At 44.0% G+C, this 288,358-nt stretch overlaps 7 protein-coding genes across 8 annotated transcripts; 4 read left to right on the plus strand and 3 right to left on the minus strand.

Annotated features, from left to right (window-relative positions):
• Positions 1 to 33,191: 33,191 nt before the first annotated feature.
• Positions 33,192 to 34,763, plus strand: LOC309558558 (E3 ubiquitin/ISG15 ligase TRIM25-like; the record flags this gene model as incomplete). The annotated part of the gene is made up of 1 exon (XM_082261637.1): positions 33,192 to 34,763. The coding sequence occupies one exon, from the start codon at positions 33,192 to 33,194 to the stop codon at positions 34,761 to 34,763; it is 1,572 nt and encodes a 523-aa protein (XP_082117763.1).
• Positions 34,764 to 47,930: 13,167 nt separating this feature from the next.
• Positions 47,931 to 49,487, plus strand: LOC309558559 (E3 ubiquitin/ISG15 ligase TRIM25-like; the record flags this gene model as incomplete). Its single annotated transcript, XM_082261638.1, has 1 exon — positions 47,931 to 49,487. One exon carries the CDS (start codon positions 47,931 to 47,933, stop codon positions 49,485 to 49,487), a length of 1,557 nt encoding a protein of 518 aa, XP_082117764.1.
• An 8,565-nt stretch (positions 49,488 to 58,052) lies between these two features.
• Positions 58,053 to 59,791, plus strand: LOC309559158 (E3 ubiquitin/ISG15 ligase TRIM25-like; the record flags this gene model as incomplete). The annotated part of the gene is made up of 1 exon (XM_082262304.1): positions 58,053 to 59,791. One exon carries the CDS (start codon positions 58,053 to 58,055, stop codon positions 59,619 to 59,621), a length of 1,569 nt encoding a protein of 522 aa, XP_082118430.1. The 3' UTR covers positions 59,622 to 59,791.
• A 16,689-nt stretch (positions 59,792 to 76,480) lies between these two features.
• On the plus strand, positions 76,481 to 213,458 carry CCDC78 (coiled-coil domain containing 78). 2 transcript variants are annotated; one of them, XM_082262303.1, is made up of 15 exons: positions 76,481 to 77,760; positions 193,597 to 193,728; positions 195,303 to 195,389; positions 195,484 to 195,663; positions 196,410 to 196,568; positions 197,209 to 197,259; positions 199,191 to 199,279; positions 201,539 to 201,617; positions 204,617 to 204,742; positions 204,968 to 205,176; positions 207,037 to 207,211; positions 209,699 to 209,733; positions 210,031 to 210,106; positions 212,578 to 212,678; positions 212,772 to 213,458. In XM_082262303.1, the coding sequence occupies exons 1-15, from the start codon at positions 76,582 to 76,584 to the stop codon at positions 212,896 to 212,898; spliced, it is 2,805 nt and encodes a 934-aa protein (XP_082118429.1). In that variant the 5' UTR covers positions 76,481 to 76,581; the 3' UTR covers positions 212,899 to 213,458. The 2 variants fall into 2 exon arrangements, with proteins under 2 accessions (XP_082118429.1, XP_082118428.1); XM_082262302.1 differs by lacking the exon at positions 76,481 to 77,760 and adding an exon at positions 171,304 to 171,462.
• IGFALS (insulin like growth factor binding protein acid labile subunit) lies at positions 123,245 to 137,674 on the minus strand. The gene is made up of 2 exons (XM_082262301.1): positions 137,439 to 137,674; positions 123,245 to 125,211 (listed from the first exon to the last, which is right to left on the minus strand). Exons 1-2 carry the CDS (start codon positions 137,455 to 137,457, stop codon positions 123,395 to 123,397), a joined length of 1,836 nt encoding a protein of 611 aa, XP_082118427.1. The 5' UTR covers positions 137,458 to 137,674; the 3' UTR covers positions 123,245 to 123,394.
• A 3,007-nt stretch (positions 213,459 to 216,465) lies between the features above and the next one.
• On the minus strand, positions 216,466 to 234,052 carry ANTKMT (adenine nucleotide translocase lysine methyltransferase; the record flags this gene model as incomplete). Its single annotated transcript, XM_082261370.1, has 6 exons — positions 216,466 to 216,690; positions 220,579 to 220,761; positions 223,903 to 223,953; positions 225,887 to 226,027; positions 229,131 to 229,235; positions 233,891 to 234,052. 6 exons carry the CDS (start codon positions 234,050 to 234,052, stop codon positions 216,667 to 216,669), a joined length of 666 nt encoding a protein of 221 aa, XP_082117496.1. The 3' UTR covers positions 216,466 to 216,666.
• Positions 234,053 to 248,549: 14,497 nt separating this feature from the next.
• LOC309558970 (E3 ubiquitin/ISG15 ligase TRIM25-like) lies at positions 248,550 to 250,518 on the minus strand. Its single transcript, XM_082262076.1, has one exon. The coding sequence runs from the start codon at positions 250,403 to 250,405 to the stop codon at positions 248,672 to 248,674; it is 1,734 nt and encodes a 577-aa protein (XP_082118202.1). The 5' UTR covers positions 250,406 to 250,518; the 3' UTR covers positions 248,550 to 248,671.
• Between the last annotated feature and the right edge of the window lie 37,840 nt (positions 250,519 to 288,358).

Genomic DNA, 288,358 nt, shown 5'->3' on the forward strand with positions numbered 1-288,358 from the left:
TTGTATTAGGGGGTCAGCAATGAATTGGAGGGGGGTCAGCAGTGTATTGGGGGGGGGGGGAGGGAGTCAGCAGTGTTAATAATACTAATTTGTGGTGTATTAGGGTAAGGGGGGAATCAGAAGTGTATTAGATAGTGTGGAGTGAGGGGCAGCGGTGTATTAGATGAGATGACCCCTACCCCCAAACTAAAAAAAAAGGGGGGGAATCAGCATTGTATTAGGGGGACCAATCAGCAGTGTATTGGGGGGGGTGGGAGGGGGTTCAGCAGTGAATTAGGGTAGGGGGGAAATCAACAGTGTTAATACTGCTAGTTTGTAGTGTATTAGGGTAAGGGGAGGATCATCAGTGCATTGGGGGTCAGCAGTTTTTTAGATAGCAGATTAGATAGTGGGGGAAGAGGGGCCAGCAGTGTATTAGGGGGGGAGGGGGTCAGCAGTGTTAATTTGTAGTGTATTAGGGTAAGGGGGGAGATCAGCAGTGTATTAGATAGTGTGGAGTGTGGGGGGGGGGGGGGGGGAGTCAGCAGTGTATTAGATAGAGAGGGTGGAAGGTCAGCAGTGTATTAGATGAGATGACCCCCTCCCCTTAATTTAGAAAAAAGGGGGGAATCAGCATTGTATTGTGGGAGGGGTCCAGGGGGGCCATCAGCAGTGTATTGGGGTGGGGGGGGGTCAGCAGTGTTAATACTGCTAATTAGTACTGTATTAGGGTAAGGGGGGAATCAACAGTATTAGATAGGGAGATTGGGAAGTCAGCTGTGTATTAGATAGTGGGGAAGGGGGGCCAGCACTGTTAATATTGCTAATTTGTAGTGTATTAGGGTAAGGGGGGGTCAGCAATGTATTAAATAGCAGGGAGGGGGAGCAGCAGATTAGATAGTGGGGAAGAGGGGCCAGCAGTGTTTAGGGGGAGGGGGTCAGCAGTGTTAATACTGCTAATTTGTAGTGTATTAGGGTAGGGGGGGGGGTCATCAGTGTATTCGATAGTGGGGAGGTGGGGGCAGCAGTGTTTTAGATAGCAGGGAGGTGGGGGGGCAGCAGAATATTAGATAGTGGGGGAAGTGGGGGCAGCAGAATATTAGAGTAAGGCGGGGGATCGGCAGTGTATTAGATAGTGGGGGGGGGGGGGTCAGCAGCGTATTGGATAGTGTGGAGTGGGGGGCAGCAATGTATTAGATGAGATGACCCATCCACTTTTTTTTTTTTTTTTTTTTTTAAATTAAAAGGGGGGAATCAGCAGTGTCAATACTGCTAATTTGTAGTGTATTAGGGGAATGGGGGGGCAGCAGATTAGATAATGGGGGAAGGGGGCCAGCAGTGTATTAGATAGTGGGGTCAACAGTGTTAATACGTAGTGTATTAGAATAAGAGGGGGTCAGCAGTGTATTAGATAGGGGGGGGTAAGCAGCGTATTCGATGGAGTGGGGGCAGCAGTATTAGATAGTGGGGAGAGGGGGGGGGGGGGGGGGAAGTCAGCAGTGTATATACTGCTAATTTGTAGTGTATTAGGGTAAGGGGTGGGGGAAAATCAGCAGTGTATTAGATAGCGGGAAGGGGGGGGGGGGTCAGCAGTGTATTAGATAGCAGGGATGGGTGGCCAGCTGGGCTGTCCGTGGAGCCTGGGCCGCTCTTTTAGCCTCCTCTCCCCCTCCAAGAAGAAAAAAAAAGAGAGCAAGAGGAAAAAAAAAAGGGAAAGAAAGGAGGAGAACAAAGAAGAAGTGGTAAATCCTAACATGTACCATAAGGTGTTTAATTCTGTATGCGTGGTAGGGACCCAGAGATCGCTAAATGTCTGCTGGTTAGAGGTGCAAATTACTTGCCTTGGGTGCTGTTAACCCACGCTACGCCACTGGGGATAGAATGAGATTGGCCAAATGTCTCATGGGCGTGACACACATTCAGGTCATTGGGGCCGCGCTACAAGCGTAAACCCAAGGCATAGCTTGTGGCTGCAGCACCATAATAAACTGCCACAAAAAAAAACAAAAAAAAAAACACGAGAGCGTGGGTCATGCCCGTGAGAAATTTGGCCATTCGGGTAAATGGGGCGCGCCACAAGCGTAAAGCCAAGGCATAGCTTGCAGTCACAGCCCCATAATAAAAACTTCCACTCTGCCCAAAAACAGAAAAAAATAAATAAACAAAACACGGGATGAGGGGAAGTCAGGAGTGAGTGTGTGTCACACCTATGAGAAAGTTGGCCATTCAGATCAATGGGGCCGTGCCACAGCGTAGCTTGCGGCTGCAGCCCCAAGCCCCATAATAAACTGCCACTCTGCCCAAAAAAATAAAAATAATCATATGAGATAATGGCACAGGACGCTTATTTTTGGTTCGCACTAGAATCTGATCGCATAGATATTCACACCTATGCAATCCGATTGCTGCACCATTTCACAGTTCTCACTGCAAAACAAATCTATGGTGGAGGTCATTAACTTTACATCAACACCCCCATCCAGCGAGTCGCAAATCTCAGTGTGAACCACTGTGCCATTCTGGTGCGATGCGGGAACCAGCACTGAATCGCATGGCTTCTCGCATTGCACCGGTGTGAACCAGGACTTTATCAATGAATAGCATCCTAATATATCTGTATGTGTTTCAATTCTTGAAATGTATCAAAAGCAGTATGCAAAGCAATAGAAATGTATCAGCTGTGGATCTGTTTGTACAATAGTCTAAAAGGGATACTTCTCCCAATCAGCAGGATTGTTTGCCTTAGCCCCGGTTCACACTTGTGCGTGTGCGGGGTTCGCATGTAATGTCGGAGCGCACTGCTCTGACATTGCATGCGATCGGCTGTGCGGTGCGAGTTTAGCCATACAGTTTGTATGGCTAAATTCGCACCAAACACGCACAGGGACCCTTTTTTTTAGCCGCATCAGGATCGGATCGCACAGCGGTTCACACTTGTGCGATCCGATCCTGTGCGAACTGCACGATCGCACTGCGATATGCGATCAAACTGGGGGGTGTCGTTAAGATTACATTGACACCCCCAGCATATCGCATATGGCAGTGTGAACTGCCGGGGGTGCGTGTGCGATGCGGGAACAGGCTGCGGATTCGCAGCCTTCCCGCACTCGCATAAGTGTGAACCGGGGCTAAAGGAGAAGTTCACCTTTTTAGACCAAATTTCACTTTTCATAGCATATAGAAGTGTTTTCTGAAGCCATTTGTGCTCTTGCTATCCCAATGTACTCACCGCTCACTAACCTTGTTTCTGTCAGCTTTTAAATTGTCACTCTGAGATTAAGGCTGGCCATACATGATACAATTTTTCTGTACAATTTTCTTGCAAATTTACCTTCACCTATGTAGTACAAAGGCCTGCCTAACTGGATACAAGTGAAAGTGTTATTTAGCTTGCACCTCATATTGGTGTACGTTTAGTAACCGGTGTTAGGCCTTATCACAGTAAATCAGGGTGGTAATTCCCTAACAGGTGTTTAGTAAACAGTGTTGACTAAGGTAGGAACCAAATATCACATCTCTTCAGCTTAGGCCTCTTGCACACAATACTCCTGTTTGAGCATCTACTATTTCCAGACGTTTTTTTTTTTTTTGTATGCATTTGTGCGCATTGAGGCTTAAATTACTGACCAAAAATGCAGATTTTTCCATTTTGTTCTTACTGAAGAATACACAGCGCTTGTTTATGCGCCTGTGTGCACAGGCACATTACAATTAATGGGCTGTATTTTAGTTAAAAAAACAAAAGGCTGTACTGAGCTTTTTCAAGATGCTCAAACAGGAGTATCGTGTGCAAGAGGCCTTACGGTGTTGTCTCAGTGATAAGTACAGTGTTAGCAGGGCCGCTGATAGGGCAGTACAACCAGCCCTGTTGTACCGGGCCCGGGCTTCATCAGCTCTACAAGGGGCCCGGGCAGCATCACAGTAAATTTCTGCATGTTCAAAAAAAAATCGTTTTTTCTAAACCTTTTCCTAATTTGTAATTTCTTGGGGGTGTAATTACATTTTCCTGGGCCCTATAATGACAGCAGAAGGGCCCAGGAAGTGAGTGCAGTGGCGGGACTTTTTTTCCATTTTCGGGTCGCATGTATACATAGGATTTAGTTCCATGGTGATTTGCTGCAATATAGTCCTGGCTGCTGCTGTCCACTGCTTTGCCTGGCGGAGGGATACAATAATTCTCTGCTCAGCCCCGCCTCCCCTTACTCAAGTGCAGAGTGTGATCATGTACGGAGGCAGATTGCTCAGCAGCTGACAGGGAACAGCAGGAGGACAGCGTGGCTGGATTGGACACAGTGAGTGAAGAACAGAGGATAGAGTCCTCACTGTGTCCTATGATCTCAGCATAAAAATCACACAGGCTACAGGTGCCCTGTCACAGTGTCACATGAATGCTGGGGATGCTGACTTTAAGCTATGACTGTAGTGAGTGTTACTGCATAACAAAGTCAGCATCCCCAGCATCCATATGACACTGTGACAGGGCACCTGTAGCCTGTGTGATTTTCATGCTGGTGATCATAGGACACAGTGAGATGCTACTTTAAACTTGTGTTTGGGGGACAGTAAACATGTGCAGTCAAACCACTCCCCTTTAACCTCTTCCCGCCCATTGATGTATCAGTGTTCTGTCAGAATAGCGCTACCTATCAGATTCTGCTAGCAGAAGTGGCATTCGGAAAGAACAACTTACTGCGCATGCACCATGTGTTCCAACATGGCGACTATGCGTTCCAATAGGTTTCCTAATGTGACAGAACACCAAGCAGCAGCGGACATCTTCTTACACCCACGAAAGTCTGGAGTTTTACATTTATTTTAGCAGTAAACTCACCTTATATACTGAAATAGACTATTTCACCGCAGCCGAGTGGAACAGTCTATTTCACTATATAATCAGTTTGTCGCTGAGCAGTGCGGGGTGTACCAAGGTGGCCGTCACCACATTGGCCGCAGGTTTCTCGCTATATTTACTAGAATACAATAATAATACAAATGTAATACTGTGATTTATTCTATAAGGTCAGTTTACTGATAAAATAAATGTAAAATTGAAGACTTGCGTGGGTGTAAGAAGATGTCCACCGCTGCTTCGTGTCATTAGGAAAGCTATTGGTATGCATAGCGGCCATGTTGGAATGCATGACGCATGCGCAGTAAGTTGTTCTAGTCTGTATATTACTTCCGGTAGCAGAATCTGATAGGTAGCGCTATTCTGACAGAACACTGGCACGTCCCTGGATTGGAAGGGTGATATCTTGGTCATCCCTGCATCATAATAGCCCCAGCAACTTTGCACAAAGTAACATAAATAAAATAAAATGTAAAACCTTTTTAAAGCCCCCATTCCCCCTTGTTCATGAGTAATTGCAAACATGCATGTTGGTCCCGCACATATATACGTAAACGGTGACAAACCTGCATTTTGTTTTGAGGCGGGGCCAGGGATGGGGTTGAAGGGGGCCCCATCAGGTAGGCTGTACGGGGCCCCATCATTCCTAACAGCAGCCCTGAGTGTTAGTATAGGAATGTACCTGTTTAGTGACCCGTGTTAATTTAGAAGAGTCTTGAAACCAGTGTAAACTAAAGTGAGTTCCTGTGCGATCAGAACGCATGCAAAATGCACTCCCGTTTGCGATCTGCAGTGGGTGTCCATAAAAAATTAACGGCACCCCAAATTCAGGTTGAAAATGCAGTGCGTTTGCCCTCACCAGATCGCATGGTACTTTGTACCATGCGATCTGGTTAGATTAAGGCTCGGTTTCCACTAGTGTGACTTGACACATGTCAAGTCGCACAGCAAGTCAAAAGCCATTGATTTCAATTCGGCCCGTTTCCACTGCCGCGACTTGAGTTGCGGCGACTTCAAAAGTAGTTTGTGCACTACTTTCGAGCCGGCTTCAGTGCGACTTCCCTCTGTAATGAGGGACAAGTCTCATTGAAAGCCGCAAACAACTTTAGCTACGAAGTCGCGCTAGAAGTAGCAAGACTTCGTAGCCGCGGTAGTGGAAACCGAGCCCGAGGCCTAAAAAGTAGTGCATGCACTACTTTTGGTGCAGCATAGTACAATTTTAGCCCATTCAGGGTGGGTTCATATTATGCCTACACATGAAATCGCACAGAAACGAGCTGTGCATTCCTGTGCGATTTACATGTGGGTCTATGCAGTGCGATTTCAGCCTATTCATTTTGAATGGGCTAAAAATCAGACCACACTGCAAAGTAGTGCATTACTACTTTTTTAAACCGCACTGTAACTGGATCTTTTGTATCATGCAGTCCAGTGCGGGCAGGTGTGGGAAAATGCAATGTGTTTGCAACCTGGATTTGGGGGTGTCATTAACTTTCTATTGACACCCGCTGCAGATCGCAAATGGAGTACATTTTGCATGCAGTCTGAAGGTGTGTGTATAGGTTTTAAATGTGTGTTTTTTTTTTTTTTTTGTTATATTTTAACCCCATAACTCTGTGCTGAGGATTAACCCATGAGCCTTTAGGGTGGAGGAATATATATATATATATATATACATACATACACACTTTATAATATTAGTCAGGGTGTGGATGTGCTTTTACAGGTTTATTTTTTTTAACAGCTCTGTCAATCAATCATCCTATACTGGATAATAGGTTTTCTCACACAGGAAGTCTGCTGTGCAGCTAGTTAAACCTTCCCCACTTTCCTGTCACTCTAACACAGGGGTCTTCAAACTATGGCCCTCCAGTTCAGGAACTAAAATTCCCATCATACCTAGTCATGTCTGTGAATGTCAGAGTTTTACAAAGCCCAATGGGATGTTTAGTTCCACAACAGTTGGAGGGCAGTAGTTTGAGGATCCCTGCTCTAACACAGGGCTAACACCGCTTATCACAGACCTATCACTACACGGTTTACTAAACAGCCTCAAAGCAGGAGGAAAAAAAAAAATTGGCAGTTAGGAAAACGGTGATAATGCAAGAGTTAACACCAGTTACTAAACATACACCAATATGTGGTTTGTGGTAAATCTAACAGAAAATTGTACAACAAAAATGGAACCTGCATGGCCAGCCTTACCTTCTTGTAACATCACGTGTCCATCCAGAACCCTTCATTTCCCATCATGCACCATCACAAAGCAGGAAGTGTTGTACTTCTCTGGGCCTAACTCCCATATTTTTATACCACCATTTAATTCCTCATTAATGCAAGCACATGGGGTGGGGGAGACACCCAGCTGTGATATACTAGTGATTAAGCTCAGGGAAAGCGAGGGGGGGAGGGGAAAGGTGTTCACACACTGATCTGACTTTTACTACAAAACCATGATCCAGCTCAGAAATCCATTAGAAAAAGCAAAGAGCAGCAAACTTGTCACTGTACTCTGTGTTTTTATTGAGCAAGGTCAGGCAATGTTATTTCAATTAAACCAGTACTATATAGAGAGTATCTATTGTAACTGATGGCTTTAGGAAGGGCTGCTGTTAGAAATCATGGGAACCTCTACAGCCTACAAGACAGGCTCCTCCAATCAAGTGAAAGGGGTTAAAGCAGGTGGTGAGGAGGTGTTGTCTACCTAAGGCCCCTTTCACACATGCTGTCCGTTTGTCCGGTTTTCATCCATCCGTTGACGGATGAAAAACGGACATCAATGTATCTCTATGTAAAAACGGATGATCATCAGTTAACATCCGTTTTCATCCGCTTCCGTCAATGTCCGTTTTTTGAACGGATGAATGCCCTATTTTTCATCCGTCAGAAAAACGGATGACAACGGATGAAAAACGGATGACAACGGATGTAAAACGGATAACAATGGATGAAAAACGGATGACAACTGACAAAAAACGGATGACAACTGACAAAAAACGGATAAAAACGGATGAAAAATTGATGAAAAATGGATGAAAAACTGATACATTTTGACGTGACTGAACTGATAAACTGAACGGACCGTATGTGTGAAAGGGGCCTGAGTCCCGTTTTTCTCAGCGGGGGATCGATCCGCCGATCCCCCGCTGAGCAGGAGGATGACAGCTGTGTCTCCATGCTGTGTGCGGAGACACAGCTTTCAGTTCCCCATGCATCTCTATGGGGGAAATCGGATGGGAACGGACCGTCAGTCCGCTCTCATCCGATCCCATCCGATCCCATCCGCTGGACGGATGGAAAATAGGGTTTCCATCCGTCCAGATTTGACGGATCGGATGTCAGCGCACATGTCTCCGCTGACATCCGATGCCCCATAGGGATGCATGGGGGGACCGTTCAGATCCTTTAAAAAAAACGGACAGGCGGATCTGAACGGTCCGCCTGTGTGAAAGGGGCCTATTGCTCTCTGAAGAGTGATCCACATTGTAGCCCTTAGAGCTTCTTCAGACTATAAATGCTCTGTGTTTGAATCACTCTTCATAGACCACTGAAAAAGGTGGTTAGGAGGCATTGTATCACCGGTTCACACTATTAAGATGCGGGAACACTGCGAATCTACTGCGTGTTCCCGCCTTGCATCCGCAGCACAGGCAGTTCACACCGCCATATGCGATACGCTGGGGGTGTCAATTCAAAGTTAACCACACCCCCAGATCAGATCGCATATCGCAGTGCGATCTGACAGTTCGCACAGGAACCGGATCGCACTGGTGTGAACCACCATGCGATCCGATTCTGCTGCGGACCAAAAAAAAGGGTCCTGTGCGAGTTCACTGCGAATTCAGCCATACAAACTGTATGGCTGAATTTGCACCGCACAGAGATCGCATGTGATTTTAGGAGCAGTGCGCTCCGAATCATATGCGATGTCTGCCATCGCAATAGTGTGAACCGCCACTATGTGCTGCTACAGGGTAAGTAGATGCCAAAAAAATGTACAGTAAGCTGCACCTAAATGCGCTCTCTAACAAGCAAAATGATGTGTTATGTTAATTATCACAACTCTATATATACATTTAATTATCCCTCAAAGGCAGTGAAATAAGATATAGATCATACTTATTGCATAAGAAAAAAATAAAAATAAACGCCCACCAGACCATCAAACCAAACATGAGCAAAAAAACATATCAAATGAGAGAAAACTATAATGATGACAAGTAGATATTAAGCCCCTTTCACGCTTGTGCGACTTGTCCTGCGATTTGGGACTGCAAAACCACATGACAAGTCGTTCTCCATTATTTCCAATGAGTACCGTTCATATTTGTGCGACTTGAAGTCGCACCGACTTCAAAGTAATCCCTGCACTACTTTGGCCGATTTTAATGCGTTTTGAGGTCCAAATGTTTCAGCCCCGGTTCACACTATAACGATGGCAGACATCGCATGTGATTGGGAGTGCACTGCTCTGAAAATTACATGCGATGTCTGTGCGATGCGAATTCAGCCATACAGATTGTATGGCTGAATTTGCATCAGATTCGGACAGAACACGCACAGGACCCTTTTTTGGGTCTGCAGCTGAATCGGATCGCAAGGTGGTTCACACCAATGCGATCCGATTCATGTCCGAACTGTCAGTTCGCACTGCGATATACGAACTGATCTGGGGGTGTCGTTGACTTTGTATTGACACCCCTAGCGATTCGCATATGGCAATGTGAACTGCCTGCGATTTGAAGGTGTTGCGGGAACCTGCAGTGGATTCGCAGGGTTCCTGCATCGCATATATAAGAACCAAGCCTTAAGCCCACTCAAAATCGCATCAAAATTGCGGCAAAATAATCGCAAAATCATGGTAAAAATGTGCGACTTTTAAGTCGCACAAATGTGAAAGGGGCCTAAGGCCCTGGTGTGGTCTATGCCATTGGAAATCATACAACCTACTTTCCATGCGTTTTTTATGCAAAAAAAAAAATGCACTGGACTGTATGTGGTGTGAACTGGCCCTGAACACAGAGAGCCCTTGGTGCAGCATTCTGCCCTGAATGCAGAGAGCCCTTGGTGCAGCATTCTGCCCTGAATGCAGAGAGCCCTTGGTGCAGCATTCTGCCCTGAACGCAGAGAGCCCTTGCTGCAGCATTCTGCCCGGAACGCAGAGAGCCCTTGGTTCAGCATTCTGCCCGGAACACAGAGAGCCCTTGGTGCAGCATTCTGCCCGGAACGCAGAGAGCTCTTGGTGGAGCATTCTGCCCTGAACGCAGAGAGCCCTTGGTGCAGCATTCTGCCCTGAACACAGAGAGCCCTTGGTGCAGCATTCTGCCCTGAATGCAGAGAGCCCTTGGTGCAGCATTCTGCCCTGAACGCAGAGAGCCCTTGATGCAGCATTCTGCCCGGAACGCAGAGAGCCCTTGGTTCAGCATTCTGCCCGGAACGCAGAGAGCCCTTGGTGCAGCATTCTGCCCGGAACGCAGAGAGCTCTTGGTGCAGCATTCTGCCCGGAACGCAGAGAGCCCTTGGTGCAGCATTCTGCCCGGAACGCAGAGAGCTCTTGGTGCAGCATTCTGCCCGGAACGCAGAGAGCCCTTGGTGCAGCATTCTGCCCTGAACGCAGAGAGCCCTTGGTTCAGCATTCTGCCCTGAACGCAGAGAGCCCTTGGTGCAGCATTCTTCCCGGAACGCAGAGAGCCCTTGGTGCAGCATTCTTCCCGGAACGCAGAGAGCCCTTGGTGCAGCATTCTGCCCAGAACGCAGAGAGCCCTTGGTGCATCGGATGTCAGCGGAGACATGTCTGCTGACATCCGATCCGGTGGTCCGTTCTCGTCCAATTCCCCCATAGAGGACAGCGGGGGCCTGACAGCTCTGTCTCTGCGCACAGAGCGGAGAGCGGAGACAGAGCTGCCGTCTGCCTGCTCAGCGGGGGATCGGCGGAGTCCGCCGACGGAGCGGACAGTGTGAAAGGGGCCTAAGTGCTCATTCAAATGGGTGATTAGCCCCATCCTCTATACTTAGCTGGTTTATTCTGCATACACATCCACCTCTGAGCTGCACTCAGGCATCCCATGGAAGTGGAAGGGAATGCAGCTGCTGCACAAACACAGTTGCATGTCAAATTATTAGGCACAATTCACACTGATGCGACAAGCACTCCGATTTTGGAGCACTTATCGCATCAGAAGTCTAACCCCATTCAGTGCAATGGAACCGTTCTAATTGGTGCGACTTGAGCCGCTCTAACTTAGAAAAAGGTTCCTGCACTACTTTTGGTACGACTTGCAATGACTTCTGTTAAAGAAGTCGCATGCAAGTAGTGCCAAAATCGCACAACTTTAAAGCCATGGCAGCGTGAACACGGGCTTAGAGATATGGAAAGGAGCAGGTGCACAGTTCCAAATGCATATGTAGCACTACTCCCATGGGAGCTGCTTAAAGCGGATTCCCCTGGGTTACCCATAGCAACGACTTGTGAAATCTTAGTACTCTAAGTGTTTGGCTCAGTCAGGAAACAGTCTAGAGGATTTATTTTTTTGTTGGTTTATTTAGAACATGGGATGGGAGAAGGGATGAGTGAGATACTCCAACTCGATGAACCATGCACAACTTTAGGACTTCTAGCTATGTTGATTGCGGCAAGGTCACTGCTTCACCTTGCCACTGAAGTCAAGTATTTGATAGGTGAACTATGTAGTACGTTACTATTCAGGGCACCACTTGGCACCCCCTTTACTTTTACTCTTCAGGGTTCTACTTGGCACCCCCTTTACTCTTACTAACTGTGTGAGCTGACCTTCTGTCCTCTGACTTCACTGGAGTTGTCCCCCCTTCCTGGGCAGACCCCTTGGCAAGCCTCCTGGTACTCACAGACACTGTTTTTCCCAGTTGACTCTGCCTGCAGCTCCACCGTCAGCTTTCCAGGACCCTCAAGGCTCAACTCCACACCTGGTTCACCAGGCCGACTGCCTGCGACCACCTGCCTCAGACTGCAAGAGGTGAGACAGCTGTCACCCTCCTCCTGGGACTCTGCTTCCCGCCAAAGACGCTGTGTTACATGTGCCCTCAGCTTTTATGGTCAATCCCAGGATGCACTGCGATGGTTCCCTCCCACTGGGACTGCCACAAAAGCCTGTGTGTCATTGTCTAGGTTTCCTCCACTGTCCAACAGGCTCCCCTATTGAATACAGGGGGGACACTCCCTCAGACCCAGTGACTCACACCTGGACACATGTAACAGGCATAACTAATAGATCAGGCTCCCCTGATAAGCAGATGGAGCAAAACAATGCTTTTATCCTAGCACCTATCTAGGAGGGTGCTACATCCACCCCCCACCAAAATGAGCCAAGTCACATTGGCTCTGGCGCAGCCGCCCCCTACAAAAACTAGGAGTATACCACAAACCTGGAAAGGGGGAAAATGGAAGAATGAATGTACAAAAAATTAGTTTAAGTGGAAAAATATATATGTCTCTGCTGTACAATATAATACAATCTGAGTTCATTTCAGGCAATGCACCCCCCACCAAGCAAAGCCTGCTCTGGTGAGTGGATAAAGCATCCTAACTGACATTAAACTCTATGCAACCTGGAAAAAAAGGAAAAGTTTAGGCACTTCATGAGTACACATTCTGCATAACCACAATCCTAACTCAGGAAGATGAGAAGGCCCTCCCCGTGGGGGCGACCTTCTCATCCAACATCCCTAACTAAACAATCAGCTTTATCTGTAGTCTTGACCCAGCAATCAGTTCACTCCTCCAAGGTGATCCTGAACCCTATCACTGACTACCTATAACAGTCCATTTTTTTTCTCTTTCCACAGGAGTTTGGTTGCTGGACCCTGATGACCCCAGGGTCATCAGGGTCCAGGGAACTTGGACCCTGGACTTGGACTTGGACCCTTCTCTTGGAATAGGAGAAGGGATGAGTGGAATACTCCAACTCGATGAACCATGCACAACTTTAGGACTTCTAGCTATGTTGAGTGCGGCAAGGTCACTGCTTCCCCTTGCCACTGAAGTGAATTATTTGATAGGTGAACTATGTAGTGAGTTACTCTTCAGGGCCCCACTTGGCACCCCCTTTACTTTTACTCTTCAGGATTCTACTTGGCACCCCCTTTACTCTTACTAACCATGTGAGCTGACCTTCTGTCCTCTGACTTCAATGGAGTTGTCCCCCCCCCTTCCTGGGCAGACCCCTTGGCAAGCCCCCTGGGGAGGGTCTTCTCATCTTCCTGAGTTAGGATTGTGGTCCAATTCCGCACGTAGTCTTGACTCGGCACTCAGCTCGCTACTTCAAGGCAACCCTGAACCCTGCCACTGACTACCTTCAACAGTCCATTTTCTCTTCTCACAGGAATGTGGTTGCTGGAGCCTGGGCAACCCAACAGTCCCATGAAAAGCAAAGATCTCTTCAGGGGCCCCTGATGACACCAGGGCACCTCCTAACAAAGACTCTTGGCATGGAAATCCCATATGGCCTCATCACACCAGGACTCTCTATTGGCCTCTATCTCAAGCATGACCTCCCGTGGAGCGTGCTATAGTCCTATCCATACTCCAAGGCCACCTTCCTCTGTATCCACCGTTGTATCCTGGAAAATCTGGGGAGGATCTTCTGATTTCCACTCCCAGCTGGAGAATATGGGGTCTCCTCTCTTTTGATGAGGGAGTCATAGGCCTCATTCTGATCCTGAGCCCGGGCATAGTTCTTAGGAGGGGTTAGGTCTGGGACCCTATTGACATAGGCCTCGTAGAACCCCAGATTCCTCGCACCACGGAATCCCTAATCTCCTCCTCTGGCACATCAAGACTGGCTGGACTGCTCCGTTCTTCGGAACCCCCAGTCCCATTCAGTCTCTTCCTCAGACTTCCAAACATCTAGTCCTTCCTCCAAGGACCCAAATCGATTCTGAAAGTTGGGAGACCCCACATCGATGATCCCAGCCTCTTCATTGCTGCTCACACTAGCACTAGCAGCCCCGGTCACCACTGGTCATCTTTTCTCCAATGCCTGTGTAGGAGCAGACTTTGTCTCTGCCGCTGCAGTCTTCAATGCACCAGGGGCCCTGTGATGATTCCAGGGAAAAGAACAGTCAGCTGTGTTTACAGCAGCTGACCGTTCTTCTCTCTCAGCGGGGAACGATCACAGGTGTCAGGTGGCAATAGGAGCCACCTGCCCGGTGCATTGGCTTCCCCACTGACGAGCAGGGGCGGGAGCGCGCCGCCGGCAGCGCGTGCTTGCCCCCTAGCTGCCTGCGCACAACCGACGTATACCTATGGCGGTTCGCGCCGGAGCGGCTGCGCTGCCGCAGTATAACTGCGGTGGGCGGTCGTAAATTGGTTAAAGTAACGCAGTCCTGAATCTAAAAAAATGGCCTGGTCATTAAGGGGGCAAATCCTTCCGGTCCAGAAGTGGTTAAGGTTTGGGTACTGCCCTGGGGGGGCATGTATCAATAAAAAAAAGATTGTTTTTTTCTGGAGCGGTGATTTTAATGATGCTTAAAGTGCAACAATAAAAATGAAAAATTCCTTTAACCACTTGCTGCCCACTTACTGTCAAATTACATTGGAGCGGTGTGGCTCTCGTTCTGTGCTGACATCATATGACATCGGCCCATAAAAACGGGGCACGCGCACAAGTGAGTACGGCTGTTTACCATGTGATCGGCTGTGATCCATTCACAACCAATCACAGATGGCTCTTCCCCTCTGTAAACAGCGCATGCACACAATCGGAAGCGTGCTGCGGGGCAATGTCGGTGGCGGCCTGTTCCTAGGAACACAACTCGTCACCGACAGTGGTAAAGAGCCAATGACCGTGGCTGTTTACCACATGATTGGCCGTGATCCATTCACAGCCAATAACAAATGTAAACACAGAGCAGTAACTAGTTGTTACCGGCTCTTCTCTCCTCACACACCATTTTCAGTGTGAGGAGAAAAGAGCCATGGATCAGGGAGTTGCCGATCTGTATTTGTCAGTGTACTACATCGAGCACCACACAAGACTACCTGTCACATCACCCCATCAGCAGTGTACAGTCCTCATCAGTGCCCAGCAGTGTTACTGTCACCCCCCCCCCCCCATTGCACCTGCCACCCAACAGTCACCACATCAGAACCCATCTGTGCCCATAAAGTGCGCCTGTCATCCATCAGTGCCCATAAAGTGCACCTGTCACCATCAGAGACTGCCATCTGTGACCATCACTGGTGCACCTATCACCCATCAGTGATCATCACCTGTCACCCATCATTGAGCATCATCAGTGACCGTCATCAGTCACCCTTCAGTGACTGTCACCTGTCACCCATCAGTCACCTATCAGTGACCATAAAGTGCACCTGTCACCATAAGAGATGGCTGTCAGTGACCGTCAGCGGTGCACCTGTAACCTATCAGTTACCCATCAGTCACCCATCAGTGACTGTCACCTGCCACCCATCAGTGACCATCACCTGCCACCCATCAGTGACTGTCAGCAGTTATCTGTCACCCTTCACACAGCCTTTCACCAAAGTAGCCGACGCACAGCCACCATAAGCAACATGTTCAAAAAAGTATACAGCAGTGAGGAGGCATTTCATATCCAGGACTGATGAGAGCAGCGGGGAGTTCTCATCAGTTTCCAGTTCCAGTTCAGAATTTGAACCAATTGATAGCAGTGGATCGGCGACAAAATCAGAGAAAGAATAGGTTTCTCCTAAAAGGGCAAGGCGCTCTGGAAAAAAAACAGGCAGCCACAAGCAATAGACCCCAGGATCAAATGCCCAGGCCTAGTACCAGCTCTGCCACCAGCGATAGACCCCAGGATCAAATGCTCAGGCTCAGAACCAGCGCTGCAGTATCACCCCAAAGTACTAGCACAAGAATTTCAAGTCCTCCCACTTCCAGCACTGGAGTGTCACATGCCCCAAGAATCAGGGCCAATACATACCTCTTAGATGCTCTTGCCAACCCAATATGGCTGCCTTCCATCTCGGGATCAGCAAGAGTTCCCCCTTTCACTGCACAGCCAGATGTGCAGGCCAATACCAAGAATTTCTCTGAAATAGATTTTTTTTATTTTTGCCTGACACTTTGCTGCAATTTATTGTGGACCAGACCAACCCCTATGCCCAGCAGTATATTGCAAACAACCCCCAATCATCCTATGCCCGTCTGTTTGAGTGTAGAGCTCTGACTTTGGATGAGTTCAAAATGTTTATGGGCCTCACTTTAAACATGGGGCTTACAAAAAAAAATGAAGGACATGCCTACTGGTCCACCAACCCCATCCACCACATGTCCTTTTATTCCGCCGTAATGTCCAGGTCCAGATATGAGATCATTATGAGCTTCCTTCACTTTAGCGACAACACCCAGTGCCCTTCCAGAAATCATCCATTTGGCTACTGGGAATCACCTAAAGGTAATCTCATGGAATATCAAGGGGCTGCGCTCCCCTCATAAACGCATGCAGATTTTGAGACACCTTAAGCATCTGCGAGCAGATGTCGCTCTCCTGCAAGAGACACACCTGCCCGCAGACAACCTTTCTCATCTAGGTAAATTATGGGTGGATGAGGGTTATGGTTCAACAGCTGTGGAACTTAAAGCCGGGATGGCTATTTTAATCAACAAAAACCTCCAACACACAGTTTGCTTCATTGAAACCGATTCAATCGGTCGCAGACTCACTCTTCATCTAACGGTTGCCTCATGTGACATCGCTATCTCTAACGTTTATGCCCCCAATTCCCCAGGACAGGCTTTCTTTCGGGACTTCACCTCGTGGGTTCTACAAATCCCCATTCCCCAAACACCTTCATCTTATCGAAGGTGACTTTAATGCAGTCATGCACGTGTTCGAGGACCGTACCTCAAAACCGTCCAGTCGAACCCACTCAGGTGACTCCCCCACCATGTTGGCCCAATCGACCTCCTTGCTCCATTTAACAGATATCTGGCGCATATCCCATCCCATCGATCAGGAATATACCTTGTTTTTTTTCCCCACGCGTCCTTCTCTTGACTTTTTGGTTTGTTGGGCATACTCCCGTTAGTATTCCAATCGACCATAGAAGACATAGTAATCTCTGACCACTCTCCCATTAGTGTCTCTGACATTTTAACTCCCCACAGTATGGGCACTTGGCGTTTCCCTTCCTATCTGGCCGACAACGATGACTTCAAGCACACTCTCCGTACGACTTGGGCTGAATCTGCCAAAACCCACGGAGCCCATCTTTCCACCCCTAATCTGTTCTGGGAGGCAGGGAAAGATTTTCTAAAAGGGGGAATTATCTCCTATACTGCTCAGTTCAAGAAACAAAGTCGCCTACAATACCTGCAGGCCAGTGACTCTCTAGGCATGGTGCACCGGGCCCTACTCTCAAATCGTACCACAGCCAACACGCCAACAACGCACCTTGGACCACTGGGACGCCCAGCAAGAGCTTACAAAGAGGTTCCTGTACTTTTATAGATACGGCTATAAGTCTGGCAAGCTCTTGCCAAAAGTATTCACAGGGCACCACCAGTCGACCCATATAGGGGCTCTACGCACCCCCAAGGGAGAAATTGTTAATTCACCCTCTGAGATCAGCGCCCTCCTCACTACCTACTATACATCCCTCTACTCAAATGACCCAATTGACCTGGAAGTGGCAAATAAATTGTTTGCGGGAATCGATCTGCCTACCCTGTCCCTGGACCAGTTAGAGACACTGAATGCCCCCATTTCCCTTGAAGACATTTGATCTACTATTAAATCCCTCTCCACCGGAAAAGCCCCTGGCCTGGCTGTTCTATAAATTGACCTGGGACTTAATCCCCAACACATCATCTAATGTCTTTAGGGACATGGGGGCTGAGGGCTCCTACCTACCCTCGGGTTCTCAAGCCCACATCAAACTCATTGCCAAAAAAGGCAAAGATCCCATTCTCCCTGGCTCCTACAGACCCATCTTTTTAATCAATGTTGATGCTAAAATTCTCTCCAAAATTATTGCATCCCGTCTTCCACTTCTCCTCCCGTCACTCCTCCATTAAGCCCAATCTGGTTTTGTCCCAGGGCGCTCAGCTACCCTCAACATCCGTAAGGTCCTCCTAGCCCTTGAATTTGCCAGGACGCATCCTGACCATGACACAGCCATCATCTCGCTGGATGCTGAAAGGCCTTCGACAGCATCAGTTTCTCATGGCTCTTCATGGTCATGAGAGCGTTCGGCATGTCTGCCCCATATTGCAATTCATTCAAAAGATGTATGCGGCCCCAACTGCTCATCTCGTCACTTCTAACTTTGTATCACCGAACATTCCACTCACTAAAGGTACTAGGCAAGGATGCCGTCTTTCCCAGCTCCTCTTCAACATAGCTATAGAACCACTAAATTCATCCTCAGGGGTCAGTGGTGTCACAGTGGGCAACCAAGTTTTCTGCTCGGCTCTATTTGCCGACAACATTTTTTTGTTCTCTACTAACCCTTCTTCGGATATCCTGCTCCTCCGAGATCTGTTTGCGACCTTTCGGGCTTGCTTGGGTTTCCTCATCAATTTTGATAAGAGCGAAATTCTAGCTCTCAAGTAACAGCTGATTGACTCATCTCCATTTATTGTGGCGAAGCATCATATTACCTATTTGGGCATATGTATAGGCAAGGAACCCTCCTCTTTATACAGTCTGAACTATCCCCCAGTGATAGCCAAGATTATACAGGAGCTGGAAGCATGGGCTGACCTGGCCCTTTCACTATTTGGGAGATGTCATCTCTTTAAAAAGGTCTAATTTGCCAGACTTCCTTACCCTTTACAGACCCTCCCTCTACTATTAAAACGCCTCACTTCCAAAAAATTCATACTGCTTTGCTCGCGTTTATTTGGCGTGGTAAAAACATTGAATTGTGCTTCAAAAACTCAGTCTCCTGAAGAGTAAAGATGGAGCAGGTCTTCCCAATATCAGATTTTATAATCTTTCCTGCCTATTGAGACAAGGTATTCATTGGCTGACCAAAAAATCTCGCTACTCTAACTACAGGCTGGAGGACGCTCTGGTTTCTCCACTCAATCTTCAGGCAATCCTTTATTCTAGGCCAGGAGTTCCCAAACTGTGGGTCGGGACCCACTGGTGGGTCACGAGCTGCGTTTGAGTGGGTCGCGATGAGCCGGAAATCACTGAGAGCGGGCCTGCCTAAGTTGTGCTGTGCGAGCCCACGCAAATTACAGAGAGCCAGAGAAGTCAAATCGCGATGTATTCAGGACCCCACCCACCCAGTTTACGGAGGCTGGTCTGCATTTCCCACGAGGAGGATACTTGCATCAGTGAGTACGTATGTGGGCTGTTATGTAGGGTATGTTCATGGGGTGCGGAGCCAGCTCCTCGGTCCTGCTGGCGGCAGTGGTGGTGGCTAGACTGGCGGCGGGATTGTCTCAGCTATAGCAGGCAGAGACGGCAGCCTCAGTGTCATAGGAGGACCAGGTAGCCCGGTGGGGTCAGGAGTTCATGGCAGCTTCTGTGACCCTAGAGCAGGGGTGTCAAACTCAATTTCATCACGGGCCGAATCAGGATTATGGTTGCCCTCAAAGGGCCAGTTGTATCTGTAAGACTGGATGTCCAGAGCATCCCCCCCTCTCCACCATTAGAAGTCCCTCACCCTCCCTTACATGACAGTGCGCCCCCGAGTCTAGAGGAGGACCAGAGGAGGGCTGGAGACCACTGAATGCTAAGACCAGGGGAAGTGGAGAGGAGAGGGTGCTATGGCTGCAAAGAGAGGCACAGGATCTCTAGGAGGAGATCTGTCTTCCTCTCTGTTGCGAACTGCTGAGACGGTGAAAGGGGGGGGGGGTAGATTCAAGCCTCTCTTTGGCTGCATGGAGAAGTACAGGATCTGGTGGAGGAGTTTTGTCCTTCTCTCTGCTGCTGACTACTGAGAAAAGAAAAGGTGGGGGCAACAATGAAGGGGTTGTCGCAGCTGCAGGAGAGGTGTGAGGGCCACATGAAATGGCTTGGAGGGCCGAATTCGGCCCTGGGGCCTTGTGTTTGACATGTGTGCCCTAGAGGATCTGAAGGAGAAGAGCCAGGACACCAAGACCAGCATAGAGCTCCTCATCATGGAGACTCTGGGTGAGGTGTGCTGGGCCCTGGAGAGGGCAAAGTGGACCGCTGGGAGAGTAAGGAGGGTGAGTGCCATATAGCCTTATATTTATTTATATAATTAGTAAGCGTATTTAATAATTGAAAAGTAGTACATTCATGAGAGCATGGATTCATGAGAGACAGAAGTTGTCAAACAAACCTGATTTTTCTGAGGAGATAAGTAAAACCTTGGACAGAGGGGTGGCTGTGGATTTGTATAGTATTTGTGTAGTATATTTGGATTTTGCAAAAACGTTTGACACAGTTCCCCACATACGGCTAATGTATAAGGTAAAGTCTACAGGCTTGGAAAGATTGGTTTGTAATTGGATAGAAAATTGGCTAAAATATAGAATTCAGAGAGTAGTGGTTAATGATTCTTACTCTGAATGGTCTAAAGTTATCAGTGATGTACCCCAAGGTTCAGTGTTGGGACCCTTACTTTTTAATATCTTTATAAATGATATAGGGTCTGAGATTAAAAGTACCATTTCAGTCTTTGCAGATGACACCAAGCTTTGCAGTGGAATAACTTCTTTACAGGATGTCTCCAACTTACAAGCTGACCCCAATGCACTTTTTCATTGGGCAACTATGTGGCAAATGAGGTTTTATGTTAATAAATGTAAAGTTATGCACTTGGGGGCTAAGAATATGCATGCAGCATACATACTAGGTGGAGTAGAACTGGGGGAAACCATAGCAGAGAAGGATCTGGGTGTTCTGGTAGATCATAAGCTTAATAATAGCATGCAATGCCAAGCTGCTGTTTCCAAAGCAAGCAAAGTCCTTTCTTGTATTAACAGAGGCATTGACTCCAGAATGAGAGATATCATTTTGCTCCTGTACAAATCATTAGTAAGACCTCATTTGGAATATGCAGTTCAGTTTTGGGCACCAGTTCTTAAAAAGGATATTGGGGAACTGGAGAAAGCGCAGAGAAGGGCAACCAAACTGATAAGAGGCATGGAGGAGCTCAGCTATGAGGAAAGATTAGAGGAACTGAATTTATTCTCTCTTGAGAAGAGGAGATTAAGGGGGGATATGATCAACATGTATAAATACATAAGGGGTCCATATAATGAACTTGGGTTTGAGTTGTTCACTTTAAGGTCAACACAGAGGACAAGGGGGCACTCTTTACGTCTAGAGGAAAACAGATTTCGTCTCCAAATACCAAAAGGTTTCTTCACCATAAGGCCCCTTTCACACAGGCGGACCGTTCAGATCCGCCTGTCCGTTTTTTTGGCGGATCTGAACGGTCCCCCCATGCATTCCTATGGGGCATCGGATGTCAGCGGAGACATGTCCGCTGACATCCGACCCGATCTGATCCGTCAAATCTGGACGGATGGAAACCCTATTTTCCATCCGTCCAGCGGATCGGATCGGATGGGATCGGGTGAGAACGGACTGACGGTCCGTTGACATCCGATTTCCCCCATAGAGATGCATGGGGAACTGTCAGCTGTGTCTCCGCACACAGCGCGGAGACACAGCTGTCCTCCTGCTGCTCAGCGGGGGATCGGCAGCTCGATCCCCCGCTGAGAAAAACGGACCCCGTCCAACGGACGGAGTGTGTGAAAGGAGCCTAAGAGCTGTGAAAATGTGGAATAGACTCCCTCCAGAGGTGGTTCTGGCTAGCTCACTAGATTGCTTTAAAAAAGGCCTGGGTTCTTTCCTGGGTGTACATAATATAAATGGGTACTACATTTTTTTTTTTTTAGGTAAAGTTGATCCAGGGAATATCCGATTGCCTCTTGGGGGATAAGGAAGGAATTTTTTTCCCTTGCTGTAGCAAATTGGATCATGCTTTGCTGGGGTTTATTTTCGCCTTGCTCTGGATCAACAGCGGGTATAGGATTGTGTATATGGGATTGTATGGCTGGGTTTTCAATACTGTTTTTTTTTATGGTTGCACCGGATGGTCTTTTTTCAACCTGACTAACTATGTAACTATTTAAATTGATATTTTTAATTTAACATCCTCCTCCCTTAAAAATATGCATTATTATTATTATTTGCATTTATATAGCGCCAACAAATTCTGTAGCGCTTTACAATATTCAATTACAAGCAAGTGGGTCCCAAAAAATAACTGTATTCAGAAGTAGGTCTAGGCCCAAAAACATTTGGGAAGCCCTGTTCTAGGCTGTACCTCTTACCCCAGCCCCTAAGATACAACCTCTTAATCAGAGACACGGTCATTGCCTGGAGAGAGGTGCGGAAACTCTTGGGCCTGCCTTATGCCATCTCATGTCACCTCCCCATACTTGGCAACCCGATGTCCCCTCCTCTACGGATCATAAAGCCTTCAATCTTTGGTATACTTCCGGCTTAAAAACTGTCTCCAAAGTTTTTAACCCAGCTCAAGGAGTATTACGATCCTTTTCTAATCTGGTCGAACAATATTCCTTCCCACCCTCACAGATGCTTCACTACTACACTACTACCAGCTAACCAGTTACCTCAGATCCTGCCATGGCCCCAAGCAAAATCCTTGCCAATGCTCCGTCAATGATACCCTGATTGATCGGGGCCAATACTCCATATGAGAGATAAACTCCAACCTCATCGTCCACCAGTCCTCCAAATACCGCATTACCCCCTTCAATCCCTGGATTTCTATCCTTGACAATCAGGACACTCCAGAATGGATCCTTGCAGGCTATCAAAAAGTTCGCTCTCTGGTGATCAGTAAGATATGGCGAGCAACCCAATTCAAAAGTGCTCATAGAGCATATTTCTCTTTTCGCCACAGCAAAACAGACCCCTCTCTCACCACGTGTCCCTGGTGCACTGCCCCCTGACCATCTCTTCTCCACAGACTATGGGACTTTCAAGCGACCTCCAATTTCTGGGGCCGGGATCTCAAATACTTTTTTAAAATTCAGTGAATATCTCTTCCTAAAGACCTTCTACTATGCCTCTTCAGCTGTGACAACTTGCCAGCCTCGGCATCAGTATCCACCCGTGGCTCTCTCCCTCAATGGATCCATATCTGCTTATTGACAGCTCTTAGAGTAATAATGCAAGCCTGGATCCATCTTTCCCTGCCCCAAATCGCTTTGGTGAATCCAGCTCTCCAAAACGTATTTCACTTGGAGAAATTGAATACTATCACCCAACAATCAAAGCCCCTAAAACGCTTCATTGCCAGGTGGCGCCACTACATGGAGCACTCCTTCTCTTCAGAAGAAAGCTCTCTTGACATGACTCCCTTCCGCTACACGGACTGGTATCTGCATGCAGACCTCTCCAATACATTGGGCAAACTCAGGATCCAAAACACGTCATAATTCCACAGTACCCCCTGGTCATTCCAATTGTTTTTTTTTTCCCCTCATTGTGAAAATTTATATCGGCTTCCGCTCCACCATCATTTCAAAGGCAGGACTTGTCCACACAGGGGGGTTCCCACCATCATTTCAAAGGCAGGACTTGTCCACACAGGGGGGTTCCCACCATCATTTCAAAGGGAGGACTTGTTCACACAGGGGGGTTCCCACCATCATTTCAAAGGCAGGACTTGTCCACACAAGGGGGGTTCCCACCATCATTTCAAAAGCAGGACTTGTCCTCACAGGGGGGGGGGGTTCCCACCATCATTTTAAAGGCAGGACTTGTTCACACAGGGGGGTTCCCACCATCATTTAAAAGGCAGGACTTGTTCACACAGGGGGATTCCCACCATCATTTAAAAGGCAGGACTTGTCAACACAGGGGGGTTCCCACCATCATTTCATAGGCAGGACTTGTCCACACAGGAGTTCCCACCATCATTTCAATGGCAAGACTTGTCCACACAAGGTGGTTCCCACCATCATTTCAAAGGAAGGACTTGTCCACACAAGGTGGTTCCCACCATCATTTCAAAGGAAGGACTTGTCCACAAAGGGATTCCCACCATCATTTCATAGGCAGGACTTGTCCACACAAGGGGGGGTTCCCACCATCATTTCAAAGGCAGGACTTGTCCACACAGGGGGGAGGGGGGGGGGTCCCACCATCATTTCAAAGGCAGGACTTGTCCACACAGGGGGGGTTCCCACCATCATTTCAAAGGCAGGACTTGTTCACACAGGGGGGGTTTCCATCTTAATTTCAAAGGCAGGCCTTGTCCACACAGGGGGGTTCCCACCATCATTTCGAGTACAGGACTTTTCCACACAGGGGTTCCCACCATCATTTCAAAGGCAGCACTTGTTCACACAGGGGGGTTCCCACCATCATTTCAAAGGCAGGTCTTGTCCACGCAGGGGGGTTCCCACCATTATTTCAAAGGCAGGACTTGTCCACACAAGGGGGTTCCCACCATCATTTCAAAGGCAGCACTTGTTCGCACAGGGGGGTTCCCACCATCATTTCAATGGCAGGACTTGTCCTCACGGGGGTTCCCACCATCATTTCAAAGGCAGCACTTGTTCACACGGGGGGGGGGGGGGGGGTTCCCACCATCATTTAAAAGGCAGGACTTGTTCACACAGGGGGGTTCCCACCATCATTTAAAAGGCAGGACTTGTTCACACAGGGGGGTTCCCACCATCATTTCATAGGCAGGACTTGTCAACACAGGGGGGTTCCCACCATCATTTCATAGGCAGGACTTGTCCACACAGGGGTTCCCACCATCATTTCAATGGCAGGACTTGTCCACACAGGGGTTCCCACCATCATTTCAAAGGCAGGACTTGTTCACACAGGGGGTTCCCACCATCATTTCAAGTACAGGACTTTTCCTCACAGGGGGGGTTCCCACCATCATTTCAAAGGCAGGACATGTCCACACAGGGGTTCCCACCATCATTTCATAGGCAGGACTTGTCCACACAAGGGGGGGTTCCCACCATCATTTCAAAGGCAGGACTTGTCCACACAGGGGTTTCCACCATCATTTCAAAGGCAGGACTTGTCCACACAGGGGGGGTTCCCACCATCATTTCAAAGGCAGGACTTGTTGTCAAAGGGGGGGTTTCCATCTTAATTTCAAAAGGCAGGACTTGTCCACACAGGGGGGATCCCACCATCATTTCAAGTACAGGACATTTCCTCACAGGGGGGTTCCCACCATCATTTCAAAGGCAGGACTTGTTCACACGGGGGGGGGGGTTCCCACCACCATTTTAAAAGCAGGACTTGTTTACACAGGGGGGTTCCCACCATCATTTAAAAGGCAGGACTTTTTCACACAGGAGGGTTCCCACCATCATTTCATAGGCAGGACTTGTCCACACAGGGGGGTTCCCACCATCATTTCAAAGGCAGGACTTGTCCACACAGGGGTTCCCACCATCATTTCAAGTACAGGACTTGTCCTCACGGGGGGGGGGGGGTTCCCACCATCATTTCAAAGGCAGGACTTGTCCACACAGGGGGGGGGGGGTCCCACCATCATTTTAAAGGCAGGACTTGTTCACACAGGGGGGTTTCCACCATCATTTCAAAGGCAGGACTTGTCCTCACAGGGGGGGTCCCACCATCATTTTAAAGGCAGGACTTGTCCACACAGGGGGGTTCCCACCACCATTTCATAGGCAGGACTTGTCCAAGCAGGGGGGTTCCCACCATCATTTAAAGGCAGGACTTGTCCAAGCAGGGGGGTTCCCACCATCATTTCATAGGCAGGACTTGTCCAAGCAGGGGGTTCCCACCATCAATTCAAAGGCAGGACTTGTCCACACAGGGGGGGTTCCCACCATTATTTCAAAGGCAGGACTTGTCCACACAGGGGGGTTCCCACCATTATTTCAAAGGTAGCACTTGTTCACACAGGGGGGTTCCCACCCTCATTTCAAAGGCAGGACTTGTCCACACAAGGGGGGTTCCCACCATCATTTCAAAAGCAGGACTTGTCCTCACAGGGGGGGGGGGTTCCCACCATCATTTTAAAGGCAGGACTTGTCAACACAGGGGGGTTCCCACCATCATTTCAAGTACAGGACTTTTCCTCACAGGGGGGGTTCCCGCCATCATTTCAAAGGCATTACTTGTCCACACAAGAGGGTTCCCACCATCATTTCAAGTACAGGACTTGTCCTCACAGGGGGGGGGGGGGGGTTCCCACCATCATTTCAAAGGCAGGACTTGTTCACACAGGGGGGGTTTCCGCCTTAATTTCAAAGGCAGGACTTGTCCACACAGGGGTTCCCACCATCATTGCAAAGGCAGGACTTGTCCACACAGGGGGGTTCCCACCATCATTTCAAAGGCAGGACTTGTCCATACAGGGGGGATTCCCACCATCATTTCAATGGCAGGACTTGTCCACACAAGGGGGTTTCCCACCATCATTTCAATGGCAGGACTTGTCCATACAGGGGGGGTTCCCACCATCATTTCAAAGGCAGGACTTGTCCACACAAGGGGGGTTCCCACCATCATTTCAATGGCAGGACTTGTCCTCACGGGGGTCCCCACCATCATTTCAAAGGCAGGTCTTGTCCACACAGGGGTTCCCACCATCATTTCAAAGGCAGCACTTGTCCACACAAGGGGGTTCCCACCATCATTTCAAAGGCAGCACTTGTTCACACTGGGGGGGGGGGGGGTTCCCACCATCATTTCAAAGGCAGGACATGTCCACGCAGGGGGGTTCCCACCATCATTTCAAAGGCAGGACTTGTCCTCACAGGGGGGTTCCCACCATCATTTCATAGGCAGGACTTGTCCACACAGGGGGTAACCACCATCATTTCAAGTACAGGACTTTTCCTCACAGGGGGGATTCCCACCATCATTTCAAAGGCAGGACTTGTCCACACAGGGGGGGTTCCCACAATCATTTCAAAGGCATTATTTGTCCACACAGGGGAGTTCCCACCATCATTTCAAAGGCTGGACTTGTCCACACAGGGGTTCCCACCATCATTTCAATGGCAGGACTTGTCCACACAGGGGGGGGTTCCCACCATCATTGCAAAGGCAGGACTTGTCCACACAGGGGGGGGGGGTTCCCACCATCATTTCAAAGGCAGCACTTGTCCACACAGGGGGGGTTCCCACCATCATTTCAAGTACAGGACTTGTCCTCACGGGGGTTCCCACCATCATTTCAAAGACAGGTCTTGTCCACACAGGGGTTCCCACCATCATTTCAAAGGCAGCACTTGTCCACACAGGGGGGGTTCCCACCATCATTTCAAAGGCAGGACTTGTCCACACAGGGGGGGGGGTTCCCACCATCATTTCAAAGGCAGCACTTGTTCACGCAGGGGGGTTCCCACCATCATTTCAAAGGCAGGACTTGTCCACACAGGGGGGTTCCCACCATTATTTCAAAGGCAGGACTTGTCCACACAGGGGGGTTTCCACCATCATTTCAATGGCAGGACTTGTCCTCACGGGGGTTCCCACCATCATTTCAAGTAAAAGGACTTGTCCTCAAAGGGGTTCCCACCATCATTTCAAAGGCAGGACTTGTCCACACAAGGGGGGTTCCCACCATCATTTCAAAAGCAGGACTTGTCCTCACAGGGGGGAGGGGGGGTTCCCACCTTCATTTTAAAGGCAGGACTTGTCCACACAGGGGTTCCCACCATCATTTCAAGTACAGGACTTTTCCTCACAGGGGGGGTTCCCGCCATCATTTCAAAGGCATTACTTGTCCACACAGGGGGGTTCCCACCATCATTTCAAAGGCAGGACTTGTCCACACAGGGGGGGTTCCCACCATCATTTCAAAGGCAGGACTTGTTCACACAGGGGGGTTCCCACCTTCATTTCAAAGGCAGGACTTGTCCACACAAGGGGGGTTCCCACCATCATTTCAATGGCAGGACTTGTCCATACAGGGGGGGTTCCCACCATCATTTCAAAGGCAGGACTTGTCCACACAAGGGGGGTTCCCACCATCATTTCAAGTACAGGACTTTTCCTCGCAGGGGGGGTTCCCGCCATCATTTCAAAGGCATTACTTGTCCACACAGGGGGGTTCCCACCATCATTTCAAAGGCAGGACTTGTCCACACAGGGGGGTTCCCACCATCATATCAAAGGCAGGACTTGTTCACACAGGGGGGTTCCCACCTTCATTTCAAAGGCAGGACTTGTCCATACAGGGGGGGTTCCCACCACCATTTCAATGGCAGGGCTTGTCCACACAAGGGGGGTTCCCACCATCATTTCAATGGCAGGACTTGTCCACACAAGGGGGGTTCCCACCATCATTTCAATGGCAGGACTTGTCCTCACGGGGGTTCCCACCATTATTTCAAAGGCAGCACTTGTTCACACTGGGGGGGTTCCCACCATCATTTCAAAGGCAGGATTTGTCCACGCAGGGGGGTTCCCACCATCATTTCATAGGGAGGACTTGTCCACACGAGGGGGGTTCCCACCATCATTTCAAAGGGAGGACTTGTCTGCACAAGGGGGGTTCCCACCATCATTTCAAAAGCAGGACTTGTCCTCACAGGGGGGGGGGGGTTCCCACCATCATTTTAAAGGCAGTACTTGTTCACACAGGGGGGTTCCCACCATCATTTCAAGTACAGGACTTTTCCTCACAGGGGGGATTCCCACCATCATTTCAAAGGCAGGACTTGTCCACACAGGGGGGGTTCCCACAATCATTTCAAAGGCATTACTTGTCCACACAGGGGGGTTCCCACCATCATTTCAAACGCAGGACTTGTCCACACAGGGGGGGTTTCCACCTTAATTTCAAAGGCAGGACTTGTCCACACAGGGGGGGTTTCCACCATCATTTCAATGGCAGGACTTGTCCTCACGGGGGTTCCCACCATCATTTCAAAGACAGGACTTGTCCACACAGGGGTTCCCACCATCATTTCAAAGGCAGCACTTGTCCACACAGGGGGGGTTCCCACCATCATTTCAAAGGCAGGACTTGTCCACACAGGGGTTCCCACCATCATTTCAAGGCAGGACTTGTCCACGCAGGGGGGTTCCCACCATCATTTCAAAGGCAGGACTTGTCCACACAGGGGGGTTCCCACCATCATTTATAAGGCAGGACTTGTCAACAGCGGGGTTTCCACCATCATTTCAAGTACAGGACTTGTCCTCACAGGGGGGGGGGGGGGGGGTTCCTACCATCATTTCAATGGCAGGACTTGTCCACACATGGGGGTTCCCACCATCATTTCAAAGGTAGGACTTGCCCACACAGGGGGGTTCCCTCCATCTTTTCAAAGGCAGGACTTGTCCACACAGGGGGGTTCCCACCATCATTTCAAGTACAGGACTTGTCCTCACAGGGGGGTTCCCACCATCATTTCATAGGGAGGACTTGTTCACACAGGGGGGTTCCCACCATCATTTCATAGGGAGGACTTGTTCACACAGGGGGGTTCCCACCATCATTTCATAGGCAGGACTTGTCCACACAGGGGGTTCCCACCATCATTTCAAGTACAGGACTTTTCCTCACAGGGGGGGTTCCCACAATCATTTCAAAGGCATTATTTGTCCACACAGGGGAGTTCCCACCATCATTTCAAGGCAGGACTTGTCCACACAGGGGGGGTTCCCACCATCATTTCAATGGCAGGACTTGTCCACACAGGGGGGGGGGGGGGGTTCCCACCATCATTTCAAAGGCATTATTTGTCCACACAGGGGAGTTCCCACCATCATTTCAAGGCAGGACTTGTCCACACAGGGGGGGTTCCCACCATCATTTCAATGGCAGGACTTGTCCACACAGGGGGGGGGGGGGGGGGTTCCCACCATCATTTCAAAGGCAGCACTTGTCCACACAGGGGGGGTTCCCACCATCATTTCAAGTACAGGACTTGTCCTCACGGGGGTTCCCACCATCATTTCATAGACAGGTCTTGTCCACACAGGGGTTCCCACCATCATTTCAAAGGCAGCACTTGTCCACACAGGGGGGGTTCCCACCATCATTTCAAAGGCAGGACTTGTCCACACAGGGGGGGGGTTCCCACCATCATTTCAAAGGCAGCACTTGTTCACGCAGGGGGGTTCCCACCATCATTTCAAAGGCAGGACTTGTCCACACAGGGGGGTTCCCACCATTATTTCAAAGGCAGGACTTGTCCACACAGGGGGGTTTCCACCATCATTTCAAGTAAAAGGACTTGTCCTCAAAGGGGTTCCCACCATCATTTCAAAGGCAGGACTTGTCCACACAAGGGGGGTTCCCACCATCATTTCAAAAGCAGGACTTGTCCTCACAGGGGGGAGGGGGGGTTCCCACCATCATTTTAAAGGCAGGACTTGTCCACACAGGGGGGGTTCTCACCATCATTTTAAAGGCAGGACTTGTCCACACAGGGGTTCCCACCATCATTTCAAGTACAGGACTTTTCCTCACAGGGGGGGTTCCCGCCATCATTTCAAAGGCATTACTTGTCCACACAGGGGGGTTCCCACCATCATTTCAAAGGCAGGACTTGTCCACACAGGGGGGTTCCCACCATCATTTCAAAGGCAGGACTTGTCCATACAGGGGGGGTTCCCACCACCATTTCAATGGCAGGGCTTGTCCACACAAGGGGGGTTCCCACCATCATTTCAATGGCAGGACTTGTCCATACAGGGGGGGTTCCCACCATCATTTTAAAGGCAGGACTTGTCCACACAAGGGGGGTTCCCACCATCATTTCAATGGCAGGACTTGTCCTCACGGGGGTTCCCACCATTATTTCAAAGGCAGCACTTGTTCACACTGGGGGGGTTCCCATCATCATTTCAAAGGCAGGACTTGTCCACACAGGGGGGTTCCCACCATCATTTAAAGTACAGGACTTGTCCTCACAGGGGGGTTCCCACCATCATTTCATAGGGAGGACTTGTCCACACGAGGGGGGTTCCCACCATCATTTCAAAGGGAGGACTTGTCTGCACAAGGGGGGTTCCCACCATCATTTCAAAAGCAGGACTTGTCCTCACAGGGGGGGGGGGGGGGTTCCCACCATCATTTTAAAGGCAGTACTTGTTCACACAGGGGGGTTCCCACCATCATTTCAAGTACAGGACTTTTCCTCACAGGGGGGTTCCCACCATCATTTCAAACGCAGGACTTGTCCACACAGGGGGGGTTCCCACCATCATTTCAAACGCAGGACTTGTCCACACAGGGGGGGTTTCCACCTTAATTTCAAAGGCAGGACTTGTCCACACAGGGGGGGTTTCCACCATCATTGCAAAGGCAGCACTTGTCCACACAGGGGGGGTTCCCACCATCATTTCAATGGCAGGACTTGTCCACACAGGGGGGTTCCCACCATCATTGCAAAGGCAGCACTTGTCCACACAGGGGGGGTTCCCACCATCATTTCAAGTACAGGACTTGTCCTCACGGGGGTTCCCACCATCATTTCAAAGACAGGACTTGTCCACACAGGGGTTCCCACCATCATTTCAAAGGCAGCACTTGTCCACACAGGGGGGGTTCCCACCATCATTTCAAAGGCAGCACTTGTCCACACAGGGGGGGTTCCCACCATCATTTCAAGGCAGGACTTGTCCACGCAGGGGGGTTCCCACCATCATTTCAAAGGCAGGACTTGTCCACACAGGGGGGTTCCCACCATCATTTATAAGGCAGGACTTGTCAACAGCGGGGTTTCCACCATCATTTCAAAGGCAGGACTTGTCCACACAGCGGGGTTTCCACCATCATTTCAAGTACAGGACTTGTCCTCACAGGGGAGGGGGGGGTTCCCACCATCATTTCAATGGCAGGACTTGTCCACACATGGGGGTTCCCACCATCATTTCAAAGGTAGGACTTGCCCACACAGGGGGGTTCCCTCCATCTTTTCAAAGGCAGGACTTGTTTACACAGGGGGGTTCCCACCATCATTTCAATGGCAGGACTTGTCCTCACGGGGGTTCCCACCATCATTTTAAAGGCAGTACTTGTTCACACAGGGGGGTTCCCACCATCATTTCAAGTACAGGACTTTTCCTCACAGGGGGGATTCCCACCATCATTTCAAAGGCAGGACTTGTCCACACAGGGGGGTTCCCACCATCATTTCAAACGCAGGACTTGTCCACACAGGGGGGTTCCCACCATCATTTCAAAGGCAGGACTTGTCCACACAAGGGGGGTTCCCACCATCATTTCAATGGCAGGACTTGTCCTCACGGGGGTTCCCACCATTATTTCAAAGGCAGCACTTGTTCACACTGGGGGGGTTCCCACCATCATTTCAAAGGCAGGACTTGTCCACGCAGGGGGGTTCCCACCATCATTTCAAAGGCAGGACTTGTCCACACAGGGGGGTTCCCACCATCATTTAAAGTACAGGACTTGTCCACACATGGGGGTTCCCACCATCATTTCAAAGGTAGGACTTGTCCACACAGGGGGGTTCCCTCCATCTTTTCAAAGGCAGGACTTGTCCACACATGGGGGTTCCCACCATCATTTCAAAGGCAGTACTTGTTCACACAGGGGGGTTCCCGCCATCATTTAAAAGGCAGGACTTGTCCACAAAGGGGGGTTCCCACCATCAATTCAAATGCAGAACTTGCAATATCGCGGGTCGCATGACGCCCAAGAGCTTCTTTGGGGCGTTATGTGACCCACGCTTTTGTTTGCGCGATGTTACCGCGATTCGGCAGGCGGAAATCGCGGCAACATCGCACAGCGTTTGGGGTGCCATTGCAAATCAACGGCAACGCACAGGCGTCCCGCGATTTGCAATGATTTCCGGATCGCGGGCAGAATCGCGGTGATTCCACCTGCGGTCCGCTACGCTAACATATGAACGTAGCCTAATACTTTTCGATGTTTTGAAAGTACCATTTTTTCAACCACCTGGGAGAGAAGCACATTTTTTTGTTTTTTTGTTTACGTTTTTGAAAAGAACACTTCACCACGGTGGTTTGGACAGCATATATTTTATATAAATAAAGGATAACGGCAAGCAAAAGGTCACATCTGGCCCCAGAGCCGCAGTTTGGAGGTCACTGCTCTAGGACCTCTGCTTTGGAAAAAAATAAAAGATGTTTGGGGGTTTCGAAGAAAATTTCTAGTAAAAAATACTGATTGTTGCAGTACATGTGAATAAAAAGTGCCAGAAAAGGCCTGGTCTGGGATGGCTAGCAAGATATAAGACTATCTGTCTTCAGCAGATAAAGGGTTACGAGAAGAGGGAGGCTCTCACTTTACAAGGAAACCGGAAGTCAGTTTACATAACAAAGGCCTCCAAAGAAACTCTTTCATCACCAGTGTATAAAACCAGTGAGCTGAAGTTCTCTCACAAGTGAATGTCCTTCTCATGAGAACATTTCCATCTCCACAATGGCATCTGCTGACCTGAGAGAGGAGCTGAACTGCTCCATCTGCCTGAACCTATATAAGGAGCCCATATTACTGAAATGTGGACATAACTTCTGCTGGGATTGTATAGTGACTGTGCTGGATACACAGGAGGAGTCTGGAGAATATTCCTGTCCGGAATGCAGAGAGCAGTATACAGAGCGCCCTCCGCTGGAGAAGAACCGGAAGCTGTGTAACATCGTGGAGTGTTACAGATCCTCTCACCAGGAAGTAACAGAGGTCTTGTGTACATACTGCGATTCTCCTACACCAGCTTCTAAATCGTGTCTGCACTGTGAGGCCTCATTTTGTGATAAACACTTGAGCAACCACAGCAAGTCAGTGCATCACATTATAACTGATCCCACCACATCATTTGATGACAGAAAATGCTCCGTACACCAGGATGTCCTGAAATATTACTGCGCAGAGGACAGCGCCTGTATCTGTATGTCCTGCTGGGTGGCTGGAGACCACAGAGGACACCAGGTGGACCTTCTGAATGAGGCCTCTGAGAAGATAAAGGAGAATTTGAGAGACTCTACAAATTTATTCGACTTTGAGAAACAGGAGATTCAGAAGAGGATACAAACTCTGGAAAATCACAGGACAGAAGAGAACGGGAAAACGATTGCTGTTGTTAGGAGAGTCACCGATATGTTTCGAGAGATCAGGAAACAGCTGGAGGATGTTGAGAAGAAAGTCCTGCTGGAAACATGCAGGCAGAAGAAGCTGATCTCACATTCGGTCTCTTCTCTGATCCAACAGTTGGAGCAACAGAAGGATGAACTGTGCAAAAAAATTAATCAAATGAAAGAATTGTGTGATATCGAAGATCCCTTAACTGTCTTGAAGAAAGCACCGAACAGAGAGGACATTATTCCCGGGAAAAACGATACAACAAATGATGTAACCAATGCTGGATGTATAGCTGAGGGCACCATCTCACAGATGTTACAAAGAGGACTATGCAACCTTTCTCGCAATTTGAAGGATCTGATGGTGAAAAAAAACTTTTCGGTGATGGAAAAATCGGATATTGTGTTGGACATAAATACGGCTCATGACAATCTGATATTCTCGAAAAAACGCAAGAGAGTCTCCCATACCGACATTGGTGTGAACAGGCCAGACGGCCCTAAAAGGTTTAAATGCTGCCAGGTGTTAAGTGTCCAAAGCTTTGAATCCGGGACACATTACTGGGAGGTGGATGTAAGTGAAGCCGAGGAATGGCTGATAGGGGTTGCCTGCGAAAGCATGGAGAGGAAGATTGCAGGAAATGAATCATTTATTGGCTGCAATGACAAATCGTGGAGTCTGATTCAAAGACCTTCAAGTCTTCAAGTCAGGCACAAGAACATTTCTACAAACATCGACTGCAAATCTTTAATAAAGACTGTCGGGATTTATCTGGAGTACGAGGCTGGCCATCTGTCCTTCTACCAGCTGTGTGACCCTGTCCGACACCTCCACACCTTCACCGCCACCTTCACTGAACCTCTCCATGCTGCTTTCTATGTTTTTCCAAAAGGCTCCATCAGAATTATAAAGTAATTACTATAATAGAGTTAAGTGCCGGGTCACACTTATGCGATGCGGGAAGGCTGCAAATTCGCAGCCTGTTCCCGCATCGCAAACGCACCCCTGGCAGTTCACACTGCCATATGCGATACGCTGGGGGTGTCAATGAAATGTTAATGACACCCCCAGTTTGATCGCATATCGCAGTGCGATATGACAGTTCGCACAGGATCGGATCACACAAGTGCCGATCCGATCCTGATGCGGGTGAAAAAAAGGGTCATGTGCGACTTTTGTGCGGGTGCAGTGCGAATTTCAGCCATACAAAGTGTATGGCTGAATTTGCACCGCACAGCCGATCGCATGTAATGAAGGAGCAGTGCGCTCCGATATTACATGCGATCGCCGCAGCCGCAAGAGTGTGAACCGGCACTAATAGTTACATTTTTATTTGTGTTTAAATATATTCATATTATTTTTATAGTTGATTTTATTTAACCACTTAACGACCGGAAGGTTTTACCCCCCTTAATGACCAGGCTATTTTTTTGTGATACTGCACTGCTTTATTTTACCTGACAATTGCGCGGTCATGCAATGCTGTACCCAAATAAAGTTGATGCCCTTTTTTTCCCCACAAATAAAGCTTTCTTTTGGTGCCATTTGATTACCTCTGCGTTTTTTATTTTTTGTGCTATAAACAAAAAAGAGCGACAATTCTGAAAAAAAATATATATATGTTTTTTACTTTCTGCTATAAACATACCCAATAAAAAAAAAAAAATCTAATTTTTTCATCAATGTAGGCCAATATGTATTCTTCCACATATTTTTGGTAAAACATATCCCAATAAGTGTAAATTAATTGGTTTGTGCAAAAGTTGTCGCGTCTACAAACTAGGGGATAGATTTATGGCATTTTTATTTATTTTATTTTTTTTGCTAGTAATGGCGGCCATCAGTGATTTTTTGGCGGGACTGCAACATTGCGGCCGACAGATCTGACACCTAACTGACATTTTTGACACTTTTGAGGGGGCCAGTGACATTACTACAGTGATCAGTGCTAAAAACATGCACTGTTATGGTAATAATGACACTGGCAGGGAAGCGGTAATAATGACACTGGCAGGGAAGCGGTAATAATGACACTGGCAGGGAGGGGGTTAACACCAGAGGCTATCAAAGGGTTAAGTGTGTCCCTAGGGGGTGCTTTATAACTGTGTGGGGGATGTACTTGCTGAATGACCACAGAGATCCGTGTTCCTAAACAGGAGGAATACAGGATCCCTATGTTCATCTGACAGAACAGCGGTCTGTCTTGTTTACATAGACCAGGGGTGGGGAACCTTTTTTCTACCAAGGGCCATTTGGATTTTTGTAACATCATTCGGGGGCCGTACAAAATGTATGCATAAATGTAATAGGCATTGATTTGCGGCAAAAAACGCTGTAAAAAATTGCGTGACTTTGAGGTCACAAAAGTGTGAAAGGAGCCTTCAGTAATCAAGGTATAGTGTGCCCCCTTTCAATGCAGACTGACCACAGCGTGCCCCCCTTTCAATGCAGACTGACCACAGCGTGCCCCCCTTTCAATGCGGAGTGCCCACAGCGTGCCCCCCTTTCAATGCGGAGTGCCCAGAGCGTGCCCCCTTTCAATGCGGAGTGCCCAGAGCGTGCCCCCTTTCAATGCGGAGTGCCCAGAGCGTGCCCCCTTTCAATGCGGAGTGATTGACCACAGCGTGCCCCCTTTCAATGCGGAGTGCCCAGAGCGTGCCCCCTTTCAATGCAGAGTGCCCAGAGCATGCCCCCTTTAAATGCGGAGTGCCCAGAGCGTGCCCCCTTTCAATGCGGAGTGGCCAGAGCGTGCCCCCTTTCAATGCGGAGTGATTGGCCACAATGCAGAGTGAACAGCGTGCCAAGCCCCATAGCACTTACCTGTTGTAGTGGCGGCCGGCTTCCTCTCTTCAGTCCCCGCGTCTCTTCGAGTCCTCCCGCGTCCCGCCTCCTCCTCGGCCAATGACATTGGCCGAGGAGGAGGCGGATCCGTGAGACAGTAGCGAATTTTCATTCGCTATTGTCACACAAATGGGCGGGCTCGGAACGCACTGCTCTGCGCCTCGGGTCCAGCCTTTTCGGAGATTCACAGTGTCAGAACGGAGCCATCGGCTCCTTCTGACACAGCGGCACGGATCGCGGGCCGGACAGAAGGATCGTGCGGGCCGCATACGGCCCGCGGGCCGGAGGTTCCCCACCCCTGACATAGACAGACCCTGTGAATTTGGGTGTTCTGCAAACGGCTGAACTCATGCTCGGGCCAAACCATTTGCCCATCCTTACTAGTAAATGAGGTAAATGAAGAAAAAAAATGACCCAATTCCCCCATTCACACTTTCAGTATGGATGGAGGAATCCCCCCCCCCCCCCATGTGTCTTTGTATTCTGGCAGCGAGTAGACTTCCCCACCATCTGAATACACAGATCAGAACTGCATTCTATTGCCTGTGGCACTGATAGAGTGAAATTTTTTCAACAGGGGGGTTGAACAGAAGTCAATCAGCAGATCATCTTCTGTTTAACCACAGTGGTCATACATCGATCGAAGTTTGGCTGATCCCTGGTAAACTGGCTGAACTTCGATCCATGTATGGCCATCTTTAGTTCCATTGGGAATTTTTAAAATATATATCAGAAGGTGTGAACATCCTTAAGAAATGGTTAGAACATTACAGTAAATTAAGTAAACATTACAGTGCATTACAGCATACACTATATCAGGTTATTTTTTGCTGTCTTTGTTAGGTTGGGGATATCCAAGTACATGTTGCAAGGTGTGAACACCCTGTTCTAATTAACATAATCCAATCCCAGAAAGTCTGGGTCAGGTATTGCCGTTAGAGCTCTCGTACATGGCTGAAGGTGTGAATTGTTTTCAAATTATTGGAAAAGAAAAAGACAGAGTTATATTCGGTGACAGATTACAGTAAACCCCCCTCCATTGCGGGGGTTGCGTTCCGGACCCAGCCGCGAAAAGTGAAATTCCGCGAAATAGAAAAACCCTATTAAAATGCATTGTAGGCATGTTTATTTTACTGTCACTGTACGTGTAAAAGCATTTTAAGGTCTTTAAACACACTTTTAAAACAATAGAAACTCATTTAAACACATAAAAGATACTGAGAGACAGAGCAAGAGCTATGGAAAACACAAAAATATTTCATTTTTAATGATTTATATAGTAAAATAACATTACAAAAAAAAACGCAATATACCGGGACCGCAAAAACTGAACCGCGATGGAGCGGGGGTTTACTGTACATCAAAGGCCTCCACTTTTGTTGTAAATGGCTTTTCCGGTTTGGCATAGACGGTCTAATTCTTGACATCTGTGGAGAAGTTGTTGTCTCTGGTCATGATGTACACCTCACTGTCTTCAAAAGAAAATCCTTTTTCCTTAAGGTCTATATAAACCCAAAATCATTTTTTTCAGTATATTTCGTTTCATATACAGTTTTCTTAAAGTGTATCGGTAGGCAAAATCTTTTGGGTCGGGAGATTTTAAGTTTCTATTGAGGTCTGTGTACCCACTGGGGATTTTCAGTTCCCCTCTTTTTGTCCTGGAAACCAAAGGAACTTGACTAGTCTTCACAGAGTCCTGACCTCAACCTGACAGAACACCTTTAGGATGAATTAGAGCAGAGACTGCGAGCCAGGCCTTCTCATCCAGCATTGGTGCCTGACCTCACAAATACGCTTCTGGATGAAAGGTCAAACATTCCCATAGACACACTCCTAAACTGTGTGGACAGCCTTCCCAGAAGAGTTGAAGCTGTTATAGCTGCAAAGGGTGGGCCAACTCAATATTGAACCCTACGGACTAAGACTGGGATACCATTAAAGTTCATGTGTGTGTAAAGGCAAGCGACCCAATACTTTTGACAATATAGTGTGTATATAAATGATATAAGGTTTGGCATTAACCACCTCAATAACGCTATATATGGAATAGTATTGAGGTGGTTATATCGGATTATGGTTGAGGCTACAACCGTGATCCCGGTATAGTATAGCCCGAAGCAAAATAAATAAAGTGTAGGGCTAGCATGACTGGGTAGACAGGGTAATCAGGGAGAGATAGGGTTAACTAAAGTTAATTTGGTATTTCCCTTCTTTAGCAGGGAGGAGGGGCTGCAAGGAGGTCTTGGAGAAGTCAGCACATCTTCCCAGGATTCCGTGAAGCACATGGGGGAAGAACATTCATGCCCACCCGTCCCTCCCTATACTTGATTTATTCATCTGTACGTGGTCTTCATGATTTGGCGGATGGGATCTTTGGTGGCGTTTAAAAAAAACCTGCTGTGCTTATCAGTTTAGGGACCCATCTAATGTATGGAGTCACCTGTGGAATGCCAGTTAATGGTGGATTAACTGGTAGGTTAAAATTGTGAAGTATCTGCAAAATGTTGAGGTCGTCCCCGAGCCTGTGTCGTGTGGCTGGGGACCGTGTAAGTAGTTACGCAGATACAAAGTGGATAATTGCCCGTGCCTCCAAAGATCGGCAACCTCATGTTTCATAATATTGTATTATTATTTTGGTTCCTGTTTTAGAGCCGGTTCACATTAGCGCGACTTGTCAGGCGACTTGTCCGCCTGACAAGTCGCGCTCCCTCGCAGTCCATTGACCGCTACAGGACCCGTTCTAATAGGAGCGACACAAGTCGCTCCGACTTAGAAAAAGGGTCCTGTACTATTTCGGGGCGACCTCGGAGCGACTTGCATAGACTTCCATTATGTGAAGTCCCTGCAAGTCGCTCCGAAGTCGTGGTGCAATGTAATGCACAAGTCGCCCCCGAAGTAGTAAGGAGTTGTGTCACCTCAGTGTGAACCGGCTCTTAACCACTTGCCGACCGCTCACTGGAGCTCTACTGCGGCAAAGTGGTTAGTTCCCGTCCAGCGACGTAGACCTACGTCACTGGACTCCTCCCCTTATGGGCAGCGCACGCGCGCCGCCGGAGGCTCGCTCCCGCTGTATTCAGTCACAGCGGGAGTCGGGCCAGGGGAGGAGCGGCCGCTCTTCCCCGATCGTCGGGGAATCGAGTTTGGAGATCCGCCTGCTTGTGTAAACAGAGCGGGCGGATCTCCTAAGTGACAGACAGTGACAGATTGCAGGGTTCAGCATAGCTGAACATGCGATCTGTCCCTGTGTCACTCAGTCACCTCCCCCCACACACGTTAGTAAGCACCAGGCATACATTAACCCCTCCCTCTCCAATAAAATGAACCCCTTCCCTGCCAGTGTATTTTTACAGTAACAGTGCATATGTATAGCACTGATTACTGTAGTAATGTCACTGGTAACCCCAAAAGTGTCAAAAATGTCAGTCAAGGGTCCGATCTGTTCGCCGTAATGTCGCAGTCCCGCAAAAAAAATCGCAGATCGCTGCCATTACTCGTTAAAAAAAAAAACACCAAAAATGACAGAAATCTTTCCCGTAGTTAGTAAACGCAATAACTTTTGCGCAAACCAATCAAAATACCCTTTTTGTGATTTTTTTTACCAAACATAGGTAGCAGAAAACAAATTGGCCAAAAATTAAAAAAAAAATTCGATTTTTACATTTTTTTGGGGGGATTTCATATAAAAAAATGTGAAAAATATTGTTATTTTTTCAAAATTTACGCTTTTTTTTTTTATAGCGCAAAAAGTAAAAATCGCACAGGTGGTCAAATACCACCAAAAGAAAGCTCTGTTTGTGGGAAAAAAAGGACGTAAATTTCGTTTGGGTACGGTGTCGCACGACTGCGCAATTGTCAGTTAAAGTCGCACAGTGCCGAATCGCAAAAAGTGGCCTGGACGTAAGACAGCAAAATCCTCCGGTGGTAAAGTGGTTAAGGAATGTTTGTTATATTTTTGTTTGGTTTTAATAAATGGCCGTTACGGCCAAAAATTTACTCCAACACTTGTGTTTTGGTATTTTTTCTACAGATATTTGGGATAAAAGGGGTTGGGTTGGTTACAGGTTATGAGGTTGAGGATAAATTACATCTATGGTGCCATAATCATGTTTATTACAGCAGGCAATTCTGCACAATATAAAAGTAATCCAAGCGGTTATACATGCAGCTATCCATGTATGGCCAGTTTAACCTCCCTGGCGGTCTGATTAATTAGGGATGATCAAACTTTTGAAAAGTTTGGTTCGACCAGAACACCCGAATTTCCCGAAAGTTCGGTTCGGATTCCAGAACCCCATTGAAATCAATGGGACCCAAACTTCTGGAATCAAAAAACACAATTTTGAAGCCCTAAAACCCAATAAATGCCCCTAAAAAGTGCCTAGGGTCCTGGGTCATGCCCCAGGGACTATTAATTACACCAAAAAAGTTCTTAAAAATTGTCATTGTTGATAGAGATATATATATAAATATATGCGTTCTATCATCCCTACTGATTATGTCAGAATTTTTGTGCTAAAAGCGGTACATTGTTTTGCATGGAAATATGTTTTATATTGTAGGCCTGTAATTCTTAGGAATAACTCACTTAAATCTGTTCAAACAAGAGTCTAGTAGACATCCCGGGTATGATAAAGTTTGAAACACAAAATCATAAATTATAATATAATAATAATAAATGTCATCAAATTCTTCATTGTTTTTGAAATGGAGGGCTCCGTTCACATGTAGGCGTTTTGGGGCGTTTTTGGGGAGTTTTTCTGCTCTAGGATCAGCTCTCAAAACGCCCAACAAGACAAATCCTATTCATTTCAATGGCCCCTGTTCACATCTGAGCGTTTTGACGCCTGAAGCAAAACGCCCAACGCTCAAAAAAGTACATGAGCTTCTTTTTGGGCAGATTACAGGCGTTTTCCATTGGTTTCTATTCAATCTAAAAACGCCTGCACAAAAATCGCGGTAAAATCGCGGTAAAAATCGCGGTAAAAACGCACGAAAACGCTACGCTCAGGTGTGAATGTAGCCTTAGAGGGAGAATCTGTACTCTGACATGACTGTGCCAAAGAATGGAGTGGCAAGTAATATATTGGTTGTCCAATACCACTTCTGCAGGGGTTTCCCCACCATTCCCTAAAGAATTATTAGGCCCAGAAATTTCCAAATGTCATCTTTGGTCACTGGTTCCCACTTTCTGCATCTTGCAAACTTCCGATGTGTAGCCAATTGTTGCTATTTGTACCGGTTTGTCTCTGTAACTATTTTTTCAATAACCTCATCGGTCAGAAATAATTGTAGGTATGCCAAGGGGTTGTCATGGTCAACGTCAGCTTTCATACCAGGTGCTCCAGTAAATGGGAATCTTGGGGGCTCTGCCTGATCCGTACCAAACACCAAGTTGGCACATCGCTGAGCTCAGCTGCAGAATCGTCGCTGTTGTCACTTTTAGTACCCGATGACGAATTTTCCCACGAATCACTATCGCTCAGTTCTTCAAATATTTCCGATTCACCGTCGCTGTTTTCCAGTTCATCCAAAAGCGTTTTTGAGCTTAAAGAACGCTTTTTGGACACCATGGACGTTATTAATTTTCCAGGCACAAAGTACCGCAAAAAGTACAGGCAGGACACTGGAAAAGCCTCTAGGTGAAATGGCATGATACAAAATTGTAATCCTAACAGATTACACTGTATCATGTCATTTTTTTTTATCTCCCGCCGGTTCCACTCCCCTGCGACGCAGCGCTTGCAGGGAAGGGAACCGGAAGAAGGTTCCGGCATCGGCTGAACACACAGCGGGAGGACAGCAGGAGGAAGGCTGGGGAGGACGGCGGGGGATCGCAAGGGAAGGTGAGTATCAATCTGGGGTAATCCCGAGTGTGTCTCGGGGTTACCGCTTTTGGCACTGAATATTAACCACGAGCCACACTCTGGAATACCGCTATTAAGGTTAAGACAGCAAACAGTTCAAAATAACATTACATCATACATGCAAGCTTCTTTTTTTAATATCCCAGTCTAGATTCATATATTTGAGTAATGCAGACAAGTAGGAATGGCCACATGACAAGCTAAATTAAGTGCCCATTCACACTAGGGCGACTCACGAGGCGACTTGTGTCGCCCCAGGTCGCTTGACATAACCAAAGCAATGTAATTCAATCAGTGCCGTCTTAATTGCCACTACTGAAGTCGCTCCGACTTCAGAAAAGGGTCCGGTACTACTTTGAGGCGACCAGTGATCCGACCTGTCCCATATACTTCAATGGGAGTCGCCTCCTTATCTTAATTGAAGCGACTTGTGATCCGACTTGTCATCTGACTTTGCAAAAAAATGGTATTGAACAAGAAAAGAGCATAATTTTTATTAAAACATGAATATGTCTTCTGTCAACCTGGCCGTTTTTCTTGCAGGCATTTATCGGGCATTTTTTTAGTCAGGCATGTCTTTTTTTGAATTTAGTGTCTGGGGGGGTCTAAAAAATGTACCTGTCAAGTTTCAGCTCTGTAGCATGTCCAGAACCCCTAAAAAACAGCATTTTTCTTATAATTTCAGTAATACGACTTCTCTGCGGCTGGCTTTTTTTCTTGCAGGCATTTATCGGGCATTTTTTTAGGCAGGCATGTCATTTTTTGTATTTAGTGTCTGGGGGGTCTAAAAAGTGTACCTGTCAAGTTTCAGCTCTGTAGCATGTCCAGAACCCCTAAAAAACAGCATTTTTCTTATAATTTTTAGTAGAAAACTAATGCAGTGTCTTTCCAGCTGTCTTTTTCTTTTCTTTTTTTTTTTCAAAACATCATATTGTGATTGGCCAAATAAAAAGTCGCCTCGCGCTGAAGTCGCGCTGAGTCGCGCCAAAGTCGCGCTGGAAGCGACGCGACTCTAGTGGTCGCGGCAGTGTGAACCGGCACTAAAGGTTTTTGCACATGTAGTCAGTGGCTGGAGGCATGGTGTTCAAAGATAATTTTATAGGTTTTCTAAAATTATAACATGGTTCAAGTATTCTGCAATGAAAAAAAAATATGGTTTTGATTATATTATAGCTGGTTGGTACAATTTAAAACACAAAAATTAGCAACTCTCTGAAACTTTGTCATAAAGTTTTTTGCAGAACAAAAAATGACTATGAGCTAGGGAGAGGTCCCAATGCATTGTTTGGACTCCAGCTGGGAAGTAGACTTTGAGTCAAATTGAATTGAATGGAGTCCAGTCAAAAGCAATGACCCCACCTCACCACCTCCCAACTGGAAAAGAGGGACAGGAGTGGTCATTTAGAATCCATGTTGTATAAACAATACAGGACAATATGGACCAGCTGGCTGTGAAACTGTTTTTTTTTATAGTACAGATATGGTAATATTTTAGTGATATGGTAACAATACAGAGTAAAAAAAAATCTAACCCAAACATGCTGCGACTTTGTTAATGTTTTTGATTTGAATGTTAACAAAAGGGCAATTTTAATAGTAAGTAACGCGTATAGCCTAAACTTTTTCTTTAAATTTGGATAGAGTAAGCAAGTGCTAGACCCAATGTCAATTTTTTAAATAAATATCTGCACCACAAAGAAGTATATGAAAGATGAAACACAACTCTATTATAAATCACAAAACACCATATGATTGTAAAATATCCCACAAATGTAACCCAGAATAAAAAAAATAAAATATTCAACACCTTCCCCACCCAAAAAAATAAAAAAATCAGTACACCACTCCTTTTGGAATAATACCACCTATCAGGGAATTCAAGTTGAGCCAACCTAGGGCAGTAAACATAAAGTACATAAAGTTAATAATGTAACCAACCAAATATAACACATGTAACATGACAAGTAAATGCAAAAAGTTAAAAAAATATGTAAAACCTGAGTTCCCCGAGATAAACTTGGGTGTCTTGCACACCGCCCAAATCCTTTCATACCAAATTATGAAACAAAATTGAAGAAATGAATGTACTTCGGCAAACCACTGGGAGCAGTTTGGGTATCAATATATTGTGAAAAGTAAAAAATGTGCCAAAAATAAACATTTTTTTCCAAGAATTTTTTTTAAAGTCTAAACATTAAGGTAGCATTTTCATTTTCCTCTTTATTGTGGCCTGTGAAGTCCTGATGTAGTTTATTCTTGAGTCCATCCAAGCCACTTTTAAACAATTTAGCCATAATCCAAAGAATTATTTGTATAAAAATCGCATTAAGCAAGATTTAATTTAAAAGTCATAAAACACACATTTGAACTTCATCTACGTCATCTCCGTTTTCACCACCATATAAAATTTAGCATCAATACAGAAAGAAGGTGACAGGCTGTATTCAGTAAACTACAACCTCAGTAGTTCCTAATTATATAAATATCTCTTTTATAAAGATATATCATATATCTCATACAAAAATTTTAAACATTACAGTATATCTATCTATCTATCTATCTATCTATCTATCTATCTATCTATCTATCTATCTATCTATCTATCTATCTATCTATCTATCTATCTATCTATCTATCTATCTATCTATCTATCTATCTATCTATCTATCTATCTATCTATCTATCTATCTATCTATCTTTATCTATAAATATATATATATATATATATATATATATATATATATATATATATATATTAGGAGTTTAAACCCATCACACATCAAAATTATTTCTAAACTTTTAAATTATCTTGATATTATGGAGTATACATGTAAGATTTGCATATAAAAAAAAAACATTGAATTCAACGCAACTTCATTTATATTTAAGGCGCCTTCACGCTGGCTGCTTTTGCCGCGCTTTTCTATGGCGTCAAAAGCTAATGAAATATATTCCCCATTAAATCCTATGTAACTGTTCACTTTTCAGGTGGGCTGCACTTTGTAAAGTCCTGCATGCTCATTTGACTTACAATGGAATTTGCCTTTTTGGTTCAGTTTTTCAAAAGCACACCAAAAAGGGACCCTTCATTGTAAGTCAATGGGAACGCATAAAAAGCTCATCAGTAGGAAAGGGCCCTAAAAGATAATATATATAATTTTTGACTCATATTCTTTTATATTTTTTCATTTTATAGTTTGCTCTAATTATCTAGTGCTTTGATTTTTACATTTTTTATTCATTATTTGCAAAGGGCAATAAGCTCAGGGTCCCCCATGCAGGGGCACAGCACAATTATATAGAACAGTAGTCAAATAGAATGGTTGAAATAAAAAATATTCAACGGTTCACATACAATTACCTGTTAGGGATCTTAGGCCAACAGTGAGGTATTCATAAACCAGTTAGTTCCCCAGACCCACAGTTCCTGGCATCGGACATATCAAGAACAAAAGAAAGGACCAGAAAGAAATAAGAAAAGAGAAGGAAGAAAGGTAAGAGGGGCAAAGGGGGCAGAGAGGGTGAAGCCCTTCGCAGACTCAGGGCCGCACCAGGTATTACATCAAATAAACTACCTTAACAGGTTAGGTGTAGGTACAGTAGGGAGTAGTTAATCAAAGGCTCACAAATTTTAAGAAATTTGGAATGAGAGTCCTTCAGGATATTAATCGTCAGCTGAATGAAGTATGTAACAGAGCAAAAACTCTGGACCAGAATCCAGTCAGCAGTGGGCAAGACCCCCAGATGTGTAGTAAGTCCCCCGTTGGAATGGAAGTCCTTTAAGATACTAGATATTTTTTCATTGACCATTAGGGCGGTCATGTGGTCTTTTACTCCCTGTGAAACAGGACTGATGGTTTCCTCCATGCTTGTACCATGGTCTGCTTAACAGACAGAAATAGGTAGGACAAAATTTTTTGTTGGTAGATAAAAAGGCTCAGAATTGGGCAGTGCAAGAAAGACAATTTAGTGTCCTTATGAATCGTCAGCTGAGATAAAGTAACAGACCAAAAACCTTGGACTAGAAGCCGGTTAGCAGTGGGCAGGACCACCAGATGTGCAGTACATCCCCCTTCTGGCCACAGTTCCTATAGCATCTATTGCTGCCCCCAGGATTTGCGGGAGGTAAACCAGGTAGGAGCCCAGTACCATCACAACAGTACCTTGTATGCAGATTCAAGGGTTGTCATGTTAGGGGAACATTTTGCTACAGTTGACTGGACCTTACTCCAGTCCTTCCAATCAAGTGGTTAGGTCACGTAACCGTTCCCACTGTGTCACGTATGAGAGGAGTGTTGAGTGCGCTCAATTGTTTAGGGAAGATTATAGGGCAACGGGCATACGAATTTATGCTCCAAAAACCTGCCAGAAGTTGGCAGAAATAAAAAAACCTGTAATCTCGTGATTATGTGCATTTATGCACATTTAAAGGCGTATGGCGTTTAGAAGTTAGAGTGGAAACTCATCCAATTGGCAAAAATTTTCACGTATTCCAGCCACTAGATCTATGCACACCAGCGTACATTTGTGCACCATTATACAGGTTTAGGTGCCTTCATGTGTAAATTACACCTAGGCTCCTCTCCAAACACAGGGGGATTTTTGTAATGCCTCTAAATGCCACTCTTAAAATATGTATCTAAATGCCCAATGTGTATGGTCACATAGCTTAACACTGAACTGAGTTTAAAAGCATAAATAAAATCATCTTGGACGCCGCCTGTAAAGGCTGTTGTTTTTTTTTTTTTTTTTACTTCCGAGTGCATGAGGCCTAAAAAGTCCAAAATAAATATACAAAATCTGTCATGTAGATGTCTGCATACTTCTATTCCTGTAACCACTTGGATAAAATAGTCACACTTGGAATGAGAAGATCAAAAAGGTCCTCTAACGTACAAATGGTGTAACACAGATAGGCAGGCCATAGATTATGGCATTTTTTTTTTTTTTGCAACCTCAGATTGCAGGAAAGAAAATCGCTCAGTACTCCATCAACACAGTCAGTGAGGATAGGGGAATGCCTCCCATGGAGCTGTTGTGTTCTCCTGGCGAGAAGGGGTGTTATGATGCGGGGAGCCAGATCAATGGCTGCTAGTGGTTATACAGCGTCAATAATCACTTGCTAAAAATCCAACATGCTGGTTGTACCCAAGTTGGACTATTGATCGACTTGGGTACAATCAGCCTGCTTATAGATGGATCAAATCCATCTATGGCTGTCTTTAATATACTAATCTACATTTCCTGGCCAGACAAAGGGCTTTGTGAGTAGGGTGGATCTGACTTTACATAACAAAGCATTCTCAGGAACTCTTTCATCGGCAGTGTATAAGACTGATGTTCTGAGTTGTATCACAAGTACATTTTCTTCTCCACAATGGCATCTGCTGACCTGAGAGATGAGCTGAAGTGCTCCATCTGCCTGGACCTTTACACGGAGCCCGTATCACTAAAATGTGGACACAACTTCTGCCAGGACTGTATTGTGACTGTGCTGGATACCCAGGAGGGGTCTGGAGATTATTCCTGTCCCGAGTGCAGGGAGCAGTATACAGAGCGCCCTCTGCTGGAGATCAACAGAAAGCTTTGTAACACCATGGTGCCTTTCGGATCGGCTCACCAGGGGAAAGTAGAGGTCTTTTGCACGTACTGTAATCCTTCTGTACCAGCTTCCAAAACATGTCTACACTGTGAGGCCTCGTTTTGTGAAAAGCACTTAAACAACCACAGCAAGGCAGTGCATCACCTTTTAATTGAGCCTACTGATTCATTTGAAGACAGAAAATGCTGCACACATCAAGAAATTCTAAAATATTACTGCACAGAGGACAGTGCCTGCATCTGTATGTCCTGCTGGGTGGCTGGAGAACATAGAGGACACCAGGTGGAAATGCTGGAAGAGGCCTCCGTGAAGAAATTTAGAGATGTTACTGAAAAACTGAATTTTGAGAAACAGCGGACTGAGGTTAAAATCCAAAACATGAAAAAGTACAGGACAGTAGCGAAAGAAAGGGTAGCTGATTTTGCAAAGAGCATTGGCGAACTGTTTATAGACATCAGGAAAGAGTTGGATGATGTAGAGAAGAGAGTTCTGACTGAGATCTCCAGACAGGATGAGGAGACCTATAAGTCATTCTCTGATCTGATCCGGCATTTTGAGATACTAAACGATACGATGTCCAAGAAGATAAATGAAATTTGGGACTTACATAGAAGCAAAGATCCATTACCTCTTCTAAAGAAAGAATTTATCTGTGATAGCATCATTCTTCCTGAGGACATAGTCAGTGATCTATGCATTAATGGATGCTTCGATAATGTTTTGGTCATACAGACACTACATCGAGGACTTCTCAACTTGGCTGACAGTATGATGGAAATGACGAAAAAAAGGGGCTTCTTGAAGATGAAGAAATCAAAAATTTTACTTGATATAAAAACAGCCAGTAATTATATTATTATATCAAAAGATCTTCAATCAGCTTCTTCCATCAATGAACCAGAGAGCAGACCGGATGTTGAGGAGAGGTTTAGATCCCCACAGGTATTAAGTACATGCAGCTTTTCTTCTGGGAGACACTATTGGGAGGTGGATGTGAGTGCAGCGAAAGAATGGCTCATTGGGGTGGCCAAACACAGCATGGAGAGGAAAACAGAGGGAGTTGAATCTTACATAGGTTATAATGACAAATCATGGGGTCTGACTCAAAGAACTGGTCTTTATGCCACTCACAACAACTCTGTAAAAAAAATAGACTCCGATTCTTCTATAAAGACAGTTGGGATCTACCTGGAGTACAGCGCAAGACGTCTTGCCTTCTACCAGCTGTGTAACCCCGTAAGACTCCTCCACGCCTTCTCTGCCGCCTTCAAGGAACCCCTTCATGCTGCTTTCTATGTATTTCAAAACACCTCCATCAGAATTATAAATTAAACACAGATACAGACAAAAAGTAGATGTAACCCCTAAATGAACAACATTTAGGTTGCTCTGTGGCCTGTGTATCATAAACAACACTATCAGAATCCTATTGTAACAATGTGCCACCTCTGGGCTCCCCAAAGTTGGATTATCCACTCACCCCACCAGGGATGGTCATCTATGCCACATGTCTGACATTAGTAAGTTATAAGATTGCTTTTACCAGCTTAGTATTAGGAACAAATACATTTATATTGATGTCTATAATGGGTGCTTGTATGTCTATATTGTCTATTGTTTATTTTTGAAACTTCTACTGTTGCCTACTACTATTCTATTTACCAAAGTGTTTAAGTTGACACTAATGCATCTTTATTCTAATATGGATGGTATTATTGGTATATTGTTTTTTCCTTTAAATTTACCTTTAACTATGTAGTGCAAGGGCCTGAAAGTGCATAGGTTTGACCTCATGTTATATGGTTTTGGTAAATCTAAACGCCGGGGTGTCCAAACTATGGCCCTCCAGCTGTTCAGGAACTAAAATTCCCATCATGCCTAGTGAATGGCAATGTTACATTGGCTCATGGGACGTGTAGTTCCGCAACAGCTGGAGGGCCTTAGTTTGGACACCCTTGATCTAAAGGAATCTGTGCAAAAATAAGCAGGCCATACACGGAGAAAAATTATTTTCTACAACCAGGGGTTGCAGAAAACAAATGCGCTTGATTCCCCATTTACCACAGACAGTGTTGACAGGGGAATCCCAAGCACTAGCGATAATCACTTGTAAAATCCAGCAAGCTGGATGTACCAAGTTGATCGATCGATTAACTTGGTACATTCACCCTGCTCATACATGGATACATGGTTCACATCTCATCCGGTCGCTCGGCTGGGAATTGAACCGTCTATGCCTGGCCCTAGTTAGATAGATAGTTTCTACTACAAGACCTCTGCTTTCTATGGGGAAGACTACTATAACTGGTGCACTGGTTCAATTAAACCTGGAGGCTGATTGGTTTCTATACACAGCTGCACCAGAGTTTGCACCATGCAGTTTTAGTAAATAACCCCCTATGTGTTTCCAAAAAGCTTTGGCAGAAATATAGGGTAAATATGAAAATAGCATTAAGAAGTAAAACTACAATTTTTAGATTGCATTTGGTATTGCTATTAAAAAATGATTTTCTTTAAAGTATATTTATAGCGAAAACTTTTTTCTTTCAGGTTTGAATAGAGTAGGAAAGGATTGGAACCCTTGTCCAATGTTATTGCTGTCTGTTTTTTCGTCTAGAATAGATTCATCCTCTCCCTTTCTCTTGGTGATTGAGAAAGAAGGTGATGGGAAATCTAAAATAAAAAAAGTTGTCACCAGAACAAGAGGCACCAGTGAGTCTTCCAAAGGGGACCTCTGTTCCGGTGACAACTGTGTGACATTCCACTCCCTTTGAAAAGATTTCCTCTAACTTCTGGTTGTATCACCATCATAAACTAACAGAAACATTTTAGCTATAAGTACACTTTAACTATTATAATACTTAGAAAAATAAATGTTTAACCCTTCCTCACTCCATCCAAAATAACAAAAAAAAAAGTTTTGCTATAGAGACACAATCATAATTATCATGGTTATGGAAATTAAATGTTACGTTTCCTTTATTTTGTATTTTAGAATCCTGTTAGTTGCTAATGATTATAAATGCCTTGTTTGCTTCCTTTCTGTATCAATATTGTTTGCTGATCCTTCTACCAATAAACCTTTCTGCTTTCTGAAAGAGGTGTTTGTGTGATTATCTGTTCCCATTGTACATTCTGTAACACAATGTAGAAGGTCTTTTATGAAGTAAAATCAATAAGCAATGTTGGAAGGTGGAGATATATTTCAATTAAATTGTATATCTAGCTGTATCTATTTTTGAATAGCTTAAGTAATAGTTAGAAGAACAAGAACATATATTAGGTTATTTTTTGCTCTTTGTTCAATTGGGGATGTCCAAGTACATGTTGGAAGGTGTGAACATCCTGTTCTATTCAAAAGAGAAATATGGGAATTTTTGGAATCATACTTACCTAGGTGGATGCTGCATCTGTCCCCCACTGGCTCAAAAAAAAAACATGAAAAATGACAGCTCTGGTCGGAGCCGCTGTATTAACGATCCGATGTTAGAACAGCAATCTCCCCTGCTGAGCTATTGTGTTCTGACAGGGGGACGCGCCCCCCCCCCCACCAGAACACTCTGGTCAGCGCTCTCAGCCTAAAGCTGGATACACACTATCCAACTTTTGTGGTTAGATTTCCTTCAGATTTACCTTTTCTATGTAGTGCAAGGTCCTGCCAGATTGCATACAAATTGAAAGTGTTTAGGTGTGACCTCATATTATATGGTTTTGGTAAGTCTAAAGGAAAAAGTCAACATGGAGTAAAAATTACTGCGCTAACAAAACATGGAAGGAGAGCTGCTTGCACTTATCACTAGACAAAAAAGTGACCAAAAACATAAAAAAGCATAAAAATGTGCAGCGCTAATACCAATAAAGTGTGATTAAACAAATGACACATGTAAGATAAAATACTAAATGTCCAATCATATAAGCCAAATGGAAATCAATAAAAAATCCATCTGGAATGAAATTCCCAAGTGAATAATGTGATGAAGAGAATCCAACATAAATAACGTGATCACAATGTGCAGCAAATCCCAACACCGATAAGGGTTAATAGATTGAGCTCACCAGATAAGTGGGACCCAGATACCATATAGCATGTGGGTCATACAAGCTGTTGCAATATAAGGTGGATGTCCCAGATGGATGTAGAGACCTCAAAGGAGTCCATATGGATCAGCAACAAGCATGGATAAACCAAATCCCAGCTCCAACACGGGTATAGGTAAGAACAAAAGAGGGACAAACATAGTGTAATATTGCTAAAATCAATTTAATAAAAAGACATAGCAGATACACTTACAAACATCTCAAGGTATTGTGCATATCAAGGGTATAAAGCAGGGCTGACTGTAGTCCTCTTAACGCTTTTCAGCAGAAATGCCTTTATCAAAAGATAATGTCAGCCAAAAAATGCCTACTATATATAATATTGCAGGTAACGTATCCCACCTGTGGGAGATTGATGGCAATGGCGCCGGCGTGCGTTTCAAGACTCGCTATGATAGACATCCAATAGCGTAACGTCACTTCCGGGGTAAACAGGAAGTGACGATAATGGTTTGCAATAACGCCAGCGTGCGTTCCAGGACTCCATTCGATGGTGTGCTACTATCGTAACGTCACTTCCGGAATAAACAGGAAGCGCCGATGGACACCAGACGGATGCGGAGATGAACCGCAATAAAGTCAACACTATAGAAGACACCTCCAATGGAGCCCGGGACAAACTCCCAACAGGGGGGAAACAAGAAACAATATTTTATTATGCAACAATAAAAATACATATAAAATTACACATAACCAGACAGACTAAAAGCATAAATTATGCATAAATTAAAATGGTGGTCAACCGAAATTGACCATAAAAACCTAGACTAATTTAAAATGGATAAATTCATGAAAATGATTAAAATGTAAAATAACATTACAATTATTTATATATGGAGGAAAGAGACACATAATACGCTAGAGATAAAAAACCATGAATAGATGAATGAATGCTAGAGGAGACTTCAACCTTTTCAAGCTGAATTGATAAAAGCATTTATGTCCCACTCTATATTCAAACCATACGGATAATACGATTTTAATGTATAGATCCAGTAAGTTTCTCTCCGGGAGACACCCCGTATTTTTGAACCACCTCTCCACGGAGGTACATACCGGTAAATGATCTGAAAAAGAGTTCCCTTTGGATTTTTTAAGTGAAAAAGTAAATAATGCTTGGATAAATTATGTTTGTCCTTGCCTTTAATGATACTAGTAATGTGCTCATTAACTCTCACATTAAATGATCTAATAGTGCGCCCCACATATTGTTTGTGACATGGGCAGGTCATCAGATAAACTACATGGGTAGTTACACATGTAGCGAAAAATTAAATTTGATATAAACTGTTTGTGACTGTGGATTGGAAGGCTTCCTCCTATTATCACAATTAAAATGACAAACCCTACATCTCCGGCAAGGATAAAAACCAGTTAAGTCAGCGAAGAATTTTGGCCTAACCGGTTCATCTGGTATATTGGGGGCCAATTATCCTCTGTGTGAAGGGGCTCCTCTAAAAGTAACTGATGGCCGGGTGGGAAGAACAGAATTTAGAATAGGATAATTTTTGAGTACATCCCAATGTTTAGAAAAAATCTTTTTAATCGATCAGTGTTGGGTCGAATATTCTGTAAAGAAAGACCATTTAACAAGATTTGACTGATCTTTTTTCTTATTATTTGATCCAGTTAATAATTGCATCCTATCTATTTGGGAAACCTCAGTAATAGTAGATTCAAGGACCTCCGGGTTATAACCCTTGGTCAAAAATCTATTTTTCAACACCTGTGCTTGTTGAAAGAAGTCTTGATCATGAGTGCAATTCCTCCTAAGCCTAACAAATTGGCTTTTTGGTACCCCATTTAGCCAAGATCTGTGATGGCAGCTATCAGTGGGTAGGTAGGAATTACGATCAGTATCCTTGAAAAAAGTACTGGTGATAAATTGGTTATCAACCATTGAGATGTTGAGATCAAGAAAATGGATATTGTTTTTACTAAACTCATAAGACAGATGAATTCCCCTTGTAGTCTCATTTAAAAAAGTCATAAATGTATCAAGAGACGATACATCGCCCTTCCATAGGAAGAGGATGTCGTCTATGTAACGCACCCATAGAACCAATTCAGGTGCATTATGGGGATAGACGACATCCTCTTCCCATTTAGCCATAAAGAGGTTGGCCAAACTAGGGGCGAATTTTGCCCCCATGGCCACTCCTCTTTGTTGCAAGTAGAACTGGTGATTGAACCAGAAATAATTACGTCCTGTAGCGAACATCAACAATTCTAGGATAAAGTCTCAATGTAATAAAGATATAGACGTATCTGTTTTCAAAAAATGTTCAACAGCCTCAAACCCTAATTCATGTGGGATACAGGTATAAAGAGAGGTAATCCTAGAATTGTTGATGTTCGCTACAGGACGTAATTATTTCTGGTTCAATCACCAGTTCTACTTGAAATAAAGAGGAGTGGCCATGGTGGCGAAATTCGCCCCTAGTTTGGCCAACCTCTTTATTTCTTCTAAAAGGTAAGTGCGACCTGGGACAGTTCAGAGGCATTCATTGTGGAATGCACTAGCCCTGACTGTCCCGGGGGTATTTTTATTAAACAAAACTTTCTAAGGGTGGAACTCCGCTTTAACATGCAACAAGGAAAATGAAAAATTCCTTTGAATATAGTGCCTGGGGGGTTCCTTTAACATGCCTGTTAAGTGGCGCATCTGTAGCATATATATAACATGCTGCAGCAAAAATACCATTTGTAAAGAAAGAATAAATGAGTCAAATTACATTTAAATTGACTTGAGGTTGCAATAGCCGACACCCAGCTACAGGAGAAATAAAGAGAAAACGGAGTGGAGTCCCCCCATAATCAATACCAGACCCTTATCCGAGCATGCAGCTCAGCAGGTCAAGAAAGGGGGGGAGACAAGCAAGTGCCCGCCCTCCTGAACCATACCAGGCCACATGCTTTTAGCACAGAGGGATGGGTGCTTTGAGGCAGGGGGGCTCTGCCCCCCACCCAAAAGCACCTTGTCCCCATATTAATGGGGACAAGGGCCTCATCCCCACAATTGTGGGCAGTAGTTGTGGGGGTCTGAGGGCGGGGGGCTTATCGGAATCTGGAACCGGGGGCCCCCAGTTCCCTGCACCCCCATGTGAATGAGTATTGGGTACATAGTACCCCTACCCATTCACCAAAAAAGTGTACAAAAAGTAATACTAACAAGAGACAAATTTTTGACAAATCCTTTATTAAAAAATAAGAAAATAGTGTCCCCTGATGTAAATCCATCGTCAATCTGCCCGCAGACTAGTAAAAAGAAAACGAATAAAAACACTCCACCTTCTGGGATGGCCTCTTGCCAAATACTTCCTCTGCGCTTTGACATTTCTTATATAGGTAAGGGGAGAGGCCACCTGGCTACCTCACCTGGTGGCACAGCCCCTTCTGACATCATGGACTAGTGCACGCTGGGCCTGTGATGTCACAAAGGGGCCGGGCCACCAGGCGATGTTGCTAGGTGGCCCCGCCCCTTACCTGTATAAGAAATATCAAAGCGCAGAGGAGGTATTGGGGGGGAGGCCATCCCAGAAAGTGGAGCTTTTTTTATTTATTTTTTTTCGGGTCCGGTGGGTGGCGTGATTGACAATGTATTTATATCGAGGGACACTATTCTTATTTTTTAATAAAGAAATTGTCAGAATTCATTGGCATGGACCTGTTAATTGATCGGTGCTGCAACAAATCACGGCACCGGTGGGCATCTTCCCCTGTCTCGGGATTGTGCAGGAAGCATGGATCATGTATATCTACACATGAACCTGGGCAGTGAGTGAATATATAGGGGTCTGATAAATGTGTTCTCTATATCTCTATATCCGCATATACTGTATATACTGATATTTATGCTTTTTTCACTGTCATTTCATTTTAAGAGCCAATGTACACTTTTCTGTTAACTGTAGGAAAACAAAGTCTGAGCCTGTGATGACACTCACCGCCTGATGAAAACCAACCACCTACCTTCCTTTTTGATCAAAGAATAGACATTTGTGGTCAGAACCAGTTTGAACCAACAACTGTCATGGCGGACTGCTGCTAGTTCCCTTTTTGTGTCAGTCACATGATGTTAATGCCCATTTAACTATTAGCTTGCCATTCAGAAGATATGGACACTGATTGGACTGATTATACGATCACACCTAGATTACAACCTAGAACACGCCTATGTCTTATGCATATTCATTACTATAAATGAGTTAGCCTAATGCTTGTTAGCTTGTTAGCTAGACAAAATACTTCTGCTTTTGCCCAGTTCACTTCAAACTGAACTTCTGTAAATCTGTATTCTCCCACTGCAGTGAATAAATCCACCTTTTCTTCTATTAATTTGAACTCACTATCTCATCTTAAAGGTCTGGTTTGAAGACTCCCTAGCCAGAGGTAATAGCAGCCGCCCTGTTGAAGTAAATGTGTTATAGGGCGGTCAGCAACTGGTTAAGTCTCTGCCACCTGAGTTTTGGAGTGTTTTATGCGAGTAGCTAGTGTAGAGAAAGCACTAGCGGTAGGGAAAGGTTACTTTACAGGAAGTGTCCCCTTTGGGTTGGACCGGCCAGGCAGCACTCCCCTCCACTGTCTCTGCTCTGAACTGTTGCAGGTGCCCCAGTCAGGTAAGCCTGCCCGCCGGGCATGTTTGAACTGTTTTTCTAATTTTGGAATACTATTTTTTTGGTGCTCTGTGTGATTACTGCCAGCCACACCATGCTGCACCTACCATCATACACACTTCTATCATCCAATCGAGTGAAGGAAATAAGTAAAGGGAGTTTTCTTTTCAAATGATTGGATAAGTGAATTGAATCTTCACACAGTTTATTGTATGAACATTCTCACATTCTTCAGTAAATTGACCACAATATTGTGTATAATATCTGATCTAATCAGAGTTGTATAAAGTACTCAAAACCCATACTTGAGTAAAAGTACAAGTGCTCGATCAAAAAGTGACTTGAGTAGAAGTGGAAGTGCTCAATCAAAAAGTGACTTGAGTAGAAGTACTAAAGTATTCAACATTTTTTGTACTTAAGTATTGCAAGTAGTTTTTTTTTTACTTTTGCTACTCAAGTACTGAAAGTAAAAGTACCAGTAGTTTTGAAAAAAAAATTGCTACTCAAGTACTGAAAGTAAAAGCACAAGTACTGTGTTATGTAGTTATTAAAGAAAGAAGTCAAAAGTTTGAACATCATATTGTTTTTTATTATTTCAAATGCAGCTTTTATTTATACATACAGTAGCATTTATTTTCGTATGCGCTGATAATACACATGTTTTGAGCTTCATGAAACCTGCCATCTACTGTTCTGGCAGTGGTAATTTTTATAATAGTAACGAGTAACTATGCAGCACAAAAAAAAAAAATATCAGAGTAGAAGTATTGAAATCATCGAAAAAATGTAGTGAAATAAAAGTGGAAGTAGGAGAAAAAAATTCTACTCTAGGAAAGTACAGATACCGCCTTTCAGTACTTAAGTACAGTAGTGAAGTAGTTCTACTTAGTTACTATACATCTCTGGATCTAATAGATTGTATCTCCTTTCTGCTAAGAAAATCCCCCTCACTGCTTAATCTAAAGACACAACGGGAAATGTGCATTTTAGTTTCATAGGAAACGGTTACACATTCCAGTTGCTGGAAAAACTTTCAGTAGTACTAGCAATTGACAATGAACTTTGGTGCCAGAAAACATTATCTGTGTACATAACTCCCTCAGGCGAGAGACCTTGGCACCGCCTTGTGTACCGAACAGTTAAGGAAATAACAGGAAAATTTAGTTTCACTTCTGTTTGCACAATGGCGTCTGCTGCTCTAGGAGAAGAGCTGAGCTGTTCCATCTGCCTGAACCTTTATACAGTACCGGTGTCACTTGGATGTGGACACAACTTCTGCCGGGATTGTATTGTGATTGTGATGGATACACAGGAGGGGTCTGGAGTTTATTCCTGTCCGGAATGCAGAGAGGAGTTTGCAGAGCGTCCTACTCTGGAGAAGAACCGGAAGCTGTGTAATATAGTGGAGACATTCCAATCTACAGACCAGGAGAAGGCTGAGACCTTTTGTACGTACTGTGACCTCCCTGAACGAGCTGTTAAAATGTGTCTCCAATGTGAATCCTCTTTTTGTGAAAGGCATTTGCTTAAACACAGGAAATTAGTTGGACATATCTTAGTTGAACCTTCTGTTACCTTGGAGGACAGAAAATGCTCCATACACAAGGAGATCCTGAAATATTACTGCTCAGAAGACATGGTCAGTGTCTGTGTGTCCTGCTGCCTGGCGGGTCAGCATAGAGGACACCAGGTGGAGCTTCTGAATGAGGCCTCGGAGAAGAAGAAAGAGAAGCTGAGGAAGCTAACAGAGAGACTGGACACCGATATATTGGAAACTGATAAAAACATTCACATTCTAAGCACCTACAGAAAAGAAGAGGAAGCAAAAGCAGCAGCCATCACTCAGAAGGTCAATGGGCTGTTTGGGGACATCAGGGGGCAACTGGATGTTCTTGAGCAGAAAGTGTTGAGTGAGGTGTTTAGACAGGAGAAGAAGGTCGTCAAGTCAGTCTCAAGGCTGATCCAACAGTTGGAGACACAGAAGAATGAGATATCCAGGAAGATCGATCAGATCAAAGATCTGTGTGACATTGTGGATTCTTTTACTTTTCTGGAAAAAGAACAAAATACGGATGACCTCAATCCTGGAAGATATGAGATCATCAGCGAGGTGAGGGATGCTGATTGTTTGGATGAGACGCTGATTTTACAAATGCTTCATAGGGGACTTCTACTCTTTGCTGATGGCCTTACTGACCTGAAAATAAAGGGAGAGTTCTCAGTGATGGACAAAGCAGACATCTTATTGGATATAAACACTGCTCACAATAACATTATTGTATCAGAGGATCTCAGGTTAGCTTCTTATACTGACAAGAGTCAGTCCAGACTGATCTGCCCAGAAAGGTTTGCATCCTGCCAAGTAATAAGTACCCAGAGCTTCTCATCAGGGAGACATTACTGGGAGGTGGATGTGAGCGGAGCGAAGGAATGGCTCATAGGCGTTGTCGCTCACAGCATAGAGAGGAAGATACAGGGAGATGAATCTTTCATAGGATATAATGACAAATCATGGGGTCTGACTCAAAGAGACCATCTTCAAGCCATGCACATAAATGCAATTAAAAATATAGACTCCAACTCTTCTCTAAAGACAGTTGGGATCTATTTGGATTATGATGCAGGACGTCTGTCCTTCTACCAGCTGTGTGACCCCGTCAGACTCCTCCACACCTTCACCACCAACTTCACCGAACCCCTTCATGCTGCTTTCTATGTGTTTTCAAAAACCTCCATCAGAATTATGAATTAAACACATATACAGATTAAAAAAAGTAGATGCAAACTCTCACTGAATGATTTTTAGTTTACAGTTTACAGTGCACTGTAGATTCTAAACAATTGCCATCACAATCATATGGTACCAGTGTGTCCGCTCTGGGTTGGGCTCCCAAATGTCAGTTAGCCTAATCACCCCACCATATACAACCAGAGTCACCTCTGCTACATGTCTGACATACATGATGGATGAAAATGTTTCTAGGAGCTCAGTATCGGGAAAAAATCCATCTATATCAGCCTGCAATACATTTTGTACGTTTGATCAACTTAAAAGATTACATGGTCTTCCCACATCGGAAGAGGCTCACTATGAGATGGTAAAGAACTTATTTCAGGCCCAAGGCTCCTTGACCCTACACCCACCTTATACACCATTTGAGTCTATCTGCAGCTCCTCTCCTAGGGACAGGGGCCTAATTTCTAGATTATACCATTTTCTCAACTGCTCCCCGCTACCGGATAAACTAAAATACATGATCAAATGGGAAGAAGATTTGGGTTGTACATTTCCAGTCCCGGATTGGCTAAAGATGATTGATAATTTACGCAAATGTATGCGCTCTTCTGCCAGTAGAGATTCCCCTTTTAAGCTAGTTACAAGGTGGTATTTGACCCCCCCCCCCTTATTACATCTCAATATCTCCCCTATGTTTCAGAGGTTGTCCTGAGGAGGGTTCACTCCTGCATCTCTTTTGGAGTTGCAGTTGCCTACAGCCTATTTGGGATAAGGTCAAACTATGTTTCTCAAAAATGGTAGGATCAGGGTTCACTCTTAGTCCAAAGATGTGCCTATTATTTTCTCGTGTCCCTAACGTCCCTCTTCCCGTTTCTAGGTTGTTTCATACTCTAATGTCATCCGTACATTGGATGATTGCCTTAACCACTTTACCACCGGAGGATTTTGCTGTCTTCCGTCCAGGCCACTTTTTGCGATTCGGCGCTGTGCGACTTCAACTGACAATTGCGCGGTCGTGCGATGCCGTACCCAAACGAAATTTACGCCCTTTTTTTCCCACAAACAGAGCTTTCTTTTGGTGGTATTTGATCACCTGTGTGATATTTACTTTTTGCGCTATAAACAAAAAAAGAGCGTTTATTTTGAAAAAATAACAATATTTTTAACATTTTTTTATATGAAATTCCCCCCAAAAAAGATGTAAAAACCAATTTTTTAAAAAATTTTTGGCCAATTTGTTTTCTGCTACCTATGTTTGGTAAAAAAAATCGCAATAAGCGTATTTTGATTGGTTTGCGCAAAAGTTATTGCGTTTACTAACAAAGGGAAAGATTTCTCTCATTTTTGGTGTTTTTTTTTTTAACGCGTAATGGCGGCGATCTGCGATTTTTTTTGTGGGACTGCGACATTGCGGCGGACAGATCGGACCCTTGACTGACATTTTTGACACTTTTGGGGGTACCAGTGACATTACTGCAGTAATCAGTGCTATATATATGCACTGTTACTGTAAAAACGACACTGGCAGGGAAGGGGTTAATTTTATTGGAGAGGGAGGGGTTAATGTATGCCTGGTGCTTACTGACGTGTAGGGGGGGAGGTGACTGAGTGAGTCATGGACAGATCGGATGTCCAGCTATGCTGAACAGTCCGATCTGTCACTCCCTGTCACTATGGAGATCCGCCCGCTTGCTCCTCCCCTGGCCCGACTCCCGCTGTGAATGAAAACAGCGGGAGCGAGCCTCCGGCGGCGCGCAAACGCCGCCCAGAAGGGGGAGTGTCCGACGACGTTAATACTACGTCATCAGACGATAACGAACCACTTTGCCGCAGTAGTATTACCGTACTCAGACGGCAAGTGGTTAAACTGGAAGTCTAATAATCTAATGTGGTCCCAGGTTCTCACAAGGATGGCAGACATTAAGCTTTCCGAGAGTATATTCCACTCACTACACAATTCTATGCCAGCCTTCCATGCTAAGTGGGATCCTTGGGACCCGCTAGTAGAATGATGTGCCTATTAGGACTCGGAAGGTGGTGCAGGTTTTTTTCTTAGTTTTCTGATATAACAGGTATATGCTTATCTTGTCATTATTGCTTTACATGCCTGAGAATGTTGTGTAATTGCTTGGTCGTATTCATGATACCTTTGTAATTGATCTTTCATATCCATGTTCCTTTGCTTTGCATTGTATGAGCTCTGTTTCTTGTTTATTGACTTGACTTTCTAATAAAAATCTTTTGTATACAAAAATAAAAAATCCATCTATAATTTCCTATAAGGCGGTACTGGGGAAAAGTATTCCTATTTCTATCGTCTGTTGTATATTCCTAAACTTTTACTATTTTTAATTAATATTTTATTTTCTAATGCTACTTTATCCTAGTGTGAAAATATTTGTAAGTAGAGTTTTCGAACATGGTACCAAGTAACATCTTCTATTGGGAGTGCCGAAGTTCAGCTCCAGTCAAAACTCTTTTTTAGTTTTGGATGGAGCAGTGAAGGAATGCAACTTCTTTTAGGTGTTATTTGCTGCCAGTGTACCTCCATTTTCTTCCCGTTCTGTTTGACAGTCATCACCTGAAATTGAGGTGTACTTTTAATAAACAGAGAAAAGCCGTGATCCTCAGGATCATGACTGATCTCTGGTGTGTAACGGTTTAGTTAGCTGAGATGAGGAGCAGAGAACACGTTCTTCTCTTCCCATCACAGTACATGACCGTTCTGTCACAAACAGACAGTTTAGAAAAGTGAGATCTGAAGATCTCACAGCCGTTTCTCTGAAATATCTCCATTCCAGATTCTCCAGCTCACAGGTGGAGAATCAGGGGGAGAAGCTGTGTGATTAGAGGAAGAAGACTTCTTTCTTCCTATATATCAGCACCAGTGGGTTCAAAATGAATATTAAAAATATATATACAGTAAAACCTTGGATTGCGAGCATAATTCGTTCCGGAAACATGCTTGTAATCCAAAGCACTCTTATATCAAAGCGAATTTCCCCATAAGAAATAATGGAAACTCAGATGATTCGTTCCACAACCATTTATTCATAAGTCCTTCAGTTTATAGTCCATATAAAAAGATTATAGCATTGCGATAGGTTATAACCATAAAATGTCCATCCACAAATAGCCGCTTCCACAAGGGGATTAGAAGCAAAATCCAGCAGGAGCTACAGAGTATCAAAGAGAAGAGAGGAGCCTCTAAGTGTAGCAATATGGTTACATTTAATGAAGGTTCAACATTTAGCAACTCACATGGTTGATGAATAAAAGAGGCACATCTAAGTATGCAGCCATCCGGGGTAAAGCTGTCTACATAGACTATCTTCTGCACCGCCGGCTGCCAGTCTGTAATCCTGACCGGGAAGACCACCCTGCAGTAAAGAGATCTGAAAGCGAGGGGCAGCATGGAAGGGATGACGTAGATGGTGGTGCAGAGGATGGTCTATGTGGACAGCTTTAGCCTGGATGCCTGCATCCTTAGATGTGCCTGTTCCAATCATCAACCATCTGAGTTGCTAAATGTTGTACCTTCATTAAATTAAACCAAATTGCTACACTTAGAGGTGCCTCTCTTCTCTTTTATACTCAGCTGTGACTTGAGGCTACTTGTATATCAAGACATCGCTTGTATATCAAGTCAAAATTTATTTGAAAATTTTGCTTGTCTTGCAAAGCGCTCTTAAACCAAGTTACTCTCAAACCAAGGTTTTACTGTATATATTTGTATATATTGTATGATTGTATGTATGTATGTATGTGTGTTTGTGGGTGTATGTATGTGTGTGTGTATATATATATATATATATATATATATATATATAGTTTGTGTATATATATATATATATATATATATATATTGTATGTACTGGTGTATATATATATATATACTGTATGTACTGGTGTGTATATATATATATATATATATATGTATATATATATATATATATACTGTATGCACTGGTGTATATATATATATACTGTATGTACTGGTATATATATATATATATATATATATATATATATATATTATGTACTGTATGTACTGGTATGTATGAATATATATATATATATATGTATGTGTATATATATATATATATATACTGTATGTATATATGTATATATACTGTGCATGTGTGTGTGTGTGTATAGATATGTTTTCATGTGTCAGAACATGTCATTACGAGTACTTTTAAACTTTATTTTCACTTTTTAAACTTAGCGGCACTGTAATCTCACAATATCTCGTGAGATTACAGGCAGTCCACCCAGTTATACACAGATCTCGGCAGTTCTCAGAGAAAAAACTTCTCCTCTGATCACCCTGTGAGAAGTTCTCCGCCTTCTAAACTGGGTGCCAGTGGAGATATTTTTTCTCTGAGAACTGCCGAGAAGTGAACTGAGTGAAAACTTCTCAGTTTACTAAACGTACACCAGTGTGAGAGGAATTCACCTTCACAGGGACACAGAAAGCAGTCCCTAGCCCATTCTCACCCTGCAAAAATGTGTTTTTATTACTACCCATGTTTCCATTAAGGGTGGGTCCCTTTCCCTTCACTGACATACCCATGTTTCCATTAAGGGTGGGTCCCTTTCCCTTCACGTCCCTTTCCCTTCACTGACAACCCTAAATAAACATGCAGAGATATTCTCTCCCATTCCTGATTAGTCTGATTCCTATCACCTGAATAGGAAATGTGGGAAAATCTCACCAACAGGGACACAGACCGAGAAAAACCCTGACAGGATTTCCTTTCCTCACTCTGCTATAAAATGTGTTTTTAATCCCAACTGTGTCCCCCTTCAGGGGGATTTTCCCAAATTTTTTTCCTGGCATAAAAGTAGTCACCCAGACAGGAAGTGGGGGAAGATCTCCAACAGTAGCTCGGTCATCAGGTGGTTTCCCTTTCTCAAGCTACTATAAAATGTTTTTATTCATGTTAGCGTATCCATTGGAGGATTCCCCCTCCCTTTCAGTCCTGTTAACAATGTTGCCAACCAGACAGGAAGATATGGCACTCTGGTAGCATAGGATTTTAGGCAAATTTACTTTCTTCTGTAGTCAAGGAAGCAGTGATTGTTTGTTTTGGTCTGTTCGGGGTTTCACTGGCTGGGAGTTTGATTACTTTCCCCTGACTCTGTCAAGCTTCCAACACATAAAGGAGGACGATTCAAATGATCAGCTTTGGAGAGGTGATATATAGTCTGAAGCCCTGAAGAGATTGTATCTTCCTCGGCAGGGAGGGTTCCAAAGCCCCAGGGGCTGCTGTCCTGAGGCAGCCTGTGGGCTGAGTTGCTGTTCTTTGAGGCAGACCTGGGGACCTGCAGTGATCTTCTAAGGAGCTGGTTGTAGTTTTTCACCAAAAGGGGATCTGATCTGCAGAAGGATTCGGGAAAAGTGTCCTCCTGTTACTGTGTGTGTAGCGTTTTGGAATATCCCATGTCCAACTCCTCTCCTGTTTAAATGTTCTACATATAATAAATCTCAAAAAGACATCTCCTAGAATGAGTTATTGGAGCCAGTGTTTATGGGCTGGGTGCTTATGGGGATAGGCATCCTCTATGCTATTTGGGACGAACAGCTATTACCATTTGCCCCTATGGCAAAGGTAATGAAAAAGGAACACAAGGAGGCTTTAGCTTTCCCTTACTTTTCTAAATACTTTTTTTTTTATTGCTGTCTGTGTTCCTCTGGGGCAGTTCCAAACACTTCCAGTCCTGACACCTTGGCACAGGGACAGGAAATTAAAAGAGAAGTATGTGTTTACAAAAAAAAAACATTTATGCTCACGCCACCTTTAACCACTTAAGCCCCGGAGGATTTGGCTGCTAAAGGACCAGGGGTTTTTTTGCGATTTTTTACTGCGTGACTTTAACGGACAATTGCGCGGTCGTGCGACGCTGTACCTAAACGAATTTGACGTCCTTTTTTTCCCACAAACAGAGCTTTCTTTTGGTGCTATTTGATCACCTGTGCAATTTTTTGATCACACGCTATAAACAAAAAAAGAGCGTAAATTTTGCAAAAATAACAATATTTTTCACATTTTTTTATATGAAATTCCCCAAAAAAAATGTAAAAATCAAAATTTTTTAACATTTTTCGGCCAATTTGTTTTATGCTACCTATGTTTGGAAAAAAAAATCGCAAAAAGCGTATTTTGATTGGTTTGCGCAAAAGTTATCGCGTTTACTAACAAAGGGAAAGATTTTTGTCATTTTTGGTGTTTTTTTTTTAACGCGTAATGGCGGCGATCTGCGATTTTTTTTCGGTACTGCGACATTGCGGCGGACAGATCGGACCCTTGACTGACATTTTTGACACTTTTGGGGGTACCAGTGACATTACTGCAGTAATCAGTGCTATACATATGCACTGTTACTGCAAAAATGACACTGGCAGGGAAGGGGTTAACTTTATTGGACAGGGAGGGGTTAAGTGTGTCCTAGGGGCGTGATTCTAACTGTGCAGGGACATTCCTATTGGTGTAAAAGCAAAGATCAACAGTTCTACATAGTAGAACGGACAGATCTTCACTTTTACACAGGGAGAACTGACAGGCAGCTTGTTTACAAAAGCCGCTCTGTCTTTCTCCCTTCACAGGAGCGATCGTAGTGTGACTGGCGGACATCGAGTCCGCCGGTCACACGCACTGACTTGTCTGTGAACGAGCCGCGGCGGGCGCGCGCCCGCCCGCAATAGGCTCGCAAGTCAGTGACAGGCGAGTGACGTACCGATACGTCACTCTGCCTGGCCTGGGCTGACCGCCGCAGTATATAGTCGTGCGGCGGTCGGCAACCGGTTAAGACTGAGAACTCTCAGTCTTCACTGATCAGAGAGCCGATGACTACCAGTCACCGGCTCTCCTCTCTTTCCATCCAACGCTCACTGGAGCACTGAGCTCCAGAGGGGGCAGGAGTGGCTGGCTCATGCTCTCAGTGACCTGCTGGGGGCTGGAATGGTTGGCTCAGGCTCTCAGCGACTCGCTGAGAGGCTAAACCAGCTGCCGGTCCAGGCAGTCGCAATCTTTTCTGAGCCTGGATCGGCTGAGTGACATCAGCCATCAGATGGTTTTAGCCCACTGTTGGTTGAAAATGAATCACAGGAGTGCAGAACAAACTGCACTCCTTTGATCCCCAGGGTAGGTATAGTCAAAATAGCCATGGCTATTATTCTCCTTAAAGTGTAATATTGCCAACCGGGCCATAGAAAGAATAACATCTAGCAAACCTCTAACACTATCCTGCTCATTTAAAAACTAAAAATACAATACAATTTAACCTTTGTACACCTTGCTATGAAATCTATCTATGGCTATTTGTATACTTTGTGGAATTTACTGTTCTAATTAAATGTTATTAGGAAATTCATGTTATATGTTGTATGCTTATTTGTGCATGGAATGTTGGTTTTGTGCCACACCCAAGACATTTGTCTGTGGCCGGGAGGGGAGAGGCAAAGCCCTGGTAGTAGCTGCCTTTGTACACTGCTCAAAAAAATTAAAGTAACACTTTCTAATCAGAGTGTAGCATCAAGTCAGTTAAATTCTTGTGATATTGATCTGGTCAGTTAAGTAGCAGAGGGGGTTGTTAAATTAACAACAGGTGCACTGGATGGTCAACAATGAGACAACCTCCAAAACAGGAATGGTTTTAGAGATGAAAGCTACTGACATATTTTTACCTACTCGTCATTTCTGACTGTTTTTCACTAGTTTTGCATTTGGCTAGAGTAAGTGTCACTAATGGTAGCATCAGGCAATACCTGGACTCTATAGAGGTTGCACAGACAGTCCAACTCCTCCATAATGGCACATCAATACGTGCCATTGCCAGAAGGTTGTCTGTGTCTCCCAGCACAGTCTCAAGAGCCTGGAGGAGATTTCAGAAGATAGGCAGTTACTCTAGAAGAGCTGGACAAGGCTGTAAAAAGTCCTTAAAGAAGTTAAAAAAGTCAGATACATTCTATGCATTAGGATAAAAAAGCTTCTGTGTGTAGCAGCCCCCCTCAGACCCCCTAATACTTCCCTGAGCCCCATCTCTCTCCAGTGATGTCCACGAGTCCCTTCGGCCATCGGGGACTCTCCCTCCTGATTGGCTGAGACACACCTGCGGCACCATTGGCTACCGCGGCCGTCAATCAAAGTCAGTTAGCTAATCAGGAGAGAGAGAGGAGGGGGCCGAATGGCAGCACTGTGTCTGAATGGAGCTGCAGCTTGACTCGGGTGCCACCATAGCAAACTGCTTGCTGTGGGAGCACTCAATAGGAGGGAGGGGCCAGGAGCAGCAAGGAGGGACCCAAGAAGAGGAGGATCTGGGCTGCTCTGTGAAAAACCAACTGCACAGAGGAGATAAGTATAACATATTTGTTATTTAAAAAAAAAAAAAAAAAACTATCACTTTAACCCATCAACAGGACCGGTATCTGCTCCTTTGTGCAAGGAATAAACAGGATGAGCACTGCCAGAGCCCTGGAAAATTACCTCCAGCAGGCCACTGTTGTGAACGTCTCTGACCAAACAATCAGAAACTTCATGAGGGTGGCCTGAGGGCCCAACCTCCTTTAATGGGCCCTGTGCTCACTGCCCAGCACTGTGGAGCTCTGTTGGCATTTGCCATTGAACACCAGAATTGGCAGGTCCACCACTGGTGCCCTGTGCTTTTCACAGATGGGAACAGGTTCACCATGAGCCAATGTGACAGATGTGAAAGGGTCTGGAGAAGCCATTGAGAATGTTATGCTGCCTGTAAAATAGTTCAGCATGACCGGTTTGGTGGTGGATCAGTGATGGTCTGGGGAGGCATATCCATGGAGGGACGCACAGACCTCTACAAGCTAGACAATGGCACCCTGACTGCAATTAGGTATTGGGATGAAATCCTTGGACCCATTGTCAGACCCTACGCTGGTGCAGTGGGTCCTGGGTTCCTCCTGGCACACAACAATGCCCGGCCTCATGTGGTGAGGGTATGCAGCCAGTTCCTGGAGGATGAAGGAATTGAAACCAATGAATGGCCCCCACGCTCGCCTGACCAAAATCCAATAGAACATCTTTGGGACATTATGTTTCGGCCCATCTGATTCCACCAGGTTGCACCTCAGTCTCTTGAGGAGCTCAGTGAAGCCTTGGTCCAGATCTGGGAGGAAATACCCCAGAACACCATCTGTCATCTCTCATTGTCAGGCATGCATACAAGCACGTGGCCATATAAACTACTGAGTACCATTTTGATTTGCTGCAATAAACTTTCAGCAAAATGGACTAGCCTGCTGCATAATTTTTTCACTTTGATTTTCGGGTTGTCTTTGAATTCAGCCCTCTGCAGGGTTGATAATTTTCATTTCTATCAAACGATGTGGCATCCTTTCATTCCTAACTAATTACCCAATCCATATCAGTGTAGATATCCACCATGATATTTTTCCCTATTGAGATCTGATGTGTTTTCAAAGTGTTTCTTTAATTTTCTTAAGCAGTGTATATAGGGTACTTCCATGGTATCAGAGCTGAGGGTCGGCCTTTGGGGTGTGCGAGCTGTGCGTCCGCACAGGGCGCCATGGGCAACAGGGGCGCCGTGCGGCCATCGCAGCTCGCAGAAGATCAGGCTGCACAGCGGGAGGTAAGCGGCTACCGCGGCCTGGACAGGGTTAACACAGGCCGCGGCGGCCGCTCACCTCCCGCTGTGCGGCTGTGCCTCGGTCACATCACCTACTGAGGCAGTCTGAGGCGAGCTGTGTATCACACACAGCTCAGCCTCCGATCCACTGTGACAGATCTCTCCTCCCTGCAGGGATGCCAGAGGAGAGATCGTCAGCTCCTCCTCCTCCCGCCCCCTTCTCCTCCTGCCCCGCCCACACTCCCCAGGGATGTGTGGGCGGGAAGTTTAAAGAAAAAAAAAAGCTGCAGACAGCGTGAGGTAAGTGAGGTCTCTCTCCTTCAAAAAATGTAAGGGGGGTCTCTGATGTGAGGGGGGTTTTGTGTGGGGGTCTGTGATGTAAGGGGGGCTCTCTGATGTGGGGACCTCTGTGTGGGGGGGTCTCTGATGTAAGGGGGCTTTGTGTGGGGAGTCTGTGATGTAAGGGGGGCTCTCTGATGTAAGGGGGTCTCTGATGTAAGGGGGGCTTTGTGTGGGGGGTCTCTGATGTAAGGGGGGCTTTGTGTGTGTGTAGGGGGTCTCTGATGTTAGGGGGGTCTCTGATGTGAGGGGGGCTCTGTGTGGGGGGTCTTTGATGTTAGGGGGGCTTTGTGTGTGGGGGCTCTGTGTGGGGGGGTCTCTGATGTAAGGGGGGCTTTGTGTGGGGGTCTCTGATGTGAGCGGGGCTTTGTGTGGGGGGGGGGGTCTCTGATGTAAGGGGGGCTGTGTGTGGGGGTCTCTGATGTGAGCGGGGCTTTGTGTGGGGGGGTCTCTGATTTAAGGGGGCTCTGATGTAAGGGGGGCTTTGTGTGGGGGTCTCTGATGTGAGGGGGGCTTTGTGTGGGGGTATCTGATGTGAGGGGGGCTCTGTGTGGGGGGGTCTCTGATGTAAGGGGGCTGTGTGGGGGGCTCTCTGATGTAGGGGGCTCTAAATTTAGGGGGGCTTTGTTTGGGGGGTCTCTGATGTAAGGGTGTCCTGGTGTGGGGGGGTCTCTGATGTAAGGGGGGCTTTGTGTGTGTAGGGGGTCTCTGATGTAAGGGGGGCTTTGTGTGTGGGGTCTCTGATGTGAGGGGGGCTCTGTGTGGGGGTCTCTGATGTGAGTGGGGCTTTGTGTGGGGGGTCTCTGATGTGAGGGGGGTCTCTGATGTAAGGGGGGGGGGCTGTGTGGGGGGGCTCTCTGATGTAGGGGGGCTCTAAATTAAGAGGGGCTTTGTGTGTGGGGTCTTTGATGTAAGGGGGGCTAAGTTATTAGTGATCATAAAAAAGAAAAGTCAAATAAAGTGCAAAAAAAGGTGCAAGAAAATGCGTGCGGGGGGGGGGGGCGCTACAGGATTAGCTCGCACAGAGCGCCTGAACACCTAAGGCCGGCCCTGTCGGAGCTCCCAGGGTTCCACACTCCAATGACCTATTTTGGGTTAATCTGTGACTGGTCCAAGTGGCAAATTTGCATCCTAATCCTCAGAATCCTAACTGTTTAGAAAACCAAAGGTAAACACCAGCCCAGTGCCTTCCCTGCAGTTCAATATCAATTGCATCTTGGGTTATATAACATGGTTAAAGGTGGCAGCCAACTTTATATGAAATATACCTAGAACCGGGTTCTCCAATCTTTATTAAACAAAGGTCCAGCTTAGCATTCTTCAGACTTTAGGTGGGCTGGACTGGGGCAAGTGGGAGTAGACAATGCCTCATCATTGGTATCAGTGGGAGGAATAGTGCCCTTAGTTGATGTCAGTGGGAGGAAGATTGCCCCATCATTGGTTTGTTTGAAAAAAAATTCAATACTGCTTTTTTTTAATTTTCTCATCACTGCTGTAGAAAATGAACTTAGATTTGACTCGTGGGTGTGCCCAGACCTTATTACTGTCACAGCAAGGACTTTATTTTGCAAAGACCTAAGCATCTTAGCAGAAATACACTATATTGTCAAAAGTATTGGGACGCCTGCCTTAACACGCACATGAACTTTAATGGCATCCCAGTGTTAGTCCGTAGGGTTCAATATGGAGTTGGCCCACCCTTTGCAGCTATAACAGCTTCAACTCTTCTGGGAAGGCTGTCCACAAGGTTTAGGAGTGTGTCTATGGGAATGTTTGACCATTCTTCCAGAAGCGCATTTGTGAGTTCAGGCACTGATGTTGGACGAGAAGGCCTGGCTCTCAGTCTCCACTTTAATTCATCCCAAAGGTGTTCTATCGGGTTGAGATCAGGACCCTGTGCAAGCCAGTCAAGTTCCTCCACCCCAAACTCGCTCCTCCATGGTCCATAAGACATAAGCCTGAGATGACGAGTGTGGCCTCTTGCACAGGTTTCGTCCAAGCAGCCCTGAATAGTGAGACAGAGACTGCAGGGGTGAAAGAAAGGCACAAGTGCCAAGGTGTAGCAGCTGCGAACAGGAACTTGAGGGCACTGGTATCTGATGAGCAGACATACAGCTGATGATGCACGGTGATGGGACCAGGTTCAGTGGATGGTATACACCAGGATGTACAAAGAATCACAGTCAGGAACAGGCAGAGGTCAGCAACAATCAGGCAGCAAGGTACAGAATCACTAGGCAGAAGCAGGGTCAGTAGTCCAGGCCGGGGTCGGTAGCAGAAGCAAACATGAACAGGTAGGGATAATCCAAGAGCAGGGTCAGAGCAGAAGCCAGGTCAGTAACAGGATCACGGATGCACATCAAGACTGGATCATGGGGATAAGGCTAAAGACCAAACAACACAGGACCAGTGCAGGATTCAAGTTTAAATAGGCCATTTGCCAGCAGTGTGTGCATGTGTGCTTAGCAATCTGTCTTTTATGCTCATGCGCACACAAATTAGCCAAACAACATATCCTAGTCTGATGGCTGGTACCACATTCCTGACACCTACACACACACACCTATCATCCAATCGAGTAGAAAAATTGAGTAAACAGGGTTTTCTTTTCAAATGATTGGATAAGTGAAGTGACTCTTCACACAATTTAATGTCTGAACATGCTCAAACACTTTATTAAATTTAACCACATTATTTTGTTTATTATCTGATCTTATAGATACTAAAGCCCCGTACACGTACCGATTGTCGGCCGAAATATTCGGCTGACGACCGATCGGCCGATTGTCGGCTTGTTAGTATGATGCTTCAGACAGCCGACAGCGCATTTTCGGCCGAACAGAATCTGTCATGCAGGCATTAAAATTTTTGTTGGCCAACACCAGAACGGCCGATTGTTCGCCAGTCAGTACAGATTTTTGCCAACAGACAGCAGATTAGCAAGACTGGGCATGCTCAGAAAAGAAAAAAGACAAGGAAAGTTAACCATCACATGACATCACTTCTGCAGTCGGCTGTTGTTGGCCTGACAAAATTCGTGTGCAGTCTTTTGCAGTTTTCAACAGACACGACAGCCCTGGACAGGGGCGGACTGACCATTCGGGGATTAGGGCACTGCCCGAGGGCCCAGGGTCAGTAGGGGACCCCATGAGAGGCTTCACACTACAGAAAGAAGCCAGGAACTTCCATGCAGGCTATGCTGTGGTAGATATTTAAATGCCCACTCTATGTGGCTGAGCTGCAATTTGTAGGTGGGGCTTTGTGTGGCTTGAGTGTGGACACAGGGGGCCCCATGATGTCTGATTGCCCGGGGGCCCCATGAGTTGTCAGTCCACCCCTGGCCCTGGACAAAAGACGGCCGATCGTTCGGCCGACGATCAGTACGTGTGTACGGGGCTTATCTCTTATTTCTGTTAAGAGATTTTCCCTCACTGCTTGATCTAAAGACCCAACAGGAAATAAAAAGAGATGCCCCCAAAGTAAAAAAGCTTTCCCTGCCAGATTATCATTTAGGCTACGTTCACATGTTAGCGTAGCGGAACGCGGGCAGAATCACTGCGATTCTGCCAGCGATCCGGAAATCATTGCAAATCGCGGGACGCCTGTGCGTTGCCGTTGATTTGCAATGGCACCCCAAACGCTGTGCGATGTTGCCGCGATCGCGGTAACATCGCGCAAACAAAATCATGGGTCGCATGACACCCAAAAAAAGGTACAAGACCTTCTTTGGGGCATCATGCGACCCGCGATTTTGTCTGCGCGATGTTACCGCGATTCGGCAGGCGGAAATCGCAGCAACATCGCTCAGCGTTTGGGGTGCCATTGCAAATCAACTGCAACGCACAGGCATCCCGCAATTTGCAATGATTTCCGGATCGCGGGCCGAATCGCGGTGATTCTGCCCGCGGTCCGCTACGCTAACATGTGAACGTAGCCTTAGGATATTGTTACTTGAACTCTGTGCGCTTTAATTTCATAGGAAAATGTTACATATTCCATCTCTAGGAACAAGACCTTTAACCTTCTTAGCGGTATTCCCGAGCGTGGCTCGGGATTAAATTTCAGAGCCAAAAGCGGTAACCCCGAGCCACACTCGGGGTACCGCCAGAAGCATCGTTGGATCCTGTAAGCAGGGTTACTTACCTTGTCACCGGCATCCAGCGATGTGTCCCGGCGGTGTCTCACAGCCGATCTTCCTCCCGATCGTCTCCATGCCCCGACTTCCGTCTCCTGCAACGTGACGTTCACAGGGGGGTGGAACCGGCGGCAAATTCAAATGTAAAAACACACCAAACACACTGATACTATTCAAAATAGAAAAAAATCATATTAGTTTGCCCCCCAGTGCCCTTTCCTGCAGTTTTACTGTACTTTTTATGTGTATATATATATATATATATATATATATATACACGTGTGTGTGTGTATATATATATATATATATATATATATACACATATATATGTATATATATATATACATATATATATATATACATACGTGTATATAGATACGTAAATACAGTAATCCCCCGCTCCATCGCGGTTCAGTTTTTGCGGTCCCGGTAATTCGCGGGTTTTTTTGTAATGTTATTTTACTATATAAATCATTAAAAATGAAATATTTTTGTGTTTTCCATAGCTCTTGCTCTGTCTCTTAGTATCTTTTATGTGTTTAAATGAGTTTCTATTGTTTTAAAAGTGTGTTTAAAGACCCTAAAATGCTTTTACACGTACAGTGACAGTAAAATAAACATGCCTACAATGCATTTTAATAGGGTTTTTCTATTTCGCGGAATTTCACTTTTCGCGGCTGAGTCCAGAACGTAACCCCCGCAATGGAGGGGGGTTTACTGTATACATATAGATATATATATACACGTGTATATAGGTGCGTGTATATATATATATATATATATATATATATATATGTGTATGTACAGTGGGTACGGAAAGTATTCAGACCCCCTTAAATTTTTCACTCTTTGTTATATTGCAGCCATTTGCTAAAATCATTTAGGTTCATTCTTCTTCCTCATGAATGTACACATAGCACCCCATACTGACAGAAAAACACAGAATTGTTTCAATTGTTGCAGATTTATTAAAAAAGAAAAACTGAAATATCACATGGTCCTAAGTATTCAGACCCTTTGCTGTGACACTCATATATTTAACTCAGGAGCTTTCCATTTCTTCTGATCATCCTTGAGATGGTTCTACACCTTCATTTGAGTCCAGCTGTGTTTGATTATACTGATTGGACTTGATTAGGAAAGCCACACACCTGTCTATATAAGACCTTCCAGATCACAATGCATGTCAGAGCAAATGAGAATCATGAGGTCAAAGGAACTGCCTGAAGAGCTCAGAGACAGAATTGTGGCAAGGCACAGATCTGGCCAAGGTTACAAAAAGATTTCTGCTGCACTTAAGGTTCCTAAGAGCACAGTGGCCTCCATAATCCTCAAATGGAAGACGTTTGGGACGACCAGAACCCTTCCTAGAGCTGGCCATCCGGCCAAACTGAGCTATCGGGGGAGAAGAGCCTTGGTGAGAGAGGTAAAGAAGAACCCAAAGATCACTGTGGCTGAGCTCCAGAGATGCAGTCAGGAGATGGGAGAAAGTTGTAGAAAGTCAACCATCACTGCAGCCCTCCACCAGTCGGGGCTTTATGGCAGAGTGGCTCGACGGAAGCCTCTCCTCAGTGTAAGACACATGAAAGCCCGCATGGAGTTTGCTAAAAAACACCTGAAGGACTCCAAGATGTTGAGAAATAAGATTCTCTGGTCTGATGAGACCAAAATAGAACTTTTTGGCCTTAATTCTAAGCGGTATGTGTGGAGAAAACCAGGCACTGCTCATCACCTGTCCAATACAGTCCCAACAGTGAAGCATGGTGGTGGCAGCATCATGCTGTGGGGGTGTTTTTCAGCTGCAGGGACAGGACGACTGGTTGCAATCGAGGGAAAGATGAATGCGGCCAAGTACAGGGATATCCTGGACAAAAACCTTCTCCAGAGTGCTCTGGACCTCAGACTGGGCCGAAGGTTTACCTTCCAACAAGACAATGACCCTAAGCACACAGCTAAAATAACGAAGGAGTGGCTTCACAACAACTCCGTGACTGTTCTTGAATGGCCCAGCCAGAGCCCTGACTTAAACCCAATTGAGCATCTCTGGAGAGACCTAAAAATGGCTGTCCACCAACGTTTACCATCCAACCTGACAGAACTGGAGAGGATCTGCAAGGAGGAATGGCAGAGGATCCCCAGACCCAGGTGTGAAAGACTTGTTGCATCTTTCCCAAAAAGACTCCTGGCTGTATTAGATCAAAAGGGGGCTTCTACTAAATACTGAGCAAAGGGTCTGAATACTTAGGACCATGTGATATTTCAGTTTTTCTTTTTTAATAAATCTGCAACAATGTCAACAATTCTGTGTTTTTCTGTCAGTATGGGGTGCTATGTGTACATTCATGAGGAAGAAGAATGAACCTAAATGATTTTAGCAAATGGCTGCAATATAACAAAGAGTGAAAAATTTAAGGGGGTCTGAATACTTTCCGTACCCACTGTATATATATATATATATATATATACGTAATTCTTGTGAATGAGCAGCCCAAACCAATTGTATACATTTATTATATATATGTATATATATATATATATATATATATATATATATACGTATATATATATATATATATATATATATATATATATATATATATATATATATATACATATATATAATAAATGTATACAATTGGTTTGGGTTGCTCATTCACAAGAATCACATGCAAAATAATGGTACCGTTTTCAGCACCTAAAATCCAAAAGAATCATATCGCCAGGGAGGTTAATATTGCTAGAAACTGACAATGAACTTTTGTGGCAGAATCATAATCTGTGTACAGAAATGCCTCAGGCGAGAGACATTGGCACCGCCTTGTATACTGAACAGTTAAGGAAATAACAGGAAAATTTAGTTTCGTTTCTGTTTGTACAATGGCGTCTGCTGCTCTAGGAGAAGAGCTGAGCTGTTCCATCTGCCTGAACCTTTATACAGAGCCGGTGTCACTTGGATGTGGACACAACTTCTGCCGGGATTGTATTGTGATTGTGATGGATACACAGGAGGGGTCTGGAGTTTATTCCTGTCCGGAGTGCAGAGAGGAGTTTGCAGAGCGTCCTACTCTGGAGAAGAACCGGAAGCTGTGTAATATAGTGGAGACATTCCAATCTACAGACCAGGAGAAGGCTGAGACCTTTTGTACCTACTGTGACCTCCCTGAACGAGCTGTTAAAATGTGTCTCCAATGTGAATCCTCTTTTTGTGAAAGACATTTGCTTAAACACAGGAAATTAGTTGGACATATCTTAGTTGAACCTACTGTTACCTTGGAGGACAGAAAATGCTCCATACACAAGGAGATCCTGAAATATTACTGCTCAGAAGACATGGTCAGTGTCTGTGTGTCCTGCTGCCTGGCGGGTCATCATAGAGGACACCAGGTGGAGCTTCTGAATGAGGCCTCGGAGAAGAAGAAAGAGAAGCTGAGGAAGCTAACAGAAAGACTGGACTCCGATATACTGGAAACTGAAAAAAGCATTGACAATCTAAGCACCTACAGAAAAGAAGAAAAAGCAAAAGCATCAGCAATCGCTCAGAAGGTCAATGGGCTGTTTGGAGACATCAGGGGGCAACTGGATGGTCTTGAGTGGAAAGTGTTGTGTGAGGTCTTCAAACAGGAGAAGCAGGTCATCAAGTCGGTCTCAAGGCTGATCCAACAGTTGGAGACACAGAAGAGCGAGAAATCCAGGAAGATCGATCAGATCAAAGATCTGTGTGATATTGCGGATTACTTTACTTTTCTGGAAAAAGAGCAAGGGACGGATGACCTCAATCCTGGAAGATGTGAGATCATCAGTGACATGAGTGATGCTGGTTGCATTGATGAGACACCCATCTTACAAATGCTTCACAGGGGACTTCTACTCTTTGCTGATGGCCTTACTGACCTGAAAATAAAGAGGGAGTTCTCAGTGATGGAGAAAGCAGACATTTTACTGGATATAAACACAGCTCATAATAACATTATTTTATCTGAGGATCTCAGGTCAGCTTCTTATACTGACAAGAGTCAGAAGAGACCCAGCTGCCCAGAGAGGTTTGCGTGCTGCCAGGTATTAAGTACACGCAGCTTCTCATCAGGGAAACACTACTGGGAGGTGGATGTGAGTCAGGCCAAGAAGTGGTTGATAGGGGTGGCCGCTAAAAGCCTAGAGAGGAAAAAAATGGGCAAAGAAACTTACATAGGATATAATGCGAAATCTTGGGGCCATTATGAAAATAATTTTTTTAGAATTTGCCACAATAATATTCATAAAACCAAAGAGAAAAAGTCTCCAGTGGAGGCAATCGGGATTTATATGAATTACGAAACCGGGCTTTTGTCCTTCTACGAACTTTGTGAACCCAACAGGCACCTCCACACCTTCACGGCCACCTTCACTGAACCCCTGTATGCCGCTTTTTATGTATTTCCGGGTTCTTGCATAAAAATCATCAACTAATGCGAATTTTAGTTTTTCTAAGAGAAAAAGTCTCCAGTGGAGGCAATCGGGATCTATATGAATTACGAAGGCGGGCTTTTGTCCTTCTACGAACTTTGTGAACCCAACAGGCACCTCCACACCTTCACCGCCACCTTCACTGAACCCCTGTATGCCGCTTTTTATGTATTTCTGGGTTCTTGCATAAAAATCATCAACTAAAGCAAATTTTAGTTTTTCTAAGAGAAAAAGTCTCCAGTGGAGGCAATCGGGATCTATATGAATTACGAAACCGGGCTTTTGTCCTTCTACGAACTTTGTGAACCCAACAGGCACCTCCACACCTTCACCGCCACCTTCACTGAACCCCTGTATGCCGCTTTTTATGTATTTCCGGGTTCTTGCATAAAAATCATCAACTAAAGCAAATTTTAGTTTTTCTCTGTTTAACCTTTTGAGTACCAGCTTGTAATACCCCTTCCTACCAGGCTGTTTTTCAATTGGTTAGTTACCACTGTATCCAAATTAATTTTATATCATTTTTTAGACAGATAAAGTTTTCTTTTGGCGGTATTCAATAACAACTATTTTAATTTATTTTTTATTTTTTTTTACCATATAAAGGAAAAAAAGATCAAAAGCGCTATAAAGAAATCCAATAACTTTTTGAAAAGTAGACACCCCAGGGTGATCTTAATTTATTTTTGCAAATGAATAAACGTGCTGGTATTGAGGGGGTTAGGTCATGAAGCTTGGTAACAGTGCACTAGATATATTAAAGGTACAGGTCAATTGTAGATGTAGGAGGTGGTGAGGGGTTAATGTATAGGTCACGGCAGGTCAAAGACAGGATGAAGCTGACATACCGGCATACCTGTTAAAGAAATGATGAATGTTTCATAATTATTATATGTGTTATAATCATTTATGTATATATATATATATATATATGGAGTATACCTAGAAACTGCATTTCTTCAGCAGATTCTGCTAAGAATTTAAACAGTGGCTACTGCATATCCTGCCATATGGTTTTTGTTAAAGACCTTACATTACACTATATTGCATGATGTTCGTATATCCTGTCCAGATGTTTTAGAATACAATAGAATACTGTTCAACCCCCCCCCCCCCTTAGGATATATTAAAGGCTGTCAATCATTGTCCAAAGGAGGGGGGGGGGTTTCAATCTTAACTTTGTCCAAAGCGTATATAAGGATAAGGAGACATGTATGCCAACCAGACGGGTCATAGTAAGCTAACAGCAGTGTGTCAGTATAACCTGTCTCCTCGTATACGAGTATTAAACCTCTTTCCTTGTAATCAGCTTGTGGTCTAAAAGGTGATTTCCCTTACATCTTTGGTGCCGAAACCCGGGAATCCAACAATACTCCGTTTTAAGTACACTCACTTTATGTACACTTGTGAGTATGACACAGCCTAGTCAGCTTGGCACGGCACTACTCCCAGTTTTTAAAATTGACGTCTATGGGAAATCTTGGTCAGCTTGACATGGCACTGCTCCTAAACCATAAGTGACAGGGATACCAAACGTAGGGAGCACCGAGAGGGGACCCAGGACTACAACATATCCTATTTGTGGATGGCCAGCTTGTCTAGGTAATCTACCATGTCATAGTCCTGGATCCCCTTAACATGCTCCCTAAGCTTGGTGTCCTTGTCACTTATGGTTTGGGAGCAGTGCCATGTCAAGCTGACCAAGATTTCCTATGGAGCTAGTGTATTTACACGCATTGAGAAATTAAAAAAGGTATTGCTTCACTTTAAGTACATTTCGTTTTACATACATGCTCTGGTCCCATTGTGTATTTAAAAGTGGGGTATGCCTGTATAGAGAAGGGGGAGTGATAGGGTTAGAAAATATCCACAACCTTGAATACCTGCTGCTGCCACTGATGTGGAATGGATGAATCATTCATTTATTAGTTCCTCCTTCCCTTTCTCCATTGTAAGAAGAAGGGGTTAAATCACTATACTGTTTATATTGGTAATTACTCCCAGTGATCAGAAGGTACAGAGCCACACGGATCTCCTCTGTTCAGTATCTGTGAATGGAGCTGTCCTCAGTCTGCTTGATTCACAGCCTTTAACCACTTTAAGACCAGAAAGATTTACACCCTTCCTGACCAGGCCCTATTCGGCACTGCGTTACTTTAATGGACAATTACGCGGTCGTGCGACGCTGTACCCAAATAAAATCGATGTCCTTTTTTTCCCACAAATAGAGCTTTGTTTTGGTGGTATTTGATCACCTGTGCAATTTTTATTTTTTTATAAACAAAAAAAGAGCGACAATTTTGAAAAAAAAAAAAAAAAAACAATATTTTTCACATTCTGCTATATGACATTCTCAAGAAAAAATTTAAAAATCTAAATTTTTTAACATTTTAGGGCAATTTATTTTCTGCTACATATTTTTGGTTTAAAAAAATCGCAATAAGCGTATTTTGATTGGTTTGCACAAAAGTTATCGCGTCTACTAACTACGGGAAAGATTTATGTCATTTCTATTGTTTTTTTTTTGTTTTACTAGTAATGGTGGCGATCTGTGATTTTTTGCGGGACTGCGACATTGCGGCAGACAGGTCGGACCCCTGACTGACATTTTTGACACTTTGGGGGTACCAGTGACATTACTACAGTAATCAGTTCTAAAAATATGCACTGTTACTGTAATAATGACACTGTCAGGGAAGGGGTTAACCCATGGGTGATCAAGGGGTTAAATGTGAGCCTAGGGGAGTGATTCTAACTGTGGGGGGGGGCGTGGCTTCTGAAATGACCATAGAGACATGTGATCCTATATAGAAGGATCACAGGCACTCTGTGATCATTCCAGGGAGAAGAACGGTCAGCTGTGTTTACAACAGCTGACCGTTCTTCTCTCTCAGCGGGGAGCGATCGCGGGTGTTAGGCGCCAATCGGAGCCACCTGACCCGTGCATCGGCTTCCCTACTGCCGAGTGGGGGCAGGAGCGAGCCGCCGGCGCTCGCCCCCTAGCTTCCCGCTCGCGACTGATGAAGGTCTACATCGATTTGCGCAGGAGAGTCACCCTGCCACAATAAAAAGGCGACGGTTAGTAGGGAAGGGGTTAAAGACAGCACTAGATGCCCGAGGATGATTATTGCAGTGTCATTTATAAATGGTAGTGCATAAAAAAAGGGTCCACCACTTTGCCGTTTAGAAACCTATGGTGGTAAGTGGTTCTGCCTGGCGCTGTTCCCCATAGTAATTCCTTCTTACCAAAAGATGTCCTCAGGGGCAGTGGCGTATTTTGGTTTTGAGCTGCCCTAGGCAAGACTAAAATTGGGCGCCCCCTCCCACTCCTATGTAAATTTGCCCCGCTCTTTCCTGTTTAACAGATGTGACTCCCTCCAAAATTGAAGGACTACAAGTCCCAGCAAGAACCCCTGAGAACTCACGAGAGGGGGGGGGGTGAGAGGGGGTGGGAGAGAGAGAGGGGGGTGGGTAAGGGAGGGTGAGGGAGGATGAGAGAGGAAGAAGGTGGTGGGAGAGAGAGAGAGGGTGTTGGGGGAGAGAGAGAGCAAGGGAGGGTGTTGGGAGGGAGAGAGAGAGAAAGGGTGATGGGGGGGGGAAGAGAGAGAGAGAGAGGATGTTGGGAGATAGAGAGAGGGTGTTTGGAGAGAGAGGGGGGATGAGAGAGAGAGAGGGGGATGAGAGAGAGAGAGAGGGGGTGAGAGAGAGGGGGATGAGAGAGAGGGGGTGAGAGAGAGGGGGATGAGAAAGAGGGGGGATGAGAGAGAGAGAGGGGGATGAGAGAGAGAGAGGGGGTGAGAGAGAGGGGGATGAGAGAGAGGGGGGTGAGAGAGAGGGGGATGAGAGAGAGGGGGGATGAGAGAGAGGGGGATGAAGGGGGGTATGAGAGAGAGAGAGTGAGAGGGGGGATGAGAGAGAGAGAGGAGAGATGAGAGATAGAGGAAGGAATGAGAGAGAGGGGGGAGGGTGAGAGGGAGAGGGTGAGAGAGAGAGAGGAGGGTGAGAGAGGGAGAGGGGGTGAGAGAGAGAGAGGGGGTGAGAGAGAGGGGGATGAGAGAGAGGGGGGTGAGAGAGAGGGGGTGAGAGAGAGGGGGATGAGAAAGAGGGGGGATGAGAGAGAGAGAGGGGGATGAGAGAGAGAGAGGGGGTGAGAGAGAGGGGGATGAGAGAGAGGGGGTGAGAGAGAGGGGGTGAGAGAGAGGGGGATGAGAGAGAGGGGGGATGAGAGAGAGGGGGATGAAGGGGGGTATGAGAGAGAGAGAGTGAGAGGGGGGATGAGAGAGAGAGAGGAGAGATGAGAGATAGAGGAAGGAATGAGAGAGAGGGGGGAGGGTGAGAGGGAGAGGGTGAGAGAGAGAGAGGAGGGTGAGAGAGGGAGAGGGGGTGAGAGAGGGGGAAATAGAGACAAAGCAAGAGGTGAGAGAAAGAGAGGGAGAGGGGGAGGGGAAGAGAGAGAGAGGGGGTGGTGGGAGAGAGAGAGATGGGTGTGGGAGAGAGAAGAAGAGAGGGTGGGATGGAGAGGGGTGGGAGAGAGAAGGAGGGGGGGGGGGGTGGAAGGTGTGATGTCACTGATTGCTAGACGCCAGGCGGCTCTAGCAACCAGTGGCTAATGGAGTCTCAGATGGAGGTGAGGGTGGCTATTTTGCTGCCCCCCTGCAAAGTGCCGCCCTAGGCCTGGGCCTTGTTGGCCTAGGCCAAAATACAGCACTGCTCAGGGTTCTGGGTTGTATGACGCCAAAGGGTTGATTTACTAAAACTGGAGAGTCTTAAATCTGGTGCAGCTGTCATTGTAGCCAATCAGCTTCTAACTTTATCTTGTTCAATTTAAGCTTTGACCAAAAAAACCTGGAAGCTGATCGGTTTCTATGCAGAGCTTACAAGATTTTGCACTCCCCAGTTTTAGTAAATCAACTCTCAAGTGTCAGCGGGACATCCTGTGAGTGTAGGAGAGTCATGGAAGCCCCTGAGGGAGTATCACCATAGTTCCCTGAATTTACAATGTAATTATGTAGAGAGTGTATCAACATTTCAGTGCTGCTCGCTGCCTCATTGGGGACCATCCACTGGGGGGGCAAAATCTGAAGAGGACCTTTAAGATTGGGGGGGGGTAATCATTATGGGGTCAAGTGGGGGGGGGGTTAGGTTTTAAGGTTACAGATTCTTAAAGGGGTTCACACTTTTTCAGCATTCCGAGGAGCCCACCTTTCCCGCTACCCTACACTACACGCTAGAAACTGAAAATAGTTAAAATAGTACTATGGCTTCCTATTAAATATAAAATAACACTTTATAGTAAGTGCATCTACACTTACAGTGTTTTACTAGTCCTCCTGAAAAGTCCCACGGATACTTGTTAATTGTGTCCATGAAGTCCACGTAATTCAGCTTCCTGGGGTGGTGTGACAACAATGCTGCACTGCTCCTGAATTTACAGCAAAGTTGTCACTCTCACATAGTTGCCAACATTTAAAGAAAATGTCCAGGGACACTTTGCAGCACAGCTATCAATTACTTACCACACCCACTTCCCTGAAGCTCTGCCCACTCTGAATAATTAATCTCCGCCTACTTATCAGATTATAGAGTCTACTCAATATAGAGAGAATTACAGAAAATTAAAAAGGGAATTTCAAACTTAAGGCCACAGTAGCAGAGTTGGAATAATTCTCCCTTTCAGCTGCACTACTTCTGCCTAACATTTACGGGCAGCCCAATTAACAGGCGCTTCCAGGGACAATATAAATTACCTGGGACAGGCTCCTATTTGCAGGGACTGTCCCTGGAAAAAAGGGACAGTTGGCAAGTATGCTCTCATGTAGGTTGTGCTTGCAATGCAGTGGGAGCATGCTGCAGGGATGTGGCTATCAACGTTGTCACTGCTAATTCACATGCTTGTAATTTGTCAGTCAGCACCTGGTCATACCCAGACCTGCCCACTGTTTTCTGGATTGTTAGCTCTGCCTCTGCTGCTAAAACCCTTTCACTGTGAGCTGCAGTGTCTGAGAGGGGGAGTGCATGAGACACAAATACACTCGTATTCTCAACTGTGCATTTATCATTTTTGCAGGCGCTTTGAAATACGTCCATCTGCTAAATCTTTGGCCAGTTTCCAGTAAAAGATGTGTTACATAGGAATCAATAGCAATGCATGTAAAATGCGTAACACACCAACATCGCACTAAACCAATCAAAAAAACTTTCTGTGCTATGATTGTAATGCATAGTGTTAGCCACAAGATGGCAGCAACATCCAAAATATGCATGTTTAACTTCAAAAGGTACAAAATTACAGTGCAGGTCAATGGGGTACACAGCAACAGGCCCAGGAATATCATTACACAGGCTCCTAGCGCAGTACAGCCCTGTAAGGTGGGGTGCATGCAGTCTAAGACGGTGGTAGGGGGTGTAAAATAACTTTTAAGCTCATGGAATTTTCTATTTTATCAGTCTAGAAGTTTAACTCTTTATTAAAAATTACTTTTTTTGTTCACTTTTAATTTGAATTTATGTAACAAATGTTTGTACTCCTTAATTATATATATATATATATACTCACTATATTAACAAAAGTATTGGGACGCCTGCCTTTACACGCACATGCACTTTAATGCCATCCTAGTCTTAGTCCGTAGGGTTCAATATTGATGTGGGCCACCCTTTGCAGAGTATGTCTATGGGAATGTTTGACCATTCTTCCAGAAGCTCATTTGTGAGGTCAGGCACTGATGTTGGACAAGAAGGCCTGGCTCGCAGTCTCCCCTCTAATTCATCCCAAAGGTGTTCTATTGGGTTGAGGTCAGGACTCTGTGCAGGCCAGTCAAGTTCCTCCACCCCAAACTCACTCCATCATGTGTTTATGGACCTTGCTTTGTGCACTGGTCCAAATCATTTGGTGGAGGGGGGGGGGGGATTATGGTGTGGGGTTGTTTTTCAGGGGTTGGACTTGGCCCCTTAGTTCCAATGAAGGGAACTCTTAAAGCGGTAGTATCCCGCTTTTTGACACTTTTACCTACAGGTAAGCCTATAATAAGGCTTACCTGTAGGTACAAATAATATCTCCTAAACCGGCACGGTTTAGGAGATATTTACAGTGCATGCAGCCGCTCGCGCGAGCGGCGCATGCGCTCTGAAGGTTCGGGGGGACCTTCAATTAAGTTGCCGGGAGCTTGCCGGAAACATCACTCCCGCGCGCATGCGCGGGAGTGACGCCATCGTGGCTCCGGCCAATCATCGCGCCGGAGCCGTCTCTTTCGGCCAATCAGCGCGCCGGAGCCGCCGAACCCGGAAGAGACGACGAGGGATCATGGCAGCGCCCGCAGCGATGTCCGGGGGTCCGTTTCGGGGCTTCGTTTTAAGGTAAGTTACACATAATGGGCTAGTATGCGATGCATACTTGCTCATTATGCCTTTGTCTTGCAGGTTTTTTTTTTTTACTTTTTTTGTTATAGGGTTTACAACCGCTTTAAGGCGTCAGCATACCAAGACATTTTGAACAATTTCATGCTCCCATCTTTGTGGGAACAGTTTGGGGATGGCCCCTTCCTGTTCCAACATGACTGCGCACCAGTGCACAAAGCAAGGTCCATAAAAACATGGATGAGCACATGTCCTGGTGTATACCATCCACTGAACCTGGTGCTATCACAGTGCATCACCAGCTGTATGTCTGCTCATCAGATACCGGTGCCCTCAAGTTCCTGTTCACAGCTGCTACACCTTGGCACTTGTGCCTTTCTTTCACCCCTGCAGTCTCTGTCTCACTATTCAGGGCTGCTTGGACAAAAACTGTGCAAGAGGCCACCCTCGTCACCTCAGCCTTATGTCTTATGGACCATGGAGGAGCGAGTTTGGGGTGGAAGAACTTGACTGGCCTGCACAGAGTCCTGACCTTGAACTGATAGAACAGCTTTGGGATGAACGAGCCAGGCCTTCTCGTCCAACATCAGTGCCTGACCTCATAAATGCGCTTCTGGAAGAATGGTCAAACATTCCCATAGACACACTCCTAAACCTTGTGGACAGCCTTCCCAGAAGAGTTGAAGCTGTTATAGGTGCAAAGAGTGGGCCAACTCAATATTGAACCCTACAAACTAAGACTGGGATCCCATTGAATGTGCGAGAAAAGGCAAAAGTATTACCCAATACTTTTGGTAATAGTGTGTGTGTGTGTGTGTGTGTGTGTGTGTGTGTGTGTGTGTGTGTGTGTGTGTGTATATATATATATTTATATATATATATATTTTTTGCGATTGTTAATATTAAAAATAATATTGATAAGAAATAGAAAAACTCTTTTATTGATCCTGCTGTTATCTTTATAATGTAAAATAAATCAAATGTTAAAACGTTATGCATGCTTTAAATTTGTGAAGTGAATTTTAAAGTGAGATTCAGGGAAGAAAAAAGGTGAATATTGGTGCACTTCTTCCCTTCTTCCAGAGTTGTATAAAGTACTCAAATCCCATACTTGAGTAAAAGTACAAGTGCTCGATCAAAAAGTGACTTGAGTAGAAGTACTAAAGTATTCAACATTTTTTGTACTTAAGTATTGCAAGTAGTTTTTTTAAAAATGTTGCTACTCAAGTACTGAAAGTAAAAGTACAAGTACTGTGTTATGTAGTTATCAACCACTTAAGCCCCGGAGGATTTGGCTGCTAAACGACCAGAGGGTATTTTGCGATTTGGCACTGCGTGAGTTTAACGGACAATTGCGCGGTCGTGCGACGCTGTACCTAAACGAATTTGGCGTCCTTTTTTTCCCACAAACAAAGCTTTCTTTTGGTGGTATTTGATCACCTGTGCGATTTTTTGATCACGCGCTATAAACAAAAAAAGAGCGTAAATTTTGCAAAAATAGCAATATTTTTCCCTTTTTTTTATATGAAATTCCCCCCCCAAAAAAAATGTAAAAATCAAAATGTTTTAACATTTTCGGCCAATTTGTTTTATGCTACCTATGTTTGGTAAAAAAAATCGCAAAAAGCCTATTTTGATTGGTTTGCACAAAAGTTATTGCGTTTACTAACTAAGGGAAAGATTTTTGTCATTTTTGTTGTTTTTTTTTTTAACGAGTAATGGCGGCGATCTGCGATTTTTTATGCGGTACTGCGACATTGCGGCGGACAGATCGGACCCTTGACTGACATTTTTGACAATTTTGGGGTTACCAGTGACATTTCTACAGTAATCAGTGCTATATATATGCACTGTTACTGTAAAAATACACTGGTAGTGAAGAGGTTAACTTTATTTGAGAGGGAGGGGCTGTGTGTGTCCCTAGGGGCGTGATTCTAACTGTGATTGGCTGTGGCTTCAGCTGTATGCAGAGTGATCAACGGATCTACATAGTAGATCCATATGATCATCTCTCATACAGAGGGGAGAATGACAGGCAGCTTGTGTACACAAGCTGCCTGACTTTCTCCCTCTCCCCCGCCGATCGCAGAGTGGCCGGCGGACATCGGGTCCGCCGGTCACACGCGCGGGGGGGGGGTCCGTGACCACGCGGGAGCGCGCCTCCGGCGGCGCGCGCTCGCTCCCTAGACCCTCACAAGCTAGTGACGTAGCCCTACGTCACTTTGCCTGTGAGGGGCTGACTGCCGCCGTAGATAGTCGTGCGGCGGTCGGCAAGTGGTTAAAGAAAGAAGTCAAAAGTTTGAACATCATATTGTTTTTTATTATTTCAAATGCAGCTTTTATTTATACATACAGTAGCATTTATTTTCCTATGCGCTGATAATACAATGTTTTGAGCTTCATGAAACCTGCCATCTACTGTTCTGGCAGTGGTAATTTTTATAATTGTAACGAGTAACTATGCAGCACAAAAAAAAAAATATCGGAGTAGAAGTATTGAAATCATCGAAAAAATGTAGTGAAGTAAAAGTGGAAGTAGGAGAAAAAAATTCTACTCTAGGAAAGTACAGATACCGCCTTTCGGTACTTAAGTACAGTAGTGAAGTAGTTCTACTTAGTTACTATACATCTCTGCCTTCTTACCATTCATATACTGTATACTGTGATGATAGGTCACTATTAGAGACAGAACAGCACTGTCAGATACGGGATGGAGGTGCAACGAAAGTATAACCCCCTGGAGAAAATAGCAGTATTGATTTGTAAATGGGGGGCCGGGGTGATGACAGTGTAGCTCTCTGCTGTAGTACAATAAGGCCCCTTTCACACAGGCGATCCGATCCGATTTGCCTGTGAGTTTTTCAGGCAGACCGGATCGGATGCTTCATGCACCTCTACGGGGCAGCGGATGTCAGCGGAGACACCCGCTGCTATCCGATCCTGTCCGTGAAATCCGGACGGATGGAAACCCTATTTTCCATCCGTCTCGCAGATCGGATCGGATGGGATTGGATGAGAACGGTCATCCGATCTCCCCATAGAGGACAGCTCACAGAGCGGAGACGGAGCTGTCATCCGCTTGCTCAGCGGGGATCGGCGGATCGATCCCCCGCTGAGCAGAACGGACTCTGTCGACAGAACGGACCGCGTGAAAGGACCCTAAGTGAATAAAAGAAGGGCACCATGGTCTATGACATTCATTAAAGTGGCTGTAAAGGTTTTTTTTTAACCACTTAAGCCCCGGAAGATTTTACCCCCTGCCTGACCAGGGGTTTTTTTGCGATTTTTTACTGCGTGAATTTAACGGACAATTGCGCGGTCGTGCAACGCTGTACCTAAACGAATTTGACGTCCTTTTTTTCCCACAAACAGAGCTTTCTTTTGGTGGTATTTGATCACCTGTTCGATTTTTTGATCATGCGCTATAAACAAAAAAAGAGCGTAATTTTTGCAAAAATAACAATATTTTTCACATTTTTTTATATAAAAATTCCCCCAAAAAAATTTAAAAATCAAAATTTTTTAACATTTTCGGCCAAATTGTTTTATGCTACATATGTTTGATAAAAAAAATCGCAAAAAGCGTATTTTGATTGGTTTGCGCAAAAGTTATCGCGTTTACTAACAAAGGGAAAGATTTTTGTCATTTTTGGTGTTTTTTTTTTTAACGAGTAATGGCGGCGATCTGCGATTTTTTTTGCGGTACTGCGACATTGCGGCGGACAGATCGGACCCTTGACTGACATTTTTTACACTTTTGGGGGTACCAGTGACAGTACTACAGTAATCAGTGCTATACATATGCACTGTTACTGCAAAAATGACACTGGCAGGGAAGGGGTTAAATGTATTGGACAGGGAGGGGTTATGTGTGTCCTAGGGGCGTGTTTCTAACTGTAGTGGGACATGGCTATTGGTGTAAAAACAAAGATCAACAGTTCTACATAGTAGAACCGTCTGATCTTCATTTTTACACAGGGGAGAATGACAGGCGGCTTGTTTACATAAGCCGCTCTGCCTTTCTCCCGCTGTACCGACAATCGTAGTGTGACCGGCGGACATCGGGTCTGCCGGTCACATGCCCGCACTCCTCCCTGAACGAGCCGAGGCGGGCGCGCCTCAGCGGGAGCGCGCTCGCCCGCTATTGGCTCCAATACCAGTGACAGGCGAGTGACTTAGATCTACGTCACTCTGCCTGGCCGGGGCTGACTGCCGCAGTAAATATACTGTGCGCAGTCGGCAACCAGTTAATAACAGACATCTCTATACTTACCTCCTCTTCCTGGCTCCCCCGCAATCGCTCCTGGCCCCTCCTCTCTGTCCAGTGCCCCCAAGGGATGTTGCTTCCTATGGGGGCACTTGTGAGTGCTCACTCCCGAGCCTCACTGCTGCATCCATTGACACAGACAGTGGGATAGCAGCAGACGCCAATAGCTCCAGATGCCCCAGCAAAGCCAGTGAGACCCGGAAGCGAGGGGAGAGAAGAGCTGCAAATGTTTAGGTCTTGGAATCCCTTAATTTATGGTTTGTCCTAAGCCTAGGTTCATAGTAGAACACAGTGCTGGAAATTCACGATACGGGAACATTTCCGTTTAAAACGCACTGCCCTTGTGATCTGCAGTGGGTGTCGATGTTAAGTTAATGACACCCAAAACACAAGTCGCTGTGCATTCGCCTGCAACAGCTTGCATGGTGCAAAAGTACCATGTGATCCGTTTGCAGTGCGTTTCTAAAATTGGTGCATGCACTACTTTGGTGAGATGCAGTGCGATTTGAGCCCATTTAAAATGAATAGGCCAAAATTGCTCAGCATTGAAATGCATGTGAATTGCTCACAACCAGGGCTCAATCTTCCTCGCATCATTCGATACCAAAGAATGACGGCATCTTGTGGCAGAATAGAAGTTCTGTGGTGACAACTCCAAATTAGAGGCAAGTATTGCAGCCTGACCTGCTTTTTTGCATCTTACCATGTTTGGGTTTTCTTGTTGAGTTGGGTGTGAAGTAGCGCTCCCTGTGCTTATATTATATATTTGTTTATATTTTTAATATTCTTTTAATATAGAACATATATATATACTGTATATATATATATATATATATATATATATATATATATATATATATATATATATACAGTATCTCACAAAAGTGAGTACAACCCTCAAATTTCTGTATATATTTTATTATATCTTTTCATGTGACAACACTGAAGAAATGACACTTTGCTACAATGTAAAGTAGTGAGTGTACAGCTTGTATAACAGTGTAAATTTGCTGTCCCCTCAAAATAACTCAACACACAGCCATTAATGTCTAAACCGCTGGCAACCAAAGTGAGTACACCCCTAAGTGAAAATGTCCAAATTGGGCCCAAAGGGTCATTATTTTGTGTGCCAACCATTATTTTCCAGCAATGCCTTGACCCTCTTGGGCATGGAGTTCACCAGAGCTTCACAGGTTGCCACTGGAGTCCTCTTCCACTCCTCCATGATGACATCACAGGATTGGTGGATGTTAGAGACCTTGCGCTCTTCCACCTTCCGTTTGAGGATGCCCCACAGATGCTCAATAGGGTTTAGGTCTGGAGACATGCTTGGCCAGTCCATCACCTTTACCCTCAGCTTCTTTAGCAAGGCAGTGGTCGTCTTGTGTGTTTGAAGTTGTTATCATGTTGGAATACTGCCCTGCGGCCCAGTCTCTGAAGGGAGGGGATCATGGTCTGCTCCAGTATGTCACAGTACATGTTGGCATTCATGGTTCCCTCAATGAACTGTAGCCCCCCAGTGTTGGCAGTACTCATGCAGCCCCAGACCATGACACTCCCACCACCATACTTGACTGTAGGCAAGACACACTTGTCTTTGTACTCCTCACCTGGTTGCCCCCACACACGATTGACACCAGGTTTATCTTGGATTCATCAGACCACAGGACATAGTTCCAGTTATCCATGTCTTTAGTCTGCTTGTCTTTAGGAAACTGTTTGTGCGCTTTCTTGTGCATCATCTTTAGAAGAGGCTTCCTTCTGGGATGACAGCCATGCAGACCAATTTGATGCAGTGTGCGGCGTATGGTCTGAGCACTGACAGGCTGACCCCCCCACCCCTTCAACCTCTACAGCAATGCTGGCAGCACTCATACATCTATTTCCCAAAGACAACCTCTGGATATGACGCTGAGCATGTGCACTCAACTTCTTTGGTCGACCATGGCGAGGCCTGTTCTGAGTGGCACCTGTCCTGTTAAACTGCTGTATGGTCTTGGCCACCGTGCTGCAGCTCAGTTTCAGGGTCTTGGTAATCTTCTGATAACCTAGGCCATCTTCATGTAGAGCAACAATTATTTTTTTCAGATCCTCAGAGAGTTCTTTGCATTGAGGTGCCATGTTGAACTTCCAGTGACCAGTATGAGAGAGTGAGAGTGATAACACCAAATTTAACACACCTGCTCCCCATTCACACCTGAGACCTTGTAACACTAACGAGTCACATGGGAGGGAAATGGCTAATTGGGCACAATTTGGACATTTTGACTCAGGGGTGTACTCACTTTTGTTGCCAGCGGTTTAGACATTAATGGCTGAGTTATTTTGAGGGGACAGCAAATTTACACTGTTATACAAGCTGTACACTCACTACTTTACATTGTAGCAAAATGTCATTTCTTCAGTGTTGTCACATGAAAAGATAGAATAAAATATTTACAAACATGTGAGGTGTGTACTCACTTTTGCGTGATACTATATATATTTTATTTTATATATATATATATATATATATATATTATATTTATATATTTCAGGTACTTATATAGCGCTGTCAATTTACACAGCGCTTTACATATACATTGTACATTCACAGTCCCTACCTTCAAGGAGCTTACAATCTAAGGTCCCTCACTCACATTCATACATACACATACCAGGGCCAATTTAGACAGGAGCCAACTAAACTACCAGCATGTATTTGGAGTGTGTATATGTGTATATATATATATATATATATATATATATATATATATATATATACATATATATATATATATATATATATACTGTACATACCAGTGCAAAAAAAGAAATGTGAGCAAGAATTTTTGCAGACATCAAGGGGTGTACATACAGGATAAAGCATATCATTTGATAAATAAAAATATGGGAAAAAGGATAACTTGACCATAGCGTGTCAACACACTTCACTTCAAACCCAAAGTCTGACCACAGATGCAATGCACACATGAATTATATTGCACTGTGATAAAACCGATATAAAAAATTCCATGCTATGATTGTCATTACATTGTATTAGCCACAAGATGGCAGCAACATCCAAAAACATGGCTGTGCCATTTATACATTTCAAAAGGTACAGAATTACAATGGATGCTAATTGATGTATAAACCCAATTTACAGATTTGAGTATAGCACCAATCATAGAACCCAGTTTATAAAATGATGTTGATCTCTATCTGTTCATGTACAGGTGTGACTATAAGCTCTATATGGGTATATGAAAAAGTCAGGTTGGTTCCCCTATTCAGCTCCAACGCACTTGAATATGCTGATCCACCCATGAGAAACGTGGAGAAAGAAATCCCTGACTCCTTTTTAACCAGTTAAAGGGATTGTAAAGTCTCAAGGCTTTGCACCTTAATGCATTCTATGTGTGTCCCTAGGGGCCTGATTCTAACTGTAAAGGGGCGTAGCTTGTGATGTAACCACAGAGACTTACGATCCTACATAGCAGGATCATATGATCTCTGCAGTTACATCAGGGAGAATGACAGGCGGCTTTGTTTACATCAGCCGCCTGCCTTTCTCCCTCTCCAGTGGGAGATCGCGAGTGATCGGCGGACATCGGAGCTGCCGGTCACTCGCGCGGGGATGCCCGTGAACGAGCGGGGGCGGGAGCGCACCTCCGGAGGCACGCGCTCACCCCCTGCAGGCTCCTGGGCGAGCGACGTAATACTACGTTGCTTTGCCCAGGAGGGGCTGACTGCCGCAGTAAATGTACTGTGGGCGGTCGGCAAGCGGTTAAATTATCAGTGTCCCTGTCCACCCTATCATGAGGCCCTGCGCTTATTTTTTCTTGTTGCTTCGGGCCTGTCTTAACCAGCCTTCCAAAATAACAAAAGAATAACAGAACTTCCAAAATTACGAATTGATTCAGAACAAGGAATATACAAAACAAATCCAAATATATGAAACTGATTGCAAAAACAAATCATTCTAACATAGCGAACATGTCAAAGTGAAATGATATACTGAAACTAAACAAATTTTTGCGCACATCTATATTTTCATGGTGCCAACTTGGTTGCATACTACCCCATGTATGCTGCCATAAATTAACACCAGGAAAGAAAAATTACTGTTAGTATTTAAAACAATTTTCTGTTTTATTTGGCGCCAACATGGCTCCACACACGTGGTAGTATGCTGTCGTGGACTGGCACCAGAGAAGTAAAAATTCTAAATAAATAAAGTATTTGATACAATTTTCCATTTTTTGGTACACTGGGGAAGGATGAAAACCATTGTCATTTTTTTTTTGCTGTTTGTTCCAATGATGGAGGATTCATTAAGGCTACGTTCACATGTTAGCGTAGCGGATCGCGGGCAGAATCACTGCGATTCTGCCCGCGATCCGGAAATCATTGCAAATCGCTGGACACCTGTGCGTTGCCGTTGATTTGCAATGGCACCCCAAACGCTGTGCGATGTTGAACGTAGCCTTAATTTCCTGGGCGATTGTTAAGGATACATCAAGATCATGCCAATGAAAGTCAAACTGTCATTGAAAGTCATTTATTAACCACTTAAGCCCCGGAAGATTTTACCCCCTTCCTGACCAGGGCCAATTTTGCGATTCGGCACTGCGTGACTTTAACAGACAATTGCGCGGTCCTGCGACGCTGTACCTAAACTAATTTGATGTCCTTTTTTTCCCACAAACAGAGCTTTCTTTTGGTGGTATTTGATCACCTGTGCGATTTTTTGATCATGCGCTATAAACAAAAAAAGAGCGACAATTTTGCAAAAATAACAACATTTTTTACATTTTTTTATATGAAATTCCCCAAAAAAAAGTAAAAATCTAGATTTTTTAACATTTTAGGCCAATTTGTTTTCTGCTACCTATGTTTGTTAAAAATAAAAATCGCAAAAAGCGTATTTTGATTGGTTTGCACAAATGTTATTGCGTTTACTAACTAAGGGAAAGATTTTTGTCATTTTTGTTGGTATTTTTTTTTAACGAGTAATGGCGGCGATCTGCGATTTTTTTTTTTGCGGAACTGCGACATTGCGGCGGACAGATCGGACCCTTGACTGACATTTTTTGACACTTTTAGGGTTACCAGTGACATTACTGCAGTAATCAGTGCTATACATATGCACTGTTACTGTAAAAATGACACTGGTAGTGATGGGGTTAACTTTTTTTGAGAGGGAGGGGTTAAGTGTGTCCCTAGGGGCGTGCTTCTAACTGTGATTGGATGTGGCTTGAGGTGTAAGAACAGAGATCAATGGTCCTACATAGCAGAACCGTATGATCTCCATTCTTACACAGGGGAGAATGACAGACGGCTGTGTTTACATTAGCCGCCTGCCTTTCTCCCCCGGTGTAACGGACAATCGTGAGTGCCCGGCGGACATCGGGTCTGCCGGGCACACGCGCGCGGGGGGGGGGGGGTCTGCGAGCGAGCGGGAGCGTGCCTCCGGCGGCGCGCGCTCGCTCCCTAGAGCCTCACAGGCTAGCGACGTAGTCCTACGTCGCTTTGCCTGTGAGGGGCTGACCGCCGCAGTAAATAGTCTGCTGACTTTTAATAAACACATAAAAGGCTGGAACACCCCTTTAAGGACCGCCCTACGTAAATTTACTGTGACAGGGTGGCCTTTAAGTGCAAAATTACGTGCCTGCACGTGATTTTGTAGAAGGGCTTGAACTCCCGCTGTGTCCAATCATGGCCGCCGGCCACCCGTGACCATTCAGAAGAATGACAGAACGGTGGTCTGCCTATGTAAACAAGGCAGACCGCCATTCTGTCAGACAGGAAAAGAGAGATCTTGTGTTCCTACTAATCAGGAACACAGATCTCTCTCTTCCTGCAGTCAGTCCATTCCCCCCACAGTTAAAAAGCACTCCCTAGGAACACATTTAACCCTTTGATCGCCCCCTGATGTTAACCCCTTCCCTGCCAGTGCCATTTATACAGTAACAGTGCATATTTTTAGCACTGATCACTGTATTGGTGTCACTGGTCCCCGAAAAGTGTTACATGTCAGATATGTCCGCCACAATGTCGCAGTCCCGCTAAAAATCGCTGATCGCCGCCATTACAAATAAAAACAAGAAAAACAAGAAAAAGTCCATAAATCTATCCCATAGTTTGTAAACACAATAACTTTTGCGCAAACCAATCAATATACGCCTATTGGGATTTTTTTTTATCAAAAATATGTAGCAGAATACAAATTGGTCTAAACTGATAAAGAAATTCGATTTTTTACATTTTTTTATTGTATGTGACCTAATTCCTATAAAAATCAGGAGGACAATCTAAAGTGTTTCCAAAATGTTTCAGTAGTTCAGAGGCACCCCCTTCTTTAGGGCTTGATTGCACACAATGTCCCTTATACAGTTATGGTCAGTGGGAGATGTGCTCCCCTACATTGGTTGTCAGTGGAAGGACCACCCTCTTAAGTTGCTCCTCTAGCAACCTTTGGAGTAACCCCAGGCTTCCATGGAACCCTGTTTGAGAATGGCTGCTATAGACACAGACATATTCATAGTAAAATGCTACATCTACTTTATTAACAGCTACATCATGCCCAATAACTCCTTTTAAAGCCAACTCTACCCTCTTTCCCCCACCCCAACACCAAATATGTTTATTTTGTTGTACATACATACCTTTATTCGGAAGTCTTCAGGCTTGTCCTATGATGCACAAGGTAAGTCGAGCATTTTCTGGAGAGCAGAGCGTCATGGACCAGCCCTTTAGAGGGGTATCATCAGAGCGCCTCTTTGTCATGGCATGACTCAATGATGAGAGAGATATGATGACATTGGCGCTATTGTCTGCATTTATGTATTGTGAGCAGGGCCGGTGCTTCCACTAGGCAAACTAGGTAGCCGTCTAGGGCGCATTGCCACCTAGGGGCGCATCCATGAGAAAGGGAAGAGAGCCCACCGGAGTGCTGCCTGCTGCATGATGATCCTCTTTGTCTGGAGCTGAGTGGCATAAACCCTGGGCAGGATGTAACTCTCTACACTGAGCTGGTGGGCAGCCATTCATTTCCCTGGGTCGGTATTAAGCAGGGAGCGCAGGAGAGCTGAACCTGAGCCAGAGCTCGGCACTGGAGGGCGGCACCTTTACTGGAGCAGAAGAGACAAGGCACCAGAATGGTCTAAGGAGGTTGGTGATGAAGGATGCGTGGAGCTCTCTGACTGCTGCTTCTCCCTCCACTAGGAGCCGGTTGGAGCTGTGGTGAGCACTGTGGTCCAGGAGAGGAGCATCCTGGAAGAAGGAATCAGCAGGATCATGGTCAAGGAGGGCATAGTGCGGGCCACTCTCTTCATACCGCCCAGTGAGTGTCCCCAGAACACAGGATCAGGGTCCCTGGGTGTGACATGGAGGATCCCTGGTGTGAAAGAGAATAAGGGTCACCAGGTGTGCCATGGGGAATCGGAGTCACCAGGTGCGACATGGGGGATAGGGGTCACGAGTGTAACAGGGGTTTGGGGTCACCAGGTGTGCAATTAGGAATTGGGATTCCTGGGTGTGCCATGGGGGATTGAGGTCCCCAGGTGTGACATGGAAGAACATCAGGGTCCCCAGGTGTGACATGGAAGAACATCAGGGTCCCCAGGTGTGACATGGAGGAACATCAGGGTCCCCAGGTGTGACATGGAGGAACATCAGGGGCTCCTGGTGTGACATAGAGGAACATTGGGGTCAGTGGGTATGACAGCATGACATGGAGGAATATTAGGGTCCCAGGATGTGACATGGAAAAACATTAGGGTCTGATATAGGCAGACATGAGGGTCCCCAGGTGTGACATGGAGGAATATGGGGGTCCCTGGGTATGACAGCATTACATGGAGGAACCATCAGATCAGGGTCACTGGATATGACATAGTGGAGATTTTAACCCCTTTCCCTTTTTATTTATTTGGGGGGGGGGGGGGCACAAGTAGCTGGTCTTGCCTAGGGTGTAAAATAGTGTAGCACTGGCCCTGACTGTGAGTTCAGGGCGCTGTCATTCAACCCAGAAGAGGAGTGGTGCTCGGTTACAGGGGGCATCACTGGAGGGGAAGAGAGTATTTATTTATTTATTTTTAATCCTAAACTACCTAATAAAAAATTAAGTCTTCGAACCTAAAAAAGTTTATATCAACTTTATCATTGCCTCTCACTGACACTTATCTGCCCTACATTAGTAGACCTTTTTCTATCTGTTAAACAGCGGTCCAGAAATGAGATTGCCCAGGAGGTAACAATGGTGTTAGTCTGTTACACCTCTAACCGTTAGCCTAAGCTGCACCAGCCAACTGCCATATCCAGAGACCTAAAAAAAAAAAAGAATCATCTAGAACCCATCTATCTCAATCTACCCGTCTAACGCGGGAAGCCGAGAGGTGGATCACAATCAGGGCTGTGCCGATGCTTCCCCCAGTGCCGCTCTCCTTTCACTAGCAGAGCAAGAAGCAAAACCGTGCTGGATGGAGGGCGGGAGCATTGTAGCTGCTTTAGTTAGCTTTGCAAGTTAACCAGCAGGGGATTGGTTGCTAGGCAGTCCTGGCAACCAATCACGAGCTTGTAAGCATGAAAAGTTAACTAAAGCAGCTCCCGCCCTCCATCCAGCACTGTTTTGCTTCTCACTCCGCTCTGCTAGTGAATGGAGAGTGGATACTAATGTGGGGGGGGGGGAGCAGAGGATAATTCTTTGCAGGGGGAGCAGAGGAGAGGACACTACTGTGGGGGGGGGGGGGGCTCAGAGGATACTCTGCTATGGGGGGGCACTACAGAGGGGGATAGAGGACACTGCTATGGGGTGGCAGTGTGCATTACGGGGGGCGGGCAGAGGACACTACTGTGTATAGGGGGGAGGAGGCTGCAGAGGACACTGCTATGGGGGGGGGCACTACAGAGAGGGGGGCAGAGGACACTATTGTGTGGGGGGGGATGGCAGAGGACACAGCTAAAGGGGGCAGAGGACACTACTGTGTGGGGGGCAATAGCAGAGGACACTGCTTTGGGGTGGCAGAGGACACTACTGTGTGTGTTGGGGGGTATGGGGGGCAGAGGGCACTACAGAGGGGGGGGGCAGAAGACACTATTGTGGGGGGGGGGGAATGCAGAGGACAGTTCTATGGGGGAGAGGGTACTACAGTGGGGAGGGGGGCAGAGGACACTGCTTTAGGAACACAGGACACTACTATTGGGAGGGGGGGCCTGAGGAAACTACCACATGTGTGTGTGGGGCAGAGGACACTACCATGTGTGTGAGTGGGGAGGGGGGGGGGTGCAGAGGATACTACTGTCTGGGGAGGGGCAGATTATTTTACTGGGGGGGGGGGATTTGAAGCCGTCAGAAGACACTACTGTGACACACTATGTGTTTTGTTTTTTTTTGGAAGCTTTATTTATTTATTTACTTGTAAAAGAGCGATGATGCACAACCACCAAACCCACCCTCTACACCCAGGGATCTTTGATTTCCTCTGAAAGGTTGCCTACCCCTGATCTAGAAGATATACTCCTGCCCATAATAACTTAAGAACTTATACTCAAATTAATTCCAACTTTCAGTTGGCTTGTAGCTTCTCAAAATAAAAGCAGATATCAGTTATTTCCAGCAGGTGAACAGAAAAATGCTTTCGTAGCTGTTTAAGAAATACAACGTTGTATATTGGTATATTAGAAAACAAAAAGCATTTCTAATCTTTGCCTGATGCCCTGCAGTCAAATCCTGGCATGGGGTGGGCACACCGGCTTGTTTGTCTTACATTATTGCTGGTCAGGCGGCGTTCAGGAATGTAGATGATTCACGCAATTTCAGAGAAATTTTGGAAAGTGAAGATTTCATACGCCAACAGCAACAGCCGATGTGCCGCCAAGATACACACATGACTCAGGTTGCTGAATTCTGGTGAAACGAAAAATAAAATGAAAATAGAAAGTTTCCTTCAGGCACGGTCAAGGAAAATAATACCCATCTAGAGAAGCCTTCCTCAAACTTTTTAACATGGAGGAATCCTTGAAATAACTTTCAGTTCTCTGAGAACCTCTGTTAATAATTATTATATCTACAGCTCATGAGACATTAGAGTAACAGTAACTCATACATATAAGAATAAATGAAAGAATGAGGAATGTGGTATACTTAGCATATTGGACTCCCAGAGATTTTCAATACAGCAATATCATTTTCAGTACTAATAATGAAGGTAAACAAATAATAATAATGGAGTGCTTATCCCCGCAGGAGCCACTGGACATGATGGGTTCTCTGTTCCTCCACGACTATTTAAGCTGCTTGGTCCCCACTGACACTTTTGACTGATGCAAACAGGGTTAAAAGTATTTGCATTACCTAACCCAAAGATAAACGTCCTCGTGTGCACGCTATGCATACAACCCCAATAGTGGGTGGGTGTGTGAGTTACTGACAAAGGGGTACCCCTGGAGGGGGCTCTAAAGTACCTGGTGCTTAATTGTTAGTGTTAGCCGGCTATCATTGGGGCTGTTCTTTAAAGTGGTGCATGTGAATCTATCCCTTTAAGAGTGTGCAGTGGATGGCAGATGGTCTGCTATGTAAAGAGCAGTTTGTATAGTGTGCAGAAAAGGACTAATGCCCCATACACACGTGCAGATTATCTGAAGACTTTTGTCTGTAGACTTACCAAAACCATATAATATGAGGTCAAACCAGTCAGTCAGGTGCATGCCCTGGTTGCAACAGAAGCATATGGAAGAAATGGACTGGATGGCAGCACTCCAAGAAATTAATCCATAAAAAAAGGATAATCATACCACAGCGGAGATAATGACACTGGGAGCTAACACGTTTCACACCCAAGCTGGTGCTTAGTCATGGCTATGACTAAGCGCCAGCTTGGGTGCAAAACGCGTTAGCTGCCAGTGTCATCATCTCCGCTGTGGTATGATTATCCTTCATGTATTTTTGTATTTTTGTTTTCTTCAATAAAGGACTAATTTTTTGGAGTGCTGCCATCCAGTCCATTTCTTCCATAAGTAGGTCTGTACGCTCTAGCTCCACACCCTAGACTGCCCTGACTTCCTGGTAAATTGCCCGGGAAAAGTCCTGTGCTCTCTCCTCCTGGGTGTCCAGAGACATTTAGGATCTTGTAATTCAGAGCCCACTAGCCTCCCCTGTACAGCACTCCTCAGGGACTACATGTCCTATGATCCCAGGTGGCTGCATAATGAGTCCACTCCCCCAACAGGCTTAGTGTTGCTGTCAGGAGAAAGGGGGGAATTTCGTACACTGCCCATGTGACCCTGAGGAGAGAAAAGGAGAAAGGGCACAGCTGCAATGCTCTGCAATCACAGGTCACAGTGGCAGGGGTAAGAGAAGAGGAGAGTGGGCACAGGAGTGCTTAGCCTGCTCCTCTAGTTGTCTAGACAAATAAAAGCCAAAAAAACACAGGCTGGCAGGGAAAATTGTAGTGCTCCCTCACATTCAGTTTGTTAGGACCCTTTATATTGATGGTCAGTGGAGAAGTGCCCCTTTATACTGGTGGCCCATTATATTGATGGTCAGTGGAGAAGTGCCCCTTTATATTGGTGACCCTTTATATTGATGGTCAGTGGAGAAGTGCCCCTTTATACTGGTGGCCCATTATATTGATGGTCAGTGGAGAAGTGCCCCTTTATATTGGTGACCCTTTATATTGATGGTCAGTGGAGAAGTGCCCCTTTATACTGGTGACCCTTTATATTGATGGTCAGTGGAGAAGTGCCCCTTTATACTGGTGGCCCTTTATATTGATGATCAGTGGAGAAGTGCCCCTTTATATTGGTGACCCTTTATATTGATGGTCAGTGGAGAAGTGCCCCTTTATACTGGTGACCCTTTATATTGATGGTCAGTGGAGAAGTGCCCCTTTATATTGGTGACCCTTTATATTGATGGTCAGTGGAGAAGTGCCCCTTTATATTGGTGCCCCTTTATATTGGTGGCTAGGGATCACCTGACAAATCCATCCAAACCTAGGATCTGACTTAACTTTTATCTGTTCAGCCCCCTGTCCAGCGGAAGCTGTGCATCATCATATATAGAAATGGTATTTCTACCTCTTCTATCTATATGAAAGTTTCTCACTGTTGCTGGTTCCTGAGGAAGCCACAGGTTCTTGCACCCATGGTGTCCCTAGAAACCACTGACATCATGGGGAATTCCCACTCCTTTCAAAGTGGTTCTAAAGGCTCAAGAATGCATGAGTGTAAAAAAAACCTTCGGTGTGTAGCAGCCCCCCCCCCTCAATACTTACCTGAGCCCCGTCACTATTCAGCAATGTGCATGACTCCCTCCTCATTGGTATCCGCTGCTGTCAGTCACAGCTTTGACCCAATCAGGAGAGGGAAGGGGCAGGGCCAAACAATGACTTTGTTAGTGAATGGACATGCAGAGTCGCAGGCTAGCTTGGAAGAAAGCCTACTCAAGTGGCCCCATTGCAAGCTGCTTGCTCCAGGGTCATTTGGCAGGAGGGAGGGCCAGGAGCGCCTGGTGAGGGACCAGAGAAGAGAAGGATTCAGGCTGCTCTGTGCAAAACAACTGCACAGAGCAGGTAAGTATAACGTGTTTGTTGTTTTTGTTTTGTTTTTTTAAAAAGAGACTTTTTAATTTCACTATAAGCAATGGCATCATGATTGACATTGACTCACACATCAAAAAAAAAAAAAAAAAAGTTGTAGCCTAGAAATAAAGACACTCATTCCTATATTAAAAATATAAAAATCCTCAAAAAGTCCCTTGTAAATGCAGAAGGGTTGATTTACTAAAGGCAAATAGACTATGCACTTTTCAAAGCTTTACCTCCTTTTCTAAGCTCTGGAGCAACTGCACTTTTGGAGTGCAACTGCACTTTGCGACGTGTACAGTCTATTTGCCTTTAGTAAATCAACCCCACAGTAGCAGGCAGGATTAGGACACCACCAAGGTATGTTTTTTTTAACCGCTTGCCTACCGCCGCAAGTACATATACTGCGGCGGTCAGCCCTGTGCAGGCAAAGTGACGTATGGTTACGTCACTCGCCTGCGAGCCAATAGGGGGCGAGCGCGTGCCGCCGGAGACGCGCTCCCACTGCGCTCGCTCACTGGGATCCCCGCCCGTGTGACCAGCGGACCCGATGTCCGCCGGTCACTCGCGATCGTCCGTTACAGCGGGAGAAAGGCAGGCGGCTAATGTAAACAAAGCCGCCTGTCATTCTCCCCTGTGTAAGAACAGAGATTATACGGTCCTGCTATGTAGGATCGTATATCTCTGTAGTTACACAAGCAGCCACATCCCTGCACAGTTAGAAGCACGCCCCTAGGGACACCCTTAACCCCTCCTTCTCCAATAAAGTTAACCCCTTCCCTGCCAGTGTCATTTTTACAGTAACAGTGCATATGTATAGCACTAACAGTGCATATGTATAGCACTGATTACTGTAGTAATGTCACTGGTACCCACAAAAGTGTCAAAAATGTCAGTCAAGGGTCCGAATTCCTACCACTGACACCAATGATGGGACAACATTCCTACCACTGACACCAGTGATGGGGCACTATTCCTCCCACTAGCACCAATGATGGGGCACTATTCCTTCCACTGACACCAAAGATAGGGCATTTTTTACTCCCACTGACACCAGGACATTTTCTACTCCCATTTGCCATGGTCTGGCCCCGATTAGGTTTGGAGGACAGTAAACCAGCCCATTGTTGGAAAAGTTTGGAGACTGCTGATCTAAACCCTCTGTGAGCTTTGATTAGTGGAATGCCTGTCTGGAACTTGTGGTGAAGTTATTTCAGTCTATCTGTGACTGGCACCGAGTTATATTGGTTCATGTTGGTTGATTAAAGATGTTGGGTATTGAATATGCTGTTTTAATCCAATAAAGTTGTGGCCTTTATATTCAAATGCAAATTGCCTTGAATACGGCTCATACAGTTATAAAAAGTGACTTATGGTCTATTCTTCTGCATTTCATGCTAGTAATAATGTTGCATTGAACTGCATTATTTTTTTTTTTAACATTTTGTAGTATGCTGACATCTAGTGGCAGCTTAGGGGCCACTGCAACCTGTTTACAATTTGATTTTGGTATCTTCTTCTACCCCCCCCCCCTTCTGTTCAGGGCTTGTTTGTTTAGACCAACATTTCATATTCCTGATATGTGGCTGCTGTACCATGAGAAAATATTCTGTTCTCTTTGCATTGCTTCCTTTACATGGAATCTCTGGTGTTACTGCCAGTCATCCTGCTTTCCTATTGAAAACTGACCACACTAAGCAAGAGAGCACACAACCTGGTCAGTTATCTAGCAATTCTGGGAATTCAGTGTACTCTCCTGTTATTATAATCAGACTTGTCCAGACCCCCCCCCCCCCCACAATACAGCCTTTCACTGGGAAGCTTGGTGCACTGCTGCCCCCCCCCTCCCCACACACACACACACACACACACACACAATACAGCCTTTTACTGGGAGGCTCGGTGTGCTGTTGTTTCTCCTCCCCAGTTGTTATGCAGCTGAGAACAGAGGAAATGTAATCACTTTTAAAAAAAGGAAAAAAATGTATGCGTAATGTTTTTTATAACTATGCACAAATGCCTTTAATTTCTGTTTTAAACGGAATTGATTGTGTTACAAGGTAATCATTTACAGTCACTTAAAGCTGCTTGTGGATGGTGATAAGTCAGCAGGTGACCATACTGTCCAGACAGACTGGGTCTAAGGAGGCATGTCAATGCATACAGCGGCATTTTACACAGAAAATGGTTGACTAAAACGTTGGTTCAGCAGTCAGGTATGTATACCCAGGGCTGCTGTTAGAAATCATAGGGCCCCATACAGCCTACCCGACAGGTCCTGTGACAGGGCCCCCCCGGCCAGAAGTGACTGAGAACATAGATTTTATCAGTCCCTTTCTTTGCAGCCTTTGTTGCAAAGATTAATGAATTGTAAGCGCTCTGAAGCTTCTTGCTCAATCACAAACTGAATCATAGTAAACACAGTTTACCATGCTTGAGTGATGAATCGACACAGGAGTGATTGTTACCGATCACTCACTGTGTTCATTCAGGTAAGGAAGGGGCCAAAAAATTATGTATTTACTGGCCCCCTTCCCCCATACTCCATTCTGAAACATCCCACTGGGTGCCCGCAGCAGTTGCCGGCAGGAGAGGAGGAAAGTCAGCAGAGCTGCGGAGGAGAGGGGCACACAGGGGGTCCCAGACAGCAGATGGAAGAGGTGCATGAGCTAGAACAACTCCCCTGTAGTGCAGTCAGAGGGAGAAGCTGGCAGCATATGGGAAGGCAGAAGAGGATTGGTATCTGCAATAAGACAGTACAGCCGACCCTCCAGCTTAGCAAGTGCCTGGGCCCTCCTCTTGAACTGATGGGGCCCGGGCCCAATACAGGAGGGCTGGCTGTACTGCCTTATGTGGAAAAAATTGGTGTTAATCACCAAAACAACCTGCGCTAAAGGATACTAAAAATAAATATAATGATTGATATTAAATTATTGGTGCATGTGAACAATAATAGGGGGTTTCAACAGGGAGCTGCAACGTAAAACTTAAAAAACGTGAATGAAGCTTATGAGGGGGGTACGGCGCTCAACCAAATCACATACATAAATTAAAGAAATATATACAGTATAAGTGCTAATGTGAATTACATTTCAATTCAACTTAAATTTCAATTAAAATTGTGATTTATAAACCATACAAAGTGAAAATCTGTGCAAAAGGTGAAATAGTGCATATAAGTTAAACTATTAAAGTCTCTAGTGCAAAAGGGCCAGCAAGAGATATCTCAATCTCAAGGCAGCTGGTGAGTATCCTGAAGCTTGATAGTAGAGATACACTTCACCTTCACCTTCACTCCTTCACCCAGTGAGTGCAAAAATGACTGCTTACCAGATATATCGGACCCCTTGATTATAGGGGGTCACATTAGCGGTGATCTCTCTCCACTGATCAAAATGGGACGATAATCCATAAATATCCTTCCGTATTAGGTATACACAGTGGATTTTTAAATGGGTCACTCTCCCTTTAAATATGAGGTATTATTCCCATTTTTTAATTCATTGGGACCGAAGATATGTAGAGAAAAGAAAAAGGGCTCTTATGGCGTAGTATCAAACAGTGGACAATCTATTGAATTAAAATTGCACTTACTACAGTCATGTTTCAATAAGCCATTATCAAGGAGATCGCGGTTTTCAGGCGATGGAGACACCGCTTCCGCGTTTCATCTGCGTTCCACCTCAAACCGGAACTTCCGTTGTTACGATCTTAGGTCCCGACTTGTTTCGTCAGCACGTCGCCAACGTCATCAAGGGTCATGTACTGCTTTTTCAGCGGCCCGGTGTATACCCTGCTGGGGTTAGACTTGGAAGTCACTGTCACTTGGCTCTAAATAGGCAAGTGGACAATGTCTATTTTAAGGAGCCAAAATAGCTTTGGAGAATTTCCCTGCAAACTGGCCAATCCTGGCCAATCCTTCCTTCTTCTGAACTGAAATGTATGTGCACAACTTTAACTTATCAAGTAAAGCCGGTTATAGATGGAGCGTCTTTCTTTCCTGCAACCATGGGTTGTAGGAAAGAAAATTGCTCGATTCCCCCATCAACAGTAAGTGTTGATGGGGGAATCCCTCCCATGAAGCTATTGGGTTTTCCCGAGGGGGGTGCTCAGAACTGTCCCAGCTGGGAGAACACACAGTGATTATAGCTATTGATTACATCCTGGAAGTTCGGCCCCCCTCCTTCCCGCCGCAGCCAACCCATTCGCAAAGCACAGCATGATTTGTGCATGCGCGGTAGGAAACCCTTAGCCAAGATGACGGTGCCAGCACCCGAGAGCCGATTCAAGAATTGATTCAGGTGAGGACACCACTGGATGCCTGGACAGGTAAGTGTCCTAATAGTAAAAGTCAGCAGCTACAGTATTTGTAGCTGCTGACTTTAATTTTTTTTTTGGGGGGGGGGGCAGAATTACTCTATAAGTAACATGATGAATTGAGAGGCCTGGGGCTACAGAAAACCATTAGATGTCAAGGACTAACCCACACATCCTTTACTATCCTGATCTATTGTAGTCAATCTGTACTAGATAATCTTTATTAATCTTTATTAAAGCGTAATTCCACTTTTGTTGAAAAAAAAACATTCCCCGCGGGGTGATCTCTGTACATTACAAGGATTTTAACAAACTTTGTTGCAGTTTCCTACCTTTTGTTATTCTGAAGAAATCATTGTTTGTTCCTCTGTGCTGAGTGGGTCAAATGGGAGTGGTTTCATAATCATCTATCAGCTGTGGCAGCTGCAGGGCTCTAATGAGGAAATCTGCTGGGCCTGCATCCCTTTAGACGTGTTCCTATTGGGAGGATCTCACATATGTGTTGCAGGGGATGCCAGAAATCTGACTTGTATCTTAGGCAGACTTCTGGGAAAATTGGTGAGTCAATCACACAAGCAGGAAATGATGTTTCTGGGGGTGTGGTCAGTATACATTCTGTGTATAAAACAGCTCCAGGCGGCCATATTGCATTGCATTTTCAGAAAATTACAACAGCTGCAGATTGAAAAGGAAAGGTAATCCCGACGTCATTTCCTGTAACCACTGTGGAACGCACGCCGGCAGCGTACACGCAAGTGGAGTGACATGCAGTGTTCGCTATACCAATGCTGAATATTATGCTACGTTTGTATCATTTTTTAACTTTGTTTATAATAAACACCTATGGGCTTCACGATGTTTGGCTTCTTCCCTTTCTTTTGAATCACTTGTTGGGGAAAGAGAGGAGAGGAACCATTAAAGGAGCCATTTACAAAAGGTTGTATTCAATCCATCCATCCGGCCAAGGGATATCCTATTTGCCAAGAGGTTGCATTTAATCCATCTATCCGGCCAAGGGATATCATATTTGCTTAAAGGCTCATTTATATCCAGAATTTGGTGAGTGCATCCCCATAGGGGGATTTTTTCCTGAAGAGCACTTGGGCACTTATATGGATTTGAGCACCTTTCCAGCACTTTAGTTTCTTTGGAGGAAACCTTTTTGGACTGCACCTTATTATATATTTTGCACCTTGTATATGGTTGTACCATGGACACATGATGTGATATATTTTTTGCACTTTAATATATTGATTTTTATATTTGATGATCACGAATGCATTTTATTGTATATGAGTTTTAGTATTTTAATTTTTTGACCTCAGTCACATGATCCATTTTTATATACACTTTAGCACTGTATTTATAGTTTTTTACCTGCTAGCGCTGCCTTATATGAATTTTAGCTTTTTCTGGTGTTTTACCTAGTGAGCAGCAGCTTCAGGTTTTACATATAATTTTTTATCCTCACTATTTATACATCACAGCGCGGGTATTAATCTATTGATTTTATAAATTTTTAATACCATTAAATTACAATATGATTTGTGTTGCAATTGTATACACTATATTGTTTTTTCTTTATTTGCTGATTTTTTTTTTCCCACGAAAGTGGAGTTACCCTTTAAGGCGGGGTTCACACTGATGCGAATTGGATGTAGGTTTCCCCGCATCCAATTCACATGACCTGCTCTTAGCCAGATTCACACAGCACTGTGTCGGTCGCGGTCCAGTTTGCAGAAGAGTCCTGTGCGTCTTTGGCTCCATTTCAGGTCCAAATTCAGGCAAAAATTCAGAACTGATTCGCTCCTGAAACGGAGTACAGGGGCGCACCGGACCCCCTGCTGTGAGCCGGTGCCGCTCCGCAGCGTGTGTGAATCCAGCCTTAAAGTGGCTTCCGGACATACAGCCACTGCTATGGTTTCTGATTAGAAAACACAGCATGCATACTCATTTAACCGCTTGCCGACCGCCGCAAGTAAATTTACTGCGGCGGTCAGCCCCTACCAGGCAGAGTGACGTTAATTAACGTCACTAGCCTGGGAGGGTCTGGGGAGCGAGCGCGCGCCCGCAGAGGCGCGCTCCCGCGCGGTCACGGACCCCCCCGCGCGTGTGACCAGCGGACCCGATGTCCGCCGGTCACTCGGCGATCGGCGGGGGAGAGGGAGAATGTCAGGCAGTTTGTGTAAACAAGCCACCTGTCATTCTCCTCGGTGTAAAAACACTGATCAGATGGATCTAGTATGTAGATCCGTTGATCAGTGTCCTTACACCTCAAGCCACAGCCAATCACAGTAGAAAGCACGCCCCTAGGGACACACACAGCCCCTCACTCCCAAATAAAGTTAACCCCTTCACTACCAGTGTATTTTTACAGTAACAGTGCATATATATAGCACTGATTACTGTAGAAATGTCACTGGTAACCCCAAAAGTGTCAAAAATTTCAGTCAAGGATCCGATCTGTCCGCCGCAATGTCGCAGTACCGCAAAAAAAATCGCAGATCGCCGCCATTACGCATTAAAAAAAAAAAACAACAAAAATGACAAAAATCTTTCCCTTTGTTAGTAAACGCGATAACTTTTGCGCAAACCAATCAAAATACGCTTTTTGCGATTTTTTTTACCAAACATAGGTAGGATAAAACAAATTGGCTGAAAATGTTAAAAAATTTTGATTTTTAAATTTTTTTTTTTTGGGGAATTTCATATAAAAAAATGTGAAAAATATTGTTATTTTTGCAAAATTTACGCTCTTTTTTTGTTTATAGCGCAAAAAGTAAAAATCTCACAGGTGATCAAATACCACCAAAAGAAAGCTCTGTTTGTGGGAAAAAAAGGACGTCAAATTCGTTTAGGTACAGCGTCGCACGACCGCGCAATTGTCCGTTAAAATCACGCAGTGCCGAATCGCAAAATACCCCCTGGTCATTTAGCAGGAAAATCCTCCGGGGCTTAAGTGGTGGCATTTAAGGTATTTATTCTACAAAACAGTAAACTGAATTACTGCATGTACATGATTTTGTATAGTGCAACTTTTTTTTTATTTTTTGGTTTTGGATTATGACTTTATTTATAAAGCACATGGAAAATTGGAATACATCTCCCATATATCTCTCTGTCTCTGTGGGTGGACTGATCTCGTCTTTGGCTACATTTACCGGCTTTATCAGTTCCTAGCTTTAGGAATAAATATTATTCTTCAGGGGTGGGTTTGATCAGGAAGGTCTGGAAATGCCAAGGTTATCCTCATATTTGGAAAGTTTAGCTCTGTATACAATGGCTCAGAGTCAGTTTGTGCTCACGCTTCTGCCAGTAAACCTCAAGCATAAGCCTAGTAGAAAGAGCCCTGTGCAAGCTGCAAGATGGTCTGGTTGGAGCTCACACATGGATATGGAGCTGTCGCTCTTGTGGGAGTAGTCAGGCCTAGAGACTGTCCAATCAGACACCCAGAGATGATTTGTGGGACATCTCATGCTTCTCCATACCTAGAAGTACAAAATAATTTTAGGTATGCTTCATGGCAGCGAACTGGGTATTAGGGCAATGAGGTTAAGCAAGGGATTTGGTGGGGAGGAGTGTAGGCCATCAAAGTTAACCTTGCATCAACAAGCAAGGTAAGCTTAATTTTTAGACCCCTCCACCACCATGTATAAAATTCCGTCTTACAAAAATCAAATATTAGGGGGTAAAAATATAGCCTTCACCCCATGACACTTTAGGTGACGGTGACATCACAGGCCTTCTGACCAAATCCTGTGAAAGCCAAAAATTCAAAATCTTGCACAAAGATGCTCCAGCCTCAGCATGAACTAATTTATTTTCCCTCATTTTATCAAATTTTCTACTAAAATTACTTATTTACCGACCAGCACTACAAGGTTCAGCAGCGTTCCACTCCCATGTCTGGTGTGTTATGGAAGGTAGGGCTTTTAAGGACTTTTTTACAAATCCTCTTCTGCTTTCCATCTGCGTGGGCTGAAACTGGTGCAAGCTGCTGAGTTTGTTAAACATTATCTAGTGTTCTTTTTTGTTTACTTTTTTCCTCTTTGTTTTCCATCACTAAACTTTTGATATTAAAACTAAGGCTCCTTTCAGACGGCCGCTCCGCTGCTTAAGTCCGCTGCGGGACTTTTTTTTTTTTTTTTCCACGGAGCGGATGACATTTCTGTCATCCGCTCCGTGTGCCTGCATATCATCCCATCTGTTTGCAGATGATATGCGGACATAATGTAAGTATATGGCACTGCGGATGTCAGCGGATGACACCGCTGACATCCGATTTTCCTTCCTTTCCGTTTTTTACACGGATGGAAAAATGGGGTTCTGTTCCGTTCGTAAAAACGGAACAGAACTGAAAGGAGGAAAATCGGATGTCAGCGGATGGTATTCCGCTGACATCCGCAGTGCCATTCACTTACATTGATGTCCGCAAATCATCCGCAAAAAAATAGGATGATTTGCGGACACACGGAGCGGCCGTGTGAAAGGACCCTATGTGTGATGGTCCTACTGGTGATACAAGATACCATTTTTATAGGTGTAGCATCCTCTAGTGTGCTAGAAGTAAGTGTAGAAGAAAAGCATATTGCTGGCCATGAATAACCTGAGCCATGGAATTGAATCAGGGTTATTAGAGGCCAGGGCTGGGTGATTCATCTTGGCAGCTCTCTGATATCCCCCGGTCTAGAAAGTTGGAGAATCTTCTTGAACCAGAGGGTGGAGGTTAGGAGGGGCTGCCATGAATATTTGTAGGGTCTCAGCCAATTCCCAGAGGTGGACTAGCAGAGATAACCCCATGAATAGACATGGGCCATGCCAGCAAGGGCAATGGAAGATGGAGATACAGTGTTGAGCTGTTGGTGACCCTGAGGGGTATCTCCTAGTATGGGGGAGGGGGAGAGAGGGTTGTGGGCCTGGGCTCAGTTGCTAGAAGGATCCTGCAAAAAACACAAAGGGAGGAGGCTTTCCTGGAGGCACAGGAGCAAGAGAGGACAGAATAAGTAGTGCAACACTGTTGGTGACTAACAAAGGGTGCTATTTAGGAAATGTCACATCGCAGGGGAATGCAAACCGCTGGAGCATTAATGGCAAGTGGAGGGTTTTTTTTTAAATCTTTTTTGGGTCCGACAGTGGCAGCAGATGTTGTGATTGACCAGGGACATTGTTTTTTTATTTTTTAATATAGAATTTGTCAAAAACTCTTGCGCTGTTTTTATTCACTTTTACACTTTTAGGCTACGTTTCCACTATTGCGGCTACAAAGTCGCACTACTTCTAGCGCCACTTTGTAGTGCGACTTGTTTGCGGCTACTTCTGGGGACTTCAGTGCGACTTCTTTCTATGAGGGACAAGTCGCACTGAAGTCGCCCAAAAAGTAGTGCAAAACCCTTTTTTCCAGTTGCTGTGACTCAAGTCGCAGCAGTTAGAATGGAGCTAATTGTAAATAATGGGTTTTGACTTGTTGTGCGACTTGACATGTGTCAAGTCGCACAACAAGTCGCAGTAGCGGAAACGGAGCCTTACTGTCCCATTTCTTCACACTGACTGTTGATAGGCTATAAATAAATGACTGGAATATCTAGAACAATCTTCCAGTATTAGAGATCTTAATAAAATTCCTATATTATGGTCTTCAAATCTGCCTGCCTACCAGCTGACCTCTGTCTGTCTGAAAAGGGAAGGGTTCTGGTCACTGCAACTTCACTCTTAAGGCCCGTACACACGTACCGATCGTCGGCATACAAACGTCGGTGGACGAAGGATCTGCCGATTGTACGCGTGTTAGTATGGTGCCTCCGACAGATGTCTGCGCACAATCCGCGGACAAAAGTCTTTCGTGCAAACATGAAAATATTTGTATGCCGACACCAGAACGGACGATTGTTCGCCTGTCAGTACACAATTCGGCCGACAGACCGCAGATTTGCAAGACTGGGCATGCTCAGAAAATAGAAAACACAGGGAAAGTTAACCATTACATGACATCACTTCTGCAGTCGGCGGACAAAATTCTTGTGCTGTCCTTGTGCTGTCTTTGCACTTTTCAGCAGACACCGACATCCCGGGGAGAAAAGAGGAACATTTGTAAGCCGACCATCGGTACGTGTGTACGGGGCTTTACTCACAGGCCTCCACCCCACTCCCAGACCGTGACTGGAGAGGGAAGGAGAAGCAGCACCCTAAAATGTTAATCATTCCGTCCCGATGTTCTCTTCTCCTGTCATCATTCTACTTGCACTGCAGTACAACTGATTGGATCCCTGTACTGTTTCTACCTCTCTCAGTGTGGGCTCTGCTGTACAGCCACTGCAAGAAGGTGAGACTAATGGGCCATACACACTATAAGATTTTCTGAAGACTTTTTCCTTTAGACTTACCAAAACCAGATAATATGAGGTCAAACCTAAACACTTTCAATTTGTATGCAATCTGGCAGGTCCTTGCACTACATAGAAAAGGTAAATCTGAAGGAAATCAAATCACAAAAGTTGGATAGTGTGTATCCAGCTTTAGTCAAACTCAGATCACGCTTAGGATACTGTTTGAGTTTTTCTTTAATCTCTCCTTTTTATACTAGAGCAAAAAAAAAATAAATAAAATGTGTATGTATGTATAATGTGAGTAATATAAGTATTGAACACGTCACCAAACCAAACCAAAAAGAATTCCGACATTAAGTTATGTGTAATAAAATGGAATGACACAGGGAAAAAAACACATGAAAAAAGGGAGGTGCAAAAAGGCATAAAAAGCCAAAACACCGGCTGAAATCTGTCAGTAATTAGAAAGCAATCCTGCCCCTGGAATCAAAAACAAATAAGCGTCAGAATAAAGCTGCTGAACACTGTGTTCATGATACAAAAACACAACAAATATAAAGCAAAAATAAGTGCAGTGCTGAGAATATTGTTTCCAATCATCATATATAAAAGTCCCAAAATCCAGTGATGATAGTCCCACTCCGCAGAAGCTCCCAGGAGGAGAGTGTGCCGGTGTTGTAAAATTTTGTCGGACCCGTGAAAAAATCGGACCTCGTCACTTCCGGTGACAGAGCATCACAAAACAGCTGATAGGAGTCGTCCGTGCGCATGCGCAGAAGTCATTTTTCGAGGTTTGGAAAAATTATAGAGCGGACAGCTGATTGAGAGAAGGCGGGGCTGAGGTGCGACGGAGGACGGAGGACACGGCCGCGTCATCGAGACATTAGGGAGGGAGGCACATATGCAGAGCTGGCGGAGGAGGCGGGACGGAGGTGCGGCCGTGTAATATATGCAGGGCTTAAGCGACTCCTTGTTTTATTATCTTTAGTAATTATCGTATTATTTATCCTTCGGATTTCATTACATTTAGTATTTCTATAATACAAAATAAGAAATACTAAATGTAATGAAATCCTAAGGATAAATAATATGATAATTACTAAAGATAATAAATAAGTCGCTAAAGTCCTGCATTTATTACATGGCCGCACCTCCGTCCCGCCTCAGCCCCGCCTTCTCTCATTCAACTGCCCGCTATGTGTTATAAGTTTACCAAACCAAGATGTCTTGAGCGCATGCGCACTTGAGACTCCCATAACCGGAAGTGACGAGGTCCGATTTTTTCACGGGTCCGAGAAAATTTTAGAACACCGGCTATGTCTGAATACAAGCTCCCTGCAGATGGGGAGCCGTTCCGTCTGCAGGAGGGAGGAAAGGACTGGGCATTTTTATCCTCACATATTTTTGCCTCAACTAAGATTGACCCTAAAGAATTAACCCAGAAGTTGGAGGTGGACACACAAAGTTTGGCATCAGTTAAAATAAGTACTTCCTGGTTTTATTTGACATTGACCTTCCCTTACCATTGTAGCTGGTAAACCGGTATACACACAGGCATTTGTTGACCACTCTAACGGGGGTCACATGAGATCTGGTAAGCAGGGTTTGAGTGTGAATGGTGTCACTGGGTTTTAATCAGGATCTCCTGCCTATCACGACGGTTGTGTGACTATCATCTTCACTGGATTTTGGGACTTTTACATATGATTATTGGACATTTTTTTCACAGTGCTGCACTATTTTTTGCTTTATATTTTAATCCTGCCCCTTGTCAGTGCAAATTAATATCAGCTGGTTCAGTCTCAACTGATGGGCTATAAAAAGGTGTCTCATTACCAAGGTGTCACACAAGAAACATCTCATGATGGGTAAAAGCAAAGAGCTCTCTCAAGACCTTATTGTTGCAAAACATATTAATGGAATTGGCTAAAGAAGATTTCTAAACTTCTGAATGTTCCAGTGAGCACTGTTGGGGCCATATTCCAGAAGTTGAAAGAACATAATTTCACCATAAACCAGCCACAACCAGGTGCTCCTCCCATGATTTCTGACAAGGAAGTGAGAAGAATTATCAGAAAGTCCAAGAGCCAAGGACCACTTGTGGAGAGCTTCAGAAAGACCTGGAATTAGCAGGTACAAACAATAAGTAATGCACTCAACTGCCAATCTCAGTAAGATTTGGGGATTTACCAGGTTGCATGCATAGGCAAAGATTAATTTGTGTCGGTGTGACCATCCATATAAACATTTTAACAATGCAGCACACCAAAATTAAATGCAAGGTATACCCGTTGTAGTGTGCTGTGCATTGGGCTTTACTGTACAATGCATTGGGCGGCTATTTTCAATGAATAGCACAGCAACACACCACACATAGAGCAGGAGCATTTCTATGCTTTGTGGCAACATGCATTAATTCACGCCATTTACTGCACAGTGTAAGTGGGCCCTCAATGTACATTATATCCAATCTGGTAGATCTCACATGGTATAAAAGTTGATAAATCTAAAGGCTCATGTACACTAAAGCCACTAGTGTACACCGAAAGGAAACAGTACTGATGCCCCAGCCTTGGCATATTGAACCTCTTACTTTTTTTGTAAGAACTTTATTGAAATATCACAAATGACATTTCATTAGGTTCTATTGGGCACAGCTTGATCCGTTGTGGTGGTTTGCTTTGTAGCGTGCTGGGCTGAAAAAAAAGTTTTCTATGCACTACTTTTTTTTTTCAGCGCACCCCACCGCAACACAAGGTTGTGAACTGGCCTCATAGGGAACAGTTCTTTTTCTTGTCTCCCTGGGAACTGCACTGAGCAAGGCTAACCCAACTCACTGGTTGTGAATGAGCCCTTAACATTTGTACAATCAGATTATACATTGCCTGACCAAAAAAAAGGTCACACACGTTGAACCACCTTTAGCTTTGATTACGGCGTGCATTCGCTGTGGCATTGTTTTGATAAGCTTCTGCAGTGTCACAAGATTTATTTCCATCCAGTGTTGTATTCATTTTTCACCAAGATCTTGTATTGATGATGGAAGACTCGGACGACTGCGCAAAACCTTCTCCAGCACATCCCAAAGATTCTCAATGGGGTTAAGTTCTGGACTCTGTGGTGGCCAATCCATGTGTGACAATGATGTCTCATGCTCCCTGAACCACTTTTTCACAATTTGAGCCCGATGAATCCTGGCATTGTCATCTTGGAATTTGCCCGTGCCACCAGGGAAGAAAAATTCCATTGATGGTATAACCTGGTCATTCAGTATATTCAGGTAGTCAGCTGACCTCATTCTTTGGGCATTTGCAGTGGCTATCCAATAGGATAGTTACTGCATGCTTAGTTTAGTTAGTTGCTTAGTTATTTCTAGGTGGCAACTTTTTTTTTAGACGGGCAGTGTATGACATGCAGCCAGCTTTCCTCTTCCCAGGGGCGTAACTACAGGGGTTGCAGGGGTTGCAATAGCAACCGGGCCCCATGCTCCAGGGGGCCTGTGCGGCTCCCCTGTACACCTGGATAAGTAGGGGCAGGGGGGGGCAGCATGTAGAGAAATCACTGTCCTCCTTTTTGTGGCTGCAGGAGGAAAATGGAGGAGATTGGTTCCTCTGTATGCTGCCCCCGCCACTCCTCCTATCCAGTTCTCTTGTGTTCTGGTCCTCCCCTACTGTGTTGCCCCCCCCCCCCCCTGTGCTCACTTCCCTCTCCTGCCAGCTGCTGCATATGTAATTTACCAACTCCTTCCTTTTCTGAATGGACAGAGTCATAGTCAGTGACATTGTAACAAAATAAAATAAAATGATAAAAAATAATACAATTTAAATTCCAAAAAAATAAAAACTACTGACACCAGTGGGTAAACTTCCAGGATCGCAAAGGTCACACTTGTGACTGGGCCCTGGCATTCCACCACCGTGGGGAGGTCCCCAGATGGCAGGAAGGGGGCTCACGGCAGGACTGTAATAAAGGGCCGGCTGCAGGACCATAATAAAGGGCCCCGCAACGAGAGTAAAGGGCCCTAGCATCAGATATAACCATCACACCAGCCCTTCCCACCTGGTACCAATTATACCAGTATATTACCACTGTGAGCACATATGCCACATTTTCACTGTTTTGTTTTTTAAATATACATACAACAGGTTTGGAAGGCCTTTCCTTACACATACACTTCCCTGCCATGGGCCCCCCTCTGTATTTGCCGGCACTCTGGGACCCTTCAGCTCCCGGGTCAGACATGACGCACCGCTGTCCTATAGGAGTCCACCTTTGCCATTTGAGCCTTTTTGATCGGTGAGTATATAGTACTCCCACAGCTCTTATCATTTTTGTCTAAATCTTTTTCATTTTTAATTTACCCTTATTGCACCCTGTAACAACATTGTTTCTTTGTAGTGACATTTTGAATATATTGATCTCTGAAGAAGGGAGATTGCTCCCGAAACGCGTCAGATCACAATAATATATACTCTACTGCGATGTCATCCTATTACATCATTTCTGTCATTAATTCAAGAGGCTACACCAAGTTGTCAACCTAAAATGTTAATACATCCCATTGCATTATTCATGTTACATGTTATATGTACTTCAAGCCATTGAGCTATTATATGTGCCATTGAGCATATGTTGTCGTTTTTATACATTATGTAATAAAATCAATTTTTATTCATATATTGTGCATGATATTCATTTCCAGCCACTGAGCACGTACCTCATATAAAGTCCCGCGGGCCAATTTCTTTGTGTTGATATATATTTTGGGATGGAGGAGTGCTCTGGAGGAAACCAGACCATCAGTGGGAAGAGCCCCAGGCTTGAAGGGAAGAGCCCCAGCCAGGGGTCCAGGGGGGCCCTTCATGGTTTCTGGTTTCTTGCACCGGGGCCCTGAAGGTTCTAGTTACACCTCTGCCTCTTCCATTATTGTCCTTTGTGCTGTCTAAGGGCTTATTCAGAGGGGCACTGAAAAGGCCTGTTCTACATGCAGAGCTGCCGATTTCTGCATCTGCATTCACCTTGGAGTTGCGTGCAGGTAGCCTATGGAAGTGGACACCGATGCAGCAGCTGCATGGACACAGCTGCATGCCAAAATTTGACATGTGTGCAGGAGCGGAAGCATTGATCGGAACGTACACCTTTCTACATTCAGATCCTTGCACACAGCGCTCGTCTGAAAAATACAATAGTGAATAATCACATACATGTGTTCCCTATGTACAGAATTCATCAAAAGACACAACAGGCTTTCATTTCGTTGTTTACAACTACTGTACAATTTTTATTTAACAAAGTAACAGAAAATAAGCAGCTCTTGTTATTGCGGAATATTCATGTTTTTAGCAAGTCCAGTATAATAAAGTTTTGTCCATGTAGAGAAAAGTTTAAATACAGCCACCTCTGCCACCAAGAAATGGTCAGTGTGTTACCACCCACCCTGATGGGTTTATTTAAAGAGCAAATCAGTCCTTTCAAAAAAACAAACCTTGGTTGATGTTTACTGCTACCTCCCCCTTGTTCAAGTGTTTGCATTGTGGAGCCTGGAAATAAAAGTACAACACTGACAAAGGATAATCTCACCTGTGCCTCATTCCAACTAAACTGGGATTCTGGGGCTTTGGTACTTAATTAGGGTTTGTACAAACGTCAGTTAATAAAAAAAAAACCAAAGAGCTTTTTAAGTATCTATTTGGAAGCTTTAAAGCATACTGTATCTCCTATATGGAGATATTTAAAGCTGAACTCCAGCTAATAATAGCAACATGTAAATGAACAGCCCATTAAAAGAATTAAAGTTCAGCTTCAATCCAGAGATTTTTTCCGCAGTACTTTTTTTCTGCCACTAGGTGTCCTCATTTTGAAGGTCAGTGTCATTTAACCTGGGTCATCCCGGACCAGCCCCCAGCCTGTTACTGGACAGTGAATAGAGAAGTAGCACAGTGATGAGCTTGTTACTCTTCTCTCTCCTCCTATCACCATGATTCTTGTCAGCACTAGATCTAATTGGCTGCTTGTGCTGCTTCTTCCTCTCACCCTCCAGCCCTGCTCTACAGGGGCTGCAAGACACTGATACTAGGTCATATTTAGGTGCTGACACTGCCTGAATTTAATATATATATTTTAATAATGTATTAATGATTACAGATCTACATTAATTTATGTCTTTCATATCTGCCTGGAGTTCAGCTTTAGGAAGGCTTATTTGGGACGGAGTGTCATACTAGCTCACCACTCATCCCACTTATACCTACCGTTATGGGTCACACCAGACCCATCCCCATTCTTCTTGGAGTCAAGCCATGTGTAAGCTCTGAGTTGAATGCTTTCAGAGTTTACACAGGGTTTAGGGTTTTGTTCTCCTCCTCGGGTGACAGTGTTTGGACCTGGTTAATTGTCCACCCAGCCCCAAGCATGGTACTATGCTTTACCATACCAGAAAGTTGCTAGGGCTCCAAGAGAGCAATGGATTGTTAGGTACTGTATGTAAGGGGAAGGTGAGTATAAGGTAAGGAGATGGGCTATGTAGGACTAAATGGACAAATCAACATAGTCTCTTTAATGTAGAACATAATAGCGGTGCTGATCGTTACTATAAGACGCTTCTAGCAGGCTTAGCCGGTAGTGACAGTCAGCACTCTTATTATGATCAGTCTAAAACAGAAGCTAAAAGCTGCTTTAAAAAAAATCTGCTAGAATAGACCTGGCCCAACCACCAGTCACTTTGGTAAAAAGCCAGTAGCCTTAACAGTATGTTTTTTGACTGAATGAAGCAAGGAAAAAATGGTCACAGCTGGAGGAAAGCCACATGCCACCTTAATGCAAATAGGGTCTTGGTGGGTATCAAACCAAAGATTCCAACTTAGATGTATTGAAATCCTAACCACCTTGCTAGCCACTTGAATTTTATGCAAAGTGCAAGAGAAATACAATTATTTTTTTTCAATATTTCAATGAAAATTGTTAGAAAGCCAAGCAAGCCACAGTAACGATCTTAGAGTAAGCTTAGACAAGTAGACTTTGTGAGCCTAGGCACTCCTGTGTCTGAAAGGCCAAGATCGGCATACCTGCAGTGTGACATCCTCTAAGGCAGTGGTCTCCAAACTGTGGCCTGGGGGCTGGATGCCAACCTTTGCTTTTATTCAGTCTTTGGGGCATTACTCCCCTCAATGTTAGCTACAGTGGGGCATAGTTCCTGCCACTGACACAGACAATGGGGCAATATTCTTCCCATTGACACCAATAAAGGGCCACTATTCCTCCAATTGATATTAATGATGGGGCACTATATCTCCCACTGATACTAATGATGGGGCACCATACCTCCCATTGATACCAATGATGAGATACTATTACTCCCACTGACACCAGTGATGGGGCACTATACCTCTTGGGGCATTATTCCCCTCACTGTGAGCAACAGTGGGGCATAGTTCCTGCCGCTGATACAGACAATGGGGCACTATTCCTTCCACTGACACTAAAGAAAAGCCACTATTCCTCCAACTGATACCAACAGTGGGGCACTATACCTCTGACTGACACCAGTGATGGGGCACTATACCTCTGACTGACACCAATGATGTGGCACTATTATGCCCCCTGACACTAATGATGGGGTACTATTTCTCCAAATGATACCAATGATGAGGCACCATACCTCCCACTGAAATCAATGGTGGGGCATCATACATCCCATTGATACCAACGATGAGGTACCATTACTCCCACTGACACCAGTGATGGGGCACTATACGTCTCACTGACACCAATGATGGGGCACTATTACAACCCCTGACACCAATGATGGGGCACTATTCCTCCTACTGACACCAATGATGGGCACTATTCCTCCCACTGACAACAATGGTGAGGCATTATTCCTTCCACTGACACAGATGATAGGGCATTATTCCTCCCAATGACAGAGATGCTGGGGTACTTTTACTCCCACTGACACCAATAATGGGGCACTATTGCTCCGATTGATAGCAATAATGGGGCACTGTCATTCCCTCTAATACTAATGATGGGGCATTGTTTACTTATAATGATGCCAGACCTTTTTTCCCCCACTGGCCACTGTCAAGCTCCCCTAAAGTCTGAAGAAAAGTAAACTGGTTCTTTTCCAGAAAGTTTGGAGACCCCTGATCTAAGGCACTGCTTCCTCTGACTGCTAGTCTCACCAGCTGTTAGTGAGATTTGGTGATGTCTCTACTGTGAAGCTGTTCTCCTTGCTGTAGATGAAGCTGTACACAGGTTCAATTATCTTCCTGTCCCACCAGCCATCAGCAGAGCAGCTTCGACATTAGGAAGCAAACCCCAGCCTCCTCCACGATGGCTTTCTACCCCCCAAACCACAGTACAGCCCAAAGCGTGGTAAGTCAGTAATGGAGAAAACAACTGCGGGGAAACCAGGCAAAGCGAGTGACTAGTCCTTTGCCTTCTGTTTGCCTTTTTTTTTTTTTTTTTTTTTTTTTTAGGTACAACAACCATAATACAAGTCCTCTGTAAAGTCGAATTCCAACTAAAACTTTTTATTTAGTTTTGGATAGCATGGGGAAGGGTTTGGGCTTCCGTCAGGTTCATTTTTCTATCTGTACCTCTAGTGGGGAGATTTCTTTTTAATTCCTGCCAGGACAGGATGTAACAAGAAGTCTCTCTAATAGATATAAAGACAAAAGCAAAAACACGTGGATAATAGTTCAAAATTCTGACAATGTTTTTATTGCTGTCCTTGACTTTCTGTTTCATGGACAACTGCACTTGTCATTTCTTGACAGACATTATAGAAGTTTTTATCCCTTCCTTATCCTACCCAAAAGAGTCCACAGATTATTTTATTTTTCTAATTTGCCTCTGCGCAGTTGTGTAAGTGTTCCCATTACAGAACCACTATGGCAAAATAGTTAATAAATGTCTTATCTCAGAGGAATATAGGCTCACATTACTATGAACATATTTAGATATAAAATGACTCATTGTAATAATGTAGCATGGATACCATTGTCAAGAGATGACTTGCTCACTGGCAACATTTCCACCCAGAGATAGCCATGCTGCCCCAAGCACATGCACAATGAATGGTGATGCCCTTTCAACCAAAAAAACAGATTATGGTCTGCCACATATTATATACTTAAATAGCCTCCATTCCTAATATCTATAGAAAAAGAGAAAACCAGAGCAATGGGACTTTAAACGAGGCATTTAAGTAAAAAGGGGGGAAAATTTATTGTATAAAAGATGAAAATATATATAATACGTGTAGTTATAGACAATTGCAAAAATTGTAAGAGGACAACATATTACACAGTATACAGTATACAATTTGTATTGAAAACATAAATACATAAAAGTAGGATCTCACATAGGATCTCTAAACGTAATAATATCAATATAAAACTGTTGGTCAATTCATTGGTAATTGGAGTAAAAAAGGGATAGGATAAAGCATCCAAATTAATCGTAGGCTCGACGCGTTTCTTGGACCTCCGTCCATTCATCAGGAGCATTGGGTACAAGAAAAGTGTCTAAGAAAGGGGAAATGAATTTATGCATTGTTGCACCAGATCATCAAAAGGTAATAAAAAAAGTACCAAAATGAGAATATGTGCAGAAACCTTTACCTTAATTGTCTCAAAAGGTCTATTTGGACACTTATTTTTATTACCTTTTGATGATCTGGTGCAACAATGCATAAATTCATTTCCCCTTTCTTAGACACTTTTCCTGTACCCAATGCTCCTGATGAATGGACAGAGGTCCAAGAAACGCGTCGAGCCTACGATTAACTCAGATGCTTTATCTTATCCATTTTTACTCCAATTAACAATGAATTGACAAACAAACAGTTTTATATTGATATTATTACGTTTAGAGATCCTATGTGAGATCCTACTTTTATGTATTTATGTTTTCAATACAAGTTGTATACTGTATACTGGGTAATATGTTGTCCTCTTACAATTTTTGCAATTGTCTATAACTACATGTATCATTTATATTCATCTTTTATACAATAAATTTTCCCCCCTTTTTACTTAAATGCCTCATTTAAAGTCCCATTGCTCTGGTTTTCTCTTGCCCTTTCAACCAAGTTCTATCCTTCTTTTTACAACTCAATATTGTGTGGTTTTTATCATAAAAATGTAATGCAAAACATGCAGTTGAAGGCAACACACTGTCTACTATGTAACTTGAACCTCAACTGGGCTATTCAGATCAACAGTCAAGAGCCCATGAAGAAGAAAAAATATTCCTGTGTTCCCTCTACTTCTATGCACTTCAAATGAGAGATTTCTAACTAATTTTGTAGACATGCTGCAAAAACAATGTCTCTAATAGATGAAAAAGTGAAAAGTTGGTTTTGCAATTCAAACGTTCTTTTTTCTTGCCAAGTAGCCAACTCAGTATTATCAGGGGCAATGAGAAAAGTGTTTATCAGTCAAATCCCGTAAGTCCAGGCCTACAGCCTCAGGAGGACTGGCACAGGTGATGTTGTTGAAGATGTAACTTGGAGGACTGTTGTCATCACCCTCTGACACAGACTGCACCAGCCGTGGGACAACAGTTGCATTTCTTAAGCAGAAGTTTCGGAGGTCTTTAAGGGGGCAGCTGCAATCCCAATGATCTCCATTCAACCACAGCTGCTCTAATGGGGAGTTTGTCAACAAGAAAGTAACAGAAATGGTTTTTAGGGGGTTCCTTTGTAGACTTAGATACCTCAAGTGAGACAAAGGCTGGAACACATCAGTAGCTATAGAATTCAGTTGGTTATTTGAAAGGTCAAGCCAATGTAGCCTCTGAAATGGACTGAAGGTCTCTGAAGAAATAGTTAGTATTTGATTATTAGAAAGAAGAAGGTAGGAAAGGTCATTGAGCCCTGTGAAGGATTTGGCCGAAAGCTGGGTCACCCTATTAAGTCGGAGGTCAAGTTCAAGCAGATTCTGAAGATCAGAGAAGCTGTTATCATCTATAACTGAAATTTCATTCCGCTGGAGAAAAAGCCTCCTGAGATTTGAAAGACCTGAGAACATGTGTGGCTTTATTTTGCTGAGACAACTGTTTTCCAAGTGCAAGCTGTGAAGCTTGCCAAGACCTTTAAAAGAATGTTCTTGGACAGTTTTGAGACAGTTCCCAGAAAGGTTCATCACCGCCAAACTGAGAAGTCCAGAAAATGCCCCAGGACGAATCTCTTGAATGCTATTGTGGTTTAACGACAGAAACTCTAGTTGACCCAAGCCATCAAATGCCCTTTCTGTAAGACTTTTAATTTTATTATACCCAAGATTTAACTCCTCTAAAAACTGGAGATCTTTGAAGACCCTGGGCCTAAGACTTGTAAGGGAATTGTTGGATAATCTCAAAACATGAAGGCTCAACAACCCAAAAAAGGTGTCCTCGGATAGAGCTGACAAACGATTATGGGACAAATCCAGCCACCGAAGCGATTTCACGCCTACAAAAGCTCTTGGAGCAATCGTAGAAATAATGTTGTGGTTAAGATACATTTTTTGGAGCTTGTGTAGCTTTGTGAAGATGTGAGCCTTTATTCCCCTCAGAAGGTTCCCACTTAAATCCAGCTCCTTGAGCTCAACCAGACTAAGAAATAGAGGAGGATGAAGATAGGTCAAGCGATTCCCAGCCAATATAAGCTCTCGTAGATTTGGCAGGTCATGAAACACTGTGTCTGGGAGCACTACCAGTGAATTCCAGCCTAGATTCAGGTACCAAAGGTTTGAAAGTCCAGAAAACAAACCATCTTCAATTTTTGTGAAATAATTGTTGTTGAGACTCAAAGACACCAAATTCTGAGTGTGAAGAAAAGTATTGGGAGCCAGAAACTTCAACAAGTTCCTTTCCAAGTGTAAGTGGGCCAAAGACTTCAGCCCATGGAGGGCATGTTGTTCCAAACTATTCAACTGGCTGCTCTGCAGGTTGAGAAAATCGAGCTGAGACAAGTTTTTAAATGCCTCCTTTGGCAGCATGGTGAGGTTGTTGCCATCAAGCCATAAAGATCGAACATTAGTGGGAAGTTGATCGGGAATCCGGGTAAGATTTCGGGAGCTGCAGAAGATGTTGTGCTCATCATTGTATTCATAGCTGCACAGACAGGGAGTTGGACATTTGGTCTCTGAACCTACTAAAGCTGCATCTCCAACAGAAGCTCTTGAATCTGAGGCCAAAACATTCCTCGATATTAAGAAGCAGAAAATGACCGATGTCACAAAGCCTGAATGGATGAGAAATTTGGATCAAAATTAACAGGAGGGAAAAAAGCCAAAAAAACAAGCTTATCAGGTACCTGAAATAAAATAAAATTCTTGTGCAATGTTGTCACATGCAAAGCAATCACAACATTGTAGAATAAACTGTTTCAATGTAGAAATCTGATTAGCTTTTCTTTAAATTATGCTGCAATAGTATTGTAAAATCATAGTTTTTGAAACATTTATTGAAAGGTTTTAGATTCAACCATCAACAGCACATGGGGCATAGCAACTACAGAAAACTGACAAAGGAGTGAACCATTCCCTAAACCCAACCTTTTCAATCAGGCATCTTCCAGAGATTACTAGGGGTTTCTTGAACAGTGGCGGGTTGGTTTCCTACCTGACCATCAACCATCAATGTAAGGGGGACATTGGTCATTAATGTATGGTGGCACATCTATATTAACTACCAATGTAAGGGGTACATCTTCACTGACCACCAATGTAAGGGGTACCTCGTCACTCACCAGTAATGTAAGGGGTACTTCTTTACTCACCACCAATGTAAGGGGTACTTCTTCACTCACCAACAATGTAAGGGGTGCTTCTTCACTCACCAGTAATGTAAAGATTTGCTACAATTTTTAATGTCTGTTTCTTTTTGGGCCAATATTATTCAAGTTTATCTACAACTTTTAATTTTATTTTTAGCTTTGAAGAGTGGAGAATGATAAGAACGTGTGTCTGGTATTTATATACACTCTCTTGCTTTGTCCCAGTGGCCATTGTCACTGGAACTGAAAGTGAAAAAGAAACCAAAATTTTAGGTTGCCACCAGAACAGGAATAGGGGGCAAATCTTACAACAGGTTCACTTATTCCAGTAGCAACGTTCTAAGAAGACATTTCCATCTGTTTAGACAGATTTTCTATCACTATCTGGAGTGTCTACAAAAACAAGAAGAGATGGGAAATCTTCCCAATGTGGCACAAATTGTAAAAAATATATATATCAATAGGTTTTCACCATTCTACTCCATCCAAAATGACAAGAAAAGTTTTGGCTTTAGTTATCCTTTTTTTTATTGTTATTATTTTGTACAGGGTTTTATACATATGTGAACTAATATTTTTTTTTATTAATATTATTGTGTATGAGGTTTTATACACTAAAAGTGTGAGTTTTTTTTTTTTTTTTCATTAATTATTATTATTTTTTTTTTTCATTGAAAATAAAGTGTCACGTTGGGTGTCATATTCACTAAATACTCCATATCCAGTTGCCGACCGCCCCATAGTAGATTAACCATAGCTCTCAACTGTCCCTGATTTGGAGGGACTTTCCCTGGTTTGGAACAAACTCCCTCTTTCCTCCTCATTTGTCCCTCATTTTGGTTTGATCTATATAGCTGTATAAAAAAAATGCACTATTTATCTTTCAAAAAGTGTTTCCCAGTGCTAAACCTTTCATCCAATGTCTGAATTGCTGCATTTGTAAATTCCAAAAGGAAATATAAAGGAAAAGTAGTGGTAAAAAAAAAGCACTTGTGAGTTTAACCAATCATTTATTTTTACAATTCTCCTTTAAGGGGGTGTGTCCTATGCCTACATATTTTCGCTAATAGGTGTCCCTCATACTAATCTCAGAAAGTTGGGAGGTATGGATTTACTGCTACAGGGCGGCCACTGTGGCTGAATCACATACACTATATTAAGAAATGTATTGGGAGGCCTGCTTTTATATGCATGTTAACTTTAATGGCATCCCAGTCTTAGTCCGTAGGGTTCAATATTGAGTTGGCCCGCCCTTTGCAGCTATAACAGCTTCAACTCTTCTGGGAAGGCTGTCCACAAGGTTTAGGAGTGTCTCTATGGAATGTTTGACTATTCTTACAGAAGTGAATTTCTGAGGTCAGGCACTGAAGGCCTGGCTCGCAGTCTCCACTCTAATTCATCCCGAACGTGTTCTATCGGGTTGAGGTCAGGACTCTGTGCAGGCCAGTCAAGTTCCTCCACCCCAAACTCGCTCATCCATGTCTTTATTGACACACTCCTAAGCCTTGTGGACAGCCTTCCCAGAAGATTTGAAGCTGTTATAGCTGTAAAGGGTGGGCCAATTAAATATTGAACCCTACGGACTAAGACTAGGGTGCCGTTAAAGTTCATGTGCATGTAAAGACAGGCGTCCCATTACGTTTGGTAATATAGTGCAGTGGTCCTCAACTTCGGTGCTCGGGGCCCACTAACAGGCCAGGTTTGCAAGATAACTAAATTACATCACAGGTGATCTCATTTGCTGCTCAGTGATTGCAGTATTCTAGTCTGCATCTCCCCAAGGTAATACTTAAAATCTGGCCTGTTAGTGGGCCCGAGGACTGGAGTTGAGGACCACTGATATAGTGTATATACAGTGGGGAAAATAATTATTTAATCCCCTGCAGATTTTGTAAGTTTGCCCACTTACAATGAAATGAAGGGTCTATCATTTTTATCATAGGTGTATTTTAAATGATAGAGACAGAATCTAAATCAAAAATCCAGAAAAAAAGAAATGATTCAAAAGTTATCAATTGAGTTGCAGTTCAGTGAGTAAAATAGGTATTTGATCCCCAAGCAAAACATACCAGTACTTAGTAAAGTAACCCTTGTTGGTAAGCACAGAGGTAAGACGTTTCTTGTAGATGGTTACCAGGTTTGCACACATCTCAGGAGGGATTTTGGTCCACTCTTTACAGGTCTTCTCTAAATCCTTAAGGTTTCTTGGTTGTCACTTGGCAACTCAAAGTTTCAGCTCCCTTCATAAATTTTCTATAGGATTAGGGTCTGGAGACTGACTAGGCCACTTTATGAACTTAAGGTGCTTATTCATCAGCCACTCCTTTGTTGCCTTGGCGGTATGTTTTAGGTCATTGCCATGCTGGAAAACCCATCTTCAGTGTTCTGGCCGAGGGAAGAAGGTTCTCATCCAAGGTTTTACAATTCATGGCCCCGTCCATTGGCTCCTCAATGTGGCAAAGTCTGCCTTTACCAGAGAAGCAGCCCCAAAGCATAATGTTTCCACCTCCGTGCTTGACTGTAGGGATGGTGTTCTTAGGGTCACAGACATTATTGGAGCTTTTCCACTGCATGGAACCGAACGGTTCGGCTCGCTTTTGCGCTTTTCCACTGCATGGTACCGCATGGTACGGTGTTGGAACGGTTCGGTACGGTACGGCGGCGCTTTTCCACTACATGGGACCGAATGGTACGGCTCGCTTAAACAGTACCACCTCGGTTGTGGTTCCAAGAGGGCCATACCGGTACCATATCCCACAATCCTTTGCATGCAGCCTTGATTGTTTGTCACTACTAGCCACTGATTGGTCAGAAAATTGTTGTTATCCCACCCACTTACTACTTTAGTGGAAAAGCAAACTGTACCGTACCGAACCGTTCCAACACCGTACCATGCGGTACCATGCAGTGGAAAACCAAACCGAGCCAAGCAGGGCCAAGTGGAGCCGAGCCAGTACTTGCAGTGGAAAAGTGCCATTTGTTTCTTCCTCCAAACAAGGCGAGTCGAGTTAATGCCAAAGAGCTCAATTTTGGTCTCATCTGACCACAGCACTTTCTCTCAATCCTTTCCTGAATCATTTAAATGTTCATTGGCAAACTTCAAACAGCCTGTACATGAGCCTTCTTGAGGAGGGGGACCTTGCCGGCGCTGCAGGATTTCAAACAATGGCGGCGTATTGTGATACCAATGATTTGTTTGGTGACTGTGGTCCCAACTGTCTTGAGATTATTCACAAGCTCCTCCTGTGTAGTTCTTAAGTGATCCCTCACTTTTCTCATGATCATCCTTATCCCATGAGGCGAAATCTTGCATGGAGCTCCAGACCGAGGGTGATTGATGGTTATTTTGTATTTCTTCCATTTGTGAATAATCGCTCCCACAGTTGTTTCCTTCTCACCAAGCTTCTTGCTGATGGTCTTGTAGCCCATTACAGCCTTGTGCAGGTCTACAATCTTGCCCCTGATATCCTTTGATAGCTCTATGGTCTTGCCCATGATGGTGAGGTTTAAATGGAAGAAATAGATTCTGTGGACAGGTGTCTATTATACATATAATGAGTTGTGGTTAGGAACACCTTCTTAAAACAAATCTGTGTACCACATGAGCTCATACTGCAGCCAGTCTGCGGGAGCCAGAATTATTGTTGGTTGGTAGGGGATCAAATACTTATTTTACTCACTGAACTGCAACTCAATTTATAACATTTGTATCGTGAGATCTTTCTGGATTTTTGGTTGATATTCTGTCTCTAATATTCAAAAAATATATATGATAATTATTGACCCTTTATTTTTTTGTAAGTGGGCAAACCTACAAAATCTGCAGGGAATCTAATAATTATTTTCCCCACTGTATACATGATTCTGCACTTCCAGATAGGGAGCGCGTGTCAACGGCGTGCTGCTGTGATTAGTCACAGCAGAAGCCGATCAGTGGGTGCTGGCCAATGGACGTCCGAAGGCACCCGCTGATCAGCGAGGAGACACACACTTAGTGTAAGTACCACACAGTACACACAGAAACACTGGTTGGAACACAATTAACCCTTTGATCATCTTAGATGTTAACCCCTTCCCAGCCAATGTCATTAGTACAGTGACAGTGTATATTTTTTAGCACTGATCACTGTATTAGTGTCAATGGTTCCCACAAAGTGTCAAATCTATCAGTTAGTGTCAGATTGTCTGCCACAATATTGCAGTCCTGCTGCAAGTCGCTAATCTCCACCATTACTAGTATAAAAAGTAAATTAAAATTACAGTATATATATAACATAGTTTGTAGACGCTATAACTTTTTGTGCAAACCAATCAATGTACGCTTATTGGGATTGTTGTTACCAAAAATATGTAGCAGAATACATTTTTGGCCTAAACTTATAAAGAAATGTGATTCTTTGAAAAAAAATTTTTTATTGGATATGCTTTTTTTTAGCAAAAAATAAAAAAATGCTTTTTTTTTTCAAAATTGTCTGTCTTTTTTGATTATTGCGCAAAAATTAAAAAATGCAGTGATGATCAAATACACCAAAAGCTCTATTTGTGAGAAAAATAATGGCATAAATGTTATTTATGTACAGTGTTGCATGATCGTGCAATTGCCAGTTAACCTCCCTAGCGGTATTCCCGAGTGTGGCTCGGGGTTAATTTTCAGTGCGGTAGCCCTGAGCCACACTCGGGGGTTCTCCTGTAGTTAAACTTACCTTGTCCCTACGATTCCCTGATGTCCGTCGCTGTGTCCTACGGTTCCCTTCTCTGCGAACGCCGCAACGCAGGGGGGCGGTACCGGGCGGGAAATTAAAAAAAAGTACACAAAACATGACATGATACATTGTAATCTGTTAGGATTACATTACTGTATCAAACCATTTCACCTCAGTTTTGTCCCTAGTGCTTTGTGCAGTCCACTGCCTGCACTTTTACCGTTTAATTCCTTTTATTTTTATTAATCATTTTTTATTAATAATTTATTAATTAATTCATTAATTTAATTTATTAAAACTTTTTTTCATTTTTACTGTTTTTTTTTTTCCCTAAGAATTACATGCCTACAAAATAAAACAACAGATTTCCATGCAAAACAATGTACCGCTTTGACATTCAAAAAATACTGACATAATCAGACTGCCAGGGAGGTTAAAGTCAAGCAGTGCCGTATTGCAAAAAATGGTCTGGTCATGAAGGAGGGTAAATCTTCTAGTGGTCAAGTTGATATTCTTTTATTTCATTTTATATCTACAACTTATTGATCATGTTAATGTAACACACGCTGTAGATCTGAGCCAATTCTAGCAGGGGTTTCCTGTGTCATGAATAATTTTTCAAGGGTTTCCGTGGAGTTAAAAGGGTTGAAAAGGGCTGTCTTCATCTATCCAAAGTTAAAAATAAAAAAAAAATAAAAAAGGTTTATATATATATATATATGTATATATATATATATATATATATATATATATATATATGATGTGAATGTGCAATGTATATGTAAAGCGCTGCGTAAATTGACAGCGCTATATAAGAACCTAAAATAATATACTATTTTCACAGGTATATCAGAAAACATGAAAAGATTCTCGGCCCCCTTTAATAAGTGTATTGCACTTTCTTTGGAGGTCAGATTACCTTTCAGGAATTTGCTCCCCCGCTGTTTAACAAATAGGGAAAAGCTAGACACAGTTTGCCAATTTTCAGGAATCTCCGCTGAAAAGCAGAATTTAGCAAACTCATAAAATCCTAAGTGGGCAATGTTTGTCCCTTACAAAGTAAAGAAGAGAAGGGCAGATGGTGGCCATATGAAGGGCTACCACTAAACACATCAGTGCTAGTTATTTTTACAGTGGTGAGCCAAATATATAGATTTTATTAGCAGACAATGTGCTTTTTATTAAGTCTGAGTTTTGGGAAAGTGTCAAAAAAAAAAAAAAAAGCTGGCATTATGCTGCATGCTGCTGACTCAGCAAATCATGTGAGCTCATGGGAGGGAATATTTGGAGGGGCTGTGTTAACTCTTTTGTAAGAGAAAAAAAAAAAAAACGTCTTGAGGTTGATTCACTAAAGTGGGGTACACACACTATAAGAAAATTGAGCGATTTTCCTCGTTGTTTCACAGCAAATCGGAACCAATGAACGAAAATTTGTATGAAAATTTTAGTATTACAAAGGCTTTTTTTGTTGTTGATCAAAAATTGTGTAGGGCCCCTGCGCTATCAAATCAGAAACTTAGTTTTTATGAAAAAAAAAAAAGAAAATGTAGTGATGAAATAACAGGAAGAAAAAAGGGGAACGCTGCAGATCCTAGTTCAGTCTAACCAAAGGGCTGAATACAGAGGCAAGAATAGTGGATAAATGAAGCTGCGCTGATCCAGTAAGGTAGGTACCAGCAGGCAAATATGAAAAAACACTCAAATTGAGTACAGTAAATACGCTGAATTATAAATATAACGTGACTTTTAGTGCTAGAAAGAACACAGCTGACAGTGGTATACTTGAAAGTGTTATAAATAAGGTGACTCCAGTGCCAAGAAAAATAGTGATATCAAAACTCTTAATAAAAAAACATATATAGAAGTGATGTGCTTGCGAGTGATATACAAGTAAAGTAAATTAAGAGGATGGTGACTGGGTATCAGCAAGCCACCTAGATTTAAATGAAACTCCTGATCTAAGATCAAAAGCTATAATCCATAATCCAATAGAAATAAATAAATAAATAGGTGACGTGACTAAATAGTCAATAATGTGAGCGGTGATTAGGTGACATCAAAAATAAATAAATACAGGTGTATAATCAATAATCATGAGCAGAGAACAATAATCAAGTCCAAGATCAATAAATGAATCATATATGAATCACACCATAAATGTTCATTTAAGATAGGTGGATGTGCAATCATGTGAGTGGTGTTCCCATGGAGGGTACGGGTGAACTAATCCAGGGGGTGACTTTAACACCAGTGGTGGTCAGTGGTGCAATAAAGAAGGAATTCTTCCGGGTGTGCTACACCCTTACCTTACTCTACTGTAAGGTTACAGCAAAAAACAAGGGAGGTCTCCTGACCCTCCAGTGGTCATCCGGGGGGGGGGGGGTATTTTTGTGGGGTGCCCGAGTATCTTAGGATACCGTCTGTGGCGTGGAATCCTGGTGATCCAATGGCCTTCCAGGGGGGATGCAGGACGTCTTGGGAGCTCTCCGAATGCGATGCAGGACAGAAAAGAGAGGCTCTTCTTGTGCAGTATTTCAGTACAATTTAGTAGCAACTTACATTGCAGTAGACTGGGAACAGTAACAGAAAGCCAGGGCTCTGACTTGGAGCCGCCTGTGTTTGCCGCACTCCTGGGTTTTCCTACGTCTCGACGCGTATCGTCACGGTCACGTGACTTCTTCAGGAGATCTCCTCCTCATGTATAGTTGTTAGAGTAGGAAAGCCTGTCCCCCTGGCAGCATGCTGCACGGAAGGACCTTTGCTCTGTAAGGGGAAGCAGCGGCCACTCTGCATAGGTCTGCCATGCCCCCTGCTGAGTCAGATCTAGAGTTCTCCAATCAGGAGGAAGCATGAGCTTTGCTGATTTCAGAGTTATAGGTGTGACTCAGTAGAAGGTTAAACAGGGAGACATTTAGACTACAGAGCAGCTTCCCTTCTCTTTATCTCCATAAATAGAGGGGGGGTTCTATAGCCTATCAGGGGAGAACACAGGCAGGGCTGACAACACTGCTCAGGATTTCAGTGCAGCAATGACCTGGTCGCTGCTGTGATAGCCTTTGATTGGCTATCACAATGGTCAGTCGCTTCTTGGCCTTTTGGCTAAGATCAAGTGTAGTATCTGTTCTTATCAGGGATCCAGTGGGGGCGCTGTGCTGTCATCTGACCTGACCAAGGTTGGGTGGCGGCTATGCAAACCTGCTGGAGTGATGGGGACCTGGAAGATTAGTATCGGCAGGAACTGAAACCGGAGCGCCTGAGCGTAATTGGGGGCCGGGAGTAAGTTCTCCCCGAGAAAGCTGGAAAGGTTCATTACCTCCTGATTTGAGCATGCTACTTTGTCTGGGCATGGGCTGGGAAGGCAGAGAGTCCACAGTAATACAAAAACAAAGAAAGGGCGCACCAGCCTAGCGCATTATCCTCAGCGAGTTTATTAGATAAAAGTTAAAATCAGCTACTCACAAACATTCGTGAAGTACAGACACATCAATCCCATAAAGCCCATGAGGAAGAGGCACGGCCTCGAAACGCGTCAACCCTCTGCTTCCAGTAAAGACGTTGGACCTCTGCTATGAGGCGGCTTTATGGGATTGATGTGTCTGTACTTCACGAATGTTTGTGAGTAGCTGATTTTAACTTTTATCTAATAAACTCGCTGAGGATAATGCGCTAGGCTGGTGCGCCCTTTCTTTGTTTTTGTATTACAGTGTTTGGTCGACCGCCCTGGTCGTAAGGGGCAGCAAAGCCTAGCCATAATGGATGCCAAGTTTTAGCACGAGTTCCCGGGATTGAGGCAGCCTGAGGACCGGGTTCTGAGCGCTGGAGGAGGGTGCTGTATAGCACATATCTTTTTTAGAGAGTCCACAGTGTCTGTGCCCTCTGGCAGTGGTCGCCCCAGAGGTGCTCTAAGTAATACTTGGGTGTGGGACCCCAACGTGTTAACCGTCACATGGTCACAGTCTCTAAACACTTTTTCTGCACTGTGCCTTTTAGGGCTGGGCCTTTTGGCCAAAGTCCAGGGCAATTTTTGTTACCAGGCCTCAGGGCCCGGCCAGTGTACCATGCATGGCCACTTATTTATTTTCTCCCATGTTTGTCATTTTTCACTTATGTGTGTGTTTTTTCTCACTAGGATGGACGGTGTGAGTCCTCGGGCTTGCCCTGAAGTCTAGGGGGAGGATGTGTGGCCTTCTGGTTCCTTCCTCCTCTGTCCCTGGGGGGGTCTCTCTTTGGGAGAGCCCCTCGACCTGAAGCTTTGGCTGCCCAGAAGAAAGGGGTCTGCCAGGCCTTCTGGTTCCTTCCTCCTCTGTCCCTGGGGGGGGTCTCTCTTCGGGAGAGCCCCTTGACCTGCGGCTTCGGCTGCCCAGAAGAACAGGGTCTGCCAGGCCTTCTGGTTCCTTCCTCCTCTCTCCCTGGGGGGTTCTCTCTTCGGGAGAGCCCCTTGACCTGCGGCTTCAAATGCCCAGATGAACGGGGTCTGCCAGGCCTTCTGGCTAGGCAGACCATTGGAAACCCTTTGTCGCTGTCAGGAGCCTTGCACCCCTGGGGATCAGGGTAGAGGTCCTACCCCTTGTGTGTGATCACATGCCCCTTTTTTGTGTTTACTTACCGGGTTTTTTCATTGTAGTTTTACACCACCGCAAAATAGAAAACAAAAAATGACAGCGTTGTCAGCCCACTACAGGAAGTTAGCAGCTTATTAGATTTCTGACAGTTCAACAGTCATTTTCCTGTACAGTACTTGTTTTTAAAGGAATAAAACATTGGGGAAATGTGCTTGTATTGCAGAAATGTACTAAATATATACAGTTTTTTATTTTTATTTTGTCCTGACAAACTTTAGGTTGCAGGCTTTAGTAGAGGGGAGGAATAAATGTTAAGGTCATCTTAGGGTGGGGCTCATTTATTTATCCCAAATTTGCACCGAAAAGTTGCATGTAGAGAACTACATTGCCAAAAGCCAATATAACTTTATGCAGATGCCCTTAAATTTACTTTTCTTTTAATATGTGGTATGACGTTATATTATGCGGCTGTTTTATACACAAATAGTGTTGACTGATTTTTTATTTTAATACATTAATATGCATGGGATTATACACAAATAATGTCAAAAATGTATGTATTTTAAAAACTAATATTATTGTTTATAGAATTGTATAAACACAAAACATGTGAACTGAGTTTTATTATTATTATTATATATTTTTTCCATTTACTATTATTAATATTGTGCATAGGGTTATATACATAAATAGTGTGAACTGAGTTAATCTTATTATTATTAATATTGTGTATAGGGTTAAATACATAAATAGTGTAAACTGAGTTATTAATATTATTATTGTTATTATTGTGTATAGTGATGTATACACAGATAGTGTGAACTAAGTTATTATTATTATTAATAAAAATAATAATGTTTTGTTTATGGTGTTATATGCACAAATAATGTGAACCAAGTTTTTTGTGTATATGGCTGTATACACAAATAGTGTGAACTGAGTTTTTAAATAATATTATTATTATTATTATAGTTGTTTTCTTTATTTATTAATATTGTGTATAGGGTTACATACATACATAGTGTGAACTGAGTCATTTTTATTATTAATAATAATATTGTGTGTAGGGCTGCATACACAAATAGTGTGAACTAAGTTATTATTATTATTAGTATTAATAATAATAATAATAATAATAATAATAATAATAATAATAATAATAATAATGTGAATATGGTTATATACATAAATAGTGTGAACTGAGTTCTTCTTCTTCTTCTTATTATTATTGTTATTTATAATAATAATAATATTATGTATAGGGTTATATACATAAATAGTGTGAACTGAGTTATTATTATCATTATTATTATTATTATTAATAATAATAAAAATATTATGTATAGGGTTATATACATAAATAGTGTGAACTGAGTTATTATTATCATTATTATTATTTTTATTAATAATAATAAAAATATTATGTATAGGGTTATATACATAAATAGTGTGAACTAATTTATTATTATTATTAATAATATTGTGTATAAGGTTATATACATAAATAGTGTGAACTAATTTATTATTATTATTACTATTATTATTATTATTATTATTATTATTATTAATAATATTGTGTATAGGGTTATATACATAAATAGTGTGAACTGAGTTATTATTATTATTATTGTTATTATTATTATTATTATTATTATTATTATTAATAAAAATAACAATAATAATAATATTATGTATAGGGTTATATACATAAATAGTGTGAACTGAGTTATTATTATTATTATTATTATTATTATTATTAATAATAATATTATGTATAGGGTTATATACATAAATAGTGTGAACTAAGTTATTATTATTATTATTATTATTATTATTATTATTATTAATTTTATTAATAATAATATTGTGTATAAGGTTATATACATACATAAATAATGTCAACTAATTTATTATTATTATTATTAATATTGTGTATAGGGTTATATACATAGTGTGAACTGAGTTAATATTATTATTATTATTATAATATTGTGTATAGGGTTAAATACATAAATAGTTTGAACTGAGTCATTATTAGTAATAATAATATTGTGTATAGGGTTAAATACATAAATAGTGTGAGGGTTTTTTTTTTTTTTCTGTATGAGGTTTTTAATAAAATATTATTCTGTGCTAAAAAGCTTAGCATAAAAGCTCCCGTAGAGGAAGAGGAGCATCTATAATATTCTATATGGACCATTTATTCCCCAGTCACTACATGGCGCAGCCTTAGTAACCGCAATGAGAGCATCATTAACCCTTCCCATCCTGCACTCATTAAAGCTCACCCAGTAGGTTTTTAATAAATTAAATATTTTTTTCCTTGAATTAGTCTAATACATATTTACCCATCTGCCTCCCCCCTGTGCAGTGTGCCCCCCCCCCCCCCCCAGGTGTGGTATAATAGAGGAGATAGGTGATGACTTACCTGCACCTATGGGTCCCATGGTGGCTGTCACATAGCAGGAGTGGTGTCCCCAGCGCTGGCACTCAGGACAATGCTGGTAATAGGCAGGGTGATAGCAGAGCCCGAGAGAGGAAGGCTGCACCCTGCGCAGAGCTCGCCTTGTTAACCTCTGCACTGCCAGGGACCTCCAACAAAGCTTTTACATTAAACTTTGCAGAGCCGGAGGAGGGAAGGGTCCGGGGTGACTTTTATCCCTTCAGCGAACCATGGTGGGTCGGTGTGAGAAAGTGACATCCCTCGCTGCTACCTCTATGGTAAATACGGGGTATCTGCGATGTCACCACCTGAACCATGGCAGGAGGGTTATATACTGCATGCATGTGTCACCATGTACACCTTCCTCATCATCACATCCATTGGAGGAAGGCTGCACACCTGTTTAATTAACCCATTCATTACTCCAGAGATGGTCTTTTTAACCCATTCACTACTAGAGAACTGGCCAAAGGATGCACCATTCTCTTTTTAACCCAATAACTACTAAAGAGCTGAAAATGAGCCGAACCATTCTCTTTTTTTTTTTAACCCATTCACTTCTTGGGAAATGTTTTTTTTTTTTTTTTTTTTACCTATTCATCGCTAAGGGGCTAGGCGCAAAATGCACCATAATCTTTTTAACCCATTCACTTCTAGAACTGGGGGAGGGCTGAGTTATGGTCTTTTTAACCCATTGACTACTAGAGATCTGGTAGAGAACTGCACCCTTGTCCTAATAACCTATCCAATACTGGCACAGGGCTGCACCATTGTCTATTTTTAACCCATTAAATACAATAGAGCTGGAAATGCACTCACCCAGTCTCTATTGTTTTTTTTTTTTTTTTTAACCCATTCACTACTTGGGAGATGGTATTTTCTTTTTACCACCTACTTCACTAGAGGGCTGAGCTCAGGATGTGCCATTGCCTTTTTAACCCATTCCACACTAGAGAGTTGGCAGCATTATGCTTTTAACTTCTAGAACTGGAAGACTGTCCTTTTAACCCATTCACTACTGGAGAGCTGGCAGAGGAATAGAACACTGTCAGTTTTAACCCATTAACTACTAGAGATCTGGAAATGAGCTGAACCGTTCTCTTTTTTAACCAATTCAGTTCCTGAAAAGGGGTATTTTCTGTTTTAACCCATTAACTACCAGAGATCTGGAAATTAGCTGAATCATTCTCTTTTTTAACCCATTCACTTCCGGGAAGGGGGTATTTTCTATTTTAACCCATTCACTACTAGAGAGCTGACAGAGGATTAGAACACTGTCGGTTTTAACCTATTAACTACTAGAGATCTGGAAATGAGCTGGACCATTCTCTTTTTTTAACTCATTCACTTCCGGGAAGGGGGTATTTTCTATTTTAACCCATTCACTACGAGAGATCTGGAAAGGAGCTGAACCATTGTCTTTTTTAACCCATTCACTACTAGAGAGCCGACAGAGGATTAGAGCACTGTCATTTTTAACCCATTAACTACTAGCGATCTGGAAATGAGCTTAACTGTTCTCTTTTTTAACCCATTCACTTCCTGGGAGAGGGGTATTTTCTATTTTAACCCATTCACTACTAGAGAGCTGGCAGAGGAACAGACCACTGTCAGTTTTAACCCATTAGCTACTAGAGATCTGGAAATGAGCTGAACCGTTCTCTTTTTTAACCCATTCACTTCTTCGAAGGGGGTATTTTCTATTTTAACCCATTCACGCTACTAGAGAGCTGGCAAAGGAATAGAACACTGGCAGTTTTAACCCATTAACTACTATAGATCTGGAAATTAGTTGAATAATTCCCTTTTTTAACCCATTCCCTTCCGGGAAGGAGGTATTTTCTATTTTAACCCATTCACTACTAGAAAGCTGGCAGAGGAATAGAACACTGCCAGTTTTAACCCATTAACTACTAGAGATCTGGAAATGAGCTGAACCGTTCTCTTTTTTAACCTATTCACTTCCTGGAAGGTGGTATTTTCTATTTTAACCCATTCACACTACCGGAGAGCTGGCAGAGGAACAGAACACTGTCATGTTTAGCCCATTAACTACTAGAGATCTGGAAATGAGCTGAACCGTTCTCTTTTTTAACCCATTCACTTCCTGGAAGAGGATATTTTCTATTTTAACCCATTCACTACTAGAGGTCTGGGCGCCAGAAGCACCATTGTCTTTTTTTTTAACCCATTTTCCACTAGGGAACTGGCAGTGGACTACACCATTATCTCTTTAACCAATTCACTACTGGAGATCTGGCAGATAATAACACCATTGTTTGTTTAACCCATTCACTACCAGAGCAGTTGCACAGGGCTGTATAATTTTATTTATTTTTATTTTTTTAATCCGCGGTGGTGCAAAAACCTAAAAATGAAAAATACTAACTGGCACCCCACCTGGAAGGGGGAAACAGCTTTCTTCCTCCTGAAAACCGTCAAGAACAGATTTTTTTTTTTTTTTTAATCCACGGTGGTGCAAAAACCTGAAACAAAACAACCTGTAAGTGAACACAAAAAAGGTGCATGTGAACACACTTAGGGGTGTGCTTTTTCCACCCCCGAAGTGGTAGGACCTCGCCCTGATCCCCAGGGTTCAAGGCTCCTGACATAGGGTTCCAATGGTATGCCTGGCAGACCCCATTCTTCTAGGTCAGCCAAAGCTGACCCTCTAATACTAGGTCAAGGGGCTCTCTTGAAGAGAGAGTCTTCAGGGGCAGGGGAGGAAGGAACCTGAGGGCCACACACCCTCCCCCAAGATGTCAGGGCAAGCCCGAGGACTCATAATCCTCGTACACACGTACCGAATGTCGGCTGAACGATCGGCCGTCTTTTGTCCAGGGCTGTCGTGTCTGTTGAAAACTGCAAAAGACTGCACAAGAATTTTGTCGGCCAACAACAGCCGACTGCAGAAGTGATGTCATGTGATGGTTAACTTTCCTTGTCTTTTTTCTTTTCTGAGCATGCCCAGTCTTGCTAATCTGCTGTCTGTCGGCCGAAATCTGTACTGACTGGCGAACAATCGGCCGTTCTGGTGTTGGCCAACAAAAATTTTAATGCCTGCACACCCGATTCTGTTCGGCCGAAAATGCGCTGTCGGCTGTCGGAAGGATCATACTAACAAGCCTACAATCGGCCGATTGGTCTGCGGCCGAATATTTACGGCTGACAATCGGTACGTGTGTACGGGGCTATACCCTTCATCTTAGGCCCTTTTAATACCTGAGCATTCTTCAGCTTGCAAAATGCTCAGCTCTAAAGCTCCAAAACTCCCAAGAAGCAAAATCCCATTCATTTCAATGGCCCCTGTTCATATCTGAGCGTTCTTTCACATGAAGCAAAACACTTGAAGCTCAAAAAAGCACATGATATTCTTTTTGACAGATTACAAGCATTTTTGGCCCCACAGACTTCAATAGAAACACATGACTTGAGCAGAAAAACGCTCATAAAATGCTCAAATAACAGCTCTCCACCCCCAAGGCTGACCATACATGTTCAATTTTCTTGTACAATTTTTCAAGGGGGCCATTGAAATGAAAGGAATTTTGCTTGTTGGGCATTTTGGAACTTCAGAGATGAGTGTTTTACGAGCTAAAAAACACTCAGGTGTGAACAGGGCTTAATTTCCTCTCCCTCTCCTCCCCCTAGTGCTTTCTATTGGCTAAACAAAAACACCTGAAGCTGTAAAATGCTTGTAATACACTTCTAAAACTCTTTAAAAAAAGCTTGTAAAAAGCTAGAAAAAAGCTTTACAAAACGCCAGTATATCGATACGATCAGGAAGGGCCTCTGATAGGGGGGGGGACCACTGATCCTCTTGTAGGGGGCCCCAACACACAGAGGCCCACACAGGGAGGGGGATTAGTGATGGACGACAATTGCAGAAGTCTTCCTCCAGCAGCTGAAAGCTGGTCTCCCCCCCCCCCCCCTCCCTGCTGCCAGCTTTATCTGCTGAGCTCACCCTCCCAGCGCTGGCTCTAATGTTAGCTCTGCTCCTAAGTTTATCTGTGTAACGTTGTTTCTCTCTCCCTCTGTCTCTCTGATCCAGGAGCTCCAACTGCCCAGCCTGTATATTTTTTTCATCTCATCCTCATTTTTATTTATTAACTCAGTTTTGTCCTTTAGATTTAGCAGGAATTCTGTGAGTTATGTTGTAATTGTGTCTGCTGATAATGATTTTATTGTATTTTTAGTGAAATATAGCTTTAATATTTTCTTGGGGGGGGGGGGGGGGTGCTGTCAGGTAGATTATACAGGGACCCTTATATTTCTATGAGCAGCCTTGCGCTCAGGTGTAAATGAGGCATTAGTAAGAAAAAAAACAAAAACAAAAGTGAAAGAGTGACAAACAGTGGTGCACTGGCCGCTCAATGGTGCACTGGCCGGGCCCTGAGGCCTGGACGACAAAAATTTCCCCAGACTTAGCCAAAAGGCCTTGCCCTAAAAGGCGCAGTGTATAATAAGTTTGAGTGACTGTGACCATGTGCTGGTTCACACATTGGGCTTGCTGCATGAACACAGAGACCTGTGTTCCTAAAGAGGAGGAACACGGGATCTCTGCATTCATCACTGACAGAACAGCGGTCTGCTGTGTTTACAACGGCAGACCGCTGTTCTGTCTCCACGGTAGCCATCGCGGGTGCCCGGTGGCAATCACAGCCGTCAGACCCGCGACTGAGCTTTCTCTGTAGCGAATTGGCGCACGCCCCCCCCCCCCCTAGCGTTCCCGCAAAGCGACGTGCAGGTACTTCGTTTCGCAGGACAGAGCCGACCTGCCGCAGTATATGTACTGCTGGTGGTCGGCAAGTGGTTAATTAGTCGCATCCACAGTGGGGGGGATGTTTGCTTCCAACACAGAGTAATTGTTTTGTGAGCATGGAATAACAAGAGGCTGATATGGGTTCTCTTGGCTACTGCCACCACCAGATGTACTGTTAACCCAAGCAGACAGTATCTCGGGTCCTGTGGTACAGATATATGTGTCATGTGGTAATCACTTCTAGAATATCATGCCAATATGGTGCTATAGCCGGACAGAGGTCCTCTGGTTGGTGCGGACAACGCCAGCACGTAGGAGAATATGAGGTGGACCTCTTATGGAGCCTGTGTGGGGTACAATACGCTCTATGTAAAATCCTAAAGCGGAGTTCCACCCGGAGTACTTTAAGTAGTCCTAACCCCCTGACATGCCACATTTGGCATGTCATTTTTTTTTTTGGGGGGGGGGGAGCGGGTACCTAGTTTTGACAGGTACCCGCTCCCACTTTCACTCCCCCGCCGCAGCGCCCTGAGCGGAAGTTCTCCTCTCCCCCTCCCTCCCTGCAATCTTCTGGGACATATCAGAGGTCCCAGATGTATGCCCGTCCATTCAAGATGCGCAGTGCGACTCGCGCATGTGCAGTGCACACCCGGCTGTGCAGCTGCACATGCGCGACATCGGTCCCGACTTGCTGAATCCATTCCACTCACCATACTGACTGCTGTGCTGCCTGTTGTAGCGGCTCTGGCATTATGAGAGGCAGCAGGGCAGAGACACTTTTCATTTTACACCAGTCCCGACCTGCTGCATCCACTCCGCTCACCATACCGAGTGCTGTGCTGGCTGTTGTAGGGGCGCTGGCACGGTGAGAGGCAGCAGGGCGGAGACACTTTTCATTTTACACCGGTCCCGACCTGCTGCATCCTCTCTGCTCACCATACCGAGTGCTGTGCTGCCTGTTGTAGTGGCGCTGGCGCCATGAGAGGCAGCAGGGCAGAGACACTTTTCATTTTACACCAGTCCTGACCTGCTGCATCCACTCCGCTCACCATACCGAGTGCTGTGCTGCCTGTTGTAGCGGCGCTGGCGCCATGAGAGGCAGCAGGGCAGAGACGCTTTTCATTTTACACCGGTCCTGACCTGCTGCATCCACTCCGCTCACCATACCGAGTGCTGTGCTGCCTGTTGTAGCGGCGCTGGCGCGGTGAAAGGCAGCAGGGCAGGGGACGATTTTCATTTTACACCGGTCCCAACCTGCTGCATCCACTCCGCTCGCCTTTCACACGGGCTTTCTGATCCGGTCCGCCTGTCAGTTTTTCAGACGGACCGGATCGGATGCTTCATGCAGCCCTATGGGGCAGCTTATGTCAGCAGAGACATCTCCGCTGACCCCCGCTGCTATCCGATCCGATCCTGTCTGTGAAATCCAGATGGATGGAAACCCTATTTTCCATCAATCTGGAGGATCGGATCAGATAGGATCAGATGAAAATGGACTGGTGGTCCGTTATCATCCGATCTCCCATAGAGGAGAGCTGGGATCTGACAGCTCCGTCTCCGTTTACCGTACTTTGCAGAGACTGAGCTGTCAGATCCCAGCTCTCCTCTATGGGAGATCGGATGATAACAGACCGATCAGCGTGGATCAGCAGATCGATCCCTGCCAAGCAAAACGGAATCCGCCGGGCGGAAAGCCCGTGTCAAAGGGCCCTAAGTGAGTTTAATTACCACCTTAATCAGCCACAGAACCTGTGTAATTAATGTGTGTCCTGGTTTAAAGGGATGAGGTGGCAACCCTAGGTGACGAGGCAATATATATATCACCTCCTCAACTCCTGCCAAACACCCGATAAGAAAAGCAATGCACAGCAGATCACTTTTCAGAAGGGTGGTAATGATAGCTTTACATCTGAAGAGAGGTTGACAGAGATGTTGTATTGATTTGGCATTAATGAAGGGATATTTGCACAGCACAGGAGGGAACTGAGCCAGCTGAGAGGACTTTGTTTTAAAAACAGTGGTCTTGATAAGAAGGCCTAGTTTGTAATCATTGGATTAGGAAATTCCATGAAATGTTACCAGACCACTTTTTGATAAACCGACCGCTCTGTGGACATGAATGATAAGCTGAGTGTTCGTGTTAATGCTGTGTGCTGTGGTGGGTGTTCTGGGGCTTCCATCACCCATAAAGCTGGATTTCTTCCAGGTCAGTTAGGCCCGGAGGAGAAGAGCGAAGCCTAGACGCAGGGCCGGCATGACTGGGTTAACCACTTCTGTGCGTTACTACAACTGACAATTGTGCGGTCGTGCAAAGCTGTACCCAAATAAAATTGACATCCTTTTTTTCACTTTCAGCTATTTAACATTCCTTCCCAAAAAAAAAAAAATATTTAAAATCTAATTTTTTCATCCTCTTAGGCCAATTTGTATTCTGCAATACATTTTTGGTAAGAAAAAAAAATCCCAATAAGCATATTTTGATTGTTTTGCGCAAAAGTTATTGCAACCACAAACTAGGGGAAAGATTTATGTCATTTTTATTTATTTATTTATTTTTTACCAGTAATGGCGGCAATCTGTGATTTTTGGCGGGACTGCGACATTGCGGCGGAGAGATCGGACCCCTAACTGACATTTTTGACACTTTTATGGGGAAACCAGTGACATCACTACAGTAATCAGTGCTAAAAAATATGCACTGTTCCTGTAATAATGACACTGGCAGGGAAGGGGTTAACCCAGGGGCGATCAAAGGGTTAAATGTGAGTCGAGGGGGTGTTTTCTAACTGTGAAGGGGATGGGTTTATGGAATCAACACAGAGACCTGTGATCCTAAATAGGAAGAACACAGGAGTCCTGTATTGATTACTGAGAGAACAATGGTCTGCTGTGTTTACAACAGCAGATCGCTGTTCTCTCTCCACGGGGAGCGATCACGGGTGCCCGACGGCAATCGCCGCTGCCGGCCCAATGAATCTGCTTCCCCGCTGGTGAATGGGCGCTCCCGCGAACTGCCATACAGGTACAGCGATTTGCGGAAACCTGCCGGCCGCCGTATATCGATGACAGTTGGTCGGCAAGTGGTAAAAAGCAGTTAATGTGACTTTCACCAAACATTCACTGGTGGTGAAACAATCGCTGCCATTTAAAACGCAAGAAATTTACCTGTAGTGTATGTATGGACAATTACAACAACAGTGATGGAGTCTAGATAAAAAGGAATCATTATTTTTGTGTCCTCACTCATATGGCACTGCAGATTTCTCACATGTAAAGTACATTACCTTATACATTGCATTATCTGTCCGTCCGGTTATTTCAGTCAAAGGTCGTTTGATGTGTCGGAATTCTTGGCCGTGTCTCAGTCATTGCTGCACCTGTGAATACCTGCATGGTCAGTGACCTGGGGAGAGCGTGATTAACCCTGAATGCAAGTCCCAATATTCACAACAGACCGCTGTTATTGTTTACAGTGGATAAAAAACTTCCATGCCCCTTCAATTGGTGGAGAGTGGATAGAATGCCCCTTCAATTGGTGGAGAGTGGATAGAATGCCCCTTACATTGGTGGCCAGAGGGAGGAATGCCCCTTACATTGGTGGCCAGTGGGAGGAATGCCCCTTACATTGGTGGCCAGTGGGAAGAATGCCCCTTACATTGGTGGCCAGTGGGAAGAATGCCCCTTACATTGGTGGTCAGTGGGAAGATTGCCCCTTACATTGGTGGTCAAAGGGAAGAATGCTCCTTACATTGGTGGTCAGTGGGAAGAATGCTCCTTACATTGGTGGTCAAAGGGAAGAATGCTGCTGACATTGGGGGTCAGTGGGAAGAATGCCCCTTACATTGGTAGTCACTAAGAAGAATGTTCCTTACTTTGGAGGTCAGTGGGAAGAATGCTCCTTACATTGGAGGTCAGTGGGAAGAATGCTCCTTTCATTGGTGATCAGTGGATAGAATGCTCCTTACATTGGAGGTCAGTGGGAAGAATGCTCCTTTCATTGGTGATCAGTGGGAAAATTGCTCCTTACATTGGTGGTAAATGGGAAGAATGCTCCTTACATTGGTGATCAGTGGGAAGAATGCCCCTTACATTGGTAGTCACTGAGAAGAATGTTCCTTACATTGGAGGTCAGTGGGAAGAATGATCCTTACATTGGTGGTCAGTGGGAAGAATAATCCTTACATTGGAGGTCAGTGGGAAGAATGATCCTTACATTGGTGGTCAGTGGGAAGAATGTTCCTTACATTGGTGATCAGTGGGAAGAATGTTCCTTACATTGGTAGTCACTGAGAAGAATGTTCCTTACATTGGAGGTCAGTGGGAAGAATGATCCTTACATTGGTGGTCAGTGGGAAGAATGATCCTTACATTGGAGGTCAGTGGGAAGAATGTTCCTTACATTGGTGATCAGTGGGAAGAATGTTCCTTACATTGGTGATCAGTGGGAAGAATTCTCCTTACATTAGTGATCAGTAAACAAGAAAGGATTCCCCTGTGTATGGGACTGTAAATGCCACTGAACACTGTGTTATGCATAAAATATCTTTATTAATACAAAATACATACAATGATAACATAAATCAATAACATCACAGGGCATAAAAATATGCATGCATATGACAGACCAATTACCGAACACACTAGGGGCGCTTAGGAGTACAAGGTAATCGTGGAACCGGAACCGACCCTACGCGTTTCGGGCAAAGGAGCCCTTCCTCAGGGGTCACCCAAAGCTCCAGATACAGTACCTAGTATATCTAAAACAAGGAAGAAATGTTTTAAGTGTGGTATAACAAGGTTAGTCCGTATATATATATGTAAGTAAGTAGACAGTATGTTTAATATTTTGAGTTTCATAATATATACTCAATGTTCATGGACCTACCCTTAGCGTCTATCCCTATGGGTTGGATTGGTCTGTCAGCTAAAAGATGGTATTGCTACCATTGGGAGGAATGCCCAAATTCCCACAGGCCCGTTCCGGGGCTGCGAAGTCCGTGAGAGTATGAAAGGAGTAGTAACATCCGCCCAGAGGAACCAGGGAGGCACCACGATGACCGGCAAAAGAAATTGGCTCAGTATAAACTACTCCCGTGAGGGGGAGAGGGATATATCCATATAACAACCTAGTACACAGAAGATGAAGTAGCAAGAATAGTAAAAAGTAAATTAGCTGATGGTAGGAATATACAACAAATTCGTCACTATACGTTTAAAGTGACAAGAGGTTAATATTTACCTGTATTGCACAGGAAGAATGAGACCGCAGAGGGTCCAGAATAGTACGAGTAGTAATAATCTTGTATGGGTAAGATCAAGGTGTATGTGTATCTGTAAATGTAGATGGTATACCAATAGGTGAATAACAGATAATGCTAGACCATCTTAAGTAAGGGGTAGTGACTTAGATAGTTTAATAATTCGGAGCCAACGCCCAAAGAAGAAGAGACCACCATAGAATTGTGAGAAATGTGGAAGTATGTAAGGTGAGTGTCAGAAAAAGTAAAAACATGAGAAAAGGTAATACTCCTTTAACCCCAGAATATGCATCTATTTATTTCATCATGGCTTCTAATAAAGCAATATCAGTAGCCGCTCGTAATAACGTTTATCCCAGAGGGGGGGGGGGGAAGGGGGAGAGAACACTTTGGGCATATATATAAGCGACAAAGGCAAATTTGTAGCGGTATGTATATATGCATACTTATCTTGGGTAAAGGGTGCTATATATAAATCAAAATATATAGCCACAAACCTCTATGTAAGAACATTGAGGTATGAAAGGGGATAATGCAAAAACGCATGCAGTAGAGAGCAGTGTACAGACCCATACAGATGGAAAAAACCAATAAAGAAAAAATCAATAGAGAGAAACAAAAAGCAAGTGTGCCAATGAACGTGCAGAGAAGGTCCCCATATAAGGGGAAGGAGGGTGCCGGTGAGGAACGAAATAAAATATAATTAAAATGTGACAAGGAAAAGGTGACAAATGTGCCATTATATTAAGTGGTATCGACCAATATAGTGGGAAAACCAGCTTACCTGTCTCCTATCTCGCTATGGGCTTGGCATCCTCTGCAGAGGGACGCCAGCCCGGGCTGTTGATATAGGGTGAAACAGACGCCAGCGCATGCGCACTAGAGGCATGCGGTGTCATCACAATAGTGTAAGAGCCAATCCGATCATCTGCCCGTGTAGCGCAGACCCCGCCCATCCCGGAAGGAGAGGCCGCGTCTGCGCTCCACGGGCACCGACGCGGGAAACCAGCAGTTCGGAAGGAACGCTGGTATGAATGGGGAGAGACACCCTCAAGGGCTCCCCCTACCCGCGCCGGGGGGACCTACACCCGGCACTGGGATGGTGCATAGAAAAGTCAGCCGAAAACTGACAAGAGAGAGAGAGTAAGAGAGAGAATGAGGAGGGAAAGGAAACAAGAGAAAAGGAAGGCAAATGAGAAAGGAGAAGAAGGAAGAAATGAACAGCAGAAAATAATCAGGGAGTTTAAGGACGTGCCGTACAAGGCAAATCAGACAGAGTTTCGTATCTGACAAAGAGATTAATAAGAGATTGGATACAATCCCTAATAATTAGATAGAAGTATTTAGTCATGTATTGCGAGGGTCTTACTATATTGTCAAATTTGAAGCCGATCATTGTGGAGAGTCCAAATCAAAATTGGAGGGGGAACCACGAAGATGGATCGAAATCAGTCTGCCATTTGCATGTAACAGATGGTATAACAAATATATCTATACATGTTACAATAATAACATATTTACACTAGTATAGCCCCCAGAGGTATAACCTGAAACAGATATCCAATCTTGTGCAAAACATATCCCCATGTATAATATACACACAATCATTAACTTCACATTTGAATGTGACACAATGTCACAAGGAAGGACATACGCAAATGTAGCACAGTGTAACAAAAAAGGACAGTAACTATGGGTACCATGGTATTGTGGTATTAATTATAAGATGTGGTAAGGATATCACCATGTCTTCTCATAATCCCATATAGAGTAATACAGGTATCCTAATATCCCCATATACATATGTATGTCTACACACGCATGCATAGTAAGCAAAAATGGGTGATATCATGTTCACCAATACCAAATACTTGATAGAGTGAAGCAATAATTGGAGTATGTTGAGGGTTTTTTGTCTCCCCTCATACGTAGACTCTGTAGGAGGCGTGTCCATGTGAGCAGATTGGGTGTAGGTAAATAAGAATTGAAGGATTTAAAGATTATATGTTTGTATCCCAAGTCAATGGAAGAAGGGACACTTCATGTCAAGGGGAATTAGAATTTCTACTTTTCCCATCCACCTGAGGCAAAACCCTCCAGGAATGGTCGAAAACTGGCGACATCATTCAAACCCGGGGCTGTGGTGGCATTGAGGTCTATAATCCACCGGGTTTCCCGCTGTAGAAGGGTCTTATTCCAGTCCCCCCCACGGGGGCTGGGATGGACCCTATCTAGGGCGAGGAATTTAGGTACTGGAGGGCTTCCCATGTGCATGTCTCGTGCATGTCTACCAAGTGGTAGATCTGGGTCTCGTTTTTGCATACTCAGTACATGACGATAGATCCGTTTGTGAAATGGTAATTGGGTCTTCCCTACGTAGTAGGAACCACAAGGACAGGAGAGTAGGTAAACCACCCCAGCTGTTTTGCAATTCACAAAGTGGTGTGCTTTGAATATTTTGCCATTGGGGAGGCGAATATTTTTGTCTCTGTTTATGTATTGGCAATAATTGCAACCCCCACAAGTGAAGGTCCCAAACCTTTTACATGGGTCTTTACGATATTTGTCAACAAATTCACTGCGTGTTAGATAATCTTTTAACGCTTTTGTCCTGCGGTACGTGATCGACGGTTTTTTGGTGATATGTGGGCCAATGTGTGGGTCACAACTCAGCATGTGCCAGTATTTTTCAATTGCCTTCACCACCTGTCCATGTTGTTCACAGTATTGCATTATGATGCGAGGAAAATCCGCATTAGGCCCTCCTGATTTAGTTTTTTTATTATTTTTAAATAGTAGTTCTTGTCGAGTAATTGAATTAGCTCGATTGAACGCTTTTCTGAGGCAGGTTTTAGAGTAGCCTCTTTTAGATAAGCGTTTCCTTAGGTTATTGGCCTCGATTTTAAATTTGATGTCATTTGAGCAATTTCTGCGTATCCGAAGATACTGACTAAAGGGTATGGATCTGACAAGTGGTGTGGGATGAGAACTGGTTGCATACAGGATAGTGTTCGCGGATGTGGGTTTGCGATATAGGGTAGTTTGTAAATTACCCAGAGTGTCTTTCTCGATTGTAATGTCGAGAAAGTTGATGGAATTTGAGTCAAAGCTCATAGTAAACTTTAAGTTAAAGTCATTTACATTCATCAGAGCGATACCCTCAACAAGCTCGTCCACGGAGCCGTTCCAAATGACCAAAACATCGTCAATGTAGCGGTACCAAGTCAAGATATGACTTGTCCAGCTTGTAGGCGAATCATCTGAGAGTAATTGACGCTCCCACTCCCCCAGGTACAGGTTGGCATACGATGGGGCACATGAAGTCCCCATCGCCACCCCCTGCACCTGGAGGTAGTGGGAGCCATCAAATGAAAAAATATTGTTGGTAAGTATGAAATTAAGGCCCCGCACGAGGAACCCATTGAGGTCGCTCTGATGTCTATCGGTTTGAGACAGAATTTTTTGGATCACCCGGATGCCCTGTTGGTGTGGTATCGAACTGTAGAGTGCTTCTACATCGATAGCCACCAACAGGGCATCCGGAGGGATCACAATGGACTCCAGCATCTGAAGTAGGTGAATTGTATCCCTAACGTACGAGGGTAAGCTCTGCACGTAGGGACGCAATTTGGAATCAATGAATTTGCTCAAATTTTCTGATATGCTCCCACATCCGGACACTATCGGGCGACCAGGGGGTTTGGATGGATGTTTATGTACTTTTGGCAAGCTATAAAATGTAGGAACGACTGGGAATTTGGTACGTAAATAATCCCACGTGGGTTTGTCGATGATGTTATATAGGTAGGCATGATCAACCATAGTGTAGAATTCCAGATTGGATCTCTCGATAGCACCCTTAGAGATGGGTCTATACCACTCCCTATTGTTAAGTATTCGAAGACACATTTCCCTGTATTGGGTATTGCTTAATATGACGATGTTCCCGCCCTTATCCGACGGCTTTATCGTAAGATCATGTTGTTCTACTAGATGTTTTAGGGCTCTTTTTTCTTCATTCGACAGATTAGACATAGTCGTGGAAAATTTTATTTTATTTATCTCCTGTGTAGTCAGAGAGATAAATGCCGCCAGGTTTGAGTTAAGATTTAGGGACGGGAACATGTCCGATTTTTTGCGGAATAGGGGGGTTGTCTGAACAATCGACTTATCGTGATCGGTCTCTACTGGATTTAATAGTGAGTCCAGATCAATGATGTCAATGACATCTCTTTCTTCCTGTTCTTCGAGGAGGGATATGAGGCAGTCTAGAGCTTCTTTCTCTTTTGTGGTTTTACTATCTATGTTTGTGGGGAGAGATGAAATACGAGTTTTTTTGTCATATTGGGATTTTAGGAGGACCTTTCTAGCAAATAAGTGTAGGTCTTTTATGATGGAAAATTTGTCCGGTTTGCTCTGGGGGCAGAAACTTAGGCCTTTTGAAAGTAAGGACAGTTCCGCATTGGTGATGGGGTAGTCTGTGAGGTTAATAACATCACTATTAGTGATCAGTGGGAAGAATGCCCCTTATATTGGTAGTCACTGAGAAGAATGTTCCTTACATTGGAGGTCAGTGGGAAGAATGATCCTTACATTGGTGGTCAGTGGGAAGAATGATCCTTACATTGGAGGTCAGTGGGAAGAATGATCCTTACATTGGTGGTCAGTGGGAAGAATGTTCCTTACATTGGTGATCAGTGGGAAGAATGTTCCTTACATTGGTGATCAGTGGGAAGAATTCTCCTTACATTGGTAGTCACTGAGAAGAATGTTCCTTACATTGGAGGTCAGTGGGAAGAATGATCCTTACATTGGTGGTCAGTGGGAAGAACGATCCTTACATTGGAGGTCAGTGGGAAGAATGTTCCTTACATTGGTGGTCAGTGGGAAGAATTCTCCTTACATTGGTGGTCAGTGGGAAGAATGTCTCCTTACATTGGTGGTCAGTGGGAAGAATGATCCTTACATTGGAGGTCAGTGGGAAGAATGTTCCTTACATTGGTGATCAGTGGGAAGAATTCTGCTTACATTGGTGGTCAGTGGGAAGAACGCTCCTTACATTGGTGGTAAGTGGGAAAAATGCTCCTTACATTGCCGATGGGTTGAACGAAAAAAAAACTGACAGCTCAGGTTGGAACTGTGCTAACAATCTAATGTTAGTACAGCGATCCCCCCTGCTGTGCTATTGTGTTCTGACAGGGGGACTGCCCCCCTGCCAGAACACCCCGGTCAATGCTCTCAGTCGCTGGCAGAACTTTTTCGGTCATCATGACCCTTCGACAGAAGTCGGACCGGATGCCGTACACACAGCCTGAATGTTAGTGGAAACCAGCTGATTCTACCCGACATTTGCCCCGAGTGAACTAGGCTTTAGAGACAACCTAGGAAGTAAGCAGTCTCTTCATGATCTTGGTCACAATAACATAATGTTATGTATTAATATGTTAATAACAATGTTAACAATAAATTTCCTTAAAAAAAAACAAAAATCTTGACAGACTGTCCTTCCCAAAATCTTTTAAAGTGGAGTTCCGGCCTATTTTGCAACTTTAGTGATTCCTGGAGAGCTCGCTATGCTGATCAACAATTGGGCATTTTCAATTTTTTTCGGGGGTCCCTTACCTTATTTTCAGGCCATTTTTGATTGTACTTCCTCCTTCTTCCCCCCTCTGTGGCCACTACCACGGACATCACTTCCGCCTTTGCATTGCATCCTAGGAGCTGTTTGTTATCACTCCCAGGAGTCTGGAATCAGGAAGAACTCCCAGGACACTCCCTGGAATCAGGAAGAAGGACACAGCAGATTACACTGCGGCTTCAGATGCCCACATCCAAGATGGCCGCACTCAGACAGCGTTTATAAAAGTAAGATTTTGACTAAAATACAATACTGTACACCTTGTAAGTATGAGAATAGCGGTTCTGTAAAGGGCAATGGATTAGTATTATAGGTGTATTTTTAGTTAAAAAAGGTATTTGAGGCCGGAACTCCGTTTTAACTTCCTTTCACTTCATGGTGATCATGTTCAGCAAAGGGATAGGTGTCATATGTGTAACACCCTCCTTATATAGAGCAGACTGACAGGTAAAATTTGTCTGGCTCCCCTGTAATCAGAGGAGCAGGGGTTGACTATTTAGGGCTACTCAGTGTTTCAAAGGCTGCTATTCTGTTACATTCCCCTGTCTTCTAGAGGATTCTAGAAGTATAGTGGAGGGAAGAACAGAGCAGGCAGCCTGAATATTTATGGAACTCCAGACAATCCCTGTGGAGGTGTACACAGAAGGTGGCAAGAGCCCAAAAATGGTATGAGGCCTTGATCAGCAAGTGTAGTGTTTTTGGGTCCAGTCCTACAGAAGGAAAGCCCTATGAGGGGGGCTTTGCCCCCTGGTGCAGGACCCTAGAGGAAGCCATGAGGAAGACACAGAGGTCCCATCTAGGCTTAGCACAGGGGCCAATTTGCAAATCCATGTCCAATAAAGTTGGGTCTGGAGAAGCTCACTGGAGAGAGCCAGGAGGAAGTTGGTGGGAAAGAGTCCAACTGGCCTTTGGTGGTGTGAGTCTTCATCTTACTCACTAGGAAGAGCCTAGTGGATATCGACAGGAGGCAACCGATTATCCTGTGGCCGGGTGACTAGATGACCCCAGTGCTGAAGGAAAGTGACTGTGTGTAGCTTTTAACTCTGGAAGGAGTACAGGTCACCAACAAAATAGAGATCCTGTGGGACATTTAGCAGTTTGTACTGCAAGCCAGAAACTGAGGAGTCCTCAAGTTATCCAGTTCTACAGTTTTAGTGGTATCCCATGCAGGGCCGGTGCTACCAGTAAGGCAAATTAGGCAGCCGCCTAGGGTGTACTGCCGCCCAGGGGCACCCTGCCGCTGTTTTCCCTACTCAGTCCCGCTCTCCCAAGTCCTGCCGCCGCCTGTGCTGGACCATCACTATGTGTAGGTGCCGCGGCAGCACTGAAGAACAGACCTGATGTCACTGGTCTCCCGAATCCTGACAGTCTCCGGACAGTAACAGAACAGATGCGGTCCGCGCCTCTATGATCAGTGACAGACCGACACACAAGGGAGCAGCAAAATGAGTTTTTGCCTAGGGTGTCAAAAATCCTTGCATCGGCCCTGATCCCATGCTGCTGCTCCCTATCCCAGTTCATCCTTCCCACACAAAAAAGAACCCCTAGACTGTTTTCTGAACCAGTGGAAGAATTAAAAATTCTGTGTTCCTGGCTGTGTGTGCACTAAGTGGGGAAATAGGACTGTATTCACCAGCGGGGGTGCTCTACATACCTGTATATACAGTATCTAGTGGTATTCATAGGCTTTGAAGGTGTACTTGTCTCCTATCAACAGCATACTGCCTTGCCTTCTAGCATTGCATAAGCCAAATGTAGGTGGACGATTATGTAATATAAGGTGGAAATTTCCAAAAGAAACTATATCAGGATGGTCCCAGGGGAACACAGGAATGTCCATCTGGAGCAGATGAAATGCAGATATGAGGTAGAGGTGTGTGTTTACCCAAGATAATATTAATGGAGGAACAGGGAGAGAACTGATAAGCTGGCCACTTCTAGGATTTTTTTTGGAACGCAATGTACTATAGAGAGTGACCTATATATAGGAGCAAGGACAGGGACTTCGAGGAAGACCGATCAATACCAACCCAACACCAAATATCAGCTTGTGCAATCACACATTAAGTTTAGTCAATATGCAAAATATAAATTAGAAAAAATGTACCAATGCCATAAACACTCACCGGCCACTTAATTAGGTACACCTGTTCAACTGCTTGGTAACACAAATGGCTAATCAGCCAATCACATGGCAGCAACTCAATGCATTCTGGCATCTAGATGGGGTGAAGACAACTTGCTGAAATTCAAACCGAGCATCAGAATGGGGAAGAAAGGGGATTTAGGTGACTTTGAACGTGGCATGGTTGTTGGTGCCAGACGGCTGGTCTGAGTATTTAAAAAACTGCTGATCTACTGGACTTTTCACGCAAAACCATTTCTCGGGTTTACAGAGAATGGTGAGCAAAAGAGAAAATATCCAGTGAGCGGCAGTTGTGGATGGAAATGTCTTGTTGATGTCAGAGGTCAGAGGAGAATGGGCAGACTGGCTCAAGATTATATAAAGTCAACAGTAACTCAAATACCCGTTAAAACCAAGGCATGCAGAATACTATCTCTGAACGCACAACACATCGAACCTTGAAGCAGGTGGGCAAAAGCAGCAGAAGACCACACCGGGTGCCACTCCTGTCAGCTAAGAACAGGAAACAGAGACTACAATTGGCACAGGCTCACCAAAATTGGACAATAGAAGATTGGAAAAACATTCCCTGATCTGATAAGTCTCGATTTCAGCTGCGACATTCAGATGGTAGGATCAGAATTTGGCGTAATACAAGAAAAATTCCCCTATGTATGGGACTGTGAATGCCACTGAACACTGTGTTTTGTATAAAAATATCTTTATTTATTCCAAAATATGAACCAAACAAACAAACAGTAACATAAATCAATAACATCACAGGGCATTAAAAATGCATGCATATGACAGACCAAATACCGAACCAAATAGGGGCGCTTAGGTGTACAAGGTGATCATGGAACCGGAACCGACCCTACGCGTTTCGGGCAAAAAAGCCCTTCCTCAGGGGTCACCCAAAGCTCCAGATACAATACCTAGTATATCCTTAGCGTCTAGCCCTACGGATTGGATTGGTCTGTCTGCTAAAAAATGGTATTGCTACCATTAGGAGGAATGCCCAAATTCCCACAGGCCCAATCAGGGGCTACGAAGTCCGTGAGAGCATAAGAGAAGTAGTAGCATCTGCCCAGAGGGACCAGCAGGGCACCACGATGACCGGTATGAAAATTGGCTCAATATGAACTACTCCCATAAAGGGAAGAGAGATATAATAATATGGCAACCTGTAATATACAGGGAAGATAAGACCACAGAGGGTCATATATAGTACAAGTAGTAGTAGTCTTGTATGGGTGAATTCGAAGTGTATATATATCTGTCCCTCGTCTTGCTATGGGCTTGGCATCCTCTGCCAAGAATTTGGCGTAAACAACACGAAAGCATGGATCCATCCTGCCTTGTATCAACGGGTCGGGCTGGTGGTGTAATGGTGTGGGGGATATTTTCTTGGCACACTTTGGGCCCCTTAGTACCAATTGAGCATCGTTTAAATGCCACGGCCTACCTGAGTATTGTTGCTGACCATGTCCATCCCTTTATGACTACAGTGTCCCCATCTTCTGATGGCTCCTTCCAGCAGGATAATGCACCATGTCACCAAGCTCAAATTATCTCACCACTGGTTTCTTCAGCATGACAATTAGAGTTGGACGACCGGTTTAGTTCAGCCCGAACATCGTCTGTTCGGCAAACACCTGAATTTGCGGGGCGTTCGTCAGGATGTTTACCCGCCGAGTGCCCCACAATGCACTGCGCGCTGCACAGTGCTTTCTAAGACTATAATTGGATGAAGCTGGTCAGGTGCAAGGCTTTGCCAATAAAGGCACAGAGCACTGCCAGAGCCCTGATTGGACAAAGTGATGTGAACTTTGTCCAATCACATGTTCTGACTCAACTACAAGGCCATAAACTTTATCTCCAGTGACATGTTGGGCTTATAGGACCTGGTGACCTTTTTTATCCTTTGCACCAATTCAGACGATGTACGATGAAGGCTTTTGAATGCTCCGTTTAATGAAGGATACTCATAGGCAGAAAAACATTGATGATGTAAGCCACATGGAAAGATGTCTACACCATGACAGAATACAGTGGAATGATTCCAGAGAGAAGGAAGGGGAGGGGAATATACAAAAGAAAGTGCTCAGCTTAGACAGGAGGGACACATCTTAACCACTTTATGTCCAGCCACCGCAGATGTACTGCGGCAGGCTGGCTCTCCCAGGCAAAGTCCCGTACATGTACTGCGCTTGCCTGGGAGGAGCTAGGGGGCGAGTGCGCACCCCTGCGGCGCGCTCCCGCCCCGGCTTATCAGTAGGGAAGCTGGCGCAAGTGTCAGGCAGCTCGGATGGCCACCTTACACCTGCGATCTCTCCCCACTGACAGAGAAGGACAGACGGCTGATGTAAACACAGCCGTCCGTCCTTCTCCCTGAGATGATCACAGAGACCATGCGATCCTGCTATATAGGATATCACATGTCTCTATGGTCATCTCACAAGCCCAACCCCACCACAGTTAGAATCACTCCCCTAGGCTTACATTTAACCCCTTGATCCCCCACAGTATTAACTCCTTCCCTGCCAATGGCATTATTACAGTAACAGTGCATAATTTTAGCACTGATTACTGTAGTAATGTCACTGGTACCCTCAAAAGTGTCAAAAATGTCAGTTAAAGGTCCGATCTATCTGCCGCAATGTTGCAGTCCCGCAAAAAATCGCAGATCACCGCCATTACTAGTAAAAAAAAAAAAAAAAACAATAAAAATGACAAATCTTTTGCGTAGTTAGTAAACGCAATAAATTTTGCGCAAACCAATCAAAATACACTTATTGCAAGTTTTTTTGCCAAAAAATGTGTAGCAGAGAACAAATTGGCCTAAAATGTTAAAAAATTTAGATTTTTAAATTTTTTTTGGAAATGTTATATAGCAGAATGTGAAAAATATGGTTTTTTTTTTCAAAATTGTCGCTCTTTTTTTGTTTATAGCGCAAAAAATAAAAATCGCACGGGTGATCAAATACCACCAAAAGAAAGCTCTATTTGTGGGGGAAAAAAAACGTCAATTTCATTTGGGTACAGCGCTGCACGACCGCGCAATTGTCCATTAAATTCATGCAGTGCCGAATCGCAAAATAGGGCCTGGTCATTAAGTAGCAAAATCTTCCGGTCTTAAAGTGGTTAAAGACACAGAGCAATGAAAAACCAAGTTATGATCACAGAGAAAAAATAATAAATCACATAGTGTAACACAACACTCCCTATCTGAAATCTTTAGATTTCATAACTTTAAACTATATATATTTTGTATATTCAATAAGTCCAATACTGATAAATGTCCTGAAACCTGTAATGAGAAACATGCAACAAGCTAACATAAACATGAGTTCAATAGGATGGCAGAACACGTAGTAATCCCAGATATGACAACTTTGGAGAATGCTAAAGTTTCAAGTAGAACCTTTAGTTTGCAACAATGTACTCCCCCCCCCGTGCCAATAGCATGGCTTGGTCCTTGCATAAGTGACTCATCTGGCAAAAGGGAGTACTAACTCTGTAACTGGTCGAGGAAAGGTTTGTGTTGATCCTTTTAACTTGTGACACTTGACGCACCTGAAGAGCAGGGAGGAGACGCACCTTTTCATACTGACAATCCAAAAGCCGGCTGACCTGATGGCACCTTCTGTGGACTGACGGCCTTGGTGTTGCACCCATTCATGGTGATGATGAACCAGAGGAGTAGTAACCCGATAGTGACCTGGTATTATTATAGGATTCTGTTCTTTGCTGCATAGGTCAGATTTCTCGATAGGCCACCAACTCTTAGCAACTGATTGTCGTCAACTACAGGGTTTAGGTTGAAGATTAAATTGTTTTTATACAATTCGGTTCCATTTCAGATTCTCCCGACACACCTGATACACCTTTTGTTGCACACAATGGATAATTACTTCTTCTGCGCATGCAATATCTGCTGCTGTGAAGCATTCAGAACAGATGTCCCAACCATGACACTGATGCAGAGCTCTTCCCAAAACAACGAGCAATGTGAATTAGGTGAGCGATAGCTCTTACAGTAGATGACCAGGGGGAAAAACGCTCAAAACGGTGTGACCGCAGCTTCTGTTTTGTATTTACAGAAGTGTGGAGTGAGATGTTCACAGATCTTATTTCCTTAACATCTTCAGGATTTACTAGCCAATAGGTGGTGTCAGTAGGGAGTGAGTAGGAGTCCTCACACAAAAACCTTGGAGGTGACAGCCATAAGCTGTCCTGAAGAACTGCTGATGACACAGCTTTGGTCCCACAGTCAAAAATACAGTCCCCACCACCCACATGCCCAGCGTCTAAATTATAGCTTGTCCAAATAAAGACAGCTTGCAGGGAAAATTAATTCAAATGTAATTTTTTTCTTAATAAATGTCAGTTTTGCTGCAGCAGGTTCTATACATGGTACAGATGCACCACTTTACAGACAGACTAAGGGGACCCCCCATCCCTGGCACTATAGGAATTATTCACTTCTATTGTTTTACTTTAACTGCCTGCCGACCGGCCGCAGTATATATACAGCGGCAGGTCGGCTCTATTGCGCAAAACGACGTACCTGTACGTCATTTCGCACAACAGCCAGCGGAGGTGTGCGCAAGTTAATTGGCCACAGGGGGGAGCCAACCACCCACGATCGCTCCCCAGAGAGACAGAATGGCGGTTTGCCTATGTAAACAAGGCAGACCGCCATTCTATCAGAGATGGACATAGGGATCCTGTGTTCCTGCTATTTAGGTACACAGATCTCTGTGTTCATCTAGTGAGTCCATCCCCCACACAGTTGGTTGGCACCCCCTAGGGACACATTTAACCCTTTGATCTCCTCTGGTGTTAACCCCTTCCCTGCCAGTGTCATTAGTTCAGTGATGTCACTTTTTCCCTCAAAAGTATCGAAAGGGTCAGTTAGTGTCTGACAAGTCTGCCACAATGTCGCAGTCGCGCTAAAAATTGCTGATCGCTGCCATTACTAGTAAAAAAAATAAATAAAATAAAAAACAAATGCCATAAATCTTTCCCACAGATTGTAGACGTGATAACTTTTGCGCAAACCAATCAATATACACTTTTTGGGATTTTTTAACCAAAAATATGTAGCAGAATACATATTAGCCTAAAATTATGAAAAAATGTGATTTTAAAATTTTTTTTATTGGCTGTGTTAAAGCAGAAAGTTTTTTTTTTTTTTTAAATTGTTTTGCTTATAGCGCAAAAAATATAAACCGCAGAGGTGATCAAATACCACCAAAAGAAAGCTCTATTTGTGGGACATCAATTTTATTTGGGTACAGGATCGCATGATCGCTCAATTGCCAGTTAAAATAATGCAGTACTGTATCACAAAAAATGGCCTGGTCCTTGGGGGTAAAACCTTCCGGAGCTGAAGTGGTTAAGCATCATTAAAATCACTGCTCCTTTATAAACAATTTAAAAAAAAAAAAAAATGTTTGCATTGGTACATGTCCCCCAGGGCAGTACCCAGGCCTCCATATCCTTTTTATGGTCAATAACTTGCATTTAAGCCTTCAAAATTCGGGTTCGCAGTTTGGGTCCGAACTTTTGTGATGTTCGAGAGTTCTGGCGCCGAACCGGGGGGTCGGTGTTCAGCCCATCTCTAGTGAAAATGAGTTCACTGTACTCCAATGGCCTCCACAGTCACCAGATCCCAATCCAATAGAGCACCTCTGGGATGTGGTGGAATTGGAGATTTGCATCATGGATGTGTAGGCGACAAATCTGCAGCAACTGCATAATGCTATTATGTCAATATAGACCAAAATCCCTAAGGAATGTTTCCAACACCTTGTTGAACCTATTCGATTAAGAATTAAGGCAGTTCTGAAGGCAAAAGGGGATCGATCCCGGTACTAGCAAGGTGTACCTAATAAAGTGGTCGGTGAGTGTATATACACCGATCAGCTATAACTTTATGACTACACACCTAAGATGAAGTAGGTCCCCCTTTTGCTACCAAAACAGCCCTGACTCATTGAGGCAGATCCTTTAAGTCCTGTAGGTTGCGAGGTGGGGCCTTCATAGATCGGACTTAATTTTTCAAGAACATCCTACAGATGCTTGGATTGAGATCTGGAGGATTTGGAGGCCAGGTCAGCTCCTCAAACTCATTGTTGTCCTCTAACCATTCTTGAACCATTTTTGCAGTGTGGCAGGGCACATTATCCTGCTGAAAGAAGCCACTGCCATCAGGGAATAATATTTCCATGAAGGGGTGTAATTGGTCAGCAACAATACTTAGGTAGGTGGTACATGTCAAAGTAACATCCACATGAATTGCAGAACCTGAGGTTTCCCAGCAGAACATTGCCCAAAGCATCACACTGCTTACGCCTGCTTGTCTTCTTTCCATACTGCATCCTGGTGCCATCAATTCCCCAGGTAAGTGATGCATGCGCACTCAGCCATCCACATGATGTAAAAGAAAATATGATTCATAAGACAAGGCCACCTTCTTTGTTTGCCCTATGGTCCAGTTCTGATGCTCACATGCCCATTGTAGGAGCTTTTGGCTGTGGACACGGGTCAGCATGGACACCTTGGCTGGTCTATGGCTACGCACCTGCTGTGCCCATGGGCAATAACTGTTCCTTATGTCAAGCCACTCCTGAACCAGAGACATCAGAAGCCTCTTACCTGGGATAAGGAGAAAAAGGACTGGACTGTTTCTCAGTGGTCCAAAGTCCTCTTTCCAGGTTAAAAGTAAATTTGCATTTTATTTGGAAATGAAGGTCCCAGAGTCTGGAGGAAGTGTGGAGAGGCACAGAATCCAAGTGGCATGAGGTCCAGTGTGAAGTTTCCACAGTCAGTGATGATTTGAGGAGCCATGTCATCTGCTGGTGTTGGTCCACTGTGTTTTATCAAGTCTAAAGTCAGCGCAGCCCTCTAGCAGGAAATTCTAGAGCACTTCATGCTTCCCTCTGCTGACCAGCTTTATGGAGATGTGGATTTCATTTTCCAGCAGGACTTGGCACCGCCCACACTGCCAAAACTACCAATACCTGGTTTAATGATCATGGTATCACTGTACTTGATTGGCCAGCAAACTTGCCTGACCTGAACCCCATATAGAATAAGTCGGGCATTGTCAAGAGGAAGATGAGAGACACCAGATCCAACAATGCAGATGAGCCCCAACCAAGTATTGTGTGCATACTATACTGTACATGGACATACTTTTCAGTAAGCCAACATTTCTGTGTTTTCAAAATAATTTTTTATTGTTCTTATGTAATATTCTAATTTCCTGAGATACTGAATTTTAGGTTTTGACTAGTTGTAAGCCTTAATCATCAAAATTAAAATAAATTCTTAAAGTATATCACTCTGTGTGTAATGAATCTATATAAAATATATGAGTTTCACTTTTTGAATTGAATTACTGAAATAAACCTTTTGATGATTTAAAAAAAATTTTGAGATGCACCTATATATATATATATATAAAGCAGGGTCCAAATTTTTAACATTTTTATTTGGGAAATTAAATTAATTCCAAAGCTCAATGGTAAAAGTAAAAAATTACTCTCGTAGATTCTAATGGCATTATTGAAAGTTCTAATGAGAATTTTTGTAAGAAAATGTTTGTCTCAATATCTATTAGTGCACAGCCAAATTTATACCTGTCTTAGGTGTCTTGTCTCGCACTGCTCTACAGGCTTCCCCGCCCCAAGCGGCAACATTTACTTTCTAGGTGCCGAGATTAGGCCCCTTTCACACGGGCGATCTGATCTGCCTGAAAAACGAATCAGTTTTTCAGGCGGACCTAATCAGATGCTCCATGCATCCCTATGGGGCAGTGGGTGTCAGCGCTGGCACCAGCTGCTATCCAATCCGATCCCGTCCGTGAAATTGGGACGAATGAAAACCCTATTTTCCATCCGTCTGGAGGATCGGATGGGATCAGATGAGAACAGACAGGCGGTCCGTTCTCATCCGATCACCCCATAGAGGACAGCAGGGATCTGACAGCTCTGTCTCTGCACACAGAGTGGAGACGGAGCTGTCATCCGCCTGCTCAGTGGGCATAGGCGGATCGATCCCCCGCTGAGCAGAACGGACTCCGTCGCCGTGTGAAAGGGGCATTATGTTGTCAGGCAGCAGATGCTTCCAGAGACTCTCCGGCCTCCTTCCTGATCTCAGGACACATTTGTATACATTAGAAGTCATGTTCCGACTCCAAGGATGGGAGGCTCCTTCCGAGGCTTGGGAAATCCCCAAAAAACCTGAATGTATGCAGGCAACGCGGTGTGGCGTGTTTTCAAGGTCAGCACATTTGCACCTTAGTGTTTTGTGAACATGCACAAAATAGTTTTTTTTTTTTTATTTTGAGCGTTTTCACAGTACAAGCATAGGACAGCCAATCCATTTCAGTATGCTGCCCTGTGCGTGAGAAGCACGCTAAAGTAGCTTATGTAGTTTTTTGAGCATTGACCTTTGCATGTTTTTGATCTGCTCGTTTTGATGCACTTGTCAAGTGTTTTTCCATGCAGAAAAACATTAGCCTGTTTTTTGCGTTTGGTGTGCCATTAACCATTAATGCAAAATGCACATTTACATGTGTTTATAAAACTCTTAGGTGTGAATGGGGCCTCAGACCAAAGGATATGTCACCAGCACAACAGGAAACTCCATAATAAGGTCCGAAGCTTTATTGAACGATCACATCACAGAAAAGGATAGCGATGTTTAGGAGCCAAACAGGAACTCTTCATCAAATGCCTGATGAAGAGTTCCTGTGTGGCTCTGAAACATTCGCTTTCCTTTGCTGTGATGTGATCGTTCAATAAAGATTTGGACCCTATTTTTGGGTTTCCTGTTGTGCTGGTGGCATATCTCTTGGTCTGAGGCCCCATTGACACCTAAGACTTTAGTAAGTGTTCTGCAGCGGGTGTCAGTGCAATGTTAACGAACCCCCATATGTAGGTTGCAATTGCACTGTGCTTACCTGCACTGGATTGCATGGTACAAAACTACCATGCTTTTCGGTTGCAGTGCAGTTCCAAAAGTAGTACATGCACTACTTTGGTGCCATGTGGTGCGACTTAAGCCCATTCAAAATGAACTGCACTGAATCCCCGTGTGAATTGCACAGTAATGTGGTGTGCATTCCTGTCTGACTCATCGTGTGGACCGGGGCTGAGTGCCAGATCTTTGCCTTGCCGCCATCTTCTATAAGGGCAAAGGATTATCCGACTGTTTCCTTCTTGGTTTGCTGTGCCAACCCCCATGATGACATGCCGCACATCCTGTCCATTGCACTAGCAGTGGAATAGTTCTGTTTACTCAATGCCAAAGTATCGGCAACATGTAAGCAGTGGAAGAGATTTACTAAAACTGCAGAACTCAAAATCTGGTGCAGCTGTGCATGGTAGCCAATAAACTTCTGACTTCAGATTGTTCAATTAGGCCAAGTTGCACACATGTGTGGCCGTGGGTTCATGCCTGGGGTCTGGTGCATGCAGGGGAGACTACTGCTGACCTACTGAGTGCAGGATAAAGACAAGGACAGAGCGCAGCCCCCCAGCAATGATGGTGTAAGTTGTGTCTGAGCAGAGGCTGGTTCCATGCCCCACTGGGAACTCTCCTCCTCTGGCCAGCCCCGACTAAGCTGTCCTAGCTCACCCCAACCTCCCCTGCTGGCCAGGTTGGGAAACCAGATTCGGCTGGTGAGTAGAGAGTACCTGGAGCAGAGCTTCAGCCTGGAATGGGGGTCAGAAGGAAGGAGAGTGGGAGGAAAGCCGAGTCGCTGCACCATGGGCCTCTGGTTTGTACTTGCCCCCTGGGCTAAAAGTTGCCAGTCAGCCCCTGGGTACGTGTCTGTTTACTGGTTCAGGTGCGATTCAGGTCCGAATTTTTGCCTGAATTTTCACTTGAGTCGGACCCAAACACACCCCAGACCCTTTTTTAATTCTGGATCGCGGCCGCCTTGGCCATGTGTGAACCGGCTCTATTGACACCCGCATCCAATTTGCATATGTGTAAACCCAGCCTCAAGCTTTTACAATAGAACCTGGAAGGTGATTGGTTACTATGAAGAGCTACACTAGTTTTAGTGAATCTCCTTCAATTCCCCAGTTAGAGTGTTGGGTGCACATGTGCGGGATTGGTGGTGCATATACACCCTATGTTCTCAGAGCTGCCTGAAGTCTTCTGGGATTTATGATGTTCATAAACCAGGGGTCTTCCAGGAGTGGGCAGTGCAAGCTACGCTATTCTCACCTAGGCTAGAAATATGGAAGTAGCAGGGGAGAGGGGACTCTCAAGGGAGATATTTTACAAATAAATAAATAAATAAATATATATATATATATATATATATATATATATATATATATATATAGATATACACACAGTATATATAAATCTCATAGAATGTGGAAAATGAAGATGGAGGTCCTCTTTAAGGCTATAGTGCCTTGCCAGCATATCCAGGAACTTGTCAGAACTGACCCGGCAATACCAGATTTTTGATTCGGTTTCTTGGACATGATCATAATCATTATATTCTCCCTAATGGTAGCCATACAAGGGATGATTTTATATACAATCATCTTTTTGATAGATGTGCTGCCAAATCAGAAATACAATTGGTCAAAACACTAATTTGATGCCTCATACAGTTAACAATCATATTGAATTATTTACTTTCTAGCGATCAGCTTTTATGTCCAGAACAATCAGAATAATTTCAATTAATTTGATTAATTAATTTGAATTAATTAATTCGGTTTCACTCTAAATCAGTAAGGGGTTCTGTGTATAAAACATTTGTTGTGTGGATGTGACAGACCTCCATACATTTACAACCACCATATTTTCTCTAATATGTGTAGTTCCTATATTGTCACCCCCACCTAGTGGTCATAGCGCTTGCTCTTTTTTTTTTTTTTTTGGTATTTATGGGGGAAAAACATATTATGACCACTAGGTGGTGCTGACAATATAGTAATTACATATATTAGAGAAAATAAGGTGATTTTTGTTCTAAATGTTCAGATGTTTTGTCATATATAGTGGTCAGCATAAATAAGTACACCCCTTTAAAAAAGTAAGATTGTAATCAATATCTTTATGAACACAAGAACAATTTCCAAAATTTTGTTTAGCTCATTACATGAAAATAGGGTTAATCATATATACTGAAGAGAGAGAACGCTGCTCCAGGTGTGTGGTGATAGCTAGGAGATGGAGTATCCCATAGAATGCTGGCCCCGGCCCGCCTCTGTAGAAAACTTGTATAAAAAGAAATAGCCACAAATCCAGGAATTCCAGTTGCCTTTAGATTTCTTTTAATTCCAAAATGTTACAAATGATGACACCAAAGACACCAACATGAAGTCACGTAGACGCGTTTCACACATACATCTTGTGCTTAATCATTACCATGACATTGTAACATTTTGGAATTAAAAGAAATCTAAAGGCAACTGGAATTCCTGGATGTGCGGCTATTTCTTTTTCTACAGGGTTAATCATATAACTTAGATTACAAAATCTGACGTGTGTGGTGGGAGGGGACTGTGTGACACAGACACAGATGGCAGGTTCAGCTATGCTGAATCCTGTAATCTGTCCCTGTCTGTCACATAGGAGATCCGCCCGCTTTGTTTACACAATTGGGCGGATTTCCTCACTCGATCCCCGACGATCGGGGAAGAGCGGCGGTGATCACCGCCTCTCCTCCCCTGGCCCGACTCCCGCTGTGTCTGAATACAGCGGGAGCGAGCCTCCGGCGGCGCGCGCGTGGCACCGAGAGAGGGGAGAGTCCGGTGACTTAGACCTACGTCGCCAGACGGTAACGAGCCACTCTTCCGCAGTACCAGCTCAGTGAGCGGTTGGCAAGTGGTTAATATAGTGTCATCAGGGTGCATATGGGTGGAAAAAGATTCCAATAGTGCTTACACTTTTTAAAATGCTTCAACTTCTATTGAGAAAATAGGGTGATCTCTGTACATTGCAGGGAATTTAACAAACCATGTTGCAGATTCCGACCTTTTGTTATTCTGAAGCAATAGCTGTTTGTCTGTCTGTGTCCATGTGAATATAAATGGGAGTGACTTTATAATTATCAATAGCTTGTTGCACCTGCAGGGATTTAATGAGGAAAGTGGAAGGGTCTGCATCACTTTAGATGTGATTAACCCTTTGGAAATGTTTGTCACCAAGACTGACTAAGGCCTTATAGGCTAAAACATGTCAATTGATCTTATCAGCAGTTATGTTCCTGAATAAAGATGAAGAGCAACTACCAGTGTGCGGATCATCTTTCTACATCTCTCCAAAACTGACATTTTTGTTGCAGGGGATGCCCAAAATCTGATCTGTATCTTAGTGCAGACTTCTGGGAAAATCAGTAAGCCAATCACACAAGTGTACAGAACGCCTCCAGGTAATCATATTACATTTTACAGAAAATGACAGAGCTGCAGATTGAAATAGAAACTACATTTTTAATATATTATTAAAATATATTATATTTTTAACATAGTATTACAATATGACTTGTGTTGCAAGTTGTATATGCTGTATTATTATTATTATTTTTATTTGCAATATGTTTTCCTATAAAAGTAGAGATACCTTTATAAAAAAGGAATTTATAAATAAATAAAAAAAAAAAAAAGGAAGTAAAAAATGCCTTATTGTAAGACCAGAACAAATGTGTGAAATACATATATTTATGGTTAATATTAAACAGTTACCGATCATAACAAGAGCTAAAGGCAAAACATATTTTTTTCTTTGGATAGAATAGGGAAGGGTTATATCCCCTGTCAGGTTCTTTTTTTTTTCCTGCTCTCTCCCATTGGGCAGATTTCTCTCCACTTCCTGTCCCATAACCAAACAGGAAAAGAAAGGAAATCCCTCCAAAGTGAATGAATCCCTGTGTTCTATCAGAATAGCGCTACCTATCAGATTCTGCAACCGGAAGTGAAGTTCGGAAGAGAACAACTTACTGCGCATGAGCCATGCGTTCCAACATGGCTGCTGTGCGTTCCAATAAGTTTCCTGTGACAGAACAAGAAGTAGCGAAGGACATCTTCTTGCACCCACGCAAGTCTTGAATTTTACATTTCTTTTAGCAGTGAACTCACGACGACCGAGTGAAATAATCGATTTCACTATATAATCAGTTTGTCGCTGAGCAGTGCGGGGTGTACCAAGATGGCCGTCACCACCTTCTACCTGCAGGGTTCTCTCTATACTTCCTAGAATACAATAATAGAAATGTAATACTGTGATTCAGTATATAAGGTGAGTTTACTGCTAAAATAAAATGTAAAATTCAGGACTTGCGTGGGTGTAAGAAGATGTCCGCCTCTGTTCGTGTTCTGTCACATTAGGAAACCTATTGGAACGCATAGCCGCCATGTTGAAAAGTTGTTCTAGTCCGAACGTCATTTTTGGTTGCAGAATCTGATAGGTAGCGGTAGTCTGATAGAACACCTGGTTGTCACCAGAACTAGTGTCCCCCCTTGGAAGATTTTTTCCCCTATTCCTGTTCTGGTGACAACACAAAGTTTGGGATTTATTTCATGCTCAGTGATAATGATCACCAGGACAGGTAGAGAGGGGGAATCTCCCTAACATAGACACAGACAGCAATAAAAACTGACGGGGGTCCTCTCTTCCCTATCCAATACTATAAACATGCCTTTAGTTATACTTTAACCACTTTACCACCGGAGGATTTTGCTGTCTTACGTCCAGGCCACTTTTTGCGATTCGGCGCTGTGCGACTTTAACTGACAATTGCGCGGTCGTGCGACGCCGTACCCAAACGAAATTTACGTCCTTTTTTTCCCCACAAACAGAGCTTTCTTTTGGTGGTATTTGATCACCTGTGCGATTTTTACTTTTTGCGCTATAAACAAACAAAGAGCGTTTATTTTGAAAAAATAACAATATTTTTCACATTTTTTTATATGAAATTCCCCCCAAAAAAGATGTAAAAACCAATTTTTTTTTACATTTTTGGCTAATTTTTTTTTCTGCTACCCATGTTTGGTAAAAAAAATCACAATAAGCGAATTTTGATTGGTTTGCGCAAAAGTTATTGCGTTTACTAACAAAGGGAAAGATTTCTGTCTTTTTGGTGTTTTTTTTTTTTTAACGCGTAATGGCGGCGATCTGCGATTTTTTTTGCGGTACTGCGACATTGCGGCGGACAGATCGGACCCTTGACTGACATTTTTGACACTTTTGGGGGTACCAGTGACATTACTGCAGTAATCAGTGCTATAAATATGCACTGTTACTGTAAAAATGACACTGGCAGGGAAGGGGTTAATTTTATTGGAGAGGGAGGGGTTAATGTATGCCTGGTGCTTACTAACGTGTGGGGGGGGAGGTGACTATGTGACAGAAGGACAGATCGGATGTCCAGCTATGCTGAACACTCCGATCTGTCACTCCCTGTCACTTGGGAGATCCGCCCGCTTGTGTTTACACAGGCGGGCGGATCTCCACACTAGATCCCCGACGATCGGGGATGAGCAGCGGCGATCGCCGCTGCTCTTCCCCTGGCCCGACTCCCGATGTGACCGAAAACAGCGGGAGCGAGCCTCCGGCGGCGCGCAAGCGCCGCCCAGAAGGGGGAGTGTCTGACGACGTAGTACTACGTCGTCAGACGATAACGAGCCACTCTGCCGCAGTAATATTACTGTGGGCGGAGGTAAAGTGGTTAATCTTGCAGAGATTTTCAGAAAAATAAAAAATTTCCGGTGTTACCATTATCAACCAGGTGGCAACCCTGACTGTGAAGCATGTTCCCAGTGTTAAGCCTCGTACACAAGATGAGAATATCGGACGAATGAGTGTCCGCTTTTTTTTTTTTTGCATGCTAATCTCGTATCAAAAATGAAGAGGACGCTAAAGTTCCAAAAATTCTCATACGACAGAACAACAACTTTGGGAAGTGATGTAATGCGTTGTATTTTATAGTAATGTATTTTTTCATTTCTGAGTATGCGTCTCTGTGTTGATTCCATAAGCCCACCCCCCCTCAAAGCTAGAAAACACCCCCTAGGCTCACACTTAACCCTTTGATTGCGCCTGGGTTAACCCCTTCTCTGCCAGTGTCATTATTACAGTAACAGCGCATATTTATAGCACTGATTACTGTAGTAATGTCACTGGTCCCCTCAAAAGTGTCAAAAATGTCAGTTAGGGGTCTGATCTGTCCGCGGCAATGTCGCAGTCCCGCTAAAAATCTCAGATCGCCGCCATTACTAGTAAAATAAATAAATAAAAATGACAAATATTTCCCCTAGTTTGTAGACGTGATAACGTTTGCGCAAACCTATCAAAATACCCCTATTGCGATTTTTTTTTTTACCAAAAATATGTAGCAGAAAAAAATTGGCCTAAAATGTTAAAAAAAATGTGATTTTAAATTTTTTTATTTTTTTTGAGAATGTTATATTGCAGAATGTGAAAAATATTGTTTTTTTTTTTTCAGAATTGTCGCTCTTTTTTTGTTAATAGCGCAATAGATAAAAATCGCAAAGGTGATCAATTACCACCACAAGAAAGCTCTATTTGTGGGGAAAAAAGGACATCAATTTTATTAGGGTACAGAGTCGCACGACCGCGCAATTGTCATTTAAAATAAAGCAGTGCCGAACCGCAAAAAATGGCCTGGTCATTAAGGGGGGGAAAAATCCTTCCGGGTCCAGAAGTAGTTAAACTAACGCAGGGTCGTAATCGCAAAAAAATAGCCTGGTCATGAAGGGGGGTAAACCTTCCAGGGCTGAAGTGGTTAAACAAAATCGCACAATCTGGTATCGTACGAGAAAAGTTTTTGTGTTTATCCCTTTGGATAATTTCAGATGAACTGTCATGATCGGCTCTCGAAAGCTGTGTACTAACAATCAGATTATCATACGATCGCTCTGAAAGCGATATTTTACGTCCGGTTTTCTGATGGTGTGTACGAGGCATTACAATGCACACCCTGAACTGTGACGCTGCTGCTGAGTGAGTCGCTCTTCCAGCCATTGTCCCTCCCTGTCTGCTGGGAGTCATACATGCCAGAGAAGCCTCCATAGCAACCCCTTTCCTCTACAGTAAACAGATCTGTCCCAGGTGAATTCTTCCCAAACTGTCAGATTTTCCCCTCTCCTATCCTCATGGACGCCTCGCAAGACAGCGACTTCCCTCTGAAGGACCAGGTCAGACAGCTGAACAATGAAAATGTGAGTAGACCACAAAAAAAAAAACTTTATGAAATATTTTTCCACTTAGAAGTCTCCAAACTGCAACATTGTCCTGGAAGATCACAAAGTATTATACAATGTATTACAGGGTTACTTTATACTGTTATTGTTGTCTTTTTGTTTTGTATTTATATTAAGGAAACTTTTTTGTTTCAACTTTTTACATGTTTATGTTTTTATGTTTATTTGTATTCCCATAGGAGATTACTATCACCGTTACCTCCTTTCCTTCCCTTCCCTATTTTGTTGGATTTTTATTAATTAAATAATTTTGTTGTATCCATTTAACCACTTAAGCCCCAGCCCTATTTCGGACACTTTTTATTCACACGTTAAAACCAGTATTTTTTCCTAGAAAGCTACTTAGAACCCCCAAACATTATATATATTATTTTAGCAAAGACTCTGGAGAATAAAATGTCGGTCATTGCAATAATTTTTGTCACGCGGTATTTGCGCAGCGGTCTTTAAAGCGCCATTTTTTTGGAAAAATTTTGAAAAATCACACTTCACTGCATTTAAAAAATACTAAACAGTAAAGTTAGCCCATTTTTTTGTATATTGTGAAAGAACATGTCACGCCGAGTAAATAGATACCCAACATGTTACGGTTTAAAATTGCGCCCCCCCCCCCCCCCCCGTGGGATGGCGACAAACTACGGTCAATAGAGATCTCAATCTGCGACGCTTTAAATTTATTTAACGGTTACCAGTTTAGAGTTAGAGTGTAGCTCTTTTTTTAAAATTATTGCTCACGCTCTGGCGATTGCGGCGATACCTCACATGTGTGGTTTGAACAGCGATTTCATTTGCGGCTCGACTTGCGTATACGTTTTTTTTTGTGCGCGAGCTAACGGTGACGGGGGCGGCTAAATTTTTTTTTTTTCCCATTTATTTTATTTATTTTTTTAACTTTATTACAGTTTTAAAAAAAAAAAATCTGATCACTTTTATTGCTGTCACAAGCAATGTAAACATCCCTTGTGACAGCAATATGTGTGACAGGTACACTTTATGGAGGGATCGAGGGTCTAAAAGACCCTAGACCCCTCCACTACACTTCCCTGTATGCAAAACGCCCAAAACGGCGTTTTTGCATACAGCCGATTTTCAAATTTGCCGCCTTTTGCAGCACAGTAACCCGGAAGTGACGTCATGGACGCCGCCTCCGGGTTACGTCAACGGAGACCCGATCGATGCCATTTCCGGCATTCATCGGGACTCCATCCAGCCGGCGGACGCGCCGGCTGGGTGCTCGGGGCTCCCGGTGGGACGGGAGCCCCGAGCAAAGCCACGGAAGGTGGCGGGAGGGGGGGGGGCGTCCCCTCCCGCCCCCCCCGGGTACCGATCGAGCGGCTCGGTCGGTACCGACGGAAAGCCAACCGTCGGCTTCAAACCACGGTACCGGGATGGTGTCTCTAGCTAGAGGCATCATCCCGGTACACTACCGCAAAGTTTACCGACGTAGACCTACGTTAGTATGCGGTAAGTGGTTAAATCAATTTATATTTTTATCATTATTTTTTGGTATTTACATAGGAATTGTGTTATCCCCTCCCCTTTTCTGTTTTGGTGTCTTTTATGTATTTATATTAACCACTTCAGCTCCGGAAGGTTATATCCCCTTCATGACCAGGTGATTTTTTGCTATTTGGTCTGCACTATTTTAACTGGCAGTTGCGCGGTCATGCAATGCTGCATGCAAATAAAATAGATATCCTTTTTTTCCCACAAATAGGGATTTCTTTTGATGGTATTTGATCACAGCTGTATTTTTTTATTTGTTATATAAATAAAAAAAAGACTGCAAATGTTGAAAAAAAAAATAAGTATTTTACTTTCTGCTAAAGCTTTCTTTTGGTGGCATTTGATCGCCTTTGCGATTTTGATTTTTTGCGCTATAAACAATAAAAAACCGACCATTCTGAGGAAAAAAAAAAATTAACTTTCTGCTATATAACATTCCCCCCCAAAAAATGTAAAAGTCAAATTTTTTCATCCTCTTAGGCCAATTTGTATTCTGCTACATATTTTTGGTAAAAAAATCCCAATAAGTGTATTTCGATTGGTTTGCGCAAAAGTTATTGCGTCTACAAACTACGGGAAAGGATTTATGTCATTTTTATTTATTTTTTTATTAGTAATGGCGGCGATCTGCGATTTTTAGCGGGACTGCGACATTGCGGCGGCCCCTAACTGACATTTTTGACACTTTTGGGGGTACCAATGACATTGCTACAGTAGACAGTGCTAAACATATGCACTGTTACTGTAATAATGACACTGGCAGAGAAGGGGTTAACCCAGGGGCAATTAAAGGGTTAAATGTGAGCCTAAGGGGGTGTTTTCTAACTGTGGGGGGGAGGGACTTGTGGAATCAACACAGAGACCTGTGATCCTAAATAGGAGGATCACAGGCGCTCTGCATTGATAAAAGAGAGAACAATGGTCTGCTGTGTTTACATCAGCAGATCGCCATTCTCTGTTCATGGGGAATGATCGCGGGTGCCTGGAGGCAATCGCGGCCACTGGCCCCGTGGATCAGCTTCCCTGTTGCCTAATGGGGGCGGACGCACACCCCCAGGAGTACTCCTGCGAACCGCAATACAGGTAGGGCAGCATGTGTAGCCGAGCCAGCCAGCTGCAGTATAGCCCCCAGGATCGCTTCCGTGGATCGCCGTACAGGTAAGGCGATTTGCGGGAACCTGCCACCGTATAACTGCAGCGGCTGGTCAGCAAGTGGTTAATGAAACAATTTTGTTGTATCTATTTATATTTTAATCATTATTTTTTGGTAATCACATAGGAGTTATGTTATCCCCTCCCCTTTTCTGTTTTGTTGTGTTTTATGTATTTATATTAACCACTTCAGCTCCGGGAGATTTTATCCTCTTCATGACCAGGTGGTTTTTTGCTATTTAGTCTGTGCTATTTTAACTGGCAATTGCGCGGTCATGCAATGCTGCACGCAAATAAAATTGACATTATTTTTTTCCCCACAACTAGGGGTTTCTTTTTATGGTATTTTATCACCGCTATATTTTTTTTTTATTTGTTATATAAATGAAAAAAGACCGAAAATGTTGAAAAAAAAGTATTTTACTTTCTCCTATAAAACATATTCAATAAAAAAAAAAAAAAAAAATCAAATTTCATAAATTTAGGCCAATCAACGTGCGCCCACCTCCGCTGGCTGTTGTGCAATAGAGCCAACCTAAATATACTACGGCCGGTCAGCAAGTGGTTAAAGTAAAACAATAAAAGTGAATAACTCCTATAGTGCCACCCCCCTTAGTCTGTCTGTAAAGTGGTGCATCTGTACTATGTATAGAACCTGCTGCAGCAAAACTGACATGGTGGTCATCATCAACTTACAGCGTGACTGTGATAGTGTGCCGAGCAATCTTACACTGGGGGGGGAACTGACTAACTGACACCGACATCTCCAGTGACACTAATACAGCAATCAGTGCTAAAAATATGCACTGTCACTCTACTAATGACTGGGAAGGTGGGGGCGATCAAAGGGTTAAATGTGTGCCTTACAATGTGTAATGTGCACTGCTTTTTAATAAAGATCTCCTTGTTTCTTATCCCTGATTTACATTGAAAAGAAACAAAGTGATTGTTCCCTTTGTACAGAGCCCTGTGCTCATTGTCAACACAGAGCTCTGGGCTGTGATTGGACACAGCTGATCAGCAGGTACCGGCAATGAATCATTGGTCAAGATCTGACTAACACAGAGGAGTGGGGGGGGGGGGGATTACGCGCACATCCGAAAACCCAGAAACAGGCAGCGACCTGTAGGAGAAAACCTCCCACAGTAAATGAACTGCAAGCGGGTCGGCAACTGGTTAACCTTCCTAGCGGTATTCCCGAGCGTGGCTCGGGGTTAAATTTCAGTGCCAAAAGCAGTAACCCTGAGCCACACTCGGAGTACTGCTAGGAAGATCGCTGGATCCTGGTAGAGGGGTTACTTACCTTGTCACCGGGATCCAGCGATACATCCTGTATGTGTGCAGCGACGGAGCTTCCTCCCGATGCTCTGTGTGCCCCGGCTTCCGTCTCCTGCGACATGACATTCGCAGGGGAGTGGAACCGGCGGCAAATTGAAATGTAAAACACACCAAACACACTGATACAATGCAAAATATAATAAATTCACATTAGTTTGCCCCCCAGTGCCCTTTCCTGCAGTTTTACTGTACTTTATATATATATATATATATATATATATATGTGTATATATGTGTATGTGTATATATATATATATATATATATATATATATATATATATATATACACATATATGTGTGTATATATATATATATATACACACATATATATATATATATACACATATATGTGTGTGTGTATATATATATATATATATATATATATATATGTATATATATATATACAGTATATACATGTATGTATATATATATATATATACAGTCAGGTCCATAAATATTGGGACATCGTCACAATTCTAATCTTTTTGGCTCTATACACCACCACAATGGATTTGAAATGAAACAAACAAAATGTGCTTTAACTGCAGACTTTCAGCTTTAATTTTAGGGTATTTACATCCAAATCAGGTGACAGGTGTAGGAATTACAACAGTTTGTATATGTGCTTCACACTCTTTAAGGGACCAAAAGTAATGGGACAATTGGCTGCTCAGCTGTTCCATGGCCAGGTGTGTGTTATTCCCTCATTATCCCATTTACAAGGAGCAGATAAAAGGTCCAGAGTTCATTTCAAGTGTGCTATTTGCATTTGGAATCTATTGCTGTCAACTCTCAATATGAGATCCAAAGAGCTGTCACTATCAGTGAAGCAAGCCATCATTAGGCTGAAAAAACAAAACAAACCCATCAGAGAGATAGCAAAAACATTAGGTGTGGCCAAATCAACTGTTTGGAACATCCTTAAAAAGAAAGAACGCACCGGTGAGCTCAGCAACACCAAAAGACCCAGAAGACCACGGAAAACAACTGTGGTGGATGACCGAAGAATTCTTTCCCTGGTGAAGAAAACATCCTTCACAGCAGTTGGCCAGATCAAGAACACTCTCCAGGAGGTAGGTGTATGTGTGTCAAAGTCAACAATCAAGAGAAAACTTCACCAGAGTGAATACAGAGGGTTCACCACAAGATGTAAACCATTGGTGAGCCTCAAAAACAGGAAGGCCAGATTAGAGTTTGCCAAACAACATCTAAAAAAGCCTTCACAGTTCTGGAACAACATCCTATGGACAGATGAGACCAAGATCAACTTGTACCAGAGTGATGGGAAGAGAAGAGTATGGAGAAGAAAAGGAACTGCTCATGATCCAAAGCATACCACCTCATCAGTGAAGCATGGTGGTGGTAGTGTCATGGCGTGGGCATGTATTGCTGCCAATGGAACTGGTTCTCTTGTATTTATTGATGATGTGACTGCTGACAAAAGCAGCAGGATGAATTCTGAAGTGTTTCGGGCAATATTATCTGCTCATATTCAGCCAAATGCTTCAGAACTCATTGGACGGCGCTTCACAGTGCATATGGACAATGACCCGAAGCATCCTGCGAAAGTAACCAAAGAGTTTTTTAAGGGAAAGAAGTGGAATGTTATGCAATGGCCAAGTCAATCACCTGACCTGAGTCCGATTGAGCATGCATTTCACTTGCTGAAGACAAAACTGAAGGGAAAATGCCCCAAGAACAAGCAGGAACTGAAGACAGTTGCAGTAGAGGCCTGGCAGAGCATCACCAGGGATGAAACCCAGCGTCTGGTGATGTTTATGCGTTCCAGACTTCAGGCTGTAATTGACTGCAAAGGATTTGCAACCAAGTATTAACCACTTAAGCCCCGGAAAATTTTACCCCCTTCCTGACCAGGGTTTTTTTTGCGATTTTTTACTGCGTGACTTTAACGGACAATTGTGCGGTCGTGCGACGCTGTACCTAAACGAATTTCACTACCTTTTTTTTCCCCGCAAAAAGAGCTTTCTTTTGGTGGTATTTGATCACCTGTGCGATTTTTTGATCATGCGCTATAAACAAAAAAAGAGCGTAAATTATGCAAAAATAACAATATTTTTCACTTTTTTTTATATGAAATTCCCCCCCAAAAAAATGTAAAAATCTAAATTTTTTAACATTTTCGGCCAATTTGTTTTATGCTACATATGTTTGGTAAAAAAATCGCAAAAAGCGTATTTTGATTGTTTTGCGCAAAAGTTATCGCGTTTACTAACAAAGGGAAAGATTTTTGTCATTTTTGGTGTTTTTTTTTTAATGAGTAATGGCGGCAATCTGTGTTTTTTTTTTGCGGTACTGCGACATTGCGGCGGACAGATCGGACCCTTGACTGACATTTTTGACACTTTTGGGGGTACCAGTGACATTACTGCAGTAATCAGGGCTATACATATGCACTGTTACTGTAAAAATGACACTGGCAGGGAAGGGGTTAACTGTATTGGACAGGGAGGGGTTAAGTGTGTCCTAGGGGCGTGATTCTAACTGTAGTGGGACATGGCTACTGGTGTAAAAACAGAGTCCGATCTCCATTTTTACACAGGGGAGAATGACAGGCGGCTTGTTTACATAAGCCGCTCCGCCTTTCTCCTGCTCTACCGACGATCGTAGTGTGACCGGCGGACATCGGGTCCGCCGGTCACACGCCCGCACTCGTCCGTGAACGAGCCGAGGAGGGCGCGCGCTCGCCCGCTATTGGCTCAAAACCCGGTGACAGGCGAGTGACGTAGACCTACGTCACTCTGCCTGGCCGGGGCTGACTGCCGCAGTAAATATACTGTGCGCAGTAGGCAAGCGGTTAAAAAGTGAAAGTTTGATTTTTGATTGTTAGTCTGTCCCATTACTTTTGGCCCCTTAAAAGTGGAAGGCACATATATAAACCGTTGTAATTCCTACACCGTTCACCTGATTTGGATGTAAATACCCTCAAATTAAAGCTGAAAGTCTGCAGTTAAAGCACATATTTGTTTCATTTCAAATCCATTGTGGTGGTGTATAGAGCCAAAAAGATTAGAATGTTGTTGATGTCCCAATATTTATGGACCTGACTGTATATATATATATATATCTATATCTATATATATATATATATATATATATAGTATATATATATCTAGAGATATATATATATATAGTATATATATATCTATATATATATATATATACATACATACATACATACTTTAACTTATTTATAGTTATAATTTATGATTTTTTGTTTCAAACTTTATCATACCCGAGATATTATAAAGAAGAACGCACAGTAAAAAGAAAACCATATGTAAATAGTTGGTTTGGGCTGCTCATTCTTAAGAATTACATGCAAAATAATGGTACCGCTTTCAGCACCTAAAATCCGAAAGAATCATACCGCCAGGGAGGTTAAAGAAACAAATTGGTTGTGACTTTTTTTACATTTTTTAAGTTTTTATATAATGAATTGGTATTTCCATAGAAAATTAACACTAAGGGTAGTTTTAGACCTGCGTCCAAATCCATCTCTCTGAAAAGCAATCCATGTTCAGATCACTTTTCAGAGATGATTGATAGGTAGTGAGGAGGCCATGTGATGCCTCCTCACCTCCTGTTTTACCCAATTTTTGCTCACAAAAATGTTGCAACCTCATGCCTTGCAGGGCATTTGCAGGGCTTCCCCAGTTACTTGAATGGGTTACATTTGTTAGTTTTTGCCAAGGATGTGCAGTGAAGCACAGCATATAAACACCCCTGTCTGCTGCCAACTGCAGCTTTGGGGGGTGCTAGAAAAAACAGAATAACTCCACATTTAGCACCACCATACTGCACATCAAAATGAGGACCTACTGCTATCCCCTTCTAATAAATATCAAATAAATTTAAATAATAAAATAAAATAAAAAATAAAATAAAAAATAAATAAAAATAAAAAAGATAATAAAAATAAAATAATAAAAATAAAATAAAAAAAATAAAAATAAAAATGAAAAATAAAATGAAAGAAAATAAAAATTAAATTTTTATTTTTACCTTTATTTTTTATTTTTATTTTATTTTTTATTTTATTTTATATTTTCATTTTCTTTTAATTTTAATTTTATTTTTAATTTAAATTTTTATTTCTATTTTCTTTTTTAATTTTCTTTTTAATGTTATTTTTATTATATTTTTATATTTATTCAGATACTCTGCGGGCAGAAGTAATAGCCACCAAAAAGGCAACCTTCTGTGACAGTGTAAGCAGAGGAATCTCCCTAATGTTCTCAAAAGGACGTTTTTCCAACTGTAGTTTTTCCAGCTGTCGTTTTTTTTCCAACTATCGTATTTTCCAACTGTAGTTTTTCCAACTGCCGTTTTTTCCCAACTATCGTATTTTCCAACTGTCGCTTTTTTCCAACTGCCGTTTTTCCAACTGTTGTTTTTTTTCAACTGTCGATTTCCCCCAATTGTCGTTTTTCCAACTGTCAGTTTTTTAACTGCAGTTTTTTCCAACTGACGTTTTTTCCAACTGTCTTTTTTTTCAACTGTCGTTTTTTCAACTACCGTTTTTTCCAACTGACGTTTTTTCCAACTGTCTTTTTTCCAACTGCCATTTTTTTCAACTGTCGATTTTTTCCAACTGCCGTTTTTCCCAGCTATCGTTTTTCCCAACTGCTGTTTTCCCAACTGTCAGTTTTTTCCAACTGCTGTTTTTCCTACTCATTTTCCTATTCTTTATTTTTTCCTACTCTTTTTCCTGCTCTTTGTTTTTCCCTAACTACCGTTTTTCCAACTGTTGTTTTTTTCCAACTATCGTTTTCTCCCAGCTGTTGCTTTTTCAAACTGCCATTTTTTCCAGCTGTCTTTTTCTCCCAACTATCTTTTTCTCCCAACTGTCGTTTTTTCCAGCTGTCGCTTTTTCCAACTGCCATTTTTCCAACTGTTGTTTTCCCCAACTGTTGTTTTTCCAACTGCCTTTTTTCCAACTGCCATTTTTTCCAGCTGTCATTTCTTTACAACTGCCATTTTCTAACTATCGTTTTCCCCTAACTCGTTTTTCCAACTGTTGCTTTTCCAACTGATGTTTTTCCAACAGTTTTTTCCCAACTGTCGTTTTTTCAACTGCCGTTTTTCCAACTGCCAATTTTCCAACTATCAGTTTTTCCAACTGCCGTTTTTTCCAACTGCCGTTTTTCAACTGTCATTTTCTCCAACCTCCAATTTTTTTCCAATTGTTGCTTTTTTCCAACTGTCGTTTTCCCCCAACTGTTGTTTTTCCAACTGCCTTTTTCCAACTGCCATTTGTTCCAGCTGTAGTTTTTTTCAACTGCCATTTTTCAAACTGTCGCTTTTTCCAAATACCGTTTTTCCAACTGTTATTTCCAACTGTCGTTTTCTTCCAACTGTCGCTTTTTCCAACTGTTGTTTTTTTTCAGCTGTCGTTTTTTCCAACTGCCGTTTTTTCCAACTGCCATTTTTTCCAACTGCAGTTTTTTAATTGTCATTTTCTCCAACTGCGTTTTTACCCAAATGTTGCTTTTTTCCAACTGTCATTTCTTTACAACTGCCGTTTTTCTAACTATCGTTTTCCCCTAACTCGTTTTTCCAACTGTTGCTTTTCCAACTGATGTTTTTCCAACTGTTTTTTCCCAACTGTCGTTTTTTCAACTGCCGTTTTTCCAACTGCCAATTTTCCAACTATCGGTTTTTCCAACTGCCGTTTTTTCCAACTGCTGTTTTTCAACTGTCATTTTCTCCAACCTCCGATTTTTTCCAACTGTTTCTTTTTTCCAAATGCCATTTTTTCCAACTGTCATTTTTTCAACTATATTTTTTCCAACTGCCATTTTTTCCAGCTATAGTTTTTTCCAACTGCCGTTTTTCCTACTCATTTTCCTATTCTTTCTTTTTTCCTACTCTTCGTTTTTCCCTAACTGCCATTTTTCCAAGTCTTTTTTTCCCAACTGACATTTTTTCCAAATGTAATTTTTTCCTACTCGTTTTTCAACTGTATTTTTTCCAACTGCCATTTTTTCCAGCTGTTTTTTTTTCCAACTGCCATTTTTCCAACTGTCGCTTTTTCCAACTGTTGTTTTTGCCAACTGTCGCTTTTTCCAACTGCCGTTTTTCCAACTTTTGTTTTTCCCAACTGTCTTTTTTCCAACTGCCGTTTTTCCAACTGCCAATTTTTCAACTGTCGTTTTTTCCAACTGCTTTTTTTCAATTGCCTTTTCTTCCAAATGTTGCTTTTTTCAACTGTCATTTTTTCCAACTGCCATTTTTTCAACTGTTGTTTTCCCCAACTGTCGTTTTTCCAACTTTCGCTTTTTCCAACTTACATTTTTCCAACTTTTTCCGAACTGTCGTTTTTTTCCAACTGCCAATTTTCTAACTGCCATTTTTTCCAGCTGTAGTTTTTTCCAACTGCCGTTTTTCCTACTCATTTTCCTATTCTTTCTTTTTTCCTACTCTTCATTTTTCCCTACTCTTCGTTTTTCCCTAACTGCCATTTTTCCAAGTGTCGTTTTTTTTCCAACTGACATTTTTTCGAAATGTAATTTTTTCCAACTCATTTTTCAACTGTATTTTTTCCAACTGACATTTTTTGCAGCTGTAGTTTTTTCTACCAACTGCCGTTTTTCCAACTGTCACTTTTTCCAACTGTTGTTTTTGATAACTGTCGCTTTTTCCAACTGCTGTTTTTCCAACTATTGTTTTTTCCCAACTGTCTTTTTTCCAACTGCCAATTTTCCAACTGTAGTTTTCCCCCAACTGTTGCTTTTTTCAACTGTCGCTTTTTCCAACTGTTTTATCCCAACTGTTGTTTTTTTTAAACTGCCGTTTTTTTCAACTGCCATTTTTGTCCAACTGCCATTTTTCCAACTGCTGTTTTTCAACTGTCATTTTTTCCAACTGTCGTTTTTCCAACTGTAGTTTTTTCCAACTGCCATTTTTTCCAGCTGTAGTTTTTTCCAACGGCCATTTTTACCAACTGTCGCTTTTTCCAACTGCCGTTTTTCCCAAATGCCGTTTTTCCCAAATGCTTTTTTCCAACTGTCATTTTTTCCAATTGCCTTTTCTTCCAAATGTTGCTTTTTTCAACTGTCATTTTTCCAACTGCCGTTTTTTTCAACTACCGTTTTCCCCAACTGTCGTTTTTTTTTCGCTTTTCCCAACTTCCGTTTTTCCAACTGTTTTTCCGAACTGTCGTTTTTTCCAACTGCCAATTTTCCAACTACCATTTTTTCCAGCTGCCGTTTTTACAACTGCCGGTTTTTTCAACTGCCAGTTTTTTCAACTAATTTTTTCCAACTGCCGTTTTTGCCAACTGCGGCTTATTTCCAACTGTCGTTTTTTTTCAACTGCCGTTTTTCCAACTGCTTTTTTTCAACTGTCGCTTTTTCCAACTGTTGTTTTTTTCAACTGTCGATTTCAACTTCCATTTTTTCCAACTGCCAATTTTCCAACTGTAGTTTTCCCCCAACTGTTGCTTTTTTCAACTGTCACTTTTTCCAACTGTTTTATCCCAACTGTTGTTTTTTTTAAACTTCCGTTTTTCAACTGCCATTTTTGTCCAACTGCCATTTTTCCAACTGCTGTTTTTCAACTGTCATTTTTTCCAACTGTCATTTTTCCAACTGTAGTTTTTTCCAACTGCCATTTTTCCAGCTGTAGTTTTTTCCAACGGCCATTTTTACCAACTGTCGCTTTTTCCAACTGCCGTTTTTCCCAAATGCCGTTTTTTCCAAATGCTTTTTTCCAACTGTCATTTTTTCCAATTGCCTTTTCTTCCAAATGTTGCTTTTTTCAACTGTCATTTTTCCAACTGCCGTTTTTTCAACTACCGTTTTCCCCAACTGTCGTTTTTTTTTTCGCTTTTCCCAACTTCCATTTTTCCAACTGTTTTTCCGAACTGTCGTTTTTTCCAACTGCCAATTTTCCAACTACCATTTTTTCCAGCTGCCGTTTTTACAACTGCCGGTTTTTTCAACTGCCAGTTTTTTCAACTGCGGCTTATTTCCAACTGTCGTTTTTTTTCAACTGCCGTTTTTCCAACTGCTTTTTTTCATCTGTCGTTTTTCCAACTGCCATTTTTTCCAGCTGTAGTTTTTTCCAACTGCCATTTTTTCAACTGTCGCTTTTCCAACTGTTGTTTTTTCAACTGTCGATTTCAACTTCCATTTTTTCCAACTGCCAATTTTCAAACTGCCGTTTTTTCCAACTTCTGTTTTGTCAACTGCCAACTTTCCAGCGGTAGTTTTTTCTCAACTGCCATTTTTTAACTGTCGCTTTTTCCAACTGTTGTTTTTTTCAACTGTCGATTTCCCCCAACTGTCACTTTTTTCAAATGCCGTTTTTCCTATGCCGTTTTTTCCAACTGCCATTCTTCCAACTGCCAACTTTCCAACTGCCGTTTTTTTCTAAATGTTGTTTTTCCAACTGCCATTTTTCCAGGTGTAGTTCTTTCCCAACTGCCGTTTTTTCAACTGTTGCTTTTTCCAACTGCCATTTTTCCAACTGTTTTTTCCCAACTGTCTTTTTTTCAACTGCCGTTTTTCCAACTGCCAATTTTCCAACTATCAGTTTTTCCAACTGCCGTTTTTCCAACTGCTGTTTTTCAACCGCCATTTTATCAACTGCCATTTTTCCAACTGCCGTTTTTTCCAACTGCTTGTTTTCCAACCGCCATTTTTTCAACTGCCATTTTCCAACTGCCAATTTTCCAACTGCCATTTTTTCCAACTGCTGTTTTTCCAACTGCAATTTTTTCCAGCGGTAGTTTTTCCCAACTGCCATTTTTCAACTGTCGCTTTTTCCAACTGCTGTTTTTCCAACTGTTGTTTTTTCCAACTGTTTCTTTTTTCCCAACTGCCATTTCCCCAACTGTCTTTTTTTCAACTACCGTTTTACCAACTGCCGTTTTTTTCAACTGCCATTTTTTCCAACTGCTGTTTTTCAACTGTCATTTTTTCCAACTGCCATTTTTCCAACTGTTGCTTTTTTCCAACTGTAGTTTTCCCCCAACTGTTGCTTTTTTCAACTGTCGCTTTTTCCAACTGTTTTATCCCAACTGTTGTTTTTTTAGCCGTTTTTCCAACTGCCATTTTTGTCCAACTGCCATTTTTCCAACGGCTGTTTTTCAATTGTCATTTTTTCCAACTGTCGTTTTTCCAACTGTAGTTTTTTCCAACTGCCATTTTTTGCAGCTGTAGTTTTTCCAAAGGCCATTTTTACCAACTGTCGCTTTTTCCAACTGCCGTTTTTCCCAAATGCCGTTTTTTCCAAATGCTTTTTTCCAACTGTCATTTTTTCCAACTGCCTTTTTTCCAAATGTTGCTTTTTCAACTGTCATTTTTTCCAACTGCCATTTTTCCAACTGTCGTTTTCCCCAACTGTCGTTTTTTCCAACTTTCGCTTTTTCCAACTTCAGTTTTTCCAACTGTTTTTTCCGAACTGTCGTTTTTTTTCAACTGCCGTTTTTCCAACTGCCAATTTTCCAACTACTGTTTTTTCCAACTGCCGTTTTTCCAACTGCCGTTTTTTCCAAATGCCGGGTTTTCCAACTGCTTTTTTTCAACTGTCATTTTTTTCAACTGCTGTTTTTGCCAACCTTTGCTTTTTTCCAACTGTCGTTTTTTTTCCCAACTGCCGTTTTTCCAACTGCTGTTTTTCCCAACTTTTTTTCAACTGCCGTTTTTCCAACTGCCAATTTTCCAACTGCTGTTTTTCCAACTGTCGTTTTCCCAACTGCCAATTTTCCAACTGCCGTTTTTCCAACTGCTGTTTTTCCAACTGCCATTTTTTTCAGCTGTAGTTTTTTTCCCAACTGCCGTTTTTTTCAATTGTCAGTTTTTCCAACTGTTGTTTTTTCCAACTGTCGCTTTTTCAAACTGCCGTTTCTCCAACTGTCTTTTTTTACCCTGCCAATTTTCCAACTGCTGTTTTTTCAAACTGTTGTTTTTCCCAACTGCTGTTTTTCCAACTGCCGTTTTTTCAACTGCCAATTTTCCAACTGCCGTTTTTTCCAACTGCTTTTTTTCCAACTGCCATTTTTTCCAGCTGTAGTTTTTTCCCAACTGCTGTTTTTTTCAACTGTCGCTTTTTCCAACTGCCGTTATTCCAACTGTTGTTTTTCCCAGCTGTCTTTTTTTCAACTGCCATTTTTTCCAACTGCCAATTTTCCAACTGCCATTTTTCCCAACTGCTGTTTTTCCAACTGCCATTTTTTCCAGCTGTAGTTTTTCCCAACTGCTGTTTTTCCAACTGTTGTTTTTTTTTCAACTGTCGATTTTCCCCAACTGTCATTTTTTCCAACTGTCGCTTTTTCCAACTGCCGTTTTTTCCAACTGCAGTTTTTCCAACTGTCAATTTTCCAACTGACGTTTTTTCCAACTGCCATTTTTTCCAGCTGTAGTTTTTCTTAACTGCCGTTTTTTCAACTGTCGCTTTTTCCAACTGCCGTTTTTCCAACTGTTGTTTTTTCCCAACTGTCGATTTCCCCCAACTGTAGTTTTTTCCAACTGTCACTTTTTTCAACTGCCGTTTTTCCAACTGCTGTTTTTCCAACTGCCATTTTTTCCAGCTGTAGTTTTTCCCAACTGCCATTTTTTTCAACTCATTTTTCCCAACTGCTGTTTTTTCCAACTGTCGTTTTTTCCAACTGTCACTTTTTCTAACTGCCGTTTTTCCAACTGTTTTTCCAAACTGTCTTTTTTTCAACTGCCGTTTTTTTCAACTGACGTTTTTTCCAACTGCCGTTTTTTTTCAACTGCCGTTTTCCAACTGCAGTTTTTTCAACTGACGTTTTTTCCAACTGCCGTTTTTTCCAACTGCCATTTTTTCCAGCTGTAGTTTTTCTAAAGGCCATTTTTACCAACTGCCGCTTTTTCCAGCTGCCGTTTTTCCAAGTGTTGTTTTTCCCAACTGTCTTTTTTTAACTGCCATTTTTCCAACTGCCGTTTTTCCAACTGCTGTTTTTCAACTGTCATTTTTTTCCAACTGCCATTTTTTCCAACTGTTGCTTTTTTTCCCAACTGTCGTTTTTCCAACTGCCATTTTCCCAACTGTTGTTTCTTCCAACTATTGTTTTTTTCTTCCAACTGTCTTTTTTCCAACTGCCATTTTTCCCAGCTGTAGTTTTTTTCCCCAACTGCCGTTTTTTTCAACTGTCGCTTTTTCCAACTGCCGTTTTTCCAACTGTTGTTTTTTTCCAACTGTCGATTTCCCCCAATTGTCATTTTTTCCAACTGTCGCTTTTTCCAACTGCCGTTTTTCCAACTGTTGTTTTTTCCCAACTGTCTTTTTTTCAACTGCTGTTTTTCCAACTGCTGTTTTTTCAACTGCTGTTTTTTCCAACTGTCATTTTTTCAACTGCCATTTTTCCAACTGCCAAATTTCCAACTGCCGTTTTTTTCCAACTGCCTAATTTCCAACTGCCATTTTTTCCAGCTGTAGTTTTTCCCAACTGCCGTTTTTTAAATCGCTTTTTCAAACTGCTGTTTTTCCAACTGTTGTTTTTTCCAACTGTCGATTTCCCCCAACTGTCACTTTTTCCAACTGCCGTTTTTCCAACTGTTTTTTCCCAACTGTCTTTTTTTCAACTGCCATTTTTTCAACTGCCAATTTTCCAACTGCCGTTTGTTCTAACTGCTTTTTTCCAACTGCCATTTTTTTTCAACTGCTGTTTTTCAACTGTCGATTTTTTCAACTGCCGTTTTTTTCCAACTGCCGTTTTTCCAACTGTTTTTCAACTGTTATTTTTTCCAACTGTCATTTTTCCAACTCCCATTTTTTTTCCAGCTGTAGTTTTTCCAACTGCCATTTTTACCAACTGTCGCTTTTTCCAACTGCCATTTTTCCAATTGTTTTTTCCCAACTGTCTTTTTTTTAACTGCCGTTTTTCCAACTGCCAATTTTCCAACTGCCGTTTTTCCCAAATGCCATTTTTTTCAACTGCCGTTTTTCCAACTGCTGTTTTTCAACTGTCATTTTTTTCCAACTCTTGCTTTTCCCAACTGTCGTTTTTCCAACTGCCATTTTCCCAACTGTTGTTTCTTCCAACTATTGTTTTTTCTTCCAACTGTCGTTTTTTCCAACTGCCATTTTTCCAACTGTCATTTTTTTCAACTGTCGTTTTTTCCACCTGCCGTTTTTCCCCAAAAAATATAAAAAATAAAATAAAAATAAAATAAAACTGCTGTTTTTTCAACTGCCATTTTTCCAGCTGTAGTTTTTTCCCAACTGCCATTTTTTCAACTGTCGCTTTTTCCAACTGTTTTTTTCCAACTGTCGATTTCCCCCAACTGTCGTTTTTCCAACTGTTGCTTTTTCCAACTGTTTCTTTTTTCCCAACTGTCGTTTTTCCAACTGCCATTTTCCCAACTGTTGTTTCTTCCAACTATTGTTTTTTTCTTCCAACTGTCTTTTTTCCAACTGCCATTTTTCCCAGCTGTAGTTTTTTTTCCCCCAACTGCCGTTTTTTTCAACTGTCGCTTTTTCCAACTGCCGTTTTTCCAACTGTTGTTTTTTTCCAACTGTCGATTTCCCCCAATTGTCATTTTTTCCAACTGTCGCTTTTTCCAACTGCCGTTTTTCCAACTGTTGTTTTTTCCCAACTGTCTTTTTTTCAACTGCTGTTTTTCCAACTGCTGTTTTTTCAACTGCTGTTTTTTCCAACTGTCATTTTTTCAACTGCCATTTTTCCAACTGCCAAATTTCCAACTGCTGTTTTTTTCCAACTGCCTAATTTCCAACTGCCATTTTTTCCAGCTGTAGTTTTTCCCAACTGCCGTTTTTTAAATCGCTTTTTCAAACTGCTGTTTTTCCAACTGTTGTTTTTTCCAACTGTCGATTTCCCCCAACTGTCACTTTTTCCAACTGCCGTTTTTCCAACTGTTTTTTCCCAACTGTCTTTTTTTCAACTGCCATTTTTTCAACTGCCAATTTTCCAACTGCCGTTTGTTCTAACTGCTTTTTTCCAACTGCCATTTTTTTTTCAACTGCTGTTTTTCAACTGTCGATTTTTTCAACTGCCGTTTTTTTCCAACTGCCGTTTTTCCAACTGTTTTTCAACTGTTATTTTTTCCAACTGTCATTTTTCCAACTCCCATTTTTTTCCAGCTGTAGTTTTTCCAACTGCCATTTTTACCAACTGTCGCTTTTTCCAACTGCCATTTTTCCAATTGTTTTTTCCCAACTGTCTTTTTTTTAACTGCCGTTTTTCCAACTGCCAATTTTCCAACTGCCGTTTTTCCCAAATGCCATTTTTTTCAACTGCTGTTTTTCCAACTGCTGTTTTTCAACTGTCATTTTTTTCCAACTCTTGCTTTTCCCAACTGTCGTTTTTCCAACTGCCATTTTCCCAACTGTTGTTTCTTGCAACTATTGTTTTTTCTTCCAACTGTCGTTTTTTCCAACTGCCATTTTTCCAACTGTCATTTTTTTCAACTGTCGTTTTTTCCACCTGCCGTTTTTCCCCAAAAAATATAAAAAATAAAATAAAAATAAAATAAAACTGCTGTTTTTTCAACTGCCATTTTTCCAGCTGTAGTTTTTTCCCAACTGCCATTTTTTCAACTGTCGCTTTTTCCAACTGTTTTTTTCCAACTGTCGATTTCCCCCAACTGTCGTTTTTCCAACTGTTGCTTTTTCCAACTGTTTCTTTTTTCCCAACTGTCGTTTTTCCAACTGCCATTTTCCCAACTGTTGTTTCTTCCAACTATTGTTTTTTTCTTCCAACTGTCTTTTTTCCAACTGCCATTTTTCCCAGCTGTAGTTTTTTTTCCCCCAACTGCCGTTTTTTTCAACTGTCGCTTTTTCCAACTGCCGTTTTTCCAACTGTTGTTTTTTTCCAACTGTCGATTTCCCCCAATTGTCATTTTTTCCAACTGTCGCTTTTTCCAACTGCCGTTTTTCCAACTGTTTTTTCCCAACTGTCTTTTTTTCAACTGCTGTTTTTCCAACTGCTGTTTTTTCAACTGCTGTTTTTTCCAACTGTCATTTTTTCAACTGCCATTTTTCCAACTGCCAAATTTCCAACTGCTGTTTTTTTCCAACTGCCTAATTTCCAACTGCCATTTTTTCCAGCTGTAGTTTTTCCCAACTGCCGTTTTTTAAATCGCTTTTTCAAACTGCTGTTTTTCCAACTGTTGTTTTTTCCAACTGTCGATTTCCCCCAACTGTCACTTTTTCCAACTGCCGTTTTTCCAACTGTTTTTTCCCAACTGTCTTTTTTTCAACTGCCATTTTTTCAACTGCCAATTTTCCAACTGCCGTTTGTTCTAACTGCTTTTTTCCAACTGCCATTTTTTTTTCAACTGCTGTTTTTCAACTGTCGATTTTTTCAACTGCCGTTTTTTTCCAACTGCCGTTTTTCCAACTGTTTTTCAACTGTTATTTTTTCCAACTGTCATTTTTCCAACTCCCATTTTTTTCCAGCTGTAGTTTTTCCAACTGCCATTTTTACCAACTGTCGCTTTTTCCAACTGCCATTTTTCCAATTGTTTTTTCCCAACTGTCTTTTTTTTAACTGCCGTTTTTCCAACTGCCAATTTTCCAACTGCCGTTTTTCCCAAATGCCATTTTTTTCAACTGCCGTTTTTCCAACTGCTGTTTTTCAACTGTCATTTTTTTCCAACTCTTGCTTTTCCCAACTGTCGTTTTTCCAACTGCCATTTTCCCAACTGTTGTTTCTTCCAACTATTGTTTTTTCTTCCAACTGTCGTTTTTTCCAACTGCCATTTTTCCAACTGTCATTTTTTTCAACTGTCGTTTTTTCCACCTGCCGTTTTTCCCCAAAAAATATAAAAAATAAAATAAAAATAAAATAAAACTGCTGTTTTTTCAACTGCCATTTTTCCAGCTGTAGTTTTTTCCCAACTGCCATTTTTTCAACTGTCGCTTTTTCCAACTGTTTTTTTCCAACTGTCGATTTCCCCCAACTGTCGTTTTTCCAACTGTTGCTTTTTCCAACTGTTTCTTTTTTCCCAACTGTCGTTTTTCCAACTGCCATTTTCCCAACTGTTGTTTCTTCCAACTATTGTTTTTTTCTTCCAACTGTCTTTTTTCCAACTGCCATTTTTCCCAGCTGTAGTTTTTTTCCCCCAACTGCCGTTTTTTTCAACTGTCGCTTTTTCCAACTGCTGTTTTTCCAACTGTTGTTTTTTTCCAACTGTCGATTTCCCCCAATTGTCATTTTTTCCAACTGTCGCTTTTTCCAACTGCCGTTTTTCCAACTGTTGTTTTTTCCCAACTGTCTTTTTTTCAACTGCTGTTTTTCCAACTGCTGTTTTTTCAACTGCTGTTTTTTCCAACTGTCATTTTTTCAACTGCCATTTTTCCAACTGCCAAATTTCCAACTGCTGTTTTTTTCCAACTGCCTAATTTCCAACTGCCATTTTTTCCAGCTGTAGTTTTTCCCAACTGCCGTTTTTTAAATCGCTTTTTCAAACTGCTGTTTTTCCAACTGTTGTTTTTTCCAACTGTCGATTTCCCCCAACTGTCACTTTTTCCAACTGCCGTTTTTCCAACTGTCATTTTTTCAACTGCCATTTTTCCAACTGCCAAATTTCCAACTGCCGTTTTTTTCCAACTGCCTAATTTCCAACTGCCATTTTTTCCAGCTGTAGTTTTTCCCAACTGCCGTTTTTTAAATCGCTTTTTCAAACTGCTGTTTTTCCAACTGTTGTTTTTTCCAACTGTCGATTTCCCCCAACTGTCACTTTTTCCAACTGCCGTTTTTCCAACTGTTTTTTCCCAACTGTCTTTTTTTCAACTGCCATTTTTTCAACTGCCAATTTTCCAACTGCCGTTTGTTCTAACTGCTTTTTTCCAACTGCCATTTTTTTTCAACTGCTGTTTTTCAACTGTCGATTTTTTCAACTGCCGTTTTTTTCCAACTGCCGTTTTTCCAACTGTTTTTCAACTGTTATTTTTTCCAACTGTCATTTTTCCAACTCCCATTTTTTTTCCAGCTGTAGTTTTTCCAACTGCCATTTTTACCAACTGTCGCTTTTTACCAACTGCCATTTTTCCAATTGTTTTTTCCCAACTGTCTTTTTTTTAACTGCCGTTTTTCCAACTGCCAATTTTCCAACTGCCGTTTTTCCCAAATGCCATTTTTTTCAACTGCCGTTTTTCCAACTGCTGTTTTTCAACTGTCATTTTTTTCCAACTCTTGCTTTTCCCAACTGTCGTTTTTCCAACTGCCATTTTCCAAACTGTCGTTTCTTCCAACTATTGTTTTTTCTTCCAACTGTCGTTTTTTCCAACTGCCATTTTTCCAACTGTCATTTTTTTCAACTGTCGTTTTTTCCACCTGCCGTTTTTCCCCAAAAAATATAAAAAATAAAATAAAAATAAAATAAAACTGCTGTTTTTTCAACTGCCATTTTTCCAGCTGTAGTTTTTTCCCAACTGCCGTTTTTTCAACTGTCGCTTTTTCCAACTGTTGCTTTTTCCAACTGCCGTTTTTCCAACTTGTTTTTTCCCAACTGTCTTTTTTCAACTGCCATTTTTCCAACTGCCAATTTCCCAACTGCCGTTTTTTCCAACTGCTGGTTTTCCAACTGCCATTTTTTAAACTGCCATTTTTCCAACTGCCAATTTTCCAACTGCTATTTTTCCTACTGCCATTTTTTCCAGCTGTAGTTTTTCCCAACTGCCATTTTTTCAACTGTTGCTTTTTCCAACTGCTTTTTTTCCAACTGTTGTTTTTTCCAACTGTTTCTTTTTTCCCAACTGTCGTTTTTCCAACTGCCATTTTCCCAACTGTCGTTTCTTCCAACTATTGTTTTTTCTTCCAACTGTTGTTTTTTCCAACAGCCATTTTTCCAACTGTCATTTTTTTAACTGTCATTTTTTCCAACTGCCGTTTTCCCCCAAAAAATATAAAAAATAAAATAAAAATAAAAAATAAAATAAAAAAATATAAATTAAAAAAATAAATATAAAAATAAAATTAAAATAAAGATAAAATTAAAATAGAATAAAAATAATAACTAAAACAAAAATGAAAATAAAATTAAAATAAAATAAAATTAAAATAAAATAAAAAAGAAAAGAAAAATAAAATAAAAATAAAAATGTAAAAAAATAAAAATTAAAAGAATTAAAAATTAAACATAAAATAAAAGTAAAAACATAAAATAAAAATAAAATAAAATATAAATAAAAAATAAAATAAAATAAAAATAAAAATAAATAAATAAAAATAGAAAATAAAAATAAAATAAATAAAATAAAAATAAAATTAAAAAATTAAAAATAAAAACATGACAATAAAAATAAAAATAGAAAATAAAAATAAAAGGTTCTTATTGCTATCTGTGTGGTGGTTGCTAAGACAAGAACTGAGAGGAAATCTCAACACATCAATACAAACTTATGAACTTCTAACCATTCTCTAGACAAACGTGTTGGTAATACACTTCAAATTGCATTTTAAAGCAAACCCCAATCATCTAGCAACTTATATTCACCTATTCTTTACTCCCCCACTGCTCCACTCGGCCATCAAGAAAGATGGAAATACATGGCACGTCCAAGTATGGAGGCGCATGTGACTCGCTCCATGTGGCCACTCAGGTGCTTGATGATTGGCCCAGTGCTGTTATATAGGGGGGCCAAGGAAACTTTCTAAGCAAAAGGCCTGTTTACTGTGCTTCAGAATTTAGGGGGGCCAGACTATGGTCGCTGCAAGTAGACAATGCCCCAGCGTCAATGGTAATAAACAATTGCTCAGGCTTGGTGGTCAGTAGGAGTAAAAAAATGACAAAGCATGTGTGGTTAATAAGAGGAAGGAGGAATAGCGCCCAATCATTGGTGTCAATAGAAGTAATAGTGCCCTATCGTTGATGTCAGTGGTGGGAATAATGCCCCACTACTGGTGTCAGAGGAAGGAATGGTGCCTCAAGCTTGTTAATAGTGGGAGGAATAATGCCTCACATCAGTTGGGGGATTAGTGACCAAAGGGCTGGATAAAGGCAAGCAAAGGGCCACATCTGGCCTGCGGACCGAAGTTTGGAGACCACTGCTCAAGGTCATGTACGATGGTGTGTACTCAGCACTGCTTATCTGTACAATTTGTCGATATTTATTCCTTGTATTGTTTCTCTCCCTCTTCAGATACAGCTGCTGGATCGCAACGAGAGACTGTATGCCAAACTGAATGAGCTGCAGGAGAAGATGGGGAAATTGGCCGGTTCCAAGACTGATCTATCCTCCAAGCTGGTCCTTAGTGAGGAAGAAAAGCTGAAGGTATAAGTGTGATCCATCATGGAACCTTGTGTGAAAGGAAGGTCACCAACTAGTGGCTGGTGCACCACGTGTGGTTATCAACTCCCTGTTTTATGGCTTGTGATGTCTACTGCAGATTACTGGACACAATGGAGTTTCTCGGGGGTGCAGTGCCAACAAAATTATGGAAGGATGGTCAGAAAGAGCCTGTATCACCAGATGATCCCAGACAAGCATAGTACCTGGGCATGCAGATTTGATCTATAGTCTAAGCAGGCTCAGTTTGTTGTCCATTCTTAAAATTTCTATCTAAAGAAGTCAAACATAAAAAGATATGTGTTCTGAGTGAATAAAGTTTAACTGCTTCAAGTCCAACTTCAGGAAGTCCTTTTCATTTTGTTTTGGCTAGAGTGGGGGAGGTTTAAAACTTCTGTTGGGCTTATATTGCTATCCATGTTCCTACTGGAGAGATTTCCCGTCACTTCCTGCCTCGGTACCAGGATATCAGATGGGTATAATGTGGGAAATGTCTTTGTTGGGAACATAGGCAACAAAAAAAAAAAAAAAAACTTTTTAGTGTAAGTGAGAAAGGTTAGAACAGGGGTCTCCAAAGTTTCTAATAAAGGACTATTTTAATGGCTTTCAGACCTTAGGGGGGCCAGACCAGGGCCATTGGGAGGAGAAAAAGTCCCTGTGTTTAGTTGGAGTAAACAATGCCCTATCATTGGTGTCTATGGGAGGACTAGTGCCCCATTGTTGGTGCGAGGACTAGTGCCCCATTGTTGGTGCCAGTGGAAAGAATTGTGCCCCATCGTTGGTGTCAATGGAAGGAATTGTGCCCCATCATTGGTGTCAATTGAAGGAATTGTGACCCATCTTTGGTGTCAATGGAAGGAGTTGTCCCCCATCTTTGGTGTCAATGGAAGTAATTGTGCCCCAATCGTTGGTGTCAATGGAAGGAATTATGCCCCATCTTTGGTGTCAATGGAAGTAATTGTGCCCTATCGTTGGTGTCAGTTGAAGGAATAGCACCCCATTGTTGGTGTCAGAAACAAGAATGATGCCCCATTGTTGGTGTTAGTGGATGGAATAGTGCCTCAAGGGCTGGATAAAGATAAGCAAAGGGCTGCAGTTTGGAGACTGCTGGGTTAGAACATTGGTCGGTTTTATCGCTGTCCATATTTTAATGTCTTGATGACCCCTCATTTATTTTACTGGTGTGACAGTGAGTGGAAATCTGCCCAGTGGAGTCAGAAGTTCTATTTCGACTCTACCAAAGTAACAAAAAAAAAATCTGGCTTGAGTTGGGCTTTAAAAATAATTTGCTCTGGGTAATTGAACAATTTTAGCCACCATTTATTGATTCAGACCTCCCATTCAGGGTTATCTTGAAATTAAGGGTTAGTTTTGGAGTGAATTTAGGGGTTGGGTTTAGACTGAGGTTTAGGATATATTTTTGGGGAGCAGTAATGTTGGCTTTAAAATGTGATAAATAATTTGCAGCCAAAACCAATAGCTATAAAACAACCATGTCCATTATGGTGCAGATTTTTTTTGACTCTCCATCATCTTCCAACACATGTTCTTTTTCGTAGATTTCAAAGGAGCTGATTGAACTTCAGATAGAGACCAACAAAATAAGGGAACATTATGAGGCCGAAACCTTTGAACTTAAGAACACGGTAAGCTGCTTTTTAAATGCATAATGGCAAGGACACTTAAGTCCCTTTCAGCTTCCACTTTAAAGTATTTGTGATGTTTTGATGTCTCCTCTAGGTCCTGGCACTGGAGAACCGGCTTATGACTCTGGAGCTTCAGAAGGAGAAGTTGACTGGTGAGTACGAGGCTGTGAAGGAACGTCTACATTCAGTTGAGATCAACCGCAAGGAGCTGGCTGATGAGTACATAGTCCTGAAGAGCAACTACCTGGCCCTGAGCAAGGAGCATGAAAGAGAGGTGAGAAGACTTTTGTAGGGAAAAACATGGAGTATGGAATGCACTACCAAAATTGACAAAGAACCGCTAATTCATTTCCATCTTCTTTTTCTGGCAATACAATGTCTTAGTCTATAAGGAAAGAAGAACTATGGAAAACAAGGGTATTGTTTAAAAAAAAAAAATCTGATATTCTTGAATACAACCAATTAACACCTGTATTTGAAAATTTGGTATTGGTACCCTGCCTTTTTGATACCGTGCATTGCGTGTACAAGAGTTAAGCAGGAAGAATAGTCACACATAAGACTAAACTTCACATTTTTGCCTCTGGTACATGAAGGTTGGAGTTGCAACACAACAGCACCATAATCTCCACATATTTCCCACAGAAAGTTCTTGTGAAATGATAATGGATACATCTTTTTCATATTGGACTTTTATACACAAACACTGCTAAATGGAAACCTGTCATGAGAGAATCAGGAAGGCTGCTAGTTGACTGGCTCTCATTCTGTTCATTGCTTCTTGAGATTCTGACTTGGATCAAGTAAAAAAAAAAAAAGAAAATAGGAATTGGGAACAATCATTACCAGCAGAATGCTCAAAAATTAATAATTCCAGACACAATTCAATTTCAGATGGAGTCCAGCAATTCATGATTCAGTCGTCTGGATTCAGTAAACTCAAAAAGGATTGGATCCCTTGGGTTAGGGTTTTGCCTTTGCTGTATTGTGTTGGTTAAGACTACATGTCTATTCCTACAGGTGGCCAAAAATGATGAGTTGAGTATGGAGCTCTTGAGCTTGGCTAAGAGAGGAAATGAGGAGAACTACTCCCAGTCTCGGGCTCTTGTCAATGAGGCCACCGCAGAGCTGGAGAGGGTTCGGGAAATGGTGGACCGCCTGTCGGCACGTAAGATCAAGGTACAGGAACCAGAGTCTGGTATAGTACATAATAGTTAGTCATGCCCAGTTCACAGTGAAACTACTTTATTTTTTTATATACTGGCAAAGAGATTTCACTTAAAGTAAGTGCAAATCCTTCAAACAAACGTCTTTTATTTGTTCTCTTTTGGTCTTTTAAAGCTGAATATGGCATAGTTATGACATAGTTACGACATAGTTTATGACATAGTTACCTTGGTCCAGCTTGGACAAATGTAAGTGTACATATATATTATCAGTGGGACTTCCCTGGAAGCAGAGAATATCCACAATAATGTTCGCTACCATAGAGTTTGCTGCTGTCTTCCAGGTCCCATGCCAAGCAGCTGCCCTGCTGCACAGTGAACACAGGGGGGCACTTGTTCTGCACGGCACCATGCACAGAACGCCTTGTATTTTTCTCAAAGAAAGCAAGGTATCCTCTGATTGGCCCTGCTCTCTCAACCTGAACCAATTATCCTTACATTGGTTCAAGCCAGAACTATGCAAAAATAACCTGGAATTCAGCTTTATTGATGAAAAAATGTAATATACTATAGATATACTATATGAATATATTATGGGAATGTTTTTAGATATGTATAATTTACTGTTTTAATTTTTTTTTTTTTTTTTTTAGCCAGAAGAACTTGTTGCCTCTGAACATGAAAGGAGAAAACTTGAGAGAAGTGTAAGTTGGGAATTCCCACTGATTCTCTACTGTGAATGAATAATCTTGTAATATGATAATGTGTAGAAGGACCAGGAATCAGGGAAAATGGTGACAGTATAGGCAAGCAACAAGTAAGCCATTTCTTTACTATTTTATACTACATGGCTTGGCCAAAATAAAAAAGTTGCCACCAAAAAAAGGTCACACACGTTGGACCGCCTTCAGCTTTGATTACGGCACGCTTTCGCTGCGTTGTTTCCATAAGCTTCTGCAATGTCACAAGATTTATTTCCGTCCAGTGTTGCATTCATTTTTCACCAAGATCTTGTATTGACGATGGGAGAGTCGGACCACTGCGCAAAGCCTTCTCCAGCACATCCCAAAGATTATCAATAGGGTGAAGTTCTGGACTCTGTGGTGGCCAATCCATGTGAGACAATAATGTCTCATACTCCCTGAACCACTCTTTCACAATTTGAGCCCGATGAATCCTGGCATTGTCATCTTGGAATATGCCCGTGCCATCAGGGAAGAAAAAAATCCATTGATGGAATAACCTGGTCATTCAGTATATTCAGGTAGTCAGCTGACCTCATTCTTTAGGCACATGCAGTGGATATCCAATAGGATAGATACTGCATGCTTAGTTTAGTTAGTTGCTTAGTTAATTCCAGGTGGCGACTTTTTTTTTTTTTTTGGGCCACGCAGTGTATATTGTTTTACTATATTATATACTTTTATACTGACCAGGTAGATTTATTTTACTGCAAAGAAGAACCATAGACCAATGGAAATGTAGGATTTAATTTTAAATACTGAAAACACCAAACGGGCAATTTTCCATGCAGTCAAAGTCCTAAAATGGGGGATCAGCTAATATGGAAACCCGATGATCGACTGTCACAGTGATCACGATATTGGAAGGCCATCTCACAAGCTTCGAATACTTACTTTGTGACCTGGAGCTGTCAGGTGAAGCGCGGTCATGATGTTGGGGGTGTCCGATTGAGCACTAAACAGTGATGTATATATAATATATCGGCCTTTCTCAACCTTTTCAACACAGAGGAACCCTTGAAATAAAAATTTCTGGTCTCGGAAGATCCCTGCTAAAATTAAAAATCTACAACTCATGACACATTAGTGTGACAGTCAGTGGGAAGAATGCTCCTTACGCTGATCATCATTGGGAAAAATTACCTACTTACAGATAGCTAAAAGGAAAAATGGTGTCATTGGAAAATTATCTGAGAGGTAGAAATTGCCCATTGCTCAAGAAACCTCTAGCAACCTCAGGAGGAACCCTGGCTGAGAAACCCTGTAATATATGGCGGTACGGACTAAGGCCAACCTCCATCCTGCCATATTTACAGTATTTGTGTAAGGCTAACAGGAAGGTGATAAAATAGAGGTAGGACCTAAAGTGTATGTTACCCTAAATTTTTTTTTCCTATATGTGTATTTTTTAAAACAGCCTCCTTTCATGTACGTCTTCCATTTGAGTACCTGGTTGACCCTGCAAGTCACCTTTTTTCTCTAAACTGACCACACAAAGTACAGAAGCTGATCTGTTCTTGTGTGGTCCCCACCACCCTGATCCCTGTCCTGAAAACTCCCCGGACACGTCACATGTCTCAGGAGACTGTTGTGCCATTTAGAAAGCGTAGTGTCTCATGGATACGCAGTGTGAAGCCGGCTGTGAAACATCAGCAAGTCAGTGTTGGCTTCCCATAAGCAAGATGGCAGTGACGGGGAACCAAGCACTGGCAAAGAATCAGCCTGGGGGATGACAGTGCTGGATCCTTGGACAGGTAAGTGTCTGTATATTAAAAGTCAGCAGCTACAGTATTTGTAGTTGCTGAATTTTATTTTTTTGTGTAACTGACCGCAGCTACCTTTTAAGACAGCTCAATTTCGTTACCATTACCCCAATGATTATTTTATTACAGCTTTTCGGGAATCAAGACGAAATCAAGGAAGAGCTTGAGAGCATGAAGAAGATCCACAATACTCAGCAACAGAAGCTTGAGGAAAGAGTGTAAGTCTTATTTGTGAACGTACGAGTTTTATCAAGGCCCTTATGGAATAGTACAGGCAAATGATATTACGTATATTATCCAGCCAGCTGAATCCAGTCACACTACTAAGGTTGGGTACAAAGGCAGTGTAAGGTGATCAATCCCTAAGCTGACTATACATGTGACAATTTGGTGGAGCGGTAAATGTTCCTTATCGTATTTCTCTTCAGGGCACTCACCTAGTACCTCCTTTCCTCCAGCTGACACCTGTCCACTGACTACACTACCCTGGAGTGGTCCCCTTCTTGGGCAGACCTTTAGGCAAGATCCTCTGTACTCACCATACTGCTTTCCATATTCTTGCAGTGCCTTGACTCCTTCAGTCAGCTCTACTGGACCCCTGGGCTCAGCTCTACACCTCTGGTTCGCCAGGCCGACTGCCTGTGACCACACATAAACCAATTCAGAAGAGGAGGTAGCCGCCACCCTCCTTCTGGGACTCTGCTTCCTGCCAAAGACCCCCTGCACATGTGCCCCCTGGCTTTTTATACCACACCCCACAATGCACCGAGACAGCCATCTGTGCCAATCCCTGGGGCTGTATCAAAGCCTGTGTCCTCATTGGCCAGGTTTCCTCCACTGTCCAATGTGCCTCCCCATTGGAGACCATATGAATCACACACTGGGCACATTGAGCAGACCTAACTCACAGATTCTGCTCCCTGTTAAACAGAGTGAAATATAGAATTTACCCGCTGCTCCTCTGATAGGCAGACAGAGCCAAAAACTACACTCACTCTCTAGCACCTACCTAGGAGGGTGCTACATATGTTTTTAAAGAAGTTGCAAAGCAGTCAAAAAACTATACCTCTGCATTCAACGTAGCTCATGCTCTCTGCTATTGGAGTACTCTCATTCTGATTCAACAGAGGGCATGTCTGACCACGACAGAGAGACCACTGCTTCTACACAGAGAGCAAGAGTACTTCTCTGTGTACCCCCTTGAGGACAGCTGGATTTTTACACTTAGTCAATAACCAATCCAGGGGTATGTGGTTGTTTTGTTTTTATTGTATAAATTAGTGATGGGAGAAAGGAAGAGTGGGATACTCCAGATTAACTATGCACAAAGTTTGGAGGACATGTATCTGTTGGTACAGCCAGCCTGTTGATCCACCTTGCCACTTAGATGGATTTTTGGATTAAGTCTCTTTCCAGATGACTTGATGAACTAAAGATATCTTCAGGACACTTTCCTAGTATCCTCTTTCTTGACCACTGACACCCGTTCACTGACTACTCTACTCTGGGGTGGCCCCCCTCAGGTCAGGCCCCTAGACACAATCCCCTGTACTCACAATACTGTTTTTCTAGGGTCTCCAGTGTCTCCCCCTTAGTCAGCTTTCCTGGACCTCTGGGTTTAGCTCCGTTCCTCTGGCCCTCAGGACGACCTCCTGATGCTATGTGCCACTGCTACAGAGGAGGAGGCAGCCGCCACCCTCCCTTCGGGACTCTGCTCACCAGCCAAAGACCTTGCAGCACATGTGCTCCTGGCTTTTATACAGTATCCCCGAATGTACCAGGACAACCTGTCCCTGCCAAACACCAGGACTGTATCAAAGGCTATGTATCCATTGGTCAGGTTTCCTCCCACTGTCCAACAGGCCTCCCTATTGGATCAGTGTGAAACACTCTCTAGACTCAATGAATCACATACTGAGCACACTGAGCAGACCTAACTCACAGATCCTGCTCTCTGCTAGACAGAAAGCAATATAGATTTCCCTGCTGCTCCTCTGATAGGCAGACAGAGCCAAAAACGATACTCTCTCACTAGCACCTACCTAGGAGGGTGCTTCATATGTAATATGCTGGCAGAGGACGGCCTTTTCTACTCAGGCTAAGGCTGCTTTCTAAAGACAATAAAATGTTTGGCATAACTGTTCCACTTGCCCTATGAATATGCAATTACCAGCTCTACAACACAGCATGAGAGGGCTGCAGTATTCAACTGACCCACATAAAGTGTAACCCGGCCCCTTATATCCCAGAAGGCCCCAGTGTAGTGGCACAGCCTGCAAAAAAATATCTCTACATTTCAACGTGGCCAACAAATATCACATTGGTGTTAACTGGATTTCATTGGCGTGACTACAAGATTTGCTAGCCATTGGTTGTAATTGTTATACTCATCAGACTAGTTTCTTTGATAACTCATGTATTAAACACAAATTCGCCTATACATATATATTAAGGTAACTCTACCAATCCACCAACAGGGTAGCGATGGGTAAGGAGCTACAGGAAGCAAAAAGGGCAATCCGCAACACCCAGCACAAGATGGCCGAACAGTCAGCGGTAAGGGTTCTGTCTTAAATGCAAGAAACATACCTTCTGAGACCCAGTCTGTATGGAGAATATGTCAGCTTGTTGGCTTGATAATATTAATAGGCAGTTTAACTCAACAACAGCATTATAAAAAGGATTTGTTTAGAAAGCCAGCACTGGTTCACCTTCAGCCACCTGTCACTGCCACATCCCTAATTGAAATACTAGAAAGAATGAAAAGTGGCAATGTCCGTATCTACCCATAAGTCACAACTGTGAAGAAGAGTATACAGACATAAAACCACAATAATGGGACTTTGAAGGCAGTGGCATACGTGGCAAGAGTAGATAATGTAAACAAAGCAGTTGAAAGATAAGTAATTAGAACCAAGAGATGCAGTAATAGGGTCACCAGGGTCCTACATGTTTCGCCAACATAGTGGGCTTCTTCAGGGACCAATGATAGTTGTGACCAGTTTAATGGTTCAATGATTCAAACTCTAAGTATGCATCCGTTGACAGCGACAGGGGTCCTAGTATGTACATATAGCCAAAGGGGCAACCCAGCCCAAGTCATAATCTGATGAGGGATATAGTATCCTCAACGTATGGCAGATATTGGACCGGGCTAAGGTCGACAGCAGACCGAATATACCAAAGAAGAGACAAGGAGAATAAAAAATTCTCATGACTCAAAGGGAATTTATTTCATTGTGACAGTCGGCATAGCGGGAGGACCACAGCGTCCGGTAGTCGTGTCCCCGGACTAGGACCCCTGTCCCTGTCAATGGATGCATACTAGAGAGTTTGCCGTATGCCACTGCCTTCAAAGTCCCATTATTGTGGTTTTATGTCTGTATACTCTTCTTCACAGTTGTGAACTTATGGGTAAATACGGACATTGTCACTTTTCATTCTTTCTAACAGCATTATAGAGCAGTTTAAGACAATTCTGAGATCATTGACAAGTGCACATCTGACATTCTAAGCTCCGTCATTCTGCTTTTGCACATCTATTTACTCATATGGGAAGAGAAGAGAGTTGACACAGACCCTTACTCTGCTCTATGCACCAAGAGGATGTTGGAAGCTTATTTTAAGAGATCTGTTGGGGCGTTAAAGGAGTTGTAAAGTCAGAAGGTTTTATTATCCTAATGCATTCAATGCATTTAGATAAAAAAAACCTTCTGTGTCTAACAGACTCCCCAGCACCCCCTAATACTTACCTGAGTCCCATCTCTATCCAGTGATGTCCACAAGTCCCTCAGCCATCCGGGACTCTCCCTCATTATTGGCTGAGACACAGCCGCGGTGCCATTCAATCAGTACAATGTGACAGAACACAAACATAGATATTAAAACGTCTGATATCTCACAGTAGTAACAATAAAGTACCACAAGGTCTCATAGCCTAATATACCTTGTGGTACTTTATTGTTACTACTATGAGATATCAGACGTTTTAATGTCTATGTTTATGTTCTGTCACATTGTACTGATTGAATTTTTCTCCTTACCTATAGCGGTGAGATGCTCCTGAAGAATGGGCATCGCGAAACATATTGAGCTAACACCCAATCTACCACTACCCAGTAGGGATCGGCCGATTATCGGCAAGGCCGATATATCAAGGGCTAATATTGACTTTTGCCGATATATCTGTATCGGCCCTGGAACTGGCCGATATTGCCGATATTCCAAATATTGCTCATGTAAGGGTAAAATGATGTCACATAGCATAATTCCGTTTACAAATGTTATTGAATATGCCACTCACATATGTACAAATTAAAGATATAAGCAATGAAGTGATGTCATGACATCACTTCCGGGTATTGGCGCCAGATTAAAAAAAAATGACAGCATTCAAAACAGCCAAACTTGGCGTTTTGAATGCTTTTAAGTGCAGAGGAGGGGTTTGGGGTCTTTTAGACCCCCCCCCCCCCCAGATCCCTCCACAAGAGTACCTGTCAAGTAATAAAAAATAAATAAATAAAGTAAACATTCTTAAACGTACGAAAATATCGGCCAATATCGGCCGATACCGATATGCATTGGCAAAAATATCGGTATCGGTAATGGCAACGAAAAACTGATATCGGTCGATCACTACTACCCAGTACCACAGCCATGCCGACATCCTCTGAGGGGTTTTTTGGTATTTATCATTATCCCCCTAGGGAACTTGGTTATGTGACCGTAGTTACTATTAAGGCTTATGATTTTACATTTTGTTCATGTGCCAATTCATGTTTTTTAAAAATTGTCTTTTTTGTATCAATAAATGTTGATATTTTTTCTATGTACGTGCCTATAAAGTCCGTATTTTTCCACATATATTTCCAATACTAATAAAAGAGTACAAGTCACTCATAGGGCCCTTTCACACGGGCGATCCGATCAGATCTGCCTGTCAGTTTTTTAGGCGGATCTGATCAGATCCTCCGTGCAGCTCTATGGGGCAGCGGATGTCAGCGGAGACACCTCCGCTGACACCCGCTGCCATCCGTATCCGATCCTATCCGTGAAATCCGGACGGATGGAAACCCTATTTTTACACCCGTTCAGGGATCGGATCGGATTGGATGAGAGCGGACAGGCGGTCCGCTCTCATCCGATCCCCCATAGAGTGCAGCGGGAGCTGTGACAACTCCCTCTCCGCAATGCAAACGGAGACGGAGCTGTCATCCGCCGGCTGAGCGGGGATCGGCAGATCGATCCCTGCTGAGCAGCACAGATCCGCCTACGGAGGCGGACCGTGTGAAAGAGCCCGTACAATGGATATAGCCAACTTATTAATATTATACAGGATTTATATAGCGCCAACAGTTTACTCTGATTCCCTAACATTGTAAAGTGCTGCACAAACATATTTTATAAATATATACAGTACACACAAGAAGGCTCCCTTGCTGTGACTGGATGAATGGCACCTTCGTTGACCATTGGTAGATCCAAGGAGGGACCTTAATCTACATAACGTGGACATCAGTGGTGATGATCGATCATATATATTGTTTCCTCTCCAGGTTCTCCTGACATCCCAGAGCCAGACGAGGGAATCCGAGGCAGAAAACTCACGTCTCCAGCTGCAGCTTAAAGAACTGAATGAGGAATATCGATCCCGTCTCAATCGTTACATCCAGGACCTGGCTGTAAGTATCTGCCTTAAGGTGACCATTAGCATTGCAACCTGGTTGTACAACCTATATATAACTGCCTTTTGATGTACAGGTTTTCTTTGGGATACAGTCCAGTATAGACATTTTTTCTTGGTTTTCATTTAATATGATAATACTCAAATCCCAAATCCCATACCCCTCATTTTTAGGAGACACACAATACTGGAACTGATAAAAAATTTTTTGTCCCGTCTGTAGGAATACGTGGATGGGAATCTGAGAAACGGTACATCCGGTAGACCCCAGCTGGAGCCCGCTCGGTTGAAGCAGTATGTGGACAGCATGCTAAGTGACATGAAAGCCTCACACAGATCTAGAGAGGAGCAGCTCGCCAGCGCCGCCCGACAGTACAAAAAGAGGATGCAGAATCTGGTCAAAAAACACGAGAGTCTCCTCATTGCCTATCGGTGAGAGGGGATGATGAGCAATCAGAAACATCGGGATACTTTTACAATATAGATGAGGACCAATGGCTCCATTAATGTCTCGTGGACCACACTATTATAACAGCGCTAGGTCGTGTGGTCTGTAGTTGCAGACTCTCTTTTCTCTCACCCCTCTCTCTCTCACCCCTCCCTTCTCTCTCACCCCTCCCTTCTCTCTCACCCCTCTCTCTCTCTCTCTCTCTCTCTCTCTCACCCCTCCCTTCTCTCTCAGCCCTCTCTCTTCCACCCCCTCTCGCTCTCTCCCACCTCCTCTCTCTCTCACACCTCCTCTCTCTCTCACCTCTCCTCTCTCCCACCCTCTCTCGCTCTCTACCAACTCCTCTCTCTCTCTCTCACCCCCTCTCCCTCTTCCACCCCCCTCCCTCTCCCATCCCCCTCTCCCTCTTTCACCCCTCTCTCTCTCCCACCCACTCTCTCTCTCCCATCCCCCTCTCCCTCTTTCACCTCTCTCTCTCTCCCACCCACTCTCTCTCTCCCATCCCCCTCTCCCTCCTTCACCCCTCTCTCTCTCCCACCCCCCTCTCTCTCTCACCACCTTTTTTCTCTCCCACCCCCTTTCTCCCTCTCTCTCTCTCCCACTCCCTCTCACTCTCTCACCCCCCCTGTCTCACCCTCTCTCTCTCACCCCCCTCTCTCTCACCCCCCCCCCCTTTTTTTCACTCACCCCCACTCTCGTGAGATCTCAGGGGTTCATGCTGGGGCTTGTAGTCCTTCAATTCTTGGAAGGAGTCACATTCATTAAACAGGAAGGGGTGGGATAAATTTACTTAGGAAGGGGTCGCCCAATTTTAGTCTTGCCTAGGGCAGCACAAAGTCAAAATACACCACTGAAGCCTAGCACACACGGGCCAAATGTCAGGCATCAATAAAAACTGTCTGACATTCGGCCCGTGTGTACGGCAGCCAGTCCAACAGAAGCTGGCCGTTTGGCTGGCTTCTGTGAGCATGCTGGAAAACCCGCAGCCGACTGCCTCCTGATCAGCGCTCCCCTGTCAGAACACAAAAGCTCTGCAGTGGTGATCGCTGTACTAACGTTGGATCATTAGTACAGCGGCACCAACCTCACAAAATTAGGTGGATGGATCCCCCCACCATTTATTCTGACATTAGCACCCATCAGAATACGCTGATAAGCAACTGCCGTCAATGATCAAAGAACATTATCCAATATATTCCATCAATAGAAGTCAATCAAACAATCAACTTCTGTACATCGTTTGGGAAGGATTCACACTGATTTCCTAGTTTCGATTAGTGTATGGCCAGTTTATCTCTGATGCCTATTGGATTATACAGTCATATTTATTTATTTATTTCAGGTTCTTATATAGCGCTGTAAATTTACGCAGCGCTTTACGTATACATTGCACATTCACATCAGTCCCTGCCCTCAAGGAGCTTACAATCTAAGGTCCCTAACTCACATTCATACATACATAGTAGGGGCAATTTTATACAGGATCCAATTAACCTACCAGCATGTCTTTGGACACCCTGTACAGCTGCTGTAACCAAAGGTTGTAAGTATAATGTCCATCCGACTGGATATCTATTTTTGTGACTTAAGTAGGGATTTAAACTGTGTCACTAAAGGAGTTATTTTGAGTTCCATTGTCTTCTCTTGCCCTGTCTGACCACATACTTCAGATCTCCCATGGGGCCTGTTTTGAGGTGCTACAAACAGCCTTCGAACAGAGACAACATATGGTGATGGAACAATAATCCTGGCTGAAATGGATGTAGACCATACTGTTAGATAAGTTCAGGAAGGGTCTTTTCCCATCCAACAGACAAATATACAGGTCCATTCTTCTCTTACAGCATGCAGAGGGAGCAGATCATGGCTCTAGGAAGCAGTGACGTGGACCCGGGACCTCCTGAGCACCATTTCTCAATCACTGACCCTGAGCTGCAAAGTCAGTCCGCGTTGGAATTAAGCAGACTGCGAGAGGACAAGGCTCGGCTGGAGAACGTGATCCAGGATTTAAAAGAGAAGGTCGGTCTGAGATGTTGTAGTCACGACCAACAAAATTAGCTTTTGACAAAGACTACTGTATACATTTTAGAATTGATTTTCTTTGTTATATTCAAGACTAAAACAATTGTCTTTATTTTTCTTTTGGGGTACCGAGGTGTGACAATTTTATTGCCAAAATGGACTGTAAAAAAATTTGTGCATGAGCATTGTCATGGTGGAGAATCCACTTGTCTGGGCAGAGTTACGGCCTTTTCCTCTGAACAGATTCCCATAATCTTTTCAGAATTTCCAAGTAACAATGTTGGTTGGCTGTTGTACCACGTTTTATGAACTTGTAGTGAACTATCTCCTTGTGATCAAAAAAAAACACACCAGCAGTGTAGGGTTTGCACTCTGTCCACATTTGCATCCGTCCTTTATGCTTTTGGCTGACCACTTCTTGAGCTATCGTAGACATATTCCCTTCCCTCCTTGAATCTCCTATGCCATTCAAAAACCATTGATTTCTTCACTGAATGTTCACCATGAGCCTGTTGCAACAAAACTAAAGTCTGCCAATTTTCAAGCAAAATTGAATTCACTGCTCCAGACTCCTGTTACTCATTTTCAGCCAACAGTGCAACACACAAGCAAGTGCAAGCTAAGACATGGCAGAACATGCTCTAGAGCAGTGATGGCAAACCTTGGCACCCCAGATGTTTTGGAACTACATTTCCCATGATACTCATGTACTCTGCAGTGTAGTTGAGCATCATGGGAAATGTAGTTCCAAAACATCTGGGGTGCCAAGGTTTGCCATCACTTCTCCGGAACAAATGGCTGCCTGACTCACCACCATAGGGCTACGCCATGGGCATTCTAGGAATTAAATAGTCACATCTTGTATATGCAGAGGTTTGTGTACACAGGCATACAGCTTTGCTGCATGCAGATCCACAACCATTCTTCATCATTTGTGTTGCCATTTGCATGCTTTCAGAGTACACAGACCTTTAGAGTCCATTCACACTGCCGGGACTTGGGAGGCGACTTAGGGGTCGCGGCAGTGTGAACCGGCTCTAATGGACTCATTTGCTGCTTGGGGCTAACTAGTAAAAATGAACAATGAGTAGCCAGTTTTGCCGCCACTGCTGATTACACACTACTGATCTTTACATCATCCCCTTAAAGTATATGTGAACTCTCACCTTGTAAAACAACCCATTCAGTTCAAAATGTAAATGAAAGGCAAAAAATTTGTGTATAGATATAAAAAAAAAAAAACATTATAAATACCTTTTTCTCCCCTTCTTTATTAGTGATCCCATACCCTCTCAGCTTCATACTGTACTTCTCAGCTGCATAAGGAGCTCAGAGAGCTGGAGAGAGAGAAACAGCAGCACACTGGTCTTCCCAGTGAATGGCTGTGCAGGGGAGGGGGTGTGTCAGGACAAGTGTGATCACTGGAGGACAGTAGGCTGACAGCCAGAAAACTGACTATGTGGTGTTCTCCTGCCTAGTGTGGTCAGTTTTTAATAGGAAAGCAGAAGGACTGGCAGCAACACCAGAGATTTCATACAAAAGAAGCAATGCAAAGAGATTAGGATACTTTCTCATACAAGTACATGGTACAGCAGTCACATATTTGGAATATGAAATGTTGGGTTTACATATTCTGTAATGAGTCATTCATTTGGCAGTGTTGCATGCAAAAAACAGTCATTCAGAATCGGGTGAGGTCATTCTGTACTTGAGTCACTGCCGAAAAAATGACTATTTGAGAGGAAAATGTATCTATTAGCAAGAGCATTCAGCTATGTGGAAAGCAGTAAGGCCACCGCACTAATGGTGTTGGAGTCCAGGGTGGTCTTTTATTAAATATTCAACAGAATAAGAAGGCTGACTAGTTTCAGGGAACATAGCCCCTTCATCAGGCCTTACATATTGTGCAGCTTCAGAAATGTCTGGACCAACAATAACTACTACATGAAGCCCCCTCTTATCTTATACATTATCTAATAAAGACCACATATCTTGATTTTTTTTTTGGTCTAGAGCCCTTTCTAATGTCATATTGCCTTCTGCAGCATATCCCCAACCACAAAATATATCCTGTCCCCACTCTCTGACCCTCAATTCCTCTATTAGGTCTGCAGTTTCTGATAGTCCTCTGAAGCAATACATATATTGAACATTATGTGCAGCCCTTTGGTGATGTCAGTAGCCCATTTAGTTCATAGGTTAACAACTCTTGGTCTAGAGTATTTGAAATATTGCACTTAATACCTAATACAGTGAGTAACACTTGTAGACAGCAGAGGGCGCACTAGAGGCTGTAAATGCTGGCCTTTTGCACAGTAGATAGTGTGACTAACCTGTAAAGCAGACTTAACAGAAATGCCTCCATACACAGATATGAAATGTCTCTGGAAAACCATTTCTATACAGTCATGGTCAAGTTCCTTTTTAAGAAATGTGTTTCTTGTATATCCTCAGTTTGGTAACTGTATAATATCTCCCTTACAGAGACGCATCAATGAAAATACAGCATCCAATCAAAAGTAAGTATTGCAGTCAAACTCTGGGATATATTTTTGTAAAAGTCTCCCATGAAGTTAAAAAGAAAAGCAGGTCTAGCTGCAAAACTCACATCATCTCCATTGCTGTCTCCTGCAGTAATTCATGTTCACCACAAGATGTCCTCAGTCTTCTGGGTTAAATGATGCCCAGCATCATACAGCAGTATCATGGGCACATCTCCCCACCACACAACAGTTTGACCACCACTGATATTGGGATAGGACAGATAAATAATTATGCACAGCAATACTAACAGATGTGTCTTCTTTCCTGCACAGACTACAAGGGCAGCTGGGTGAGGAGAACTGGGCAGAGATCAGGAAACAGCTGAGAGAATTCACACACAATACACAGGTCAGTACTATACATATGCTGACTATATGATCAATTAAAGGATCACTCTACTCAGAACTGGATATTTTAGTATTTAGTAGATACTGGACAGTTAAACCAGCAGACAGATTCTTCTAAAGACGGTATTGGTGGGGTCCCTGGGGTCAGTTACTATACCTTTACAACTGCCATGAAAATTATGAAGGGTTTCTGTCATCACAATATTGAGTTTTCAGGTCTACACACCTACTGTGTCCATTTTGGGGGGTTCCCACCATCCCTGTGCTGAGTTCCTGGGTCTATACATCTGCTGTGCCCATTATGAGGGGTTCCCACCATCTCTGTGCTAGGTTTCCAGGTCTGTACATCTGCTGTGCCCATTATGAGGGGTTCCCACCATCTTCGTGCTGAGTTTCCAGGTCTGTACACCTACTGTGCCCATTCTGAGGAGTTCCCAGGTCAGAACACCTGCTGCGCCCATTATGAAGTGTTCCTTTCATACATGTGCTAAGTTCTCAGGTCTGCACATCTGCTGTACCCATTATGAGCAGTGGTGTATTTTGGTTTTGAGCTGCCCTAGGCAAGACTAAAATTGGGCGCCCCCTCCCCCTCCTATGGAAATTTGCCCCACCCCTTCCTTTTTAACAGATGTGACTCCCTCCAAAATTGAAGGACTACAAGTCCCAGCAAGAACCCCTGAGATTTCACCGGGAGGGGGGTGAGAGAGAGAGAGGGGGTGGGTAAGGGAGGGTGAGGGAGGATGAGAGAGGGAGAAGGTGGTGGGAGAGAGAGAGAGTGTGTTGGAGGAGAGAGAGGGTGTTGGGGGAGAGAGAGAGAGGGTGTTGGGAGAGAGAGCGAGAGAGAGAGGGAGGGTGTTGGGAGATAAAGAGAGAGAGAGAGGGTGTTGGGAGAGAGAGAGAGTGTTGGGAGATAAAGAGAGAGAGGGGTGTTGGGAGATAGAGAGGGGGGAGAGAGAGGGGGGGGTGTTGGGAGAGAGAGAGAGAAAGGGTGTTGTGAGGTAGAGAGAGAGAGAGAGAGAGGGTGTTGGGCGATAGAGAGGGTGTTCGGAGGGAGAGAGGGGGATGAGAGAGAGGGAGAGAGAGAGAGAGAGGGGGATGAGAGAGAGGGGGGGGGATGAGAGAGAGGGGGATATGAGAGAGAGAGGGGGGATGAGAGAGAGAGAGAGAGAGAGAGAGAGAGGGGGGATGAGAGAGGGGGGATATGAGAGAGAGAGGGGGGATGAGAGAGAGAGAGGAGAGATGAGGGTGAGAGAGAGAGGGGGGGGGGTGAGAGAGAGGGAGGGAGGGGTGAGAGAGAGGGAGGGGGTAAGAGAGAGGGGGAATAGAGAGAGAGTGAGAGGTGAGAGAGAGGGGGTGGTGGGAGAGATGGGGGTGGGAGAGAGAGGAAGAGGGGGTGGGAGAGAGAAGAAGGGGGGGGGTGGGAGAAGGTGTGATGTCACTGATTGCTAGACGCCAGGCGGCTCTAGCAACCAGTGGCTAATGGAGTCTCAGATGGAGGCGAGGGTGGCTATTTTGCTGCCCCCCTGCAAAGTGCCGCCCTAGGCCTGGGCCTTGTTGGCCTAGGCCAAAATACAGCATTGATTATGAGGGGTTCCCATAATCCTTGTGCTGAGTTCTTGGGTCTATACACCTGCTGTACCCATTATGATGGGTTTCCACTCCCTGTGCTGAGCTTCCAAGTCTGCACACCTTTTGTGCCCATTATGAGGGGTTCCTACCATCCTTGTGCCGAGTTCCTGGGTTTATATACCTGATGTGCTCATTATGAGTGGTTCCCACCATCCTTGGGCTGAGTTTCCAAGTCTGCACACATATTGTGCCCCTTATGAGGTGTTTCCACCATCCCTGTGATGAGTTCCTGAGTCTATTCACCTGCTGTGCCCATTATGAGGGGTTCCCTCCACCCCTGCTCTGTGATCAGTGTATCAGGTGCAGTGCACAGTCTCTTTCTATGTATTCCCCCAAGCTCAGATCTGTATAGAGGACAGAGGTAAGGACCTACTGTATAGGAGGCTGGAGTAAGTGCAGCTTCAAGAAAGAGGTTCGATCACTGGTGGCTCTGTTATAGTCCTTGGTGGAAGATGGCACTTGTAGTAATTTCCATTGAGCGATCCTGGACTTTATTAGCACGGCTGGGCGGGTATGTTAAATTCAAAAGATTACAATATGCTGCACGCAGAAGCACCCCCCTAGTTCAGGTAAGGGGTTTGGGTGTTAGGGATGTTGCATGCAACCAAACATTACATCCTAAATATGTAAAGTGCGACATGAGACATGGTCTAAAAAGTGGATTTGGTCTTTAAAAAGGGTCAAGTTTGTCTGAGATATTGCTGCCCCCTACTGGTAATACTTAGTAAAGCCACAAAGTTAGTGCTGCCACCTATTGGTAATACTTAGTAAAGCCACCCAGTTAGTACAGCCCTGACTATACTGTATACTGTTTGTGATTTACATTCTTATTTTTACCTCTAGGAAGATCTGGAGAGGGAGAGGAGTCAGCTGCTATCACGGGCCTTGGTGGCAGAAGAGCAGGTGGCAGAGCTGCAAGAATATGTGGATAAACACTTAGGAAGGTGGGTTCACATTGGCATGAACTGGAATATGTCTGTCTACTTATGAATTCATTATGACCCATTTTTTTTGCATTTTTGTTTCTATTTCTGCAGGTACAAACAGGAGATAGTGCGCTTACGTAAGCTTCTCGGCACCGAAGGCCCACGAGCATTCAGCGCTGACGGCCCTCACTCCTATCAATCCAGAGGGGCGAGGAGAAGCAGCCATGACATGCTTTAGTGTCTACCTTCAGTACTGCATACTGGACAACATAACTGTGCACTGAAAACACAGCAGCCATGTGCTGACCGGATCAATGGCCACCATTTATTTTACAAGCAGGAGATCTGTGTTCGGGAAGATGGCCTTCTTCATCAATGTTGCTGCAGGCAATATAACACACGCCATAAGAAAAATCAACAGGCTTCAGATCTCAGAAGAATTTATTAATAGTATAAAAAATATCATAATTTAAGGCAGATATATTAGAGATAATATATAAAACAATAAAATGGATAAAACCGCTTGTACATTTTAAATATATATATATATTTTTAAACAAACATTAAAAAACAAACAATAATATGTGATTCATGTTTTATGATCACGTTGTGCCCCCCTTGCCCCAGGGCTTTGGCACTAATACCCGAGGTAAACCAAATGTTTATCCGAAAAGCTGTAATCGCACTTACACTGATGCTTTGATGATTGCTGAACACTCTGAAAATACATTTTCTTGGATTCTAAAACCCAACTGAACTCTTAGGCTCCATTCGCACCTAAGCATATAGTTTTCGGGCATTTTTGTGGGCATTTTTCAGGCGTTTTTGGGCGTTTTTTGCAAGTGTTTGGAGACAGTCATTGACATCTGACCAAAAACGCTTGTAATCTTCCAAAAATGAAGCTCATGTACTTTTTTGAGATTAAGGCGTTTTGCTTTAGGCGACAAAACGCTCGTATGTGAACAGGGGGCCATTGAAATGAATGGGATTTTGCTTGTTGGGCGTTTTGGAACTTCAGAGATGAGCGTTTTACGATCTGAAGAATGCTAAGGTGTGATCAGAGCCAGAGTTGAAATAAACTAAATACATTTGAGATGCATCAAAATAAAAGGAATGCAAAGTCTTAGGGCTCATTCACAGGGGCGCAGAGGCCTGTACAGGGTGCAGGAGCTGCATGCAGGAGATCTATGTTAGATAAAGTGGAGTTCCACTCAAAAGTGGAATTTCTGCTTATCTGTCTCCTCCCCCCCTTCGGTGCCCTATTTAGCATCTTTTGGGGGGGAACCTGTTTTTGTACCCTGCCAGGGCGAGGTACGTCAGAAGTTCGGCTCCCCCCTCCTTCCTCTGCTTCTAGGCCAGTAAGAGAGCGCAGCGCGCTATGCACAGTAGGGACCTGGCCGTGAAGCCACAAGGCCTCACTGCCGGACTCCCTTACTGCCAATGGCCGCGGCAGCATCCGACAGCCGATGGAAATATCGGCTGCGGTTCCGACATCGCTGGACTCCAGGACAAGTAAGTGTCCTAATATTAAAAAGTCAGCAGCTAAAGTATGTGTAGCTGCTGACTTTTAATTTTTGGAGGGAGGAGGGGGGCGGAACACTGCTTTAACCACTTGCCGACCGCCGCACGCCGATCTACGTCGGCGGTCAGCCCCTCACAGGCAAAGTGACGTAGGGCTACGTCACTAGCTTGTGAGGGTCTAGGGAGCGAGCGCGCGCCGCCGGAGGCGCGCTCCCGCGTGGTCACGGACCCCCCCGCGCGTGTGACCGGCGGACCCGATGTCCGCCGGCCACTCTGCGATCGGCGGGGGAGAGGGAGAAAGTCAGGCAGCTTGTGTAAACAAGCTGCCTGTCATTCTCCCCTCTGTATGAGAGCTGATCATATGGATCTACTATGTAGATCCGTTGATCACTCTGCATACAGCTGAAGCCACAGCCAATCACAGTAAGAATCACGCCCCTAGGGACACACACAGCCCCTCCCTCTCAAATAAAGTTAACCCCTTCACTACCAGTGTATTTTTACAGTAACAGTGCATATATATAGCACTGATTACTGTAGAAATGTCACTTGTAACCCCAAAAGTGTCAAAAATGTCAGTCAAGGGTCCGATCTGTCCGCCGCAATGTCGCAGTACCGCAAAAAAAATCGCAGATCGCCGCCATTACGCGTTAAAAAAAAAAACAACAAAAATGACAAAAATCTTTCCCTTGGTCAGTAAACGCAATAACTTTTGCGCAAACCAATCAAAATACGCTTTTTGCGATTTTTTTTACCAAACATAGGTAGCATAAAACAAATTGGCCGAAAATGTTAAAAAATTTTGATTTTTACATTTTTTTTGGGGGGAATTTCATATAAAAAAAAGGGAAAAATATTGCTATTTTTGCAAAATTGACGCTCTTTTTTTGTTTATAGCGCGTGATCAAAAAATCGCACAGGTGATCAAATACCGCCAAAAGAAAGCTCTGTTTGTGGGAAAAAAAGGACGCCAAATTCGTTTAGGTACAGCGTCGCACGACCGTGCAATTGTCCGTTAAATTCACGCAGTGCCGAATCGCAAAATACCCCCTGGTCGTTTAGCAGCCAAATCCTCCGGGGCTTAAGTGGTTAATATAGACACGGTGCCTGAATGGACTCACTTTCTTATTCAAGTCTGACAGGCATGCAAGGACGGGTGCATGGCCTCATATGCACATTGTCTGAATTCAGGGCCGTGCACCCATCTCTGTCAAACTCGGATGAGTAGGTCGGTCCATACAACACGTCTCCATTGACCAACACAGGCAGACTGCAGCTCTGGATGCATAAACAAATGGCTGTTGCATGCTGTTGTGCCTCTGTGCCCTCATGACTATGCCCCTACAGTTAGTTTTCTTTAGAAAGCATCCAGAACCTGAGTTAAAAAGCCTCCTCCAAGCTGCAGAGAACTGCAGAGAAAGACTCTTGCTCTCTGCTTGGAAACAGTGGTCTCTCTGCAGACTTCTGACACCCCTCCTGCTGAGTCGCAGCTACAGATCTAAAATCAGCAAAGCTCAGTGCTGGTTGGACGGTTCTAGCTATGATATTCTGACACAGCAGGGGGTATGTAGAGAGACCACTGCTTCCAAAGACAGCAAGGGTATGACTGTAGCATGTTGGCAGGGGAAAGGCTTTTCTGCTTAGGATGTGGCTGCTATTTTTTTTTTCTTTTTAAAGAAAACAAACTGTAAAATTTTGCACACAGTTTTTTAATCAACCTGAAATGTATTTAGCCATTTAAAGCATCATATATATATATATATGTATATATCACTTTATAGTGAATGGACATTTTAAAAGCCCGATTATATAAGGTATAATATATATATATATATATATATATATATATATATATATATATATATAGGGATATATGTTATATCATATATAATCAGGCTTTAAAAATGTCCATTCACTATAAAGTGATATATACATATTATATTATATTATATTATATTATATATCACTTTATAGTGAATGGACATTTTAAAAGCCTGATTATACATGGTATTATATATATATATATATATATATATATATATATATATATATATATATATATATGTATATATATGTGTGTGTATATATATATATATATATATATATATATATATACATATATATATATACACATATGTATATATATATATATATGTGTGTATATATATATACACATATATATATATATATATATATATATATATATATATATATATATATATATATACACATATACATACATACATTGGGATATATATTATATCATACATAATCAGGCAATGTCCATTCACTATAAAGTGATAGTTTGGTTAAAGGCAGAGTGTTGTGTAATTAGTTACCTGCTCCCGTTTATCAGCGATGAGATTTTTCTACCCACCTTGAATATTTGGATGTCCCCATTCTCCTGTTTGCATATCATATAAATTAAATCACATACAGTATCCAACAAGGAGAGAAGCACAATGATCGGGGTAGATCTGCACACTCAAGTGAAGGGATAGTGGAATCCCTAAAAGATAATATACAACCGTTACATGCTTAGACTTTCTGGCATCTACCGAATGCTGACATCTCAGTTTTGTTTCACATAACTCTTTAAAGCGTAACTCCATTTTTATTGAGGAAAAAAACATTCCCCTCTGGGTGATTTCTGTACATTATGAGGATTTTAACAAACTTTGTTGCAGATTCCTACCTTTTGTTATTCTGAAGAAATCATTGTTTGTGCCTCTGTGCTGAGTGGGTCTAATTGGAGTTGTTTCATAATTATCAATCAGCTGTGGCAGCTGCAGAGCACTAATGAGGAAAGCTGCTGGGCCTGCACCCCTTTAGACGTGTTCCTATTGGGAGTATCTCACCAAAAATGACATTTTTGTTGCAGGGGATGCCAGAAATCTGACTTGTATCTTAGTGCAGACTTCTGGGAAAATGAGTGAGCCAATTACACAAGCAAGAAATTATGTTTGGGGGGCGGGGCATTCTTTATAGGCAGTCCCTGGGTTACAAACATCCGACTTACAAACAACTCCTACTTACAAACGGAGGGAGCCCACAGGGAGTAAAGAGAAATCTAGCCTTAGGAAGGGAAATTCGCTCCTGTAAGAGTTCTCATGGGAAAAAGGTGTCTCCACTGAAGCTTTACCACCAATCCTTGTTTCCACAACAACCCAAAATTTTCAAAATCCAATTGTCACAGGGACAGAAAGTGAGATGAAATCTTCTGAATAGGGGTACAGACAGCAAAACAAATGTTACAGGGGGTGTTAACCCTTCCCTATGCTATCCAAAAAACTTAACCACCTTAGCGGTAATCCCGAGCGTGACTCGGGGTTGATTTTTCATATCAGGAGTGGTAACCCCTAGTCACGCTCGGGGTGAATTGCAGAGAGCGCAGCGGAGCTTCTCTTACCTTATCCTGGCGATCCAGCGATGATCTCTCATTGCTGCGACCGCCAGCCGAGAGTCCCGCCGCTCCTCCGTCCCTCCGTCGGTACGATCACTTCCTAGTTCCGTTCCCTGCAGCAGCAATGCTGCATGGGAGCGGAACTAGGGAGGGAAATTAAAAAAAAAAAAAAAAAAAGTTGCACAAAACACACTTTATATTATATTATATTATATTATATTATATTATATATATATATATATATATATATATATATATATATATATGTATGTATATATATATATATATATATATATATATATATATATATATATATATATATGCATATATATATAATATGCACACACACACATATATCTATATATAATATATAATGCATGAATTATAATCTAATCAATAATATAATTTTATTATATATATTATATATTAAATAATAAAATAATATTATTGATTAGATTATAATTCATGCGTTTGTATTTCAAATTTATCACATCTGGGATGTCTACTAGAGTCTTGTTTTGGTCAGGTTTAAGTCAGTAATTACTAAGAATTGTAGGCCTATAATACATAACGCCAAATTTCCATGAAAAGAATTGTACCGCTTTTGGTATGTAATTCCAGACATAATCATACCGCCAGGGAGGTTAAAAATGATTCTTTTGGCTGGAGCTACACCTAAAAAATTTACCTGTTCTGACTTACAAACAAATTTGACTTAAGAACAAACCTACAGTGCCTATCTTGTTTGTAACCTGGGGACCACCTGTATACATTCTGTGTACAGAACACCTCCAGGTGGCCATATTGCATTGCATTTTCAGAAAATTACAGCGGCTGCAGATTGAAAAGGAAAGGTCAATACCAATAAATTACAATATGACTTGTATACGCTATATTGTTTTAACTTTATTTACTTTTTTTCCTTCATGAAAGTGGAGTTACCCTTTAACTTTATCCTTGGATGAATGCAAGTGCAGTTGCTCCAAAGCTTAGTAAATAATACCCAATCCTGTGCAAGGAAAATAAAAAAAAAAGCATCTTTGCTTGCACATGATTGGATGATGGAAATCAGCAGAGCTTTCGCTCATTTACTAAGCTTTGGAGCAACTTCACTTGCAATGAGCGTAGTCTATTTGCCTTTAGTAAATCAACCTCATAGTAACACATCCTTGAGACTACGTTCACATACAGCGAATAAACAGGCAAGTGCAGAGTTCCCCTTATTGACGTTTTTTAGTGTCCTTAGAAAAGTACAGCCAGTGCCGGTGTTGTAAAATTTTGTCGGACTCGTGAAAAAATCGGACTTCGTCACTTCCGGTGACAGAGCATCACAAAACAGCTGATGGGAGACGTCCGTGCGCATGCGCAGAAGACATTTTTCGAGGTTTGGCAAAATTATAACAGAGAGCGGACAGCTGACTGAGAGGAGGCGGGGCTGAGGTGCGACGGCGGACAACGCCGCATCATCGAGACATTACAGGGACGGAGGCACATATGCAAAGCTTACTAGAGGAGGCGGGATGGAGGTGCGGCCGTGTAATATATGCAGGGCTTAAGCGACTCCGGTTTTATTATCTTTAGTAATTATCGTATTATTTATCCTTAGGATTTCATTACATTTAGTATTTCGTATTTTGTATTATAGAAATACTAAATGTTATGAAATCCTAAGGATAAATAATACGATAATTACTAAAGATAATAAAACATAAGGAGTCGCTAAAGTCCTGCATTTATTACACAGCCGCACCTCCGTCCCGCCTTCTCTATTCAGCTCTGCAGATGACGCGGCGGTGTCTTCCGTCCCACCTCAGCCCCGCCTCCTCTCAGTCAACTACCCGCTATGTGTTATAATTTTACCAAGCTGTTTCATGACGTAGGGCCACCGGAAGTGACGAGGTCCGATTTTTTCATGGGTCCGAGAAAATTTTAGAACACCGGGACAAGGTCATCCAGCGCTCCCAGGGCAAGGATGCCAAACTGCGCCCCGCTTCATTAGGGTTAGTGTCAAGGAGCCCCCCCATCCATGCAATAAGCCATTGCGCCCAGGGCAACCATTCCTCCTGCCCACCCCTTGTCCCGGCCCTGAGCACAGACACTGATGGTCATTTCCCCATAAAACACCATTGGTGGAGTTTCCGTAGTTCATTTTTTTTAAAAGCAATTACCAATTATTATTGCACATTGTGCGCAAATGTGATGTCACTTGAAATAGCCAATCATATCCTGGCTTTTATATCTAAGAAACCTATTATCTATTTTATTATCTAAGAAAAGTAAAAGCTGGCATCTGATTGACTATTTTGAAGGTCAGTTTGTGTTGTCCGATGCACACATACAGTATACTCACATAAATAAAAGATAAATAAAAGATAAAACGGGGGAGATTTACTAAAACCGGTGCAAACAGAATCTGGTGCAGCGTTGCATAGAAAACCAATCAGCTTCTAGGTTTTAGCCCTCGTTCACATTATAGGCGGGTTTGAATTTGTGCGAGTTCAGCTGAACTCGCACTATTTCAAACCCGCATTTTATTGCGAGTTCGGGGGCGCTTTGAAAGACATCTGTGCTCGTTCATGCCCAGATGTCTATTGAAATTGCCCCCGAAGTCGCCAAAAGTAGTGCAGGAACGTCGGCGTCGCACCTATTCAGACGGTGCCATTGCCAGCAATAGGCTGCGATTTAGCATGCAATTTGAGATGTCAAATCGCCGGATGTGAACGGGGGCTTATTGTCAAAGCCTAATTGAACCAGCTGAAGTTAGAAGCTGATTGGTTACTTTGCACAGCTGCACCAGATTCCATGTGCACCAGTTTTAGTAAATCTCCCCCAATATGTCCACCACAAATAAAATACACCTATAATATATATATTATAATATATAATATAATACTATCGCCCCCCAGGGCATGTCCCAAATTAACCAAGCCATGTTAACTTCATGGCCTTGACCTCAGAGGTGATTTTAACTGCTAAAATCATTTTGAGTCACACCTCAGTCCCATGCTGATTGGCTGTTGTGGCTTGTCGGATACTCCTAAGATCATAGGCCCATGTTCTGTCTGTGCCCTCTCCAATGATGTCGCTGGGTGCCCATGTTGGTAAGGGAAAGCGTCCTGTCACCACGCGTGCATCATCAGGAAGCTCCTCCAGCATCTTATTCTCTAACAATGCGAGCTGTAACAATAGACAGACATTAAAACTGACCTCTGGAAAATGGCATTAGATGACAAGAAAAAAACACTAAAGCCCCAATACTAAGCTGACAAATACGACAGGGTGAGAATACAAGTGAATAACAGAAAAGACATGTATTCCTAAGGGGCGGGATTGCATTCCTGACTGGATGCAATCCCTATTTTGGGGAAGGTTAAAGAGTAAAAAACATTCCCCTCTCTGTACATTGCAGGGATTATAACAACTCTTATTGCAGATTCCTACCTTTTGTTATTCTAAAGAAATCACTGTTTGTTCCTCTGTGCTGAGTGGGTCGAATGGGAGTGGTTTTATAATTATCTATCAGCTGTGGCAGCTGCAGGGCACTAATGAGGAAATCTGCTGGGCCTGCATCCCTTTAGACGTGTTTCTATTGGGAGTATATCACCAAAAATGACATTTTTGTTGCAGGGGATGCCAGAAATCTGACTTGTATCTTAGTGCAGGCTTCTGGGAACATTGGTGAGCCAATCACACAAGCAGGAAATGATGTTTCTGGGGGTGTGGTCAGTATACATTCTGTGTACAGATCACCTCCAGGTGGCCATATTGCATTGCATTTTCTGAAAATTACAGCAGCTGCAGACTGAAAAGGAAAGGTAATTTTTTAATAACATTCAATCATAATGTTTTTTTTTTTGTCGCAATTGTATACGCTATATTGTTTTTTTTTTCTTTATTTGCTGATTTTTTCCCCCCACAAAAATGGAGTTACCTTTTAAACATAATCTGTCATCCTCACAGTTAATTACACTTGTTACAAACCCCCCCCCCCCCTCCTCCTCTGTTCTTCTGTCCAGTCCCTCATGTATACCTAGGATTTTTGTGTATGGGCAAGCATGTGACCTCCCCTTCCTCCCAGCATGCAGTGCTCAAGACTGGGCAGCCAATCACCTGGCCAGAATACTATTTCCTTCTATCATGGTCCCCATCAGAGTCCTCCCTTTTACCATGGTCCACATCAAAGTCCTCCCTTTTACCATGGTCCCCATAAAATCCCCCCTTATATTAGGGAACCCCTCAGCGCCCCCCTTACATAAGGGTCTCCATCAGAATCCCTCCTTATACCAGGTTCCCCATCAGAGTCCCCCTTACATTAGGGTCCTCATCAGATTCCCCCTTAAATTAGGGTACCCATCAGATTCCCTCCTTATATCAGTGTCCCCGTCAGACTCCCCCTTACATTAGGGTTCCGTTATAGTGAACCCCTTAAATCAATGCCTTCATCAGACTCCCCTTTTACATTAGGTTTCCCATCAGAGTCCCCCCTTACATCAGTGTCTCAATCAGACTCCCTCTTACATTAGGGTTCCCGTCAGAGTCCCCCCTTACATCAGTGTCTACATCAGACTCCCCGTTTACATTAGTTTTCCCATCAAAGTCACCCCTTACATCAGTGTCTCCATCAGACTCCCCCGTTACATTAAGGTTCCCATCAGAGCTCCCCCTTACATCAGTGTCTCCATCAGAGATCCCCCTTACATTAGGGTTCCCATCAGAGCTCCCCCTTACATAAGTGTCTCCATCAGAGTTCCCCCTTACATTAGGGTTCCCATCAGAGCTCCCCCTTACATCAGTGTCTCCATCAGAGTTCCCCCTTACATTAGGGTTCCCATCAGAGCTCCCCCTTACATCAGTGTCTCCATCAGAGTTCCCCCTTACATTAGGGTTCCCATCAGAGCTCCATCAGACTCCCCCTTTACATTAGGGTTCCCATCAGAGCTCCCCCTTACATCAGTGTCTACATCAGAGTTCCCCCTTACATTAGGGTTCCCATTAGAGCTCCCCCTTACATCAGTGTCTCCATCAGAGATCCCACTTACATTAGGGTTCCCATCAGAGCTCCCCCTTACATCAGTGTCTCCATCAGAGTTCCCCCTTACATTAGGGTTCCCATCAGAGCTCCCCCTTACATCAGTGTCTCCATCAGAGATCCCCCTTACATTAGGGTTCCCATCAGAGCTCCCTCTTACATCAGTGTCTCCATCAGACTCCCCCCTTACATTAGGGTTCCCATCAGAGCTCCCCCTTACATCAGTGTCTCCATCAGAGTTCCCCCTTACATTAGGGTTCCCATCAGAGCTCCCCCTTACATCAGTGTCTCCATCAGAGTTCCCCCTTACATTAGGGTTCCCATCAGAGCTCCATCAGACTCCCCCTTTACATTAGGGTTCCCATCAGAGCTCCCCCTTACATCAGTGTCTCCATCAGAGTTCCCCCTTACATTAGGGTTCCCATCAGAGCTCCCCCTTACATCAGTGTCTCCATCAGAGTTCCCCCTTACATTAGGGTTCCCATCAGAGCTCCATCAGACTCCCCCTTTACATTAGGGTTCCCATCAGAGCTCCCACTTACATCAGTGTCTCCATCAGAGTTCCCCCTTACATTAGGGTTCCCATCAGAGCTCCCCCTTACATCAGTGTCTCCATCAGAGATCCCCCTTACATTAGGGTTCCCATCAGAGCTCCCCCTTACATCAGTGTCTCCATCAGAGTTCCCCCTTACATTAGGGTTCCCATCAGAGCTCCCCCTTACATCAGTGTCTCCATCAGACTCCCCCCTTACATTAGGGTTCCCATCAGAGCTCCCCCTTACATCAGTGTCTCCATCAGACTCCCCCCTTACATTAGGGTTCCCATCAGAGCTCCCCCTTACATCAGTGTCTCCATCAGACTCCCCCCTTACATTAGGGTTCCCATCAGAGTCCCCCTTACATCAGTTTCTCCATCAAACTCCCCTCTTATCTTAGTTTCCCCCTCAGACCTGCACTGGAGACTGTGTAGGATAGGGAAAAGAGGAGACCAACTGATCTGAATCCTCTGGCCCTGGCTGTAGGCCAGGCAGCAGGTAGGATGTGGGCTGCAGTAGTTTGGAGACCCTTGTATTAAAGTACTGAAGCTAATGATTCTATAGCAAAGTGCCATTACATACCTGAGAAACTCTGAACACCAGGGGTGCATGCAAAATGTAAAAATAAATTTTACATCATCTGGAACACCACCCATTCACTCACATTAATCCCACTACAAAAGATGGATGACTCGGGAGACTAAGGTGCAGAGAATATAAATACTAAAGGTACGGCACACAGAAGGCACTCACCACACTCGGGGCCAGAAATATGGAGATGTTTTTGCAGTCCTGTAGTCTCACCTATGTGTGAATAACATTCATAAAATTACAAATGGAACATGCAGAAATCACCAAATACATGTCTATACCCCTCCTTGGATGTCTCTCTGCTGTTCTGGGTGACATTTCCTATTTTCTAAAAACATACTTGTTACCACAGAAAAGTCTCTGCTCCTAACTCCCTGACATCTCCTCCCCCTGCCTATGCTAGACAGACAATTCATTACTGAGCGAAACAGACAAATGGGTGGTCTGTCCAGCTGAATGACACGTCGTTCTGTACTGCATGTGTGCCAGTAGATGAGCTTTAGGAGAGCTCTGTCCATTCAAGTAGGGAACCCCCCACCCACTAATACTCACCTTTACTGTGCTCCCCCACAGCTCTGTTTGTATTTAGAGCTTACACAGAGGTAATGACCTCTTTCCCTCCACCATGTGACTGTGTTTGGGCCTGGCAATTGACTTCTGGAGCATTGCATCCTGGGAGGAAGGGGAGAAAGTCACATGACCTTACCTACAAACACCGGGTATTTCTGAGAGCTTCGGCAGGGGGTGGTAAGGGTAGTGGGTGCCCTATCAAGAGAACATGTCACTTTGCCCAATGTGTTGTGGTGCAATGCCACGTGCATATTAATGGGCAGTATGCCATACATTAACCCCTTCATGACTAAGCCTTTTACTGATATTTGTTGCTTACAAATTAAAAATCAGTATTTTTGTTCTAGAAAATTACTTAGAACCCTCAAACTTTATATATATTTGATCACCTCTCCACCTCTGGTATTTGATCACCTCTGCGATTTTTATTTTTTGCGCTATAAACAAAAAAAGAGCGACAATTCTGGAAAAAAAACAATATTTTTGCACAAAATATCGGTATCGGTATCGGCCCTGAAAAAAACATATCGGTCTATCCCTAATATATATATATATCTCAGGTGTGGGAAGCTTGAAGCCAGCGCGATCCTCTTCTGTGTCCTCTTCCATCTTCTTCGGTCCCACGATGCACTGCACCGGCCCCGCCGTCACTTCCGGTGCCTCAGCGTCATCCCTGCACAGCTTTTGGGCATGCCCAGAAGCTGTTTTGCAAGGTATGACGGCGCCTGCACCGGAACTGACGTCGGGGCCGGTGCAGGCGCATTGATTCCTGCGAGCGATGACGTTCAGCTCCCAGGAATCATTGCAAGCCAGGAAGTGACGAATCGCCGTGGCCGCCGAGGGGAGGGAGAGGAAGTAAGGTAAGCATATTTTCTTCTAAACTAGGTAAGTAAAAAAAAAAAAATTTGCGATTATCCATTTGTTTTTCAGGTGACCCGGAGCAAGAAGATGGAGGTAAGTATAATTTTAGGGTGGAACTCCACTTTAATATAACGCAGTGCCGAATCGCAAAATATTTATTTTGTGTCAATAAGGGGGAAAATGCTTCTGGTCCAGAACTGGTTAAATACAAAACGCCACAATGCATAGATGGTTCCCATTACAACTATAAAGTTTACCAAAAGCCAAAACTTTTTGGATATAGTAGGGGAGAGTTAAATTATATTTTTGTCTAAAAAAAAAAGTGAAAGCAAATCTCTCAAAAGTGACGGCTAATCCCTTAAACTGGAGCAAGTGTCCCCATTAAAAGATTTCTCTTCTTTTCATGTTCTGTGACAACTGCAAATCATGGATTCCTCTAATATCTGTCCCAGTGACAATGATCATCAGGACAAATAGAGGGTGGAACTCCCTAGTTGGGGGTCACAGACCTCAATAAATACCTGTCAGAGGTTCTACTTCTTCTGCACTAAAACTAGAAAAAAAAACAAATGAACATCAAAATGTCATAAACAGAAGAAATAACGGGGAAAGTTCAGCAGCACATAGAATCCAGAGAAAAGAAAAACTAGCATTATGACTCCATTTTCAGAATCCTCGAGAGGAACAGTGTGGCTTTGGGTCTCTAGTTGTTTACCTTCCACAAGTCCTCTCGCAGGTAAGACACTCGACTGAGATAATCCGACTTCCAGGCGTAGAAGTATGACAGACGCACTAGCCAGGGGTTCAGCTCATACCCCACCGTGGGGCTGAAGCCCCGTCTGGCCGCCTCCAGCACCTGCAAAATAATTATATCAAACATGGCTTACAGAATCCTGGAATAGTGGTGTAGTAATGTGATGTGATCTCAGCAAGTTATTAATATTATTACTAGTAATCCTTCTTCATAAAGAGGCATCAATTCCCATTGTCACTGTCAGGGGTCAGGAGCGGAGACCAGTAGCTATAGCAGTAGAGAGGCTGCCACCGACCAACTGCATCAGTACACGAGCGAGTCCCCCTGGTGGATGATGTGGGCTCACCTGAGGTGTGGGATCTAAGCACTAAGCCGTATTCCTCAGAGCTCCTAATGGTGGAAATGGGTTTTGCCATACCTTGCCACACCTATTATCAAAAGTATGTAGGCATAGGACACACTCCCCGCCACGCCCCTTAAAAAAGAATTAAAATAAAAATAAAAAAATATTAGTTAAACTCACAAGTTTTTTTTTTTTTTACCACTACTATTCCTTTATACTGGCTTTTGAAACTTACAAATGCAACAATTTAGAACTTTTGACACTTTTTAGCACTAGGAAACACTTTTATGAAAGATAAAAAGTGCATTTTATATGCAATATATATCAGACCAAAAGGAAGGACAGATGAAGAGGGACAGAGGGAATTTGTTGCAAATCAGTGACAGCCCCTCAAAATCAGGGACATTTGGGAGCTATGGTTTTGCTGTGTGATAGAACCAGGTCCTCAGGACTGCCCAAACCGGGGTCCAGTAGCAGATATAGCAGTTAGGGATCAAGCGGAAATGTAGTCAGTAAACAAGCCAAAGGTCAGAAACAAGTGGTTGCGGGTTGGGATCAAGCAGAAGCGTAGTTGAGGAAAAAGCCAAAATTCTGTAATGAATGGCAGTAGAGAGAGATAAGAACAGTTTCAGGTAACCAAAGTGGCAAGATATCGGCTGAAGGAAGCACAATCATCTTGCAAACAGGAAGTGCAGAGATATGGCTTACATAGGAAGTTCAGACAAGTAAATGTCCCCTGCGCTCAAATGGTGCATGTAGGCCGAAGAGGCATTGGCTGTATTGTTAGCATCTGAAGTCTTGCTGCCCTCTCAGGATGATGGGTATCCACACAAACTGAATGCAAAGAACAAGAGAAGGGCGCACCGGTCTAGTGCAATACCATAAAGTATTTATTGACAAATTGTTAAAAACACATCATACATTCTACTCACAAGAGTACGCTATGTGCAAGCGAAAAAGAGAGTTCTTTCAGCTGTCCAGAGACCACAGGACCGTGATGCTTAGTTCAGACAGGCAAACTTGAAGGTGTCCATAGGGCTAATGCGTTTCGAGGGAGAACCCTCTTCCTTAGAGCCATCTGAGGACACCTTCAAGTTTGCCTGTCTGAACTAAGCATCACGGTCCTGTGGTCTCTGGACAGCTGAAAGAACTCTCTTTTTCGCTTGCACATAGCGTACTCTTGTGAGTAGAATATATGATGTGTTTTTATCAATTTGTCAATAAATACTTTATGGTATTGCACTAGGTCGGTGTGCTCTTCTCTTGTTCTTTGCTTACATAGGAAGTTGATGGGAGGAGCAAAGAGTTCAAGGTTCACCAATAATGGGAGACAAGGCAAGATCATCAAGGGGGATCAGGCAGGGAGCTGTCCAGCATCTCAGGTGGCACACCGAGAAGAGTCCCAGCCAGACATAACAGAGGTTGCAGGTTCAGATCTGGACCCTGACACCCATATTGCTCTAGAGTAAATAGAAATATTAATCTTCTACCTGCAGAAGCTCTTAACACCCCAGCTCTGTTCGAATGATAAGCAGTTCTGATCAGGTAAATTTTAACCACTTCCTGTATCAAAGTCTACATGTTACCACGGGCTCTAACTTTGCTGTAGAATTGTAGGAGGGACCCGGCAGGCCACGCCCACTACAGGCTGCCTGTAGAAAACTACAGGAGAGGGCAGAGACAAGACCAAACACCATGCACAAGGAGAGAGAACAGCAGTGAGTGGTCTTTATTTCAGAAAGCTCCTACACAGAGGAAAAGTCTCACACTGGATTACTGCACTGATCTGGAAGAACTCGTTGTGACTCGTTAGTATTACAAAGTCTCAGGCGTGAATGAGGAGCCGATGTGTTAAATTTGGTGTTATCGCTCTTGCTCTCTCATACTGGTCACTGGAAGTTCAACATGGCAAAGAACTCTCTGAGGGTCTGAAAAAAAGAATTGTTGCTCTACATAAGAATGGCCTAGGCTATAAGAAGATTGCCAAGACCCTGAAACTGAGCTGCAGCGCGGTGGCCAAGACCATGCAGCGGTTTAACAGGACAGGTTCCACTCAGAACAGGCCTTGCCATGGTAGACCGAGGAAATTGGGTGCACGTGCTTAGCGTCATATCCAGAGGTTGTCTTTGGGAAATAGGCGTATGAGTGCTGCCAGCATTGCTGCAGAGGTTAAAGGGGTGGGGTGTCAGAGAGGCACAGGATCTATAGGAGAAGTTCTGTCCTCCTCTCTGCTGCAACTGCTAAGACAAAGTGGGGGCAGAGACAAGGGGGGGGGGTGCCGCAGATGCAGGAGAGGTGCAAAGGACACATGAAATGGATTAGTGGGCTGCGGGCCGGATTTGGCCTGCGTGTCTTTGCGTTTGACATAAGTGATCTAGGCGATCCGAGTGGAAGCTCAGCCACAACCTGTCCCGGCTGCAGCCTTCTGGGACACATCACAGGTCCCAAACCGCTGCGGGACCATTCACAAAGCGTAACACGGCTCATGCACAGTGGTCAGCCAGCTGCGAAGCCTCAGGATTCCCAGCTGGCTGACCACAGTTACATGCCGGTGCTGCAACCCGAAGACCAGTGAGGTACCAGCCTGGTTGGGGACAGTGATGGGACAGGTGAGTGGCTGTTTATTAAAAGTCAGCAGCTACAGTTTTTGTAGCTGCTGACTTCTAATTTTTGCACAACTGACTCTCTTCTTTAGTGCAGTTGTTAGCTGATGAGTGATGTGACCATTATTGAACCATTCAGAATTCATGTACTGGTATTACTTTTGCAGAGAGCATTTAGTAGGGCTTCTTTGGGTTACAGCATTTGTGTTTCCCAAAAAAATGTTTACTGAATAAAACCATATATCAGATATTGTCTCACTATTCTGCCGTCACCGGAGCCCAGGTCCACCATTTTTCCTGACCGTCCCTTTAGCAGCGTCATTACATTATCCACTTGCCTGGCACTGGCTGGCATGTAAGGAACCTAGGGAGACAAAGCAACAATAAAAAAATAAAACATATGAGAGATTGTCTATACCAAGGAATAACAGCTGTCTTGTTGGTTAAAAACAATGTTGACAAAAAACATATCAAGCTATAAGGATACACATGATATGACATGATACTGGCTGTCTTCCTACATCCCAGCCTTTCTCACCCAGGGTTCTCCAGGGATAGCTAGAGGTTCCCTGAGCAATAAGTAGTGGATTCAATTCCCGCCTGATGTTGCCTGCGTAGTTCCAGGGCCAATATTGAGGGGCAGAGGCAGTGGCCTGGGACCCGTGGAGCTCCTTATCTTATTCTTACAAGTAACAACTGATAAAAAAAAAAAAATTAGCTGCCTTTAGAGCGCCCTTCCCAATGACCACCGATGTAAGGAGGCCCAAAAAATTCTCTACCTTGGGAGTCATAATACTCTAAAGATGCCACATTACTTATCATTTCATTTCTTATATCTACAACCTACTGATGACGCTAATGTACTGTGAGCTGCCAATGTATTCATTTTTAGCAGGGGTTCCCTGAGATCTGAAAATGATTTTGAGGGTTCTTTTGGAGTAAGCTGTTGAGAAAGGCTGGTATACACTAAGACAATATTAATAAACACATAGCTAATAAATCCACTATGAACTAATGTTCATGTTAATTCACTTTGGGTCTCTGAGGCAGAGCAGGCAGCCATTTTAAAAAGCTGAAACGATATTTATGACAATCATATGGGTGTAACAATAACTAGTAATACCAGCTCATGTCTCCATGAAGACATTTATTTTTTGTGAATCAAGAGGCTTTGTTCTCCTAAAGATTGCTTAACATCACTAACTTGCTGACTGTGAAATCACACTGGAAGATAGAGAAACTGCACCCCTAAAAATTGTCTGCTAAAGTGATGCCACCTTAGCCTCAAGATCTAATGCACTAGATTCTCAGTGACATTGGCTGAATATTATACTCACCTCTTCAGGGATCTAAAACTAGATCTCCACTTAGCACGTGTCGGCCACCAGTTCCAGGTTTAACGCGGAGCATTGGTTTCACGACCAATCAGGAGACAGCTTATCTGATCGGTGCCTCAAAAAAGTTGTGAAGTGACACACAGCTCAGCATTCAATCAATGTGTTGATATGCTTCTATCAAGGCCCTTCCTGCTTCAGTACTTACATGAACTCTTCTACCTCCTCTTTCCTATTTGAAAGCCTCCAGCTTCTGGGTAACAAGTGACTACGGAGACCCCAGTGCATCCCATGACTCCAGTGCATTCCATAGGATCCTGTGTCATCTGGGGACCTCAGTGCACCCTGTGACTCCAATGCATCCCAAAGTCATCCAGTGACCCCAGTGCATCCCATAGGATCCTGTGTCATCTGGGGACCTCAGTGCACCCTGTGACTCCAATGCATCCCAAAGTCATCCAGTGACCCCAGTGCATCCCATAGGATCCTGTGTCATCTGGGGACCTCAGTGCACCCTGTGGCTCCAATTCAATGCAACCCAGAGTCATCAAGTGACCCCGGTGAATCCCATAGGTACCTGTGTCATCTGGTGACCTCAGGGCACCCTGTGACTCCAATCCAATAAAACCCAAAGTCATCTAGTGACCCCAGTGCATCCCATATCTCCAGTGCATCCCATAGGGTCCTGTGTCATCTGGTGACCTCAGTGCACCCCGTGAATCCAATGCAACCCAAAGTCATCCAGTGACCCGGTGCATCCCATGACTCCAGTGCATTCCATAGGATCCTGTGTCATCTAGTGACGTCAGTGCATCCTGTGACTCCAATGCAACCCAAAGTCGTCCAGTGACCCCAGTGCAGACCCATGACTCCAATGCATCCCATAGGATCCTGTGTCATCTGGGGACTTTAGTGCACCTTGTGACTCCAATCCAATGCAACCAAAAGTCATCCAGTGACCCCAGTGCATCCTATGACTCCAGTGCATCCTATCAGATTCTGTGTCATCTGGTGACCTCAGTGCACCTTGTGACTCCAATGCAACCCAAAGTCATTCAGTGACCCCCAGTGCATCCCATGACTCCAGTTCAACCCATGGGATCCTGTGTCATCTGGGGACCTCAGGGCACCCTGTGACTCCAGTGCAACCCATGACCCCAGTGCACCCCCAAGCATCCTGTATTACCCAGTAACCCCCAGCGCGTCCTGTGACTCCAGGGAATCTCAAAATCATCTAGTAATACCAGTATAAAATTCATAAAAAGGCAGCGCTAACAGCTAAAATAAACAGTCCGTGTGTACTATAATAAATTAATAAATAAAGTGCACAATGTGTTCAAAGGATTACAAAATTGATAAAATTCATCAATATTAAAGTGCATGAGTGAAGTGAAATTATATGTCCATTAAACAACCATTTAAATTGGTGCAAACATAAATAAAGTGCAGTCCAAAAGATGGTTCCCTCAAAGGAACTAAAGTGCTGGAAAGGGCTTAGATACTCCGCGAAAAGTGCCCAGGTGCTCTCAGGAAGAAGACCCCCTATGGGGATACACTCACCAAATCAAAAAAAAAGGAAGCCTTAAGCTCATACAATGTCCCCTGGACGGATGGATGGATGGATCCAGCACAGCCTCTTTATGGATGCCTTTCTCTTAACTCCTCTCCACTTAATTCACAACCATGTTATGAAGGAGAAAGGAGCCATACATACTGAAGCCCGTAGGTAATTTATTTAAAAAAACATAAAGAATACTACTCACAAGCGTTAAAAAGTATTAAAGAGCATTGGTTACAACCACATAGAAGTCATCCCGCTTCCGCGTACGCTGCCGGCGTGCATTCCTCGGTGGTTTACGACCTCTTTGATAACGCCCAAAAAAGGTGGGCGAAACGCGTCGACGCACTTTCGGGCAGCAGGGCAACGCACGACGTCATTTCCTGTAAACCACGGACTGTTTATTTTACCTGTTAGCGCTGCCTTTTTATGAATTTTAGCTTTTCTGGTGTTTTACCTAGTGAGTAGCAGCTTCAGGATACACAATTAATTTATTTAAGATATTTATTTACACTAACGATTTATACACTTTCTTAGCGCGGGTTTTAATTTTCTAGTTTTACTAGTAATACCAGTATGCCTCATGACTTCAGTACATGCCCGAACATCCAGTGACCCCAGTGCACTCCAGTTCTTTGTCATCTAATGACTACAACTGCACATCTGTGCATCCCTATGACTGTGTCACAGAGCATCCTGTGTCATTTAGTGACTTCTAGCAGGCCTGTGTCCTTCCGCAGCATCCAATAGGCTTCTTCCTTATTCTGCACTGGACAGTCCGTGGTTATGGACTTCTGGACGAAACGCTGAACTCACAATATGGCTGCCACAGCCATGTCTGTGCACTTAAAACCCAGTTTAAGCCACAGAAAGGGATAAGCAGTCACATAGACATGGCACTAACAAACCCCACTCTAATTGTCTTATCCTGTTACAGCAGTCGTGTTGTGTGCCAACATTTAACTGTACAGTCCAATGGGCACTAGAGTTAGACCCAGCGCTCTAAGTAATCAGCACTCAGTAAAACAGACCTGGACAGATATGCTCCACTTTCCTATTCTGCAATACAAGTCTGTGTTAGGGTACTTGTGATAAGGGGTCTAGCTGTGCTGAGGTGTGTGGCTGTGATATGGGGTCTAGCTGTGCTGAGGTGTGTGGCTGTGATATGGGGTCTGGCTGTGCTGAGCGGTGTGGCTGTGATATGGGGTCTGACTGCGCTGAGGTGTGTGGCTGTGATATGGGGTCTAGCTGTGCTGAGATGTGTGGCTGTGATATGGGGTCTGGCTGTGCTGAGATGTGTGGCTGTGATATGGGGTCTAGCTGTGCTGAGGTGTGTGGCTGTGATACGGGGTCTGGCTGTGCTGAGCGGTGTGGCTGTGATATGGGGTCTGGCTGTGCTGAGGTGTGTGGCTGTGATATGGGGTCTGGCTGTGCTGAGCGGTGTGGCTGTGATATGAGGTCTAGCTGTGCTGAGGTGTGTGGCTGTGATATGGGGTCTGGCTGTGCTGAGCGGTGTGGCTGTGATATGGGGTCTGGCTGTGCTGAGGTGTGTGGCTGTGATACGGGGTCTGGCTGTGCTGAGCTGTGTGGCTGTGATATGGGGTCTAGCTGTGCTGAGGTGTGTGGCTGTGATATGGGGTCTGGCTGTGCTGAGCGGTGTGGCTGTGATATGGGGTCTGGCTGTGCTGAGGTGTGTGGCTGTGATATGGGGTCTGGCTGTGCTGAGGTGTGTGGCTGTGATATGGGGTCTAGCTGTGCTGAGGTGTGTGGCTGGGATATGGGGTCTGGCTGTGATATGGGGTCTGGCTGTGCTGAGGTGTGTGGCTGTGATATGGGGTCTAGCTATGCTAAGGGGTGTGGCTGTTACTCAGCTCTGCCAGCACAGAGCAATGCAGTCTGATGGCAAGGAGCAGCATTTTCACTGAGAGAAAAATTAATTTTAAGGCATTTCCAAGCTAAAATAGGTTAAAAATCATACCATGTGAGAGTAAAGGACTATAAAGACATAAGAAGGTGTGAGACTTCAACTAGGCTTTCAGTTCCATATTCTTATATGAGAGGAGCTGACCTATCATCATTACTTATAAAAGCATTACTGCTTGATTCATACGACCTGAGAAGACTTACCTGTAATTTTAATGGCACTTTCCTGAAGCCAGGCATCAGCACCAATGCCCACACAGAATAGGCAGCCAGTCCTGTGCCTCCTGCAATCTGCAGCAGCCCCCAGACCCCCAGAGGTTTTCCTTCTAACCCCGACACCATCTCCTGCACTGCATCTTCATCCATTCCTGCAACCAGAAAGACGCTGTTGGTTATTACAACACATCATGACCTTTCCAGCATTCCTGAACATCTCTACATACAGGTTTACACTCGCTCAGGGCTTTGCACACTCCCCCCCCCCCCCCCCCCCATGCATAGAAAAGCTAAAAATAAATAAATAAACTATTTAGGAAGTGATTTATTACAAAATGTATACATTGAGGAGGATCAGAGCAAAGAAGGTGCGACATTTAACTAGTGAGCGAAGGAGGTGCAACATTTACCTAGTAAGCTGGTCCGAACCTTTAAGTCATCTGGGGTATTCTGTCCAGTTCTGGTCGCCAGTCCTCAGAAGTGATGTGTTGGAGCTGGAGAGAGTCCAGAGAAGGGCAACAAAACTTATTAGGGGATTAGAGGACCTTAAAGCGGAGTTCCACCCTGAAAAATCTTTTTTAGATAAAAATATCTCCAGGAAAGTCAGGGCTAGTGCATTTAACCGGTTGCCGACTGCGCACAGTATATTTACTGCGGCAGTCAGCCCCGGCCAGGCAGAGTGACGTAGGTCTACGTCGCTAGCCTCTCACCGGGTTTTGAGCCAATAGCGGGCGAGCCTCGGCTCGTTCACAGAGGAGTCCGGGCGTGTGACCGGCGGACCCGATGTCCGCCGGTCACACTACGATCGTCAGTAGAGCGGGAGAAAGGCGGACGGCTTATGTAAACAAGCCGCCTGTCATTCTCCCCTGTGTAAAAATGGAGATCAGACGGTTCTACTATGTAGAACCTTTGATCTCTGTTTTTACAATAGTACACATGTCCAATCACAGTTAGAATCACGCCCCTAGGACACACTTAACCCCTCCCTGTTCTATACAGTTAACCCCTTCCCTGCCAGTGTCATTTTTATAGTAACAGTGCATATGTATAGCACTGATTACTGCAGTAATGTCACTGGTAACCCCAAAAGTGTAAAAAATGTCAGTCAAGGGTCCGATCTGTCCGCCGCAATGTCGCAGTACCGCAAAAAAAATCGCAGATAGCCGCCATTACTCGTTTAAAAAAAAACACCAAAAATGACAAAAATCTTTCCCTTTGTTAGTAAACGCGATAACTTTTGCGCAAACCAATCAAAATACGCTTTTTGCGATTTTTTTTACCAAACATATGTAGCATAAAACAAATTGGCCTAAAATGTTAAAACATTTTGATTTTTACATTTTTTGGGGGGGGGATTTCATATAAAAAAATGTGAAAAATATTGTTATTTTTGCAAAATTTACGCTCTTTTTTTGTTTATAGCGCATGATCAAAAAATCGCACAGGTGATCAAATACCACCAAAAGAAAGCTCTGTTTGTGGGAAAAAAAGGACGTGAAATTTGTTTAGGTACAGCGTTGCACGACAGCGCAATTCTCCGTTAAAGTCACGCAGTAAAAAATCGCAAAAAAACCCCTGGTCAGGAAGGGGGTAAAATCTTCCGGGGCTTAAGTGGTTAAGCAACGATAGCCTCTGAACTATCCCCTGTTTCACTCCCTTTTAGAAGAAATACTTAACTTGAAAATGTCCAGCGCTGCCATCTCAGGTGTGGGCAGCTGAAGTCGGAGCGTCCTCTTCAGTGTCCTCTCCGGTGATGTCGGAGTTCCAGAATGTCCTGCACCGGCCCTGCTGGTCACTTCCGGTGCAGGTGCATCATCCCTGCACAGCTTCTGGGCATGCCTTGAGAAAGTCACGTGATTTAGTGACGCAACGCGTCGGGAGGAACCAGCTGACGTCACTTCCGGTTACGGCCGTAAACCAGAAGTCCCCGTGCGAATATTGCGGCTGCTTGCTGTCTTCTGCCTAAATTGTAAGTTACTCCTTGTTTTTTATTTGAAATAAACCTTACATACTTCACTATGGGAGCCCCTAATTTTTCCTCTTTGAGCAACTGGGAGTGAGAACAGTAATCTGTTCAAATATCGAGTTCATACAATTAAAGAGTGGCTATCGAGGGAGCCTATAATTGAAAATTCCATCCTAAAGGAGAAAAGGAGGAATCCATTATCTGGGATCCTTGAACGACTTCCCCTAATACAAAGAGCGCCTTTATTGGTGTGATGTGATGTGAGCGGCCATTTTTGGATATCTTGCTCACTCTGCATGACACCATTAGACCCCATTCACACTAGTGCCACTTGTCAGGCGACTTAGTCGCGGTAGGTCGCCTGCCATTGATTAGCACAGGACCCGTTCTAATAGGAGCGACACAAGTCACTCCGACTTAGAAAAAGGGTCCTGTACTACTTTGGGGCGACCTGGAGACCACTTGCATTGACTTCAATTATATGAAGTCCATGCATGTCGCGCCGAGGTGGCGGTGCATGCTGTGCACGGCGACTTCACAGGTCGCCCCAGCAAGTTGTGTCGCCCCTGTGTGAATGGGCTCTTAGGATCTCACAAAGAAAAGTCACTTATTATATTTTGAGATATCACCTTTAGCCACGTTATATATAATTTTTTTTGCACTGGGACATTTTCTAGCAAGAAGTTTCACTTTATTTGTTTATTTATATTTTTTCACAGAATATCAAGCACTTTTTTGGCACCAGATTGCACTCATTTATATTTGTATCATCATTTATATTCTTATGGATTTTGCATTTTGTGTCCACGAATCATTTGTGTATGTATAGTCACCAGCTTTCTAAGCACTATTATTTCCGTTCTTCATCATTATTCAACATTTCCCACACTTTTTTAAAGCATTTCCACACCTTTTAGAGCCGGTTGACACTGGGGCGACCTGTCAGGCGACCTGGTCGCCTGACAGGTCGCCGTAGGTCGCCTGCCATAGAGAAGCTGTGGACCAGTTCTAATAGGAGCGACACAAGTCGCTCCGACTTAGAAAAAGGGTCCGGAGCTTCTTTGGGGCGACCAGGAAGCGACCTGCATAGACTTCAATGTTATGAAGTCCGTGCTGGCCGCTCCGAGGTCACGGTGCGAGCAGCGCACCGCGACTTGTGAGGTCGCCCCGGCAAGTCGGATCGCTCTAATGTGAACCGGCTCTTAATCATTTATCTGATTTAAGTGGATTTGTTATTGCATAGTTTGGCTATAGTGCTACATTATTATTTGTGAAGAATTTAGCGCTGATTCGCCTCTTTTACGTTGACTAGTACTAGTATTTTGTGACAATACAGAATTGGCTGCTTGTTTTCTTTTCACTAATATTTTTTCACATCTGGAAACTTGGACTCACCACTCTTTTTCTCTCACATCCTATACCTAATCAGCAGCGCATAGGTCTTTCTTTTTGTTTTTTATCACTGAGTGAGTTTAACCACTTCGGGATTCAGAAGGTTTTTCCCCTTAATGACCAAGCCATTTTTTGCACTTGCGTTATTTTAACAGACAACTGCGCGGTCGTGCGAACCAAATAAAATCGATGTCCATATTTCCCACAAATAGAGCTTTCTTTTGGTGGTATTTGATCACCTGTGCGATTTTTTTTTTTTTTTTTTTTACGCTATATACAAAAAAGGGTGAAAATTCTGAAAAACAAAAAAAAACAATATTTTTCACTTTCTGCTATATAATATTCCCAATAAAGAAAAAAAAAACTTAAAAATTTTAATCATTTTAGGCCAATATTATGCTACATATTTTTGGTAAAAAAAAAAAAAAATGATGTGTAATTTTTATTTATTTATTTTTACTAGTAATGGCGGCGATCAGCGATTTTTTTCAGGACTGCGACATTGTGGCGGACAGATCGGACCCCTAACTGACATTTTTGCCACTTTTGGGGGGACCAGTGACAAGGCCCAGGCCTAGGGCAGCACTTTGCAGGGGGGGGCAGCAAAAAAGCTGATGAGACTGCACTGATATGTTGCACTGATGGCCACTGATGAGGTAGGACCGATAAGCTGCACTGATAGGGCTACACTGATAAGCACTGATATGATGCACTGATAGGCTGCACTAATGGGCACTAAGAGGGTGTACTGGTGGCCAGTGATGGGGCTGTACTGATGGCCACTGATGAGGCCGCACTGATATGCTGCACTGATGAGGCTGCACTGATGAGCACTGATAAGGCTGCACTGATGGGCACTGATGAAGCTGAACTTCTGGGAACTGATGGGCATTGACTGTGTTTGTGGTCTGTGGTTTACAGATGACAGGGCGGATCATAAACAAGAAAGGGTGTGGCCTTTACAGGAAGGGGTGGGTCATATTTAAATTAGGGGGTGCCCAAGTTTAGTCAGGCCTAGGGCAGCACAAAACCTAAATACACCACTGGACATTACTACAGTAATCAGTGCTAAAAATATGCACAGCTACTGTAATAATGACACTGGCAGGGAAGGGGTTAACCCAGGGGCGATCGAAGGGTTAAATATGAGCCTAGGGGGTGCTTTCTAACTGTGGGGGGATGGGCTTATGGAATCAATACAGAGACCTGGGATCCTAAATAGGAGGAACACAGGAACTCTGTATTGATTCCTCAGAGAACAACAGTGTGCCATATTTACAACAGCAGCCCATGAATAGGCTGCCCCTATGGGGAATGTGCGCGCGAGCACCCCCATTAGCTGTCCGTATCGGTTCGTTGTTTCGTGGGAAAGAGCCGGTCTGCTGCAGTATACGTACAGTGGCTGGTTGGCAAGTGGTTAACCACTTTAGGACTGCTCACGTCGATGCTACTGCAGCAAGGTGGCAGCCCTGGGTCTGGCGACGTAGACCTATGTCACTAGAACTCCTGCTGGCTTGGCGGTGCGCGAGCACCGCCGGAGGCTCGCTCCCGCTGTGTTTAGACACATCGGGAGTTTGGCCGGAGGAGGAGATGCGGCGATCACCGTCTCTCTTCCCCGATCGTCAGGGAAAAAGTGAGAAAATCCGCCTGCTTGTGTAAACAAAGCAGGCGGATCTTCTCAGTGACAGACAGAAAGAGATCAGCAGATTCAGCATAGCTAAACCTGCGATCTCTGTCTGTGACACACAACCCCCTCCCTCCCCCACACACACGTCAGTAAGCATGAGGCACACATAGGGTTAACCCCTTCCCTGCCAGTGTCATTATTACAGTGACAGTGCATATTTTTAGCACTGATTACTGTAGTAATGTCACTGGTCCCCCCAAAAGTGGCAAAAATGTCAGTTAGGGGTCCGATCTGTCCGCCGCAATGTCGCAGTACCGCAAAAAAAACGCAGATCGCCGCCGTTACTAGTAAAAAAACAATAAAAATGACAAATCTTTCCCGTAGTTAGTAGATGTGATAACTTTTGCGCGAACCAATCAAAATACGCTTATTGCGGTTTTTTTATTACCAAAAATATGTAGCAGAAAACAAATTGGCCTAAAATGTTAGAAATTTTTGATTTGTAAATTTTTTTGGGGAATGTTATATATCAGAATGTAAAAATTTTTTTTTTTTTTTTTTTTAAATTGTCACTCTTTTTTTCAAAAAATAAAAATCGCACAGGGGATCAAATACCACCAAAAGAAAGCTCTATTTGTGGGGGGGGGGGGGAGGACGTCATTTTATTTGGGTACAGCGTCGCACGACCGGGCAATTGTCCGTTAAAGAAACGCAGTGCCGAATTGCAAAATATGGAAAAAGAGAAAGTTCCCCTGGGGGCAGGACTTTTAGGGCAATTGACCATCAAAAAAGTAAAAGTATATTGTAGTTTTTTGATGGTCAATTGCCTTAAAAGTCCCGCCCCCAGGGGAACTTTCCCTTTTTCCAAGTTCATATTAGGGATGTCGGCAATTTTCCATCAAGACACCATCGCCCGAGCATAATCTAGAATCGCAAAATATGGCCTGGTCAGGAATGGGGTGAAACCTTCCGGTCTTAAAGCGGTTAAAAATACGCTCATTGAGAATTTGTTTGTCAAAGACATGTAGCTAAATACATTTTGGCCTAAATATATGACATAATTGAATAGATTGGATATTTTTTAACTGTCAAAAGTAGAAAATTACAATTTTTCGCAAAATTTTCGCTTTTTGTATTAATATCGCAAAAAATAAAAAGCGCAGAGGTGATCAAATACCACCAAAGAAAGCTCTGTTTGTGGGGAAAAAAGGACGTAAATTTTGTTTGGGTACAGCATTGAATGACCACGCAATTGTCAGTTAAAGTCGCGCAGTGCCAAGCTGAAAAAAGTGGCCTGGTCATTAATCAGGAAAATCCTCCGGTCTTAAAGTGGTTAAATCAGAAGACATATTAATTACACAGGTTCGGAGGCTGATACAATGAAGGCACTGAGTGAGTTTAATTAGCACCTTAATCAGACACAGAAATAGTGTAATTAATGTGTGTCCTGGTTTAAAGGGATGAGGTGACAACCCTACTTTGTATATGTGAGGGGAATGCGGACATTGACTTATACTTGTAAAGGTTTGGCCATGTTTGTGGAAAAATTGTTCCAGTGGGGAGAGTGTTAACAACCGTAGATGTATTTGACTTGTGAATGGCGGTATTTTACACACTCATTATTTCCCTGTGACTGGCAGCGCACAGGGACACTAACACATAGTTGAATACAGCTCTGTGGAGGTCACAGGGCGCAGCCATTTTAATCTCCCCGCGCGCTTTTTTTTCCCCCTTTCCCAGATTCCCCCGCGCGGATGACAAAAGCCTGCCTATCACTCTGCGGGAGGTCGCTCCCCCAGCGTTCTATCACCATGGAAACTATTCGGCGTCTCTCCCCGTGCTTACCTGAGAAGGGACAAGCTGCTGTGTGCACCGGAAATCCGCTCCGACTGGAAACTTCAGCATCAACATCGTAGTTCCGCACAGCGAGAAAACCAGAAAAACAAGTGCTGCACACTGAGCTTGGGAACACTTTTTTTTTTGTTTCGATAAAATGTTATTTGTTATAATATTTATCTCAGAGTGTAAGAATTTTGCCTTACTTATGTCCCCTGTAATAAAATTGCTTTGCATTTCATAAATAACCATAACAATAAATATTTTTTGGTTCAACCTATTCTCTATCAGACCATTTTTATAAAAAATGATAGGTGCCTAACTTCTCATTACTGACTTCCCCCGGAATGTATAATGCTAAAAAATGCTGGGAAGGATTAACCACTTCTGGACCGGAAGGTTTACCCCCCTAATGACCAGGCCATTTTTTGCAATACGGCACTGCGTTACTTTAACTGACAATTGTGCGGTCGTGCGACGCTGTACCCAAAAAAAACGTCCTTTTTTTCCACAAATAGAGCTTTCTTTTGGTAATATTTGATCACCTCTGCGGATTTTCTTTTTTTGCGCTATAAACAAAAAAAGAGCGACAATTCTGAAAAAAAAAATAACAATATTTTTTACTTTCTGCTATAAAACATATACAATGGAAAAAAAAAATAAAATCTAATTTTTTCATCAATTTAGGCCAATTTGCATTCTGTTACATACTTTTGGTAAAAAGAAATCTCAATAAGCCTATATTGATTGGCTTGCGGAAAAGATATCACGTCTACAAACTATGCAATGGATTTATGTCTTTTTTATTTATTTATTTTTTTTTACTAGTAATGGCGGCGATTAGAGATTTTTAGCGGGACTGCAACATTGCGGCGGACAGATTGGACACCTAACTGCCAATTTTGACACTTTCGAGGGAACCAGTGACACTAATACAGTAATCAGTGCTAAAAATATGCACTGTCACTGTACTAATGACACTGACAGGAAAGGAGTTAACACCAGGGGCGATCAAAGGGTTAAGTCTGTTCCTTGGAGGTGCTTTCTAACTGTGTGGGGGATGTACCTTTAGATGAACACAGAGATCTGTGTTCTTACATAGGAGGAACACAAGATCCCTGTGTTCATCTCCGACAGAACAGCGGTCTACCTTGTTTACATCGGCAGACCGCTGTTCTGTCTCCATGGGGAGCGATCGCAGGTGGCCAGTGGACATCGCGTCTGCCAGACCCGCTGATTGTTTCCCCCTCTGGTCAGGCAGCCTGTGTGCGCGCCTCCGGCAGCGCGTGTGCGCCCCCACTATCTGTTACACAAAGCGGCGTACAGGTACGTCGTTTCACATAATAGAGCCAACCTGCTGCCTTAAAACTACGGCGGCTGGTCAGCAAGTGGTTAAACCAGTTGAGGAAAAGCCATACTCTATCTGAGTGGTATCCAAACTGCGGCTCAGGGGCCAGATGTGGCCCTTTGCTTGCCTTTATCTGGCCCTTGGGGTATTATTCCTCCCACTGACACCAAAAATAGGCCACTATAACTCCCACCACTGACACTAACAATGGGTCATTATTCTTCCCACAGACACCAACAATGGGGCACTATTCCTCCGAATGACACCAACAATGGGTCATTATTCCTCCCACAGACACCAACACTGGGGCACTATTCCTCCGAATGACACCAACAATGGGGCATAATTCCTTTTACTTACACCAACAGTAGAGCACTATTCCTCTGATTAATACCAACAATGGAGCATAATTCCCATCACTGACACCAACAATGGGGCACTATTCCTCCCACTGACACCAACAATGGGGCACTATTCCTCCCACTGACACCAACAATGGGGCACTATTCCTCCCACTGACACCAACAATGGGGCATAATTCCTCCCATTGACTCCAGCAATGTGTCATTATTCCTCCAACTGACAACAATGATGGGACACTATTCCTCCCACTGATACCAATGATGGGGCACTATTCCTTCCACTGACACCAATGATGGAGCACTATTCCTTCCACTGACACCAATGATGGAACACTATTCCTCCCACTGATACCAATGATGGGACACTATTCCTACCACTGACACCAATGATGGGGCTCTATTCCTCCCACTGATACCAATGATGGAGCACTATTCCTTCCACTGACACCAATGATGGGGCATTATTCCTCCCACTGACACCAATGATGGGGCACTATTCCTCCCACTGATACCAATGATGGAGCACTATTCCTTCCACTGACACCAATGATGGGGCACTATTTCTCCCACTGACACCAATGATGGGGCACTATTCCTCCCACTGACACCAATGATGGGGCACTATTCCTCCCACTGACACCAATGATGGGACACTATTCTTTCCACTGACACCAATGATGGGGCACTATTCCTCCCACTGATACCAATAATGGGGCACTATTCCTTCCACTGACACCAATGATGGGGCTCTATTCCTTCCACTGACACCAATGATGGGGCACTATTCCCCCCACTGACACCAATGATGGGACACTATTCTTTCCACTGACACCAATGATGGGGCACTATTCCTCCCACTGATACCAATAATGGGGCACTATTCCTTCCACTGACACCAATGATGGGGCTCTATTCCTTCCACTGACACCAATGATGGGGCACTATTCCTCCCACTGACACCAATGATGGGGCACTATTCCTCCCACTGACACCAATGATGGGGCACTATTCCTTCCACTGACACCAATGATGGGGCACTATTCCCCCCACTGATACCAATAATGGGGCACTATTCCTTCCACTGACACCAATGATGGGGCTCTATTCCTTCCACTGACACCAATGATGGGGCACTATTCCTCCCACTGAAACCAATGATGGGGCTCTATTCCTTCCACTGACACAAATGATGGGGCACTATTCCTCCCACTGAAACCAATTATGGGGCACTATTCCTTCCACTGACACCAATGATGGGGCACTATTCCTCCCACTGAAATCAATGATGGGGCACTATTCCTCCCACTGACACCAATGATGGGGCACTATTCCTCCCACTGACACCAATGATGGGGCACTATTCCTTCCACTGACACCAATGATGGGGCACTATTCCTCCCACTGAAACCAATGATGGGGCACTATTCCTTCCACTGACACCAATGATGGGGCACTATTCCTCCCACTGAAATCAATGATGGGGCACTATTCCTCCCACTGACACCAATGATGGGGCACTATTCCTCCCACTGATACCAATGATGGGGCACTATTCCTCCCACTGATACCAATGATGGGGCACTATTCCTACCACTGATACCAATGATGGGACACTATTCCTACCACTGACACCAATGATGGGGCACTACTCCTCCCACTGATACCAATGATGGGGCACTATTCCTCCCACTGATACCAATGATGGGGCATTGTTTATTCCCATTTCCATTTATGCCAGGGATTTTTTTCCCACACTGACCACAGTCCAGCCCCTTCAAAGCCTGAGGGGCAGTAAACTGGCCTTTTATTTAGAAAGTTTAATCTAGTCCATAACATGTGAGGGTTGCTGAATACAGTTCAGTAAAAAAATCGTATACAAAGGAAAAAAGGGTGGTCCTACTGCAATCATCAATATCTCTTACAAACTGAGTTCGGCCCACACCTGAAGGAAACTGCCGAAGGATAGCATGCTGCCTGCCCAATCATTTGTCGTGGCCACATGGGCCATATTAGGTCAATGTGGCCACCAGCAACCCCGCCCGTCTGTTCCATGCGGCTGGAAAACAAGGACATTTTGTGGCCTAAACTATGCAAATAAAGGACACACATCTACTGTGTCCTCAATCATATGGACCATGTAAAATAATTGAGCAAAAAAAAAAATTATGCTTACATAATTAATTTTGCTTTAGACTAACATTTAAAGGACAACTGTACATTCAGAAAATAAGTATTCCCACCCAGAAACATTCTTACCCAAATTGGAGCCTGCAGAAATTTTCAGAGCCTCCAGCCACATTATTATTTTACACGGGCCACGCCTGTTCTGTCACCCCCTATAGAAGCCTTGATATTTTCCAGGTCTTAGAGTCCCCCTGCTAATAAACCTACCAAAAATTTGCAGGACATTAGTGTTATCCCCAAATTTCAGAACGTTATAAATATAAGAATTAATCATAGTCAGAGGTCCCAGAAGATTGCCGGCCAATCACGGCGTGCAGCGCGACTCGCACATGCGCAGTGGGTACCCGGCTGTGAAGCCGCAAACTGTAACAGCCAGGTGCCCACAGCAGTGATGCCGGCGCCGAGGGAGAGGATCGAGGCTTCCGGCGGCCGCATCGCTGGACCGTTGGACAGGTGAGTAAATGGCTGGAACTCCGCTTTAACTTATGCAATCATTGTGCAAAATAACACTTTTGATAGTTAAATTGTATATTTATTCATTGAGGTCTATTCCTCCCACTGATACTGAAGCCACATCCAATCACAGTTAGAAGCATGCCCCCTAGGGACATACTTAACCCCTCCTTCTCCAATAACGTTAACCCCTTCCCTGCCAGTGTCATTTTTACAGTAACAATGCATATGTATAGCACTGATTACTGTTGTAATGTCACTGGTACCCCCAAAAGTGTCAAAAATGTCAGTCAAGGGTCCGATCTGTCCGCCGCAATGTCGCAGTCCCGCAACAAAAAATCGCAGATTGCCACCATTACTCGTTAAAAAAAAAAAAACAATAAAAATGACAAAAATCTTTGCCTTAGATAGTAAACGCAATAACTTTTGCGCAAACCAATCAAAATATGCTTTTTGCGATTTTTTTTACCAAACATAGGTAGCATAAAACAAATTGTCCGAAAATGTTAAAAAATTTTGATTTTTACATTTTTTTTGGGGAATTTCATATAAAAAAATGTGAAAAATATTGTTATTTTTGCAAAATTGAGGCTCTTTTTTTGTTATTAGCGCATGATCAAAAAATCGCACAGGTGATCAAATACCACCAAAAGAAAGCTCTGTTTGTGGGAAAAAAAGGACGTCAATTTCATTTGGGTACAGCGTCGCACGACCGTGCAATTGTTTGTTAAAGTCACGCAGTGCCGAATCGCAAAATAGGCCCTGGTCAGGAAGGGGGTAAAATCTTCCGGGGCTTAAGTGGTTAAAGTACACCTGTCAGGTCATGAAACATGTTTAAGTGATATCAGTTAAGTAGAAAAGAAGCAACGCCTATCCAAGTTCCCCGAAAAGGTGAGTAGTAGTCAGTGCTCTTGCTACTTGTGTCTTCCTAACACCCAGATGCAATAGGAACCCCTAGCAACCTTAGGAGGATTTCTAGGGTCCCATGAAATCCTGTATGAGAAATGCAACCCGTTGGCCGATGTCTAATAGGCCATATCTGAATTTAGGAGAGATTCAGGAATCATCCTTATAGAATTCTATGGATAGCGACTGCGTAAATAAAAAGGATAACTGTTCTATCTGTGGAAGTCCAGGTTAGCTTAACTTATGCAATCATTGTGAAAAATAACACTTTTGATAGTTAAATTGTATATTTATTCATTGAGGTCTATACATCACATCAAAAACAGGGGCAATTAGGAAAGGAGAAACAAGAGGACACAACAATTTGGTTCAAAAAGAGCAAGCGAAGATCTATATTTTAAAGTACACCTGTCAGGTCATGAAACATGTTTAAGTGATATCAGGTAAGTAGAAAAGAAGCAACGCTTATCCAAGTTCCCCGAAAAAGGTGAGTAGTAGTTAGTGCTCTTGCTACTGGTGTCTTCCCAACACCCAGATGCAATATGAAGTCAAGATGTATTGCCAGCAACTCATCATTCAAAGATGATGTTTATTGTTGCAGGTGGAGAAAGAACAGTTATACAACAGTTTACGCGTTTCAGCTACAAAGCCTTAGTCGTAGCCATATGTTATGGTTATGGCTATGATTAAAGCTTTGTAGCTGAAACACTTGTATAACTGTACCCCACCTAAAACAATAAACATATCTGTCTTTGGATGACGAGTTGCCGGTTATACATTTTGACTTCATGTTCAAGTGATATGTTGATAAACTAAAGTTCCCCAAGAAAGCTATACCTGTAAACATAGATTGTGAATACTGACCTTTCCTGCTGCCTGTGCCACTGAACACCATCACATTCATTAGAGACCATCCCTCTAAGTGCCCATTCACACTACCGCGACTTGTCAGGCGACTGGTCAGCCTGACATGTCATAGTCCATGCAGTGCTACGGGAACCGTTCTAATAGGAGCGACTCAAGTCGCTCCGACTTAGAAAATAGTTCCCGTACTACTTCGGGGCGACATCGGTGCGACTTGCATTGACATTCATTATATGAAGTCCGTGCAAGTCACGCCGAAGTCGCGGTGCACGCGACTTCACAGGTCGCCCCCAAAGTCGTGCTGCGGTAGTGTGAACCGGCACTTAGTCTGCTGGGAAACCAACAGTTCTGGGAGTGTTAGTCACACTGCTGACCTTGCATTACTGGTGTTTTGGCTTCACTACAAGACTTTGGTGGATGATTTCTGCTGAATGGAGCACTGTTCGGTGATGTAGGCAGCAGAAGAGTTAGGTATAGACCAGGGGTCTCCAAACTGCGGTACTTTGCTTGCCTTTATCTGGCCCTTAGGGCACTATTCAACCCACTGATATGAGATGCTACTCTGCCCATTGACACCAACAATGGGGCATAATTCCTCCCAACGACATCAACAATGGAGCCATTTCTCCCTCTGACATCAACCATGGGCCACTAATCATCTCTCTAATACTAAAGGTGGGGCACTGTTTACTCCCACTGATTCCAGAAAAATGTTCTATTCCCGCTGGCCACAGTCCAGCTCCCCTAAAGTCTGAAGGACAGTAAACTAGCCCTTTGTTTAGAAAGTTTGGAGACCCCTGGTATACACTATAGACTAGCCTTTCTCAACCATGGTTCTGTGGAACCCTATGGTTCCTCCAGAGATTGCATAGTTTGGGGGTCATAATAGATGGTAAGAGGCAGTAGCTTGAGACAAGTGGAGCTACTCTTGTTTTCCTTTACATTGCATTTACATGGCATGCTTCCCAATAAGGGAATATTTCTTCTCTCATTGACCACCAAGGCAGCCCTAAAAATGACCCACCTTGAGTGTCCAATACTTTAGGAAACACTATATTCCTTATTATTTTATCTATTAAATCTAGCACTTACTGACAAAGCTAATGTATTCTCTGCTGTTCATATATTCATTTAAAGCAGGGGTTCCCTGAGATCTTAATATTATTCCAAGGGTTCCTCTGGAGTAAAAAGGTTGAGAAAGTCCAGTATACACTGTTTTCTTTTACAAGTATAGCTTGGCTAAATACATATAGTATAATAACAGGGTCACTTTAATGAGTAATGCCTCGTACACACGCAACGATTATCGGCCGACCGATCGGCCGTCTTTTGTCCAAGTTGTGTTTTGTTGGTTGGAATGTGAATAGACTGCACACAAATTTTCTCGGCCAACAAAAATCTACTTCAGAAGTGATGTCATGTGCTGGTTTACTTTCCGTGTGTTTTTTCTTCTCTGAGCATGCCCAGTCTTGCTCATCAGATTTCTGTCTGACGAAATCTGTACTGACTGACTGAAAATCGGCCGTTGTGTTGACGGCCAGCAAAAATTTTATAGCCTGCACACAAGATTTTATTCGGCCAAAAAGTCGGATTCGGTTGTCGAAAGCATCATACTAACAAGCCGAAAATCGTCCGATCGGACGTTGGCCGAAAATTCACGGCCAACTATCGATGCGTGTGTACGGGGCATTATAGTTCGATCTAGCACAGTCGGCCAAATAAACCCAACGCCAAAACAAATGGTTTGACTGTTGTAGTCTACGCATTGCCTCATTCAATTGGATGAGAATTTTACGTCGTATTCCCTTCCTTCTGAGGTCACCAACCTCTGTCATACACATGTCCCACTTTCCCCTGATATCTTTATTTTACCATCTTGTCCTACAGCTAAAATTGCATGTAGGGGCTCGGTGAAGATGGCAGTGAAGGTGTGCAAGTGACGGACTGGGTAACACAGATCATAGAAGGAGAGTTGCCCTCCCTCGTAATCCAGATATATCTTGACTTGATCACTAGAGACAATATTGTCAGGCAACTGTATTACTTTACTGTCATGTATGACAGAATACCGACTATCCCACCTCTCCAAACACCAGGACTTGTTATTATTTCCAATCAATGACTGATCACCAATTCTGGCTATACTAGGGTAACACATCCCAACTATCCACCTCTGTGACCCACTGACATCCACCTCCCAGTAATGTCGCCCTGAGAAAAAAGGCCAACTGCTTAAAACCTGAGGCTGATCCTGAAATCTTTCTGGTTTTTCTGGGTGATTCTGGTTTGTTGACCAGAAAGCAGTTTTCCCGTCATCTGAAATATGTACATAACTACCAGCAGTATTTATATCCAGTGAAATGTCTTTATTCTTCTGCAGTCCTGATATTTTCTGTACAGACCCAGTCGTTGGTCTTTCTTCTCCCGTTTCGGTTGAGTTGGGTTGGGAGAATGGTCTGGATGGTTCAGTGGCCTTGGTGTGAACCGTGTTCTCAATATTAGAACATAGATAGTCACATGCATCTGTATGTTTCTGCACCATCATTCCAGACATAATATCAGACAAACCTGTGTTTAATGTGGCTGAAATGAAAGCCACATCCAGGTCACCTCCATCATTGAGCTGTTTATCGGTTCTCCATCTTACCTCATCATCGTCACACAACAGACCCGTGTCTGATTCCTGCAAGACAGTTATTGGATCAGAAATGTAACAAAGTTCCTCAATGTAACACAGCTTACTAAACAGCTCATCCTTCTTTACTTCTAGTAGTTGGATCATATCAGAAAACGAGAACGAGATCTGCTCCACCTGCCTGGAAATTTCGCTCAGGACTCTCTTCTCCAGGTCCTCCAGCTGTGCCCTGATATCTCTGAACAGGGAGGTAACTCTCTTGGTTTCGTCAGCGGCTTTCTCTTGTACTTTTCTCCTGCTTTCCTGCAGACTCTGGACTCTCCTCTCCGTCTCCACTTTCTCTCTCTTTACTTTCTGTAGAACATTTCTCAATTTCTCTTTTTTGTTTTCCGAAGCCTCGTCCAGCTTCTCCACCTGGTGTCTCTTGTGTCCTCCATCTTGCCTGCAAGACATGCAGATGCAGGTAGCGTCCTCAATACAATAATACTCCAGGATCTTTTTGTGGACGGAGCATGTTCTGCTCTCCAGGAACGTGTTGGGGTCAGATAAGACATGTTCTGATGACTTGCTGTGGACTTTTAGGTGTTTTTCACAGAGAAAGGCTTCACACAGCTGACAGAACTTAACAGCAGATGCTGGAATATCAACGCAATAAGTACAGGAGGCCCCTGTTTCCTGTTGGTTTGGCGGGGCAGACAAAAAACGTTCTGCTATGTTACACAAGGTTATGTTTCTCTGAAGTACAGGACGTTCCTTGAACTCTTCTCGGCATTCAGGACAGGAATATCCCCCAGACTTCTCTTGTTTGTCCAGCACACAATCAATGCAGGCTCGGCAGTAATTGTGTCCACATTTCAGGTTTACAGGATCCGTATAAACGCTCAGACAGATGGAACACTCCAGCTCCTCTCTTAAATCAGCAGATGCCATTGCTGACGGTTCAGAAGAAATGAAACCGAAAGTATGTTTTTCTTTGCATTCAAAATTGTTGTTTAGACGATCTTGTGATCCAGTCTTTATTCATGTAAAAACTTTTAAATGAGTAAGCAAAGCTCATACTCCATAACGTCGACTAAACTCACCAAGAAAAAAACATATCTTAACAAAGTTTTTTTCAAGTTATTGGTCATATATAAAGTCCAGAGAAAAAAAAACGTAAAGGTTGCAAGACTATTTTGCAGTGTAGAGCATGGCTGTTGAAATCAGAAGGAAATTTTAACCACTTAAGCCCAGGAAGATTTTACCCCCTTCCTGACCAGGGCCTATTTTGCGATTCAGCACTGCGTGACTTTAACGGACAATTGCGCGGTCGTGTGACGCTGTACCCAAATGAAATTGATGTCCTTTTTTTTCCCACAAACAGAGCTTTCTTTTGGTGGTATTTGATCACCTGTGCGATTTTTTGATCATGCGCTATAAACAAAAAAAGAGCCTCAATTTTGCAAAAATAACAATATTTTCTTTACATTTTTTTATATGAAATTCCCCCAAAAAATGTAAAAATCAAAATTTTTTAACATTTTCGGACAATTTGTTTTATGCTACATATGTTTGGTAAAAAAAAAATCGCAAAAAAGTGTATTTTGATTGGTTTGCGCAAAAGTTATTGCGTTTACTAACTAAGGCAAAGATTTTTGTCATTTTTATTGTTTTTTTAACGAGTAATGGCGGCGATCTGCGATTTTTTGTTGCGGGACTGCGACATTGCGGCGGACAGATCGGACCCTTGACTGACATTTTTGACACTTTTGGGGGTACCAGTGACATTACTACAGTAATCAGTGCTATAAATATGCACTGTTACTGTAAAAATGACACTGGCAGGGAAGGGGTTAACTTTATTGGAGAAGGAGGGGTTAAGTATGTCCCTAGGGGCTTTTCATGTAACAGCAGAGATCTATGGTCCTACATAGCAGGACCGTATGATCTCTGCTGTTACACAGGGGAGAAAGACAGACGGCTTTGTTTACATTAGCCGCCTGCCTTTCTCCCGGTGTAACCGACGATCGTGAAGGAGCGGAGGACATCGGATCCGCACCTCACACGCGCGGGGGGTCCGTGAGCGAGCGGGAGCGCGCCTCCGGCGGCGCGCGCTCGCTTCCTAGAGCCTCACAGGCTAGTGACGTACCCCTACGTCACTTTGCCTGTGAGGAGCTGACTGCCGCCGTATATAGTCATGCAGCAGTCGGCAAGTGGTTAATGTCTTCACTAATCCAAAAAACAAGGGATGGTTAATCTTTTTGATCTGCCTTATCACAAAGTGACTATCTTAAAAGAGAAGTTTGGAGGTTTTTTTCCTCCCAAAATCATACTTACCTAGGTGGATAAAGCATCGGTCCAATGCTGCATCTGTCCCCCGCCTGCTCTATGACTGAGAACCGAGTGATCAAAGAACTCACTCAGTTCTCAGAGCTCCATGAGCAGAGAGCCGGAGACTATCAGTCACCGGCTCTCTCCTCTGCCCCACACACCCCGCACACACTGAAGTGCAGGGCTGTGGATGGGGTGGGAACAGCTGGCTCAGGCTCTCAGCAGCTTGCTGAGAGGTGGGGGCGGGAGCAGCTGGCTCAGGCTCTCAGTGGCTTTATTGTTGTGATCCTGCCCAAGCCTGGACTGGCTCTGTGACGTCAGCCGACAGCCGCGAGAAACTCCTATTGTCCAATGCCCTGGGCATGCAGCTCTGATACAGCTCCAACCAGGGGCGTACCTTCAGAGGTCGCAATTGCAACCCGGCCTCATGCTGCAGGGGGCCCATGTGGCCCCCCTGTATGCCTGAGTAAGAGGAGCAGGGAGGGGATCGGTTCCTTCTGCAGCCGCTGAATGCCTGTGGGAGGGAGAGAAGAAGAAGCGGGCATTCTGCGGCTACAGGAGGAACTGGTCCCCCTGCTGCTCCTCTTGCCCAGGCGTAAAGGGGGCCCCACGGGCCCCCTGCAGCATGGGGCCAGGTCATAATTGTGACCCCTAAGATGGTGCCTTATTATAGGCTTACCTGTAGGTATACATTTAAAAAAGGCGAAATGGAGATTGTGTGGGGAGAAATTGGCCACCAAAAAATATTCGTAATGGCACCGTCCCCTAGAAGGTTTTGGTAAGAGCAGTAGGTCCAGAAATGCAAGGGAAATGTGGGAAAAGGGGACTAGACATCAGGGAAAAGAAGACCAAGCATATCTGGGAGATGGGGATTTACATTTGCCTATCAATCAATTCTCCTGCTAAGGTCGTATTAATCTCCATAACATAAGCATTTTGGGGATCCTTGGTGACTTATACCGCTTTTAATCATGGACTAACAAATGTTGTCCACTGTACACAGCATTTTCAAATGCAGATACAAATAAAGGATTTGATATTACTGTATAAATCTATTGTGAATTAAATTTGCTGGACCCTGATGAAGCATCTTCAGCGAAACACGTTGATCCAGCAATAGATTAATTCATGTATCTCCCTTCTGGGACAACTGTATCGCAATTATTATTGTGACAATGTATATGTTTGTAATATAACATGTTACCATTCCTTTGATATATTAATACATTTTTGATACCTTTTTTTAAAAAAAAATGACTCTTCATGTAATCTAAGTTGATTGATAGGCACATGTTAGTCCCCATCTCCCAGATATGCTTGGTCTTCTTTTCCCTGATGTCTAGTCCCCTTTTCCCACATTTCCCTTGCATTTCTGGACCTACTGCTCTTACATTTAAAAAAGGCTTTATTACCACTTTAAAGGGGCAGCTGCATATATAAATAAGGATTTCAGTAGGCTGCACAATGAGCACAGTAAGGATAGAAAGGTTGGCACCGCCTCAAGGATATATTTTAAGTTGGATGTTAAAAAATGATATACATTTCGTTTGGAGTACAGTGTTGCATGACATGCAATTACCAGTTTACCTGTTGCCGACTGACCCCTGCAGATTTACTACAGCAAGGTGGGTCGGCTGCACGAAACGACAGACCTGTACGTCAGTCGCGCGCGGGGCTAGGGGGCGCGTGCCCCCGCCAACCCTGCGATGTTCTGATTTGGTTCAGAACCGATCAGCCATCAGGTCTAGGCCAAATGACTTTTGGCCTGGACCTGTTGATCGGTTCTGACCAATTGCAGAACGTCCTGTGCCCGTGTAATGTAAAGACAGGCACAGGAAATGATGCAATCTTCTCTGCTAGAGCCCTTTTCGGTTCCAGCATGAGAAAAGAGAACATCTACTGTGAGTACACAAGCACTATACTAACACCAGTACACATAGGCACAAATTGAACCCCCTAATATCCCCTGAGTTAATCCTTTCACTCCCAGTCATAGTGTACACTATATACAGTATACAGATACATTTACTGATCACTGTATTAGTGTCACTTGTGACTTCAGTTAATGTGAGAGACAGTGGTAGTTAGAGGGAGTCCCAGATAGGTTTAGAGTACCCACCATATATCCTCTAATAATGATTTACCCCCTGATCACCCCCAGTTAACCCCTTCATTGCCCTGTCACAGTGTCACTATATTAGTGTACAGATCTTTTTTTCTGATCACTGTATTAGTGTCACAGGTGACATCAGTTAGCGTTAATGTTAGTTAGCATCAATCCAGGACAGCGTCAGATTGCCCGCTGCATATTTAGTAATACATTTTAACCCTCTGACTGCCAGTGACACACGCACACACACCAAACACCTCCATTACTTGTATACTGTAGTGTCTGAACGGATCTATATCTTTGATCAGATCAGAACTATACTAGTGTCCCCAATAGTTTAATATAGTGTTCCCAAAATGCACCTTTATCAGGATCAGCCCTGACAACTGCCAGCACCTGCGTTTAGCCCCTACGCCCCCCTTCAGGAAGTGCAATATCAGCAGGTTACTGTCAATTCCAATACACAGCACACTAAACCGCAGCGTTAGCAGAGTCAGGCCTGATCTCTGCTATTACGAGTGGTTTAAACAGTCCTTGACAACCAAGGTGCTTTTTTTTACCTCTGAGTCACACTAGGTACCTGTAAATTTATTGGCAAAAAGGTCCAAACAGAGGTACACTAGTAAATAGGCCTACACGTTGCTGAGCATGACAGATAAGAGCGATGGGGAAGCCTCACTGCCAGAATCGGGCTCAGTATACAAACCTGTAGACAGCAGCTGCACCCTGACAGATAGCTCTGACGATGGAGTAGTGGTCCTTGCTAAGGTCAGGCGCACCGACCCCATTCTTCTGTTGCTGAGGTGCAACAACCGCAGGGTTCTGGTATGCAGCAGAGTGTCTGTACTAGTGCCGCTCTACTTACTGGTAAACTGGTAAGCACCAGCGGCCTAGTGCATCCTGGTTATAGTCAAACCAGCACTGCAGTAACACTTGGTGATGTGGCGAATCCCATAAGTGCAGTTCAAGCTGGTGTGTTGGCTAGCACAAGTAGTGTCCCGCAGCCACCAATTCTGATTGGGAGCCCACCACTTCTGCAGCACCAATACTTCCCCCATTCACTGGCCAACCCGGAATTCAGGTGGAAACAGCCAATTTTACTACCCTTGATTTTTATGAGCTGTTTTTCACAGAAGATCTGTACAGATCTATTGTGGACAAAAGCAATTTATATGCCGATCAATTAATTGCAGCAAATCCAAATTTGACCCTTGCCAAAGAATTTGCATGGTAACGTATCACTGTTTCTGAATTTAAACATTTTCTGGGCCTATACCGTAACCTCGTCATGGGCATTACTAAAAAGAGTGAGGTGCGGTCATATTGGTCCACTGACCTAATTCACCATTTGCCCGTGTTCTCTGCTGCCATGGCCAGGACTTGATATGAGCAAATCTTGCAGTTCATGCACTTCAGTGACAATGATCTCTGTTGTCCTCAGGGTGACCCTGGATATGACCGGCTCCACAGAATTCGGTCCCTCTTAAATCACTTCAACCAGAAGTTGGCAGCCTTGTATACACCTGTCTGCATTGATGAGTCCCTGATTAAATTTTCTGGCTGCCTTGCTTTCAAACAGTTTCTCCCCAGCAAGCGTGCCAGATATGGGGTCAAGATGTATAAGCTCTGTGACAGGGCAACAGGCTATACATGAAGTTTCCGGGTTTACGAGGGAAAATATAGCACTGTGTAGCCCCCCAACTGCCGAGACTACATGGGAAGCAACGGCAAGATTGTTTGGGACTTGGCATCACCCTTATTTGGAAAGGGGTACCAATTATACGTGGACAATTATTACACAAGTGTGCCACTTTTTAGTCACCTTTTTGATTTTGCAATTGGCGCATGTGGCATCATGCGACCTAATCGCTTCCCCCAACGGCTTGTAGATTCCTGACTTAGACGGGGGGAGAGAGCCTGCTTGAAGTGTAATAAATTGCTTGCAGTGAAGTGGAGGGACACACAGAATGTTTTCGTTCTGTCCTCCATTCACGCAGATTCGACAGTCCAAATTGCAACGGCGACTGGTGTTGTTGAAAAGCCCGTCTGTGTCCATGAATACAACCTTAACATGGGAGGGGTGGATTTCAATGATCAGATGATGGCGCCATATTTAATTGTCCGTAAGGCCAGATGCTGGTACAAGAAAGTGTCTGTATACTTATCTCAATTGGCTCTGCTGAATGCTTATATACTATACAAAGCGTCAGAACGAAGTGGATCCTTCCTAAAATTCCAATTGCGGCCCAAATTCACAATCCAGATTCAGTGAGCTGGCTGCATGAGAGGCATTTTCCGGATGTCTTCCCTGGTACCCGTACCCAAACAGCACCCCAAAGAAGATGTGGTGTCTGTAGAAAACACGGATATAGGCGTGGCATCCGCTATTTTTGCCCTCCTGTCCTGGCCAACCTGGTCTCTGAATCGGGGACTGTTTCTGTCGCTACCACACACTAGTAGAGTATTACAGTAGTACAGGGTACAGCATGACACAGTCTAGGGTACACTTTTTCACACAGGGTCTTGAAAGATGCTGGCTATCGCATTTTGAGAGACCCTAACATGGATCAGTTCTTTTACAGTTACAAAAAAAGTTTAAAAAAAACCTTACAAAAAAATAAATAAAAAAAATAAAAAAGCCTTTTCTTTCTTCATTTTCCAAAACAAATGAGAGCTGCAAAATACTCAACATGCCTCTCAGCAAATAGCTTAGGGTGTCTACTTTGCGAAATGGGGTTATTTGGGGGGTTGTGCTATCTTGGTATTTCATGGCCTCCGAAATTGTGATAGGTAGTGAGGAGTGAAATCAACAATTTACGCCCTTAGAAAGCCTGAAGGTGGTGATTAGTTTTCGGGGTCCTGTACGGCTAGACTGCCAAAAAGTCTCACACATGGGGTGTCCCCGTACTCAGGAGAAGCTGAATGTATTTTGGGGTGTCATTTCACATATACCCATGGCATGTGTGAGCAATATATAATTTCAATGACAACTTTTTGTCATTTTTCAAACACCTGTGACAAAAAAATAAAATATTCAATGAGCTCAGCATTCCTCTCAGAAAATTCCTTGGGGTGTCTACTTTCCAAAAATGGGTAATTTGGGGGGGGGGGGGGTGGGGAGGTGTACTGCCCTGCCATTTTAGCACTTCAAGAAATGAGATACGCAGTCAGAAAGTAAAAGCTGTGTAAATTCCAGTATATACACCATAGTTTGTAGACTCTATTACTTTTGCGCAAACCAATAAATATAGGCTTATTGAAATTTTTTGTTATGAAAGACATGTAGCTTAATACATTTGGCTTAAATGTATGATAAAATTTAGTTTATTGTAATTTTTTTTTATAAGAAAAAGTAGAAAATGTAATTTTTAAAAAAAATTTAGTTTTTTTTAATTTAAATCGCAAAACAATAAAACCGCAGAGTTGATCAAATACCGCCAAAAGAAAGCTCTATTTGTGGGAAAAAAAGGACATCAATTTTATTTGGGTATAGCGTCACATGACTGCACATTTACCAGTTAACAAAACAATAAATCTGGCACAGAGGTAATTCGCTAACGTAAGACAAATGATGAAGAATCAAGTCCATATAAAATGTCCATTGACAAGCATAGTACATACAGTCTATGGATGGCGGCAGCTATCCTCAGAGTCTAGCAAGCTCTGTGTCTGAAAAAAGAAAAAGGGGGAGGGCAAGAAGGAAGCAGGGCCATCTTACCGTATGGGCATGCTGGGCAGTTACCGGGGGCCCCACTTGCCCGGGGGGCCCCACCTGCCCCGACCCAGCCTCAGCCAAGCATTAGTCTCAATTCCTGTGTGCACCCCGCCGCCGAACTTAGCAGGTGGCAAGCGTCTGTTGGCCCTGCGCTGCTGTCAGGCCACTTGGGCCGTGGAGGGGGAACCCAGAATTACAGGAATGCCTGTCCGCCTCCATGGAAACAGGCACACACAGGGCAGTCGAGTCTGACTCCCGTCCGTGTGTGTGTATGTTCAAAAGACCCAGCCACCCAACTTGGAAGCTTTTATTAACACTGCATTGCCCGGGGCCCTTTAATGCTCTTAAGATGGCACTGGAAGAAAGTGGCACCTAAGTGTAGTATTTAAGTCATTTTATGTAACACATGGGTTAAAAAACTCACAGAATGCAGGAGTTGACAAGGTCATAATAGTGCTATATGGTGAGGAGCCGTCTCAGATGGTCCCAAATTAGGAGCGATCCACTTAGCTGTGTGATTTAGTAAGCCAGGAGTTCAGTTGTCCCGTGGCCACCAGGAGACAACCAGCGTGGAACGCAGTTCCGGTCACATCATTTCCCTGCGTTCCACGCTGGTTGTCTCCCGGTGGCCATGGAACAATTGAACTCCTGGTAAATGAAAAAGGAGGGGGGCAAGAAGGACGTAACTTCCAGTGACGTGATTTCCCTGCGTTCCACGCTGGTTGTCTCCTGGTGGCCACGGGACAACTGAACTCCTGGTAAATTAAAACAGAGGAGGGCAAGAAGGATGTAATTTCCGGTGATGTCATTTCGCTGTGTTCCACGCTGGTTGTCTCCCGGTGACCACGGAACAACTGAACTCCTGGTAAATGAAAAAGGGGGAGGGCAAGAAGGACGTCATTTCAGGTGAAGTCATTTCCCTGCGTTCCACGCTGGTTGTCTCCCTGTGGCCACGGGACAACTGAACACCTGGTAAATGAAAAAGGAGGAGGTCAAGAAGGACGTAAATTCCGGTGATGTAATTTCCCTGCATTCCACGCTGGTTGTCTCCCTGTGGCCATGGGACAACTGAACTCCTGGTGAATGAAAAAGGGGGAGGGCAAGAAGGACGTAATTTCCGGTGACGCCATTTCCCTGCGTTCCACGCTGGTTGTCTGCCGGTGGCCATGGGACAACTGAACTCCTGGTAAATGAAAAAAAAGGAGGAGGGCAAGAAGGACGTAATTTCCGGTGAAGTAATTTCCCTGCGTTCCACGCTGGTTGTCTCCCGGTGGCCATGGGACAACTGAACTCCTGGTAAATGTAAAAGGGGGAGGGCAAGAAGGACGTAATTTCCGATGAAGTCATTTCCCTGCGTTCCACGCTGGTTATCTGCCGGTGGCCATGGGACAATTGAACTCCTGGTAAATGAAAAAGGGGGAGGACAAGAAGGATGCAATTTCCGGTGACGTAATTTCACCGGAAATGACGTCACTGCAGTTCCGGTGACGTAATTTCCCTGCGTTCCAGTCCCGGTGGCCATGGGACAAGTGAACTCCTGGCTTACTACATCACACAGCTAAGTGGATCGTTCCGAATTTGGGACCATCCGGGAGGGCTCCTCACCATACAGCACTATTATGACCTTGTCAACTCCTGCATTCTGTGAGTTTTTTTAACCCATGTGTTACATAAAATTACTTAAATACTACACTTAGGTGGCGCTTCTTCTTGCCCTCCCTCTTTTTCATTTACCAGTTAAAATCATGCAGTGCCAAATTGCAAAAAATGGCCTGGTCATTAAGGGGGTAAAACCTTCCGGTCCAGAAGTGGTTAAGCAAAACTTTACAACAATCCTGTGCTTTGCCCATGCTTTATAGTGCACTTGCTCTTTAGGCTTGCTTGTCTGGCTCCTGTCCTCCATAGACTTGGCAATACTTATTTTATTATTAAGGAAGAATCATTTGAAATGACAATTGTTTGGTGATTGGATCGTGTCCCGGCATCCAACCCTCCTCTAATATCTTTGTCCAGTCTGACTAATACTGTACAAGCTCTGTCGCCTTTCAGAAGCTTTTTGCTGACTCTTTAGCACATCTTTTGGTCTTTTCATCTTCTATCTCTTTGTCATGTATGCGGTAATTGCTTTGCGTAAATGCACAAGAAAAGCCGTAATTCCAAAATACTATGTCAGTAAAGATTGAGCCACCCTAATCCTGCTTCTGAGAGCGACACAACAGAGGGATTTGGGTGATAATGGATGGAGCTGGATATCCCGGGGGATGAGCAGAGAAGAAATGGCCATGCGTTGGGACATGTCACCTACAGATGTGACGGCTCCTCAAAGCTTTCCCTGAAATCCCAGCATATAATTAGGGGGTCCCAGCTTCATCCCTAGAGGTCAATGACAGCTCCTGTTTAAACTCATCTGGAAAAAAAATGTCACCTTCCATTGGAGAGGTGAAAATGTCACTTCTTGCTCCTTAAAGTGCAATTCTTACTTAATTAAATTACTTACCTAATTAATTTACTAAATTAGAAAGCAGAATACAAAATTGGAAAGCTGTTGAAATAATTGATTGCTTCTAACAGACAACTTCATTTCAAGGTGCCCCTAAAGACGCAAGGAAGCTGCATATGCTTGTAGGCCCCTTCGCCACCCTACTTGTTCGGTAGCCAGGTTGTGCATGCAAGTTTGACTGTTTTTCGACAGCCTAAAATAGAAGTATGGGAATTCTTTATTTATTTTTAACCACTTCTGGACCGGAACGTTGTACCCCCAATTTGTATTCTGCTACATAGTTTTGGTAAAAAAAAATCCCAATAAGCTTATTTCGATTGGTTTAAGTGAAATTTATTGCGTCTACAAACTGTGAAAAAAAGGGGGAAAGATTTATGTCATTTTTATTTATTTAATTTAGACTAGTAATGGCGGGGATCAGCGATTTTTTAATGGGACTGAGACCCCCTTAATGACCAGGCCGTTTTTTGCGATTCGGCACTGCGGTAATTTAACGGGACAATTGCACGGTCGTGCGACGCTGTACCCACAAATAGAGCTTTTTTTTTGTGGTATTTGATCACCTGTGCCATTTTTATTTATTGCGCTATAAACAAAAAAAGAACGACAATTCTGAAAAAAAAAAACAATATTTTTCAAATTCTGCTATATAACATTCCCAATAAAAAAAATGTAAACATCAAATTTTTTCATCATTTTAGGCCAGGTTGTGCATGCAAGTTCAACTATTTTTCGACAGCCTAAAAATAGAAATATGGGATTTTTTTATTTTTTTTTTAACCACTTCTGGACCGGAAGGTTTTACCCTCAATTTGTATTCTGCTACATATTTTTGGTAAAAAAAAAATCCCAATAAGCGTATTTTGATGTTTAAGTGAAAGTTATTGCGTCTACAAAATTGGAAAAAAAGGGGAAAGATTTATGTAATTTTTATTTATTTATTTAATTTTTACTAGTAATGGCGGGGATCAGCGATTTTTAGCGGGACTGCGACATTGCAGCAGACATTACTACAGTAATCAGTGCGGAAAATATGCATTGTTACTGTAAAAATGACACTGGCAGGGAAGGGGTTAACTCAGGGGCGATCAAAGGGTTAAGTGTATGACTAGGGGGTATTTTCTAACTGTGAGGGGAATGGGCTTGTGAAATCAACTCAGAGACCTGTGATCCTAAATAGGAGGAACGCAGGCGCTCTATGCTGATTCCTGAGAACAACGGTCTGCGGGGGCCTGGCGACAATTGTGGCCGCCGGCCCCGTGAATCAACTTCCCCGCTGGTAATGGGGGCACGCTCATTCCCCCAAGATCACTCCCGCAGGTCGCCGTTTCGCGTACCTGCGGCGGGCGGTCAGCAAGTGGTTAATCATGCTTACCTAGTCACTTCACCTCCGGGAGATTTACCCCCTTCATGACCAGGGCTTTTTTGCAATACGGCACTGCGTTACTGTATCTGACAATTGCGCGGTCGTGCGAAGCTGTAATAAAACAAATACAATTACTTTTTTCCACAAATAGAGTTTATTTTTGGTGGTATTGGACCTTTGTGGTTTTTATTTTTTGCACTATTAACCACTTCAATACAGGGCACTTTCACCCCCTTCCTGCCCAGGCCAATTTTCACCTTTTAGCGCTGTTGCATTTTGAATGACAATTGCGCGGTCATGCAACACTGTACCTAAACCAAATTTATGTAATTTTCCCCCCACAAATAGAGCTTTCTTTTGGTGGTATTTGATCACCGCAAGGTTTTTTCTTTTTTGCTAAACAAATAAAAAAAAGACCGAAAAGTTTGAAAAAAGAAAATGTTTTTTTGTTTATGTTATACAATTTTTTAAATAAATACGTTTTTTCCTGCACTGATGAGCACTGATGAGACTACACTGACAGGCACTGATGAGGAGGAAAAGGTGTGACACTATAATGAGTGTCCCCCATATACCTGTGATGTGTTTCCAAAATTGATGTGCACTTGAACGGGTGTACAGTAAATACTATGCACCCTGGTGCATATACTTGGGTGTGTTATGGTGAATAGGTGATGATAAATGGATAATGTGATACCAACATAAACCAACAAAGTGCACAAGTAATTCAAAGAAAAAGTGTCCAATATTTCAATGGTTGCCACCTCAGTGTATAGTCCATATACATATAAAAGTGCATAAAGTCCCAATCGTTCCCTCACAGGCTAAAGTAAAATCCACTCTGTGGGTTCCTCTAGATCCGTGGGGTGCAGATGGGTTCCACCACCTTTGTGGGGATTAGCCCCTTACCATAGAGAAAAGAGGTTAAGGACGGATAATCAGCCCAGTAGTGTCTTGGGAATTCAGGGAGGTCACCGTGAAATAATCAGATAGTAAGTGTGGCCTCTTACCGGATCGCTCAAACCAAAAGGCGACTGTCTCACTGATCTTTCGGTGTCTCAACCCAATCCCGGTCCACTCTTGTTCTGGGTGTTACTCTCCGCACAGGTGAGGGCTTCCACGTGTATCTCACAGAAACAGAATCAGACCATAGCGCAGTACCTTTGACAATTTATTAAAACAAAAGTATCCAGTGCACTTACAGTTAGATGTTAACTAATGGACACAGGAAACCGATACCAATATTGGAGAGGCCGTGGCCGCCTGCAGTGCGGTCCTCGGCAACTTGCAATGACGATGCGGCGCTCCTCTGTGACGCGTTTCCACTAAACAGTCGTCTACGGAAATAGGAGTTACTCCTATTTCCGTAGACGACTGTTTAGTGGAAACGCGTCACAGAGGAGCGCCGCATCGTCATTGCAAGTTGCCGAGGACCGCACTGCAGGCGGCCACGGCCTCTCCAATATTGGTATCGGTTTCCTGTGTCCATTAGTTAACATCTAACTGTAAGTGCACTGGATACTTTTGTTTTAATAAATTGTCAAAGGTACTGCGCTATGGTCTGATTCTGTTTCTGTGAGATACACGTGGAAGCCCTCACCTGTGCGGAGAGTAACACCCAGAACAAGAGTGGACCGGGATTGGGTTGAGACACCGAAAGATCAGTGAGACAGTCGCCTTTTGGTTTGAGCGATCCGGTAAGAGGCCACACTTACTATCTGATTATTTCACGGTGACCTCCCTGAATTCCCAAGACACTACTGGGCTGATTATCCGTCCTTAACCTCTTTTCTCTATGGTAAGGGGCTAATCCCCACAAAGGTAGTGGAACCCATCTGCACCCCACGGATCTAGAGGAACCCACAGAGTGGATTTTACTTTAGCCTGTGAGGGGACGATTGGGACTTTATGCACTTTTATATGTATATGGACTATACACTGAGGTGGCAACCATTGAAATATTGGACACTTTTTCTTTGAATTACTTGTGCACTTTGTTGGTTTATGTTGGTATCACATTATCCATTTATCATCACCTATTCACCATAACACACCCAAGTATATGCACCAGGGTGCATAGTATTTACTGTACACCCGTTCAAGTGCACATCAATTTTGGAAACACATCACAGGTATATGGGGGACACTCATTATAGTGTCACACCTTTTCCTGATTTGTGACACTAGTGAATTTTAGCGCACCTGATTTCTTTTCTACACAATTTTATCACCATTTGGTTCGAAGGTTGCAGCTATTCACACTATTGATCCTGCGCACTTATTTAATTTTATACACTGATGAGGAGGCACTGATGGGGTGGCACTGATAGGCGGCACTGATAGGTAGCACTGATATGCAGCATTGGTGGGCACTGATAGGTGGCACTGCTGGGCACTGATAGGCAGCATTGATGGGCACTGATAGGTGGCACTGATGGGCACTGATGGGCACTGATAAGTGGCACTGGTGGGCACTGATGGGCACAGATAGGCGGCACTGATCGGCACTGACGGGCGGCATTGATGGGCACTAATGGGCACTGAGAGGCAGCACTGGTGGGCAATAATGGGCACTGGTGGGCAGCACTGATAGATGGCAATGATGGGCACTGGTGGGCAGCACTGATGGGGAGAGCCCTGATTGCCATCCCTGGTGGCCATAGTGGGCATCCCTGGGGTCATGGGTGGGCATCCCTGGGGTCATGGGTGGGCATCCCTGGTGGTTCTAGTGGCACCCCCCCCCCCGAGGGTCTGCACTGGTAATCAATGATCTGATTACCAGTGCCGACCCCCCCCTGTCAGGAGAGCCGCAGATCGGGGGGCAGAGCGCATTATCCTGCCGCCGTCATATGACGTCCGGTCAGGATAATGCAACCACTTTCCCGACGTCAAACGCCTATAGGGCGGGCTGGAAGTGGTTAACAAAAAAAAAAAACACAATGTTTTTTACTTTCTACTATAAAACACATCCAATAAAACACAAGCTTTTCTTTATCAATATAGACCAATATGTATTCTGCTACATATTTTTGGTAAAAAAAAAAAAAAGAAAAATTCCAAAAATGGTATATTGATTGGTTTGCGCAAAAGTTATAGCATTTACAAACTATGGGATATTTTTATTTATTTTTTTTTATTTTTTTTTACTAGTAATGGTGGAGATCAGTGAGGGAGGCAGAAAAACACAATAGGAAACAATGACAGCAATCATAAAAAATAGATTATAGGTCCATTTAGTAGTGGATGTGCATAGATTATTTTAATAAAATACAAATGTTCCCTCATAGAACTGAAAGCGGTCTGTACTATAGGTGGGGAGGGATGAGCAAGTATGGAACCCCCCATATCCAGAAAGAACATATAACATCAGTGGCAGCGTATGTTCCGTGCCCCTGATGATGTCCCTATGATGAAACGCATAGGGCAAAGCCGAACAACATGCTACTGTGCATGCGCCAACCAGGGAAAGACACGGGTCTACATAGTTTAAAATTCTTGAGTGATCTTCATTCATTGTGAATGAATTTTCTATTAATCTATTAAAGCTGTTTTTACCAGATTTACACTATGCTTTTTTTCTTTTATTGCATTACCTGTGCATGGAGTCTCAACGCCTAGTGATCTTTGTGATGCGCTGTGATCTAACTTCCCTGATGATGAGATCCCAGTGATATGATCGGAGGTCCTGTGGAGCTAATATACGTAAAAACGCATTAATTTTGACCTCTCCTAAGTGAGGGCCATTGGAATCCCCCAGTCTTTACCTACTGGGGTGCTTCACAGATTGGCTCTAACAACTGGAATTCAGAAGCTTTTCTTTGGGATGCACCTCTCTATCTGTTATATACGTAATAAATCACTCCTGACAGCTCTTGTTTTTTATTGTCGGACTTTTTATACATCTTTTTGACTACGCATGATTTTCTTTGCATTTAAAGCACTGATACTTTCACATTTCGTTTTCAGCTTTTTATATAGCATAAGCACTGTACTTTATTCAAATATATTCTAATTTAAGTGCTGCGCTATTGTGTTTAATGTTTCTGAACATTTTTTCCTTTATTTGTCTAATCTCAGCACTGTTAAAGCCCGTACACACGTAGCGATTGTCGGCCGTAAATATTCGGCCACCGTCCGATCGGCCGAATGTCGGCTTGTTAGTATGATGCTTCTGACAACCAACTGCGACTTTTCGGCCGAACAGAATCTGGTGTGCAGACTTTAAAATTTTTGTTGGCCAACACCAGAACGACCGATTGTTCCTCAGTCAGTACAGACATCACTTCTGCAGTCGGCTGTTGTTGGCCGTCAAAATTCGTGTGCAGTCTTTAGCACTTTTCAACCGACAGGACAGCACCGGACAAAAGACGGCCGATCGTTCGGCCGACAATCGGTGCGTGTGTACGAGGCTTTAGTATGATGCTTCCGACAACCAACTGCGACTTTTCGGCTTTAGTCTCCTGCAGCCTATTTGCAACCACTTCCTATCTACATGCACCCTCTCACGCAACAGTTGCATGGCATCGATGGAAGGGCAGGATTCCCCATGGCGATAACTGTTTCTGTGCAATGAGCGTCTCCACTGGAAGCCTGTGTGGCAGGGTGACAACCCAGGAGGGCAATTAGGAGACAGGGACAGAGCATTGTCACCCTATAGTAGGAACAAGGACCTTCATGGCAGGATCACCAGGTGTTATTAAAATGTGTGCTTTTTAAGATTTATTTGAATGCAATGATTTAACCACTTTACCGCTGCTCACTAGAGCTCTACTGCGGCAAAGTGGCTCGATAACGTCTGGCGGCGTAGACCTACGTCGCCAGACATTCCCCTGTCTCGGCGGCGCGTGTGCGCCGCCGGAGGCTCGCTCCCACTGTATTCAGTCACAGCGGGAGTCGGGCCAGGGGAGGAGCGGCGGTGATCACCGCCGCTCTTCCCCGATCGTCGGGGAATCGAGTGTGGAGATCCGCCCGCTTGTGTAAACAAAGCGGGCGGATCTCCTATGTGACAAACAGTGACAGATGGATTCAGCATAGCTGAACCTGCGATCTGTCCCTGTGTCACTCAGTCCCCTCCCCCCACACACGTTAGTAAGCACCAGGCATACATTAACCCCTTGATCACCAATAAAAATGAACCCCTTCCCTGCCAGTGTCATTTTTACAGTAACAGTGCATATTCATAGCACTGATTACTGTAGTAATGTCACTGGTACCCCCAAAAGTGTCAAAAATGTCAGTCAAGGGTCCGATCTGTCCGCCGCAATGTCGCAGTCCCGCAAAAAAAAATCGCAGATCGCCGTCATTACTCGTTAAAAAAAAAAACACCAAAAACAACAGAAATCTTTCCCTTAGTTAGTAAACGCAATAATTTTTGCGCAAACCAATCAAAATACGCTTATTGCGATTTTTTTTTGCCAAAAATATGTAGCAGAAAACAAATTGGCCTAAAATGATAAAAAATTTAGATTTTTACATTTTTTTGGGGGGGAATTTCATATAAAAAAATGTGAAAAATATTGTTATTTTTTCAAAATTGTAGCTCTTTTTTTTGTTTATAGCACAAAAAGTAAAAATCGCACAGGTGATCAAATACCACCAAAAGAAAGCTCTGTTTGTGGGGAAAAAAAAAGGATGTAAATTTCGTTTGGGTACGGCGTTGCATGACCGCGCAATTGTCAGTTAAATTCGCACAGTGCCGAATCGCAAGCAAAAAGTGGCCTGGACGTAAGACAGCAAAATCCTCCGGTGGTAAAGTGGTTAATTAAAAATAACCTCTAAAATGACAATAACATGATCATAGTTCATGTAGTTGAATTTTTTGTACACTACAACACAGGATCACAGCTTTACTGCCCCCTGAACTGTGACAGCATGCCACTTTCAGCGGGTTTTGCTGCCACCGAACGTGACTAATGCAGATCTATGGGGTCGCAATTGCAGCGTGGTAGTGCGCCATTTAAAGGGTTTATTTAGGCGGCAAGAAGGCAACATACCACCTCCTCACAGCTGATCAAACACCTTCTGAAAAACGATCTGAGCGTGGATCACTTTCAAAGCAGTCCCTGACCCACGTCTGAACAAGTCCTTACAGACACAATATCAAGTCTTAAAATTTGCATTACATTAAAAAATGTTTTACTTAAGAGTTTTGCCTGACAAAAACTTCTCTACAGAACATTACCATGTCAAAGACACCATGTAGATGAATTGACCATCTATGACCATCTGCCCAGCGAGGAGTGGACATGTGAAGACGTGTCTGGACATTACCTGGAGACACTCAGTAATGACATGCTGTTCTGCCCATTTATTAGGCTGACTTGTGACCTTTTCTAGGTTTATTTGTTAGAGTGCTGGTTACTTATTTCTGGGTCTAGGCTGCCAAACTGATTCCTGATTGTGCTACCATAATACACACAATAGATCACAGGGTCTGTGAAGGTTCTCATTTATCCAGGTCATGGTATATCTAGTAGTAGTAAGTCACATTCAACTGGACTTGTTCTGTAATGTTGAAGACGTTTCATAGCTTCTCTAAGCTACTTTACAGTTTTAAGACATGTAATTGCTTCTCCAAGCCATGCCTTCTATTCTTAACATTTCAAAAGAAGCTATGAATTTTTTTTAGGACAGAGGTGTCTTGGATATGCTATGAAAAATCTTAGTATGGAAGAAATTACTTGGATAAATTATGAAACCTTTTAGAACAGAGGTAGTGACTTAGGGTGACCACGTGTCCCGGATCGCCCAGGACAGTCCCGCATTTGGGGAGTCTGTCCCGGGTCCCGGTCACCCTCATTACGGGACAATGCAGTGTCGCGGAATGTCCGCCGACCGTGAGTCTCAGTCTGGACTGTCTGTATCATGTCCGACAGTCCGCGGCTGGATGAGGGAGGATGGCTCATGGCTGGGCTGGGCTGTGTGTACCATGTTAGAGGGCAGGCTGCAATTCGAGCCAATACGAGAGCAGTGAGCAGAGGTGGACGGTGACGTCAGCCGGAGCCGGCTCGGGATCATCTACTGTGCGGCGCCGCCTCAGCTCAACTCAGCCTGCTCCTGTAACTGTCTCCAACGGCCGGCCGGGTTATCAGCATTTAAGAGGAGGACAAAAAATGTAAGTTAAACTTTTTAATGGATGTCTGCTGCCACACACTGACCCAATTCTCAATAAAATGTCTGACACCAGTCCTGGCATGTCCGCAGGGCGCTTACACAGCAGTGGCGGCCTGTACCGTGCATAATGTCATATAATGTGACAGGAAATAAAGCTGCCAAGTCCTGCAGGGTGAATGACAAGGAACAGTCCCATATATGCAGGGAAAGTCCCAGGCTGGTCATATAAAACACATACACACCAACAAAACATATTGCTGAGCTGTGGAAATGCTGGTTGCCTGGCTCTCATGCTGATTCTGTGTTGTCTGAGGTAAACAAGCATGCAGATCGGGAGTTCTGACTTTTCTCTGACTTCCTTATCTGCATGCGCCGTGTTGTGGGACCGTCTGTGGAACCAAAATCGTCCCGTGTAATACACGATCATATAGCTATTCGCAAGCACTGCGTCCATTAAGTTTGACGAAATGCACTTGGGAAAGTAAGTGTCCCTGAATGCCTGAATGGCAGTTAGGAAATGTGGTCACCCTAAATTAAACATCTTAGAACTAGAGATTTGGCTTGGATAAGCTTTGAAACATCTTGACAGGGGCATAACTACAGAGGTTGCAGGGGTTGCAATTGCACCTGGGCCCCATGCTCCAGGGGGCCTGTGCAGCTCCCCTGTACACCTGGATAGGGCATGTAGAGAAATCACTGTCCTCCTTTTTCCTCCTGTAGTTGCAGGATTAAAATGGAGGTGATTGGTTCTTCTGTATGCTGCCCCTGCCACTCCTCCTATTCTGTTCACTTGTGTTCTGCTATGTCTGGGCCCCTGTGTGCTCCCCCGGTCCCCCCCCCCCCCTGTGCTGATGCCCCCCCCCCCCCCCCACTGTGCTCCTGTCCTGCTGGCTGCTGCAGGGGATGTGTCACCATAGAGAACCAGAAAGGGGTCGGTAAATATGTAATTTACCAGCTCCTCCCTTTTCTGAATGGTCAGAGTCATAGTCAGTGGCATTGTAAAAAAAATAAAATAAAATGATAAAAAATAATACAATTAAAATACCAAAAAATAAAAAACTACTGACACCAGTGGGTGAACTTCCAGAATTGCACAGGTCACAATTGCGACCGGGCCCTGGCATTCCACCACTGTGGGGAGGCCCCAAGATGGCAAGAAGGGGGCCCACTGCAGAACTTGTGAAAGGGTCCCTCTGCAGGACTGTAATAAAGTGCCCTGCAACGAGATTAAAGGGCCCCAGGATCAGAGGGAAGAGCCCCAGGCTTGAAGAGAAGGGCCCCAGCCAGGGGTCCGGGGGGCCCTTCATGGTTTCTTGCACAGGGGCCCTGAAGATTCTAGTTACGCCTTTGCATCTTGATATGGAAGAAGTAGCTTGGATAAGCTATGAAATATCATTGCATGGAAGAAGTGACTTGAATAAGCTATTAACTGTCTTAGAATGGAAAAAGTGTTTTGCTAAAGCTATGAAACATCTTATAACTGAAGAAGTGTCTTGGATAAGCTATGAAACATCCTAGTATGGATAAAATAACTTGGATAAGCTATGAAACATCTTAGCAGGGCCAGTGCTTCCACTAGGCAAACTAAGCAGCCGCCTAGGGCGCATTGCAACCTAGGGGCGCAGCCATAAGTTGGCACTCTCTGTCCATCATGAATGATCCTTGTGAGCTGAGGGGAGGGGGCGGCAGTGGGGGAGGAAGAATGGACAGAGGAAGATGCCAGGTGTCTGGGGCAGTGGCTGAACTACCAGGCCCTGGCTTTCCACCACTGTTGGGGGGGGGGGTGTCCAGAGGCAGGAAGGGAGCCCACAGGAGTGCTGCCTGCATGATGATCCTCTTTGGCTGGAGCTGAGTGGTGTAAACCCTGGGCAGGAATTGACACTCTACACTGAGCTGGTGGGCAGCCGTTCATTTCCCTGGGTCGGTATTAAGCAGGGAGCAGAGGAGAGCTGAACCTGACCCCAAGCTTGGCACTGGAGGGCGGCACCTTTACTGGAGCAGAAACAACGAGGCACCGGAATGGTCTGAGGAGGTTGGGGATTAGGGACGTGCGGAGTTCTCTGACTGCTGCTTCTCCCTCCACCAGAAGCCGGTTGGAGCTGTGGTGAGCACTGTGGTCCAGAAGAGGAGCATCCTAATAGAAGGAATCAGCAGGATCACGGTGAAGGAGGGCAGAGTGCGGGCCGCTCTCTTCATACCACCCAGTGAGTGTCCCCAGAACAGGGGATCAGGGTCCCTGGGTGTGACATGGAGGTTCCCTGGTGTGAAAGGGAATCAGGGTCACCAGGTGTGCCATGGGGGATAGGGGTCACCGGGTGTAACATGGTTTCGGGGTCACCAGGTGTGCCATGAGGAATTGGGGTCCCTGGGTGTGCCATGGGGGACTGAGGTCCCCAGGTGTGCAATGGAGGAACATCAGGGTCTCCGGGTGTGACATGGAAAAACATCAGGGTCTCTGGGTATGACATGGAGGAACATCAGGTGCCCCTGGTGTGACATGGAGGATCATCGGGGTCCCTTGGTGTGGCATAGAGGGACATTAGGGTCCCCAGGTGTGACATGGAGGAATATGGGGGTCACTGTGTATGACAGCATAACATAGAGGAGCCATCAGATCAGGGTCACTGGGTATGACATAGAGGAGTTTTTAACCCCTTCCCTTTTTATTTTATTTTTTTGGGGGCGGGGGGGGGGGGGGGGGGCGCAAGTAGCTGGTCTTGCCTAGGGCGTAAAATAGTCTAGCACCGGCCCTGCATCTTAGAACTAAAGAATTGGCTTGGATAAGCTATGAAACATCTCTTGGATGTAAGAAGTGGCTTGTATAAGCTATGAAATGTCTTTGAATGGAAGAAATGGCTTGGATGAGTTCAGAAACATCTTAGTAGGGAAGAAGTGGCTTGGATAAGCTATGAATCGCCTAAGAACATACAAAGTGGCTTTGACAAGCTATGAAACATCTTCAACAAGACCACTTGAATGTGACTAACTATTACTAGATATACCATGATCTGGATAAATGAGAACCATCACAAACCCTGTAATCCATTGTGTTTATTGTAGTAGCACAATCAGGAATCAGTTTGGCAGTCCAGATCCCACACTACAGAAATAAGTAACCAGCACTCTAAAAAATTAAACCAAGAAGATCACAAGTCAGCCCAATAAAACAGCAGAATCTTCTGGCCAGGGTTGTAGGGAAGAGGCCCTTGTTTTTATTAACATAGGGACAAGGTGCTTTGCCAGGGGGGGTGCCTCCTGGAAAAGTACCCTCCCCCAAGCTGAGTGCATGTGGTCTTGTATGGTTTAGGAGGGGGTGGCACATGCTCATCCCACCTTTTTTAGCCAGTTAGGTTACATTTTTAGATAAGGTAGATAAGGGGGTTCATCCTTTTTTTTTTTTTGCATGAGGTTTCTCTTTAAAATTCATACTAGGACCAAAGTGTCTAGTATAGTATATGGCTGAGACAATTGAGTACTGTCCGTGATACTTTTTTTATTTGCACTAACATACAATTTTTCAGGACAAGCTTTCGGGGGTATGTCCCCTTCATCAAGATCCAAGCAGTACTCCATCTTGATGAACTTGATGAAGGGGACATACCCCGAAAGCTTGTCCTGAAAAATTGTATGTTAGTGCAAATAAAAAAAGTATCACGGACAGTACTCAATTGTCTCTGTCGCAAGTGCACTAATACGGCTACAATTACCTCAAGCATAGTATATGGCTGATTTAGATATGCTTTTATTTAACCACTTAAGCCCCGGAAGATTTTACCCCCTTCCTGACCAGGGTTTTTTTTGCAATTTTTTACTGCGTGACTTTAACGGACAATTGCGCGGTCATGCGACGCTGTACCTAAAACAAATTTGACGTCCTTTTTTTTCCCACAAACAGAGCTTTCTTTTGGTGGTATTTGATCACCTGTGTGATTTTTTGATCATGCGCTATAAACAAAAAAAGAGCACCAATTTTGCAAAAATAACAATATTTTTCACATTTTTTTATATGAAATTCCCAAAAAAAAATGTAAAAATCAAATTTTTTTAACATTTTCGGCCAATTTGTTTTATGCTACATATGTTTGGTAAAGAAAAATCGCAAAAAGCGTATTTTGATTGGTTTGCGCAAAAGTTATCGCGTTTACTAACAAAGGGAAAGATTTTTGTCATTTTTGGTGTTTTTTTTTTAACGAGTTATAGCGGCGATCTGCGATTTTTTTTTTGCGGGACTGCGACATTGCGGCAGACAGATCGGACCCCTGACTGACATTTTTGACACTTTTGGGGTTACCAGTGACATTACTGCAGTAATCAGTGTTATACATATGCACTGTTACTGCAAAAATGACACTGGCAGGGAAGGGGTTAACTGTATTGGAGAGGGAGGGGTTAAGTGTGTCCTAGGGGCGTGCTTCTAACTGTGATGGGACATGGCTACTAGTGTAGGAACAGTGATCAACGGTCCTACATATTAGAACCGTCTGATCTCCATTTTTACACAGGGGAGAATGACAGGAGGCTTGTTTACATTAGCCGCCTGCCTTTCTCCCTTCCCGGCGAATGATCGCGAGTGACCGGCGGACATCGGGTCCGCCGGTCACACGCACTGACTTGTCTGGGAACGAGCCGTGGCACGCGCGCCTCAGCGGGCGCGCGCTCGCCCGCTATTGGCTCACAAGCCAGTGACAGGCTAGTGACGTACCGGTACGTCACTTTGCCTGGCCGGGGCTGACCGCCGCAGTATATGTACTTGCGGCGGTCGGCAACCGGTTAAAGTAGAACTAAAGGCAAAAAGTAGAGAGGGGTTAGAATTCCTCTTGGGTTTTTACTGCTGTCGGTGCCCCCATTAGGGAGATACACCTTTGTTCTGTTTACCATTATCATCGAAACTGAAAGTAAGAGAAAATCCCACATTTTGGGTTGTCCCCAAAAAAATGAATAGAGGGGAAATCCTCCAATGGGGACACTAGTTCTGGTGACAACTAGGGATTCCTTCACTTTGGAGGGAATTCCTTTCTGTTTCCTGTTTTTGCTATTAGACTGGAGAAGTGAAAGGAAACCTCCCCAATGTGAGCAAACAAAACCTGACAGGGGTTATAGCCCTCCTTTACTCTGTCCAAAATGAAAAACAAAATTGCCTTCAGTTCTACTTTAATTTTGAGTACATGTATTTAGAGGCAGTGTGTAGGGATTAGCATAAGCAGAATATATAAATTGTGGTGACAACAGCTGCATCACTTCCTTTATTAGATTGTAAGCTCCTTTGAGCAGGGCCCTTTTAACCCTCTTGTATTTTATTGCATTGTGCTGTCACTTTAGTGTCTCCCTTTGATATTTTATAGTGCTGCGTAAACTGTTGGTGCTATAAAAATCCTGTATGGTCATCTATAGGAAGAACTCTTCATGCCCCAGTGCCGTCTATCACATCCTTTTCACACTTCTGTGTTTGCATACACTGCATACACCTTCAGCGCAGTGTTCATATCTGCAAGTACCTGTGTTATAAGCCTGTATTGTATGTTGTTTCCCTATTTTATTAAATAAGCCCCAAGGTGTTCTACTGTATCTGTGTTATTACATTAAAATGTGGTTCTGCATGATTACCTCTGGGGGGCGGTAAAGACCACTTTCTGTACCACAAGCTGCTATAATAGTTACTACTTAGTAGCTTTATTTTAGTTTCTTTGTATAGAATTTTATACTTTGAAGTTATTGTAATATTTGGTGAACTTTTTACACTCCATTCACACTAGTGCGACTTGTCAGGCAACTTGATTAGCCATTGATTAGCACAGGACCCGTTCTAATAGGAGCGACACAAGTCGCTCCGACTTAGAAAAAGGGTCCTGTACTACTTTGGGGCGACCTGGAGGCGACTTGCATTGACTTCAATTATATAAAGTCCATGCATGTCGCGCCGAGGTCACGGTGCACGCTGTGCACCGCGACTTCACAGGTCGCCCCAGCAAGTCGTGTCGCCCCTGTCTGAATGGGCTCTTATACAAGCTATTTTTGTCCTTTGCAGCCAATATCTGCGTTTCAGTTTATATTATTGCACCACTTTTTGGCAAATTTTGCATTTCATTTGGAAATGAATATCCCAGAGTCCGAAGGAAGAGTGGAGAGGCACAGAATCCAAGTTTCCACAGTTTGTGATGATTTGGGGGGCCATGTCATCTCCTGGTGTTGGTCCATTGTGTTTTATCAAGTCCAAAGTCAGTGCAGCCCTCTACCAGGAAATTCTAGAGCACTTCATGCTTTCCTCTGCTGACCAGCTTTATGGAGATGCTAATTTCATTTTCCAGCAGGACTTGGCACCCGCCCACACTGCCAAAATGACCAATACCTGGTCACATGATCATGGTATCACTGTGCTTGATTGGACAGCAAACTCAGCCGACCTAAACCCCATAGAGAATCTGTGGGGTATTGGCAGGAGGAAGGTGAGAGACACCAGACCCAACAATGCAGATGAGCTGAAGGCCGCTATCAAAGCAACCTGGGCTTCCATAACACCTCAGCAGTGCCACAGGCTGATTGCCTCCATGCCACGCCGCATTGATGCAGTAATTCATGCAAAAGGAGCCCCAACCAAGTATTTGAGTGCAAACTATACTGTACATGGATATACTTTTCACTAAGCCAACATTTCTGTATTAAAAATCCTTTTTTTTTTATTGGTCTTATGTAATATTCTAATTTTCTGAGATCCTGAATTTTGGGGTGTCACTACCTGTAAGCCATAATCATCAAAATAAAAAGAAAGAAATGCTTGAAATATATCACTCTGTGTGTAACGCGTCTATATAAAATATAAAAGTTTCACTTTTTGAATTGAATTACTGAAATAAATAAACTTTTTGATGATATTATAATTTTTTGGGATGCACCTGTATATACGCCAACTGTACAGTCTTTCTTGCCGGCAAAACAATACAATCGCACTTCCAGTATCAATGGAAACGTGACGACATCAGCACGCAGCACCGCCCTATGTGTAAACCTGTTGCAAAGTTCCTTACCCGGAAACAATACTGGGACAAGTCCATCCAGCCTCCAGGATGAGGATGATAAACTTCACCCCCCCCCCCCCCGCGCTGCTGACGCATGACAAAGAATGGGCCCACCTCCCTGTGCTCACTCTCCCCCCCCCCCCCCCAGTGCTCCAGGTGCCCATTGTTGGCATAGAGTGTGCTCTGCATGGCCAATTGCTTACTTTTGCTAAGTGGCAATTGCACATGCTCAGTGTGTTTTTTTTCTGTTGGTGGCTGGAGGGGGATAGTGGGCGTGTCAGACCACAGTGTGACACCAGTAGCTGTTAAAGTGGACATGAATCCAGGTTGCCAGCCACTGATCTGGAGTGTGCCTGCATGCAGCGTGACACCCCCTCTTGCATGAGCATACTGCACCCACAGCGGCTGCCCCTGTCCTGGCGATCCTGCCAGTAACAACATTTCCTGTTGCTGGCTTGATATGCAGTCCAATAGCCAATTGAAGTGGCACACACGGCAGACTGACAGCAGTGCTACTAATTGCAAGTTAGCAGCATAGCATTGTCAGCCTTTCACATTTGCTGCTTCAGTTAGCTCTTGGGCTAACTATCAAGTCTTTCAAAATGGTAGCCCAATGGCCAACTGAAGCAGCACAAGTGGGAGACTGACAACGATGCTGCTAATTGCAAGGTGGCGGCTTAGAGTTGTCACACTGCCATATGTGCTGCTTCAGTTGGCTGTTGGTCTGCCCATTAAGTCTATGAGGTCTATCTACACTTAAGGCTCAATAGGCAACCCAACACCCAACTGAAGTAGCACAAGAAGCAGGCTGACAATGCTAAGCCGCCACCTTGAAATAACCAGCAGTGCTGTCAGCCTGCCATGTGTGCTGCTTCAGGTGGGTCGCCTATTGAGCCTATAGGGTAGACAGATTTTATAGACTTGGCGGGAAGACTGACAGCCAACTGAAGCCGCACATATGGCAGCCTGACAATGCTAAGTCGCCGCCTTCTAATAAGCAGCAGCGTTGTCAGCCTGCTATGTGTGCTGTTTCAGTTGGCCATTGGGCTATCTATTTAATAGACTTGATAGGCAGCCCAAGAGCCAACTGAAGCAGCACATGTGACAAGCTAACCATGCTATGCGGATAACTTGCAATTGGTAGCAACGTAGTCAGTCTGCTTTGTGTGCCGCTTCACTTGGCTGTTGGACTGCCTATCAAGCCTGCAACAGGAAATGTTGTCACTGGTAGGATCTCCAGGCAGAGTCAGGACAGAGTCTCCTTGGCAGAAGGCTGGAGCAGCACATGCACAGACTGACAACACTATGATGCTAACTTGGTATAAGGGTTGTCACTCTCCTGTGTGTGCTGCTTCAGTTGGCTGTTGGACTGTCTATCAAGCCTGCAACAAGAAATATTGTTACTGGCAGGATCTCCAGGCAGAGTCAGGGCAGAGTCTCCTTGGCAGAAGGCTGAAGCAGCACATGCACAGACTGACAACACTATGACACTAACTTGGTAGAAGGGTTGTCACTCTCCTGTGTGTGCTGCTTCAGTTGGCTGTTGGACTATCTATCAAGCCTGCAACAGGAAATATTGTTACTGGCAGGATCTCCAGGCAGGGCAAGGAAAGAGGAGGGGGGAACAGGGGAGCAGCCGCTCAGGGTGCAGTAAACTCATGCAAGAGGTGGTACCTGCATTGCATGCATGTATGCTCCAGATCAGTGGCTGGAAACCTGCGGGTCATGGCTTCACATAGCTTTGACAGATACTGGTGTCACAGTGTGCACTTCCTTTTGCAGGCTGACAACGCTATCCCTCCATCACATTAGTAGCAGAGTGGTCAGCCTGCCGCGTGTGCTGCTTCAGTTGGCCGTTGGGCTGCCTATTCAGTTTATAAGACAGGCTGCCTACCGGCCAACTGAGGTAGCACACATGGCAGGCTGACAACACTCAAGGCTGGTCCAAGACATTGTTCTGCCTGGGTCCAAGAATAAAATGGTGCCCCTCCAAAAAAAATCACGCCCAACAAAAGTCCCCCACATCTATTATTTTATATAAATATAAAATTTAGAAAATATTATATATACTGTTATCTTCTTCCATATCTCACCACTGGACAGGGTCACCAAACACCCACTGTCTGTCCTCTTTTTACTCCTGTGTCCGCCGCGGCCACTGCCCTAGAAGATCCAGCCGGCCCTGCGTGAGATGGAATGCGCTGGTGTCTGACGTCATTGCGCACACCATGATCACACGAGGGACGTTCCCCGGAGGATACACTCCACCTCCTCATACTCATCAGTTTGCACTACGGGCTACAGTATGAGATGGGGAATTGCTGCCCGTAACGCACTGCAAACTGATGACACAAAACTGCTGGACAAAAAATCTTGGGAGTCAATTTGCCGCCCCTCTCCAAGTTCTGCCTGGGTCCAATGGATCCAGCAGGACCCATGGTAGGGCCAGCCCTGACAAAACTGCTGCTAATTGTGATGATGGCAGAGCGTTGTCAGCCTGCAACAGCAAGAGTTGTTACTGGCCAGTATGGAGCTTTTCAACAGATTTACAAAAACAGATTTACTGAAGAAATCTGCAGAGAGTTAGACATGATGACACACACTAAAAAATAGATGTTGGGCTTACATGCCCATTAATTGAATGCAGGGAGAAATCTGATTGGTTGCCTATGGCATTATTTCCCATCATTGCTGCTCATATGGCTGCTCCGGGGTCTTGTCCATGTGCCTTGTAATGACTGGCAGAGCACAAGCCTGTGACTTATACATCTCCTGCTGCTCTCATTCCTCTTCTAATGAAAGCCATTCTCCCAAGGAGAGGGGCCCCGGGACTGTGGGAAAGTTATGAACAGAGACAAAGGTGGGTCTCACTGCCGAGGAGGGGGGTCTGGGATTCTGGGGAGGGGGCCTGATTTCACCTCCCCGCCTGGCCTGTCTTAGATTAAAGCCCCCCTCTCCCTCTTATCTCTGTAGAACACGTCTTTCTCCAGTCGTTTCCCACACCTCTGGATCTAAGCTCAAGCAACAGGTGCAAGTTTCTAGGAGCCTTCTGCGGCCCTGGAGGACTAAGAGGTCTGGGGGCCAACAGGTGCAAGGATATAATGGATATCACCTCGTGGACAAAGCAGCTGGCGGGCACAGGCGTAGGGGTTCCGGGACCATCACCGCTGGGGGGCATTGGGCTGGCAGTGAAGGGGTTGATTAGGTTTTATAGACAGTTTTACCCATAATCCCCTGCCCAACACATCTGTCTGTCTGCAAGGGGCATGGCGCAGAGTTTACAGCCGGTAGGCACGGGGAGGTGTAATGTCAGACCCCGCGCCAGCTGTGTGAACGTTATGGGTTATAAGATACAGTCTGGTGCCCCTAATCCAGAGTCTGCTTCCATTCTTTTGTTGGAAAGTTAACCCCAAGAGGCCGGTGACTTGGCTGGATGCCAGGCCAGGAGGCCCATGGCTATCATAGGGCCTAAGAGGGTTGTAGGGATTAAAGATGAACTCCAGGTATGATCTTTATTGCATACTTACATTGCTCCAGCTTGAACCAATCCATATATGGATATCTCATACCTTATGGGCCACTCAAGAAACTGACATTTGTAATCAGTGCTGGGACAAGGCCATCCAGAGCCCAAGGCAAATATGCCAAACTGCACCCCCCCCCCTTTCCCTTAGGGTCAGGATGCCCACTTCCCTGAAATAAACCTTTGCGCCCAGGGCAGCCGATCCTCCTGCCCACCCCTTGTACTGGCCCTGACTGTAATAGTCGGCTCTACTACAGTGGTCACCATGGTTCTGCGTGGCTGCCCCACTGCACACTGGCCACAGGGGGCGCTGCCAGCACCAGGCTCAACTAATTTTGGAAAATCACATGATCTGGGAGGAAAATTTTCGGCTTTACAGTTACGGCAACCAATCAGATGCAGTCATTGTTTGTGTTATTCTGACAGCCACCAGAGCTGAAGCTGTCTGAATATAATAAACAGCAGGGGAGAGTACTCAATCTACTCAATCTATGCTGGAAATATAATTGTGTATGGCTAGCTTTTAACCACTTTAAGACCGGAGGATTTTCCTGCTTAATGACCAGGCCACTTTTTTCCACTTGGCACTGCGCGACTTTAACTGACAATTGCGCAGTCATGCAATGCTGTATCCAAACAAAATTTACGTCCTTTTTTTCCCACAAGCAGAGCTTTCTTTGGTGGTATTTGATTTACGATATTAATAAAAAAATAGCGAAAATTTTGCGAAAAAATTTACATTTTCTACTTTGACAGTTAAAAAATATCCAATATATTAAATTTTTGTCATATATTTAGGCCAAAATGTATTTAGCTACATGTCTTTGACAAAAAAATTCTCAATGAGCATATGTTTAGCCACTTTAAGACCGGAAGATTTTACCCCCTTCCTGACCAGGCCATATTTTGCAATTCGGCACTGCGTTACTTTAACGGACAAATAAAATTGACATCCTTTTTCCCCCACAAATAGAGCTTTCTTTTGGTGGTATTTGATCACCTCTGCGATTTTTAATTTTTGAAAAAAAGAGTGACAATTTAAAAAAAAAAAAAACAATATTTTTCACATTCTGATATATAACATTCCCCAAAAAAATTTACAAATCAAAATTTTTTAACATTTTAGGCCAATTTGTTTTCTGCTACATATTTTTGGTAAAAATTATTGGTTTGCGCAAAAGTTACTAACTACGGAAAAGATTTGTCATTTGTGTTTTTTTTTTACTAGTAATGGCGGCGATCTGCGATTTTTTTGCGACACTGCGCCATTGTGGCGGACAGATCGGACCTCTAACTGACATTTTTGACACATTTGGGGGGGACAAGTGACATTACTACAGTAATCAGTGCTAAAAATATGCACTGTTACTGTAATAATGACACTGGCAGGGTTAACACTGTTGGTGATCAAGGGGTTAAATGTGTGCCTCATACTTACTGACGTGTGTGGGGGGAGGGGGTTGTGTGACACAGACACAGATCGCAGGTTCAGCTATGCTGAATCCTGTGATCTGTTCCTGTCTGTCACAGAGAAGATCCGCCTGCTTTGTTTACACAAGCAGGCGGATTTCCTCACTCTTTCCCCAACGGTCGGGGAAGAGAGACGGTGATCACCGCCTCTCCTCCTCTGGCCCGACTCCCGATTTGTCTAAACACAGCGGGAGCGAACCTCCGGCGGCGCGCGCGCCGCCGAGACACCTGGGAATCTAGTGACGTAGGTCTATGTTGCCAGACCCAGGGCTGCCACCTTGCTGCAGTAGCATCAACGTGAGCAGTCCTAAAGTGGTTAAAGGGGCTAAAGGAATAATAAATATGGTTGCACTGGTTTGTAAAAGAGCAGTAATGGCAGAGATCTCTGAGGCCCCTTTCACACGGCTTTCCGATCAGGTCCGCCTGTCAGCTTTTCAGGCGGACCAGATCGGATGCTCCATGTACCTTTATGGGGAAGCCGATGTCAGCGGTGACATGTCCGCTGACACCCGCTGCTATCCGATCCAATCCTGTCCGTGAAATCCAGACGGATGGAAACCCTATTTTCCATTCATCTGGAGGATCGGAGAGGATGAAAATGGACAGGCGGTCCTTTTTCATCCAATCTCCCATAGAGGAGAGCGGGGATCTGACAGGTCTGTCTCTGCAAAGTAAGCGGAGACAGACCTGTCATCCGCCTGCTCAGCGATCCCCGGTGAGCAAAATGGAGTCCACTGGGCGGAAAGCCCATGTGATAGGACCCTAACAGTTTCTTTTACCATGTCACCAGTCTCTAACTGACCTTTGCTGCTTGTATCTATTTTCCAACCAGCCATGTATTATGTCTGTAGCCTTTAAAGCGGTTGTAAACCCAAAAAACAAAAAACAAAAAAAAAAAAAAAAAACCTGCAAGACAAAGGCATAATGGGCTAGTATGCATCGCATACTAGCCCATTATGTGTAACTTACCTTAGAACGAAGCCCCGACACGGACCCCCGGACATCGCTGCGGGCGCTGCCATGATCCCTCTTCCGGGTTCGGCGGCTCCGGCGCGGTGATTGGCTGGAAGAGACGGCTCCGGCGCGATGATTGGCCGGAGCCGCGATGACGTCACTCCCGCGCATCCTGTATTATGTCTGCAGTTTCTGACCCTATCTTGTATACCATCTGCAGTCTCTGACGATCTCTTGTATCATGTCTGCAGTCTCTGACCATCTCCTGTATCATGTCTGCAATCCCTGACCATCTCTTGTATCATGTTTGCAGTCTCCAGTTATCCCCTGTATTAGGTCTGTAGTCTCTGACCCTCTGCTGTATTATATACACAATCTCAGGTCATCTACTGTAGCAAGTCTGCAGTCCTCTAGATGTAGCTAACACAAATACTTATTTATTTCTTGTCTCTGACCATCTCCTGTATCGTGTCTGCAGTCTCTCACCATCTCCTGTAATATGTCTGCAGTCTCCAGTTATCCCCTGTATTAGGTCTGTAGTCTCTGACCCTCTGCTGTAATATATCCACAGTCTCGGGTCACCTACTGTAGCAAGTCTGCAGTCCAATAGATGTAGCAAACACAGTGCTGTATTTTGGCCTAGGCCAACAAGGCCCAGGCCTAGGGGGGCACTTTGCAGGGGGGTCGCAAAATAGCCACCCTCTCCTCCATCTGAGATTCCATTAGCCAGTGGTTGCCTGACGTCTAGAAATCAGTGACATCACACCTTCTCCCACCCCCCCTTCTCTCTCCCACGCCCTCTCCCTCCACCCCCTCTTTCTCTCTAACCCACCCCTATCTCTCTCTCTCTCCCACCACCCCCTCTCTCTCTCCCCCCACCCCCTCTCTCTCCCCCTCTCTCTCCCCCTCTCCCTCTCACCTATCACTCTCTCTCTATTCCCCCTCTCTCTCACATCCCCCTCCCTCTCTCACCCCCTCCCTCTCTCACCCCCCTCCCTCTCTCTCACCCCTCTCTCCCTCTCTCACCCTCCTCTCTCCTTCACCCTCCTCTCTCTCTCTCTCATCTCTCCTCTCTCTCTTATCCCCCCTCTATCTCATCCCCCCTCTCTCTCTCTCATCCCCCTCTCTCTCTCCGAACACCCTCTCTCTCTCTATCTCCCAACACCCTCTCTCTCTCTCTATCTCTCTTTCTCCCAACACCCTCTCTCTCTCTCCCAACACCCTCTCCCCCCCCAACACCCTCTCTCTCTCTCTCTCCCCCAACACCCTCTCTCCCCCCCCAACACCCTCTCTCTCTCTCTCTCCCCCAACACCCTCTCCCCCCCCCAACACCCTCTCTCCCCCCCAACACCCTCTCTCTCTCTCTCTCCCCCAACACCCTCTCCCCCCCCAACACCCTCTCTCCCCCCCCAACACCCTCTCTCTCTCTCCCCCAACACCATTTCTCTCCCACCACCTTCTCCCTCTCTCATCCTCCTTCATCCTCCCTTACAGACCCCCCCTCTCTCTCTCTCCCACCCCCTGTCACCCCCTCCCCCCTCTTGTGAGATATCAGGGGTTCTTGCTGGGACTTGTAGTCCTTCAATTTTGGAGGGAGTCACATCTGTTAAACAGGAAGGGGTGGGCAAATTTACATAGGAGGGGGAGGGGCGCCCAATTTTAATCTTGCCTGGGGCAGCTCAAAACCAAAATACACCACTGAGGTAACAAAAATACTTATTTACTATAATTATCAGTTCCATCTAGTCGTCATACTTCATTATTCCCCTGATTCTTATAAATGAAGAACATTCAACCTGGAAAGAAATAAGCCCATTTTATGTTACCCACATTCAAACACAATGAATGTACAAGCAGGTTCACTGGATGAATGACTCTGCAAATTATTTGATAAATACACCTCATGTGTAGATTTTGATCTATGAAATTTGCCCACAGCTATGAAGTGTGAGGGCCACATCTGTCCTGGGAGCCCCCTATACGGAGCAGATATAATTGGGTGTGCAGCAGGTGGAGGATGGAGCCCGGAGAAGGATGGATGATGCTTGTACATGGTTGTTGGGATAATGGGCTCCGGGCCCTCAGAGGCCGTTAAGTGGCAGTGAATGTCAGGAATTTGTCACTATGCGCTGGGAACTCTGCTTTTCCTCCAGCTGTCGGTGAGCACCGCTTTTCCCGAGACATCGCCGAGAGACCAGAGGTAGAATGGCTGGATGGGGAAAATTGATTATGAAGGACTTCACCGAGTACTCATAATATGTCAAAACTTCACATCTAACAACTCAATTAGAACTTTAGTTTTAAAAAACAAAAAAAAAGCTGTCTGTGCAAGCATGAGGAATCAAAATAGGGAATTAACACTACATTACATCTGACCTCCGGCCTTTCCTACAGTCTTGCACAGTTGTACAGACTCCTCTCCTGGACTTCCATCGATAATTTCCAACTTCGTTTTTGTCTATTTAGGAGTTGTCCTCACCCACTTTTTATGTCCTAGCTCCTGCTTTTACATTCTCCATAATATAGGATTAAAAAAAGAATCAGTGGGCATGGTGGGAACCCCTCATACTGGGCGCAACAGGTGTGAAGACCCAGGAACTCAGCACAGGGATGGTGGGAACCCCTCATACTGGGCGCAACAGGTGTGAAGACCCAGGAACTCAGCACAGGGATGGTGGGAAACTGCCATTCCACTCCCTGACAGCGAGGTGTGAGGTTGCTGGTTCCTTAGCTCGTGTGCTTCCAGAAGCCAGGGGCTAGAGTTGCTTCTCTGCCCCAGGAAGGATGCTGGATCCTGGGGAGGACCCTGGCGGGGGCCCCCTGGATAGGCCTGAGACTATGGAAGACATGGAGCTCGGCCCAAGGAGGGGTGAATCCCTGCCTACCTTTAGACGGAGGACTGTTGAAAAGCTGAGGCGGATTGAGAAAGAGGAGGAGAAATTGGCAACTTTGAAAGTAGAATTTAAAAAGAAAAAGTTGTATTGTGCCAAACTGTACAGTAAGAAGAGACCGGCTCTGAGGCCTGAATTGAAGGACTTGGAGCAAGCTTTGAGGAAGCAGAAAGAGTTGGTGAGTTCTCTGAAGGAAAGCTGTGAAGCACTTCAGGAGAAATACAGGAATGAGGAACGTTTCAGCCGTATGAGGAGAGGAGCCGTTTCCAGCATGGAGAGTGACCCAGCCAGTGAGGAGATGCAGGTACCGACAGAGTCAGCAGAGAGTGAGAAAGTGGGCCCGGAGGATGAGCCCAGCTCTTCGGCACCTCAGACATCTGCTGAGCCTCCAATGGCGGAGGCCTCTGTCTCCCTCCCTCTGCAGCAGCAATGTGGAACATCTGAGCAGGAGGTTGAGGGGGGTACTGGCATGTTGGAGTTCGTCGCTGAGCTGGAATCCCCTCTGGATGGAAGAAAGTTCAATTTTTCTGCAGATTCCCCAGATGAGGAGATGGATACCGTTCCTCGCCCTGTGAAAGAGAGACCTGTGGAGAAAGGAAAATTCACCATTAAGCCTGCAACAACCAGGAGGAAGTTTGATCCCACCGTCAGCCATGACACTGCAGAGGTAACACAGCAAGCAGGTACAGTGTGTGTGCAAGGTGGTGATGTGAACTTTAATGACAATGTGCTTGCTGAGGGTTGTAGTGCTATGGGCTGTCAGCCCACACCCATAGACAATGTGCAGCATGCAGTGCAACCTGATACACCTGCTGAAAAAATTCCACTTTTAAATGCAAGTGGTGAGAAAATTGGAAAAAACTGTGTGTTTCTGGTTGAAGAGTCTGCAGAGAGGAGCACCACGGACATTGCAGAGGCTTTTCCTGGACCAAATACAGTGGCTGTTCCTGAGCATGGTGGAGGAGATGCTGGGAGCAGTAGTACTATAACTTTTTTGGAGTCTGCAGTAGACAAGGCTGTGATTGAACCCAGGAAAGCAGCTGAGTGCTCAGAGAAGGGGGAGGGGGTGGGTCTTGTCTCTGCTGCTCCAAAGACTGCAAGGGTTGATTCAGGCTCCTTGTCATCAGGTGTGGTTGTGTCTAAAGACAATGCTGTAATTGCTGATGTTTCTGGGAGGAAAACCTATGCTGGTGCTGCTGAAGGGTTTGGGAGGGGGGTGCAAGCAGGGAAGGAGTATGGAAATGTTTTATCTTCCTCATTATTTAAAAGGAGGAATGTGGTACAGCTCAGATGGGAAGGCGAAGGTATTCCGCCATATAGGAGAGCTGTGGTTGATAAGATTCTGCAGATGGGCTTTAAACCTGCAGATATCTTTGCCCTGATCAGTCCGACCGGCTCCTATGAGTACGATTTGTCCTTTGTCCGTCCGGAGTCTTTGGACATATTTTGGGAGAAGTATGAACATGTGTGTAGGAGCCTGCCGGACTGGAAAGGGCTCATCCCCAAAGTTGTGTCACGTCAGCCACTTATTAAAATGGTGACGATTCTTGTGCGCAATGAGTCCATACCGCAAGGGGATTTATCTGTATGGCTGAGGAGATATGGAGACATCCTGAGCCCCTTACACAAAATTATGGATGATCGAGGAATATGGACAGGGGGATGGTCTGTGCAGCTAAAACTAAGAGTCATTGATAATGTCATCCAGCATCTGCCATCCTCAGCTTTCCTGGGGAGGGACAGACTGACCATATTCTATCCAGGCCAGCCAAAGCTGTGCAATAAGTGTGGGGATAAAGGGCACTTTGCATCCTCCTGTCCAGTAATGAAATGCTCTCTGTGTCAGGATTTAGGGCATTTGGCAAAAGATTGCAATATTATAAGGTGCAACTTGTGCAATGCAGTTGGGCATCCTTATAGCCAGTGTCCTGAGGCAATGCACAACCAGCCTGAGCTCATGAGAGAGTTTTTCTGTCTGGACATGGAGGATGTTCAGAGCTCAGCAGCTAGGGTGCCTGCGATTCCCTCCGAGACTGTACCAATACCCAGTGTGTCAGTGTCTTCCCAGTCTGTGGTGCCCCAGTCTGTGCCGATTCCCAGTGTGTCAGTGTCTTCCCAGTCTGTATGTAAGGTATCGGTTACTAAGAATGTGTCCAATCCTTCTGTGTCTATGTCTTCCAAAATTGCAGAGGCGGCAAGAGGTGCTGAGGCAGGGGCATCAAGTACAGTGCCAGTCCCCTCCCCTAGACATTGCAGGGCTTCTATTAGGGACCATGGGGTGCAGAGGAGTGGGGAGAATGGTGAAGAGGCTGGCCTGGTGGTAGATCAGGTAAGGGAGAGTGGGGGTGAAGGGGAGGGTAAGAGTGGGGAAACTGTTATTTCCAATTTGTCCAAGGGGGATGTGGAATGGTTGGAGGAGAAAAGAAAGAAGGGCAAAAGAAGGAAAAAAAAGTGTTCAGCTACCCAAAGTCCTGAGGTTTTGCCTTTGACAAATAAGTTTGGGGTCCTGTCAGATGATGATGATGAATGGGACTTGTTGAGTACAGAATCTTCTATGGATGATGAGTCGCAGGGTGCATTGAAGCGCATTGGTTCTCCAGGGGGAGAGAGTAGTCAGCCTAAGAAACGGCTGCCTCAATTATCTGTTAAAAGTGGCAACCAATAATGTTATCAGCTGAAAATCAGTCATAAAATATAATTTTTGATTAAAGGCTCCATGCATGGTGAAGTTTCTTAGTCCGGCTCTCTCGTGGGGTTTATGCTGTGTGCAATTTGGTTTATTTATTATGTTCTTGTTTTGTATAGTTATATTTAATTATTTTGTAAATATGTTATTTATTATTTATTTATTATGGTTTTATTGTATATAAGTTGATTGTTTGTAAGAATTTCCAATAAACAAAATTAACCCCTCATACTGGGCGCAACAGGTGTGAAGACCCAGGAACTCAGCACAGGGATGGTGGGATCCCCTCATACTGGGCACAGCAGATGTGAAGGCCTGGGAATTCAGCACAGGGATGGAGGGATCCCATCATAATGAGCAAAACAGGTGGTAAGACCAGGGAACTCAGCGCAGGGGTGGTGGGAACCCCTCATACTAAGCACAGCAGGTGTATAGACCTGGGAACTCAACACAAGGATGATGGGAACCCCTTGAAAAGGGCACAGCAGGTGTACATATCCAGGAAGTCAGAACAGGAATGGTGCGACCCCCTCATAATGGGCACAGCAGGTGTACAAACCTAGGAACTCAACACAGGGATGGTGGGAACCCCTCATAATGGGTACAGCAGGTGAACAGACCTGGGAACTTAGCACAGGGATGGTGGGAACCCCTCATAATGGGTACAGCAGGTGTACAGGCCCAGGAACACAGCACAGGGATGGTGCAAACCCCCCATAATGGGCACAGCAGGTGTACAGACCTGGAAACTCAGCACAGGGATGGTGGGAACCCTTCATAATGGGTACATCAGGTATACAGACCCAGGAACTAAGCACAGGGGTGGTGGGACCCCCTCATAATGGGTACAGCAGGTGTACAGGCCCAGTAACTCAGCACAGGGATGGTGCAAACCCCCCATAATGGGCACAGCATGTGTACAGACCCAGGAACTCAGAGCAGAGGTGGTGGCAACCCCTCATAATAGACACAGCAGATGTATAGACCTGGGAACTCAGTACAGGGATGGTGGGAAGCCCTCATAATGGGCACAGCAGGTGTGCAGACCCGGGAATTTAGCACAGGGATGGTGGGAACCCCTCATAATGGGCACAGCAGGTGTGCAGACCCGGGAATTTAGCACAGGGATGGTGGGAGCCCCTCATAATGGGTACAGCAGGTGTACAGACCCAGGAACTCAGCACAGGAATGGTGCACCCCCCCCCCCCCCCCCCCCATAATTGGTACAGCAG

Source organism: Pelophylax lessonae, assembly GCF_965119305.1.
Source record: "Pelophylax lessonae genome assembly, chromosome: 6".
Taxonomy (NCBI): Eukaryota; Metazoa; Chordata; class Amphibia; order Anura; family Ranidae; genus Pelophylax; species Pelophylax lessonae.

Coding starts and splice junctions, on each gene's coding strand:
- CCDC78 (XM_082262303.1), top strand. CDS start 76,582: ATGGCGTCTGCTGCTCTAGGAGAAGAGCTGAGCTGTTCCATCTGCCTG. Junction 193,729..195,302: donor GTGAGGAAGAAAAGCTGAAG/GTATAAGTGTGA, acceptor TCTTTTTCGTAG/ATTTCAAAGGAGCTGATTGA. Junction 207,212..209,698: donor TCCAGGATTTAAAAGAGAAG/GTCGGTCTGAGA, acceptor TCTCCCTTACAG/AGACGCATCAATGAAAATAC.
- LOC309558970 (XM_082262076.1), bottom strand. CDS start 250,405: ATGGCATCTGCTGATTTAAGAGAGGAGCTGGAGTGTTCCATCTGTCTG.